This window comes from Tachyglossus aculeatus, chromosome 1, assembly GCF_015852505.1.
Source record: "Tachyglossus aculeatus isolate mTacAcu1 chromosome 1, mTacAcu1.pri, whole genome shotgun sequence".
Taxonomy (NCBI): Eukaryota; Metazoa; Chordata; class Mammalia; order Monotremata; family Tachyglossidae; genus Tachyglossus; species Tachyglossus aculeatus.
The window spans coordinates 118,909,946-119,198,303 of NC_052066.1; the positions used below are offsets into that span (position 1 = coordinate 118,909,946).

Here is a 288,358-nt window from a genome sequence, read left to right on the forward strand (position 1 = left end):
TTGGAGTGCTCGAAGACACACACTGTTCTTGGAGGTAGCCCTGCTTTCACAGATCGGTATCACATTAACGAGTCAACAGAAAATGCATTACAAATTTTATTTATCAGCCTGGTGCAGACATGAATATTTCAGTTCATTAAAAAGTTTAAATTAGCTAATCAAATGTGGAAAAAAATGCACAAGATTATTTACAAGGAACAAATAAATCTAAAAGTAAATTCTCATTCCAAAATAGGAATAATGAAATATACAAGGTTACCATTTTCTAATAAAATAATTTTGTAAACATCAACCTAAATCTCCAACACTCACTGAAATTCTTTCCTGGGGGATGAGGGCAGGGGGTGGGAGGACGGGGGAGTTCTTTGTCAACTCTTTGGCACAATCCTTTTAAAACACCACCTTATTGCAATACTCATTTGGCAGTGCTTCCAAAGTCAGGCAGACATCAGAAAATAATACATTAGTTAAGAATACTATCTTTCTAATTATGTAAAAGATGTTTGAAAACTGCATATCCTTCACACATCTCTAAATACAAAACACTTCGATACCCTCTCTCCTAGTATTCTAACAGGCCAGGTAAGTTTATTGTTTCAGGATTTCAGAGTGAGGAATGACTTGATTTCAGGTTTATGTGAGAGTCTCAAATACATTTTCACTTTATTTGGTCTTTTCAACTGCTATATTGCAATTGCATTACGAGGAAACCATAAATAAATTCAGGGATTTGAAATCCTTTCTCATTTCTCATCAATCATTATTCCACACCACCCAGAGATTTATTTAGAGAACAAATTCAGCTCTTCCTGTCTGTTACTTTTCTTTCCTGAGAATCCCAAAACAGGCACCATAACTTTCTCTTTAGAATTCTGTCAGTATTTCCCTTTTAAGAAGAGAAGGCTTTTCAATTACAGCAGCTCATAACCCGCAGTGAACTGTAAGAGCATCATCTTTACTATGAAAATATTTGCCTTTATGTAACGTTATCTTCTAGACCAGGAAAACTTCAAAACTGTCATTTAGTTTTAAATTTGCATTCCCTAACTCTGGCCATTAACATTTTAAACACAGCTTCTAAAGCCCCCATTTCCCCTGTGCGATGATTTTGATCGAAGATATGCACATCTCATAGCTAGCCACTCTCCTTCTCTATAAATGTTCTCACCTTGTGAAATTCTAAAGCCACTGTGGTGTTCCCGGAGAGTGAATCTTTAAAGCTAATGAAACTGCAGGTTTTGCCCTTGGAAGTATAAAGATAAACTGATGAATATTCCCCATAAAAAGAGACTTCCTAGATGATCCTGTTGTCAGAGGCTCTTGCAGCTATGATGACTGCATTAGCATTCTGAAGCCACTGCTCTTGAAGGAAGTGAAGCAGTCCTCTCAAATGTGGCGTCCGGTGAGGAAGAACAGCGGCCTGTCTTCTTTGGCATTAGCTGTCTGGAATTCATCCCTAAGCCGGAACTGCCACTCGTCTTCGAGCTCCAGGCGAACAACAGTCTGGCGGAGAGAGTTGCGATCTTGACAGATCACACACAAGGTGGCACCTAAATATGGTTTGAGAAAGAAAAAGAAAAATTAAATTAGTTGTCTAAGTTGAAGTCACAGTGACTGAAGTGAATTCAGCTTTTCATATCACATTTTGTTCATTTTCTACTGATTTATGAACTTTTGGGTGGGTGAGATGGGATGAGAAGAAGCATTTGAGGTAACAAAGAGGGGAAAAAGAACTGAATATAGAAATCAATTGATACGGGATGGAAAATAGAAGGCAGAGCAGTTGGAATGAAAATCATTTCTATGCATGTTATGTGGAAGATGAGAGAGGAAAGGAAAGATAAAAGCAATTTGGATGGAAAAAAAGACATGGATAGAGAGAATGTGAATCATGTGTGGCCCTGACCTGAAGTCTTTCATCATGATAGCAAGTCCATGAGAGGGAAAGGGAGTAGAACCAAGACTTCAGTCAAGATCAGATAGAATCATCTGCAGGTTAGATATCAGAACAATAAGCTTTAGGTATCAAGAGGCATCCTGTTTTTTTTTTTTTTAAAAAAAAAAGCAGATAATATGGGTGGAAAGACAATCAATCATATTTATTGAGCACTTCCCATATACAGAATGCTGCATGAAGGGCTTGGGGGAGTAGAATATAAGAGTTAGTAGACATATTCTCTGCCCACAAGGAGCTTACAGTCCAGTCGGGGAGACAGGTAGACATTAAAATAAGTTATGGCTATGTACGTAAGTGCTATGGGGCTTGAGGGTGGAGTGAATAAAGGGTACAAATCCAAGTGCAGAAGGTAGAGGGAATATGCCTTTTGGTGGAGATGTGATTTTAATAAAGCTACGTAGGTGGGGAGAGTGGTGATCTATCATACACAAGGAGAAGGAGTTCCAGGCCAGGGCAGGAATTGGGTGACGGGTCAGCAGTGAGATAAAATGAGATTGAGGTACATTGAGTAGGTTGGTGTTAGGGAAGTGAAATGAACATCCTGAGTTGTAGAAGGAAATCAGTGAGGTAAGATAGAGGGGGTAAGGTGATGGTAAGCAGTTTCTGCTTTATGTGGAGGTGGATGGGCAATCACTACAGACTCTTGAAGAGTGGGGACACATGGACTGAATATTCTGGTACAAAAATAAAATGGAGTGGGAACAGTCAGGAGGCTGGAAAGTCAGCAAGGAGGCTGATGCAAGAGTCAAGGCATGAAATGAACAATGATTCAACATGGAATGGAGATGCTTAAGATATAATGGAACACTTTTATCATGGCGGTACATACCTCCAGACAGGATCATTCGTCTCTTACCTTTTAGAAAATGAAACGTCTTCAGAAAACTAGCCACCACGAATGAATCACAGAGATACAACAAGAGTCCACTGAATATCAAATCAGTGCAGCTGATATTTAAAGAATGAGGACGAGAACTCACGTAACACACAGCAATCTGATGGAAGGGGAAATACAGAAAAACATCATTATTACTTGATTAGGGATAACCAGCAATATTATGTGCTCTCTCTCTCTCCCCCCACATACTGATGTATTGAATTCATTTGATTTCAGGCATCTCAGGATGCAAGATCAAAACAAAAAATGGGAAGAAAATCCTATAAATAATATTGGAAAAATCTGTATCCCTCCTCAGATGGGCACATATGAGCAGGTAAAGAGGGAGGAGTGTGGGGAGAAAAGCAGGGAGCCAGTACAGGCCTAAAAGAGGATGCAAGGGTAGGGAGGAGGAAGTAGTGTTACCTAGTGGATAGAGTACAGGCCTGGAGTCAGAGGACCTGGGTTCTAATCCCAGTTTCACCATATACTTGCTTTGTGACCATGGGCAAGTCACTTAACTTTTCTTTGCCTCAGTTCCCTCATCGGCAAATGAGGATTAATACCTGTTCTCCCTCCCACTTAGACCGTGGGGCCCTATGTGGGATGTGATTATCTTGTATCTACCCCAGCGCTTAGAACAGAGCTTGGTACATAGTAAATGCTTAACAATACCACAATTATAATGATGATCATTATTGTTAGGAGAACCAGTACTTATTAAATGCTTAGCATTTTAGTAATCACTGGGAAAGCGTATACACTGGGGATTCATTCATTCAATCGTATTTATTGAGCGCTTACTGTGCTTAGAGCACTGTACTAAGCACTTGGGAAATACAAGTCAGCAACATATAGAGACGGTCCCTACCCAACAACGGGCTCACAGTCTAGAAGATTGTCTAGGGATGTCTAGGGATTAGACATGGACCCTGCCCCTCAAGGGGCTAGCAAACTATGAAAATAATAATAATAATAATAGTTAAGCACTTTCATTCAATCATATTTATTGAGCACTTACTGTGTGCAGAGCACTTTATTAAGGGCTTGGGAAAGTGGAAGACAATAAACAGTGATGTTTCCTGCCCACAATAAGCTTACAGTCTAGAGGCAGGGAGACAGACATCAATACAAATAAACAAAATTAAAGATATGTACATAAATGCCTTGGGATTAGGAGGGGGAGAGCAAAAGGAGCAAGTCAGGGTGATGCAGAAGAGAGTGGGAGATGAGGAACAGTGGGCCTAGGTCTGGGAAGGCCTCTTGGAGGAGATGTGTCTTCAATAAGACTTTGAGTAGGGGGAGAGTAAGGGAGAGTAATTGTCTGTTGGATTTGAGAGGGAGGGCATTCCAGGCCAGAGACAAGATACTACTACTACTACTAATAATAATAATAGCATAATAATAGCATGTTAAGCACTTACTATGTGCAAAGCACTGTTCTAAGTGCTGGGGGGATACAAGGTGATCAGGTTGTCCCACGCGGGGCTCACAATCATCATCACCATTTTACAGATGAGGTAACTCAGGCTCCGAGAAGTGACTTGCCCAAGGTCACACAGCAGACATGTGGCAGAGCTGGGATTTGAACCCACGACCTCTGACTCCAAAGCCCGTGCTCTTTCCACTGAGCCACACTGCTTCTCTATGCAGCGTGCAGACTAGGGGTCAGCAGCAAGACAGGCGAGACAGAGGCACAGGGAGAAGGTTAGCACTTACTATGTGCCAGCCACCGTACTAAACACTGTGATAGACACAAGGTAATCGGGTAGGACAGAGTCCCTGTCCAACATAGGGCTCATAGTCAATCCCCAATTTACGGATGAGGTAACTAGGGCACAGAGAAATGACTTGCCCAAGGTCACACAGCAGACAAGTGGCTGAGCCAGGATTAGAACCCAGGTCCTTCTGACTCTCAGGCCCGTGCTCCATCCTCTAGGCCACAGAATGGAGCAATCAATTGTATTTACTGAGTACTTACTGTGTGCAGAGCACTGTACTAAACGCTTAAGGCACTGAAGGGTGAGCCCAGGGCCTGTAACTTCTGTAGGGAACCAGGTCAAAGGTTGAATCAATCTCAGGAGGCAGGGTAAAGGGAGTGCAGGGGGCAGGGAGGGCAGCAGCAAAGAAGAAGGGATGGTGACATTCTCTCAAGATTTGAATTGAGCAGAATTCTCAAAACTATATTCCTCAAAACAACTCCAATCAGCCTCCCCAGTTCCAAGTCAACTTCACAGAACTCAAATCTTAATCGTTTAGTAGATTACCTGTGGACCTAAATTAAGATAACAGTCAACAGACAGCACAGGGTGGTTGTAATTCTTCAGGGAGAGAGGGAAGAAGCGATGGCTGTGATACTGGAGGAATTTTTCCAGCAGAAGTTGAGCAGGGGCTGCGAGGAAAGTGTTTTTACTGTCAGGAGCACAGATGTACTGAACAGGGGCAATGGACACTGGATTATCAGACACCTATGAAGGAAAAAGAAGAAGAGTTCAAATACATTGAGGTGGGAGAATAAATACACACCAATCAGATGATACTGGGGTACACTGTGGTGGCTGATACTGAAATAATTGATTCCAGAGTGGTGGGAGAGAGGAAATGTGTTTTCCGAAGGAAAGCAATGCTTTACATCCCCTAGCAGGATCAAGATCATTTTATAACACATTTATGGATGTTGCATCTGAAAACTTGTTTGGAAAGGAGACAAAAATTTAGACCTATATTTGACCATAGGAAGAAAGCTTTTCTATTTAAAAATGACCCAGAAGGTTTATCTTGGGTGGACCCAAGTTAAAAGGTGGCTGATTTTAATTTTCGGGATTAGAACACATTCAATAATACAATGGAGTTTTGTGCTGGGCATTATATTTTATATGATGAAGATGATGATGAGGTGACAGTAAGGATGAAGTACTTCATTTGGAGTATTTAGATCCCTCTGCCTTAAAATAAACTGAATGTTTGCAGGTGGTAACAGGACCTGGAGGGAATAGCATGGGATTGGGAAGCAAAAGACGTAGGTGGGTTTTTTTATGGTATTTGTTAAGTGCCAGGCACTGTACTAAAAGTTGGAATAGATACAAGACAATCAGGTTAGATACAATCCATGTCCCAAATGGGGCTCACATTTTTAATCCCTATTTTACAGATAAGGTAACTGAAAAGTTAAGTGACTTGCTAACTGTGCCACTGAGATGATATGTGATCTTGAGCAAGTCATGTACCCTCTCTGCACTTCTCCATCTACAACCATCCCAATCCAGTGTATGACAGGGACTATGTCTGATCTGAATGATTTGTATTTACTCTACTGCTCAGCACAGTGATTGACAACTTGTCAGTACGTAACAAATACTAGAGTAAATCCATGACACTATGTCTGCCAGAGAGAAACGCTAAAAATTGACCAATGGCAAGCCTATGACATTCTAAGGGGTTATGGAGTTCTTCCCGCATTAGGAATATGAAGAGGCTGACCATAGCAAACAGAAATCTGATTTTTCTCTCTGCTACTTAGCATAGAAAGGCTTTTTTTAGGATGTGATCGTTGATGCCATAATAGCACTCTGCTCTTCTCTTTGCATTAGCGCACCAAAGCCAATTTTTAGATTGCTTTAACAGGGAAAAAGAAAAGGGATAAAACACCTAAATCTCCTGAGTTGTTTATGAGCCTCAGCTAGTGGAAACATTAAAAAATCCTTCTCTATTTCTCCAGAATGTGATATGCCTTTAACACACCTTGGATTGGAGTCAGCGGGGAAGATGCTTTTCCATTATTCTGCTAAAGAGCCCATTTCTCAAAGGTTAATTGCCATTTCTCAGGAAAAACCTGTTAAAAACCTGTCTGCTTAGGGACCAGAAAATTTGAAAATGGCATCAATCTCACACAAAGATCTCCCCCTGTTTTGTTGTTCTATCTACTAATAATAGCAATAGTGCCGTAAGGACTAAAATGGATGCTCACTAAGTAATTCTTTTACCCCGCTGATGTCTCTCAGTCCCATTATCACTATTCACTTTCCTTTGCAACTGCCAGTGTCAGGCTTGGTATATTTCTGTAATCATTTTCCATGGGCCATCAACTTTCTGGAGGTCACTAAGAGTCAGATGAGTGGCAAGCCATTGGTGGGGCTTGGGAACTCAGGAGGAAGTACAGTCATCCCTGAATCAAAGCCTCAGAACCTATTCTGTACTTCCAACAATTCAATTAGTGAGCATCAACCTGACCTCAGTGAACACTGAGGTGGCTACTATAGTTCTCTTTTGAAGGGCAGTTGTACCCCAAATACGCAACTCTAGTTTAAAAGTGAAACAAATGTCCAGGTGCCCTCATAGAGCAATATAGAACATAGGTGGGATTCTTTCCCACCACACTCACCTTCGATTTAATGTGAAAAGACCTGTGCCCTCCCACTGCAATTTGCTTCTTCATCACACTGAAGCGATTGAATCGACAAAGCAGCAGGCCGGCACTGTGGGCTCGTAGGTTGAAGTCAACATCATCGCACATAAATCTAACCAAAGGTGGAAGCAAATGTACTCAATAAGCACCCTAAGGATTCTAATATTAAAGTTCTGAATTGCCAACCGAGCTGACATTTATACTAAGCATATACTTCATTCAGAGTTAGTAAAAGATAATCAAATCCACAACACTGAATTCAACTGATCTACTGTCACTTCTAGTCAAGATTTCCTGTTTTCATTATATCCTCATTTAGATCATTGATATGTGCTCTTCACACTATGATCTCCTGGAGTTTTCCTTTGGCTTCTAAGCTTGCATGAATTCAAAAAGGGACAATGAAAGACAACCCCCTTGGCTGTCCTACTTTAAAGATACAGAGTCTATATACATGTGGGCTAATAACTTTGGGGGAGTGCTGAGTTGCACTAGGTATAGCTTGCTCACAAGAAATCTAGAGATGCATTGGGCCTTTATTAAGCCTGGAGTTGGAAACCAGGTGAGGACTGGATTCCTGTCATAGAAAACAAATTCAAGGAACTAAAAATACAGAAGAGGTGGAAGAGAGATTTGATTCCATGATTAATCAAGGTGGTTTCCTTCTATTAATTCATCCTAAAGAGGGCAGAAAGGGAGTTAATTACAATTCTTCCTACTGTATGTTTATATTCCCTAGCTTCTGGTACAAAGTGCTCCCCACACAGCTGGATCCAGGAAATAGGAATGGTGTTGTTGAGGTGCAGGAGAACATTGGCCTTACTCAAATCCAACATTCCCCTTCCACAGTGCTTTGCAGGCCTCATACGACCACGGCCATTATTAAGCTCTTAAATGCCAGGTCCCATTTCTACCTCACTTTGTGTAGAGACCAGCCTGGGCCCCTCTTCTTATTGGTAGGAAAGTATAGCAAATGCCCCACTGAGCGTCTAATCATTCCAGGTCCAGATGAACTGTGTAATGCCCCAGTCAATCAATCAGTGGTACTTATTGAGTGCTTACTGTGTGCAAAGTACTACACTAAGCACTTAGCAAGGGTCCAATACAACCGAAATCATAGATAGGCTCCCTGTCCAAAAGGAGCTTGCAGTCTAGCAGCCTTCATTTTCTAACTCACCTGTTCTGGTTATACTGAACATTCTGTGTCAGATCTACATTCAGGATGATAAAATCGTGGATGTGACAGCGAGAGAATGGCTCCCGGAACTCATCACTGCTCATTTTACTCGACCACTTCCTCATCCCAATAACGGCATAGTGAGTAATGTTGGGAGTTGCTTCAATATGCTGCAGAATGTGCTTTAAGGAAACGTTTTTTTCCGACAATAGATAGTCCCTAAAAATATTAGGAAAAAGAAAAGGTGTCTGAGAGCGTAAGTACATATTCCTTTATGTTCCAAACACCCTGTCTAAAAGGGCTAAGCAGGGGAGCTGTCTCCCACACTGGTCATAACAAATTAACTAAAAAAAGTTATTGCTTTTATTATGAAACATCAAGAATCCACTAGGAATTTTAAAAGAAAACTAGGTTCATGGTAAGTGTCTTCATATTTCAATATTACAAAAAGGATTAACAGCAAGACTAACTGGAGCAATATTTGAGTCAGTTTGTGCGATAAATAAAAATTTCCAGGAAAAACATTATTTATTTTCCCCTTATTGTTGATGGAGCTGGAGAAGGATTATTGGAAAACATTATTTTTCATTATGTTTTACCTGCTTCTTTCTCCTGCACAGTCAACGTCAATAGTATTCCACATGACACAAGAATCATCTGAAATGACAATGAAAGGCCAGATATCCTGGGGTTTAATACCCAGCTCCTCCTGCCTGTTGCGTTCCAATTCCAGATTGTGATAGGAGAGCTCCTTTATTAGGAAATGTGCGGCGCCTGAAACCAAAACAGGTCATTTTACCATATATCAGAAATGTACTAACAGAAATGGTCTGTCTGTCTGAGTCCAAGGGCTCCTACCTTTGCCTCTGACCTAACTCTTGCTCCTGCTACTGTTTCTGTCATGACAACAGATACCAGCTCCTGTCTAAACTAGATACTCTTTCTAGGAGTTGGTCCTGCCCCCTTAAATCCTCCAGTTGTCCTGGTGGTTTCTGGCTCTCAAGCCCTAGGCCCCCTTCTTCCTTAGCTTCTGTTTTCTCTTCCACAGTGATTGCTTCCTCTTTCCTGTGTCAGTCACACAACCCAATCAATCAGTGGTGTTTATCGAGCGTTTACTACTGCAGAGTACTATACTAAGCACTTGGGAAAGTGCAACACAAAAGAATTAGCAGACACGTTCCCCACCCAGAGCGAGTTTACAGTCTAGAGGGGAAGACGCCCAATGCTCTGACACCTGATCTGTCCCTTCAGTAAACCAGTTCTTCCAGCCAGTCACCACTAGAGAGCTGTTTCTGAGCCAGAGTAGCCAGCACTGTCCCAGATGGAGACAACTTCTCATTCAATCGTATTTATTGAGCACTTACTGTGTGCAGAGCACTGTACTAACTGCTTGGGAAGTACAAGTTGGCAACGTATAGAGACAGTCCCTACCCAACAGCAGCCTCACAGTCTGGAAGGGGGAGACAGACAACAAAACAAAACATATAAACAAAATAAAATAAATAGAATAAATATGTACAAGTAAAATAGAGTAATGAATATGTACAAACATATATACAGGACAACTTCTCATATATACACACACTCACAAACACACATATATACACATCCATGTGTGCATTTCACATAGTGATTGTTTAGGTCTAATGAAATATCATTGTCATGAAGCTAGTGTTAACTCTAGTGTATTCTGTGGGTGGATCCCTTCTTTGGAAGATTTTATATTATCCTGGCCGAGGAAGATGGGAGGTTTACCTCATCAACCTGCTCCTCTGCCATCTTTCACTAGCCCTGCTGCCAACCTGCTTACTCCCACTGAGCTCCCTGATTCATACATATCATGGGAAGCAGTGGAACTACCCTAAACACTGCTTTTTCTAATGCCACACTGACTACACATTGACTAATCTGTCCATGAAAGTGAATCCAATGTATACTACAAATTCTCCTGCCAGCAAAGAACTGCCTAGACAGGCAACTTGGGTTATTTGCTAAGTTTGTGAGGAAGATAATTTTTTTCGAGGAGGTTCTGAGCAATCTCTCCATCAATTGTATTTACTGAGCTCTTATTGTGTGCACACTAAACTAAACACATGGGAGAGTACAGTAGCAGAGTTGGCAGACATGTTCCCTGTCCACAAGAAGCTTACAGTCTAGAGGGACTTTTGATCCCTATTTATTTCTACACAACATGTACACCAGTAATTGACCCAACTGTTTCTATCTGTTTCTGACTGCTGCCTTCAAAGCTTTACAGCCTATGCAGCCTGTAACTCCTATCTGACTAAACTTGCTTTCCTATGGCCCTTTTGCAACATCCATCCTCTCTACCTCCTCTGAGACTAACTCTTCAAGGCATTCTTCATGCTGTTCTTTCTCCCTACATATTCATATTGACAACGTTTATCTGCTTATCATACTCTTTGATTGTAAGCACTTGATTCAAATGCTGAGTACAGTTCACCATTCACTGTAAGTGCTCAGTAAATACCACCGATGATTTTTTTAGAGTAGCAGCTGTGTTTATTGTTTAATGTTCCCCAAATGCTAGGAACAGAGCCTTGAACCTTGAAACACTGATGTCATGGGGAAGATGAACATTGAATTTCAGAAGTCGAAAATAGGAAAATTCTTCTGCTGAGCACTGGACCTTCAAGGTTACAAAATATATTTTTTTTTAAGGGACAGCAGTATTCTTTATACCTACCAACGCCAGCACTGTTGAAGATGCTTGGGAGAACCAGCATGATGTGATTTGGCCAATACTTCTTATATATTGCCATTTCATATTCTTTGACTACTAAAACATGCAAATGACTAGCACCATCCATTGCATGATATAGGTTGAAAAGTCCGTGCTCATGGCGACCAGTTGTTGGAGTGAATGTAGGGCTTTTTATATATTCTTGACTCTGTAAAGTGGAAGGAGGGGAATACCAAGCATACAAATCAAATTCCTTGATTAAAAATCTAGTAACATAGACTCAGCAGAAGATGCTTCACACAACTTCAATCGCACATACACTACCCCAGTCACGGCCCACTGGTCCCCTTCTGGATGTGCTGATATAAGTCTGTGAAGTAGAATCCATTTTTAACAAACAATCTGAGTAAGCAACGACTTTAGTATCACTTTTAACTCACTCCAGATGCTTCCCATATCATGTAATGTATTTTTCCCAATAATATATTTTTTCCCCTAAAGTGGCAACCTCAACCATAATGACAGTAGAATTTCTTGAGGCTGAATCTCATTTGTAGCTAGTGTCAGAAGGGAAATAGTAGTGGCTGAGAGGAGATGGAGAAGAGACTCTATATCAGTGGCTAAAAACAAATTAGCACCGAGACTATCATGATCATCACCAGTTGTATTTATTGAACACCTACTATATACAGAGCACTGTACTAAGCATTTGCGAGGGTACAACACAGAGTTAGTAAATATGTTCCCTGCCCGCAATAAGCCTACACTCTAGAGGGGGAGACAGACAATATAAATAATTTTCCATTGCTGAGAAGACTGGTGTGGGTAGACCCCATGTTCCAACTAGACAGAGAAGGGTCTGAGGGAAGGAGTCAGTGAAGTAAGGGAGAGAGAAAGGGAGAGAATGTGGGAGAAAGAGAGAGAAAAAGAAATACAAAGACTGAGAAGGGAAAGAGAAAGACAGAAAAGGAAGAGGGGAGCAGCACTGTATTAGTGGAAGAAATCATTCGGGTTAGCTGTTTTCTACTCTCTCATATAGCATTCATTCATTCATTCAATCGTACTTATTGAGCCATTACTGTGTGCAGAGTACAGTACTAAGCGGTTGGGAGAGTACAATGCAACAATAAACAGACACATTCAATCATATTTATTGAGTGCTTACTGTGTGCACAGCACATGAGGAGCTCCCCTCTCCATAACACTATACGAGCACCAGGGTTCCCGGATGCCTTTCCCACACATGCACCTGGAAAGCCCTCATTCCCTAGCCCCTGTTGGACATCATACTTTCGGGAACCCGAATCTCAGAGAATATATCTCAATAAACATATATGATGGGAATGATGAGAAGAGGGATATTTGCCTTTTATAAGAACAAGGAAGAAGAGTGATCTCTCAAGAGGAAAGCAAAAATGACAGTGGCAATCTTGGCATCTGGTAAAGTATTAATAGTGAGGGAATCCAGCTCCATGGGAACTAAGACGGGCTACCAGCCAGTGAAGTGTACTTTCTCAAAGTATTAATCCTAGAGTCCAGAAATAGGGGGTCATACAGTAATGGTATGGTGTTCCCATTTTGTGGGGAGAGAGGGGGAACCTACCTTTAAATCTTGGGAATCCATACTCTCCTGCCATTGCAGACAGCATTCTGAAGTTTCAGGGAAATGAATTGTCACTTTCTCTTCATTCCATCCTCTCTCTTCTTCCATGTCTACCTCCCCCTTTATCACTTCTCTCCACTGTAACTTCCTTGTAGGCAGGTCCTGTCTACCGCTTCTTTTGTAGGGAACTCTCCAAAGCGTTTACCACAGTGCTGTACACATGGTAGGCATTAATAATTACTGTACTTGTTAAGCACTTAATATGTGCGAGGCACTTTTCTAAGTGCTGGAGTAGATACAAGTTAATCAGATTGGACACAGTCCCGGTCCCCATTTGGGGCTCACACTCTTAATCCACATTTTACAGATGAGGTAACTGAGGTCAAGAGCAGTGAAGTGACTTGCCCAAGGACAGACACATCAGACATGTGGCAGAGCCAGGATTAAAATCCAGGTCCTTTTGACTACCAGGAACATGCTTTATCCACTAAACCACACTGGTTTTAGTAAATACTATTGATTGACTGATATCTCTTTTCCTAGCCTTGATGCCAATCAATCAATCAATCATATTTATTGAGCACTTACTATGTGCAGAGCACTGTACTAAGCACTTGGGAAGTACAAGTTGGCAACACATAGAGACGGTTCCTACCCAACACTGGGCTCACAGTCTAGAAGGGGGAGACAGAGAACAAAACAAAATATATTAACAAAATAAAATAGAATAGATATGTACAAGTAAAATAAATAGAGTAATAAATACGTACAAACATATATACAGGTGCTGTGGGGAAGGGAAGGAGGTAAGGCGGGGGGGGATGGAGAGGGGGAGGAGGGGGAGAGGAAGGAGGGGGCTCAGTCTGGGAAGGCCTCCTGGAGGAGGTGAGCTCTCAGTAGGGCCTTGAAGGGAGGAAGAGAGCTAGCTTGGCGGATGTGGGGAGGGAGGGCATTCCAGGCCAGGGGATGATGTGGGCTGGGGGTTGATGGCGGAACAGGCGAGAACGAGGAACGGTGAAGAGATTAGCAGCAGAGGAGTGGAGGGTGCAGGCTGGGCTGTAGAAGGAGAGAAGGGAGGTGAGGTAGGAGGGGGCGAGGTGATAGAGAGTCTTGAAGCCGAGGGTGAGGAGTTTCTGCCGGATGCGTAGGTTGATTGGTAGCCACTGGAGATTTTTGAGAAGGGGAGTAACATGCCCCGAGCGTTTCTGGACAAAGACAATCCAGGCAGTGGCGTGAAGTATGGATTGAAGTGGGGAGAGACAAGAGGACGGGAGGTCGGAGAGGAGGCTGATACAGTAGTCCAGAAGGGATAGGATGAGAGCTTGAACGAGCAGGGTAGCGGTTTGAATGGAGAGGAAAGGGCAGCTTTCCTACTACTACTTGTATATTTTTAGCGCTGACATGGACTTTTCAGCTTTTTGGGTTTGTTTGTTTTTTTACCTCCCCACACAAAGAGATATTTGACCTCTATGTTCTTTTGTTTTATTTTTGTGGTTCTACTTTTTGCTTTTCCCCCAGGTTTTCAAAAGAAAATGGAAAAGACTCTCTGAACCCTTCCTAAGCCACTTTGGATTATTATTAATAATAATAATAATATAATAATAATAATAATGGTATTTATTAAGCGCTTACTATGTGCAAAGCACTGTTCTAAGCACTGGGGAGGTTACAAGGTGATCAGGTTGTCCCATGGGGGGCTCACAGTTTTAATCCCCATTTTACAGGTGAGGTAACTGAGGTATGGAGAAGTTAAGTAACTTGCCCAAAGTCACACAGCTGACAGTTGGTGGAGCTGGGATTTGAACTCATGACCTCTGACTCCAAAGCCCGTGCTCTTTACACTGAGCCACGCTGCTTCTCAAACTCAGTGATGACTTTCGGGAAAAGGTGAGGCCACAGTGGTATGTGCTGCTGCCGAGGTCTCAGGGATATTCACTTTGTGACCACATAGTGTATTTCAATCATATTAATTGAGCACTTACAGTGTGCACTGTACTAAGTGCTTGGGAAAGTACAATACAGCAACAAACAGAAACAATCCCTGCCCACAGTGCGCTCACAGTACAGAGAGGGAGAGACAGACATCGATACAAATAAATGTACATAAGTTCTGTGGGGAGTGGGCAACCACTGGAGTTTTTGAGGAGTGGGGTGACATGTCCTGAACGTTTTGGGAGAAAAATGATCCTGGCAGCAGAGTGAAATATGGACTGGAGTGTGCTGCTGGGCATAGGGGTTAAGGGGGATCAATACTGCAAGAACAACTCACACACGTGTCCTGCTGGCAAGAGGACCTACCATTCCCCTTAACCCTTGGTATCTGAGCAGTTTTCCCCCAAATCAATCAATCAATGATATCCATTGACACGGTGCAGAATACTGTACTCAGACTAGAGTAGATAGACATGATCCCTGCCCTCAAGGAGCTCACGGTCTAGTGGCAAGAGGTCAGGAAAGGTGAAACTGTGTTTTCATGGGCCCACTTGCATACTAAGGAATTCTCTTTCCAAGATACTCAAGCAGCATGGCTCAGTGGAAAGAGCACGGGCTTTGGAGTCAGAGGCCATGGGTTCAAATCCCTACTCCCCCACTTGTCAGCTGTGTGACTTTGGGCAAATCACTTAACTTCTCTGTGCCTCAGTTACCTCATCTGTAAAATGGGGATTAAGACTGTGAGCCCCACGTGGGACAACCTGATCACCTTGTAACCTCCCCAGTGCTTAGAACAGTGCTTTGCACATAGTAAGCACTTAATAAATGCTATTATTATTATTATTATTATTGTTGTTATGGACATAGATCCCGTGACCAAGTCCTCTTTGAAGCAAAGACTATTCTACACAGTCTTCCTTCTCCTGTCACCATTCATTCATTCATTCAATTGTATTTATTAAGTGCTTACTGTGTGCAGAGCCCCGTACTAAGTGCTTGGGAAAGTACAGCAATAAAGAATGACACTCCCTGCTCACAATGAGCTCACAGTCTAGAGGAGGGAGACAGACATCAATACAAATAAACAGACATCAATAAATAAAATTACAGATATACACATAAGTGCTGTGGGGCTGGGAGAGTGGGGAAGAGCAAAGGGAGCAAGTCAGGGCAACACAAAAGGGAGTTGGGAGATGAACTGTGTTCCCCTGACACCTGAGGCTCAAAAACTCATAGCAACTTCATCAGTGTGCCCTTGCCCTGAAGAAATTCATTCATTCATTCAATCAATCGTATTTATTGAGTGCTCACTGTGTGAAGAGCACTTTACTAAGCACTTGGGAAGTACAAATGGGCAATATATAGAGATGGAGCAGGCTGGGCTATAGAAGGAGAGAAGAGAGGTGAGGTAGGAGGGGGCGAGGTGATGGAGAGCCTTGAAGCCGAGAGTGAGGAGTTTTTGCTTGATTTGTAGGTTGACTGGCAACCACTGGAGATTTTTGAGGAGGGGAGTGACATGTCCAGAGCATTTCTGTTCAAAGATAATCTGGGCAGCAGAGTGAAGTATAGACTGAAGTGGGGAGAGACAGGAGGATGGGATGTCAGAGAGGGGGCTGATGCAGTAAACCAGATAGGATAGGATGATCTTTTTCCAATAAGTGATAATTGTCCTAATACCATCAGATCAATACCAGCCTCACAGAGGTTTGTGTGAACTGGAAATCTAATTATCCACTTACCGCATCTGTGACAAGGGGAAGTCTCATACTTTCCAGTTGGCCTCCTGGGTGACTGAAGACAAAATGGTGCTCTTTTGATTTGGGTATGATAAAATGAAGTTGGATTTCTTCTCCTAGCATGGAGTAAGAAAAGGCAAAGGCGTGCAGGGAAGATTCAAAAAGCTGAGGCAGAGGGGATGGGAAGGGAGGGAAAGAGAGAGTAGGGGAAAGGACAAGAGCTGATCATTAGGGTCCAACTATACCTACCAGTAACACACAAGTCTCTTAAATTATCACTACCTTTATGCTGGGCAAAACCTAAGAATTCCAGAGTATAGAATCAATGCTAAATTGAGATGTTCACTGGACAAAATCTCTTCATACATAGTACACGCTGTTGTTCAATTGTTTATGCTACATCTGTTACTACAGCTTGCTGTTTACTTAACATCAGAAAGATAGCCTCACTTATTTACATATTACTGAATACCTGTGTCTGCTGTATATGGTTCACTGTCTTCTGCCAATATTATACTCTGAGCTAAATGTAATCATGTAGTTATATCTACCCTATTTTCAGGATTCCAGAACGAATTTGCAATAGGTACGTGGTGTGAATTCTAAATCATAAAATTAAAGGGCTAGAAGAACCCTAAAGTCCAATCCCTATTCCTCCTAAACAAAGAGAAATGATTGCTGGGGTTAATTCTCAATCATAAAGTTAATGACTTAGAAAAAACTTTAAGCCCAATGCTCTTTCTTCCTCTGGAAGATGAAATCCTAAACAAGTCAAGATAAATGAAACTCGGCCTAGAGAAAGAACCCGGCCCTGGGAGTTAGATGACCTGGGTTCTAATCTCAGCTCTGCTACTTTCCTGTTGTGTGACCTTGGGCAAGACACATTTCTCTGGGACTCAGCTTCCTCACATGAAAAATGGTCTTTCTTCTATTTAAACTGAACCTACTGTGGAACAGGCACTGTGTTCAACCTGATTAACGTATACCTACCCCAGCACTTAACAGCGTAGGACACATAGTGAGCACTTAAATATCATTATTATTGTCTATCCCATATTTAAAATTCTCCAAGGATAGTGAATTCACTGCACATCTTTGACGTCTATCTCAATGTTTAATAACCTTAAGTAGTTTTTTCTTATTTCTAATGGAATTTTTCCTTATTGTAATTTTGGCCCATTTGCCTCTGCAAAGATTTCAAGCATATATCTGTTCTCTCCTCCCCACCCTACATCATTTCACTGGAAGAAACAAAAAAAAAAAATCTCTAGGTTGCTTTGGTTCATTTCATTCCCTTTTTAAAGATTTCAAGCCCCCATAAATAAATTTGCACTGACGCACAATTGATGACTCATAAACCTATATATTAATAACCATCTAATCCACAGACTGCAATGTAAATTTAACCAGGAGGGAACATTATAGCCTTTTTTTATAAATAAAAATATGGAATTTTTCAAAGAATTTCCTATATGCTTAGAGTTGGGTAACTACAAGGTTGCAATCAGATTGGACACAAGTCCCTTATCAGGTTCCATTTAGTTACCATTTTGCAGAAGAGGAAACTGAGACCTAGAGAGGTTAAGTGGCTCGTTCAAGGTCAAAGAGCTGGCCAGTGGCAGAATTGGAATGAGAACCCAGGTCTTCTGATTCCTTGGCTCATGCTCTTTCCAGTAGGTCACACTGTGTCCCCAGTTTCACAAAAATTGAGATTCAGCAGAAGTTGATCAAGGTAGTTAATGACTCAATGAGCTCAAAGTGCAGATTCACTGAATTGTGTCATTACTTGTTATTCTCTTTGTTTCTTGACTCTCAATTGAATTAATGTTTGCCAGGCTCTACTACATTCCTATTTTGAAAATAATAGGCAACTCTGTCGAGCTTTCATCAGTAATACATAAGGCTGAAGAGAAACTTATTATACTAATTCCCATTCAAGTGGAAATTGAAAAGTCATTAAAATGGGAATGTTTCTGTGATTAGTGAGTTTGGATAGACTGAGTACTTTTCTTTAGTGCCAAAATCAATGCATAGTCAACTCCCAGTGGTTAAAGCAATTAACCATTAATTAGCCATTAACTGTGCAGTGACTGCACTCTTTGTCTTTGCCTGACAACAGTGAGATTGCTAAAGCCTGACAGCATGGGAGATGTTGAATTCAGAGGCCTGGATTACCCACAGACTGAATAACCAGACCATGACTTCATTCAACAAACCACAAAAATCTGTTTTAAAAAATCAATTTCTAAGGGCAACAAATGATACAGAGTAACAGAAAGACAAAGCACTGGGCTAAAACAAAAGCAAGTCCATCTATATTCATGTTCTCTCAGCTTTACACAAATGTTCATGATCAGAGATGTCAACTTGTCATTTTGCAGAGGTGAAAAAGGGGTAGGGATTTTAGTGGAGGGAGGGGCTGGGAGGGGATAGGCTTCCGAGAGCTAACAGGCCACCATTCTGGATTCTCTCAGCCCTGACTGGAAACTCTCAGGTCTGATCAGAGACTTCAGATGAGTGAGGCTGGGACTCCAGCTCAAAAGCTTTGGGAGGCAAATGCCCCAGTGCCCCCATTACCTTGACTCTTATGATTATAAGACTTCCCTTTGTTTTTAGGTAACTTTACTTGTAGGGTTACTAATGCTTAACAAATTACTGGAAATGAGATGTGACCTACCTGGTACCTTGGGTTAAAGCCCATGTACTGGTGACACTGTTCACAGTGGTGGTATGTATTGTAAGCTGCATATTTAGATAATCTCATTCGGGTCGTTTGGCGCCGCACATACAAATCCTCCTGTTTTCTGGCCATTGATTGGTCTGTATAAGATGTCATATGGTTAGTAGGCTACGGCAAAATAGAAGACATCCCCCAGCTCATTTTCTCATATTGAAACCCAGTGCTCTAACATTAATAAACCAGGGAGAATGGGTCAACTATATTTATTGGATGAAATTAATTTGTTATGGTATCTAAGCACTTACTATGGGTCAAGGGAAAGGGAAACAGCATGGCATAGTGGATAGAGCATGGGTCAAGGGAAGCAGCATGGCATAGTGGTTAGAACATGGACAGCGGAGTCAGAAGGTCATGGGTTCTAATCCTAGCTCTACCAACTTGTCTGCTGTGTGACCTTGGGCAAGTGGCTTCTTGTTCTCTGTGCTTCAGTTAGCTCGTCTGTAAAATGGGGATTGAGACTGTGAGCCCCACACGGAATAGTGTCCAGCTCCATTTGTTTTTATCCTCCCCAGTGCTTAGTATAGTGCCTCTTGTTTTCTGGCCACTGATTTGTTATTAAGCTTCAGAAGAATAAAAGACATCCCCACAACCCATTTTCTCATACTGAAACCCAGTGCTTTAACTTTAATATGCCAGGGAGAGTGGGCCAGCTATATTTATTGGATAAAATAAATATTAAGCACTTAACAAATGCCATCAAGTACTGTTTATGTTCTGGGGTGGATACCAGTTAATAAAGGTGGTTATGGGTGAATGTCCCCCTGGTGTCAGAGGCTCATCACCACTACTGTGGGCAGGTGGGACAGCTCTGCTCGCTCGCTCTCTCTCCCCCTTTTTCCAGCTCTAGTGAGAAGGATATTTATTGAGCGCTTGCTTTATGTTAAGGACTGTTCCTACTCTAAGCCCCAGAGTGAATATAACCCTGCTTAGGATGGGGCTGCAAGCAGCAGAGAGCAGTGTACTCAGCACTAAAATTGGTGAGGAGGAAGGGTAGAGAGTTTTTCAGCAGCAAAGGACTGGAAATTGGGGGAGGCCTTGGAAGCAAGGGTGACACTAGTTTCTACTTCACCAAGAGCTACCAGCACATGAACTTGGCCCCAAGTGAAATACCTACTTTTTTTAATGGTATTTGTTAAGAAATTACTATGTGCCAGGCACTGTACTAAATCCTGGGGGTCAATACAAGCAAATGATGGATACAGTCATTGTCTCACATGGTGCTCACAGTATAAATACCCATTTTACTGATAATGAAACAAGCACAGAGAAGTTAAGTGACTTGCTCAAGGTCACCCAGCTGACAAGTGGCAGAGTTGGCATTAGAACCCAGCTCTTTCTCCCTGGATCGTGCTGTATTCACTAGACCTGCCTGACGTATACTTAACTGAAGATATTAAAAGATCATTTAATACAAGACTTTAAGAATGTATTCATCATTGTGAAAGATTCCCACACAGCCCTAGTTCCTAGCTTTCTAATAGGAGCAGGACCATCAAGTTGACTTGTCCTTCATTTTAACTTAGATTTATTCTTTACCCACATTTTTAATGCTTCGAAAATATTTCAGTTGTAATAAGCAGAAATTCACTGCTTTATCCAACTACAGGCGTAAAGGGCAATCTTTGGAACGAATTCTTGAACCAAAATATCCAGCCAATAGCAATGAAAAGAAAACAACAGACAATGGGGGAAAACTATTTTAATCTATTAAGACCATTTCCGGATAGCTCTGAGCTGTATTCCTTCATTCATTCAGTCGTATTTATTGAGTGCTTACTGTGTGCAAAGCTCTGTATTAAGCACTTGGAAAAGTACAATATAATAATAAACAGACATGTTCACTGCCATAATGAACTTACAGTCTAGAGCTGTAAGTGAATGATGGTTAGTATGCAGAACCAACAATGCATTCCAATGCATTCCAGTGCGTAAGGATGATGCATTTCTTAAACAGTGTATTTGCCACCTCAATACAGCAAACAGTGAGATCTTCAGGAGAAGGGGACAAAAGCCAAGACAAACTCATAACTGTTAAATGGAAGCAGTGGAGGCTTCATCTAGTTTATTCCACTTCTACTCAACGTGGACATGAACTATTGGGCTCAGTGGTTCATCATCTGGCTAGTTAACTACCACTAAATCATTCAATCCCCAATAAATTATGGCCTCGCTGTCTAATTCTGTGCACTGAATCCACTGCCAGAGAACAAAATCCAATCCGAAATTTAAAGCCTTACCCTCACTCTTTACATTCTGGGTTCGAGAACAAATCAGACTCGCATCTTCATACTTTGGATCGTGGATGGTGTAATCAAAAGGCATCTTCTTAAATACCTCCAAATCAGGCCAGGCCACTGAATGTGAATGATACTGTTGATCTGATTCTTCTCTGAAAACTTCAATGTTGAAAAAAGCCCAGGTAAACGACAAAAAAATGAAGAGAATTACTTTTTGTATTTGAAATGCCCGGAAGGGTTGAAAAAGAAAAATTACTCCATAATTATTCAATCAGTCAGTGTCCTGCATCCAGTAAGCACTCAAATACCACTGGTTTATTAATTCAAAGCTTATTGCATGCAGGGCACTTAACTAAGTGCTTTGGAAAGTGTGCTAGAGTAGCTAGATGTGATTAAGAATGGAATTCCTAGAATACTGTCTTCTCAGTTGGATGGACCATATTCAATTTTTGGTATTATTCCAATGGCAGATGGAAGAAAAGGAGGGATTTTAATGAATGTGTAAATCAGAGGCACTAATTACTGCTGTGTGAAAAGCAAACCGGGCTTCATTTGAGTGCTTTAGGGCAGGGTAAATCCCCGGCAATGTTTCCTGCACCTCTCCCCTCCTCTGCTACACAACTAGCCAAATGTGAAATGCGGAAAGAGAAAGGTATACCAGATTCAGTCAACAGGGCACTCCTTCCAAATATCACCATTAACTAGGAGTTTCTGTTCTGTTTCTTAGATCTGTACCCTTTAAGCACTCAATATTCATTCCACACTTAGCCCTACATATCTGTAATTTATTTATATTAACACCTGCCTCCCTATAAACTTCTTGCGAGTAGGAAACAATGTCTCTACCAACTCTGTTGTGTTGTACACTCAAGAATTTAGTACAGAGCTCTGAACACAGTAAGCACTCAATATATACCATTGACTGATTGATTGATTTCTGATTAGAACAGCAATTTCACATTAAAAAAATAAAACATTCAATTTTTCCACTTTGCCTAGGGGACACAAAAAAAAGCACTATGAAAAAATCAGCAGCTTTCAGAACACATTTTACCCTTGAGGTTTTTTTTTTTTTGTTGTTGTTGTTGTTGTTTGGCATTTGTCAAGTGTTTATTACATGCCAGGCACTGCACTAAATGCTGGGGTAGATTCAAGCTAATCAAGTTGGCCATAGTCCATGTCTCACTTGGGGAACACGTCTTGTTCCCGAGGGAGAAATTAAGAAATTTGCCCAAGTCATACGGCAGATAAGTGTTGGAGCCGGGATTAGCTCAACTAAATGCAGAGCTAAATCTTGATGAGGACCTGAATGTAAGAAAGTATCTCCAAATGAAAAGGGATCATATTTTATACAGTTTAACTCAACATAACTTTTCATGGCTTCTTTTAATATTGAATAAATAAAAGGGAAAGTAGCTATAAAAATGAACTGATCATCTGAAAACAAAACTGTGACAATTATTAATGTTGGGTATTCTCTTCCATGTAAACTATGCAGGGGAAATATGAGCTTCAGTGCTAATGAAAGCTAAACTGATCATTAAAAACAAAGAAAATAATAAATGCTACTCATCTCTTGTTCAACTTCTCCCACAGTAGATGTTGTCAAATTATAACTTACTGGTATTTATCTCTTCTTCATCATAAACATCCACTTCCGTCAGCCTGATGAGCATCCGAGATAAGATACTGAGGAACTGAAGATAGGCACCAGTCTTTCCAATCTAAAACAATAATAATGATAATAATGATAAAAATAATACAGATAATTGTTAAGGACTTAAAATATGCCAAGCACTGTATTAAATACAAAACAATCAGGTTGGACACAGTCCCTGTCCCACATGGGGTTCACGGTATAAGTAGGATCCCCATTTTACAGGTGAGGAAACTGAGCCACAGAGAAGTTAAGTGACTTGTCCAAGGTCACACAGCAGAAAAGTGGCAGAGCTGGGATTAGAACCCAGGTCATCTGATTCCCAGACCCATGCTCTTTCCACTAAGCCATGTGAGCCAGTGATTAGGCACACAAAGCTTCAGAAATAATAGAGGTGGCGTTTGAAAGCTGATAAATGCTCATATTACTGAAGAATAGAATAGTCATTTTATGGTCTCAAAATATTCACTGTGTGTAAAATGTAATAATTTGACTGGCAATCTTGAAAATAAGATTTAAAATTTTAAGAAATGTTTTAAAAATAGTTCATGATATAATCAAACAAAAGTTCTCAAAGAAAGGAAAGTAGGTCCATAAAAAGGACCCCATAAAAAAAGGACCTCTCTTCTCCAATCTCTGGAAAAGAAGTGGGTGGGTGAAGTTTGAGAACAGCCCAAATACCCATCCAAAAGAACTGTGTTGCTTAAGGAGTTTCAAAGCTCTTCCCCAAGACTTCATACAATGGCTATCATCACCACCATCGGCACCTGTACTGTCCCCAGCCCAATCCCACATCTGCCAGCCCCCCCAGCAACATTTTTAACAACAAGATGGTTGTGGTGATTTGGACTACAGATAGTGAAGAGTTTCAGGATTATTTCCTCCCTGCGTAACAACAACATAGTCTTACTGCTTTTGTTGAACTTACCATGATTCTGTCCCTGGGCACTCATGGATGTATGCGTCCCGTCATTCCCCACCCTGCAATAATATGTGAATCACAGGCCTTGCATCCCTAGTGCTTAGTGCAGTCTTCTGCACATCGAGAATATTGATGTGATTTTTAACTGCTAAATACTAACTACTAACTCTTCCTCTCGACTACTACTATCACTATTTCTACCACTCTTCTCCCCGGTAGGTGGTATGAATTAATCCATTTCTTCTGATTCAATAAAGCTGTGGGAAGGAACAGGGAAGGGAATAAAAGACTTAAATGACTGGGTTAGATTTACCTCATCTGTAAAATGGGGATTAAGACTGTATAGCCCCACGTGGGACAACCTACCTTGTATCTACCCCAGCGCTTAGAACAGTGCTTGGCACATAGTAAGTGCTTAACAAATACTATAATTATTATAATTATTAAAGGGGAAGTCAAATTATAATAAAGCTTGTGTTGGAAGAAAATTTAAGCAAAGTAAATCCTCTTTCATTTCCACTATCCCAAATATATATGAGCTTAAGATTTTTTGAAAAAAAATATTAATTCAAGTCAAGTCTGTTACTACCAATGAAACCAAAGGGGATTTGAGCACAAATGAGATTTCCTAGGTTGCCTCTATAGCAGCATCACTTTAATAAATGAGGGTTAATATTGAGCAAAATTTGTTCTTTTACTTTATAACTAAGACATTTATAGGAAGCCACTCCAGAATACTGTGTGCCTTGCTTCTGCTTCACTGCTTCACCTGAGTAGACATAAATGCATATTAAATGCTTAGTACAGTGCTCTGCACACAGTAAGCACTCAATGAATTCGATTGACTGAATATGAAGACTTTGAAAAGAGTATTTTTCAACTAAAATTCATTCCTATTTTTTCCTATAATGCCACCTTTTGTTCACCCATAATTCTTTTTCTCATGTTTGCATTTTTTTTATCATTCCAAAAAGCTTTGGAAGAGCTTTTCCCTTGGCCACATACAATGGAAACAATCAAGTGGGCCATCTTAGCCTATGGAGCCTATGGAGTACCTTGACTCTAGTACATTTAGGTACTTACTCTAAAGCAAACTGATTTCATCTCAATAGTCAATTTAGTTGCCTGACAACTCTTTATAAAATAGCTTAAGAAATGCACATCCCTTCAGTTCAGGAACTAGATTGTGGGTGTGAAAAGGCCTTTTGACATAAGTAGACCCAGTAATAGAAGGTGAAAAACAAATTGTTTTAGTCCCTAGGAAAAGCCTCACCTATAAAAAGGGACACTATGATGCTATTGAGAAAATGACTGTGTCCTGTGAACTATAAGCTCGTCTCTAGACCAGTGCTTTGCACATAGTAAGTGCTTAATAAATGTCATCATTATTATTATTAAGCTCACTGTGGGCAGGGAATGTGTCTGTTTATTGTTCTATTTTACTCTCCCAAGTGCTTAATACAGTGTTTTACACACAGTAAGTGCTCAACAAATACACCTCAATTGAACCTCGATCACATTACACACCTGTGGTGGTCCACTCAACAATAGACGCCTGGGGTGGAAGTTATCCATTCTGCCTTCATTCCTGTTATTGTAGTCCATGTGAATGGGTTTGGGCACTGTCCACTGGCGGTAATAGAGAGACTGCTCAGTGCAGGTCATCATCTTACTGAGAAGAGGGCGAAAAGAACTGGCCCACATGACAGAATGGTAGGGCAAGAGAGAAGAGGACTTGGGAAGCCCACTGCTGTCTGTTGAGGTGACCATGTCATACACCAACTTGGGCAGGAAAATGATGGGGGGCTGCTTCAAGGCCTTTGTTAAGGCGCACTGAGGCGTCTGCAGGATGAAGGAATTGGGAGTTGGTGCTGAAGAGCAAGATGAGGAAGAAAATGGTGATGAGGAGGAAGTAACCGAGACTTGGGCGTTTTTCAGGTTAGGTTTCAGATTTGAGCCAGGCTCTTGTTCGCTTGCTCCTGAACAGTGCCGGGTGATGGTGGTCTGGGCTGCCTGATCTACTTTGAGTCTTGGTTTTTCACAGTTCATTGCATTCTCCTCCGTAGTGCTGCTCAGGCGTGGTGATTTTGCTCTGTCTCCCAAGGTGACTCCAGGTGACGATGACTCAGTGCAAAAGGCTGTGCCTGGAAAGAAAAACTGTTTTTCAGCCCAGCGTGAATGTTAAACCAGGATTAATCCACTCATAAGAAAACAACTTTGTAGAAGTTGGGTTTTCCAGTGCAATATCAGAAGACCTTCTTCCATCCCACTGCCACACAATACCAATCTCTGGAATGTACAGATCTTCATCTACAGAGGCTGAAAGTAAAAGGAAATGATTGATTTGTACTTCCCAAGTGCTTAGTACAGTGCTCTGCACACAGTAAGCGCTCAATAAATGCAATTGATTGATTGATTGGAGAAAACCAGCAATTTTCTGGTGATTGACAAAGATTCTCTAGTTCATGTAATGAACCAAGACCTGAGTAATCGGAATAAGAGCTGAGACATCTGAGAACGAGGTCCATGCTGGACCTATATGATCACAGTCATCTTAGGGTATTGGTTGGGATTTGTTTTTAAAAGAAAGAAAAGGTGATTATTTTTTCCTGATTATATTGTAATGTACATTCAACTGAGAACCTAAGAGCGTATTTAATTTATTACCATGCTATAAATTCATTCTTTGTACCACAGCATAATTTATCTAAAGGAACTTTTTGCATTTGGGTCAAAGAACACCACTTATGGAATTTGAATTTACCCAACTGAAAGCTAGGTATTATATATAAAGCAATGTTTCATTAATGAGAACCTTCTGAGAACTATAAATTCAGTGATGCACCTGTACTGGAATGGTCTGATGACACTGAAAGAGCAATTTAGGGTTATAATTCCATTCAATCGTATTTATTGAGCTCTTACTGTGTGCAGAGCACTGTACTAAGCACTTGGGAAGTACTAGTCAGCAACATATAGAGACGGTCCCTACCCAACAGTGGGCTCACAGTCTAGAAGGGGGAGATAGAGAACAAAACATATTAACAAAATAAAATAAATAGAATAAACATGTACAAATAAAATAAATAGAAAATATATAAGGTGTTCACATTTACAAAATGTGCCGTTTATTTGGCTTTGTGAAAAATGCGAGCAGCCTCATAACCTTGAATCCCTGAGCCCAGCCCCCCGTTTTGGAGCAGAGAGACCCCCCGGTTTGTGCGTCGCGAGTCAGTCTCTGGGGTATTGCGAGCCTGACTATCCTTCTAGTCAGTGAACATAAATTGTTAAAATTCATTAATCAATGGTATTTTTTAATGGTATTTGTTAAGTGCTTACTATGTGCCAGGTACAATACTAAGCACTGGGGTAGATACAAGATAATCAGTTGGGACACAGTTCATATCCCACATTGGGCTCTCAGTCTTTATCTCCATTTTACAGGAGATGAGGCACAGAAAAGTCAAATGAGTTGTCCAAAGTCACCCAACAGACAAGTGGTGAAGTCAGAATTAGAAAACAGGTCCTCTTACTCCTAGGCCCATGCTATTTCCACTAGGCCACAGGGATTCTCACTACTGAGCACTCACTGTGTGCAAAACACTGTACTAAAGCGCTTGGGAGAGTACAACAAAGTTAGTAGACACATTTCCTAAAAGCTAAAAGTCTTTTGATGTTATTTTCTTCTTATTGGTGTTTCATCTGTCCTGGTGTGTCTGTTGCCAGGCTTACATCCTTTCATTCTTAGACTGGGGACCCACTGAGGGCCAAGGACCTCATCTAATTTTCATCCATGTAGTTTTTTATTCTTTCAATTGTATTTACTGAGTGCAAATAGGAGAGTACACTATAAACAGACACATTCCCTGCCCACTATGAGTTCCTGGTGCTTAGTACAGTCTTTGCAAACAGTTGGTCCTTAATAAATACTATTATTATTACTACTACCACTGAACAATCTGTTTTAGGACATGGGCTAGGAAAATGCTTCTAGCATATTTAGAACACTGTAGCAAGAATGAGACAAAAAAAATGAGCCAGTTTATTATATTGGCCATAGTATAAAGGATGACAAACCTGTTTGCATTGGTTTTGTTTGTGGTTTTGGAGTTTGGTTTTTTTTTTTTTGCATTATAGATCTCCCTTGATTTGGGGAATAGGTGGGTAATTATGAGAAATATTTGACTTTCCTGACTTTGAAGTTACAGGATTCTTTGCCCCTGTGAACGAAAGCTTTATTTCGCCATGCTGGTCTCCCAATAACCTATGGATTATGAAATGGATTATGCAATAAACCAAAACAAAGGAAATTTGCTCATCAGCCTAAAATTACAACTAGTAAGTTCGTGTTTTCTTGGTTATCTTTCATTCATATCATCTTTCATACTTCATACGGTACTTTACATGAAGAGAATAATATTAAGAATAATAATAATATCCACTACTAAGCCCCTTCTTCATACACCATCATCCAATCACAAAGCATAGATGTGGGCAAGAATAAGGCTGACCTTGTCACTCTATTAGTGTTTTTGGTGTGGAAGAAATAATGATAAAGCCGTTCAAGAAACAGCACAAAATTAAATCAATGCAGGGTTTTAATGCTTTTAACACCTGTAAGACCTTGCAGTTAATGAACAGATCAGTGGTATTTATCGAATGCTTACTGGGCCAGAGTACTATACTAAGTGCTTGCAAGAAGAAATCAGATGAACAGATTACGAATGGGAAAATTAGAATAGGTTTTTTTCTTTAATTCTCCACTGGTGAGTCCCAATATTTTTCAATTTTTATGCCCTTTATTTGTGAATCTTACTTGAGGCCTTGGAGGAAAGACATGAAGATGCAGAATCATGAGAAGAGGATCTTTCCCTTTTCATAGGACTTTTCTCTGAAAGGGAACCTGTTTTAAAACAAACAAGTAAAGTTCAAGCTCATCCATTTTATATGTTTTCCTTACGTCTCTAGATATTATCTTTCTGCATGATGACCTACCTACATTATTCAACTATCAAACACCTTGCACAGTTTATCCTCTAGGTGCAAATAATCTCTGAAATTTCAGGTGAAAGTCTAATTTACATAAAGCTAAAAAATGATTTAAAGTTGAATACATTCATGCAGAAACAGTGGGAACAAAGCAAAACTCTGACTTTAGTGTGCACTATTGAATTTTTTTCTATTAGTGGCAACAGCCTGGGCCTAGGAGTCAGAGGACATGGGTTCTAATCCTGACTCCACCACTTGTCTGCTGTGTGACCTTGAGCAAGCCATTTAACTTCTCTGTGCCTCAGTTATTTGTAAAATGGGGATTAAGACTTTGAGCCACACTTGGGACAACATGATCACCTTGTATCTCCCCCAGCACTTAGAACAGTGGTTGGCACATAGTAAGTGCTTAACAAACACCATAATTTCTATAATTATTATTAAATTCATCATATGAAAATGCCTTTTTGTTTCTTTTCATAATGTATATATGCTTCTAGTTTGCCACCTTAAAGGTCCATTTAGTACTCAAATATCAATTAGGACATGCTGATAGGAGTGTAAGCACTTAACAAATATCATTATTATTAAGAAGAAGCGTGGCTTAGTGGAAAGAGCACTGGCTTAAGAGTCAGAGGTTGTGGGATCCAATTCCAGCCCTGCCACTTATCAGCTGTGTTACTTTGGGCAAGTTACTTCTCTGTGCCTCAGTTACCTCATCTGCAAAATGGGGATTAAGACTGTAAACCCAGCCCCATGTGGGAAAACCTGATTACGTGATTATCTGCCCCAGCACTTAGAACAGTGCTGGGCACAGTCAGTGCCTAAAAAATACCATTATTATTATTATTATTATTTAATGGATTGCACAAGCCCCTTGGATTATCCCTCACCTTCAGTCACTATCTCCTCATCTTCGTTGTCAGTGCTGCTCAATTTATCCGCATCACTCTCCAAGACCTCGCTTGCCGCCACCTTGTCCGTGGGTATTTCTGAACTAACAAAATAAGCTGCCAGTCCGAGCTCTTGCTCTAAAGCCGTCCTTACTAAGCAGGAGGAATTTATTAAACGAAGGTCACAGTATCTTAAAGACCTAGAATTGGATATGAAAACAACATGAAAACCTCCCATCCTCTGTTATTTCCTCAACTGTCACCCTGACATTTCTTCATTCAAGACATAACAAAGTCCAAACTTTGCTCCTGGAGTGGGTAAAAGTACAAACTTTACAAACCTAAAGGGGTAAGCAAAATGTGCCATAAATGCCCATTTGTAAATCTGTTCAACATTATTACTTTTCCATTTTCTCTCATATTTTGATCATTTGCCCTTAGAAGTACTCATTTGCAGCTCCTGTCTTTGAGCAGTAGAGTTTCTACCTTTCCACATCCACCATTTAGTCTCATCCTGCTCTCTCCTGGGATGCTCTGGGAATTTCTGAGTTACAATATCACTACAATATTTGGGAATAGATCAGTGGCTGAAGAGTTACATATCAGAAAATGGCCTCGGCTACTAGCATTCTTGACTAGAAGTACAAACCCACTTTTCAAGTGAGCTTAATAACTGGATCTTCCTCTGTTTGGAAGAAGCTGTTTCATTCATTCAATCATATTTATTGAGCTCTTACTGGGTGCAGAGCACTGTACTAAGTGTTTGGAAAGTACAATTTGGCAATAAAGAGAAACAATTCCTGCCCATAATGGGCTTACAGATTAGAAGCGGGGAGACAGACATCAAAACAAGTAAACAGGCATCTATATAAATAGAATTATAGATATATACACATCAAAACAAGTAAATGGGCATCAATATAAATAGAATTATAGATATGTACATATATATGCAAGGGCTGTGGGGCAGGGACAAGGGAGATAGCTCAAAGGGAGCAAGTCGGGGTGACGTGGAGGGGAGAGGGAGCTGAGGAAAAGGGGGGCTTAATCTGGGAAGGCCTCTTGGAGAGGTGAGCCTTCAGGAGGGCTTTGAAGGGGGGAAATGTGATTGTTTGATAAATTTGAGGAGGGAGGGCATTCCAGGCCAGAGATAGGAGGACATGGGCCATGGGTCAACAGCAAGACAGGCGAGAACGAGGCACAGAGAGAAGGTTAGAAGCAGAGGAGTGGAGTTTGCAGGGTAGGATGTAGAAGGAGATAAGGCAGGTGAGGGAAGAAAGGGCAAGGTGATGAAGATCTTTGAAGTCAATAGTGAGGAGTTTTTGTTTGATACAGAGGTTAATAGGCAACCACTGGAGATTTTTGAGGAGGGGGTGACATGCCTAGAACGTTTCTGTAAAAAGATAACCCGGGCAGCAGAATGAAGTATGGACTGAAGTGGGGAGAGACAGGAAGTCAGAAAGGAGGCTGATGCAGTAGTCCAGTTGGGATAGGATGAGTGATTGTACTAATGCAGTAACGGTTTAGATGGAGAGGAAAGGGAGGATCTTGGCGATGTTGTGAAGGTGAGATCAACAGACCTTGGTGTCAGATTGGATATGTGGGGTGAATGAGACAGCAGAGGCAAGGATGACACCTAGGTTGTGGGCTTGTGAGATGGAAAGGATGGTTGTGTTGTTCATAGTGATGGGAAAGTCAGGGAGAGGACCTACTGTAAACCTACTTATTGGAAACAGGATGGTGGGATATTGTATTTAACATGTAATTCCGGGTCCTCCATGGGTGCAAAACCAGAAGAATAGAGTATGGCATTTTATCTTCTAACACTGAAATGGCCGCAGCAGACCATCAGTCCCATAAAGATAGTACTCTCACTATAAAAAATTGCCTTGAATCACACATGATAAATAAACCTTTTAATACAGTTGTTCATTCACACTTACCTTGGCAAAGATTCCCCATGCGGGTCCATTCCACTTAATATTAATATGCAGGGAAGTCCTTCTAACTCCAAGTAAGTCTGCGGTCTCCACTCTGTGTCATCAATTTTCTGCCACACCTGACATAGGATGTGAAAAATAATAAGAATAAGGGGCCTGAACATATTCATTTTTTGTTCCATAACAATTCATTAATAATAAACAATAATGGAATGAATTGTTTACTCTGTGCCAAGCATTGTAATAATAATAATAATAGTGGCATTTGTTAAGTGCTTACTATATGTGAAGCACCGTTCTAAGCACAGGGGAGGATAGAAGGTGATCATGTTGTCCCACGTGGGCCTCACAGTCTTAATCCCCATTTTACAGATGAGGTAACTGAGGCTCAGAGAAGTTAAGTGACTTGCCCAAGGTCACAGCAGAAATATGGGGGAACCAGAATTAGAGCCCACAACCTAGGACTCCCAAGCCCGTGCTCTTTCCACTGAGCCATGGGGGTGGATGTTAGATAATCATATCAGACACAGTCCCTGTTCACAGAGGGCTCATAGTCTAATTGGGTGGGAGAATGGGTGTTTTATCCCCATTTTACAGTTAAGGAAACTGAGGCACAGAGAAGTGACTTGCTCTTAGTCGCACAGCAGACAAGTGCAGAATCAGGACTAGTACCTGGATCTTCTGAATTCCAGTTTCATTCTCTTTCCATTAGGCCATGTTGCCTCCCAACTAGTTTTATTTGTAAACTGAAAGCATATAAACACCTTATGTTTCTTGTCTTTCTAAATGTGGAAATACTGTCCCTCATAGTATGTTATGCACCATTATCACCATAAACTCACAAATACAGCCATTCCTCTATGTTTTGTCAATCTAAATAATCACCCATAGCATTTAGGCACAAACTGATCTATATACGCCATTCATTTTCCATACTTCAGTGGACAGGTTATATCTTTGTTTTTCCTCTTGCTCCCACTGTGCATCAATGTGTGTGTGTGTGTGTGTGTGTGTGTGTGTGTGTGTGCGCATGCATGCTTGTGCAACTTATAACTTATGTCTGCCTGTCTCCCTATTAGAGCGTAAGCTTAGAGATCGGGAACCGTGCATTTTATGTACCCTCCCAAGTATTACCCCTGCAAGCAGCTAAATACCGACGAAGGAATGACTTCATTTTAGGTGCACCGAATGCCCACTCACCTTGAGCTGTTCTATAAAATGCTTCCCTATGGTTATTCCTGAATTGGGATTTCCCAAGATGATTTCAAAATGGTTTTCGAGAGCCAGCCTCCCTCTCACGTGGTAGAGCCGCTCGTAGGCCACAGCCGCGAGGGGAACGCAAGGGATCCGGAGCACCACCATGAGGCCGTGGCCACAGGAGCACTGCTTGGATGAGTTTATGAGATTCTGGGTGATCTCCAGGGTCTCCACAGAGGTGTAGTTCTTCATCTGGGTCAAGCCGCTGACCGCCATCATGGCGGCAGAATAGTGCTGCACCAGGACGAAGGTCCTGATCACGGCACTGTGCAGCCTGGGAAACCTGGAAGCCACCAGAAAAAGCACCATTGACTTTTGAACCGGGAAGGGGGAGGATGCGCACAAGATGAATTTATTAGCGCTCCAATCTGCCTAAGAGAACAAGCTTTTAGGTCATCAAGCAGTAGGATGCCAGTTTACAAGCAATAGTTAACCATGTCCTGATACATTCTAAACCCCTCTCAGGATGGCACCTGGAGAGTTTCCAGAACTCTACCAGTCTTGGCTACAGGAGGGAGAGTCAAGCAGAGGCATATCCATTCCATTCCCAGCTTGGGAAGTGGCTACTGAATGCAAGGCAATCTGCTAAAAGTCAAAATTTGTCTGAGCTAGGCAGCAGTGGACTGGGAGAGAGTCGAGGGCGGAGACTCAAGTTTACTGTGAGGAAGAAGGCAATGGTAAACCATATCCGTATTTATACCAAGAAAACTGTCTGGATACGCTACCAGAAAAATTGCAGATGGAGGTGGGGAATACTCGGGGAGGTATGTCCATGGAGTCGCTGTGAGTGGGAGGTGACTAGGCAGCATAAGACAAGATACATTGCAAACAGTGCTTTGCTATGAATGAGAAAACCCACAAAATGCCTACCAACTGCTGTTGTATGTCTGCTCTGGGTAGGTCATCCCTAGACTACTCGTGATCGTAGACACTAAAAAATGGCATCTGAAACAGTACGTCATTTTAACAACGAGCTATGCCATGAATCTCACCGAATAAAGGATAGGTGAGAACCCTATGAAGGAGGAGAGGAGGATATAGTGTGGTTTTGACGAGAATTGTTACGACACAAAACACCCAGTTCACTAGAATAGATGTTTCCACAATATTCACTAGAACACATGTTTCCAAAATACATTTTGGCTAGAACGGTATCCAGCAATTAGGAAACTTTTGGTTAAAAGTTCCCAGGTTGCCAAGAATCGGCTTATGAGCATGCATATGACACCAGATGCCATGAGTACCACAGTATGGGTTTTCCTTCATGTGGGCTTAATGAGAATTCAAGCCCAGCCTTGAGGAGAACTGGATGAAATGTCCATGGGACACTTCCTGATCAAAGGCAGTTTTTGCTGCTGTAAATCTCATTTGATCCATTTCAGAGAAAATGAGAAATCCATGTAGTCTTATAATGATAGTGGCAACTCTTACATAATTAGAAACATTTGAATCTGCTGGGCTAACTATGTCAGACAACTCTAACCTTTAGTAGGCTGAAGACTTCTTTTCACTAGGGACTACTATGACCACCTTCAAAAGAGATTGACTTTTTTTTCCCCTCAGTTTAATGGCTCCTTACCCCTTTGGAGCCTCAATGTCATCTCTTGAAGTTCAGCTTTCTTTTTTCCATGCTGGACATTAAAAATTATTCTTGGAGTCATCTAATCTGAATATCTCAGGGACACTTTACTGATTTTTGCTAAAAACACATTTAAACAGTTTTGAACTATGACATTCAAAATGCCATGGCTTGTATAAAAGCCCCATTAGTGATCTCATAAAAGACTTCATATTCACTCTCATTATCTGTTGGTCAATTTGGCTTCCAAATTGAAACAAGTTTTTTTATTATTATTAGAGTTAAAGCTTGCCACTGTACCGAATGCCTTTTATGGTCATAAATTTAGACCCGGCCCAATCCACAGTAAATTAAAACGTCATTGAAGAGCCACGGGTTCAGAAGCGGAATGAAGGGTAGGAGTATTCTACTCTGCTGTGAAAGGTAAAAAATCCTTCACGATTATTAAAAATGAGAGTTATAATTTCTTACCATTACAAAATTCATAAGAAAATCCATTTTATAAGAAATTCAGAGCCCACTTTCTTTGAGATGGAATAATTTAGACTAAAGCATGATCATGTGATTTGTTCATAGACATCAAAAGCACAGGGCTAAATTCAACCATGAGCAAGATCACCCAGCTCCAATCTGAAATATGCCTAAAACCCCCACGTTTGGCATATCACAAAATTATTTGAAGTCAGGTCCAAATGCCTTTATTCTTGTTCTTGTAATTAATCAATTTAAAGCTAGAATATCATCACATTCTAGACTAAGTTCCATCTAGACTGTAAGCTCATTGTGGACAGGGAATGTGCCTAGCATGCTGATACACTGTACTCTCCCGAGCACTTAATACAATGCTCGGCACGCAGTAAGTGCTCAATAAATACCTCTGGTTGAGTAGTACTAGAGTGGGGCTAGTCTGGAAGGGTTTCATGGAGGAGGTGAGCCTCTGTAGAACCATGTATTGCTCAGAGGAATTGTAAGCAGTCCCTCTTTATAAGTTCCTTGTATGCAGGGAATGCGTCTACCAACTTTGTTATATTGTACTCTCCTAAGCGTTTAATACAGTGCTCTGCATACAGTAAAAGCTCAATAAATATGATTGAATGATCATTGAAATAGAGAAATCCACAAGGACTGCAAGAGGGGTCTCTGCTCCAGAAAGCAGGCTTTCCATTAGCTAGGAAGAAGAAAGGAGTACAGTACTGGGGTTGCTGTTTTTCTTCATATTTAGAATTTGCTCACTTTTTCCAATTATCTCCCCTGTTTCTCTTCCCTTCTGTCTTTCTTTAGTCTCTATCATATATCTATCTACCCTTGAATTTGTAATTCTCTAGAGCTATAAACTGAGTGAAAAAGTGCAAACCATAAAATGCAGCCCCATCTTTCATATCTGCACCACATTGTCTAATGAGATAAATTCATCAGGAATGTCAAGGAAACTGATACTTCTGGGATCTAAATAAAAATTATTTCAATAACTTCAAACAGAAAGAGGTACCTTTTTCCTAGTGCCATGACCATTGCCTCAAAGGAACTATCATATCGAAGCAATGGGAGACTGTGTCCAGAGAGAGTGGAGTCAACAAATTCTGAGAGTCCAAAGTACTTTTTGTTCTCATGATATAAATCCAATCCCTGAAACAAACAAAACATTAGTCATTCAAGCATACTGGCTGATCTTCCCTGAACTGCTTTACTCATATTTATTCCATTTATTTGTTTGATTTGTTTATCGCCTTTTATTTATCAGTGGCAGCTAGGCATTTACTCCTGTTTCTGCAGTTTGCAAGATGTTCTACCTATTAATCAATCAATGGTATTTATTGAGCACTTTGTGCAGAACATTGTATTAAGCATTTGGGAGAGTACAATACATTAGAATTAGCAGACATGTTGCCTGCCCTTATGAGTTAACAGTCTACCTATAGCCCCAATCAGATGAAAAACTCATGGTGAACAGGTTGTATATATTCTACTTCCTGTCATACATTCGCAAAGCACCCAGTTCAGTGCTTAGTAATCAATTAATACAGATAATGATGATGATACCAAAACTGCTTAACTTGATATTTACATGTGCACCTATAACACCTGTATATGCATTCTGTAACTCAATGTTTGCATTTTTGTGTAAAAAGACAATATTTCAATCCTTTCTATTGCATTTATTCTATTCTATTTATTTATTTATTTATAATTCATAATAAATTCATAATTTATTTACTTATTTATTATGAATTCATAATGAATTCATAGGAATTCATAAGTTCCTAATAAAAGACATCAAATGATTTTCGGCCTACAGCTCCGATACACCTCCTTTACTTACCTAGTACCTAGGCTCAAGCTTAACACTGTAAGAGTAAAAAGCTATTATTCCCTTGAAGATAAATTTCTCAACTTTTTTCAATCCTATTTCACATTACAAGCACCAAAGAAACTGCAGGAAAAGCCCAGCTTTACCTGTTGCACACCGTTTATAGCAGAGAAATGTATTCCTTTCACATGTTAAAAATGAAAGGGCTATGTGTGTACTACCCAGGGCAAGGTTGTTTACCACTAGATGCAAAACTTATACCTCACCCCCACAGTGCTGTGTGACCTTGGGCAAGTCACTTAACTTCTCTGAGCCTCAGTTCCCTCATCTGTAAAATGGGGATTACGACTGTGAGCCCCACGTGGGACAACTTGATCACCTTGTATCCCCCCCAGAGCTTAGAACAGTGCTCTACACATAGTAAGCGCTTAACAAATGCCATCATTATTATTATTATTATTACTGGTGCCTACATCAATAGGCAGCTTTTTGTATGGTTTCTACCTAGTACTTTATACCAGACAGGTCTCTCTCTGTAGCTGTTGTTTTCCAGTGATCTGCCACGTTTTAGAAGATTGTTTCTCACTATCCATTAAAGCATTAATTCTGCTCTTCTCAAATGCATGTGCCCCATATCAGTTCACAATAACGTAGCAACTAATGGAGTATCCTTTTGTCACCCCTTGTTACTTGGGCTGTGTTAACTGTAAGCGTTGCTGCAAACCTATTTAACCTATAGCATTCTAGGACCTGGCTATTGGCAACCTTGTCCTTGATGTTGCGTACAATTCAGAGATTTGGCTGTCAACTGCTAGGGAAGACGGTAGTGCCTCCTGGGTTACATATAATAACCCTTCCCCTCCCCACAACACCTGCATATACGTTTGTACAGATTCATTACTCTATTTATTTTACTTGTACATGTTTACTATTCTATTTATTTTGTTAATGATGTGCATCTGGCTTTACTTCTATCTATTCTGATGACTTGACACCTGTACACATGTTTTGTTTTGTTGTCTGTCTCCCCCTTCTAGACTGTGAGCCCGTTGTTGGGTAGGGACTGTCTCTATATGTTGCCAACTTGTACTTCCCAAGCATTTAGTACAGTGCTCTGCACACAGTAAGTGCTCAATAAATACAACTGAATGAATGAATAAGTAATAATAATAATAATGGCATTTATTAAGCGTTTACTATATGCAAAGCACTGTTCTAAGTGCTGGGGAGGTTTCAAGGTGATCCAGTTGTCCCACGGTGAGGGGGGTGGGGGGGGCAGCCTTAATCCCCATTTTACAGATGATATAACTGAGGCACAGAGAAGTTAAGTGACTTGCTCAAAGTCACACAGCTGACAATTGGCGGAGCCGAGATTTGAACCCATGACCTCTAACTCCAAAGCCTGTGTTCTTTCCACTGAGCCACGCTGCTGGCTCTCACGACTGCATAAATGTTTAACAACTTGGAAGAACCAGATTTTTGGATCTTGACTCAGTCATACTCTGTCAGGCTTCCCAAGGATATTTATTAGGCTTCCTATTTCTTTGTCATTATTGGATAGTGTACACTACTCTGGTGATTAGGATTTCACCATCAACAGTGTGAGAAGAAGTGTGGCAAAGTGGATAAAGCATGAGTTTGGGACTCAGAAGACCCTGGGTTGTAATCCTGGCTCTACCTTGTCTGCTGTGTGACTTTGGGCAAGTCACTCAATTTCCCTGTGCCTCAGTTACTTCATCTGTAGAATGGGGATTAAGACTCTGAGTCCCATGTGGGACATGGACTTTGTCCAAACTGATTAACTTGCACTTAGTACAGACCCTGGCACATTTTAAGGGCTTAACAAATGCCATGAATAATAATAGTAATTATTATTATATATGTTAAGTGTTTCCTAAGCACCATACAATACAATCAGATCAGACATGATCTTTGTTTCACATGAGGCTCACAGTCTAGGTAGGAGACAGAACAGGTATTGAATCCCCATTTTACAGATGAGGAAACTGAGGCACAGAAAAGTTAAGTGGATTAAGTGCTTAATGCATACCATAAAAATATGTCATGAGAATCACAGAACAAATGACTGTGTTCATTCATTCATTCAATCATATTTACTGAGTGCTTACTCCGTGCAAGGCACTGTACTAAGCGCTTGGGAGAACACAACAACAGACACATTGCTGCCCACAATGAACTCACAGTCTAGAGGGGGAGACCGACATTAATATAAATAAATTACATGTATATACATATATGTATGTGTGTGCGCATGTGCACTCATTTAATCTGATCCGTTAAAATCAATATAAAAACAGAAGAGCAAAAATCTCTTTCAACGTTCAGCTTAAACATTAAAAACAATGATTTGATTTAGTGAAACCTCAAGTCACTTACGTTAGTATAAGAAGCTGGCCAGTGGATCTCATTGTAAGGACTTATGAGGGTGTGCTGGGTCTGCAGAGCATATGGAAAGGAAGTCACGTGAAGCGTAACAATGTTGGGGGCCTCCTTCACTTCGCGGCAGTTCAGCAATCGATCCACAAGTCCTATAGCTGGTTCATTTTGAGGATAGAGATGGTGGACAGCACTGCCAAGGTTAAAGCCACAGAGACATTATTCATGCTTCTAGTCCAGAAGCCCAGAAACAAAAGTCAAGGCAGTTTTAATCTCAGGCACAATGGATTCCACGTGGTCTGGCTTCTCTAATCTTACTTCATAACACTAGTTTATAGATAAAACTAGGGACTAGGAAGCATAGTCAGTGATTTACATGTGTGAAAACTAATTCTAAAAATAGGCAATTTTTAAAGGTCTTTGTCCCTACTTCAATCCCAATAAGCTTCCTTTCTCCACCACATGATGCTTTTCCTCACTGTTGATCTTACCATATAACCTTCTAACTGTAGTTTGTCCTTGATTCTCTCGCCTCCAACCCCTCACTCTCCCTGATCCCCTCACTGGTCGAAAAACCTCACCACCAAATCCAACAGACAACAGCCCACCCCATATTCAAAATCTCACCTATTCCAGCATGCCTACCCACGAATTCTCAGTCATACAAGTAATATTCCAAGTCACATAAAACCATCAGCTTGCTTCCACTCCTCCTCAGCCCTTAATTTATATATAATAATGATGGCATTTGTTGAGTGCTTACTATGTGCACAGCACTGTATGTTCAATTATTATCTTTAGATTACCCTGTAAAAAATGATATGCCCATATCATCATTAGAGTGTAAGGTCCTTGTGGGCAGGGATTGTGTCAGTTGCATGCTTTGTATTTCTCAAACACTTTCTACCCAACTGACACTCAATCAATATTATTACTACCTGCTATCCAGGCCAATATTCCCTTTTAAACTCTTTAATTAAGATTTCTCTCCTTTTAGAAGACAAATTGAAAAGGTCTTATTTCTCCTCTACTTCACTTGAGGTCCTCAGCAGTCCTGATCAGCCACCCAAGCAGCTTCTGGGGTGGGAGATTTTATGGGCTTTGTGTTTTTCTTGGGATTAGAACTCCGAAGTTGATAGGTCTTCAACCACCAACTCTGACCAGAGATAAATTGCTCACTCATTAGTAAATGGGGATAACAATATTAACTTTGTCTTACAGAATGCAGCCTACTGAAAATACAAATCGTGATACACATGGAAAATTACTGTCTTCTGATATTTGCCCTTTTTAGTCACTGGCAGAAAAACAACTTTATAGATATTTTCTAGCTGGGTCACTACATGGCAGTTAGATCCTCCATAACCTTTCAAGGAAGAAGGGTTTGAGATTGGTTTGATGGAGAGAGAGCACAGAGCTGGGAATTAGAACTGATTTTTATGCTGGCTCTGGCCCTCATCTATGGATTTTTGTAGAGCAAGTCACTTCACCCCTTCACACAACCTCTTTAGTGTGCACATTTTCAGTATGCCTTCTTTTTAAAGTGGAGAGAATACCTTTCCTCCCTACTTCACCAAAGATGAGATATAATTGATATGAAAGGACTATGGAGCATAAAAATGCCCTTCAAATTCAAGAAGCCTCTTCCTGAGTTAACTAACAAGCCCTTGTTTTCCCTACCCTACCTCATTTCTAGATCACCTGTGCACTTGGATCCATACCCTTTACATAGTTGACAGTCACCCAATCCACCACACTTACGTATCTTTTTGTAATAGTATTTGGTGTTTACTATGCGCATGGTACTGTTCTAAGTGCTGGGGTAGTCCCGGTCCCATATGGAGCTCTCAGTCTTAATCCCCATTTAACAGATGAGGTAACTGAGGCACAGAGAAGTTAAGTGACTTGCCCAAGGCCCCACAGAAGACAAGTGACAGAGCCAGAATTAGAACCCAGGTCCTTGTGTCCCTCTACACTGCCATTTCCTTAGCTATAATTAATTTAAGGTCTGTCTCTCCTTCTAGGTCATAAGATCCTTGTGGTCGGGGATCAGTCTATCAACTCCATTGTACTGAACTCTCCTTAGCATTCATTCATTCATTTAATCATATTTATTGAGCGCTTATTGTGTGCGGAGCACTGTACTAAGCGCTTGGGAAGTACAAGTTGGCAACATATAGATATGGGCCCTACCCAACAACAGGCTCAGTGCTCTGCCTACAGAAAAGGTTTAGTCAATATTCTTGATTGTGGGCAGGGAACGTGTCTACCAAAGTGCTTAGCTCATTGCTCTGCACACAGGAAGTGTTCAATCAATATTATTGATTTATTAATTCATCATTTCCAGAAATATCTTATCACAAATCCCAGAAGCCAAGCGTGTGCTCTCCTCATAGTCCTTCAGCAGAGAAAAAAGAATAACCACCTGAGATTGATCGATCAATGGCATTTACTGAGCACTTACTGTATTCGGGGTACTGTACTAAGCCCTTGGGAGACTACAACAGAGTAAATGTGGCTCATTCTTACCTCACGAGATCCCAGTGTGCATGATCATGGATCAAAACAAAGAGCGTATGGGGGTTTTGAAGGGAGTTTTGCAAAAAAGCTTTAAATTTGGTCGGGGCTTCAGCATCCAGCTTCACCACATACTGTTCCACTCGCTGCTTGGTAACATGTTCCTTCTCCAAGCCGAGCTCCAGTAAGACCCCTACAAGAAAGTAAAAACTCCCCAGTCAAATCTTGTGACAGAGTCACCCCTGCGTATGATCTATCTGACCCCAAAATGCAAGCAGAAAGCCATGCAGGAACCTTAAGGCACTAGTACTGGGGCCAGGGGAACTAAACCAATGGTTAGGGGAGAGGATGCAGAGAGTTGGTCTTCACATGGGACTGGAAGTCTTCTGACCAATACCGGAAGCCTGTTGCCCCACCTGTGAGTTAAACTGTCTGTGATGTTGAAAGGAAAGTCTCTCCCGCTATTTTCTTCAGCCCACCACCACCATCGCCATCACCACCTTAGATGCATAGCTAGATAGGCATGGAGGAGGCTCTGGAAGCATGTGGAAATTGGGTGGATGGGGAGGTGGCATGCAAATATCGGGTTCACGGTGGATGATGAGTGCAGACCAACACACTCGCAAGTTATCCGACCTGAACCGTGAGTATCTCCAGCAAACTGACAGGTCGGGCCAAGTAAGTGGAGTTTTTTGCAGGTATGGGAGGAGGATGGTCTGTGGGCATGGGCTGGCAGGTCTCTAGAGGATGAGAAAATTATGGGATACTGAAAATGACTGTGGGTAACTGATATTTTTCAATACTATTTCTACATCTAATTCACCCAAAGGAAATGAAGTGAAGGCTGGAAATTGTCCTGTTCAGGACCAAATAGTCTCAAAAAAATACCACTGTATTTGGAGAGAATTCACTCTCACAAATGCTAAACCTAATGTGTTTCCAAAGTTTGATTCCAATTTGGATACAAAGACTCTAAACACAATGCCATTAAACTTGTAAAAAACAAAACAGCTCACCTGAATGCCAGAGATGAAACAAGGTCTGTTGATACGTCACTTCAGATGGAGGCACACAGATGAGAAAATCAACTTTCTCAAAGGAACCCAAGTCAAGGTTTTGAGTGCTGGAGTCAGCAATTGAACAGACATGAGAAAGCAGTTTCTGAGCCACGGCCAATTGGAACGGACGTATTTGGTGGCGCTCAAGATTATAACCTGGAGGCAAAGACAAAACGCGCTGTTGGCATAGCTTGAATTTAATTACTCACTTTAAAGAGTTCTTCTTTAAGTTCAAAACAGTTGAGCAATGATGTTGAAAAGAGCACCACAGTAGATAGCACTGGACAGAATGAGGAGACCCAAGTTATGATCTCAGCTCTTCCACTTTGTTGCTATGGGACTTGGGGCCGGCCTCTTATCATCTCTGTACCTCAATTCCCTCATCCATAGCATAGAGTAAGATACCTTTTCTCCTTTCCTCATAGACAGTGAGCCACAGGGGGGACGGAGACTGGGTCCGATCTGATATTTGGGATCCACCCAGCACTTCAACAGTGCTTTACAAAGTAAGTGCTTCATAAAAAGCATCATCGTTGTTGTTGTAATAATATGACAATGATGATAATAATAATAAAAAGAATCATTAGTACCTAGTAGCTTCTGTGGGCTTCATTCCGGATATTAGCCAGTCCAATCCTGCTTAATTCCAGGGATTTAATGAAAAGTGATGATGAAAGAACAATACCTTAGGCTGGATGCACATCTAGATGATTTCAATTATCCACTATTTCTATGATGCTTGCACCTGCATTACTGTAGCAAGTAGCGCATCTACTCTCCTCCAAAGAGAATGGGGAAAATGGTCATGGTGCCTATTTACATGGTGGAATCTGGTTATCCTAATCAATTTTCAAAAGTGGATCATCCACAAGGAAAGGTTTAAAAGTATATATTTACATAGTGTTTTATTTTCCAAAGTTCTTTCACATTCCTTTCAGCATCATCTATGTACTTGGTTCAATCAAGCACATTTATTGAGAGACAAGGGAGACAAGTTCCCTGCCCACAAGGAGCTTAGAGTTGAGAGGATACAGACTTTAAAACTACATATATGTAAATAAGTGTCGTGGGGCTGACCATAGGGTGAATAAAGAGTACAAATCCAAATGCAAGAGTAACGCAGAAGGTGAAGTGAGGGCATGGTTGGTGAAGGTCTCTTGGAGGAGATGTGATTTTAATAAAGCTTTGAAGGTGAGGAGAGTGATGGTGTGTCAAATATGAAGTGAGAGGGAGCTCTGGGCCAGAAGGAGGACATGGGCAAGGGGCTGGTTGCAAAATAGATGAGAATGAGGAACAATGAGTAGGTTGGCATTAGAGAAGCAAAGTGAATGTGCTGGGTTGTAGTAGAAGAGTAGCAAGGTGAGGTAGGAGTGCTTTATAGCTGATGGCATGGAGTTTTTATTTGATGTGGAGGTGGATGGGCAACCACTGGAGGCTCTTGAGGAGGTGGAAAACATGGACTGAACTTTTTTTTTGGAAAAATTATCTGGGCAGCAAAGTGAAGTATGGACTGGAGTGTGGAGAGACAGGAGGCAGGGGGGTTTTCACTGGACCAGGCATTCTCTTTCACAACCATTTTTTCTGGAAATTATCTTGGCCATTAAAACCAGATGAGGAAGTTCCAATGGTAAGGTGACATATTTGCATATTTATAGGAGACATATATAACCTCACATAATGTTTCATTTTAGGGAGAGGCACTTTCAGCACTCTGGTAAGGAGCCTGTCTAGCCTGGCACCGTCTCCACTGTGGCTGTAAACTGGAAGAAGACTGAAATTCTCCTCCTCTAGACACAGTACCCTACAGATCTTTGCTTTTGTCCTTATGTTGTCTAAAGCTCTTATTACAGTGTTTTGCACACAGTTGGTTCTCAGTAAATGCATTGATGGATTGGTATTTTGCTTAATCTTTCCATCCATATCAACCCCTCTCCCCTTTTCTTTTTTTTTTAGATTACATGTCCCTCAAGGGATAGGGATGGTGTCTAATTCCCATCTAATAATAATAATGATGGCATTTATTAAGCACTTACTATGTGCAAAGCACTGTTCTAAGTGCTGGGGAGGTTACAAGGTGATCAGGTTGTCCCACGGGGGGCTCACAGCCTTCATCCTCATTTTACAGATGAGGTAACTGAGGCCCAAAGAAGTCGAGTGACTTGCCTAAAGTCACACAGCTGACAAGTGGCGGAGCTGGGATTTGAACCCATGACCTCTGACTCAAAAGCCCAGGCTCTTTTCCACTGAGCCATGCTGCTTCTCAATCTACGTATTCATTCCCAGGGATTAGTAAACAGCAAATACTCAATAAATACCACTGTTAGATTAATTTTGCACTTCACTCCTCAAAGGGTCAGATCAACCCAAGGAAGTGAACACCTCACTTCCCCCTGAATTTTCTTTCTCCATATACTTACTTGTGCACACAGCTGCCCCACTGACATCCAAAGCTGCTGCTTTATTGACTGACACAGTGAGAGATGAGGAAATATGACCTTGATTTTCTTGATAAAATTTGTCCAGCAAAACATCAATGTCCCCCTCTAACAAAAACAATAGGAACAAATGGAAATGTGGTTTGAGTCCAATGAGACACACTTTATCCTAAAAATTAAATAATTTTCCAGACATGAAAGGAAAAGGAAGGGTTTCTAATAATTGAGAACCCTCACCAACAAAATGGGATAACTATACAATTCAGGGAATAAAATTTAAAATAGGAGGAAACACATGGATTCCCTGGATATTTAAATGGTTATTTATGGGTCGCTTTCAAGTGGAAATCATAGACACCTTGTGGACAAGCTAATTCAATCAATCAACGTTAAAATCCTTCAGGAAATTGTTAATTTCTCAAAAGCAGGAATAGTGTCTCTACCAATTTCATTATATTTTACTCTTTCAAGCCCTAAGTACAGTGCTCTATACATAATAGCACCCAATAAATACCACTGATGATGATCCACGATGATGTTTTAAGCACTTGGGATAGTAGTACAGGACCAAAATATGTTCCCTGGCCTCAAGAGAAGCAGCATGGCCAAATGAATAGAGCACAGGCCTTGGAAGCAAAGGATCTGGGTTCTAATTCCAGCTTTGTCACTTGACTGCTATGTGATCTTTGTCACAACTTCTTTGTGCTTCAGTTTTCTTATCTATAAAATGGGGCTTTAATACCTTTTCTCCCTCCTACTTAGACAGTGAGCCCCTGGAGGGACAGGGACCGCATCTGACTCGAATTCAATCACATTTATTGAGTACTTACTCTGCCCAGAGCACTGTACTAAGTGCTTGGGAGAGTACAATAAGGCAATAAACAGACACATTCCCTGTCCACAGTGAGCTTACAGTCTAGAGTGGGGGAGACAGATATTAACATAATAAATTATAAATATGTACATAAGTGTTGTAGGGCTGGGAGTGGGGGAGGGAGCATGTAGAAAAAAGGGAGCAAGCCAGGGCAACATAGAAGGGAGTGGAAAAAGAAGAAAGATGGGGCTTAGTCAGGGAAGGCCTCCTGGAGGAGACGTGCTTTCAACAGGTTTTGAAAGGGGGTGGAGGGGGGAGGGAGTAATTGTATGTCAGATTTGAGGAGAGAGGGCATTCCAGGCTAGAGGCAGGAAGTGAATGAGGGGTCGGCGACAGGATAGGCGAGATTGAGGCACAGTGAAAAAGTTAACATTAGAGGAGCAAAGTGTGAGGGCTGGGTTGCAGTAGAAGAGCAGCAAGGTGAGGTAGGAGGGGCAAGGTGATGAAGTGCTTTGAAGACACTGGTGAGGAGTTTTTATTGGATGTGGTGGTGGATGAGCAATCATTGGAGTTTTCTGAGGACTAAAGTGACATATTCTGAACAGTTTTGTAGAAAGATGATCTGGGCAGCAAAGTGAAGTATGGACTGGAGTGGGGAGAGGTAGGAGGCTGGAAGGTCAGCAAGGAAGCTTGACTTGTTTCTATGCCAGTACTTAGTGCTTAGTATATAATAAGTGCTTAGATACCATAATCATGATCAAGATGCTTATACTCTCAGAGGAGACTGAAAAAATTATTTACAAATAGTGGGACCAAGAGGAGGAATAATAATGAAATATGTCAGAATATGCCTATGTGAAGATGAAGTTAACAGAATAACTAGATATATTCAGAGAGATTGTGTGTGTGTGTGTGTGTGTGTGTTGTGTGTGTGCATATACGCGTGTGTATAAGGACTGACAATGGGAATAAATACACAAGTGCTAAGGATGACTGTTGGCTTGATGTGACTTAGGGAGTTAGGAATTAATTTGGGAAAGGCTTCGTGAGGTGAAGGGATTTTAGGAGGGGTTTGAAGATGGGGCTGTAGCCTACAGCTCTCTGTGGGCAGAGAATGTGTCAACCACCTGTTATGTTGTACTCTCCCAAATGTAATTATTCAATAAATATGATTGATTGATTAGGAGATTAGGAAGGAGTTTCAAGCTGGTGACTAGTGAGCAAGAGGAGTGGCAGGGAAACAGTAGTGCCAAGTGAGAGTCAGGTCTCAATGAGGCCAAGGAAGAAGTGGGTCAGAAACAGGTCAGAGGAAAAAGGGACAGGCCAGTTGTCCACAGGGCAAAACAGAATGGAGTCGTAGTTGGGAAGGAGTGAGGTTTCAGGTGGTGTTGTTGAAAGAGGGAGTATGAAGGAGTGGAGACGGGGAGGATGGAGGTGTGGTGAAGGGAGGTAGAGGACATGAAGGGGCAATTAGAGACTTGTAAGAAGCAATCAGCCAATCAATAATAATAATTTGCTAAGTATTTGTAAAGTTCTTACTATGTGTCAAACATTGTTCTAAACACTGGGGTAAATACAAGCTAATCAGGTTGGACAGAGTCCGTCCCACATGGGGCTCACAGTCTTAATTTCCATCTTCCAGATGAGGCAACTGAAGCCCAGAGAAGTGAAATGACTTGCCTAAGGTCACACAGCAGACAAGGGGAGGATCCAGCATCGCAGGCCTGAGCTCTATTCACGAGACCATGCTGTTTCACAAATATCAATCAATAATATTTATTGAGTGCTTACTATGTGCGGGATGCTGTACAAAGCTTGGGAGAGTCCAAAACAATAGAGTAGGCAGACACAATTACTGCGCGCAAATTGCTTACAGATGAGAGAGGGAGATAGACATTAACTTAATTAGAGATGGATATGCATGTAAGTGTTGTGAAGGTGAAGTGAAAAATAAGCATGTTTATGAGTCAAGTATATAGGCAATGCAAAAGGGGGCTGGGAAATAGAGGAAGTAAGGGTTTAGTCAAGGAAGGGGTCTTGGAGGAGATGTGATTTTTAAATGGCTTTGAAGATGGGGAGAGTGTGGTCTGCCAGAAATAAAGTGGGAGAGAGTTTCAGGCTACAAGGAGAAGGTGGGTAAAGGATCAACAGTGAGAAAGACAAGATCGAGGTACAGCGAGTAATTTGGCATTAGAGGAGCAAAGTGTACAGGTTGAGTTGTTGTAGCAATAGGAAGTGAGTGAGGTAAAATAGGAAGGCGAGAGCTGACAGTGCCTTAAAGCTGATGGTAAAGAGTTTCTGTTTGATATGGAGATGAATGGTTTTTGAGGGGCAGGCAGATGCAAACAGCCTTTTTTAGATAAAAATGATCTGTGCTGCAGAATGAAGTATGGATTGGAGATGGGAGTCAGGAAGCAGGGAGTTCTGCAAGGCAGAAAATGATCGATGCTTCTATCACCATGAAAGCATTTCGGAGGAGAGGAAGGAGATAATTCTAGTGATACTGTGAAGCACTTACTATGCTTCATATAATATTTGGTCTATGCTTCACATAGTATTTAATGATGGCATTTATTAACCATTTACTATGTGCAAAGCACTGTTCGAAGTGCTGGGTTCTAAGTTCTAAGTATTTGGTGACAGGATTTGGTGACAATTCAAACATGCGAGTTGAATGAGAGAAAATGGGTCAAGGATAAAGCCAAGGTCGCAGCCTTGTGAGATGAGGATAACGATGTTCTACCTCTAGTCTGTAAGCTCCCTGTGGGCAGGGAATATGTCTACCAACTCTATTGCATTGACTCTCGTAAGTGCTTAGTACAAGCTCTACACACAGTAAGCACTCAAATATATAACACTGCTTGATTCGTGTTGTCTATAGTTGTGGGTTAATCTGGGGGAAGAAAGGGTTTGGGTGAGAAAATGAGAAGTTCTGGTTTGAACATGCTAAGTTTGAGGTGTCAGTAGGGCATCCAAGTGGAGATGTACTGAAGGCAGAAGAAAGTGTTGCCTAGTGGATTGAGTCAGAAAAATTTGATTTCTAATCCCACTCTGCCTCATATCTGCCTTGTGACCCTGGGCAAACCGCTTCACTTCTCTGTGCCTCAGTTATCTTATCCATAAAATGGGGATTAAGACCTTGTATCTACCCTGGTGCTTAGTATGGTGCCTGGCACATAATAAGTGTTTAATAAATACCATTTAAAAAAAAAGGAGAGAGAGAGGTCTGGGCTGAAGAGGTACATTTGGGAATCATCAGATAGAGAAGCAATGGGAGAATGAAGATATATGGGGTCAAGAAACTCAGGGTTACAAAATCTGGGAGCACAAGGAGGCCTGGGGAAGGGATTTAGACAAAGAGCACGATAGGGTGAGTTTAGAAAGTGATGGAAAAGAGATGGTCAGGCTTTCATTAGCTGCAGTAAGGTAAAATGGAGCAAAAAAATAAGACTTTAAAATGGCAAGTAAAATGGGATAATACACCTACTCTCCTGTTTCATAGACTGTGAGCCCTACGGGGGGCAGGCACTTTGTCCAAAGTAATACTCTTGCATCTATGCCACCCCAAAGCATGCCACTCAACACATAGTAAGAACCTTCTTATTGCAATTGTTATTAGTACTTTCATAAAACACACACTCACTCACATGTACCAGCTGGACACTCGCTAGATATGCTCAACACAAAGTTTAACAGAAGCAGCCGGGGGAAAGAATAAACAGCAGCAACTGCAACCCTACCACTGGATAGACGGAAGAAGAAACAGCAAGAACTCCAGGGAACCGATAACGCTACTTGCCTTGCTTATTTGCAGCATAAATTGCCTCCTCCTGACTCTTGCTTGCTTCCAACAAAGACCATCTGCAATCCTTACTCTTGCCACTACTGTCATGAACCAGAATGTGGTTTTTTTGCCAATTTTGTACACAGAAAGCCAGGTGGCCAGACCAGGGGATCAACATGCTTTGGAAATCACTCCCGGGGTGGGGTAAATTGTCACTTTATCTGAAGATGCTTCATTTAGGGGAAAGTCATTTTTTATGGAGGCTTGGGGGGAGCCAGCTCAACCATAACAAACCATTCATTCCTGTCTCTGCCACACTAGACTGGGGGTGTCACATCCCACTCACACGAAAACAAATGTAAAGACAGGGTGTAGGTTGTAGCTGTTTTTTGTTTTGGGTTTTGTTATTTTTGTTTTAAACAAAGCAGAATATCTTGTACTTAAGTAGGGTTTTTGTTTTTCCAAAATACTTTCACATCCATTATCGACTTAAACCTCACAACAGCCCAGTGAGGTAAGAGAGGCGGTCATCATTCTCCCCCATTTATAGTTGAGGAATTGAGAGGTGAAGATTTTAAGTGACCTGCCCAGGATCATACAACAGGTGAGTAACAGCTGGGACCAGAGCCCACATCACCTGAATCTCAGCCCCATGCCCTTCCCACTAGGTCCAGTGGCTCATTCCCAAAGTTTGGCTGGATGGCGAATTCCATCCTGAACCTTTTCTTTGTGCTTTGCACACCCCTGAACTACTAAACATCCTACCTGGACAGAGGGTGCTAAAAAAGGACCCTAGAGACTCCACTTTCCCGGTCACAAGTTCATAGTTAACTTCTTTCTGATAGTCAGCAGGTGTGAGCAGCCTTTCAGAGAGAATCCGGGCCTGATATTTTCCTACAAAATAAAGTGCAATTTTTATTAAACATTTAATTAATTCAAAACCTGAAATGAAATGCTGAGAGTGGACTTTCCCTAATTCCATATTTTACTTTTACACACACATACACACACACACCCTTCATCATTTTTTTTTTCAAATTAAAGCCATGTCCACAGTAAACTCAGATACTAGACTGGCACTCTAGGGGAAACCGCCTTTCAAATAACATTGGGCAAAATTTTCCAATATAGAGTCAGTTGGTGTTTCTATGTGAAAACCCTAACAGTGTTCTATAAGTTTCCAATCTATCAATAAATGGAATTTATTGATCTTACTGTGGGCAAGGAATGTGTCTACCAACCCTGTTGCATTCTACTCTCCCAAGCGCTTAGTACAGTGCTCTGTACACTATAAGCATTAATAATTATTGCATTTAATAACTTGGTACAGCATTGCACTAAATGCTTTGGCAAATATGAGTTGATAGACACAATCTCTGCCCACAAGGACCATATAGTCTAGTAGGGGAGATAGACATCAAAATTAAATTACAGATAGGGGAGCAGCAGGAAATAAAGATATGTGCATAAGTGCTATGGGGTGAATACCAAAGTGCTTTACGGGCAAACACTCAAGGGCATAGACAACCCAGAAGGGAGGGTGAATAGAATGGGGAAATGAGGCGTAAGTCAGGAAAGGCCTCTTGAAGGAAGTGTGATTTTAGTAGAGCTTTGAAGATGGGAAGAATTGTGGTCTGTCATATATGAAGGGGGAGGGAGTTCCAGCCCAGAGGTAAGGTGAGGCAAGGAGTTGGCAGTGAGATAGACAGTATTGAGGTACAGGACGTAGTTTGGTGTTAGAAGAGCCAAGTGTGTGAACTGTGTTGCAGGACATCAGCAAGTTAAGATAAAAGAGAAAAAGCCGAGTTTGGTTTGTAAAACATATTTGGCAGATTATTTGAGTCAAAAGGATGCTTAAACTTTGGCTCTATATAGCAAAGAACACTAACTGCAATTTGCAAGAAATGCATTTTTTTTTTAAACACAACTACCCCTGTACTGAGCAGTGCAAAGGAAATGAAATGGAGTTGCAATTGGGTTCAGTGGCTAAAAGCAGTACTATGCTTGGGGCATGTAGGTTCTTGCTCTTTATGAGGACTACATAAACGGCAACAGGTAATTTTTTTTCAAGTTGAATAGTAACTCAATTTCTACTACTCCTGGTTTTGTCAACCCAACAGCCACTATTTATATATGTACAGCATACTTATTACTTATGTATGCATCTATTACCATATTCCACCTAGTCACGTAATTCACTCTTCCACGTTATTTCCAGCAATTGTATCTAGATTTTCTCCTACTCTCACTGAAGCTATAAAATTCATATTTGCCAGTCTACGCCATTAGATGGTGAACTTTATGAGAGCAGGGATGGAGCTCTTTAATAACATGAGGGCTATATTCTTAACACCCAATTAATCAATGGAATTTATGGAACGCTTACTATGTGCACTCCTTGTGTTAAAGAAAAATTCTGTTTGAGTATTTGCACACAGTCTTCATGGAAATACACACAACTATCTCTTCTAATGTCATGTCGCAATGTACCCAAGTAAACACCTGCAGTAAGGAGAGGGTATCCTAATTTCGTAACAATGTTCTAGTTAAAGTGCATAATGAAAACACATGTCATGGAACAACTGAATATACGTATCTGTAGCATTTGGAATTCACCCCACCCTCAGCCCGCAGCATGGCTCAGTGGAAAGAGCACGGGCTTGGGAGTCAGAGGTCATGGGTTCTAATTCTGACTCCGCCACTTGTCGGCTGTGTGACTTTGGCCAAGTCACTTAACTTCTCTGGGCCTCAGTTACCTCATCTGTAAAATGGGGATAAAGATTGTGAGCCCCACGTGGGACAATCCTGATCACCTTTTATCCCCCAGCGCTTAGAACAGTGCTTTGCACATAGTAAGTGCTTAAAAAATACCATTATTATTATTATTATTATTATTATTATATCCATAAATTACTTATAATAATGTCTGCCTTGGCTTCTAGGCTGTAAATTTGTTGTGGGCAGTGAATGGGTCTACCAATTTTGCTGTATTGTACTTTCCCAAGCTCACTTAGTACAGTGTTCTGCACACAGTAAGCACTCAATAAAAACCATTGATTGATTATGTCTAGTCTCCTGCATGCCTAGTATGATGCTCTGCACACAGTAGGAATCAATCAGTTGTACAACCGAGCACTTACTGTGTGCAGAGCACTGTAATAATAATAATTATGGCGTTTGTTAAGTGCTTGCTATGTGCCAAGCACTATTCTAAGCGTTGGGGTAGATTAAAGGTAACCAGGTGGTTCCATGTGGGTGTCACAGTCAACCTACAGGAAGCAGCATGGCTCAATAGCAAGAGCCCGGGCTTGGGAGCCAGAGGTTATGGGTTCTAATTCCGACTACACCACATGTCTGCTGTGTGACCTTGGACAAGTCACTTCACTTCTCTGAGCCTCAGTTACCTCATCTGTAAAATGGAGATGAAGACTGTGAGCCCCACAGGGAACAACCTGATGACCTTGCATCCCCCCCGCCCAGCACTTAGAACAGTGCTTCTCTCATAGTAGGTGCTTAACAAATGCCATCATTATTATAATTATTTAATCTCCATTTTATAGGTGAGGTAACTGAGGGACAGAGAAGTGAAGTGGCTTGCCCAAGGTCATACAGCAGACAAATGGTGGAGCCGGGATTAGAACCCACACCCTCTGACTCCCAAGCCCATGCTCATTAACAATAATAATAATAATAATAATAATAATGGCATTTGTTAAGCGCTTACTATGTGCAAAGCACTGTTCTAAGCGCTGGGGAGGATGAAAGGTGATCTGGTTGTCCCACATGGGGCTCACAGTCTTAATCTCCATTTTACAGATGAGGGAACTGAGACTCAGAGAAGTTAAGTGACTTGCCCAAAGTCACACAGCTGACAATTGGCAGAGCAGGGATTTGAACCAGTGACACCTGACTCCAAAGCCCGTGCTCTTTCCACTGAACCACACTGCTTCTCGTGAGAACACTTCACTGAATTACTAAGCCATGTCGCTTGGGAGTACAATGTAGCAGATATACTCCCTGACCACAACGTGCTTACAGTCTAGAGGGAAACAAATAAATAGTTCATCCTTCAAACTGAAGGACAACGGTTTACACACCTCGTGCACTGCCTAAGAGAATCTCCTTGAAAATATCCCATCATTCCTTACTCACAAGCTAAATCCCATAAAGGTAAAGAGAGAAGGAGCGTCGAGACTTGCCTGTTACCACAATGCAAGACTCTATCGATCGGTTTCTGCAGGCGCAGATGATCACAACGTAATTGGTCTTCACCAGTTTCCCTTCGCTGAGCAACCTGAACAGCTCAGCCAGCCCCTCCGCCAGAGAGTAGCTGCACTCGATGATGTGTACACTGTCATTGCACGAACTGGCAGCCAAGCCCGCAAGCCATGGGAGCTGAGCGGATGTCACAGGGGCGAGGTGGCCAGGGACTGGGAGGAATGCTTGGGACGCCGCCTGCTGATACTGCCGGATCTCTGGGAGGTGTGACTCCCGCCAGGAGCGCAGAAATATCTGTTCTAGGTCTTCAATCAGTGGAACCTGGTCAGAAGCTAGGAAAACAACAGTTTTATTGAATTGTATTAAATTCATGCCATCTGCCTTGGCCATAGTCCTGGCTCCCAATGGAGTTGCAGCTGCTCACACATGCATTCAATCGTATTTATTGAGCACATGCTGTGTCCAAAGCACTATATTAAGCACTTAGGAGAGTGCACTATAAAAATGAACAGACACATTCCCTTCCCACAACAAACTGTGTAAAGGTACGGTCTTCTCAATGTCACCAGATACACAAGGGAGAAGAGTCCTTTTGTGTGCTTCAGAGATTCCATCCTTATTCCAACAACATTTCCTTAGGATATCATTTACAGGCTTTACTAAGGAAGATCATTATTCTAGTGCACTCTGGCTGCCCTTTCTGTCCCTTTACTAAAACATACACACACTCACACATTAAAAAAAAAAATCTCTTACAGCTTCCAGGGCTTCTAGGGCCACAAACACAACCCAGATTTCCATTTGAAATGTGCATCTGGACCAGCCTAGGGCCCGGGGAGGACACTCCAGTCTGGAAAACCCCAAGCCCTCCTCTGGCCCACAGGACAGTTCTTAGTATCTTGCAGACCCACCATAATCCAGTCTCCCTGGGGTGGGCTGGAATCCAAGATGGAAGACCAAGTGGACTCATTCCCAAGAGGGTCTTTAAAGGGGAGTTGCAGGCAGGAGTGGATCACCTGGAAACCCCCAGGGCCCCATCAGATCCCAAGACCATTTTAGACACACTCACTGAAGAGACCCAAGGATCCTTTCAGCAACAAAGACAGTCTCTCCCTGGGGACGCTCTGAGATTGCTTAATGAAAACATGCCTAGTATATATCTCCTGGTTGCAGGGCAACAAAGCATTATTCAACCCCTATAAGAAGTGTTTAGTCCCTTCAGAGTATCCCGAAAGAATAAACTAGTCTTTTAACCCATCTTTCCTCTTAAGTAGTAGCTTTTCACTATCTAGCTCCCAGAGTTAGTCTGCAGAGGTTTTGTTCTTGTGGATGTTGCAGGAATGCTATTACATGTCATTTATCATCCTGCAGATCTCTCTGTAGAATCCCCCCCCCCAAAACAGAATGATCACATCATTGTTCTTGGAAATAAAAGACCCCAGAGTATCACACCACATTTTCCTTTCAGCAATGGCGAGAGTGGAGGGTGAGTGGGGATAAATGAGGAGTGTAGGGTTATGAGCCCCGGCATTTAGACATTAGTAATGCATGTCCCGGAATGCTGTGGGGCCTTCTCTTGTCATATGCTAAGCAGGGTCCAGCTTGGATGTGGAAAGCCAAATAATTAAAATGAACCAGCATATGAATAGTATAAATTCAATAATCCCAATTCCGGGACATTGTTCATTTTCCTTAAAATTGCTCAGAAGTTGTGTGACAATCCAGAACTGTCCTGGTGACAGGATTTGTGGTCTATTTGAAAGGAAATATTACCCACCAAGTTGGACTAGATAGTAGACAGTTAGTAAGAGCTGCATCTCCTCGGAAATTGGCTGTACTGTCGAGGCACCATATTGCTCATAGGCTCTGGATATGGACTGGGAATTTCTGTAGCAATTGTACAAAAGAGGGCTTACTATGACATCATTAAGGTTACCACAAAGGTAAGGGAAGTTCCCGTGACCTGCAAAGCAAACAAAACTTACTGTCAAACTGTGAGCCCTGCATATTGGGACAATACCTAAATCTACAGCTTCAGGTGGCCCTAAAATAGATCTTTCATGCCAGCTTCATGCTCAACTCCCCTCCCAAATCTCTGGAATACTGGAATGACAGTTGTATCTGAAGCAACACTCCCTGCTGTGCAGCACTGGCCAGTAGAAAGGCCAATCTTGTGTACATGCAGCCACAGAGCAAAGAACCTGTCAACGGACCCTGAAGAGGCCCATGGAACCCAAATGTTTCCAAGCATGCCACACAATGCTCCCTTTGAGAAAGGTATCAGTTGAGGTCACCTAGAACCACTGTTGGCAAGCACAGTGCAGAGATGGAAGAGGCATAGTTATCCCAACAGCCTCTTTCTTTCACTCTCAGGAGGAGGAAGAAATGGGGCTCCAAGGCCCTTCATCCCAACTGTTCTTCACTCTTCATGCTTGAGAGGGAGAGGTAGCTGACACGAAATCCTTGATACATATTACACCAGAATTCTACCCTCTACACTGCCTTCTCATTTGCTTCACTGTGAAATTCTAAGGTTCACTGATTTTCAGAGATTTCTACTGACTTGGAAAAGTATGGTGGATGTTTTTCCCCAGACTTTTTACCCTCCTCCACACCTCACCCACCCACAACTTGTACAAGTAGCAAGAGGACAGGATCTCATTTTGAACAGAAAGCATGGTGGCCTCCAACACTTTGATACTGGTGGGTTCCTTTCTTTTGCCACTCCATTTTCCCTCCTATCCCCCACTTCCCTGCGCTCCCTGTCTCCTGTCACCCTGACTCCTCTTTTTGCAGTTTATCACTTCCTCTGTTCCCAGTTTCCTCTCCTGCACACCACCCTTCCCCCAAAGAACAAGAAGTTCCTGATTGATATGTTTTTAGTTCTCATCAGTCACCAAGTATTTACTGAGTGCTAGAGGGTTCACAGAAGCATACTTGGCACCTATATAGTGCACCGTGCTTCCCAATGCACTTAACAGCTACAGTGAAAGTGACACACAAATAAACACAAGATGGTCATGTTAAACCCCATCTCCAATTGGACAGATGCTTGGCAATTTCTTTTTTTATGTTTTTTCATCTATTACAGGGGATAGCAATCTTTCTTTAGTTTCTCCAAAATGGGTTGTGTTCAATTTTACCTTTAAATATAACTGGCTTGGCCTTGCATATTTTCAGCAGATTATCAGGAACAGACACCGGCTCTCCTGAAGCCACAGCAGGAGAAGAGACTGGACCCACCAAACCAGACGGGGGCAAACACGTCAGCCCTATGCTTTCTAAGGACACATTGAAATGTTAGGAGAAACGCACCACCCAAAAGCTCTTTTCCCCCAGTTATTTTACACCAATATTTTCAATCTGAACTGATGTGTAATTCCTTTACTGAGTTACAGTAAAGAAAATCCATGAGCTTGTTAATAACAGGATTAATCATTTTTTTCCACTCTGTAAAACAACTGCCCCCATACTAACAAAAACTATTTCTGATCCTACAGCCTTAATAGCATTAATAAAAAAATTCTGAAACTCCTTAGCACACTTCTGGCAAATAATTTAAAAGGAAACAATCCTCGAAACCATGACGGTATTTTTTATGTGCTTACTTTGTGCCACCCACTGTACGAAGTGCTGGAGTGGATACAAACAAATCAAGTTGGACACAGTCTCTGTCCCACATGGGGCTCACAGTCTTAATCTCCATTTTACGGGGGGGTAACTAAGGCACAGAGAAGTGAAGTAACTTGCCCAAGGTCACACAGCAGATAAGTGGTAGAGCCGGGATTAGAAGCCATGACCTTTTAACTTCCAGGCCCGTAATCCATCCACTGTGCCATGCTGCTTCACCATAGAAGTGATATGTATGGATACTACAATATTAGTTCCAATAAAAATAGATCTCATTTGAGTGTAGTGGAAAAAGCATGTGTCTGGGCATCAGTCCCTGCTCTACTGCTGGCCTGCAGAGAAGCCAATGACCAGCAGTTAACCACCCTGAGGGTTAGTCTCCTCATCTGCAAAGCGAAGATAATAATCCTCGTCTCTCCCTGTCTCACAGGGATGTTGTGAGGACAAAATGAGATGTGTAGAGTGAAAACACTTTGGGGAAAAAAATGGTACATCAAAGGATTATTTCATCATTTGCAACATGCTTAGAATGGTTAACATTTCCTGTTACCCCACCTCTATGGAATAGCCACATTATTTTCTCCTGAAGTCTGTTTCCAAAAACCAAAATAAAACCTGTATAACTCACCATTTTTATTTCTCATAGTGCTTTGTGAGTAGCAGGTGTCCATGGCTGATGGTGACTCTGGTGACCACCCTTTATGGCGTTTTTTTGGAGGGCCTGAGTTCGATAAAGTGCCTAGACAACAGACATCATTTTTGAAATCAGTTATTCAGAAATGCTGCAACATGTTTTTATTATGTTCTGGAATTATGGCCTAATCTGTTCTGGAAATTCATTTTTTTTTTCAAAACAATACTAGAGCTTCAACTTCAAAGCTGATATTTGAATTACTATTTTTTCCTTTTATTTTAGCTTCCAAGCAAGTTTCAAAACTCTAAATTTTAAGTATTCTGCAAATTTGGGTAAAAACTTCATGGGTTCAGGGAAGTTATCATGCTTTGGCCACAAGAGGTCAGGCCGAACCTAGTTGTACTGATCATCAAATAACCTCTGAAAAGCCCAGATGCTGAAGGAGCAGAGTGTAACTGTTACCCAATCAATCAATCAATCAATCAATCAATCGTATTTATTGAGCGCTTACTGTGTGCAGAGCACTGTACTAAGCCCTTGGGAAGTACAAGTTGGCAACATACCCAGTCTCTTGTAACATTTGCCAAGTCTGAGATAAGGCTGGAGTCCGACCCAAGGTCATGTTTGTGGGTTACATTGTTCTTGTGAATGATCCAAAACACCGACAGTGTGCTAACCAGTGAACTTTTTGTTTTTAAAGAATCTCACAGGGAATTTTAGCTGTCACTGCACTCTTTCTTTTCTTGAACTAAAGAGGTTTCACCAGGACAGAAAGGTTTATGCTCCCTTCACTCCACAGAGACTGCATTCCCCAAAGTCACCAAAGACCTCCTCATCATAACCAAATCACTGCTCTGTCTTAATCTTCCTCAACTCCTCATCCACCTTCAACCTTATGGGCCACCACCTTCTCTTTAAAATGTTATATAATAATAATAATAATAATAATGGCATTTATTAAGTGCTTACTATCTGCAAAGCACTGTTCTAAGCACTAGGGAGGTTACAAGGTGATTAGTACAGTGCTCTGCACACAGTAAGTGCTCAATAAATACGATTGAATGAATTGAATGAATCAGGTTGTCCCCACGTGGGGCTTACAGTCTTAATCCCTATTTTACAGATGAGGTAACTGAGCCCAGAGAAGTTAAGTGACTTTCCCAAAGTCACAGCTGACAAGTGGCGGAGCCAGGATTTGAACCCATGACCTCTGACTCCAAAGGCCATGCTCTTTCCACTGAGTCATGCTACCTGATCTTAGATTTGCAGACTTGAATTCCCCTAGTTCTCCAATATCTCCAAGCACTCCTTCTCTGTCCTTTGTGGTCCTTATTTTACCTCTCATCCCCTAACAATGCGGATCCAAGATGGATCTCTTCTGGATCCCTTGCTCTACTCCCTCTACACTCTTGTGGTTTCTTCTATAATGGCTCTGCAGATGGATTGACAAATCCACCTCTCTAGACCCAACCCCTTCTCCTCTGCAATCTCACATCTCCTCTTTCTTTCAGGATATCTCCAATGGGATGGCCCCACCAGCATCATAAACCCAAAATGTCCAAATCTTTCCTCTGCACCTCCCAACTTCTGCTGTTAACACCACCTTCTTCCCTGTGACTGAAGCCACCATCCCTGTATCATCTTTGACTCCTTCACTCTCACATCCAATATGTTACCAAACCCTGCTGATTCTGCCCCAGAAACATTTTGCAGATGCACCCCTTCACCACCACATACACAACCATTACCCTATTTAAAGCTCTTATCTCAGCCCAATTAGACCATTGGCTCTCTGGCTTCTTTGCCTCTAATCCCTCACACCTTCAGTACACACTTCACACTACTGCCCAGATCATTTTCCTGAAAAGTCAGGGGAAGCAGCATGGCCCAGTGGATAGAACATGGGCCTGGGAATCAGAAGGACCTGGTTCTTATCCTAACTCTGTCACTTGTCTGCTGTGTGACCTTGGGCAATTCACTTCACTTTTCTGTGCCTCAGTTACCTCATCTGTAAAATAGGGATTAAGACTGAAAGCCCCATGTGGGCCAGAGACTGTGTCCAAACTCATTACCTTGTATCTACCCCAGTGCTTAGAACAGTGCCTTGCATGTAATAAGCACCTAACAAATACCATAAAAAGCCTCTCAGTACACATCTCCCCTCTCTTCAAAACTCTCTGATGGTTGTCTATTTCCCTCTGCATTAAGCAAAAGCTCCATATTATCCCTTCAAGACTAGGAACAAATCACTGTAAATACTGCTGCCTTTTCCCTCCACGCCACCCAGAACCCTGCTCTTGACATACTATGGGCCCAGTAAGCAATGTGACAAAGTGCAGCCAAGCACTCTTGGTGTGTATCCCCCGCCCGGACAGCCAGCCATACTGCCTCCCTGGGAATGCTCACCCGCCCTCCTCTGCTCCATGGAAAGGCCTCCATCCCATCCCACCTTCCACAATCTCCACGGGAAAGAGAGAAATCACCCTCAGCATGAGACTTCCACAAAACCCAAGGTAGACTGGTGGCTTCTGTGGCTATGGACGTGCCTGAAATCCTGCTCCTCTAGACACAGCACCCAGCTGATTTTCTTTCTATTTTCTGTAGTGTCCTTGTCTTGTATGCTGCTTTAATGTTTTATTGTTACATTGCTCCTTATATGTCTGTCACCAGTCCTCTCTTGCTGTTTAAATTCTTAGATCATGAACTCCTTAAGGTACAGGGAGTGTGTCTAATTCCCACCACATAATGCAAAGCTCTGCATTCAGTAAGTGCTTAATTAATACTATTACTACTACTACTTCTCTCCACCAGGCATGTCCACCTCACTTATAAGTTCTCCTCACTCAGAACTCCCCTGATAGCACTCAACACTCCTCCCAAGCCCACCTCCTGAATGTACCTGGTTCTTGTCTTGCCTGCCTCTGACCCTTAGTTCATATTTACCACAGAGCCTGAAACCTCTTGCTTGTATGAATGTATGATAGAATATAGAAATACATGTGCATTCAATATTTATCTACGCCTCCCTTGTTAGAAGGTAAGCTCCTAGTGGGCAGAAAAAAAATCTTTTATTTCCTTGCTCTTCCCAAGCATTTAGAATAGAGCACTGCACTCAATAGGTAGTCAAATACCACTATTAGTCAATTGTATTAACTGAGCACTTCATGCAGAGCACTGTACTAAATGCTGGGGAGAGTACACTGTAACAATAAAAAGATACATTCCCTGCCCACAATGAGTCCTATGTAGGAAGAAATATTTTTTGCATTACAGGAAGATCTACAAAGCTTTATGACCATTTGAAATAAACCAACTGGGCAAAGAGAAGAAAGTTATCATCTGTGCATAAAGTTCTCATCTGTTAAATGGGTATTAAATATCTGTTCTCCCTCACCTTAGATTGTGATCCTCATCCCAGATAGGGACTGTGTTCGATCTGATTACAATAATAATAATGATGATGATGGCACTTGTTATGCACTTACTATGTGCCAAGCACTGTTCTAAGTATTGGGATAGATACAAGGTAATCAGGTTGTCCCTCATGGGGCTCACAGTCTTAATCCCCATTTTACAGATGAAGTAAATGAGGCACAGAGAGGTTAATGCCTGTCTACTTGTTTTGTTTTGTTGTCTGTCTTCCCCTTCTAGACTGTGAGCCCATTGTTGGGTAGGGATTGTGTCAACCTGTTGCCGAATTATATTTTTCAAGCACTTAGTACAGTGCTCTGCACACAGTAAGTGCTCAGTTAATGCAATTGAATGAAGTGACTTGCCCAAAGTCACAGAGCTGACAAGTGGCAGAGCCTGGATAAGAACCCACAATCTCTGACTCCCCTGCTCTTTCCACTAAGTCATGCTGCTTCTCTATCTTGGCTCTACTCCAGCGACTATAACAGGGTTTGGCACATAGTAAAAGCTTAACAAATACCACAATCATTATTATAGATATAATCATTTAGCAGGCTATAAGACGTCTAAACTTGAATCCAATCAACAAGTGATCCAAAGCAATTCTCTCAGCAGAGGCACTGCCTAGAACTCTTCTGGTCTTGAAGTTCCAAGGGACATTTTGTAAGAACGAGGTAGTTCAAAAACGCTCAAATTTCCCCTCTACCTCCCGATCCCATCTCCTGCATAGGACTTCAGGATGGGATCATCCTGGAGGGTGCTAGAAGCTGTGGCCTTCCAGCTGTCTCACTCGTGTCCTTTCTTCATCCTGGCCAACAGAGAAGAGAGACTAGGAGGAGTTCAAAAGATGTGACAATGATCTCTCCGGACTGCTCTTGATCTCTCAGACAGGTGAGAGACAAAGAAGCAGCATGACCTAGTGGATAGAGCATGGGCCAGAGAGTCAGAAGGACCTGGGTTTTAATCCCAGCTCTGCCGCTTGTCTGCTGTGTGACCTTGGGTGAGTCACTTCACTTCTTTGTGCCTCAGTTTCCTCATCTGTAAGACTGCGAGACCTATGTGGGACAGGGACTATGTCCAACCTTATTATCTTGTATCTATGCCAGCACTTAGAACAGTGCCTTTGCATATAGTAAGCAGCGTGGCTCAATGGAAAGAGCCTGGGCTTTGGAGTCAGAGATCATGGGTTTGAATCCCGGCTCCGCCACATGTCTGCTGTGTGATCTTGGGCAAGTTACTTCACTTCTCTGAGCCTCAGTTCCCTCATCTGTAAAATGGGGATGAAGACTGTGAGCCCCACGTGGGACAACCTGATCACCTTGTATCCCTCCTAGTGCTTAGAACAGTGCTTTGCACATAGTAAGCACTTAACAAATGCCATTATTATTATTATTATATAGTAAACACTTTGTAATATTATTAATTTTATTATTATTATTAATATGAGAGACATATTGAGCAGTTCCCAGAATGCCACCTGGGAGGTTCTCAGGGTTGCCCTGGGAGCATCCCGAGTTGATGTGGGCATTCCTTTAGCAGCAGGGAGGGTAGGGTAAAGATTGCAGCTTTTGGTAGTATTAGAACTCAGATATCCTCTCGGTCAGGTTGGGTGTGAACATATGAACTAGACATCCTCATGCTGTTCTGTCTTGTTTCCAAATTCTAAGACTTACCAATCAGTCAATCAGTGGTATTTACTGAGCATTCACTGGGTCCAGAGCACTGTATTAAGAGCTCGTGAAAGTACAGTACAACAGTGTAGCTAGACATGATCCCTTCCCATAAGGATATTAGAGTATACAGGATGAGACAGACATTAAAATAAATGATGGGATTCAAAAACATTACATTGCTCTGGAAATGCTTCCTTCTAGTGCTACTGGGCTGGAATCCACAGACACCATAAGAATATGTCACTTAAATTAAATATATCCCCCTCAAGTAAACTGATTAGAAAGGCTCAATTTTCTTTTGGGGGGCTAGGACCATTTAATTTTCAACCCAAACATGTTAATACTAAGGATGAGAGTATTATAATTACTTACAACCACTACCAATTCTTAGGTACTTCTGATCCAGAAGCAAAGGAGTTGAAATTTAAACCCCCTTTTCAGGTGGGTTTATCTGCCATATCTTGGTTTGAAATCAGAAAATAACTAACAAAGAGTAGACCACATAAACCTACCTAGTACGGACAGTTTCGCTGGGACAGACAAATGGGTTTTCACAAACTGTTGATGTTTAGAGAGATCTGTCCCATTAAAAACAGCAGGACTCACTGTTGCTGTTGGCTGGAGATGATCAGATGTAGACCCTGAAAGACAAAGACAAAAAAGGAAAGAGCGGAGAATACGTTCTAAGAAAGAGCACGGGCTTGGGAGTCAGAGGATGTGGGTTCTAATCCCGGCTCTGCCACTTGTCTGCTGTGTGACCTTGGGAAAGCCATTTAAGTTCTCTGTGCCTCAGTTACCTAATCTGTTAAATGGGGATAAACACGGCGAGCCCCAAGTGGGACAACCTGATTACCTTGTATCTACCCAGGGCTTAAAACAGTGCTTGGCACATAGTAAGTGCATAACAAATACCATAATTATTATTTATTATTATTATTATTCTTACTATTATTAAGGTTTTTCTTATTAAATCCTGTTTGGTGGTTACTGTCTACTCAGACTATTCCACTAAACATTTTTCATGATTGGACTTGTCAATCATTCTTCTACACAAAACCAAGCACAGATAAACTTCTCGGTATGAATGAACCTAACAACCACAAATTTAAACTGCTTCTTTAGTGGTGAGGCCTATTTGTCAGCACTGAGCACAAAATGGGAAAAGATGAAAACACGAAGACTGGACATCATCTTTCTGAAAATGGAATTCTATTACACTAACAGATTATTTGATGATTGGTGTTGCTGTAAATGAAGGCAAGAAATGTACTAGGCTTAGTAATAATTCTAAGATCTTTAGAAAATGCAGGCTACCTTCTTTCTCATCCTTTTTCTACCAACTGGGTCACTTCGCAGATGAAACAACTTAAAAATATCCAACATAAGTAAAAAAGAATTATGAAATTCTGAAAAATTGGCAAATTTTAGGCTGAAATTTTGAAATAAGCAAATATCAAAACATGTATGTCTTTACTTGGATTCCTTCCTGCCCAGTGAATTGTGGATTCATAAGGTAAAATCCCATGCCGCAAGAATCAGGTCAAAAGAGCTTCTATTTTTAACTAATGCTCCATCATACGATAGGGAATATGTTTAGTATCTGATTTATTTCTGTAGGATTCCACAAAAACAAAATTTTGTTACTCACATTTATGAGGACACTGAAAAATCATACTTAGGGCTCATTAAGTAGCAGGCAAAAAGAACAAATATTTAGGTTAATAATAATAATTACTGTTGCATTTGTTAAGTGCTTACTATGTGTCATGCACTGTACTAGGTACTAAGGTAGATGCAAGATAATCAGGTCCCTGTACCACAAGAGGCTCAGGAAAAGCTAGTGAGAATAAGAGGTAGAAGAACAGGGAGATAAGTTGTTTGTTGTTTAAATACTGCCTTGACCCTGCCATCATTATGACCTTGGGCTTGATCTTTGTGTTTTCATCTTTTTTCCATTTTGTACTCAATGGGCTTACAAATCTAATGTAATTTTTTTACTTTGTCTTCTGTGTCCCCTTGGGCAAGACACTTCACTGGGCCTCAGTTACCTCAGTTGTAAAATGGGGACTGGGATTGTGAGCCCTATGTCAGACAGGGACTGACCATATCCACCCTGACTTGCTAGTATCCACCCCAGCGCTTGGTACAGTGCGTGGTACATAGTAAGTGTTTTACAAATACCACAGTCATCATTGAGAAGCAGCATGGCCTAGTGGAAAAAGCAGAGGACTGGGAGTCAGGAGACTTGAGTTCTCATTCTGGCTCTACTGCTTGCCAGCTGTGTGACTTTGGGCAAGTCACTAAACTTCTCTATGCCTCCGTTTTTTGTCATCTGTGAGATGGGGACTAAATAAATACCTGCTCTCCCTTCCTCTTAGACAGTGAGACCCAATGTGGGGCATAGCCTCTTCGATATAAGAATAATGGCATTTATTAAGCACTTATTATCAATCAATCAATCAATCAATCGTATTTATTGAGCGCTTACTGTGTGCAGAGCACTGTACTAAGCGCTTGGGAAGTACAAGTTGGCAACATATAGAGACAGTCCCTACCCAACAGTGGGCTCACAGTCTAAAAGGGGGAGACAGAGAACAAAACCAAACATACTAACAAAATAAAATAGAAAAAAATAAATAGAATAGATATGTACAAGTAAAATAAATAAAATAGAGTAATAAAAATGTACAAACATATATACATGTATATATATACATATATATATGTATGTATATATATACATATATACTATGTGCAAAGCACTGTTCTAAGCGCTGGGGAGGTTACAAGGTGATCAAGTTGTCCCACGGGGGGCTCACAGTCTTAATCCCCCATTTTACAGATGAGGTAACTGAGGCACAGAGAAGTTAAGTGACTTGCCCGAAGTCACACAGCTAATTGGCAGAACTAGGATTTGAACCCATGACCTCTGACACCAAAGCCCGGGCTCTTTCCACTGAGCCATGCTGCTTCTCCATGATATGACTGTATTGTATCTACCCTAGCACTTAAAACAGGACTTGCCATGTAGTAAGTGCTTAACAAATACCACAGTTGTTGTTATTATTATTGTTGTTATTATTATCATCATCAGGGAAAGAGAATGGGTATTTCATCTTTCCACCCCAGTTCCAGACCCTGGGGTTTCCCAATATACTGTCTTTGCAGACGGGTCCTCGCTTTAGCATCTGGGGGCAGTATGATAAAATAAAGGGAAGGGTCTGACTTCTGCACTAGGTTTGAAAGTGACTGAAAAGAGGTGAGAGAGTGGAAGGTATCAAGGAAGGCCAATGGGACTGGAGTCGCTGTGGGGAGCTGCAATATTTCCCCCAACCTCTGACCCACACAGATCTTGGTAAGAGGGGGGTCCCAAGCTTCTCCCACTCCCCTAGAACATGGTCCATAAATCACTGGGGAAAGCTGAGAGATCATCTGTCGTCTGACCAACCGACCGTGAGGAAGCTTCCCTTCCCCATCCACTGCGGTCTCAAAACTGCTCTCAGATGTGGAAGTCAACAGAACCAGATCCCTTTTCAGGAAAAAAAAAAAAACAAAGCTCCCAGCATATACAATTTGGACAACATCATGGATTTAGCATCCACAAATGTTCTTCTCTTGGTTACCTGAGTGTTGAGCGCCAAGGAGAACATGTGGATGAGGTCCTTGAATAGGCTCACTTGCGATGGCAGCCATAGACCCTGAACTCTCTGGAGCTTGGAACAGCGAGCTGGAACAGGGGCCGGAGGAGGACTGTCGATTTCGGAACTCTAGGGAAAGAAGACTCTAATGCTTACAGAACCATTAGGTTTGCTTAGACTGCATAGGTCCAATGGGCTGCAGTTAAAATAGTGGCCTACTTTAAAAGAGCCCAAATATGTTATTGAATAGCTTTAAGTGGCAGAATCAATCAATAAATAATATTTATTGAGTGCTTATTGTGTGCAAAGCACTGGACTAAGTAATTGGAAGAATACAACGGAATTAGTAGACACATTCTCTGCCCATAACAAGCTTACAGTCTACAGTCAGGACAGAGACCTTCACATCACCCCGTAGAACAGGCTGCCAATTTCAATTTCCTAGCCTCCTTTAGAGGTTTAGGAGAGGGCTGGAAAGCTGATGGGTTGGGAAATAAAATGGTGCATAGAGAAAAGCAGCCCGCAGTCTCTAACTGCAATTTCTGCCCTTAAAAAGGCCAAGGAAATTACGAAACAGAGAATATCTCCCACATGCAGATCTTATAATGAAGGGTTTCTTTCATTTTATTTTGGACCTTGTTTCTAAGAAAGAGAAGGTCAGAAACAATTTGTTTTTGTTTTCCCCCCTATTTAATGTATTAGTTGAATTATTATTCAACTAATAAAGCAACCATATCTTAGGAATCTTTTCTTCTATCCCTAGGCATAAGGCTGACGGTCCTATTTTCTGAATTCCCCTAAATCAATCAATCAATCGTATTTATTGAGTGCAGAGCACTGTACTAAGCGCTTGGGAAGTACAAGTTGGCAACATATAGAGACAGTCCCTACCCAACAGTGGGCTCACAGTCTAGAAGGGGGAGACAGAGAACAAAACCAAACATATTAACAAAATAAAATAAATAGAATAGCTATGTACAAGTAAAATAAATAAATAAATATAGTAATAAATACGTACAAACATATATACATATATACAGGTGCTGTGGGGAAGGGAAGGAGGTAAGACGGGGGGATGGAGAGGGAGTTGAGGGGGAGAGGAAGGAGGGGGAGAGGAGGGAGAGGAACTCTTTAAATCAGTTTAAAGAGGAGCAAATGAAGGAAGGAAGAGGAAGCAGTGCTAGGCATCAAGTCGATATCAACCAATCATAGATTAATAGTATTTACTGAGTGTTTACTGTGGACAAAGCACTGTAGTAAGCACTTGGGAGAAGATAAATTCAGAAGACATAGCCTCCTGCTCCCAAGATGCTTACAAGCTAATGGAGGCAGAGGGTATTTTTTTGCAGCTAGGAGGAAGAGGTCCTTAAGCAGCTGAGTTTGTAAATCAAAATGTGCAAAAGCTCAGAGGGGGTTGTGAGTGTAGATGTGCTGAAATGATACTTGGGTGGTGGTAAGCCTTGGAGAAGAAAAGATAATCAAGAAAAGCTTCATGCAGGAATTTCAGAGGAGCTTCAAAAATGAGGAAAGCTGAGGATCTGGCTGATTTCAAGGTGGGAATTTTCAGGCAAGAGGAAGGATGCAGCTTGGGGTTGGAGGGAGGAAAGCCAGAAATGAGGCATAGTGAGAAAGTGAGCTTGGCAGGAATGGAGAGGCAGGCTAGGGGGTAGTAAGTAGGAGGAGAATGTGGATTGTTATGTAATGCCCCCCCACCAAGCTATATGAAAACCACTACTCCCCCTACCTTCAAAGACTTATTAAAATCACATGCAGTGATTCTCCAAGAGGCCTTCCCCAACTAAGCCCTCATTTCCCCTACTCCCTCTAGCTTCTGTGCCACCTGCGTACTTTGATCTGTACCCTTTAAGCATTTGAAACTCGCCCCTCAACCCCACTGCACTTATACACATATCTGTAATTCATTTTAATGTTTGTCTCCCCACCTAAACTGTAAGCTCCTTATGTATAGGGAACATGTCTACCAATTAAATTGCATTGTACTCTCCCACATCTTTAGTATAATGCTCTACAGACAATAAGCACTCAATAAATACAATTGATAATAAGATAAAGTGAGCTGATGTACTTTCCAAGTGCTTAGTACAGTGCTCTGCACACAGTAAGCGCTCGAAAAATACGATTGAATGAATGAATGATGTAGTAGCTTTTTGTGGGAGTTGTTAAGTGCTTACTATGTATCAGGTACTATACTAGGCACTGGGATAGATACACTATAATCAGGTTGGTCCCTCCCTATAACATTATTAATAGGTTGAAAGCCTCTTAAGGGACAGGTACTGTCTAATTCTCATCAGTGTACTCAACGCATGTTTAGTATAGTGCTTTGCACAGAGTAAATTCTTAACAGAGAAGCAGTGGGGCTTAGTGGATAGAGCACAGCCCTGGGAGTCAGAGGTCATGGGTTCTAATCCCAGATCCGCCATTTGTCAGCTGTGTGACTTTGGGCAAGTCATTTAACTTCTCTGTGCCTGTTACCTCATCTGTAAAATGGGGATTAAGACTGTGAGCCCCATGTGGGACAACCTGATGTCCTTGTGTCTACCCCAGCACTTAGAACAGTCCTTGGCACACAGTAAATGCTTAACAAATATCATCATTATTAATATTGTTATTATCAACATACACTACTTAATGAAATGAAACAAAAGGTGAGAGGTCAATCAGTCAATTAATCACACGTATTGAGTGCTTACTGTGTGCAGAGCACTGTACCAAGCGCATGGGAGAATATATCAGAATTAGCAGACATATTCCCTGCCCATAATGAGCTTATAGTCTAGAGGGGAGACAGACATTAATATGAATCAATAAGCAATTTATAATATGTAACTTGAAGATATATACCTAAATGCTGTGGGATTGGAGGTGGAGAGAATATCAAATGCTCAAAGGTCATAGATACAAGTGCATAGACAACACAGAAGGGAGAGTGAGCAGGGAAAAAGAGGGCTTAATCGGGGAAGACCTCTTGGAGAAGATCAATCAATCGTATTTATTGAGCGCTTACTGTGTGCAGAGCACTGTACTAAGCGTTTAGGAAGTACATAGAAGATGTGACCTTAATAATGGTTGGAAGGTGGAGAGAGAGGTGGACTCGTGTATGGGGAGGGGACAGGATTTGGTGACAGATTGAAAATTTGAATGGAATGAGAGAGATGAGCCAAGGGTAACACCAAGGTTCTGTACTTAATAATAATAAAAATTTTTGGTATTTGTTAAGCACTTACTATGTGCCAGTCACTGTACTATGCACTAGGTTGGATACAAGCAAATCAAGGTGGACACAGTCCCTTTCCCATGTGGGCCTCACAGTCTCAATCCCCATTTTACAGATGAGGTAATTGAGGCACAAATAATTGAAGTGACTTGCCCAAGGCCATGCGCAGCAGACAAATGGTGGAGCTGGGATTAGAACCCATGACCTTCTGAATCCCAGGCCCATGCTGAGCTAGGGAAGATAGTAGTATTGTCTACAGTGAAGGGTTTAAGAGTGGGAGGATAGGTTTTGGGTGGGAAGACTAGGTCATTTTTGGACATTTTCAATTTGAGGTGTCAGCAGGGAGGACGTCCAAGTAGATGTGTTGTGAAGGCAGGAGGAAATGTGAGATTGCAGGGTAGGAGAGAGGTCAAGGTTCGAGATGCAGATTTGGGAATCACATCTGGGAGATGGGGTCAGAGGTAGTAGATTTGGGAAACAGGCCAAAGATGACTGGGAAAGAATGAGATAGTGGATGATCGGTAGGAAGGGATTTGACGAAGTAAAGGGAACATTTTTTAGAGCTTGTGCCTCCCAGTTTAATTTTTTTTTAAAGAAGTACTTGGGCACTGGGGCAGGGTGGAGGGGGACTTCAAAAGGGAGTGAAAGGTCTGGAATAACAGGTGAGGAAATGGACAGGAGAGTCAGAGAGAAGTAATAGTTCTGAGCATGGATGTTCCTCATGTGGGGCAAGTATGCTCCAAGGGTGATTCGGGGCTAGGTTTGGTGGATTGAGATTGAGGAAAGGTCAGGGGGGTGTGGGAGGTGAGAGAGCAATTTTGAGGGTGTGGATTTGCACACCAAGGGAGAGGAGGGGAGAGGGTGAGATCAATCAATCAATCAATCAATCAATTGTATTTATTGAGCGCTTACTATGTGCAGAGCACTGTACTAAGCGCTTGGGAAGTACAAATTGGCAACACATAGAGATAGTCCCTACCCAACAGTGGGCTCACAGTCTAAAAGGGGGAGACAGAGAACAAAACCAAACATACCAACAAAATAAAATAAATAGGATAGAAATGTACAAGTAAAATAAATAAATAAATAAATAGAGTAATAAATATGTGCAACCATATATACATATATATATGTATGATCAGTTGGGACCTGTCGGCTAGCGGTCAGTGAAGTAGCGGTATATGGATCAGAGATCTCTGTGGGAAGAGAGAACTGATATGCTGTGTAGCTGCAGGAATATTAGCTTGAATATCCAACCATTTTACTGCCCAGAGGGATCGGGGTGAAAGGGGAAAAAAAGGGTAAAGGGGATGGTGCTACTGAGATAACCTTCACTACTGATTACAGCCGCTAGACTCTAAGACCTCTAGACTTTAAACTCATTGTGGGCAGGTACCATATCTACCAACTCTGTTGTATTGTATTCTCCCCAGTGCCTAGTAGAGTTCTCTGAATAAAGTAAACACTCAATAAAAATTACTGATTGATATTGATTTGTCACAACTTTTAATTTTTAATTATTTTCTTCCAAACCCCAGGGCTATTAAAACGGGGACAGTTCCAAAACCTTAATTACCGAACATGAAACACGTTTTAATTATAAATGTATTCATTCATTCAATCACATCGTGGCCCAGTGGAAAGAGCCTGGGCTTGGGAGTCATAGGTCTATCTCTAATTGGTAGAGGTCATGTCAGCTGTGTGACTTTGAGCAAGTCACTTAACTTCTTTGTGCCTCAGTCACCTCATCTGTAAAATGGGGATTAAGACTGTGAGCCCCATGTGGGACAACCTGATTACCTTGTAACTCCCCCAGTGCTTAGAACAGTGCTTGGCACATAGTAAGTGTTTGACAAATGCTATTATTATTATTATTGAGCATTTACTGTGTGCAGAGCACTGTACTAAGCACTTGGAAAGTACAATTTGGCAACAAATAGAGACAATCCCTACCCAACAACGGGCTCACAGTTCCTTAACATACAAAGATGTTTTGAGGGGTCTTAACCCCTGCAAACTAAGCATTCTACAAAACCTCACACCCTAAAGCTAATTGATGCAATGTGATTTATTTTGACAGAGATAACTTGGCAGTGACCTTGCAGCCTTGAAAGTAGGTAAGAGTCCATCTGAACACTGACCAGACAACATCTCAGCCTTACCTGATCCTCTCCAGCAGATTAAGGGGCCTTTCATGAGAACTCCATGTGCATTCCTAACCAGATAATACTTTAAATGTTTCTGTTTCTTGGGCTGGGTGGTCAACTTTAGATTTATGTGATTGGAAAACTCAGTGAAGTAACAAAATCCTTTCTTTCCACAGCCAATGCAGTTGCCAGAAAAACCTAGAAAAATAAATATACCAATACGAGAGATAAGGACCAGTGTGCCATTTCACATTCATTAATATTGGGCAGTTTCAAATTAATTGTCATCTACAAGCCACACAAAACAACTCAGTATCATAAACTCTTTTGTCCACTGCAGCTGAACATTCCTCTTGGGAATACTGGCAGTGAATACAATGTAAACCCAACACTCTTATCTGCCAACCCTCTGGCCTTCCATTAGTTTTCCATTTCCTTCCACATCAAGGGTAGAGTAACCTCGGTTGATTTCAGTGAGCTCTACCACATCTTCCCATCTTACATATTACTTCTCTTTACCTGCTACTACTCAACTTACTCTCTTCAGTCCTCCCAAACTAACATTCAAAGTATATCTTTACTTTCAAATCTCCTGCCGCTCAGATCTTTTCAATTGTATTTATTTAGCTCTTACTGTATACTGTACTAAGTGCTTGGGAGAGTATTATATAACAGAGTTGATAGACATGTACCCTGACGACAACGAACGACCTCTCCTGGCCTAGAAGTCCCTTTCTCTGAAAATCCAAACAGACCACAGTTCTCCCTATGCTCAAAGACCTTCTAAAATCCCATCTCATCCAACATGACTTACCCCGAGTCACAGGCTCAACAGCCAACCTCTAGCACTTGCATATGTAGCTTCTTCTTCAGACTTGTGTACAGACATATAACCATTTGTACAGTCAATAATTTATTCTCACTACTGTACTTCCAAATATTTTCACACTGTCTTCCTGGTTCTAGTGTAGTGTTTCATTTTCCCAGGAACCTATTACAGTAATTAAGGGGAAGAAGCATGGCATAGTGGATAGAGCACAGGCCTGAAAGTCAGAAGGTCATGGATCTGCTACCATCCTTCCCATCTCACAAGCCCACAATCTTGGTGTCATCCTCGACTCCACTCTCTCGTTCACCCCTCACATCCAAGTCGTCACCAAAACCTGCCGGTCTCAGCTCCGCAACATTGCCAAGATCCGCCCTTTCCTCTTCATCCAAACCGCTACCCTGCTCATTCAACCTCTCATCCTATCCCGTCTGGACTACTGTATCAGCCTCCTCTCCGATCTCCCATCCTCTTGTCTCTCCCCACTTCAATCCATATTTCACACCGCTGCCCGGGTTGTCTTTGTCCAGAAACACTCTGGGCATGTTACTCTCCTCCTCAAAAATCTCCAGTGGCTACCAGTCAACCTACGCATCAGGCAGAAACTCCTCACCCTCGGCTTCAAAGCTGTCCATCACCTCGCCCCCTCCTACCTCACCTCCCTTCTCTCCTTCTACAGCCCAGCCCGCACCCTCCGCTCCTCTGCCACTAATCTCCTCACCGTGACTCGTTCTCACCTGTCCCACAGTCGACCCCCGGCCCATGTCATCCCCCTGGCCTGGGATGTCCTCCCTCCCCACATCCGCCAAGCTAGCTCTCTTCCTCCCTTCAAGGCCCTACTGAGATCTCACCTCCTCCAGGAGGCCTTCCCAGACTGAGCCCCATCCTTCCTCTCCCCCTCCTTCCCCCCTCCATCCCCCCTGCCTTACCTCCTTCCCTTCCCCACAGCACCTGTATATATGTATATATGTTTGTACATATTTATTACTTTATTTATTTTACTTGTACATATCTATTCTATTTATTTTATTTTGTTAGTATGTTTGGTTTTGTTCTCTGTCTCCCCCTTCTAGACTGTGAGTCCACTGTTGAGTAGGGACCATCTCTATATGTTGCCAACTTGTACTTCCCAAGTGCTTACTACAGTGCTCTGCACACAGTAAGTGCTCAATAACTACGATTGATTGATTGATTGATTGCTGCGTGGCCTTGGGCAAATCACTTCAATTCTCTGTGCCTCAGTTACAGCCCATCTGTATAATGGGGAATAAGACTGGGAGTCCTGTGTGGGACAGGAACTTTGTCCAACTCAATTTGCTTGTAATAATAATAATTATTATAATTATATTTCTTAAGCTCTATGTGCCAAGCACTGTTCTAAGTGCTGGAGGAGATACAAGGTAATCAGATTGTCCCACATTTGGCTCACAGTCTTCATCCCCATTTTACAGATGAGGTAACTGAGGCACAGAGAAGTTAAGTGACTTGCCCAAAGTCACACAGCTGATAAGCAGCAGAGCCGGGATTAGAACCCACGAACTCTGACTCCCAAGCCTGGGCTCTTGCCACTAAGCCATGTTCCTTCTCTATCATATCCACCCCAGTGCTCAGTACAGTACCTGGATGTAGTAAGTGCTTAAATACATAATTATTAATTAATATTATTATTATTACAGTGCACCTAATAGGCACTCAATAAATACTGGAACTACTATTGGCACTGTAGCCAAGCCACAAAATTAGGACAGATACTCCAAGAAAGAGTGGATCTGTGAATTTAATAAGTGGGTTTGATGAAAAATTAAGCAATGTACTTAAAGCAATTTAATAAACTCTGTCTTTCCTATCTTGCCCCTTATTGTGCAGTTTCCAGGAGATTTTTTTTGGTTGGGTGAAGGGAATAAGGGGGAATTATGAGTGTATTGGATCTCCAACAGAGTGAGTAGCTCACTCAAGTGCAGTGGTACTAAAACTTTCTCATCCTACTTCACGCTCCATATCAAAGGCCCCCTCCAGGATATCAAAGCAATCCTTCATATCCTCCTCCCCAGTTTGAAAGGGGAGTAGAAAGATGATTAGAAGCTTGCAGTTACTTCATGTTTCCTCACTGACTTGGACCTCTGATGCCCCCACCTCCATCCTCTCCCCAACCCTGAAGTCCTTCAAGACATTTCTATTTGGGGAGCCCTGGTTTGATAAAATGAGTAGCCAAAAAAAAAAAAAAAAGGTGAAGCAAGACCAACCACTGAGAAACTTGGAAACTTGTTGCGCTAATGACTTGGGAAAATTACTTACTGGGGGGTAATAAGGAAAATGTCTTAAAATGAGCAAGGGACAGCATGAAGTAGGTTGTCTGACAAAGCATTAACTCATCAAGCAGAAGGCTCGGCCAGGTCTGAACTTGTCAACTCAGTCTCTGGTCACCTTTAGCATAATTATAATAATGGTGCTTACTAAGTACTATGTGTCAAGCCCTGGTCTAAGCACTAGGGTAATACAAGTTGATCAGGTTGGACACAGTCCCTGTCCTAAATGTGGCTCACTCAATACCCATTTTACAGATTGACACACAGCAAAATGAAGTGACTTGCCCAAGGTCTGACATGTGGCAGAACTGGAATCAGAACCCAGGTCCTTCTGACTCCCAGGTCTGTGCTCCGGCCACTAAGCCACACTTCTTCTCTTGAAAGACCCTTGGGAAATGGGGTAGACTTCAGGCGTGACTTTGTCTTACAGCCCTGGGATCTGGTTTTGGACGTCCAAGGAGCCACCCCAAAATGACTCTGAAGGCCCCAGACCAATCTGCAATCCACCCAGCCTGATACTGGGCATCCTCTAGGCCTGAGGATCTCTCAGCAGGCCACATTTCTGGGGCCACTCCAATATGAGGAGAACCTATCCATCCCAACCTTTCAGGCCAAGACTGTATCCAGTCACAAGACAACGTGGGCCCAGAGTTTTCTTCCTTTTGAGCATATGTGGCTGTGACTATGGCACCCTCAGCTCAATTTCCATGAAATACCTACGCTGTCGGCTGGGATGAGTTTGGCCACCTCTCCAGTGTGAGACCACTTATTTTCAAGATTCCCCCCACCAATCAAGGGTAGCCCAATCCCCAGTGACTCCCAATCCTTCAGGGAGTTGCCTGAGCTTCAGTTATAAGGTGTGACAGAGTGATGGGTGCAGGAGTTGGGGAACCCTGAGAAGAAAAAGCTTCCCAACCTGCATGAGAAGAACTGAAATGCTGGAGAACTTTAGGATCCAGTGCAGTCTGACTGGGGTCTGGGAACTCCTACAGTGACTCCGGGGGCTTTTTCATCTGTAATTTAGGGCTCTCAACTTCTTCCCACTGACATCTCACCCCCCAACCTACCCACCCAATAAACTCAAAGTGCTTCAGGATCTTAGAGTAAAATTTGAAATTTCTGAAATGCCCATAGGATAGAAATAGCAAGATTTAACCTGGCAGGTGTTCAGGGCAGTTCATTCCTGTGGTAATCTGTTCTTGATTCTTTGGCATAAAATCAAACAATCGTATTTGCTGAGCACTTGCAGTGTATAGAACATTGTATTATGTACTTAGAAAAGTATAATATAACAGAGTTGGTAGACATGTTCCCTGCCCACAAGGAGCTTACTGATTCCAAATAAGCACTGTGTTTTATTTTAACTCAGCATAGCCTTATTTTAGCATTCTTATTTCAAGATGCGACAAAGGTAATCTGTTCTTGATTCTTCGGCATAAAATCAAACAATCGTATTTGCTGAGCCCTTACAGTGTGTAGAACATTGTATTATGTATTTAGAAAAGTGTAATATAACAGAGTTGGTAGACATGTTTCCTGCCCACAAGGAGCTTACTGATTCCAAATAAGTACTGTGTTTTATTTTAACTCAGCATAGCCTTATTTTAGCATTCTTATTTCAAGATGCGACAAAGGTAACCATTTCAGTACAGTGTCCACCAAAGCACCATTATTACAAATTAAACTGCTATAAAATATGATTTTCAAGTAGGTTACAGAGCTTTCTGTCAGACCTTTATTCACTGTACCACTAAAATACATTTCCCTAGTTTAATCTATATGAGAAGCTACTCAACCAAGGAACCTAGTAGCCAGATTTAATAGAAGACAGTATATGTGACAACCATAAAGTGGATGATAAAAAATAGCATCAATAGCCAAGGAAAAAATAACACAGGTATTCGGATTTCTCCTGAGGGTCATAAAGCTTCAAGAAGAACAAAAAAGGAAATTACAAGGTCAAGTGCTAGCAGTCATTTGAAAAGAGAAATTGGTTTGTAGTAGGAATGATTAAATACTATTTGATTTTTTAATTCCATTTTTTGAACTTACATGGGTTGGGAAAACACAAAAAAAGCAAGAAAGAAAGTGGGGTTGTGAGAATCCTCTATTTTCAGCTAAATTATACAGTAAGAGAATTCACTAATCTACCAGGAATGGTGAAAAACAATGGGGAAGATAAACCAATTCAGATACTTTGTTGACAAAAATTGATGGCAGAAACCACAGCAGGAAAACCACAAGTCTCAGTAGCACTGTAAATATTGGGGGGAAAAGGAAGAGGCCAACAAATAATCTTATGCAATAAAAATTTTCTGCCAAAATAACCCTTCATTTTCAAAGAGCAATACTGAACAGATTAGAAACAAGTAGTAAAAGAAACCACTAAAGCCAGTTGTTTACTTGTAAACTGACTTTGGGCAATTATTACAATATTTCAAACACTTTTAACCATCTCATCTGAGCCCTTTCTAGGAAAAAGGGAAAACATTCAGTTTGGGAATAAACTATTTTCCTGAGAACCAATTTCTCATAGGTATAAATGACATATGAGCGGAGGTTAGACCTGCTAGAGATAGGAAGCTGCTTCGGAACTTCAGGAGATCCTTCAACATTTCAAATATCTAGGATACCTTTCAATGCTCCATTGAGACAGCCTGAAAGAGTGATGTACCGCCAAACGATTTCACAGTGAAACTTGGAAATTGGGAATTGCCTATTGAGACCAGTTCTCCCAATTCCCAAGTACAACGTACAATGTCTGGCACATAGTAAGTGCTTAATAAATACCACCATTATTATCATTATTTAGCTGAATTTACCTCATTATTTCTTTCCCTATCTGTTCTCCCTCCCTTCTCTCCCTCTCTTCCTTTTATTTTGGGTTGTGAGCCCGTTTGGGGCCAGATACAATGTATGAATTAGGATCTGCCAATCAAGCTTAGTAATATGAAAGGCCAGTGGTGGAATTCTAGAGTTGTCAGAAATCTACTACCAACTAAGAACTTTTACTCATTACTAAAGTGGCTCAATGCCCCTCTGCCCCCCAACTACAATATCATATCAAAAACTGACCCTAAATATTTCCAGGGAAGAAACTAAAAAACTACTGGAGAAATTATTGAAAACTCGGGGATGAGTGCATTTTTTCTTCTGAACAAACTTTTTTATTCAGGAAAGTGGAAAGACGTTATTCTCAACCTGAAAAAAAAGGTTTCCCCTTTGAAAAAAATATCCTCAAAGACACTCACCAACTCTCAGAAATACAGTAGAGAGAAGCAATGACCATGCAGTGATACAGAGGGGCGTCTCAGTGGTTAAATAATGACAAAACACCTGGTCTGGCCTCTCTGACTTTATTCATGCAAAAACACTTGAGTACTGTTTGTTCCATCACTGATATAAAACCTTAGACATTCTAACTTCTTGATAAATATTAAAATCTTCAAATGCACTGCTTGTCTAACAGGAATGTATTTCAACTTTAGTGTGTGGGCCATTAGAGAGCAATAAACTTTACTCATTTAGTCTTTCCCAATTAGCCACAATAGCTAATTGCAGCAGTTCTAAAATAGTCAATGTACAAGCAGAGAACATAAAGCAGCATTTTTTTAAAAAAGAAAAAAGCATTTTTCACTCCTAACTGTCTCTCTTTCTCATTTCTGGGCTTGTTTGGCAAACTGTTAACAATGACACAATGACACTGCTTTGAGCTTTGAGTTGTTAACATTGAATGAAATGCTAGATTCCTCTATTACAGACAACACTCGGGTTGATTTACCACCCCTCGATTCTTTTACAGTCACTAGTCAATTGTATTCTGACCAATCTAAAGCAACTAGATGACATACTGAAAGAAGTTACTGTACAAGTAGTCCTACAAAACACATTCACACCATTATCTGAAGTGGCTTGATGTCCTATTCAGTGTGAGATTGAATCAATGGGTCCACCTTCCATTCCCAGCAATCATAAAAGTGAATTTGCTGGGATGTTGCCAAGTGGGTCAGCTGGCTAAAGAAGCCATGTTATTCTGCAATGAAGGATCAGCAGGTGATGTTGAGAAGCAACAGGAACGACAAGAAAATGCAAGAACAGGAGAAACGTGTTTCGTTTTGCAGAGGAGTTGCTACTTCAGACTACACTAACTTTGGAAGTTTTTGTCCGAAAAATCTCAAACACTCAATTTTGTTTGTTTCAAAACATGGTTGTTACAATTTGCAATGATGGGTTTCCTATCCATTACTGTATCCTTAATTTATTGATTTATATTAAGTCTGTCTCCCCCTCTGGAGCTCACTGTGGTCAGGGATTGTCTCTCTTTATTGATGTATTGTACTTTCCCAAGCACTTAGTACAGTGCTCTACATGCAGTAAGCTCTCAATAAATATAACAATGAATGAAAAAAGTAATAATAATAATGATGGTACTTTTTAAGCACTATGTGCCAAGCACTGTTTTAAGCACTGGGATGGATACTAGTCAGGTTGGACACAATCCCTGTCCCACATAGGGCTCACACTCTTAATCCACATTTTACAGATGAGGTAACTGCAATCCAGAGAAGTGAAATTCATTCATTCATGCATGCAATTGTATTTATTGAGCGCTGTGTACAGAGCACTGTACTAAGCGCTTAGGAAGTACAAGTCAGCAACATATAGAGATGGTCCTTACACAACATTGGGATCACAGTCTAGAAGGGGGAGACAGACAACAAAACAAAACAAGTAGACAGGTGTCAAAACCGTCAGAATAAATAGAATTATAGCTATATGCACATCATTAATAAAATAGAATAGTAAATATGTACAAGTAAAATAAATAGAGTAATAAATATGTACAAATATATACAAGTGCTGTGGGGAAATGACTTACCCAAGGTCACACAGCAGACATGTGGAAGAGCTGGGATTAGAATCCATGACCTTCTGACTCCCAGGCCTGAGCTAAACTCATTCATTCAATTCTATTTATGATTGAGCCCTTACTGTGTGTAAAGCACTGTATAATGATGGCATTTACTAAGCGCTTACTATGTGCAAAGCACTGTTCTAAACGCTGGAGAGGTTACAAGGTGATCAGGTTGTCCCACGGAGGGCTCACAGTCTTAATCCCCATTTTACAAATGAGGTAAACTGAGGCCCAGAGAAGTGAAGTGACTTGCCCCAAGTCACACAGCTGACAAGTGGCAGAGCTGGGATTTGAACCCATGACCTCTGACTCCAAAGCCCGGGCTCTTTCCACTGAGCCACAAAGCACTGCACTAAGCACTTGGGAAAGTACAATAAGCAGACATTCCCTGCCCACAATGAGTTTACAGTCTTGGGCATGGACCAAATCTGCCTACCAACTCTGTTAAAGTTTACTCTACCAGGCGATCTGCACATAGTAAGTGCTCAATAAATGTGATTGATGGATTGAAATTAAAGATAATACCAATCTCTTTATTTTGCACAGCCACAAAGGTACAACTGTACTCAAGAAACAGGAGTAACAAAGCTGTTTTTTGCTAGAAGCTCAACACATAATAAATTTGTGGATATAGTGGTTCAGTCAATGGCCATTCTCAAACACAAAGGGGAGTGAATCGTGGTTGTCTCTTTGAGGCTTAAAAACTCTTTAACACTAAAAGCAGGGAACAACATCAGGTATCGTCCCATGAAGACAGACAGTGTTGGTTGAGGTTAAGGTATTGGCTAGTCCAATCGTGACTTTTGCCATGACCTTTTGCAGAGAGGTAATAAAGTATATAAAGTATAAAGTAGAGAAGCATTATGGCTTAGTGGCAAGAGCACAGGCTTGAGAGTCAGAGGATGTGGGTTCTAATCGATTCACCACCACTTCTCTGCTGTGTGACCTTAGGCAAGCCATTTAACTTCTCTGAGCCTCAGTTACCTCATCTGTAAAATGGGGATTAAGACTGTGAGCCCCAAGTGGGACAACCTGATTACCCTGTAACTAACCCAGCGCTTAGAACAGTGCTTGGCACCTAGTAAGCACTTAACAAATTTTATCATTATTATCATTATATATGATCAAAAGTCTTTTCTGTGTTTCCTTCGAGTAAATCAAAGCTTAACTAAAATGTAAGAGAATGCTGCACGCTCAAATTTCTGTTCAAAGTAGCTAGACTTGCTTAATTCTAACAATCTAAATGAAATTAAAAGACAACTTTTTTGACCTCAAACGAGTTGTGTTTATAGAATTTAAAACATTGTACTTACCTAGTAGCGCATTCCGCCCATTATCATCTGGCAAGAACCTTTTATCTACTGCACAGACTAGAAGATGATCTGGCAGATTTGGTGACTTGGCCCCAACCAGAAGAAAGCCTGAGGGAACTTCAATTTGCTCATTGGAAATCGATACCAGTCGTAAGTCTTTTCCAGCTTGACAAAAGCCTAGGAAAAATGAACATGACTAACACATATTTCTAAGTGACCTTTTGCAAAATATATACATAAAGCAAGAAAGGAAGCCAAAGGGGTCAGTTTTGAGTGTGTTGAGCATATTCCAATTGTATTTAGAAGATGTATAAGCACACCATGCTTAGCTATTGCCCTTTTTAAGGTATTGCATTTCTTAATAACTAGAGATTCATTGTTGAAATGAGATTAGCCATGACAATGAACTTCTTTTTTAATCTAAGAAAATAGTAAACCAGTGTGTATATTTTAAAAGGTTTTTAAGCCATTCAATCTCAGTCTCCTTTGCGGGCTCCTCCTCTCCCTCCCATTCCCTTACTGTAGACAGACAACAAAGCAAAGCAAGTAGACAGGTGTCAATGCCATCAGAATAAATAGAGTTTCAGCTATATACACATCATTAATAAAACAGAGTAATAATTAAGTACAAATACACACAAGTGCTGTGGGGAGGGGAAGAGGGTAGAGCGGCGGGAGACCGTATAAAAGGGGGAGACAAACAGCAAAACAAGTAGATAGGTGTCAATGCCATCAAAATAAATAGAATTATAGATATATATACACATCATTAATAAAATAGAGTAATAAATATGTACAAACATACACAAGGCTGTGGGGGGTGGGAAGGGGGTAGGGCAGAGGGAGGTAGTAGGAGTGATGGAGAGGGGAAGAGGAACAGAGGATAAGGGGGGGCTCAGTCTGGGATGGCCTCCTGGAGGAGGTGAGCTCTCAGTAGGGCTTGGAAGGGAGGAAGAGAGCTAGTTTGACAGATGTGTGGAGGAAGGGCATTCCAGGCCAGAGGTAGGACGTGGGCTGGGGGTCGACGGTGGGACAGGCGAGAACGAGGCACAGTGAGGAGGTTAGCAGCAGAGGAGCAGAGGGTGCAGGCTGGGCTGTAGAAGAAGAGAAGGGAGGTGAGGTAGGAGGGGGCGAGGTGATGGACTGCCTTGAAGCCAAGAGTGAGGAGATTTTGCCTGATGCGTATGTTGATGGGTAGCCACTGGAGATTTTTGAGGAGGGGAGTAACATGCCCAGAGCATTTCTGGACAAAAATAATCGGGGCAGCAGAGTGAAGTATAGACTGAAGTGGGGAGAGACAAGAGGTGGGAGATCAGAAAGGAGGCAGATGTAATAGTTCAGTTGGAATAGGATGACTAATTGTACTAACGTGGTAGCAGTCTGGATGGAGAGAAAAGGGTGGATCTTGGCAATGTTGTGGAGTTGAGACCTGCAGGTTTTAGTGACAGATTGGATGTGTGGGGGGAATGAGAGAGAGGAGTCAAGGATGACACCAAGTTTGCGGGCTTGTGAGACGGGAAGGATGGTAGTGCTGTCCACAGTGACGGGAAAGTCAAGGAGAGGACAGGGTTTGGGACGGAGGATAAGGAGCTCAGTCTTGGACATGTTGAATTTCAGGTGGCAGGTGGACATCCAGGTGGAGATGTCCTGAAGGCAAAATAATGGTATTTGTTAAGTGCTTACTATGTGCCAGGCACTGTACTAAGCACTGAGGTCGATACAAGCAAATCGAATTGGACACAGTCCCTGTCCCACGTGGGGCTCAAAGTCTCAATCTACAGTTTACAGATGAGGTAACTGAGGCCCAGAGAAGTGAAATGACTTGTCACACAGCAGACAAGTGGCAGAGCAGGCATTAGAACTCATGACCTTCTGACCCTGAGGTCCATGTTCTATTCACTACACCATGCTGCTTCTCCTATCCACAAAGGCATTAGAATCTTACAGAAGGCAGCACTCAATCCATACTTCATGCTGCTGCCCAGATTATCTTTGTCCAGAAACGCTCTGGGCATATTACTCCCCTCCTCAAAAATCTCCAGTGGCTACCAATCAATCTGTGCATCAGGCAGAAACTCCTCACCCTGGGCTTCAAGGCTGTCCATCACCTCGCCCCCTCCTACCTCACCTCCCTTCTCTCCTTCTACAGCCCAGCCCGCACCCTCCACTCCTCCGCCGCTAATCTCCTCACCGTACCATGCTCTCGCCTGTCCCGCCAACGACCCCCAGCCCACGTCATCCCCCGGGCCTGGAATGCCCTCCCTCTGCCCATCTGCCAAGCTAGCTCTCTTCCTCCCTTCAAGGCCCTGCTGAGAGCTCACCTCCTCCAGGAGGCCTTCCCAGACTGAGCCCCTTCCTTCCTCTCCCCCTCGTCCCCCTCTCCATCCCCCCCATCTTACCTCCTTCCCTTCCCCACAGCACCTGTATATATGTATATATGTTTGTACCTATTTATTACTCTATTTATTTATTTTATTTGTACATATCTATTCTATTTATTTTATTTTGTTAGTATGTTTGGTTTTGTTCTCTGTCTCCCCCTTTTAGACTGTGAGCCCACTGTTAGGTAGGGACTGTCTCTATATGTTGCCAATTTGTACTTCCCAAGCACTTAGTACAGTGCTCTGCACATAGTAAGCACTCAATAAATACGACTGATGATGATGATGATGATGTCAACCACATGTTTCCAATATATTTCACTATTTACAAAAACTGTGAGCCCATAGGTTCATATTTAAATACCTGCCACATTGATACCACTGAGGACCTAACATTTGGGTAGGTAGTTCTTTCCTGAGACCTGCAGTTTCACCAGGTTGACTCAATTCATAAACAATTCAATGCCTGGGCTCTGTCATAAACATGATCAGTTTAGTGCTCCTTGTGGGCAGCCATGTCTACCAACTCTGTTTGACCATTATACTCTACTCTCCCAAGTGCTTAGTACAGTGTTAAGCTAATACAGTAAGCTCTCAATAAATATGACTGATGGATGAAAAGCTACCCAGATTTGTGATTACGGCCTCATACTGGGAAAGGTAATTTTTAAGCTTCTGAATCCTTCTTACCTAAGGCTGTTCTACAGCTGTGACTGATTAACCAAACTGAGAAGCAGGGTGGCCTAGTGGATAGAGTGGGAGTCAGAAGGACCAGGGGCTGTGAGCCCACTGTGGGCAGGGAATATGTCTACCAACTCTGTTGTATTGTCCTCTCCCAAATGCTTAGTACAGTGCTCTGCACAGAGTAGGCACTCAATAAATACAGTGCTTAGAACAGTGCTTGGCACATAGTAAGCACTTAACAAACACCATCATTAAAATTGATAGATGGATCATTTAATTCTAATACTGGCTCTGCCAATTGCTTGCTGTGTGACCTTGGACAAGTCAATTTCCTCAGTTTCCTAACTGTAAAATGGGGAAACCTGTTCTCCCTCCTACTTAGACTGTGAACCCCTTGTAGGATAGGGACTGTGTCCTACCTAATTAATTTGTTCCTATCGCCTGTGCTTACAACAGTGTTTGATGCATAGTAAGTGCTTAACAAATACCATAAAAAATGGAGAAACTTGTTAGTGCAGACAAAAAATGACAACTATAAAACTACACTTGGTTTTCAAAAGACCGACCCTATTTTTACCCATCTTCAATAGCCATTTAAGATCTCTAGAATTCTAAAAATCACTCCTCTCCAAGAACTTAATGACTTTTTGATGATGCTGCTGCTGCTGATGATGGCATTTATTAAGCGCTTACTATGTGCAAAGCACTGTTCTAAGTGCTGGGGAAGTTACAAGGTGATCAGGTTGTCCCACAGGGGGCTCTCAGTCTTCATCCCCATTTTACAGATGAGGTACCTGAGGCCCAGAGAAGTGAAGTGACTTGCCCAAAGTCACACAGCTGGCAATTGGCAGAGCCTGGGTTTGAACCCATGACCTCTGACTCCAAAGCCCAGGCTCTTTCCACTGAGCCACGCTGCTTCTGCTTCTTCTTTATGGTATTCATTATGCTTACCATATGCCAGGACTGATTGAAATTGATAGTTCAGTGCAATTTTACAATTGATTCAATTTCATATGCCATTTCCTTCGCAAATTACTAAGTTGTTTAGGGAACTTAGTCTAGTGTAAACAGACCATCCTGTAAGCACTGGGGTAGACACAAGCTAATCAAGTTGGACACAGTCCATATCAAACATGAGGCTCACAAAATTAATCCCCATTTTACAGATGAGGTAACTAAGGCACCGAGAAGTGAAATGACTTGCCCAAGATCACACAGAAAACAGTGGCAAAGCTGTGATTAGAACCCAGGTCCTCCTGACTTCCAGGTTTGTGCTCTATCCACTAGGCCATGCTGCTTCATTAAAAAGAGAGGACTCCACCCTTCTTCCAACCCCATCAAAATAGTCCTGTTATCAGACAGCATAAAAGATTATTTGTCACCAGGTAGGTGGAAAGGAGTATTCTGCCCAATTCTGTTCAATTCAAAGGTAAATATGGTATTTTTAAGTGCTTATTATGTGCAAAGCACTATAATGAGTGCTGGGGTAGATACTAATGAATTAGTTTGGACAAAACCCCTGTCGCACATGGGGTTCACAGTCTAAAGGATGGTTTGTTTACATTAGACTAAGTTCCCTAAACAACTTTGTAATTTGCAAAGAAAAGAGCATATGAAATTGAATTCAAATGTAAAATTGCACTGAACTATCAATTTGATTTGAATCAAATTAACTAGTAGTCTATTTAATATGATGATATAAATATCATCAGCTAGAAGTATTTCAGGTGATTTAGAGGAATGGTGATAAGTAAAATGAGTCTGAAAAAAAATGTATTTCCTTTCTCCAGGGGCTTTGGCTATGCTACTGGGCCAAAGTGAACTTTTGTTATTTGTAAATGATGTGCCATCTAAAGTACTGAAGCAGCCTGGGGATGAGCCCAGTCAAGTCCCGACTGGTAGATATACCAGTAGGTTAAGTGCTGGTTCCACTGAGGCTGACTACCATCTCGGAACCAGAAAAACCAATTCTCTCCCACACCAGCAGTACTAGAAAGAGAGGAACTTAGCCTTCTTTGCAATAGCCAAATAGTAATAATAATAACGGTGGCATTTGTTAAGTGCTTACTATTTGTCAAATACTGTAGTAACCCCAGGGGTAGATACAATACAATCAGATCAGAGCCAGTGCCCACATGGGACTCATAGTCTAAACAGAAGGAAGACTAGATATTAAATAGAAGGAAGAATAGGTAGTAGCAGCATGGTTCAATGGAAAGAGCACGGGATTGGGAGTCAAAGGACATGGGTTCTGAGTGCGGCTCTGCCACTTGTCTGCTATGTGACCTTGGGCAAGCTACTGAACTTCTCTAACTCAGTTACCTCATGTGTAAAATGGGAATTAAAACTGTGAGCCCCATGTAGGGCAACTTGATTACCTTGTATCTACCCCCAGCATTTAGAACAGTGCTTGGCACATAGTAAGCGCTTAAATGCCATAATTATTATTATTATTTATTATTATTAAAGTTCCATTTTACAGATGAGGAAACTGAGGCACAGAAAGTTGTGGTATCCTCCAATGCTATCCTTTAGGCAAGTGGCAGAGCTCAGATTAGAACCTTGGTCTTCTCACCCCCAGGTCTGTGTTCATTCCACTAGGTCACTCTGCTTTCAGTGATTGTAAGAGGTCAAAGCCAAAACCAGCGAAGCAAGATCCCTTCAGGCCACTGCTCAAGGCACAGTGTGTCCTGGGGAAGTTGGTGGATGACAACAGAAATGATCAACACCCTGTAGTAAATAAGTTAACCAAGAGTCCAACTTCGGTGGGAAGACACTAGTGATGGAGAGAACAGAGTGCAGAGAAAGGTAGTGGCGCAGACTGGAAAATGGAGCCATGGACCTTGGTGGGGGATGCAATGCAGATCCCAAACCCAGGAAGTCCTTACTCACTCCACTCCCCTCACTCACTTCACCCTATTTACTCTCCCCGTCTCAGCAATCTGTAAGTGCCTTCACTCACTCTCTCCAAGACCCTTCTCTCTCCCTGCACCTCTCAATTCCTCTGCCACTTCTCTCCTATCTTCCCATCATCATCATCATCATCATCAATCGTATTTATTGAGCGCTTACTATGTGCAGAGCACTATACTAAGTGCTTGGGAAGTACAAATTGGCAACATATAGAGACAGTCCCTACCCAACAGTGGGCTCACAGTCTAAAAGGGGGAGACGGAGAACAAAACCAAACACACTAACAAAATAAAATAAATAGGATAGATATGTACAAGTAAAATAAATAAATAAATAAATAAATAGAGTAATAAATATGTACAACCATATATACATATATACAGGTGCTGTGGGGAAGGGAAGGAGGTAAGACGGGGGGGATGGAGAGGGGAAAGAGGGGGAGAGGAAGGAAGGGGCTCAGTCTGGGAAGGCCTCCTGGAGGAGGTGAGCTCTCAGTAGGGCCTTGAAGGGAGGAAGAGAGCTAGCTTGGTGGATGGGCAGAGGGAGGGCATTCCAGGCCCGGTGGATGACGTGGGCCGGGGGTCGATGGCGGGACAGGCGAGAACGAGGTACGGTGAGGAGATTAGCGGTGGAGGAGCGGAGGGTGCGGGCTGGGCAGTAGAAGGAGAGAAGGGAGGTGAGGTAGGAGGGGGCGAGGTGATGGAGAGCCTTGAAGCCCAGGGTGAGGCCTGCTTGAAGCCCAGCTATAGCACCTCATCTTTGAGCTCTTTTTCTTCTCTTACATTTTCTTCCCTAGGGCCAATTCACTCCCCTTGTCTCCTTTCTGTAAATTTCTGCCTTGGATTTTTGCCTTCTGATTGCCTCCCCCCACCCACCCACACTTCTTCCATCAGTCATTCTGAGTCACTGAAGTAGTTCCTGCACCCTAGTATGCTCTGAGTTAGCTTCAACTTAGCATGACTCAAAATGGTCCAAGGCAGAGTGAGCTTTCCTTCGAGTCTTTGAAGTTTACAGGCTGATTAAAGTGCTTCACACCTGCTGCTTCTATTGCAGCCTAACAACCAGAAAAAATATGAGCTCCATTGGTGGGGTGGGTGAAAGGGAGGAAGAGAAGAAAGAAGAGGGGTAACTTAACAAGCTTGACCAAGGGAAAGTCAACCTTGGTCCTAAATACACAATGACCTAAACAAAAAGCTACTTCCTAAGATGCTAAACTGCAAGAGTAGCAGCAGCAGGTATAGAGAAGTTCATCGCAGATGTGCATTTTGCTAGTCTATGGCTCCCTCTGCAATTCAAACGCTTCTGGGAAAATTTGGTTGTTTGGATTTTTCCAATTAAAACATTGGTTCATGATCTGCCCTTCTTCTGGAGGGAAAATCTGCTTTCTGAGTCCCCCATTCTATTGACACAATTCCCTCTGGTTTTGAATGAGGGAGGGTGAGTACAGTGGGTACTCGATACACATTATGTTTTGATTTTCATGGCAGTAAGTACTCTTTCACAGTTCTCCTACCAGTCTTGTGCTTTTTCTTTAGCAAAAGTGGAATTGTGGAGGGGTGGGGGAGGGAAGGGGATAATTTAGGTGCAACTAGGAGGGTGTCACACTCAGTAGTTCAGCATAGCTTTAGGGGAACAGCCTTAGAGCTGTGCAGGACTCCCTCTCATGGGGCACACTTGTGCCTTCCCCAGAATGGATCAGAGCACTAGTACTGTCCCCAGACTCACAGTGGTAAGAAGGGGAAAGAGGTCCGGGGGGGCACTCCTTCCACGGGGTAGCCTCTGAGGAGGCTCCTCCAGAGGGAAGCAGAACTTCAGATCTGGTGGCTTTTTCTGTCCTTCCCAGGTGCAAGCAAATCCCCTGGGAAATGTGGAGCACACCACTCTAATCATCCGATCCTGCCCCTGAGCTGGCTTGGGGAGAGACTCCACCCTGCTTCTCCCTCCTCCTCCTGTCTCCTCTTCACTAGCAGTGTGGATACCAACACCAAGCAGCCTTGTCTAGTGGAAGGAGTTTAGGCCTGGGAGTGACGGGATTGGTGCTTTAATTTCTTTCCTGTTGTGGGACTTCGGGCAAGTCACTTCGCGGTCCCTCAGTTTTTCCATCTGTAAAATGGAGATTTAATAATTGTTTTCCCTCCCGGTTCAGATAATGAGCCCTAAGGGGAGCAGAGACTGTTTCCAATTTGATTAGTGTATACAGTGCTCAGCACCTAGTAAGTGCTTAACAAATCCCACAGTTACTAGTAGGAGGAGGAACAGTAGTAGTACTGTAGTACTCTGTGCTCTGCACACAGTAAGCGTTCAATAAATATGATTGATGACAGTAGTAGGAATTCACTTGAGAAAGGGAATAGTTGCTTTGAAAAGCTTCCTCAAAAAAGACAAATCATTTGAGAATTCTCCAGACAAGGGGAATTGTATTGATTTCATGGTACCCTACAGAGCTTAGAAAGACTGAGAAAAGAGATCAGAAGAGGTTTGAAGTGAACAGAAGAGGAATCACATGGCTCCAGGGAGAAGAATGAAGAAGAGAAAAAAGGAGTGAGAAGATAAAAGGTCTATAGTTTGGAACAGGAGGTAGGAGACTAGAGACAGGTAGTGGGACAGATAAAGGACAAAGAATAAACTAGCAAGTATGGGTGGAGGTGGATGGGAGAGAGTGAGAAGAGAATTTGGGTCTTTATGGGTGGGCATAGGTTTCAGGGAGTAGAAAGAGAAGAAAGGGTTCCACCACATGCCCATGTTGACTGCCTGCCAGGTTTAAGCTTCCCTCTGACCCCCTACCAGGTTCTACACCCCAGCCCAGATGACGTCTCATATCTCCGCCACCTCTTGTCTCCGCCATTCTCTAGTCAGTGGATCAGATTTACTGAGTGCTTACTGTGTGCAGAGCACTGTACTAAGTGCTTGGGAGGACACAATACAACAATAACAGACAATTCACTGCCCACATTGAGCTAACAATTTAAACAACTCCACAAGTCTGTGCTATTGTCCATTTCTCCACCCTCTAGGCACCACTGCCTTTCATTCATTCAATTGTATTTACTGAGTGCTTACTGTTGCAGAGCACTGTACTAAGCGCTTGGGAAATACAAGTTGGCAACATATAGAGATGGTCCCTACCCAACAGCGGACTCACAGTCTTGTCACCCCCATCCCCATTCTCCCACTTCCTCTCTGACAGCCACTGGCTTTTCCCAACCTTCTTGGCCTACTTTTCCAGAATCATCATTTCCCGACTAATAATAACCATGGGTAATACTACAGAGAGGAAAGCAGGGCAGATGGTCACCTTATGCCGCCTACCCTTTGAGCACGTGGGCTTTTGTCAGGACACTAAACAGTTGGGAAAATCTATGGTATTCGAGCATTTCACAGCATATGGTAAATGAAAGGTAAACTTGCTCCCCTGAAAATGCCATCAAATTCTTACCATCTGTCGTACAGCAGCCTTCCGGAGGTGGGTTCATCTGATAAGAATTAGGAGGACTGTTTGAGTCTGATCCCTCATCATCATCTTCCTCTTCCTCATTGTCTGCCCTGATACCTGCTAAATTGAGGTGGAAAAGTGAGAAGGGCTGTACTTATTAGAGGCACAGAGCAGGTGCACCTTTTTGAAAGTGGTAAACTCAAGTTCCTGACTCTCAGATTTCAATACCTTTACCCTCAGAAGCAAGAAATTGTCTTCTGGATAGTTTCTTTTGTACTGAAGAAACTATTTGTATATGTGTGTTCATTTCAGGTAGGGGTGAGTGAGTGGGTGAGTAAAAACTCCTCTCAGTGACTCCGGGGCAGGTGGTACAGTTTGTGGACCACTCAAAGCCCTTTAATTCTCTAACTGTCTCGTTGTTTTTTGTCCATTCCTCTATTCTTAGCACCTTCACTAGGTAGCAGGCAGAAGAACTAAAATGAGGTAAAGCTCAGACTGACCACTTTTGATACTTACTACCGCTCCTGGCAAAATATTTGGTGATTAAGAATTTCTTTAAACAACTGACTCAAATGAAAGTTTTTAAAATCATGTTGCCCAAGCTCTTCCTTCTATAAATCAATCAAGTGTTAATTGTAAGCACAGCCTTTCTGGGTGCTTACAGTCTGGGAAAAGGGACCTATTCTTCTTTGTAAGAACATAATAATAATAATTGTTGTTGATGATGATGGTATTCATTAAGTGCTTATTATGTACCAAGCACTGTACTAATCTCTGGGGTGCTTAAGTAATAATAATAATAACAATACTAATGGTATTTGTTAAGTGCTTACTATGTACAAAGCACTGTTCTAAGCGCTGGGGAGGTTACAAGGTAATCAGGTTGTCCCACGGGGGGGCTTACAGTCTTAATCCCCATTTTCCAGATGAGGTCACTGAGGCCCAGAGAAGTGAAGTGACTTGCCCAAAGTCACCCAGCTGACAAGTGGCAGAGCCGGAATTTGAACCCATGACTTCTGACTCCGAAGTGTTTGCTATGTGCCATGGACTGCACTAAGACCTGGAGTAGAAACATACAGTATGTTCAAATACAGTCCCTGACCCACATGAGACATACAGTCTAAGAGAGAGGGAGAATACGTATGAAATCTTCATTTTTAAAGATGGAGAATATGAAGCACAAAAGTTCAGTGACTTGCCTGTTCATACAGCAGGCAAGGGGCAGAGCCTGAATTAAAACCCAGGACTTCCAATTCTCCATTCTGTGCTTCTTCCTCTAGAACACACTGCTTCTGCCTTACCTGTTTCTTCTCCAATAAGTATGTGGTATTTCCACAGAGCACTGGAAGTAGCAGAATCCATCTCTGACAAAAAAAGGGCCTTCTCCTCTACCCTTAGTATTGAGGCAGTTAACAAGTAAAGTGGGAACAAGCAGAGCAAATTAATTTAAAGCTTAAGTAGTGTTTCCAGCACCCTCTCAGGGTCACATCTGGAGAGTTTCCAGTACTCTAACAGTCTCGACTACGAGAGGGAGAGTCAAGCAGAGGCATACCCATTCCATTCCTAGCTTGGCCAGTGGCTATCGAGTGGATGGCAATCTGCTACAGGTCAAGACCCCCCGGGCTGGGCAGCAGCGGCATGGTAGAGAGTCGAGGGTGGAGACTCAAGTTGACTGCGTGGAAGGAGGCAATGGTAAACCACTTCCATATTTTTACCAAGAAAACTCTAAGGTTACACTACCTGAACAATTGCAGATGGAGGCGGGGCGGTCTGCGAAACGTGTCCATGGTGTCACTATGGGTCGGAGACAACTCGACAGCGTAAGACAAGACAAGGATTTCCAGGGGCAGACTAGTAAGTAGCTTTGGTCTCTTTCAGATTGAATGCCAATTTGTCAGTTCTTTGCTGACTTGGAGGAGCAGTTCAAAGTCATCTCAGCCAAGAGTATCGAGAAGCTCCTGTGTCAGTATGTTTGGTTTTGTTCTCTGTCTCCCCCTTTTAGACTGTGAGCCCCCTGTTGGGTAGGGACTGTCTCTATATGTTGCCAATTTGTACTTCCCAAGCGCTTAGTACAGTGCTCTGCACACAGTAAGCGCTCAATAAATACGATTGATGATGATGATGATGATGTCAGCGATTCAAAGACTGTCAATGATGCTCTCTGCCCGTTAGATTAAAATAGTTTTCCAGAGGATTGGAATCCCATTTGATGCCAGCTTCCAAATTCTTTACTGCATTTTCAAGCATGGCTGCATAGAAGTTGACCAAGTATTTAGACCTACTTTAGTCAGTTGGTGATGGGGGGGAAGTGGGGGCTGAGGAGGAGGGTCAAACAAAACCCCTCCAATTCTGACAAAATCTGCCCCATTATCTTGATGTAATCTTAGGTTCTTGATAATTGTCTCAAGAGAGCCAAAAGGATTCAACAGATGCCAGCGCCCACATCTAGGATGGGGTCAGATGCTCTTGTATGGTCTGTGAATAATGTAGAGAGTGGTCCTTAGGTGAGATTGCATCCAAGAGTGACAGTGTATCCATGCACATATGACAGTCTGTGTCTTCTAGCTCCTTTACCAATCAGGTTGGGCATCACTCAAGCACACATGATTAAAAAGCCAAATTAATGTATTTCCTAATGCCAACATGGTACAGAGATCTTGGTGCTGTTCCCTGCACTTTTCCTCTATCAGGTCAAAACCTAAAATCATAGGCTGAAACCTCATTGTGATTTGAGGGTGGGGGAGGGGGGAGCGGGGAGGAGTGGTTAACCATATTCTCAGCAGTTTGTCCGGAATTTCGGCTAAACTTTTACCAGCAGTGAGATCCCACGAGGCTCCCTACAGTCAGCTCTCTCCCAAATTAATTATCAGTACCAGGAATCTTTTCTACCCTTCAGTTGCTTCTTGTATTTCTATTTATATTTATTTGTGCACATCTTTAGTGTGTGTGCTTATATATTTGTTTGAACATTCAATTTTATATTTATTCTCTTTTCACTATGTGTAAATATTCAATCATATTTATTAAGCGCTTACTGTGTGCAGAGCACTGTACTAAGCGCTTATCTCTAGGTCAGTCTCCCCCATTAGTGTGTAAGTCCCTCTCTTCCTCCCTTCAAGGCCCTACTGAGAGCTCACCTCCTCCAGGAGGCCTTCCCAGACTGAGCCCCCTCCTTCCTCTCCCCCTTCTCTCCCTCTCCATCCCCCCACCTTACCTCCTTCCCTTCCCCACAGCACCTATATATATGTATATATGCTTGACATATTTATTACTCTATTTTACTTGTACATATCTATTCTATTTATTTTACTTCGTTAATTTGTTTTATTTTGTTCTCTATCTCCCCCTTCTAGACTGTGAGCCCACTGTTGGGTAGGAACCGAATCTACATGTTGCCAACTTGTACTTCCCAAGTGCTTAGTACAGTGCTCTGCACACAGTAAGCGCTCAATAAATACAATTGATTGATTGATTGTGGGCAGGGAACGTGTCTTGTGCTTCTGCTCTACCATTCTGTTGTACTTCCAAAGTGCTTGATTCGGTACATTGCATTCAGTTGGCATTCAATAAATACCGTCCCTGCTACTATTATCTTCTTTCTTCATAAAGTAGCGATTTACTTGTAATCCTGTGTCGTTTCCTCAGTATTCTCTAGGAAGAGAGACTATGCAGGGAACTAAGCAGTGCATCCCTCTTCTTGCTTATGGATCTTGAGCAGAACACTATCAAATCAAAGAGCTTGATGATGATGATAATGGTACTTGGTAAGTGCTTACTATGTGCCAGGTACTGTTCTAAAATCATTCATTCATTCATTCAATTGTATTTATTGAGTGCTTACTGTGTGCAGAGCACTGTACTAAGTGTTGGGAAGTAGAAGTTGGCAACATATAGAGACGGTCCCTACCCAACTGTGGGCTCACAGTCTAGAAGGGGGAGACAGACAACAAAACAAAACACGTTAACAAAATAAAATAAATAGAATACTAAAGATGTACAAGTAAAATAGAGTAATAAATATGTACAAACATATATACAGGTGCTGTGGGGAGGGGAAGGAGGTAAGGCGGGGGATGGGGAGGAGGAGGAGGGAGAAAGGAAGGAGCGGGCTCAGTCTGGGAAGGCCTCTTGGATGAAGTGAGCTCTCAATAGGGCTTTGAAGGAAAGAAGAGAGCTAGCTTGGCGGATGTGCAGAGGGAGGGCATTCCAGGCCAGGGGGAGGACGTGGGCCAGGGATCGATGGCGGGACAGGTGAGAATGAGGCACAGTGAGGAGGTTAGTGGCAGAGGAGCAGAGGGTGCGGGCTGGGCTGTAGAAGGAAAGAAGGGAGGTGAGGTAGGAGGGAGCGAGGTGATGGACAGCCTTGAAGCCAAGAGTGAGGAGTTTTTGCCTGATGTGTAGGTTGATTGGTAGCCACTGGAGATTTTTGAGGAGGGGAGTAACATGCCCAGAGCATTTCTGCACAAAGATGATCCGGGCAGCAGAGTGAAGTACAGATTGAAGTGGGGAGAGACAGGAGGATGGGAGATCAGAAAGGAGGCTGATGCAGTAATCCAGTAGGGATAGGATGAGAGAATGAACCAGCAGGGTAGCAGTTTGGATGGAGAGGAAAAGGCGGATCTTGGCGATGTTGCGGAGGTGAGACCGGCAGGTTTTGGTGATGGATTGGATGTGAGGGGTGAATGAGAGAGCAGAGTCAAGGATGGCACCAAGGTTGTGGGCATGTGAGACGGGAAGGATGGTAGTGCCATCAACAGTGATGGGAAAGTCAGGGAGAGGGCAGGGTTTGGGAGGGAAGATAAGGAGTTCAGTCTTGGACATATTAAGTTTTAGATGGCAGGCAGACCTCCAGATGCAGATGTCTTGAAGGCAGGAGGAGACATGAGCCTGAAGGGAGGGAGAGAGAGCAGGGGCAGAGATGTAGATTTGGGTGTCATCAGTGTAGAGATGATAGTTGAAGCCGTGGGAGTGAATGAGTTCACCAAGAGAGTGAGTGTAGATAGAGAACAGAAGGGGACCAAGGACTGACTCTTGAGACGGGGATGGGAGGGAGAGGAGGAGCCCACAAAAGAGACTGAGAATGAATGGCTGGAGAGATAAGAGGAGAACCAGGAGAGGACAGAGTCTGTGAAGCCAAGGTTGGATAGCGTGTTCATTCATTCATTCATTCATTCGTATTTATTGAGCACTTATTGTGTGCAGAGCACTGTACTAAGTGCTTGGGAAGTACGAGTTGGCAACATATAGAGATAGTCCCTACCCAACAGTGGGCTCACAGTTTAGAAGGGGGATACAGACAACAAAACAAAACATATTAACAAAATAAAATAAATAGAATAAATATGTACAAATAAAATAGAGTAATAAATACATACAAACATATATACAGGTGCTGTGGGGAGGGGAAGGAGGTAAGGCTGGGGGGATGGGGAGGGGGAGGAGGGGGAGAGGAAGGAGGGGGCTCAGTCTGGGAAGGCCTCCTGAAGGAGAAGGGGGTGGTCCACAGTGTCGAAGACAGCTGAGAGGTCAAGGAGGATTAGGACAGAGTAGGAGCCGTTGGATTTGGCAAGCAAGAGGTCATTGGTGACCTTTGAGAGGGCAGTTTCCATGGAATGTAGGGGACGGAAGCCAGACTGGAGGGGGTCGAGGAGAGAGTTGGAGTTGAAGAATTCGAGGCAGTGCGTGTAGACAACTCGTTCAAGAAGTTTGGAAAGGAATGGTAGGAGGGAGATAGGGTGATAACTAGAAGGTGAGGTGGGGTCAAGAGAGGGGTTTTTTTAGGATGGGAGAGATGTGGGCATGTTTGAAAGCTGGGGTAGTTACAAGGTAATCAGGTTGTCCCACTTGAAGGTCACAGTCTTCATCCCCATTTTACAGATGAGGTAACTGAGGCACAGAGAAGTTAACTGACTTGCCCAAGGTCACATAGCAGACAAGTGGTGGAGCCAGGATTAGAACAACCACCTCTGACTCCCAAGCCCGTGCCATTTTCACTAAGCCCCACTGCTATGAGCTTGGTCGGTTCATACTTTGATAGCAGTGATGACAATCAATTGTATTTATTGAGAACTTACTGTGTTCAGAGCACTGTACTAAGTGCTTGGGAGGATGTAAGTGCAGGTTTATAGACTTGTTTTATAACGTGTTCTTGTGGTGAAGTATGTTGATCATACTATTTCCCTAAGCAAAAATGATACAAAAATATATGCAGGGGAGACATCAACGGATCTCAGAAAGAGAAGGGGAAAGAAGCAGAGGGCCAGAGATATGACATATGAAGTAAGTTATCATAACCTGGAAGGTTCCGGGGGACGCAGCATGGGGAAGTGGCAGGGAGCCAGTTTACGAGTCAGAGGACCAGAGTTCAAGTCCAAGTTCTGACACTAATCTGCCATGTGACTGTAGACAAATTATTTAACTTCTCTGTACCTCAGTTTCCTCATCTGAAAAATGGGTATAATAATGTCTGTCTTCCCTACCTACCTCACAGAGTTGCTGTGAGGGAAAAAATGAGATCATTAATGAGAGAGAGCTTTGAGAATAAAAGAGCTACAGAAAATGAAGGGTAAGGGAATTTGTCTGCCAACTCTGTTATTTTGAGCTCTACCATGTGCTCAGTACAGTGCTCTGTACATGATAAGTGTTCAGTAAATACCTCTGATTGACCTTAAGGAAGTGGAGATGCCTTACAGATTGGCTTCATTTAAGGAGGCAGTGCCTTCTGCTATTTGATACTTCAAAGTAGTGTGCCCTACTGGAAAGAGTCATAATAATAATAATGGTATTTGTTGAGCACTTACTATGTGCAAAGCACTGTTCTAAGCGCTGAGGTAGATATAAGGTAATCAGTTTGTCCCACGTGGGGCTCACACACTTAATCCCCATTTTGCAGACAGTGACAAGTGGCAGAGCCAGGATTAGAACCCATGTCCTCCAACTCCCAAGCCCAGACTCTTTCCACTAAGCCACACTGCTTCCCCAACTCCTTCCTCAGACTGTGAGTGCCATGTGAGACAGGGACTGCAACTGACCTGATTATCTTGAATCTAAACCAGTGCATGGTGCAGTGCTTGGCACAAAGTAAGTACTTCACAAGTATCACATTTATTATTATTATAGTTACCTGTCAGTCACATAACTATAAGATTTCTATCTCAACAATAGAAAATTTTAACTTGACTAATGTCTATAGTCTCATATGGATAAAGATGAGATTCACCTAAGTAAAAAAGAAAAATAATACTATCAATACTAATCCTATTCTAGCCTCCATCGAGGTAGAACATATTGTCAATAAGTTGCAGAGAGATGCCCTAGGTATTTCCAAAAGGGTTTAGCAAATACAATCCCCAGGGGTAACCAGAGGCTTACTCTTAAGACACTCAATCAGCTCTCTCCCCCTTACCTATCCTCAGTCCTCTTCCTCTGCAACCCAATCCACAACTTCACTCTAATACCAATCTACGCTGTCCCTCTCATCTCTTTTTTTTATGGTATTTATTAAGCACTTACTATGTGCCAAGCACTATTCTAAGCAATGGGGTAGATACAAAGGTATCAAATTTGAATACAGTCCCTGTCTCGCATGGGGATCACAGTCTAGGTAGGAGGGAGTGGGATTTAATCCTCACTTTACTGATGAGGAAACTGAGGCAGAAAGACGTGAAGTGACTTGCCCGTGGTCACACTATCAGACAAGTGGCAGAGCCAGGATTAGAACGCAGGTCCTTCTGTCTCCCAGGTCTATGCCTTCTCTGCAAGCCACACTGCTTCTTTTCCACTGTCAACCCCTTGTTCACACTCTCCTTCCTGCTTAGAACACCCTCCCACTTAACATCAAACAGACCAGCATTCTTCTGATCTTGAAAGCCCTACAAAAAATCTTACCTCCTCCAAGAAACCTTCCCCAACTAAACTCTCATCCTCCCACCCTACTTTCTCATCAATGAATTAAGCCCCATCCCTTAAAGTATTTAGGATCTCATTCCCAGACTGAGCCCCCTCCTTCCTCTCCCCCTCCTCCCCCCTCCATCCCCCCCCCCCCCCCCGCCTTACCTCCTTCCCCTCCCCACGGCACCTGTGTATATGTATATATGTTTGTACGTATTTATTACTCTATTTTATTTGTACATATTCATTCTATTTATTTTATTTTGTTAATATGTTTTGTTTTGTTCTCTGTCTCCCCCTTCTAGACTGTGAGCCCACTGTTGGGTAGGGACCATCTCTATATGTTGCCAACTTGTACTTCCCAAGCGCTTAGTACAGTGCTCTGCATACAGTAAGCGCTCAATAAATACGATTGATTGAATGAATGAATGAATGAATTCCAACCCTCAACCACTTATGTGCATTTCCTCATACTCAGTTACCTTCCTTTCTTTTCATCTATTTTGGTGTCTTTCTCTCCTGCTAGACTATAACCTCCTTGAGAGGAGGAAGACTGTCTACTTATTCTATTGTACTCTCCCAGGGACATATATAATGCAGGATTTTCTAGGAAGCTCTCGAATATTATGCTTCTGCAAACATTTCTTCAGAGAGCTTTTCCTGGCTCCCTACCTTCTCTTTATCCATGCACCCAAAAGGTCTACATGCCCACCTGTTTCTCCATTTGCCCTGTCACTGGGAGAGACTGGGCTATTCTCTCATAGTAATAATAACAATAATAATAATAATAATAATGGTACTTGTTAATCACTTACTATGCACCAGGCACTGTTCTAAGCAGTGGGGTAGATACAAGCTAATCAGGTTGGCCATATTACTTGTCCTACATGGGGCTTGCACTCTTAATAAAAAGATGAGGGAACTGAAGCCCAGAGAAGTGAAGTGATTTGCCCAAGGTCACAGAGCAGAGAAGTGGCGGAACCGGGATTAGAATCCAGGTCCTTCTGACTCCCAGGATCATGCTTCATCCACTCTGGTACTTTCAAAGGGAATCAGTGAGAGGGTAGAACTCACCTGTCACAAGAAGATTTGGGATCCTCTGAGCAAACCACTAAATATGATCATTCAGAGCAAGGCCAAAGGAGACGGGAAGGGGGTTGATGCCAATCTCAAGCCCAACACGAACTGGACATTAGACCAAAGACATGAGAAATAGCACAGTAGCCTGAAGACCTGGGTTCCAATCCCGGCTCCACCACTTGCCTGCTCTGTGACCTGGGGAAAGTTACTTAATGTCTCTGTGTCTCAGTTACCTCATCTGTAGAATGGGGATTAAAGCTGTGACCCACGATGTGGGACATAGACTGTGTTCAAGCAGATTATTTTGTATCTACCCCAGTACTTGGCACAATGCCTGACACACAGTAAGCACTTAACAAATACGATTAGAAAAAAAAAGACAAGGAGACCAACACTGAAGGAGAATGTCTGCTGTTTGACCTTGGGTGAGTCATTTCGTTTCTCTGGGGCTCTGTTACTTCATTTGTAAAATGGGAACAGACTGTGAACCCCACATGGGAGAGGGACTGTGTTCTAGCCTGATTTGCTTGTATCCACCCCAGCACTTAGTACAGTGTCTGGCACCTAGTAAGCACTTAAAAATTATTATTATTAATATTAATGCATTCCGTTCAAATGAGCAACATGAGAAGCCAAGAATCCTAACTAGTCACTGGCCCTTGATCTTGGAAAGAAGTCATCTTTTGGACATGGGATCCTTGACATTGCCCAAATAAAGCTTTTACTGCCTTTTCTTTGTGCCAACTTTGTGAGTTGAAGCAGCTCTTTCCGCTATTCAGTGACACTTGGGGGAAGCAGAAAGTGAGAAGTGGAAAGGTGAAACTCTGGTTTTTTTCTGCTGACTCTTTCACACACTGCCCAAAGGGGAAAGTAAAGAGGAAACTACTACTTTTTCTTTTTTTAAAAAAAAAAGACGAAATTATAGTTTCCTCACCAGAATGGCTGAGAATGGTTGTAGCATGAAGATGCAATCCAGGTTGTAAAATAAACACAATAATAAGAGCAGAACTGCCCTGGAATTCAACTAGACCTAATCTTAAACAATTTTATCATCTTTAATAGCAAATTTATCCATGTTGCTTTGCAAACCTGAAAGTAGAAAGAATTCGGAATCACAATATTCTCAGAGGAGAATATTCTCAAAGGAGGGGGTTTTCAAGCCTGTGAAAGTCAGGGAAGTAGTCAAGCCAGTCAGTTAAAAAGCAAGAATAAGGGTCAAAGGTCCCCCATCAGACATTCCAAGGTCTTTGATAGGACCAGTTAGTTAGCTAGCAACAAGTTTTAGCTTTTTTACCTTGATCCATTACAGGACAAAACTCATTCACTAGCTTGTCCTGGTAAGATGTTTTTGGTTTGTTTGTTTTTTTTTTCCACTATTTCCCATGTTGTTGAGTGAAGTTGTACGTTTGTCTTTAAATTCAAAGGTCAAGAGTCCTTCACATTGCTAAACTCCTCAGTCTTATATTTTCATCTTACATTTACATTATATTTAAACTGTAGCCAGGAAAACACTTGCTTTCTTTTTTTATTGTGAATTTGGGATTCCTCATTATTTGGTGTGTTTCATAAATTGTACTTTGATATGTATATTTGCATAAAGTCAAAAAAAGAGAATGCTTGGTGCTTTTTGATGCCAGTGGGAGGAAAAGTTCCTAATTCAAAGAACAAAGAAAAACGGTTTATCCTGCAGTAACAAGCCCACTGCTAAATCACAGTAACAAAAAAATAAAATGTTAATGGAGCAAAGGGGTATTTAGCATACCAGTACCATGGCAATAAAAATAATCTTTAATGTTATTGCTTGAGGAAGGAGAGCAAAGAGATAAGAGGCAGCCCCACAGCAACAGACAAAACAAGATGAGATTTAAGCAACCTGGTCTGCACAGAGTTTTTATGGTGCAGAAAACAGTGGCTTGAGCTTTAAGTGGTTTTGCAAAAGCCGACATAAACATGACACAAAAGGCTGCTGCTCTCCCCTCCACGCCATAAGGATAAAGACATTCAAAACAACATAGCACTAACCAATTTCTGGTGCCAATTTAACTGAAAAAAAAAATGAGAAAAGGCAAAGAGACAATCTGACCCTGGTTTTCATACCAAAGTGTAGGTTGAACTAGTCAACTGACATCTGGCAGCAAAAATGCTAGACATTTAACACCAAAGGAATGTAAATTGTAAACCACAAAGCTGACCTTGAAAACCTACTCTTTCCCAAAGCATTTCAAGCAGATATAGGCGCCCTGTAAGGTCAAAATCTTAAGGGATCTCGATTCCTTGACTGATAATCCTTCGAGTTTCTTCCTAGTACTTTGTAAGGCATTCCAAGAGGTGAATCTTTAAAATATGGTCTGCATCTCAGGTTTAAAAGAACGCCCATGGTGCAAACCTTTATTACAGACACCATCTCTACTTTTTGAGAATATCTGTTTTATGAGGCAATAATGCATGAAGCCTTACTTGAATTTGGGCAAAGAAGCAGCTTGGCCTAGTGGCAAGATCACAGGCTTAGGAGTCAGAGGACGTGGGTTCTAATCGCAGCTCTGCCACTTGTCTGCTGTGTGACCTTGGGCAAGTCACTTAACTTCTCTGTGCCTCAGTTACCTCATCTGTCAAATGGGGATTAAGACTGTGAGCCCCATGTGGGACAACCTGATTACCTTGTATCTACCCCAGAGCTTAGAACAGTGCTTGGCCCACATTAAGTGCTTAACAAATGCCATAATTATTATTTTTAATACTATCAGGACATCTGGGCTAGCCAATTTTTAAAGTATGCCAAAATTCAAAAACTTCAATTCTAAGAAATGTCCCCCTAGTGCAACAAATGATGGTGATGATGAATTTGCTTGGCTTTTCAATAAACATTCAATCATGTTTACTGAAGGCTTACTGCATGAAGAGCACTGTACTAAGTGTTGGAAAAGTACAATATCACAATAAACAAACAGGCATATTCCCTGACCACAATGAGCTTAATGTCCAAAGGATGCCACTATTGTGAGCATGTACCAATTCTGTTACATTGTACTCTCCCAAGCGCTAAGTACAGTGCTCTGCACACCATAAGCGCTCTATAAATCTGATCGATTGACTGATCAGCCTACAAACATTCACCCCTTTGTCCACATTCATCAGCATCCCTAGGGAGTTAGGGCTGGTGACTCTAGGCATGAGAAGGTTGTAATGATCCATACTTGGCATCTTACTTTTAATTTTTTTTTTAATATTTAATAACCCCTTCCCTGATCTCTAAGGCCCAGGCCCGTTGAATCCTGGGCCCATTATTCATTTCAGCATGGAGATTACTGAGAAAACCCATGGTCCCAATCAATTTTTGCTCAGTGCTTCTTCTAACTAAACATAACATAACATAAAATCTAAGGCAATGCAGGTTGTCATTTAAAACCTTAGTGCAGAATTTTCCAGAATGAAGTGGTTTTTCATTCTTACCACGTGAAACTTATTGCAATTATTTGAATAAAAGGCTCCAGATGAAGTGCTTAGTACAGTGTTCTACTCACAGTAATCCCTCAGTATATTTTCCAAGTATTTGAAAAGTGCTCACTATATGCCAGACACTAGAAACAAGTTAATCAGGTTGAACATAGTCCATGTCCCACACGGGGTTGGAAACTGAGGCACAGAGAAGTTAAGTGATTTGCCAAAGGTCACAAGGCAGACATAATAATAATAATGGCATTTGTTAAGCGCTTACTATGTGCAAAGCACTGTTCTAAGCACTGGGGGGATACAAGGTGATCAGGTTGTCCCACGTGGGGCTCCCAGTTCTAATCCCCATTTTCCAGATGAGGCAACTGAGGCTCAGAAGTTAAGTGACTTGCCCAAGGTCACACAGCAGACATGTGACGGAGCTGGGATTCAAACCCATGACCGCTAACTCCAAAGCCTGGGCTCTTTCCACTCAGCCAAGCTGCTTCTCTGTACATTTTCCTTTTCACCTCACATTTGGTAAATTCCATAGTGACCATTCATTCATTCAATCATATTTATTGAGCGCTTACTGTGTGCAGAGCACTGTACTAAGCACTTGGGAAGCACAAATCGGCAACATATAGAGACAGTCCCTACCCAACAATGGGCTCACAGAGACAGGCTTCCTTATTCAAACCATCACATTTATACCAGCCAGATATATATATATATATATATATATATATATATATATATATATATATATATATATATTCCAATGTGGTAAAGCAGCATTAGAACCCAGGTCCTCTATCAGACCTGTGCTATGTCCACTAGGCCAAGCTGCTTCTAAATACCATTGACTAACAGCTGAATTTTAAAAATACCAACTGCTCCTTCTCTGGCTTAAATATTTCCCAGGTTCTACCCTTAAGGTAACTAAATTTAATTAACCTGATGAAGCAGCTATAGGCTAAAATAACTATATCTAGGAGTCATTCTTGATGGAATGTCTATGTTATTGTTATTATTACATTTCTATTTCTCAAGTATACCTGGTGTTGATCCATTATACTATGGCATTCATCACATTGTAAGTATGAATAATTGAGATTTAAAAGAAAAAATATCCAATTTACTTGACAGGCATCCAAAAATACTATCTGTGGAATTGAGGTCAGTAAGAAAAAGAATCTCCAGTTCCTTAAATTTGTACAAGTAAATTTGTACAGAGAAGCAGCGTGGCTCAGTGGAAAGAGCCTGGGCTTTGGAGGCAGAGGTCATGGGTTCAAATCCCGGCTCCGCCATTTGTCAGCTGTGTGACTTTGGGCAAGTCACTTAACTTCTCTGTGCCTCAGTTACCTCATTTGTAAAATGGGGATTAAAACTGTGAGCCCCCTGTGGGACAACCTGATCACCTTGTAACCTCCCCAGTGCTTAGAACGGTGCTTTGCAAATAGTAAGTGCTTAATAAATGCCATTATTAATACACACATACACACACACACACACACACACACATACGCACACAGAGTGGAGCCTCCCCAGTTACTGTGATGGTAATTGATTAAATTGTAATGCATTTCAGTCTCCATTTTTTTATACTGTTTCAGCGGCTGTTGATTAGAACTGTCTCATTCCATCTTTTGCTTTGGAATTACTTATGGCAGGAAAACACTAGACTATGATTTTACACTGAAGCAGGGTGGGAAATACTTCAATAAATTGCATTTATCCATTGAGCACTTAATGTGTGCAGAGCACTGTGTGAAGTGCTTGGGAGAGTCCAATACAACAGGGTTGGTAGACATAGTCCCTGCCCAGAGGAATTCTTTTTTCTTACAGCACTGCTTAATTCCCTAAATAATTACAAAATCCATTCAATAGCAAAACATCACGTTTTTCATGAGGCAAAGAATTGCTGCAATCTTTTAGTAGGTTTCCAATCTGTTTCAGGTGCAAATAATTTTTTTTATTCTTTCTAGGTTGCCTCTGACTCATCCCCCTGAGTTATTTGGAGAGATGTACCCACATGCCCAGAATGTTAAAAATGTTTTTATCAGTCTAAATGAAATTTAAAAAAAACTCACAGCACACATACACAAAATGACAAATGCTAGCCCATGGCTCTATGACCTGACTGCGTATGTGGTCAAATTAATGATTCTCCCTTTTTCTTTTTCTTAATTTGACAATAATCCTGCCTTTTTGCAATCCCTCCCACCAAAAAATCACTAGGTAAAGATTTCTGGCAAGGCGAACTTCAACTCTTCATTTTCAACTGTGCCAGAAATACTGGTCTAATTGCTGTCCACAGAAGAACAAATGAAAAGCATCAAGGAAAGAATTCCTCACCCTACAACTCCAGGGATTGCTCATAAATGAAATCGAAGTGAATCTCCTACCTTCCAGGGAAGAAAGCTGCTGTTCAGCTTCCAGGTATAACTGAGAAAAAACCGGTCGGGGAACCAAACTGTTGGACCGCAGGGAGGCTTCAATGGAGTTGTGTAACACTTCTTCAAAACGGGTGGTCTTCAGCTGGCCAGCATAAGAATTCCCCATCTTCTGAAACAAGGATGATGATGATGATTATTATTTTTTCAAGTCACATTTCCATTTCAGGTCACTGAACAAACAAGAGCCCAGAGAGCAAAGTGTGGAATTCAATCCTTCTTTTGAAAGAAAGGAAGGACTCCTACATTGTCTAACCTGGCAGCCCTCACTAAGCAGACCCTGCTGGTAAATTACAGGAAGTTATATAAGTAACAGCTTTCTGTAATGCAACAGAAAGGCAGCAGGGTCTGACACCTTTTTAAAGATTTCCCTGGAAATCGGATTCCAGTCATTCCCAGGTTTAACAAGCCAGGATTGCAAAGATGCATTTGAAACAGACATCACCATCCAATAACTTTTGATTGTCAAAATTTAGGCCAGAGCGTCCCCTAAGGACTTTCTGGAGATGAGTTTTACTCTTTGTACGCTATGGCAAATGGCTATTTAGTGACCCATAAACAACATGTACCTAAAAACTGTGGCTAGGTTAGAGCATTCTAACCCTGTTACGCTCTAGCAAAATCACACTGCTTTCCAAAATATGCCCCTTTCAGGAATTAGGGAAACCAATTTTTCATTAGCACCTTGCCTTCCGGAAGGACGTTATTGGTAACAATGTACTGAATCTGAACAAAAAGACTGTCGGTCATTAACAAGTATTTACAGAACAAATGTCACTGCAGCTCTCTGCTGCATTAATTCAGCCATCTCTTTTTCCCATATAATTAGCATGTGTCATCAGCTCATTGAGTGGTGGGTCTTTTGTTTGGTGAACCCCCAAACGCATGCCTCACTGAACCCTTTAAATAATCTACAATCACCATGCTTCGCTAAAAGTGAAATGGTTTCCGCTGAAAGTGAAATGAACTGGTGAACAGTCCTGTTCATTTTCTCTTTCGGATGTAAACATTGTTTTGCCTTTTTCAACTAAAAGTAAATGGAACCCATTAAACACTTCCTGCTTGTGGCAATAATTCCTGACCACCAGACTCCTTTCTTCAGCCACTGGTGACTGCCTGGGGAAATAAACTGTCTGGGCAGTTTGCTGCTGGAATTGTACCTCAACAAAGACAAGTTATCTTGAATGAATGAGGTCAGCTTACAATAAGTCTCCTAGGAGCTCATTTAGGCTTTTTGCCTGACTTTCTCCACATTTGTTGCGGTCCCAACTACTCATAGCACTAAAACTCAGACTCCAAAAGATCATTCTAAACAGTCTTCCTTTGTTATACTGTTGTCATTATTCATATTCAGAAAAATACCTTGGGTTTTTTTGGATCATTCTCCCATAACGGCACTCAAGAACTTGTCAAAAGCTTTGAGTACACCTGTTTCAAATGGGTCACCCCTTTCCAACTTGATAAAAGAAAACACATTTCCCAAACTGAGACTAAAGGAACTCCTACAGACCTCTGTCACTTACGTGGGGGTCCTAGGCACAGGAAGTGCAATGGTCTGGGCTCTGCTGCCTGAAAAGGATCAGGAGAAAGGGATGGGAGGAGCACAGAGGAAGGAAAAGAACAGAGTGGTTATTTGTTGGGGGTTGGACAGGGAAAGAGCCTGGAGATTTGGGGGAGATAAAGGCACTCTGACCAAGGGCTGAAGGAAAGAGAATGTAAGTATAAACAATGAGAAAAGGCCTGGAGGGTTTGATCAGATATCAGCAGAGGTCACCGGAGAAAAATTTAGGAGCTGCCAATCTAGACTACTTCCCTGTCAGGAAAAGGCCTTCTAACGCAGTGTCTGGGCTAAGCAAGAGTAATTCTGTCACATCCTCCTGCTGCTTTGAACCTATTCTTGACTTCCTCACTGCCATTACCAGCTGTTACCAACTGCCCTCTTTCCCCATTAAGTTAAAGCTCCTTACAGCAGGACGCCCCTCCCCAAGTTGGCCCCTTGATTCTGGTCTTTTCTTCTGCTTTTTTTCCTCTCAGTCCCTTGGTTTATCCTCTGCATACATTCTCTCCCTCCCACTAGCAGAGCTGACCTTCCCACCAGGGTGCTCTCAATGGGAATCCTGTGGCCAACTATGCCCTTGCCTCCTAAAACTGCTTTTTCCTGCAAAATCTAAGCAAGGAATCATTCCCGGGGCTTCCCAGTGGACAGAGGACTTTAGGGCAGCCTAGGGTACTGTAACCCTAGGCATAAGGGGAGGGCTACCTGACTGAAGCACCAAATCTGGCTCCTGCCAACGCTCACCTGCCCTGGTCTAAGATGGGACACCTCGGTGCCTAACCAGAATTGTTCAGCCCAAACATGAAGTGACTGGAGACTCCCTTCTGGAAGGTAGAGTTGCCCAAGTCCTGTCCAAGCTGGGGTGCATTTGGCTTTGTACCAACCTTGTGTGGCCCCAGGACTCATGACCCATTAAGACCCACTGGCTTTTCCAACCCTGATCCTCTCTCTTATATTGTCTTATGCTATCGAGTCATTTCCAACCCATAGTGACTCCATGGACACATCTCTCACCCCTCTTTAAAACATTTACACCGTCTTCCTTCATGAAAATCCCAAATCCGCTCAGGACTAGAGACACCTCAATACCCGCCGGGGTTCATGTACCCCAGCTGGGCTGCTCCTTTCATCTGCAAGGTGGCTGGGTTGGCCACATTGATGGTATTTGTTAAGCGCTTACTGTGTGCCAGGCACTGTACTAAGCACTGGGGTGGATGCAGGCGATTCAGGTTGGACACAGTCCCTGTCCCACACAGGGCTCACAGTGTCAATCCCCATTTCACAGATGAGGGACCTGAGGCCCAGAGAAGTGAAGTGTCTTGCCCAATGTCACACAGCAGACAAGTGACAGAGCCGGGATTAGAACCCATGATTTTCTGACTCCCAAGCCAGTGCTCTATCCACCACATCACACTGCTTCTCCAATGTGTGTCTATGTGGTGCTTTTATTACCAAGGCACCTTTCACTAGCTAGTTATTTACACCTCTCAATACCCCTGCAAGGTAGGGTTCATGTATTATTATACCTAATTTACAGTGGGGAAACTGAGGCATGGAGCGCTTAAGTGGCTAGCAGGTGCTGCTGGACATGGTGAGGTTTTTCCATTTCAGCAGGTGCGGGCAAGGTCCATAGATAAGAGCCTCAATCAAGCCTGGGAAGGAGAGAGCAAGCACATAAGCACTGAGGGGCTGGCTTCTTCTCCCAGCAGGAGAATCAGGGTCAGCAGTACTACTCATCAATCAATCATATCGACGGAGCACCTACTATTTACAGAGCACAGTATTAAGCACTTAACCTTAAACTTCAGGAATGCATCTCACAGAGGATGCTTACTCCCCTCGTTCGACTGCCAAGATCCTTTACCAAATGCCCATTGGGGGCGGCACAAGACTTGGAACTGTAAGTTTGGTGCCAATTCATCCTCATTTCTCACGGCTGAAAGAGGTGGGAAAGTGTAGGAATAAGCACACCATTACTGCATAAAAACCTCTCCTTTTCCACTTAGCATAAAAGGTTCACTGGCAGTTCACCGGCAGTGTTTGCGTATTCTATCCCTCCTGCGACCTAGCTCAGCTTTCCTCTGATTTTCAACAAAAATGAAGTCTCCCTAGAACTACGGATATAATAATAATGATGGTATCTGTTAAGTGTTTACTATGTGCCAGCACTATACTAAGCACTGGGGTGGACATCTATACACTCAAGTCTTTGGAGATAAACCCCACGCAACCCCGAGTTTCCTCGAGCTCCCATTCTGAGGAGCTCTGTCCCGCCGTCGACCCCCTGACCACGTCATCCCCCTGGCCCGGAATGCCCTCCCTCCACACATCTGTCAAGCTAGCTCTCTTCCTCCCTTCAAAGCCCTACTGAGAGCTCACCTCCTCCAGGAGGCCTTCCCATACTGAGCCCCCTTTTTCCTCTCCTATTCCCCTTCCCCCCTACCCTACCTCCTTCCCCTCCCCACAGCACCTGTATATATGTTTATACAGATTTATCACTCTATTTTACTTGTACATATTTACTATTCTATTTATTTTGTTAATGATGCACATTTAGCTTTAATTCTATTTGTTCTGATGACTTGACAACTGTCTACAAGTTTTTTTTGTTGTCTGTCTCCACCTTCTAGACTGTGAGCACATTGTTGGGTAGCGACCGTCTCTCTATGTTGCCAACTTGTACTTCCCAAGCGTTTAGTACAGTGCCCTGCACACAGTAAGCACTCAATAAATACGATTGAATGAATGAATTAATCCTCCACCACATCTGTCCTCGTTCTCCTCACCGTACCTCGTTCTCGCCTGTCCCGCCATCGACCCCCGGCCCACGTCATCCCCCGGGCCTGGAATGCTCTCCCTCTGCCCATCCGCCAAGCTAGCTCTCTTCCTCCCTTCAAGGCCCTACTGAGAGCTCACCTCCTCCAGGAGGCCTTCCCAGACTGAGCCCCTTCCTTCCTCTCCACCTCATCCCCCTTTCCATCCCCCCATCGTACCTCCTTCCCTTCCCCACAGCACCTGTATATATGTATATATGTTTGTACATATTTATTACTCTATTGATTTATTTATTTATTTTACTTGTACATATCTATTCTATTTATTTTATTTTGTTAGTATGTTTGGTTTTGTTCTCTGTCTCCCCCCTTTTAGACTGTGAGCCCACTGCTGGGTAGGGACTGCCTCTATATGTTACCAACTTGTACTTCCCAAGCGCTTAGTACAGTGCTCTGCACACAGTAAGCACTCAATAAATACAATTGATGATGATGATGATCTGTCACCCAAAAAAGCCCTAGGGTGTCCTTCTCTCCCAGCTACCCTCCAATCAACCAACCAATCAGGCACTGATATTTAATGAGCACTTCCTGTGTGCAGAGCACTGTACTAAGAGTTTGCGAAAGTATAATTCAAAAGAGTTGGTAGACATGATTCCTGACCTCCAGGAGCTTACAATCTACAGTATACAGAATACAGCAGTCCCACAGCTTTCCCATTATCTACTGTTCCATACTGTCCACCCTAATTAGCACAAATAATTGAACATGGACTGTCATAAACTGCCTTTTCATCCATTCCTTGGCCACAACATTTACACTACCCAGCAAGCAGCTTAACCTGGATAGGGGAGCTATGGAGATCCTGACCCAGAACTGCTCAACTACAGATAGTTCTCAGAAGCAGCTTTTCTACAGGCTGATTTTTAGTGTGGGAAATGGTATTTCTGGCATTTTATGCAATAACAATAATTATGCCAATTATTACATGCTTACTATGTGCCAGTCATATTTGAGTGTTTACTGTGCACACATTATACCAAACATTGGGGTTGAGGAACAGGATGTGGATTCTAATCCCGGCTCCGCCACTTGTCTGCCATGCAATCTTGGGCAGTCACTTCACTTCTCTGTGCCACAGTTGCCTCATCCATAAAATAGGAGTACAAACCGACCCGTGTGGAACAGGGACTGTGTCCGATATGATTGCCTTGCATCTACCCCAGTGCTCAGAACAGTGCTTGGCACATGAGTACTTAAATACCACATTTGTTGTTATTGTTATTAGTCTGGTTGGACACAGTCCTTGTCTCACATGAGGCTCACAATCTAAGAGGAAGGGAGAATGTGTATTAAATCCCAATTTTACAGATGATAAAACTGAGGCACAGAGACATTAAGTGACATGCCCATGGTCACACAGCAGGCAAGTGGCAGAGCCAGGATTAGAGCCCAGGTCCTCTGACTCCTAGGCCGTGCTCTTTCTACTAGGCCACACTGCTTCTCCATAGGGCAACAAATGAGTGAAGCCACAAGTAAGAGATGAGAGGAGGCAGGCTCTGCTCCTACCATGATTTGGAAAGGTAAATGGTCACAAACTACCAAGCCAGATGTGAGAATTGAAATTCATGTATTAAAACCTTTAATAATAATAAAAATGATAAAAATAATAATTGTGGTATGTTAAACACTTAGAATATGACAGTGTTACTTTTAAAGTGATCACTATCTGCCAAGCAGTGGAGTAGATACAAGTTAATCAGGTTGGATGCAGTCTCTGTCTCATGTGGCTCACAGTCCAAGGAGGAGAGAGAACAGGTATTAAATCCCCATTTTACAGAGGAGGAAACTGAAAGACACAGAAATGGCTTGCTCAAAGTCATGCAGCAGACAAGTGACAAAAATTCCCAACCCTGTGCCTTTTCCATTAGGCCACACTGTTTCTCAAGCACTGTAATTCAATTCAGTTGTATTTATTGAGCGCTTACTGTGTGCAGAGCACTGTACTAAGCACTTGGGAAGTACAAATCGGTAACATATGGAGACGGTCCCTACCCAACAACAAGCTCATAGTCTATAAGGGGGAGACAGACAACAAAACGAAACAAAACAAGTAGGCAGGTGTCAATACCATTAGAATAAATAGAATTATAGCTATATACACATCATTAATAAGATGGAGTAATAAGTATGTACAAATATACACAAATGCTGTGGGGAGGGAAAGGGGGAGGAACTGTACTATTCATTCATTCAATCATATTTATTGAGCGCTTACTGTGTGAAGAGCACTGTACTAAGCGATTGGGAAGTATAAATCGGCAACATATCGAGACAGTCCCTACCCAACAACAGGCTCACAGTCTAGAAGGGGAAGACAGACAACGAAACAAGTACTAAGTGCTGGATGCCCAGCACTGTACTGAGAGTTAGGTTAGATACCAGATAAGCAGGTCAGACAAAGTCTATATTTCACATACGGTCCATGGTTACCGAGAAGCAGTGGTTGCCAAGTGGAAGGGCAGTCCTGTAAGTCAGTGCTTCGCTCATAGTAAGTACTTAGCAAATACTATAATTTATATTACCATTAAAGGAGGAGGGAGAAAAGGTGGGGGAGGGGAAGGGGAGAGAGAGAACAGTTATTTATTGCCTATTTTACGGATAAGGAAACTGAGACATAGAGATGATAAGTTACATTACCCAAGGTCACAGAGCAAGCAAGTGGTGGAGTTGGGATTAGAAACCAGATCTCCTGACTCCCAGGCCTGTTTCCTGCCCACTAGGCCCCCTTCAAAAAGGATAAATCCTTTCCTCCAGAACTGCCCGCTTCTAGCTCATTGTATCTGCTTTGTGTGAATCAGGAACTAACGTCCAGAGCAGGAAAACAACTGTAGAAGTGTACTTTGTGCCCTCAAATTTTAATTAGAGATGATACAAGAATAGAATAAAGTCGCAACCCTCTTCCCTCCATCATGCTCAGGCAAAAATAATTCCACCACTGATTCCAGAAAGCAAAGTGCAGCTACCTGCAAGATGATTTTTCAGATCTCTGAAATCACACGTTTCCTTCCCATTTTCTTTTACTCATTTTGCCTAGGATCCTGGGTCCTGGAGACAAGTCTAATGTTAAGATTGACTTTCCTACATTGCTCTTCATGCTGTTTTCTTGGCAGGCTCACATTTCCCAACAACAAAATCTCAGAGCAAGACTTTGTAACGAGCCCAGCCAAATTTTCAACTGCCCTTTGAGGAGAGCTCGCAGGTAGAGAAGATGTAAAAAAAGGTTTTGGCAATGCTATGATTTAAAATGTCAGAAATCCACTCTAAAATCATTATAGTAATTTAGCATTTACTGACTTAGGGAAAGTTGGTAAGCCTCTTTGAATGGTTGTTTCGAAGGGAGGAAGCATCCAATATACTAAAACGTTTAGTTGACAATGCTCTGCACACAGTAAGCACTCAATAAATACCGTTGGTTGAGTGAATGCAAATGAGCAGCCATAAGCATGTTCTCAACGTTATTTAAAATAATGTGTCTGTCACTAAGGAAAAGGTGAGTTACTGAAACAAATCACAAAGATAACACACACAAAGATAACAGAGAAGCAGCATGGCTCAGTGGAAAGAGCATGGGCTTTGGAGTCAGAGGTCATGGGTTCGAATCCCAGCACCGCCACATGTCTGCTGTGTGACCCCGGGCAAGTCACTTAACTTCTCTGAGCCTCAGTTACCTCATCTGTAACATGGGGATTAAGACTGTGAGCCCCACGTGGGACAACCTGATCACCCTGTATCCCCCCAGCGCTTAGAACAGTGCTTTGCACATAGTAAGCGCTTAACAAATGCCATTATTATTATTATTATTACCTTTCTTGAAAATGATATTTCTACAGACAACAGGGAAAAATCCAGCTGTTCAGAATTCTATGAAGCAATTTAAAGACCTTCTTCAGAGACTTCAGAATGAGGGACACTTGGGAAAAAGAAGGCAAACAAATGACACCCACTCTCACAATCAATTTGACAACACTTTCTCAAAACTCCTCTAACATTCAGGTCTTGGCCTGAGTTCTCTTCCCCAGAGCATCTAACTTGTTTGTAACATCAGTTTTCTTCCAACAAGCAGCTAAAAATTGTATTTTCCTCAAAGAAATTTGCGATCAATCCCCAACTCAAATCTTTACTTCCTATTGTCATTTCCTTTAAAAAAAATAGAAGGAAAGAAAACTCTTTGAATGGACTTACTCAAGAGGCAATATAATTGTAATAAAAATATTTATAACCACTTTGCAAACCTAAGACATCCTTCCAAGTAAAACCTGTTTCATACACAATTTTGATTTTCCTTTCTTACATCCTTTCACTTTGCCCATATTAAGCTAGAAACTGCACGTTTCTAATGAAAGACACTGTTCCAAACTAGTATCTCATGAAGAAAGAATGTTATGTCCCGCTGTTCACATGATAGCACTGGACAATCTGCAGCCCCAGATCACATTAATCATTCTGCCTTAATTTGATTTGGTAGTAAAAACAGCTATGTGGCACTTCAAACTAAAGAGACTTGCTGTCAGTACAACCCTGTCAACTATCACTCAGCTGTATGATTTCCAAGTAAGTTTTCATATTTTAGATTCTTTTTCCTCATTTACATTAACTTTCAAGCTTTCCCACTAAATCTCATTTCATAGCTCTTGGCCATATTTCTAACCTCATTAGGCTTATGAGACTGAGGTGCGCCTTGCAAAATTCTAGGGTTATATGCATGAACATACATATTTATTTTAGCAAACTTCAGTGCCCTAGACACCATTAATTTCCCACTTCTCAATGAAGATTTTGATGACGTAAATACAAATCACAAAAGGTAACACAAAATACTATCTCATTTTACCACAGCAGCTTGTTTGCAGGGCCTCTAACATTTCATTCCTAGCAAAGCACTTCTCTAAAAGCAAACTTCAATTGATAATTGTTTTCAGTTCTATTTCATTCCAGATGCTTACATATTGTTCTCTCAATATTTAATGTATTACATTTTCCAAGATTTAGACTGAAAATTCTAGAAGACAGTAATGGAATCTCCCTCCCCATTTTTAAGTTACTTATTTAGGGATACTTGTTATTCCTCCCTCTGGCCTTCTATCAACTTTCTATTCATTTTACTCAAGATCACAATAGTTCATGAAATTGTTGGCCAATGCTGTGGAATATATGTCAGTAAAACCCCCTTTTGATATGTTCTCTTCAGCTTTCTAGGCTTACCAAAATGAAACAAGCCAAAAGGAAATAAATATATCAGTTTATGTACTGCTGTCATTTTATCCTCATCCTTAAAGGAATTTCTGCTTTTCTTAGTTTTCTGACTTTCTCCACGGTCTCACAACTGCAAAGGAGACAGGCCAGGCAGTCAGGAGACCTGGATTCTAATTCTGGCTCTGCAACCTGCCATTTCTGTGACTTTGGGCAAGTCACTTAACTTCAATGCACCTTAGTTTCCTCATCTGTAAAAAAGAGATTAAATGCCTATTCTCCCTCCCTGTTAGTTAGTCTGTGATCGCCAGTCAGGGACAGGGGCTGTGTCCAGGCTGATTTATCATGTAATCCTCCCCAGAGCTAGTGCAGTGCTTGGCATATAGTAAGCCCTTAATACCACAATCACTATTATTATTATTACTACTATAGTTTAGTTATACTTTAGTTGCACCACCACCCCTGCCACCCTGTGTTGCTTGGGTGACGGCAGGCCAATAACACATTTTTAGTTCTCTTTGCCTCTCATGTATGATTGAAGAGAGCCACTCACCATCACAAACAAGGAAACTCCCAAAATCTGTCTTTCCATCCATCCATCTTTCCAGAAATCCCACAACTCAAATAGGAAATGGAATTTGCCTCTTCTTTTCCCTTCTACTGAATCAAGAACTAAGAAATTTAGGCCCTCTCCCAAGAGTGGAACTCATTATTAACAACTAATAAGATTATTTCATTTCTAACTACTTAATTTCCAAAGATCATGTTGAGGGGAACACCTCAAAGTAAATCTAGAGTTATTGTGATGTCTCAGTGACATATTAATCCTGGGATATATATATAAATGAAGTAAATATTTTGTGAAAGTAGCATAAGTTCTCGAAAATTATTTGGAAGTTCCCTACAGCCAACCATGTTTTTAAATAAACATTTCCTATAGAAAAGTATAAGCTTCCCAAATGCTGATCCAAAAAGAAGTAACATTTCTGTGGTCCATAAAGATTTGCAGGTTCTATCTCATCCCCTTCTCTAGCCCTTGTTCAGTTTCCTAGGCTTCTCTGATCACCTGCTTCTTGAATGTCAGGAAAGCAATTCTGAGAAGAGTCTTAAACCCTCCCCAAACCAGAACTAAATATAATGTCCAAAACTTCCCAGACAGTGGAAGCAAGAAAAGCCCCTGATGGTCAGAAACAGCAGAGAAAACAAGTACTGGGAACAGTGAATACATTGTTTTAGAACCCCTATGCAAAACAGAGCAAAAGGATTATTTTAATATCCTTAGTTTGAAAGAAGTGAAATATAATAAAAACTGTAAAATTGGTTCTTCATTTGTTTCATGGAAAAATTAGAATGATGTCATTTGAATTAGGCAGTTTGCCTAATTGGTTTGAACTGAGCTATACAATAAATACTACATTCATACTTTTAAACACAATATAATACAGCCCGTATTATTAGCAATAAAACATTAGTGAGTTAAATGAAAAATGCAGATCTATGCCCCAAAATAAAACGTACTGTACCTTCAAGAAAATGTGGCCCCCGGTTACACCCCTAAACCATCAGAGAATCAGGTTCACACTAGAAGAATCTTACAGTTTGAGACTCGGTATGAGAGAGAGAGAGAGTTTCCTTTCAGGTTAGTCAGTAATGACCATATATCTGTAAGGGTTCTCCTTGCTTTGATTCAGGAAGGCTGTTGTTTCGAGGATTGGTATGGAGCACTTAATGCCCCTTACTCAGCTCAGTGCGCAACTGAACACTCAGTCAGGTCAGCCTGACACACTCGCTCTTCTGTCACAGCAGAGCAGAGAAGGATTTCAAAGCTATCTGTATTGAAGTTACGAAAAAACAAAATAATCATCAGTGTTTTAATATTATTGTTTTTACAAGTAATAATAACACCACCCTATAATCTAACATGTTGTCCTTCCCATTGGTGCCCCTGCTGTTTTTGGTGATAAATAGTACAATTTTATGTCATTAACACTGAAGTATTTTGCTGGGTCATGTTGCTCTTAGGCAGGTACATACCAATCTGTCAGTCTAAACCACCATCACCCTTCACTTTTTTTTAAGAAGTACTTTACTATAAGCAGATTGAACTATAGAAAACATTAAGAAAAAAAATTCTGAGCCAGTGATATAGTGGTAGTAAGTAAAGGCAAATAGACATAATAAGAGTAAGAAATAATTCCAAAATCTAAACTAAAAATGTCACATGTTGCACATATTTTAAACTATGGGGTGTAGTTTTCATTAATGCCTTGGTATTATTTGTAATATGCAATGTCCATCCATTAAACCCATTTTCTCAGATTCATATTCAAGCGCTTAGTACAGTGCTCTGCACACAGTAAGTGCTCAATAAATGAGACAATGAATGAGCAAGTTTCAGCTGGTAAGATTTCAAGACTACAGCCCCACTATTTTACAAAGTTAATACCAATCCCTAGATTTGAGCATTAAATCCTTTTAATTATTTTTTATCACATGGATATCTGTTATTTAACTTTTCAACTGTCTTTGTTTTCATGGAGGCGATCGATTTTCGTCTCCTTGGTCTGGTCCTTTTATCTTCACGGAACAAACTGGTAACTGGAATTTCCATAATAGTGCCGGCTGCAGCAGCTAGGCAAGTCAGCAGCTTTATTAAACTGAAATGGACAGCTTGCAGAATCAAGGTTACAAGCACACAATTGCATTGGAGCTGGGAGAAAAATTCCTAGTTTTTGCAATTGGCCAAATCCAGTTCTTCTATTCTCCTTCCCCAAGAATGCTCTTTGTGCTTTCCTTCTCCTCCCTTTCCCAAAGCTGAGGTTGGTGACCTTATAAATGCTTTCATGAGAGGGCCCGTCAGTCTTTTACATAGAGGTTTTAAAATGCAAGTGCAATGAGTCAACAATGGAACATGAGTGACAACGACATCAACTAAGCAAATGGATTTTGAGACTAGGAAATGGCCCCCTTCACAATTTAGTTGGTGAAACTCAAGTCACTGCAGCATACTGTTTAATATGATTTTTTGTATTGCAGAACACAGATACCTGCTGAGAGGCTATAATTTACACTGTTGATGAGAGCAGGCGATAAGCCAATCATGCAGCAATTTGGAGTTCCAAAGAGGTATGACTTTGGATTTACTTTAATTTTACACACCTATTGAAAGAATAATCTGGGGCTTAGTTATATTACAGTTGTTTTTAAACTGGATACTCTTTTAGTACTGAGAAAGTATTTTGACCTGCAAATTGAATGCTTGGCTTTATCGTGAAAGGGTGAGGGTGCCACAGCATGCCAAGTTTGAACCCTTTAAATTGTGACAGGTCCTGGGGTGGGGAGGGATTGCTCTAATCTGATTCCTGACTCTAAATTTAATTCAGCTATTTGTGGCAACTCTGTCTGTGGTTGAGGTTATATTTACTTTGAATCATTCTTCTTAATCTCTCTCAAAATGCCCTGCTCTCACTATTAAGTGTCCCAAGTGGCTGACACTAACAGTGAAATGGATGGTTTCTATTACCCATGACAGAGATTGCTTTGCTTTGCTTTTACCGTGCTGGCATTGATTATACCTAAAAGGGTTTCTAACATGTGTAGATAATGGTATACAAGGTATAATTCCACAAGATATGTAGTTTTCTAGTTATCACTACAGAACAAATTTTACTTTGTCTCAGTATATATCTTTTTTTCCAATCTATTGAGAGTACTTTAGGAATCATCATCAATCAGTAGGCACATCCATTGAGCGTTACTGGGTGCAGAGTCCTATTCCAAACACTTGTAAGAATATATTAAGCCCAAAAATCCTTGCCTCAAGGGGTTTACAATTCGTTCATTCATTCAACTGTATTTATTGAACGCTTACTGTGTGCAGAGCACTGTACTAAGCACTTGGGAATTACAAGTTGGCAACATATAGAGACGGTCCCTACCCAAAACAGGCTCACAGTCTAGAAGGGGGAGACAGACAACAAAACAAAACATGTAGACAGGTGTCAAAATCGTCAGAACAAATAGAATTAAAGCTATATGCACATCATTAACAAAATAAATAGAATAGTAAATATGTACAAGTAAAATAGAGTAATAAAGCTGTACAAATACATACAGGTGCTGTGGGGAGGGGAAGGAGGTAGGGTGGGGGGCGATGGGGAGGAGGAAAGGAGAAAGGGGGCACAGTCTGGTCTATCGCTTTTACTTCCTGCATTTTAATTCCCTCCTTGAAGGGAAGATAAATTGAATATATCAACCCCTCCTATCTCACCTTGCTCAACTCTTACTACAACCCAGACCATGAACACCACTCATCCAATGCCAAACAACTCAATGTAACCTGATCCCATCTATCTCACCGCAGATCTCTTGCCCAAGTCTTCTCTCTGGCCTGAAACTCTCTCACACTTCATGTACAACAGACCACCACTCTCCCAACCTCCAAAGTCTTATGAAAACCACATCTCTTCCAAGAGGCCTTCCCCAGTAAGCCATCACTGTCCCCACTCCTCTCCCTTTTGCTCACCTGTGCACTTGGCTCTGTAACCTTAAAGCACTTGATATTCACCCCCCAGGACTTATGCACATATCCATAATTTATTTTAATGTCTGTTCCCTCTCTAGACTGTAAAGCTCCTGGGGGCAGGGTACATGTCTATTAACTTTATTGTATGGTATTCTCCCAAGTACTTTGTACAGGGTTCTACATACAGTAAGTACTCAATAAGCACTATGTACATATCTGTAATTTATTTATAGTAATGTCTGTCTCCATCCCCCCCTCCTTGACTGTTAACATGTTGTGGGCATGGAATGTGTCCTAAGCACATACAGTGCTTTTCACACAGTAAGCACTCAGTAAATATGAGTGAATGAATGAAATACCAATGATTAATAGATTGCAAATAGTGACTTCAGAGGCCAAAGAAAGCGTAATTCCCCATCTACCCCGGTTTTCACAGAGACAAGATCTTTTGGAAGAGAATTTTCCTTTACAAAATTCCTTCTGGACACTGCCCAAGGGAGCCCTAAGGTGGTATTACCGCCTAAAGTAAGCAGAGATGGCACAACGCTGACTGGCCTAACATTTCTGGAGCCACTAGCCTGAGCTTTCTCCAAGCTCAAACCTGGGGATCCTAACCCTAGCAGGCCCACTTTGTCTGACAGACAGCAGGCCAGACTTTTAGACACACACACACACACACACACACACACACACACACACACACACCATCTCCACGCACTCACTCCCTCCCCCCTGCTCCCCAACCCTGTGCCGGCAGGGAAGTACAGAGTACCCTGACTCCCAAAAAGCAGCCATCAATAATGCTGTCTCCCAGACAATTAGGACACATGCACAAGGTCACTTTCATCAAAGAAATACTTTGTCTTTTTAGCTTTTAGAATTCTTGCCCTGAAGCACAGCAAATAAGTACTAGCATCAATTCCACCAGTTTAGTAGCTTAAGGAGTCAGATGTTGTTGGCACTTAATAGTTTTAGTTTAGTTTAAATGGACTCAGCATTTTAAGTCATTCAACAAGTTAAAGAGAAGAACCACATATGTAAGAACCCCAGGCGATATTCATGCAATTCTGAAATGTTTTAAATGGCACAATCTTCTCCTTTAATATGGCTCATTCCAGCATAACATTCTTTTCTAAAAATAATCCACAGTGCACTTCATATTCCAATTCTGAGAGTATTTCTCTCAACTTTTCTAAGGTTCAAATTCAATCCACAGATATACTAACTCCTATGGTGTTTGTTAAGCATTTACTACGTACAAAGCACTGGGGTAGATACAACATCATCAGTTCGGACAGTCTTTGGTCCACAGTCTAAGAGGGAGGGTAAACAGGTATTTAATCTCTGTGACATGAGGGGCACCCAGAACCAAAGGTATCTAAGTGGCCTGCTGCCATCCAAGAGACATGAGGGGCAAAGGTATACTGTGGCCAGCACTGAGAAGTTAGGCCAGAGCAGAGAATGTCCAGGGGCATGGAAAACTGGTGGAACTCGAGACGTTGGAAATAAGGTGGCAGAAATAACAGAGGAGAAGGATACGGAGGTAGAAGAGGAAAGGGACTAGAAACTATAATAATAATAATGGCATTTATTAAGTGCTTACTATGTGCAAAGTACTGTTCTAAGCTTGGGGAGGTTACAAGGTGATCAGGTTGTCCCACGGGGGCTCAAAGTCTTAATCCCCATTTTACAGATGAGGTAACTGAGGCACAGAGAAGTTAAGTGACTTGCCCAAAGTCACACAGCTGACAATTGTCTGAGTCGGGATTTGAACCGAGACCTCTGACTACAAAGCACAGGCTCTTTCATTCAATCATGTTTATTGAGTGCTTACTGTGTGCAGAGCACTGTACTAAGCACTTGTACTGGAGGGCATTCCAGGCCAAGGGGAGTACATGGGCCGGGGATCGATGGCGGGACAGGCGAGAACGAGGCACAGTGAGGAGGTTAGTGACAGAGGAGCAGACAGTGTGGGCTGGGCTGTAAAAGGAGAGAAGGGAGGTGAGGTAGGAGGGGGCAAGTTGATGGAGAGCCTTGAAGTCGAGAGTGAGGAGTTTTTGTCTGATGTTTAGGTTGACTGGTAGCCACTGGAGATTTTTGAGGAGGGGAGTAACATGCCCAGGGCATTTCTGCACAAAGATGATCCGGGCAGCAGAGTGAAGTACAGATTGAAGTGGGGAGAGACAGGAGGATGGGAGATCAGAGAGGAGGCTGATGTAGTAATCCATGTGGGAGAGGATGAAAGATTGAACCAGCAGAGTAGCGGTTTGGATGGAGAAGAAAGGGCGGATCTTGGCGGTGTTGCGGAGGTGAGACCAGCAGGTTTTGGTGATGGATTGGATGTGAGGGGTGAACGAGAGAGCGGAGTTGAGGATGACACCAAGTTTGCGGGCTTGTGAGACGGGAAGGATGGTAGTGCCACCTACAGTGATGGAAAAGTGAGGGAGAGGGCAGGGTTTGGGAGGGAAGATAAGGAGTTCAGTCTTGGACATATTGAGTTTTAGATGGTGGGCAGACATCCAGATGGAGATGTCTTGAAGGAAAGAGGACACGAGCCTGAAGGGAGGGAGAGAGAGCAGGGGCAGAGATGTAAATTTGGGTGTCATCAGCTTAGAGATGACAGTTGAAGCCATGGGAGCAAATGAATTCACCAAGGGAGTGAGTGTAGATAGAGAACAGAAGGGGACCAAGAATTGACCCTTGAGGAACCCCTACAGTAAAGGGATGGGAGGGGGAGGAGGAGCCTGCAAAGGAGACTGAGAATGAATGGCCGGAGAGATAAGAGGAGAACCAGGAGAGGACGGAGTCTGTGAAGCCAAGGTTGGATAGCGCTGCTTCTCGTGAACTACAGTGATAATAATGATAATAATAATAATTATGGTATTTGTTAAATGGGAACTCTGTGCCAAGCACTGTATTAAGTGCTGGGGTAGGTAACAATGTAAACTGAATGGAAGCACAGGGCTCTCAAGTCTAGTGGGGAGGGAGAACAGGTACTTTATCCCCATTTTTCAGATGAAGTAATTGAGGCACAGAACAGTTATGTGATCAGTCCAAGGTCACAATGCAGGCAAGTAGCAGAAACAGGATTGGAACCCAGGTCCTCAGACTCTCAAGCCAGTGATCTTTCCGCCAAGCCATACTACTTCTCGTCCTTTAACCTAGACTGTAAGGACCTAGAGAGCAGGATTGTAGTTACCTACTCTGTTATATTATACTCTCCCAAGTGCTTAGTAACAGTGCTCTACACACAGAAAACATTCCATAAATACCATTAATTGACTGATTGATATTGCTGGAAGGAGAAAAACAGAGAGTGCACCTCTGCCCAATGTCACCACCAGTTACCACTGCATTGCCTTAACTGATTTCTGAATTATGCTTTCGATTCCTAAAGTCATATGGAACTGGAAACACAAATAGGTTCACCGAGACTTTACTGAAGGGAGATACCAACAATGCATTCTTTCTTTGAACAGTGCAACCTGGCTGCCAACACTGGCAACCAGTGTGAGACTGGTGAGTAAACTCATTGTGGGCAGGGAGCATGTTTACCAAATCTGTCGTATTGTTATATTGTAATCATCATCGTCATCATCAATTGTATTTATTGAGCGCTTACTGTGTGCAGAGCACTGTACTAAGCACTTGGGGAGTACAAGTTGGCAACATATAGAGACAGTCCCTACCCAACAGTGGGCTCACAGTCTAAAAGGGGGAGACAGAGAACAAAACCAAACATACTAACAAAATAAAATAAATAGAATAGATATGTACAAGTAAAATAGAGTAATAAATATGTACAAACATATATACATATATACAATATATGTACTATATGTATATAGTAGATATTGTACTCTCACCAACAGCTTACTACAGTGCTCTGCACACAATATAATTGATGGATGAATAAATATATATCAGACTGCTACATGTAGCACTATTTTTTATATGTACCATTGTCTTGGATTTTCATTATCTTTTTGTTCTTTTACTTCTCACGTTGAATTTCTGTATTACGACTTCTCAAGGTTGTTTGGTTTATTTCATTATCAGCAAAGAAGGACCCTCAATGGCAAATAACACATTATTCTTGACTAAATGATGGATTTTTTTGTTGAGAATTTAGACTAAAGTTCTCTGGCACTGTTCAAAGTGTTTAACTGATATGTGGTCAGGCAAAGAATCTAGAGTCAAAAAAAAGAAGGGATAAATCTCTTAACTTCTCTCTTCTCTCCCCACCCATCCTAGTCAGGCAACCGTCTTTCCAACCCTCCTACACATTTCCCTGTTTCCAACCATCAACTCATCCCGCATGACGAAGCAGTGTGGTCACATGGAAAAAGCACAGGCCTGGGAGCCAGAGGACCTGGGTTCTAATCCTGACCTAAGGTCACACAGCAGAGGAATGGCCACTTAAGTTCTCTGTGCCTAAGTTCCCTTATATGGAAAATGGGGATTCTATACCTGTTCTCCCCAATATTTAGACTATGAGTCTCATGTGGGATCTAATTATTCAATCTTTTACCTACCCCAGTGCTTAGTTTGATATTTGACATATAGTAAGCACTTAAATACCACAATTATTCTGCCTTTCTTCCCAAATCCTACAAACCACAGTGCTTCCCGCATTCAATGCCCTCCTAAAACCCCACCTCCTCCTATAAGCCTTCCCAGATTAGTTCCCAGCACCCCAAGTCAAACCACCAGCAACCTCCATCGCTTGGAACACTTATTTATAACCACACTGATCCCTTTTGTGTATATGTTGCTCAATTGTACATTCAATTACTTTAGATTACCCTATTTGCAAATACTTTTTTAGTTTCTCTTTCCTTCCATTAAAATGTCAGCCTCCTTAAGGGCAAGAAATATGTCATTTCTGTTGGGTACTCCCCAAGCACTTAGTAAAATGCATTGCACCCAGTAGAGCCCTCACTAACTTAGCATAGTACTCAAAGGATCTGGATTCTAATTCTGGCTCCTCCACAGGTCTGCTCTGTGACCCTGGGCAAGTCACTTAACTTATCTGTGCCTCAGTTACCTCACCTGTAAACTAGGGACTAAGACTTTGAGTCCCACATAGAACATGGACTGTATCCAACCTGATTAGCTTGTATCTACCGGGGCACTTAGTACAGTGCCCAGCACATAGTAAGCTCTTAACAAATACCATTAAAAAATAAATACTATTACTATTCCTACTTCTTATATTGCCATCTCAATCAATTATACATTGTGAGTGCTTACTGTGTTCAGAGCACTGTACTAAGCACTTGGGAAAGTACAGTATAACAGAGCTTACAATTTCTCACCACAACACGTGGTTCTACAAAGACTCACCTCTTCCATGAAATCCTTCCAGAATAGCACCCCTTTAGCACTGCTCAATCATATTTATTGAGCCATTACTGTGTGCACAGCACTGTACTAAGTGCTTGGGAGACTACACTATAACAATCAATCAATCAACTGTATTTATTGAGCGCTTACTGTGTGCAGAGCACTCTACTAAGCACTTGGGAAGTACAAGTTGGCAACATATAGAGACGGTCTCTACCCAACAGTGGGCTCACAGTCTAGGAGGGGGAAACAGAAAACAAAACATATTAACAAAATAAAATAAATAGAATAGATATGTACAAGTAAAATAAATAAATGGAGTAATAAATACGTACAAACATATATACATATATACAGGTGCTGTGGGGAAGGGAAGGAGGTAAGGCGGGGGGGAGTAAGGAGGGGGCTCAGTCTGGGAAGGCCTCCTGAAGGAGGTGAGCTCTCAGTAGGGCCTTGAAGGGAGGAAGAGAGCTAGCTTGGCGGATGTGGGGAGGGAGGGCACTCCAGGCCAGGGGGATGACATTGGCTGGGGATCAACGGCGGGACAGGCGAGAACGAGGCACGGTGAGGAGATTAGCGGCAGTGGAGTGGAGGGTGCGGGCTGGGCTGTAGAAGGAGAGAAGGGAGGTGAGGTAGGAGGGGGCGAGGTGATGGACAGCCTTGAAGCCGAGGGTGAGGAGTTTCTGCCTGATGTGTAGGTTGATTGGTAGCCACTGGAGATTTTTGAGGAGGGGAGTAATATGCCCAGAGCATTTCTGGACAAAGACAATCTGGGCAGCGGCGTGATGTATGGATTGAAGTGGAGAGAGACAAGAGGATGGGAGATCGGAGAGGAGGCTGATACAGTAGTCCTGACGAGATAGGATGAGAGCTTGAAGGAGCAGGGTAGCGGTTTGGATGGAGAGGAAAGGGCAGATCTTGGCAATGTTGCGGAGCTGAGACCGGCAGGTTTTGGTGACAGCTTGGATGTGAGGGGTGAACAAGAGAGTGGAGTCGAGGATGACACCAACGTTACGGGCTTGTGAGACGGGACAGAGCTGGTAGACATGCTCCCTGCTCCCACCTCAACTACTAGGACCCAAGGATTACTTTCCTTCCCTCAAATAACTTCTAATCTTTTTGCAGATAGATATTTATGTTTGTCCTGCCTCTCCTATTGAATGGCTGTTTATGTAATATTAAATACCTTTCTCATGGTCAAATTATTTTCAATTTGTTCCAGAATGTAGAAACACTGCTTGGCTGTGTTTGGCACTGAAATCAGATGTTGCCTTTCTATTTCATCACAAACTGCCAGGTGCATCTAGAAGAATTTATTGGTTTAAATAAGCCCTGTAGATAAACATATTATTTACTACATATTTTAATCTGTGGTTATCCAGTTGATGACTACACAAATAGGAATGCAAATAAAATCAACATTCTTTCTCCTCACCACCTACTCTTACTGACTCTTTAGTAGATGACTGCTGGGAAATTTGGAATGTAGTTCACAATAAATCAAAACACTGGTCATAAAAAAACAGCATGGCCTAGTGGAAAGAGCACAGGCCTAGCGTTCTAATCCCAGCTGTACCAATTCCTTGCTCAGTGACCTTGGGTAAGTCACAACTTCTCCATGCCTCAGTTTCTTCAACAGTAAAATGGGAATTCAATACCTGTTCTCCCTCCTACTTAGACAGTGAGCACCATGTGGGACAGGGACTGTGTTCAACCACAGTGCTTTGCACATAGTAGGCGCTTAATAAATGCCATCATTATTACTAACTTGTATCTACCTCAGCGCTTAGAACAGTGCTTGACACTTAGTAAACATAATAATAATAAGCATACCCAAATGTCAGTAAAAAGAGGCACTTTTTAAAAACACGTCTTTTGGAGTGATAAAGGGAAGCACTATATGAATGCGTTTATGACTGTGTCCAACCTAATTAACTTGTATCTACTCCAGTGCTTAGAATAATGCATGACAAATAGTAGCACTTAAATATAGTAGTAATAATAAAGAGCATGCCCAAATATCAGGAAGAAGTGCTTTTTTTAAACAATTGCTCGGTGTGATAGAGAAGCTCTAGATGAATATGTTTTGATGATGCTTTTTGTCACTGCAGGAGGCCACTTCTTCCAACCATTTTTCCCCATCCCAAACTCTTACTCTTACTCCATTCCCTCCATTGATTCCAAGAGTGAACAAAGTAGCTGAGAGGGGGCTAGGAGCAGACCCAAGAAGCAGTCACAAAGGCGGACGGTGGTAGTTGGGTGGGCACGGCCTCTGTACCAAGTCAATAGTGGCAACTCCACCAATTTCCTTTACGCTAATCAGGAGGATTCTGGTGAGTTGCACTGAGTACACACACACGTTTCAAAGCCTTGTCTCTGTCATTATTCTTTATGTTAAAACCAATTGATGTTTTCCTCCAGGGACACTCCACCACAGCCTTTAAAGTTTCCCATGAAGCTGCCTTGTCAAGCTTTAGTTAACAAGGCATCACAGAACATCCTGACATGCAGAGAAGATAAACTGGCTCATTGTCTCATTACTGCAACAGCGGCTGCCTCAGGAAATAACGGCAATTTAAAAGAAAAACAAGACGACACACTTATACGGTCACTCAAACCAACGGGTTGCCCTTTTATTTGTAGTAGTCTAAGAGCAAACCAAGATAAACGAACTATTCTCCTCAGAGGCTTTGCCCTAAGAGTGTCTAGCAGAGGGTTACTGACTGTAACAATTACTCTGTGATCTTCTTTCATACTTCGGTAGTTTAGACATGCGCGAGCCATTCATCACCCTCTGCAGTACTCCTTGACGACGAAGTGACTCAATGGCAGGAATAGTTTGGAATGCCTTTGGTTCAGACCTAGGCTGTCCAGGGAAAGTCAGATGCACTTGACGACTCTCACTGTTCCTCATGGCCCCCTTTGATGTCTTGTGCATAAGTCACTTCTTCCTAATAAATTCAAAATTTTCACCTAAACAAGGCACTTGAGCAAACTGGTTAACATGTGGCCTTTTAAAGACACCATTTCCTAAAACGAAAGCTAATATGCTTCTCGCTCTCAGTAGAAGCCATATGTACGGCTTGATCGGTGAACTTTTTTTATCTTCACTGAATAGCACTCCAACAGTGAAAAAAAGTATAATGAATTAGGTCATTATGACCTAGAACCAAAGGACTTATAAATTTTTTGTGCCAGACAATGATGAATCATACCTCAGCAAACCTCCCATGCTTTCTTAATAGAATGTGTTATTAACCAAATGTTTCACAACACTTCCAAACATTTGCTCAAACATGTCCAATTTTATAAGAATGGGGAAATTTGAGATGTTTATGAATTTTATTTACATCTGGATACAACTGTAGTAGCAGTTATATGAGTTATGACTATAATCTAGCTAGGAGAATCAGGCTTCTCCTAGCCTGAAGAGAAAGAGAACTGAAGAATCTAGTGTACATCCTCAGAAATGCTCTGGCCCGGATCAAGATAAATTTGCCTACCATTTTCTCATTGTTAACCTTAGCAAAAAACAAATTAGGAAAATAATGGAATTAGGATTCAAAATGAAAGGTAAGTGAAACCAAGAGACCAATGGAAACAATAAGGTGGGTGCCACAAAAAATTCATCCTGAAGATATCAAAACATTCACAAAGCCACTTAATCATCACCACCAATACTTATTAGGAATCATTGTCTACGAAACGTGGTGTTTCAAAAGGGTAATCAAAAAAGAACTCAGTCCTTGCACCAAAGGATCAATATGCATTATTTAATAATAGTAATAATACTGATGGTGTTTGTTAAGTGCTTACTATGTGTCAAGCACTGTTCTAAGTGCTAGGGTAGATACAAGGTACTCAGGTGTCCCACGTGGGGCTCACAGTCTTAATCCCCATTTTACAGATGAGATAACTGAGGCACAGAGAAGTTAAGTGATTTTTCCAAAGTCACATAGCTAAGTAGTGAAGCCAGGATTAGAACCCACCACCTCTGACTCCCAAACCCATGCTCTTTCCACTAAGCCCTCCCTCTGCTTTACCCCTCTCCCCATCCCACAGCACTTGTATACTTGTATATTATTCTATTTATTTTATTAATGATGTGTATATATCTATAATTCTATTTATTTATATTGATGCTACTGATGCCTATTTGCTTTGTTTTATTTTGTTGTCTGTTTCCTCTCTTCTAGGCTGTGAGCCTTTCGTTTGATGGGATTGTCTCTGTTGCCGAATTGTACTTTCCAAGTGCTTAGTACAGTGCTCTGTACACAGTAAGTGCTCAATAAATAAGACTGAATGAATGAATGAATGGACAAACTAGCAACATCTGGCTGAGTTACAGGAGATGGTACATGTTTCATGGCTGAAGCTGAGCAAATGTATATTTGGAACTGACATTCAGAACTAAGGGGAAAAAAAAATTGGTTCAGACCCAGATCTGCATAGAGCAAGGCAAACTCCAAGAACCAAATTCCAAAGATATGGAATTGTAAAAACAAAAGAAACAACTTCGGGACCTTGGGATTCGAATTCCTGTTCTTCCTCCTATTTAGACTGAGTCCCATGTAGGCCCCGGACTTGCTTGACTTTCGTTTTTAATGGTGTTTGTTAATCGCTATGTGCCAGGCTCTGAATTAAGCTAATCAGGTCAGACACAGCCCATGCCCCACATGGAACTCACACCCTTAATCCCCATTTCACATATGAGGTAACTTGAGACCCAAAGAAATTAAGTGACTTGCCCAAGGTCACACAGCAAAGTGGCAGAGCCAGGATTAGAAACCAGGTCCTTCTGACTCATTCATTCATTCAATCATATTTATTGTGCACTTACTTTGTGCAGAACACTGTACTAAGTGCTTGGGAAGTACAAGTCAGCAACATATAGTGATGGTCCCAATCCAACAACGGACTCACAGTCTAGTGCTCTATCCACTAGGACAAGCTGCTTCTCCTGATTAACCTGTATTTACCTTAGCTTCTAGAACAGTGCTTGTCACATAAGTGTATATTAATAACAATAATAGTAATAATAATAATAATAATGGAAGCCACCACTGCAAATCTCCCACTTAAATGCACTGAAAGTGAAACGAACATGTTTTTGCAGCTAAGAAGCTCAATTTATAAGCTTCTCTCTAAATATGAAAATTAGTTTACCCCCAAGCTGTCAGCCTATTCCTTGCAAATAAATTTTCCCTGTGGTGCCCCTAGTTTTAAAATGGAAACTGTTTGTGGACAGGGACCTTATGTTTTAAGCTTAAGTGCTACACAGCCCTAAGCTAGGTGTCACATCCCTGTAGAGGCTCAACCATATCTATTGATGAACCCACAGGTAAATCACAACTCAATTCAGTATTGTCCTACCAAAAAGGAAAATATTTTGAGTTCGACTCCCAATGAAGACTTTGGGGGAACAGTCACGCACCCCTAGGAATAATGAAGGGGAAAGTGACTTCCCATTGTCTTTCCAAGCAGCCAAAAACATGGCAGAGGCTCTGCTTCCCCCCACGGTACTTTGTGAAGAGATGCTGTGAAGCTGAGCTAATGGCAGCATGTCCAGCAGCGATCACCCACCCCTTATCCTCACTTCAGCGCTTTGCACCCTTGAATGCCTGTCCAGAACATAGCATCTATTTCCATTCTACAAAAGTGAATGTTGCACCTCCCTCCCCACCCCTTATCAGGCGTTCTTCCCCTATCCCTTCTGGACTCAGCATCCTGGGCCTTCTCTTCCTATTTAGCAAAATAATTGGCCAACCAAAATAGGGCATTTTGTTCACTTTTTAACGACCTATAAAGTGTGTTTTAATTAAAATGAAAGCCAACTGTAAATACTGTAAAATATTTAAAAAACCCTTCACTTATGTTAAAGATATGACACCAGACAATACATATTATAAAGGTGAAAAATTGTTATATTAACAGTAAAACTCTGTTATACTGTACTAACCCAAGTGCTTGGTAAAGTGCTCTGCTCATAGTTAGCACTCAATAAATGATTGATTGATTGCCTGAAATTACTCCCCAAAGTGGGGCATTATTGAACATGGCTCAATGGAAAGAGTACAGGCTGTGGAGTGAGAGGTCATGGGTTCAAATCCAGGCTCCGCCAATTGTCAGCTGTGTGACTTTGGGCAAGTCACTTAACTTCTCTGGGCCTCAGTTACCTCACCTGTAAAATGGCAGTTAAGACTAAGCCCCCCCGGGGCACAACCTGATCACCTTGTAACCTCCCCAGCGCTCAGAACAGTGCTTTGAATATAGTAAGCGCTTAATAAATGCCATTATTATTATCTTGAGAACTGTAGGTCCCGTTTCGAAGGGCAAAATAACTCTACTTTTCAGTTAAATTATCTATACTAAGTCTCCTATAATCATTAGCTGTAAGAAGAAATGTTTCTCTATCACTTGGAAAGATCTACAGTATATCTACATAGATGGTTTTCCATTTGATATTCATATGGAAGGCCTGAGTTCTTCAGGTTCTGTTGAGACTGGCCCAAAACTAAACTGCATTTGAAATCTGTTTAACATTGTTTTACCAGATTATAGGTTTAGCATGTTCACACCATGCCGAACAAGGTCAGAACATTCCCAGAACAAGGTCGGATGACCTAAACTTCATTCAACTACGTCTGCCTTTCCCAAACAGAATTCAAACAGTGTCACTGGGACACAAACATGACCAAATTATAAAATGTTCTGCTTTTGGAGGGCTCTGTATTTTAGCTCATCAGCTGAGAGGCCAAAAAGATGACACCCGGGGAAAAGATGAAGTCTCTGCAAAAAATGCAGTAGAATCAAGACTTTGCTGAAACTTTCAAGCAGAAATTGCAAAGTCTAAACACAGGTCATGACTCTGTCTTCTTGCAATGTGTGTTAATCAACATGGCATTAGTTTCAATATTCACTTGAAAATCCTAAACTCCGTTAGAAAATAGTTTATGCCAGGTGCCTTGAAATTACTTAACATAATCTTTCATGACCTTCAGATAAAAATTGTAGCTGGTATTTTATGGCAAGTTGTTAATGATAAGTTTTACTGCTAACTGTTAATGATAAATTCCATCTATCAATAACTTTTAAAATGCACAAGATTTTTCCTCTTATTTCTCAATAACTCAGTCCCCATCATTATTAATGAAATTCCCATTGACCCCCATCCGCACCCAAAAAAAACGCTTTTTAAGATATTCAATTTCCTATACAATATCTAGCATCTGATTGATAATCAGTAAAAGCTGCCACTGTCACATAGTCTCTGCCTTTAGTGGTGTGCTCCATTTTTAACTTTGCCTGGTAAGGGTAAGGGAGGAGAGTAGGAGAGATTGATGTTTTATCTCATGATAGCATACTCGAGGTTGTAGCTACCCTATGAGACATAACAACCCAGAAATACCACTGCCACAAGTCTGCTGTGTGACCTTGGGCAATTGACTTCTCTGTGCCTCAGTTTCCTCATCTGTAAAATGAGGACTAAGACTGTGAGCCCCAGGTGGGACAGGGATTGGGTCCATCTTGAGTAGCTTGTATCTACTCCAGGACTTAATACAGTGCCTGGCACATAGTAAACACTTAAATTTTTCTTCTTAAATGCCATCGAGTCATTTCTGACCCATAGCGACTCCATGGACACACCCTCTTCAGAATGTACCATCTTCTATCATAAGGTCGTTCTGGTATGTGTATCCATAGAGCTTAAAGACCGTTAAAAATTTTTTTTTTTTTGGCTACCTGACCTATCTTACAATTACTTCATGACACAACTACCTTGGGATACAATTTATATTGTTCAATGCCTTACCCCACACAAAAGTCTGACTTTCTTGAAGTTCCAGCTGCAGGTAAATTAATCCCTTCCTGTCCTCTTCCCACCTGGGATGAGATAAAGCAATCAGTGAATGGACCTTGAAGGAAACTCTATAGACACTTTGTCAGCTTTCCAAAGCATTCATCAAAGGGACACCTGAGCAGACAGCCAAAGAAATAGTTGAACTAGGGAGGTGACAATTTAGAAATGGATGCTGCAGATATCGACGCATTAACTACACCTCATTCAGAGAAAGTGATGCCAAAGACCTCCTCAATCTTTCACACTCCAAATCGTTATCGCAACACATCAAACTGGATGAAGTAGTAGTAAAACCCTTTGCCGGCTAAGATTTTGAATTACAAAGTGTACATCAAATTTCAAGGAAATGGATGAAATTATTAGAAGAGCCTGATGGAGAAAAGAGTTCATAAGTGCACAGAGGTGTTCAGAATTAGCCTCTTATTACAACTTATGTATTTAATGTTGTGATGTTAACTTTGGATTACCTTAAAGATTAAATGACAGATGAACTCCTAGCATGAGAAGGAAGTTAATTTATTTTCAGAGGTTCTGGACTGGATCCTAATTTATAACATCTGAATAGATTTGAAAATGGGCCCGATGATAAATCCATCCATAATACAAACACATTTTCACGAACATAAGTGCACTGTATTGTTGAGTATGCCTGTGTCTCTCCCTCCAATTACACCTGCTATTTTACTGGTGAGTAGATTAATGTACTTGTTGAGACCCAATTTTGCAATAGTTAACATATTCATCAAAAAAGTTAAGACTATTCGCTCTCAGTTATATCTACTGTATAAAACAAGGATAAAACCAAATAATTTGTATCTTGGGGCAAAGTACAGATATAAGAACATGAAAATGATTTTCAAACTCCCAAAATTCAAAGCCAACCAAGGATTTTTCTAGACCTGAAACTGTCCCAAAAAGAGTTCTCTCTGAGAAGGGGTAACTGAAGAATTTCCAGATGACTTAATTCATTAGGTATATTTTTCCAATAATCTCTTCTCTGCCCTTCTGCCCTTCCATCTTATCCCTGTCAACTCATAGCCCTCCCCTTCTTCAAAACTCAGCCAAAAACATACTTCCTCAGTGGATAACTCTTAGACCAATTCCACTAGGCTCTGAACTTCCCAATCCTTTGAGGTACACATTTTCTGCCCCCACTACACAAGCCCCTCTAGAATTTATGTAATTCCACTTCTAGCCTTGTCTTTATGTTGATTTTATGTTTTCGACCTCTGTGTCTTCAGCAATTCGGTTTAGAATGTTACACGTTTATGTTGATCGTGAATCCTTCTCCAGTCCCATTATGTTCTCCTCTTCTTTCTATTTCTCCAAAATGGTGTTTATCATCAGTATTATTATCATCATTATTATGTCAAGCACTTATTAAGTGTCAAGCAGTAAGTGCTAGGGTAGATCCAAGTTTATCAGGACCCACAGGACCCACATTGACTCACAGGTAGGAGGTGGGGAATGGGTATTTAATCCCCATTTAAAAATTAAGGAAACTGGGGTACAGAGAAATTAAGTTACTTGCCCAAGGTCAAACAGAAAGAAATCGGCAGCGCTGGGATTGGAACCCAGGTCCTCTGACTTCCGGGGCTGTCCTCTTTCCACTAGACAGAACTGCATCTCTAATTATGAGAAAGAGAATCTAGCTAACACTCTTAACCCAAATGCCATTAACCACAACCTGGGTAATACTCATTCATTTACTTCCCCGAGTTAGAAAATAGTTTATGCCAGGTGCATTGATTAGACCCAAATAGAAAATGAATAGAAATAATTTCAGCAATTGTACTAGCAGCTTCCCTTCATATCTAAAAGAAATCTGACCAATAAATGCTGATAAATGTTCATAATTTATAAGGCTTCATTTCAATCATCTAACTGAAAAAATGTAATAACGCTAGGCTGAGCATTAGGGATAATATTATTCTGTCTTATTTTCTGTTTCAAAAAATGGAAACCGCTTTAAAACAGTAGCATGAAAAAAGAAACAACAATACGTCAGCAATGCCCATGTGCTCACATTCTGGATATGCTATTTGGATATGAATATGAATACTTGGGCTAAAATGCCCCGAGTTTAAAAATAGAAAAACAGAATGGGTCAGCAGATCTCAGTGGCTGCCTATCAGGGATCCCACATAGCTATAGAGAAGGTTAGCAAAAGAGCAAAGCCTACATTTAGCAGAGGGGGCATAAACAGTCCTTTTACAGTAGAAGATGTGCTGGGGAAGGTAGAAGCTGGAATAAATCTCACAAGGGCCCCAGCTTTATTAACCCCAAGCTTTGAGTATTCTGTCAGCTTCTCCCCAACCCTACATTCCCCAATGGCCATGGCAGCACCAAATGGGGTAGGGAGGAAAGAGGATGATGGGAAAGGATGAGAGGGCCATCCTGTACTCTTCAAGTCCTCCCCTCACTGACAGTTTACATGAGAATCAATCAATCGTATTTATTGAGTGCTTACTGTGTGCAGAGCACTGTACTAAGCGCTTGGGAAGTACAAGTTGTCAACATATAGAGACGGTCCCTACCCAACAGTGGGCTCACAGTCTAGAAGGTGGGCTCACAGTCTAGAAGAATGTGGTGGGCAAGGAATATGTCTACCAATTTTGCTGTATTGTACTCTCCCAAGTGCTTAGTACATTGTTCTACCACAGTAGGTGTTCAACAAAAACAGTGGTTTGATTGATTGACTGAGGATGGAAGGTATCCCTGATCCCTGTGGGCATTCAGCCCCTCTGGAGTCCCGCTCAACACACCCACTTGGGAGCTGAAGAAAGGTAGGTCAAGTGAGTGGTTCATTCATTCATTCAATCATATTTATTGAGCGCTTACTGTGTGCAGAACACTGTACTAAGCGCTTGGGAAGTACAAGTTGGCAACATATAGAGATGGTCCCTACCCAACAGTGGGCTCACAGTCTAGAAGGGGGAGACAGAGAACAAAACAAAATATATTAACAAAATAAAATAAATAGAATAAATATGTACAAATAAAATAGAGTAATAAATACGTACAAACTAAGAGACTTCTGGGTAGAGCAAACTGAGAATGGCCAGAGTACTGGGGAGTTGAAGGGGAGGGTAGCCACCTTCCCATCAGCCCTGCAGATGTAAGTGGGGGTGCTATTGTAGACACAGAGAACTGGACTGGGAGTCGGAGCACTGGGTTTGGTTTTTGGTTTCTTGCCTTTTAATGGTACTTGTTAAGTGCTTTCTACATATCAAGAACTGTACCAAGCACTAGGTAGATACAAGCTAATCAGGTTGGACATAGTCCCTGTCCCATCTGAGGTCCTCAGACTATGTAAATGACTTACCCAAGACCACACAACAGTCAATAATAATAATAATGATGATGGTATTTGTTAAACTCTTACTATGTGCCAAATACATCCCCAAGCTACCACAGTCCCTAGAGGGGTGATCCCTGGGGGTGGCAGCATCTCACAATTGGGAACGAGGGTCTCCGGCAGTCCCATTGGTGTGGGGGTTGCCCTTACTGGGACCCAACACAGGCAATTTTGCCAAAGCAGAGGGACACTGAGCACTTTCAAATTCTCAATCTCCATCATCCCTTTGATGGTGTGTTTGTTTCATTTGTTTTACGGTATTTGCTAAGCACTTACAATGTGCCAGGCACTGTACTAAGCACTGAGGTAGATACAAGTTATTAGGTTGGACGCGGTCCCTGTTCCACATAGGTCTCACAGTCAATCATCAACTGCCAAAATGAGGTAACAAGCACAGAAAAGTGTAGTGACTTACCCAAGGTCACACAGCAGAGAAGTGGCTGAAGCAGGATAAGAACCCGGGTCCTTCTGACTCTCAGGCCTATACACTATCCCCTAGGCCACACTGCTTCTCACACTGCTGCTCTGACGTGCTTACCCCTCTTGCTTATCATCTGAAACTGGCCCTGGTACATCAATTCTCCAAATGTCAGGGTTAGGGTGGGTGTGGGAATCAAATTCTTGAAAAGCCCACACTAAAGAAAACTCACTTTATAGTATTCGTGTCTTCACCAACCCAGCACGCATGCCCATAGCTGCTTCTTCCACCTCTGTCACATAATATGCCAGCATGTAGTCAGAAAAAAAGTTCCCTAAATCAGCAATAATGTTCTATCCATAATACCCAGCAAAAACATGTATTATAGGAGCAAAGAATAAATTGAAATTCCAAGGACCTCTCAGCCCAAGCTGTCCTTAAACTCTAGAGAGTCAGTCCTCAAAAGCTTATAGCAATCACCCACTAGTAATGACACTGCATGGTCACCAGAGTCAAAGTAGCAAGAAACTGGAGAATAAAATTTGTGGTAGTAAAGAGCTAAGTTTGAAAAGGGGGATCTTGAATTGTAACATAACACAAGGGCAAACTGCTAGAAGTCTGCCTGCTAAAGAGAGACATCTCCTCTTCCCTGACCAGAATTTATGACATAATACATTTTCCTTAAAAACGTCTAGCATCCATAATTTCCTCACTTTTTTCCCCTTCCCTTTATAACAGCAAAGAACAGTGGAGACAACGTTTTAATATTCTAGATCTATTTTTACAGTCTTTGCCCTCTGCTGGACATTGAATAAAATATCACTGGGCCTAAATGCTTCTCTCCTAAGTACTTCTGAATGTTACTACAGTGTACACCTTTCTTAAAAATTGTTCCAAGTAATACATTCATTCTGCAGTGAATGGGAAACATGCAAAAAAATTGTGTATCCTTGCAAAATTTGAGTTAATGTCTTAACCCAACTCTTCCAAGGAGCCTTCGCCAACATCAGCACATGTATATACCAGTAATTTATTTATATTTGTCAGTCAGTAAATTGTGTTTACTGAGTACTTTCATTCAATCATCGTATTTATTGAGCACTTACTGTGTGCAGAGAACTGTACTAAGCACTTGGGAAGTACAAGTCAGCAACATAAAGAGACGGTCCCTACTTATTGTGAGCAGAGCACTGTACTAAATGCTTGGGAGAATACAATACAACAATATAACCGACTCATTCCCTGCCCACAACGAGCTTACAGTCTAGAGGGAAAGATAGACAATATAAATAAATTATAAATATGTACATAGTGCTGTGTGGCTCCGGGTGGGGGATGAATAAAGGGAGCATGTCAGGGTGACACAGAAAGGAGATGAAGAGAAGGAAAAAAAGGTTTAGTCAGGGAAGTCTTCCTGGAGTAGATGAGCCTTCTCCCCATGTACACGGTAAGCTCATTTTGGGCAGGGATTGTGTGTTAAATTGTTGTGTTGTATTTTCCCAAGTGCTTGGTACAATAATATTAATGATGGCATTTGTTAGGCGCTTACTATGTGTGAAGCACTGTTCAATGCTCTGCACACAGTTAAGTGCTCAATAAATCTGACTCATTGGTTGATTCAAAGTTGAAACAACTCAAAAGCCTTCCCAGGCATTTACACCCACTCTCAGCACTTACGTATAATGGCTGTTACTTCTACGGTCAAATGCAATTGACAAGCCTCAACCCCATCACATTTGGTGCTTTATGAGGGAACAAGGTATGTGCCTCAGCCAACCACAGGGTGTGTACAGAAAGATGAGCAATGGTTGTTCAGCAGTATTTAAAACCACCTTTCACCTAGCCTTGTTCTCATTGGCTCTGGCAGTGTGGAACTGGACCCTCAGACATCAGGGAAATACATATTGTGCTGCAAGTTCCCAAACATCAGTGTGTCCAGGTGACACATTTTGAAGTTAGTCCTGGATGTTTTCCTTTAGGAACCTCTGGAGCCTGCTCCAGGGCTAAATTAATCATATTTATCAAGCACTTACTGTTTGCAGAGCACTCTACTAAGTGCTTGGGAGAATACTCGATTATATGATAATAATAATAATGGCACTTGTTAAGTGCTTACTATGTGCAAAGCACTGTTCTACGCGCTGCGGGGGATACACGTGATCAGGTTGTCCCAAGTGGGGCTCACAGTCAATCCCCATTTTACAGATGAGGTAACTGAGGCTCAGAGAAGTTAACTGACTTGCCCAAGGTCACACAGCAGACATGTGGCAGAGCCAGGATTAGAACCCATGATCTCTGACTCCCAAGCCTAGGCTCTTTCCACTGAGCCACGCTGCTTCTCTATGTTCTAAGTTCTCCATTAGCAATCATCTTGGGCAACCCTCCCTTGACCCCACTGCTCCTTCCAGTTAACCCATTTCTCTCCCTCCTTCCATTCCTCTCCAAACTCCTTGAGCAAATTGTCTACACGCACTGCCTCAAATTCCTATCCTTTTATTCTCTCCTTGACCCCCCTCCATTCTAGCTTCCATCCCCTTCACTCCAAAGAAACTGTCCACTGCAAGGCCACCAATGATCTCCTTCTTGCCAAATCCACCAGCCTCTATTCCATCTTAATCCTCTTTGACACTCTTCTCAGCCACCTTCGACTCTGTGGCCCTCCCCCTTCTCCTGGAAATGTTTTCCAAGGTTGGCTTCACTGACTGTGTCCTCTCCTGGTTCTCCTATTATCTCTCCTGCTTTTATTCTCAGCCTCCTTTGCAGGCTCCTCCTCTACCTCCTCCCCTTAACTGTGGAAGTCTCTCAAGATTCAGTTCAAGGTCCCCATCTATTCTCCATCTACACACATTCCCTTGGATAACTCATTCGCTCCCAATGCATCAACTACTACTTTATGCAGATGATACCCAAATTTACATCTCTAGCCCTTATTCTCCTTCTCTGTAGTCTGACATTTCCTCTTGCCTTCAAGACATCTCTACTTGGATGTCCTCCCATCACCTCAAGCTTAAACATGCCCAAAACAGAACTCCTTATCTCCCCACCCAAACCCTGTCCTCCCCTTTACTTTCCCATCACTGTTCATTCAATCATATTTATTGAGCGCTTACTGCAAGTAAGCGCTCAATAAATATGATTGATTGATTGATTGATTGACTTACTCTGTGAGGAGCACTGTACTAAGTGCTTGGAAAGTACAATTCAGCAATAAAGAGAGATAATCCCTGTTTATACAGGGCTTACAGTATAGAAGGGGGGAGACAGACATCAAAACAAGTTAACAGACATCAATATAAATAAAATTATAGATATGTACACATCAAAACAAGTATACAAGCATCAATATAAATAGAATTATACATAAATACATAAGTGCTGTGGTGGGGAAGAGCAAAGAGAGTGAGTTGAGGTAAGTAGATGGGAGGGGGAGCTGAGGAAAAGGGGGGCTTAGTCTGGGAAGGCCTCATGGAGGAGGTGAGCCTTCAGTAGGGCTTTGAAGGGTTGGGAGGATGGGGAAGAATGATCTTTTGGAGGATTTGAGGAGGGAGGGCATTCCAGGCCAGAGGTAGGACGTGTTGATGGCAACACCATCCTTCCTGACTCACAAGCCCACACCCTTGCTTTTATCCTTGATTCCTTTCTCTCATTCAACCCATATATTCAATTCATCACTAAATCTTGTTGGTCCCACTTTCATGACATCGCTAAAATTCACCCTTTCCTCTCCATCCAAACGGCTACAATCGCTCATCCTATCCTGCCTGGATTACTGCATCAGCCTCCTTGTTGACCTCCCAGTCTCCTGCCTCTCCCCACTCCAGTCCACACTTCACTCTGCTGCCCGGATCATTTTTCTTCAAAAGTGTTCAGTAGTTGTCACCCCACCTCTCAAAATACTCCAGTGGTTGCCCATCCAACTCTGCAAACAAACACTCTTCACCGTTGGCTTTTAAGCACTCCATCACCTTGCCCGCCAGGCCCACCGCACCTCGCTACTCTCCTACTACAACCCAACCTGCACACTTCATTCCTCTAATGCTCACCTTCTCACTGTGCCTTAATGTCACCACTGACCTCTCACCCACGTCCTGCCTCTGGCCTGGAACGCCCTCCCTCCTCAAAACTGATGGACAATTACTCTCTCCCACTTCAAGGTCTAATTGAAAGCACAACTCCTGCAGGAGGTCTTCCCCAACCAAACCCCCTCTTTCCTCTTCTCTCACACCCTTCTGCTTCACCCTGATATGCTCTCTTTGTTCTTCCCCTGTCCCAGCCCCGTAGCACTTAACACAGGTGCAATGGATTTATTTATATTAATGTCTGTCCCCCGGCTGTAGACTGCAACGTCTTTGAGGGCAGGGAATGTCTACCTATTCTTGTATTGCACTCTCCCAAGTGTTTATACAGTGCTCTGCATACAGTAATAATAATAATGGTATTTGTTAAGCACTTACTATGTGCCAAGCACAGTTCTAAGCACAGTAAGCACTCAATAAATACAATTGAATGAATGCAACTCGTTATCTCTCTGTAGCACATAATAATAATAATAATAATAGTATTTGTTAAGCACTTACAAAGCACTGTTCTAATAATAATAATGATAGCATTTATTAAGTGCTTACTATGTGCAAAGCACTGTTCTAAGCACTGGGGAGCTTACAAGGTGATGAGGTTGTCCCATGGGGGGCTCACAGTCTTCATCCCCATTTTACAGATGAGGGAACTGAGGCACAGAGAAGTTAAGTGACTTGCCCAAAGTCACGCAGCTGACAAGTGGCAGAGCCGGGATTTGAACCCATGCCCTCTGACTCCAAAACCCGGGCTCTTTTCACTGAGCCACGCTGCTTCTCAAGAGCTAGGGAGGTTATAAGATGATCAGGTTGTCCCACAGGGGGCTCACAGTTTTAATCCCCATTTTACAAAGGAGGTAACAGGCACAGAGAAGTTAAGCGACTTGCCCAAAGTCACACAGCTGACAGTTGGTGGAGCCGGAATTTGAACCCATGACCTCTGACTCCAAAGCCCAGGCTCTTTCCACTGAGCCACGCTGCTTCTCAACTACTGCAGCTGAACTCTTATCATAAGAGGAACACCACCTGGAAGAGAAATAGTCCCACCCCTACACCATCCACGACCTCCCATCAGACCCTGCTCCAGGCAGGCAGGCAGGCAGGATGAGGCTGCAGGGTAGCACTGCTTTCTCAACTCTGAGCAGTTTGAGCAGGTTCTGGTTGGGGCTGAAGTTACAGCTGGACTCTGAAAAGTTCTGCCCAAACAGGAAGGAGACAAACTCTGCTGAGGCACACCATCACTTTTCCCCACTCTGACCTCAACTCATTGCTCTCCCTTCAACCCAGTCCACATGCTTCACTCATCTAAAGCCAACGTTCTCATTGTACTTCCATCTTCTCTCTCTCACCACTGACCTCTCATCCATTCCATGCCCTCCCTCTTCATATCCATCCTCCACTTCAAAGCCTTATTGAAGGCACATCTCCTCCAAGAGGTATTCCCAGACTAAGCCCTCATTTCCTCTTCTCCCACTCCCCTCCGCATTGCCCTTGCATTTACACCCTTTATTCACCCCGCCCTCAGCACTTGAGTACATACCCAGAATTTACTTATATTAATGTCTGTCTCCCCATCTAGACTGTAACCTTGTTGTGGGCAGGGAACATGCATACTTATACATCCTCATCTGTCAAATAGAGATGAAATAGCTGTTCCTCTTCCTCATTCTCCCCATTAGACTGTGAGCCCCATGAGGACCAGGGACTCTGTCTAGCCATCCTGTGACTCACTGATGATAATAATAAATAAATAAAATAAAACTCCTCACTCTCAGCTTCAAGGCTATCCATCACCTCGCCCCTTCCTACCTCACCTGCCTTCTCTCCTTCTACAGCCCAGCCCACACCCTCCGCTCCTCTGCCGCTAATCTCCTCACTGTGCCTTGTTCTCACCTGTCCCACCATCAACCCCAGGCCCACGTCCTCCCCCTGGCCTGGAACACCCTCCCTCCACTCATCTTCCAAACTAGCTGTCTTCCTCCCTTCAAAGCCCTACTGAGAGCTCACCTCCTCCAGGAGGCCTTCCCACACTGAGCCCCCTTTTTCCTCTCCTCCTCCCCATCCCCCCGCCCTACCTCCTTCTCCTCCCCACAGCACTTGTATATAGTTGTACAGATTTATTACTCTATTTATTTTACTCGTACATATTTACTATTCTATTTATGTTGTTAATGATGTGCATATAGCTTTAATTCTATTTGTTCTGACAATTTTGACACCTGTCTACATGTTCTGTTTTGTTGTCTGTCTCCCCCTTATAGACTGTGAGCCTGTTGTTGGGTAGGGACCATCTGTATATGTTGCCGACTTGTACTTCCCAAGTGCTTAGTACAGTGCTCTGCACACAGTAAGCGTTCAATAAATACGATTTAATGAATGAATAATAATAATGGTATTTGTTAATTGCTTACTATGTGCCAGGCACTGCACTAAGTGCTGGGGTAGATACAAGCTAATCGAGTTGGACACAGTCCCTGTCCCACGTGGGGCTCATGGTCTCAATCCCCATTCTACAGATGAGGGAACTGAGGCCCAGAGAAGTGAAGTGACCTGCCCAAGGTCCAAAGCAGGCCAGTGGCAGAGCAGGGATTAGAACCCATGACCTTCTGATTCCCTGGCCCATGCTCTAGCCATTACAGCACGCTGCTTCTCCAAATGCCTTTGAAAATTTCCTATACTTTACCAGACAAATGAGCAGGACCCAAGGGGTGAAGAATAAAATTATCACCTGATATTCAATTTACCCAATCTGAGAGTGTTACACCCTTCTTCCATTGGTCATCCTTCACTCCAGATTCATCCCAAATTGTTGAACTAGAATGACCAACGCCCAAACTCTCAGTACTCTTCGAACAAGTCAGAGATCACACTTCTGATTTCTTCCCTAATAATGATTGTGTTATATGTTAAGAATTTGCATGGATACAAGATAAGTAGGTCAAACCCAGTCCCTTTACCACATGGGCCTGGCGATCTAAATAGGAGGGAGAAGGTCACACAGCAGGTAAGTGGCAGAACTAGAATTAGAACCCAGGATCTCTCACTCCCTGGGCTGTGCTCTTTCTACTAGGCCATGCTGCTTCCCTAACCAGAGAGTGTGTTAAACTGAATTAGACAGCTTTTTAATCCCCATTTATTCAATTACTGAGCACTTACTGTGTGCAGAGCATTGTACTGAGAACTTAGGAGAGTACAATACAACAATAAACAAACACACTCCCTGTCCACAATGAGCTTACAGTTTAGACGCCAGGGAGGAAGACATTAATATAAATAAATTAATAATAATAATAATGGCATTTATTAAGTGCTTACTATGTGCAAAGCACTGTTCTAAGTTCTGGGGAGGTCACAGGGTGATCAGGTTGTCCCACAGGGGCTCACAGTCTTCATCCCCATTTTCCAGATGAGGGAACTGAGGCACAGAGAAGTTAAGTGACTTGCTCAAAGTCACACAGCTGACAGTTGGTGGAGCCAGGATTTGAACCCCTGACCTCTGACTCCAAAGCCCATGCTCTTTCCACTGAGCCTGCTGTGGGGCTAGGAGGGGGGAAGAACAAAGGGAGCAAGTCAGGGCAACACAGAAGCAAGTGGGAGAATAACAAAGGGGGATTTTGTCAGGGGAGGCCTCTTGGAGGAGATGTGCCTTCAATATGGTTTTGAAGGAGGGGGAGAATAATTGCCTGTTGGATATGAGGAGGGAGGGCATTTCAGGCCAGAAGCAAGATGTGGGCAAGAGGTCATCAGATATGAGGAAGGAGGGTATTCCAGGCTAAAGTCAGGACATGAGCAAGGGGTTGGCAGCAAGATAGATGAGGTCGAAGCACACTGAGAAGGTTAACAGAGGAGTGAAGTATGCGGGCTGTGTTGTAGTAGGAGAGTAGTGAGGTGAAGTAGGAGGGGTCAAGGTGATTGAGTGTTTGAAGTCAATGGTGAGAAGTTTTTTGTTTGATATGGAGATGGATGGGCAACCACTGGGTTTTTTTGAGGAATGGGGATACATGTTCTGAACATTTTGTAGAAAAATGATTCATGCAGTAGAATGAAGTATGGACTGGAGTGGGGGAAAGTCAGAAGGCTGGGAGATAGGCAAGGAGCTTGAAGCAGTAACTCAGGAGGGACAGGATGACTGACTGCATTAATGTGGTAGCAGCTTGGATAGGGAAGAAAAGGTGGATTTTAGCGATGTTGTGAAACTGGGACCAACAGGATTTAGTGATGGATTGAATAAGTGGGTTGAATGAGAGAGAAAAGTCAAGGATAACACCAAGGTTACGGGCTTGTGAGACAGGAAGGATGATGGTGGTGTCTACAGTGATGGGAAAGTCAGGGCAGGACCGGGTTTGGGTGGGAAGATAAGGAGTTCTGTTTTGGACATGTTAAGCTTGAGGTGACTGCAAAGAGGGAGAGAGATCAGGGAAGAAGATGTAGATTTGGGAATCATCCACATAGAGGTGGTAGTTAATGCATGGGAGTGAATGAGTTCTCCAAGGGAGTGGGTGTAGATGGAGAATAGAAGGGAACCCAAACTAAACCTCGAGGGACCCCCACAGTTATGCATTAGGATACAAAGGAGGAGCCATAGATGAAACTGAGAATGAACAGCCACAGAGATAGGAGTACCAGGAGAGGACAGTGGCACTGAAGCTGAGGTTGGACAATGTTTCAAGGAGAAGGTGGTGGTCGACAATGTCAAAGCCAGCTGAGAAGTCAAGGAAGATTAGAATGGAGGAGAGGCCATTGGAATTGGCAAGAATGAGATCATTGGTGACCTCTGGGAGGGCGGTTTCTGTGGAGTAAAGGGGACTGAAACTAGATTGGAGGGTGTCAAGGAGAGAATTAGAGGAGAGGAATTTGAGACAGCAGGTGTAGACAACTCACTCAATGAGTTTGGAGACGAATGGTAGCAGGGAGGTGGGTTGATACTGGAGGGAGCCGTGGGGTCAACGGAGAGCTTTTTAGGATAGGGGAGACAAGGGCATGTTTGAAAGTAGTGGGGAAGAAGACATTGTAGAATGAACAGTGGAAGATGGCTGTTAAGGGGTGGGGGGCAAGTGTTGAGAAGGAATGGGGTCAGATGCACTGATAGAGGGGCTGTGTTTTGAGAGGAGGCAGGAGATCTCCTCCAGAGGTACGGATACCCATAGAGATACCCACAGAAATACCTATAAAATGTTTTCTTTAAAGATGAAGGGAATCAACCTATCTGCAGAGTATTTATCCTGAACCCTCACTTATACTAATTTATAAATACAAAATTAAAAAGCATATAGACCTGCTGTTTAGAAATAGGTCCAATTGATGCAAGAAACAGTAAATGTGATTTTCTGTTGGAGTATTCTGTCTCACCCAGTTCTTAACAAATTAAGGCCCAATTGATTGCTTATATTAAGCCCGTTTGTGACTTACTTTATCATTAAAACAAAGGGCAGTCATTCTGACCCGAATACCTTGATATATAATTTTTTTATTTAATGTGCATCAAAATGATGCATACATTGAAATGTCTATACTTCAATATATAAAAAAATTGAATTGATTTTTAAGGGAATTTCTCTGTAGCACCACTTTTGGAAGCAATGTCATTTAGAAAAGATAAATTTGACAAACTGCAGTAGACACCAAAACTTCTCTTTTTTAAAGGGGAAAAAATTTCCATATAGACCCGAATCAAATACTAAAACATTTTCTGGTCTTGAATTACTCAAGGTATGTAAACAGGCCACATTCTTTTAGCTGAATATGTGTCTGGGCATCTTTGTCTTGTCTTTCCCCTCCCAACCCAACCACCACTAAAAAACAATTACAAAATACATATTAGAGACAAAGCAATTGTACCATCAAGAAAGTTCCTTCTCCTGATCTGAGTATTCTGAGATTAACTGTAATCCAAAATGTAAAGTAACATTGAAAGGGCTAATGGACAGCTCTCTACTTTAAAGAAGTTGCTCTTCAGCAGGAATGCATTTTAAACCATATACATTCTGAATCAGAAAATTCCTCCTTTCAAGCATGTTTTCTTTTTTTAGCATACATTTTGCACTTTAATTCCCAAAGTAAAAGAAATGAATTATCATGACCCTCATTTCCTGAGGACAGACTTTAAAATATCTCTCGCCCATGGCTTTTTTAAGAACACTGATGGAATATTAAGAGTTAAGTGTGTTACAAAGATTCCAAGATTATATAACCCATGGCCGCAATGTAAAAATGCATGAGTTTTTATGTTTCTCTGTGGTGTGAAATGTGAGTGTAACGAATCACTTAGTGAGTTTTACTCTGGGGTGCTAAATGGAGCACTGGTGGTCTGAAAGAGAGTATCCATCTTCCAATAATGCCAAAGCATTATCAACCCACTGTATTTTTCACAAAAAAAATTTGAAGGGAAATAAGGGGAAGGCTCTATCTTAACCTGTGCATGTCATGTTTCCAAATACTCTCTCTTCCTCTCTAGGTGTATCATGCAAAAGTTGCAGGTAGCTGTAACAGGTTTTTCCAATGTTAGGAAAAGAATGACAGGAAACCAAATACAGTATACAGTGAATCATTTAGGCAGTCAAAAGACCAAATATGACTTATATTCACCAAACACTGGGATAAATTTCTAGAAATCTCCCCTAGCTAGCCCAATTGTGACTGGACAAACCAAAGACTTTTTTATGGTATTTGTTAATGTGCCAGGCACTGTACTAAGCACTGGGGTAGATACAAGATAATTAGGTCAGATACAGACCCTGTCCCAGATACAGCTCACAGTCTCAATCCCCATTTTACAGATGAGGTAATGGGCATAGAGAAGTGAAGTGACTTTTCCAAGGCAACACAGCAGGTAAGTGGAAGAGCCAGGATTAGAGCCCAGGTCTTTCTGTCTCCCATGCCCATGCTCTATTCACTAGGCCATCCTGCTTCTCCATAAAAAGGATTAGAGACTCTACAGTATCAATCAAATGGGTGAAGTTTGGACAGTTTGTGTCATTCTAAACCAGCTCTAAAAATGCTGCATACGATCATACAGGAACATACAATGTGGGAAAATCATTTCTATTTACCTCAAATACAATTTAAAGATTTTAACCAGGAGGGGACAAAATACAATCCACAGATGGTGTCGGAGCCTCCAATTGGAAGGCAAAATTCTCCGCACTTTCTCCCACAGTGGCTCCTTTTTGATGCCAGGCCAGCCACAGATGCCCTCCTGGATGCCTGGACTGTGCCTCCAGAGCCTCCTAGGATAAACAGGACACCCCTCCCACTTCCACCTCCTAATCCACCACCAACACTCTTCACTGGGGCAGCTGGGAGACATTTGAGTGAAGCCCTCAACAAGCTTGTCATATTTAGCAATCTGCCTCCCCCACCACCTGAAATAGCTGTGAACCCCCAGAATACAAGTTACAAGAAATATTTTATAGTGTCACAGTTATATTACAGTCATCTCTCAATTCGTTCTATGGTAAGTGCTTGGTGCAATGATGCTGAATTCTGTGATGGGAATCCTAGGGGTAGCAAGTAAGAGTGGAGAGAATCTGAGAGTTATTTTATTTTGTTAGTATGTTTGGTTTTGTTCTCTGTCTCCTCCTTCTAGACTGTGAGCCCACTGTTGGGTAGGGACTGTCTCTATATGTTGCCAGCTTGTACTTCCCAAGCGCTTAGTACAGTGCTCTGCACACAGTAAGTGCTCAATAAATACGATTGATTGATTGATTGGTGATCCACGGCACCACGGTTTCTCAAACAAATGGTGAGCGCCTGCTGCCTGGAAACTACATTTCCCAGAAGTCAGAGATCTATATTTCCCAGAATTCTCTAAGAATGAAACCAAACCAACAAGACATAAATTTTGGAGTTGGGAGTGCCTTAGACTTTTTCCTTTCTTCTCCAGGCTACATGGTAAGTCATTCTCTAACACAATTTTCTTGAGGTACAAATGGCTTTCTCTTCCTCCATTACTAACACTGTCTATATAGACCATCTTCCCCCAGGATGCTACAAGCATAGTAATTGCAGTCTTGAGGAATACTGATTCAAGACATTTCAAAGAACTAAAAGTATCAAAAAAGGAGCATCTGACTCATCTATCCAACTCAGTGTTGGCTCCTGAAAAACAAAGAATTATGCAATAAGCTCCATCATAAGAACCTTTGCTCCACGTGCATGTATTAATAAAAAGTAAAAGGGCAACATTCCGGGATATCCTCTACTACACAGCATACAATCTGTGGACATTATTTACCAATGCTACCAAACCATTTTGATGAAAACAAGTCCCCGAAAGGGCTTTTAAAGGACCAAAGAGTATATCAGGAGCATATTATAGTTCCTCCTGACACTGGCAAATGTTGTGCATCTAGAAGCCTGAGTGATAATAGCAATAACAACAGTTTTGTCTTATTCCATCGAGTCATCTCCAACCCATAGCGATGCCATGGACACATCTCTCCCAGAACACCCCACCTCCATCAGCAATCGTTCTGGTAGTGTATCCATAGTTTTATTGATAAAAATACAGAAGTGGTTTACTTAGTATAAACTTGATTATCCACCCTTGACTGTCTCCCATGCTGCTGCTACACTGCACAGGGGAGTTTTGACTTGCAGCAGATTGCCATCCACTGACTAGTCACTGCTCAAGCTAGGAATGGAATGGGTATGCCTCTGTTTCACTCTCCCTACCAGTCTCGATTATGGGAGAGTACTGGAAACCCTCCAGGTACAACCCTGAGAAGGGAAACAACAATACTACCACTTATAATACTACTAATAAGTACTTGTTAAGCACTTGCTATTATTAGGGTAGTCCCTGTCTCAGACTGAACTCCTTATCTTCCCTCCCAAACCCTGCCCTCTCCCTGACTTTCCCATCACTGTAGATGGCACTACCATCCTTCCCGTCTCACAAACCCGCAACCTTGGTGTCATCCTCGACTCCGCTCTCTCGTTCACCCCACACATCAAATCCATCACCAAGACCTGCCGGTCTCACCTCCACAACGTCACCAAGATCTGTCCTCTCCTCTCCATCCAAACCGCTACCTTGCTGGTTCAATCTCTAATCCTATCCCGACTGGATTACTGCATCAGCCTCCTCTCTGATCTCCCATCCTCTTGTCTCTCTCCACTTCAGTCTATACTTCACTCTGCTGCTTGGATCATCTTTGTGCGGAAACGCTCTCGGCATGTTACTCCCCTCCCCAAAGTCTCTAGTGGCTGCCTGTCAACCTACTAATCAAGCAAAAAAACTCCTCACTCTCGACTTCAAGGCTGTCCATCACCTCGCCCCCTCCTATCTCACCTCCCTTCTCTCCTTCAACAGTCCAGCCCGCACCCTCCGCTTCTCTGCCGCTAACCTCCTCACTGTACCTCGTTCTCACCTATCCCGCCGTCGACCCCCAGCCCACGTCCTCCCCCTGGCCTGGAATGCCCTCCCTCCACACATCCGCCAAGCTACCTCTCTTCCTCCCTTCAAAGCCCTATGGAGAGCTCACCTCCTCCAGGAGGCCTTCCCAGACTGAGCCCCCTTTCTCCTCTCCTCCTCCTTACCCCCCAGCCCTACCTCCTTCCCCTCCCCACAGCACCTGTATATATATTTGTACAGGTTTATTACTCTATTTTATTTGTACATATTTACTATTCTATTTATTTTGTTAATGATGTGCATATAGCTTTAATTCTATTTGTTCTAATTATTTTGACACCTGTCTACATGTTTTGTTGTCTGTCTCCCCCTTCTAGACTGTGAGCCGGTTGTTGGGTAGGGACTGTCTCTATATGTTGCCGACTTGTACTTCCCAAGCACTTAGGACAGTGCTCTGCACACAGTAAGTTCTCAATAAATATGATTGAATGAGTGAATGAATATTGGCTCACAGTCTAATTTAACAGAGGAGGAAACTGAGGCATAGGGAAGTTAAGTGACTTGCCCAAGGCCACGGAACAGACTTGTGGTGTGGCCAGAATTAGAACCCAGATCCTCCAACTCCCAGGCCTGTGCTCTTTCCACTAAGGTCATGCTGCTTACCTGATGGCTTCCTTCTGGACTTTAAGCTCACTGTGCGCAGGGAACTTCTACCAACTCCATTATATCATGTTCTCTCATTCATTCATTCACATGTATTTATTGAGTGCTTACAGTGTGCAAGGAAGTGTACTAGCTGCTTGGGAAGTACAAATCGCAACATATACAGACGGTCCCTACCCAACAATGAGCTCACAGTCTAAAAGGGGGAGTACAGTGCTATGCACACATTAATCATTCAACAAATACAACTAATTGATTGATGATCCCGCAGATCTAACGGGATAATCTGCTCCACTGGTGGGGAAATGCCAGCACTGAAGAAATCCAGGATCAAAGTAGTCACCAATATACTAGCAGATTTTTATTCACCCCTAAAGTCTCTATTTGGTCCATAATGAAACCACAATCAATAGGATATTATAAAGCACTTTACTAAAGTGTGTCTATCGTTCCACCCTCATTAAAGATGAGACACCCTTGCTAAGATGACAACACCCTTCAATAGCCTGTCAGATACCGCTTTCACCTCTGAGAATGTTTTATGGTATTGAAGTGCTTAATAATAATAATAATTAGGGTAATAATAATTGTGGTATTTGTTAAGCACTTACTATGTGCCAGGAATGTACTAAACGCTGGGGTAGATACAAGCGAGTCAGGTTGGACTGGGTCCTTGTCCCACCTGGGGCTCATAGTCTCAATCCCCATTTTACAGATGAGGTAATTGAGTACAGAGAAGTGAAGTGACTTGCCCAAAGTCACACAGCAGACAAGTGGTGGAGGCAGGATTAGAATCTACGATCTTCTGACTCCCAAGCCCACGCTCTATCCACCACACCATGCTGCTTCCCTACTGAAACCATACAAAATACCACTACACTGTAAGCTCCTTAAGAGCAGAGATCATGATTTCCTACTCTACTGTGCTCTCCCAAGTGTTTAATACAGCGGTCTGCACACAGTAAGCACTTACAGTAAGCACTTACAGAAGCAGCGTGGTTCAGTGGAAAGAGCACAGACTTCAGAGTCAGAGGTCATAGGTTCAAATCCCAGCTCCACCAATTGTCAGCTGTGTGACTTTCGGCAAGTCACCTAACTTATCTGTGCCTCAGTTACCTCATCTGTAAAATAGGTATTAAGACTGTAAGCCCCACGTGGGACATACTGATCACCTTGTATCCTGCCCAGCACTTAGAACAGTGCTTTGCACATAAGTGCTTAACAAATATCATCATTATTAATACCCTTAATTGCTGTAAAATATCAGAAACTTGTAAAAAGATGCTTTGCTCCTCCTTTCATGTTATCCCTATACTCAAAATCATGCATTCCCATGGTGATCTACCTTCTGAAGTGTGCAAGCAATGAAGAGGACTACTCAATCAATCAGTGGTATTTATTTGAGCACTTACCACATCCAGAACATCATATTTGGTGCTTATTCAGTAATGAGTTCCTTGATCATCTGGCACTAATAATAATAATAATTGTGCTATTTGCCAAGTGCCTTACTATGTGCCAAGTTCAGTACTAAGGGCTGGGATAGACAAAAGAAAACTAGGTCAGACCCACTCCCTGGCCCACATTGAGCTAAGAAAATTTTGCAGGGATTTCCAAGACACCACTACCATCAATCACCATGTTCAGACAGGTGAAATAGTTGACTGTGCAAACTATCATGACACCTAATTGTTTTACATTGCTGGCAGAATCCTAGCCAAGACCTTCCGTACTGTTGTGTTAGGTAATATATGGTTTGGGTTTTTTTTGGAGGGAAGGGTCAAAGTTGTGTTTATCTTCAGCAATACTATATCTTCAGCAATACTATATCTAAAAATGTAAGTACCGTAAGACCTGATCTGTACTGTTAACTGGAAGGGGATCCACTGAGGCCAGCAGGAGGACAAGGACATGGACCCATTTTCAAACTCACAGTATCTAAATTGCTGCCTCATTTTAAGAGTGCACCTAGCAGGAAAAGAAAGGGAACGACTGATGACATCAAAAGAGATTGAACCAATGGTAGCTCAGAAATTGGGTCTCTCCCAATACAACGGCAGATCTTGTGCTCTGGAAACCCATACCCATATTTGGGCCCCCGTGCTGGCAGGTAAGAAGAAGGGGAGACCCCTCGGAGAGCAACTACCTTCACAGCAACCAAGGGGAGGATCTCAATCCTGCACTGGTGTAGGGATTAAAGCATTCAATCCCAATAGTACATCTCATAGCTACCATGTATATCTGGCTATCTTGGATCTTAAATCTTCTCCATAATGACACTCCATCCTAATCCTCCTCAACCTCTCAGTTGCCTTTGATTCCATGGACCACCACCCTCTCCTGGAAAAGTTATCCAACTTGGCTTCACTGACACTGTTCTCTTCTGACTATTCCCTCCTATCCCTCTGATCACTCATTCTCAGTCACTTTTGCAGGTTCCTTCTCTGACTCCCACCCTCTAACTGTGAGGATTTCTTGAGGCTCAGTACTGGGTCCTCCCTTCTATTCTCCACCTATACCCACTCCTGTCGTCCCCCTCTCCATCCCCCTGTCTTACCTCCTTCCCTTCCCCACAGCACCTGTATATGTGTATATATGTTTGTACATATTTATTACTCTATTTATTTTACTTGTACATATCTATCCTATTTATTTTATTTTGTTAATATGTTTGGTTTTGTTCTCTGTCTCCCCCTTCTAGACTGAGAGCCCACTGTTGGGTAGGGACTGTCTCTATATGTTGCCAACTTGTACTTCCCAAGCGCTTAGTACAGTGCTCTGCATACAGTAAGCGCTCAATGAATACAATTGTTTGATTGATTCACTCCCTCAGCTTCAACTACTATTTCTACACAACTGATATCCAAACCTACCTCTACAGTCCTGGCCTCTCTCCTTCTCTGCAGTCTTGCATTTCCCCCTTTCTTCAGGACATCCTGCTGACACTTCAAACTTAACATGCCCAAAACAGAATTCCTCACCTTCCCACCCAACCCTGTCTTCCTGCTGTGGACAACACCATCACCCCCCATCTCACAAGCTTATAAACTTGGCATTATCCTCAACTCAGTTAATTGATCTGTGATTTTTCTAATAGATAAAGTACAGAACTAAATCGAGCATGCCAAACCATCTTTAGGGAGTCTGACAAATAGATTGCAGCATTAATGCGACATTAAGCTTCAGACTCATTCATTCAATCATATTTATTGAGCACTTACTGTGTGCAGAGCACTGCACTAAGCGCTTGGGAAGTACAAGTTGGTGACATATAGAGACGGTCCCTACCCAACAGCGGGCTCACAGTCTAGAAGGGGGAGACAGACAACAAAACAAAACATATTAACAAAATAAAATAGAATAGTAAATATGTACAAGTAAGATAGAGTAATAAATCTGTACAAACATATATACAGGTGCTGTGGGGAGGGGAAGGAGGTAGGGCGGGGGAAGGGGGAGGGGCAGAGGAAGGGGGGCTCAGTCTGGGAAGGCCTCCTGGAGGAGGTGAGCTCTCAGTAGGGCTTGGAAGGGAGGAAGAGAGCTAGCTTGGCGGAAGTGCAGAGGGAGGGCATTCCAGGCCAGGGGAGGATGTGGGCCAGGGATCGACGGCGGGACAGGCGAGAACGAGGCACAGTGAGGAGGTTAGTGGCAGAGGAGCGGAGGGTGTGGGCTGGGCTGTTGAAGGAAAGAAGGGAGGTGAGGTAGGAGGGGGAGAGGTGATGGACAGCCTTGAAGCCAAGAGTGAGGAGTTTTTAACTGATGCGTAGGTTGATTGGTAGCCACTGGAGATTTTTGAGAAGGGGAGTAACATGCCCAGAGCGTTTCTGCACAGAGATGATCCGGGCAGCAGCGTGAAGTGTAGATTGAAGTGGGGAGAGACAGGAGGATGGGAGATCAGAGAGGAGGCTGATGCAGTAATCCAGTCGGGACTCATAAAAGATGTCGAAATGCCCAATCTTAGACTCAGATGTGACAGCTTTCAACATCACAGATAGCATATGCAGCTTCTTGAGTAGTTTCGTCAGTGAACATAACACAATCGAGAGGCAGCATGGTCTAGTGGATAGAGCATGGGTCTGGGAGTTAGGAGTCCCTGGCTTTTAATCCCAGCTCTGCCAGTTGTCTGCTTTGTGGCTTTGGGTAAATCACTTAATTTCTCTGGGTCTCAGTTACTTCATCTGTAAAATGGGGATTAGATTGTGAGCCCCATGTGGGAGCTGGACTGTATCCAATCTGATTAGATTTTATCTACCCCAGCTCTTGGTAGTCTGCCACATAGTAAGCATTTAACAAATTCCATAAAACAAAAAGCAAGACAAGCAGGGCATGTGAGGAAAATGAATGACAGCAGGATACACAAATGAACTGAGGTAAAGTTCAAGCAAGTAAGGTTGGTGGAAAGAATAATTTAAAAACATGAGCGCACAGCCTCAAAGAATGTAATGTGTGGATTTGTACTACCGAGTGGAAGGAGCGACAGAAAAGATGACATATTGCATCTGCCTGGACTAGGGTGGCTTTTCCTGAGCACAGGCTCAGGAAAACCAGAAGTCAGGGAGGCAGGCTGGAAAACAGCAGCAGGAGAGGCAGTTGCTGGCTACGGACAAAAACCGATATACAGACGGTGCTGTTGGTCCATTTATCAACGTTTTCAGCAATACCCATAGGCACAGATAATGATTCGGCCTCTGTGCCTTCACATGTGGGGATCCCCTGCATACCTTATTTCTGGGCAGACTAAGCTGGAGGGCAAGAAAGGCGATATAATAGGTCCCATTTCAAATCCTGTGGGAAGGGTCTGAAAAAGAACCAGGGGCTCCTACATTTCCTGAAACCTGAGGCAATTCTGAAAGTTGTCATGTGGAAAACTGATGAAGCAGCCATAGACACACTCATGCCAGTGGCTCTCTTTAAAGCATGAAAGGGAGGATATCGCTTTTGCTCTTTCTTGCCATCCATGCCAGCGAACACTTAGAAGATGGATGGCCTGTTCAAGCTCTCCCTCTCTGATTAGACAAATGATAGACATTCTTTAAAAAAACCTGTTTATTTAGTCTCATTAGCATTCTGGTCTAACAATATTTGACAGGAAATATTCTAATATTTCTCAGTATAGGAGGCTGAGGCTGTCCCTGTCTTTCTCCAAGAAACTATAAGATCTTGCTATGAGCTTTAAATCACTTAGTAGCTTCTGAGCAAAAGACAGGATCCCAGAAATAATTTTGAATCATTTCTTTTAAACTATTTTTAAAATAATATTTTTTTATTATTGAGTCACTGAAACAAAAGTCTAAAAGGGATTTCAATTACCACCCTATTTTATGAGTCCATTTAAGAGCAAGTGCTTGGGAGTCCCGGATCCTCCACTTGCTTGCAGTGTGACTTGGACAAGTTACTTCTCTGTGCCTCAGTTACCTCATCTGTAAAATGGAGAGTAAAACTGTGTTGGACTGTGTCCAATCCAATTATCTCTATCTATCCCCAATGTTTAATATGGTGCTTGGCACGTAGCAAATGCTTTATACCAAAAAAAGATATTAGTAAAAATGCCATGACAACTAAGCATTTTTGGTACAACATAGTATAAAAAAATAAGAGGAAAAGAGAAAGGCCCCCAAATTTAATCTGATCATGTTGAAATTAAATTTAATCTGCACACTGACCCAAGGAGACCAGGAACATACATTCATCTTCTTAATTATGCATGTGCTTGACAGTCTTGAGAAAATGCTGGGTTCTGAGGTCAAGCTCCTGTAACTCATCACTGAACACCTGTCAATAGTTGAGTGATTGATAGTCCTGGCTATATTCATTTCTTCTGATAGAAGCTAATACTGCATTCCTCTCTGTAAATTGCCCCATGTATTTTATTATTGTCCAAATAATAATAATAATAATAATAAATAATGGCATTTGTGAAGTGCTTACTATGTGTGAAGCACTGTTCTAAGCATTGGGGGGTTAGAAGGTGATCACGAGGGGCTCACAGTCTTAATCCCCATTTTACAGATAAGGTAACCAAGGCACAGAGAAGTTAAGTGACTTGCCCAAAGTCACACAGCTGACAATAGGTGGAGCTGGGATTTGAACCCATGACCTCTGACTCCAAAGCCCATGCTCTTTCCACTGAGCCATGCAGCTTCTCTATCATGATATGCCTCAAATTTATGAGGGAAAAATAAAAGAGTAAAAGGACTGCCCATCAGAGGCAGAGTGGTTAGTGCACTGAACTAAATTGGGTTTTACTTGAGACTCAGAAATGAATTTCCTAAATTCTAGAAAAGTTTCTTTAATAATGCTCACTTTGCTGACATGCAGCTGACAGCTCAAAAGATAATTGACACAGCTTTGACTTCTAATTACCTAAAGGTGACCCTCAGACCTCTCCTCGCTCCCTTCAGCTACTGAGAAGAGCTCGTTGCATGAAAGATATCCAGGCAAACACTTCTTCCCTGTAATGTTCCCCCGCCCAAGAAATTTCACGCCAATGTGGCCTATATTAGCAACACCGACGGCAATACCAAAAAGCTACCTAATTCTCTGTGGATGAGGAAATGGGGATCATCCATGATTTAAAGCAATACTGAATTACTTTCACTCTTTCATTCAATTGTGTTTATTGAGCACTTACTGTGTGCAGAGCACTGTACGAAGCACTTGGGAAGAACAAGTTGGCAACATATATAGACGGTCCCTACCTAACAACGGGATCACAGTCTAGAGGCTACCCATTGCATAATAGCTTTGATGGCTTGTTTTTCACCCCCATCTTTCCCTTCTGAAAGATTTTTCCAGCCAAAACCACCCCCTCCAAACCCACGCACATTCTCTCCATTTCTCTTTTATTTTTTTTAAGTCATGTTTGCTGCTTTAGAAAGTAAAGGGAAGTAGCCTTGTTTTTTTTTTATTTTCCTGGCTTGCTAATGTTCTCATGTTACCAGTGCCCCATGGCCTCAGTATTGAATACATCTTCAAATTCAGAGAACAGCTACACTATTGAGTAATGTGTCTAATCACTAGCCTTCCCATTTAAGCAATTAATTCTCCCAAATGGAGTAAAAGAAAGAAGCTGCCATCGGGTTTAAAAAGATCTTGGGGCAAAATCATCCTTTATTTTAAATTCTCAACAGGCCTGTCTCCTATCGTTCCGCCCCACTAACCCTCCCCCACCTCCTACCTCTCCACCATCCTGTCACGTATACATCAGCTAACTGCCAGTCAATATCACAGAGAAAATAAATTACCAAAGTTACAAAGCCGAAATTTGCCTTGCAATAACTGGCCCCAAGGCTACCGTTGGTACGTTTAGAAAAAAAAAGAATACGGGCCCATAATGGAGGGGGAAAGGAGGGCAGAGGAAAATAGAATACAAAATGGATATAGAAGCAAGAATCTCACCATTTCTATGTCCTGAATAATCATGCTTTTGTTAAAGGAACAGAGAAGATGTTCCCAGCTGGACAGCCTTTTCTGTGTATCTGTTAAAACTGTTAAGAGATAGGACTACCGAGGGGAAGGAAAAATACACAAAAGCAGAGTTCTGCCTGAGATAAGGGAAAATGGGATCTTCCACCAAACTCCAGGCTATTACCTCCTTGTTATTTGATAATCACCAGCTTTACAGCCTAACATCCTACTGGATTATCCATTTCTGACCCATTTCCTACAAAAGTTGGAATCATCTGGAATGCAACCTTCATTTTCTGCCGACAAACATAGTATTAGAAATCTCTGATCAAGTCCCAAATCATACAAAGTAATACCATTTGGTTATCTGAAAAGGAAATATGGGTTATAATTTATCAAGAGATCTCAAAAAATATGAACACCAAATATTAAGACTAACAAATGAAAATGAACCAGTTTTATAGGAGATATACTAACTAGGCTATAGTCTACTCAATAGAGTTTTCTTAAGGAAAAATTCTGCCTCTCACAAAACTGTTGAACTAAGTTACTGTCCCCCTTCCTGTTATTATAAACTCCCCTCATCCTGTATAATAGACAAGATTAACTCTGAAACATCACTAAATATTTAAAAAGAACCCAATCATCAGTGATACTAAATGGGATAACCTTTTTCTCGATAATTTCATGCATTAGATCTAATTCCTATAGTTGCATTTGCTTGAAAGAATTTATTTCATACTAACTGTCCCAAAATGGGGTTCTTTTACTATAACCTAAATTGATTCATATCCAATTATAGCAGGAAATGTACAGTTTTGAAATACAGTTGTCCAAAAACATAAGTAAACTTTTACCTCTTCATAAAACAATTACAACATTTCAAATGGAATATCATTTTTCACTCTAAATCTTCACTTGAAAGCCAAACTACAACTTCAGAGAAATCTATTTTCACTTTATTTTACAACTGTCAATAATAACAATAATAAATTGTGATATTTGTTAAGTGCTATGTACAAAGCATTGTACTAAGCATTGGGATAGATACAACATAAACAGGTAAGTAACCTGTTAGATACCTATATTTAACCATGGTGGTGCTATTGAATAGAAATGTATTAAATAGCCACTGTTGTGTCATTCAAAAAGATTGTTTTAAAGATTGAGTTGTACTAGTTTTTTTCTCCCCTTCCAACCCATCAGGGTTATTTCAGTCCTCACAGTATGCTTTCTTTAGCCTACTTCCCAAGGACAACTACACTGTTAAAAGACTAGCATTTTCAACTATCTCACAAATGCGCCTCAGGAAAATGAATTATTTCATTTTTCTTCCCCCCCACCCCCACCTGAAAACTAGGGCATTCTTTTTGATTAATGCAAATGCTATTGATTGGCTGTTGGCTGAATTAATAGCACTACTGCAAATCCTCTCTCTGTTCACCCAATGTTTCCCAGCAAAGAGGCCCATTACATAGCAGGGGGCAAAGGACAGAGCTAGATAACACTGTTTAGACATTTCTTTGATGTGCACAGGATTCATCCTAGACAAGTGACCAATGGAAACAAAAGAACACTGTTGGGCTGTTGGGAACCTAAGCCATTCTTCTCACCACCTTTTGAAATCCCAAGGCTTCTCTTCCCTGACCTCTGCACCCCCACACAAAGATCTCATTTGAAGGATGGCCAGAGATGTCAAAAATTCTCTCCAAATTTAACCAATAAGCAAAGGATGCCTTTCTCTTTCCAGGCTAGTTTTGTGTGCTAATGTACCAGTTGGAGTGAGAATGGAATTTTAAAAACAGAGAGAGACAAGCATGCTTTCTCTGGCTGCCCTTGACAAAAACTCTTCCAGAAATACAGCTCAAGTACACGTATGCATGTACATACATACACACACACACGTACACACACACCCCTTCCCAGCATGATTTTTAAATAGTCCTTTGTCAGCCAGTGAAATTCATTCACTCATTAGGACTTGTGCATTAACTACGTGCAGAGCACCGTACAGACCACTAAGAGTAAAAGACAAGGTTTCTGACATTGAGAAATTTACAATATAATGGGGAAGGCAAAGATGAACAAATGATAGGAATAAGCGGAAAAACATAGATGCTAAACCCTGTCAGCCATGACTTGAGGGGAACTGATCATAGGAAACATACCAACCTATGAATCAATCCTCGACCTCCATTAAGAGGCGGCAAAAATGATCTTTCATCAGAAAGGTAAAGATGAACCATTTTCAAACAATATTCATTAACATTCCAAAATCCTGATCATGTGTCCACACTCCAGGCATCCCCAGCTGTCTGAACCCTGATCACGGCTACCACCAAGGGCTCCATCCTACCCCTAAAATCTAGAGTTGCCAAGTCATTCTAATTCTACCTGGACCATCCTACTGTCCTTTTTCTTACCCTAGACCTACCCAACATTGACCCAAAAGTATGGACACCATTCCCATTGACCAAGCCTTCCCCAATCTATTTCCATGCTCCCAACTCCTTATTACTATTAATGACAATAATAATTATTATTATAGTACATATCAAGCCCACACACAGTACTAAACATTGTGAGAGGGTAAAGATAAGATAATCAGTTCAGACACAGTCTCTATGCCACAGGGGTTTCTCAGTCTAAGAGGGAAGAGGCACTGCATTCTCCATTTATGTATAAGCAAACAGGCACAGAAATTAGAGACTTGCCCAAGATCATACAGCAGGAAAAGGTAGAACTGCAATTAGAAGCCAGGTCTCCTGATTTCCAGTCCTGTGCTTTTTTCCACTAGGACACAAGACCATTGTTGGGTAGGGACCATCTCTGTATGTTGCCGACTTGTACTTCCCAAGCACTTAGTATAGTGCTCTGCACACAGTAAGTTCTCAATAAATATGATTGAATGAATATAGGGAAAGAGAAAGTTGTAGTAGTAAAAGTAGTAGTATTCATTAGTATTTACTTAGTAGAATGCACTGTTCTAAGCCCTTAAGAAGTACAATACCAAGAAATGGCATGGTTCTTCCAAATATATGACCAGCAGCAGCATGGTGTAGTAGATAGAGCATCATCATCTTCAAACTCTACTAAAAATCAGATCTCCTTCAGGAAGTCTTCCCTGACTAACCTTTCATCTCCTTACCCTATTCTCCCTCTTCCATGACACCTATGCAGTAGAGTTTGTACGACCTAAGCACTTTGATACTCTCCCACCCTCATTGGATTTATGAACATATCTTTATATTCTGTTTCTTCTTCCTATCTGAAATTTATTAATATCTATCTGTCTCCCACATTAAATTGTAAGTTTATCAAGGGCAGGGACTGTGTCCATTGTACTCCCCTAATAATGCTAGTGTTTACTAAATGCTTCCTATATGTGCTGTAGTAAGCAGCGTGGCTTAGTGTATAGAGCACAGGCTGTCAAGTGCTTAGTACAGTGCTCTGCACACAGTAAGCACTCAATAAATATGATTGAATGAATGAATGACCTGGGTTCTAATCCCGGCTCTGCCACATGTCTGCTGGGTGACCTTTGCCAAGTCACTTCTCTGGGCCTCAGTTACCTCATCTGTAAAATGGGGATTGAGACTGTGAGCCCACTGTAGGTCAGGGACTTGCATCTACCCTAGAGCTTAGAACAGTGATTGGCACAGAGTAAGTGCTTAGCACATACCATATTTATTAAGTCACTTAACTTTTCTGTTAAATGGGTATTAAATCCTTAATTTTTTTTTTAAGAGAAGCAGTATGGTGTGGTGGATAGAGCATGAACCTGGGAGTCAGAAGGTCATGGGTTCTAAACCCAGGTCTGGAACTTATCTGCTGAGCAACCTTGGGCAAGTCACATCACTTCTCTGTGCCTCAGTTACCTCATCTGTAAAATGGGAATTGAGACTGTGAGCCCCACGTGGGACAGGGACTGAGTACAAACTGATTTGCATGTATCTACTCCAGTGCTTAGTACAGTGCCTGGCATATAGTAAGTGCTTAACAAATACCATAATTATTATCATTATTATTACTACTAAGCAGTACAGTAGCTACAAGATAATCAGGACCCACATGATGCTCAGAGTATGAGAGGGAGAACAGATATTGAATCCCCATTTTACAGATGAGAAAACTGAGCCACAGAGAATCAATCATATTTATTGAGTACTTACTGTGTCCGACCTGCACTAAGTGCTGCACTAATACAACAGAACTGATAGACAGTTACCTGCCCACAACAAGCTTACAGTCTTAAAGAGAAGTTAAGTGACTTGCCCAAGGACACAGAGCAGTAAGTAGTGAAGCCGGGATTGGAACACAGGTCCTCTGATTTCCAGGCTCGTGCCCTTTCCACTAGGCCACGCTGCTTCCCAAGTGTTCTGCGCACAGTAAACTTTCAAAAAATATCATTGATTAAGCTACAGGAATCGTCTCCTCATGTTTTCTTTAGTTAAATATCATTGAAGCATTGGAGTGTCATCTTGAGAGCATCATATGCCTATGGCAGATGATTTACCTAATCCTGATTTACACCCACATCAATATAATCAAAATTAAACTCACCAATGAGAATGGATAGATAATGATGAGGTAAATCTGTTTCCAAACTAGTAAGTGTAAAGCCTTCAAATTTTGTCATTTTAGCCTAGGGCAGACGCGGATAATTGCATTAACCGGCCAGAAGAGAAAGTGCCCACATGCTGATACCAGCAGCAATATATCTCCCATTTCCTTTCTTTTCCCCCTTCCTCTTTCCAGGCAGTGTAGGAGTAGGAATGAAGGAAGAGGAGTGGGGTGGGAACAGAGGAAAATGAGAAGAGAAAAGATGGGCCAATGTCAGCATATATATATCCTGTCGACCCTTGAATGCTGACTGCAGTTCACAATTCTCACCCACGCCCCACTCTCCAAACAATTCAAGTTAGTAGAGCAGTCAGAGTTATTATTAGAAATCAATCAATCAATCGTATTTATTGAGCGCTTACTGTGTGCAGAGCACTGTACTAAGCGCTTGGGAAGTACAAGTTGGCAACATATAGAGACAGTCCCTACCCAACAGTGGGCTCACAGTCTAGAAGGGGGAGACAGAGAACAAAACCAAACATATTAACAAAATAAAATAGAATAGATATGTACAAGTAAAATAGAGTAATAAATACGTACAAACTTATATACATATATACAGGTGCTGTGGGGAAGGGAAGGAGGTAAGACAGGGGATGGAGAGGGGGAGGAGGGGGAGAGGAAGGAGGGGGCTCAGTCTGGGAAGGCCTTCTGGAGGAGGTGAGCTCTCAGTAGGGCCTTGAAGGGAGGAAGAGAGCTAGGTTGGCGGATGTTGTGAGGGAGGGCATTCCAGGCCAGGGGGATGACATGGGCTGGGGGTCAACGGCAAGACAGGCGAGAATGAGGCATGGTGAGGAGATTAGCGGCAGAGGAGCGGAGGGTGCGGGCTGGGCTGGAGAAGGAGAGAAGGAAGGTGAGGTAGGAGGGGGCGAGGTGATGGACAGCCTTGAAGCCCAGGGTGAGGAGTTTCTGCCTGATGCGCAGATTGATTGGTAGCCACTGGAGATTTTTGAGGAGGGGAGTAACATGCGCAGAGCATTTCTGGACAAAGACAGTCCTGGCAGCAGCGTGAAGTATGGATTGAAGTGGGGAGAGACACAAGGATGGGAGATCAGAGAGGAGGCTGATGCAGTAGTCCAGACGGGATAGGATGAGAGCTTGAACGAGCAGGGTAGCAGTTTGGATGGAGAGGAAAGGGCGGATCTTGGCAATGTTGCGGAGCTGAGACTGGCAGGTTTTGGTGATGGCTTGGATGTGAGGGGTGAATGAGAGAGCAGAGTCGAGGATGACACCAAGTTTGCGGACTTGTGAGACGGGAAAGATGGTAGTGCCGTCCAGTGATGGGAAAGTCAGGGAGAGGGCAGGGTTTGGGAGGGAAGACAAGGAGTTCAGTCTTGGACATGTTGAGTTTTAGGTGGCGGGCAGACATCCAGATGGAGATGTCTGGAAGGCAGGAGGAGATGCGAGCCTGGAGGGAGGGGGAGAGAGCAGGGGCAGAGATGTAGATTTGGGTGTCATCAGTGTAGAGATGATAGTTGAAGCCATGGGAGTGAATGAGGTCACCAAGGGAGTGAGTGAATTAGAAATGACTTGCCTACAGACATGTAGTCCAATGAGTCAATGATAGAGTAGATCCAAATCTCCCCTCATCAGTACACCAGCCTCCCATGAGGTCTACTCGAGTTCCAAGAGCTGGAGAATATAATCTTGCATTTTATTTTATTTTCCTTCAATGCCCAAATAGAGCCCCTACAAGTGCTTACTATTTGAATATTTAATAGACAGGTTTGGTGGAATTAGCGTTGGATAGGAACACCATGACCCATGGCTGGTTCTACCTGGGTGACCTCTGGCACCAGGCCTTAAATTTTAACATTTAAGAAGGGAATTCTGATGAGTTGTCCATTTCTACAGACACCTGAATGGTACTGGGCTTTAATTAGGGCAAGAGAGTTCAATTAGAAATAAGGAAAATGACTTGAATGCATGAGTTATAAAGTATTAAGACTGCAAAAATTCCTTCCCTGGAGACAGTCAAAGGAAAGAGTACTTTACTCGCATAATTGTCTCGTTTTGGGGAGCAATTTTTGCAACCCCATACAGGCAATGAAGTCTAGAAATAATGGGAGCAAGAGAAAAAGAAAAAAAGGAAGAGGAAGACATGAGGACAGGAGGCTGCTTCTTTGGCTTCTTTTGCACTTTTCCCAATTGCTCCATACAATAGGCATGTAATAAATTATAAGTCCTCACATCTTCCTAACCTGGAGTTTGCCATCTCTCACAACCTATATCAGGACCACACTTTTCTACCCAGGAGTTCACATGGAGCCTGTATCTGTAGTGTTAGCACTTTCTGACCTCTCTCTTCCTACCTCACAGTTGAGCCTCAACTGGCATTCTGACCCAAATCCTCTTCATTCATTCAATTATATTTATTGAGCACTAACTGCATGCAGACCAATGTACTAAGCACTTGGAAAGTACAATTCTACAATAAAGAGACAATCCCTGCCCACACTGGGTTTACAGTCTAGAAGGGGGAAGACGGGCATCAAAACAAGTAAACAGGCATCAATATAAATAGAATTACAGATATATACATATAAATGTGAGAGCTGTGGGGCAGGTGGGGAGAAAGCAAAGGGAGTGAGTTGATATGACGTGGAAGGGAGGCCCTGCTCATTCAAGCTCTCATCCTATCCCATATGGATTACTGCATCAGCCTCCTCTCCGATCTCCCATCCTCCTGTCTCTCCCCACTTCAATCCATACTTCACGCCACTGCCTGGATTGTCTTTGTCCAGAAATGCTCTGGGCATGTTACTCCCCTTCTCAAAAACCTCTAGTGGCTATCAATCAACCTACGCATCAGGAAGAAACTCCTCACCCTGGGCTTCAAGGCTGTCCATCACCTCACCCCCTCCTACCTCACCTCCCTTCTCTTATTCTACAGCCCAGCCCGCACCCTCCACTCCTCTGCCACTATTCTCCTCACCGTGCCTCATTCTTGCCTGTCCCGCCGTCGAACCCGGGCCCACGTCATCCCCCTGGCCTGGAATGCCCTCCCTCCGCACATCTGCCAAGCTAGCTTTCTTCCTCCCTTCAAAGCCCTACTGAGAGCTCACCTCCTCCAGGAGGCCTTCCCAGACTGAGCCCCCTCTTTCTTCTCCCCTTCCTCCCCCTCCCCATCCCCCCAGCCTTACCTCCTTACCCTCCCCACAGCACCTGTATATATGTATATATGTTTGTACGTATTTATTACTCTATTTTATTTGTACATATTTATTCTATTTATTTTATTTTGTTAATATGTTTTGTTTTGTTGTCTGTCTCCCCCTTCTAGACTGTGAGCCCACTGTTGGGTAGGGACCGTCTCTATATGTTGCCAACTTGTACTTCCCAAGCGCTTAGTACAGTGCTCTGCACACAGTAAGTGCTCAATAAATATGAATGAATGAATGAATGAATGAAAAGGATGAAGGGAAGCTTTCCCATAATGGAGTGGGGTTCCACAGGCCAAACTTGGTTGAAGGTGTTGGGGAGGAATGGGGGTAAGGGATAGCATGAAGGGGGAAAGGATTGGATGGGACAATGGAAGTGAGCTGATGGGGGCCAACACTGGGAGGGGGGGTAATGTGAGGCATCAGTGGAAAAAAGAGATAGGGGTAGGATGGGGAAGGGGAAGAAGATGGCATGAGGGGATGGGAAGGGTTGAATCGAAGTGAGTGGAGGGGATGCTGGGAAGGAAGGCCATGAACGGACTGATGAGACTGAAGAGATCAAGGGGGATTTTGAGGTTAGAGAAGTTAAAGGATATAGGAGAAGTTGTCAGCAACCATAACTGTTTAATCTAGTGGTTCTGTTGACCAACCTCTAAATTGCACGCAGGTCTCAGGGTCCCCAAGAGCAAAGAGGAGAATGTTCAGGAGCAAACAGAGGGCTGAGCTGATGTGAAGACAGGCAGCTGTTAACATTCAAAAAGACTTTGTCACTTTGGGGTTGCACAACCACACCTGTTCTGCCTAAATGAAGGAATAGCTGCTTCTCAGCCACAGAGTTCTGGAGATTTTTGTGCTCCAGAGGGCAGTCAAAAGAAGTTCTGATGTTAGGGGTTACAATTTTGGAAACAACTGATAAATCTCCAAGCTGAGAGATTTTTATTTAAAGCTTGGTACATTGGTGCTGTTGCTCTGTCCTATTCCCTCACAGAGATGTTCACGGGTTTAAACAGCCTTGATCTCCAATCATGTAGTAGGAAAAAATTGGGCTTATTATTGTACAGTCAAGTATCAATCTGGAAAGTAATGTCTCCTGATTTTTTAAACCTTTAGTCAGCCTTGGAAAAGTTGCTACCAAATAATGCATCCATCCAGGGAATGTGGGTAAATTGACAGACAAATAGCCTGTAACAGATTTTTAATTAGAGGGAAATGCTAGGGATGTTACATCATTTGAGAAGAGTTGAATTATACAGTCAGACACCTGAACTATAATGGGGTATCAGAGGGAAGCTCATCTTCTCACATGGTTTTTCAACTCCCACCTTTTTGCAGATGACACCAAATAAATTTCTCTAGCCCTGACCTCTCACTCTGACATTTCCTCTTACCTCCAAGACACCTTCACTGGGATTTCCTTCCAACTCTAACTCAATATGACCACAACAGAACTCATCCTTGCCTCTAAACCCACTCCTTCCCCTACCTTAGTCATCTCAGTCTACACCTCTATTATCCTTCCCAACCCAAAAATCCACAACCTCATTGTCATCTTACTCTCTGGTATGAGCTCTGATCTTACCACACAGCTAGACCAGTGCATTAATCTCTGTGCTGGTCCCCCACATCCAGCCTCCCTGCCCTCCAATTTGAACTGCATTCTGTTACATGGATCTTCTTCTTGAACTATCGCTCAGCCCACATCTCCCCTGTTCTCAGAACCTTCCACTTTTTCCCAGAGGCTCTTTGCGTCAATGCAAGCTTTCCATAACAATAATAATAAAAATGGTATTTGTTAAGGTGCTTACTATGTGTCAAGCACTGTTCTAAGCACTGGGGTAGATACAAGCTAATCAGTCCCTGTCCCACATGGGGCTCACAGTCTTATCCCCATTTTACAGATAATGTAACTGAGGCACAGAGAAGTGAAATGACTTGCCCAAGGTCACACAGCAGACAAGTGGTGGAGGCAGTATTAGAACCCATGTCCTTCTGATTCCCAGGTCTTTGCTCTATTCACCAGGACATGCTGCTTCCCATGCTTTAAGGCTCTCTACCGGCTGGCTCCATCTTACCTATCTGCTCACTCCACCTGCTATTCCCCAACTAGATGTCTTCTAGCTTTTCCTCATCAACTGCATTTATCAAGTGCTTACTGTGTGCACCTCACTCTCTCACTACCCCCCACTACTGCCCCTTGTCTTGGAACTCCCTCCCTCTCCACATCGGACATGTCCCCCCATCTCTAGACTGTAAACCCCTTGTGTGCAAGAAATTGTCTACTAAATCTACTGTGTTGTACTCTCCCAGGTACCTAGCTTAATGCTGAACACTGAGTAAGCACACAATAAATACCATTGATGGATTGACTGATCAAACCACAGCTCCCCCCCCACACAAAATCTTACCTCCTCCTCCAAGTCTTTCCAGATTAATTTCCCAGGACCCTGAGCTGTATCACCCCTTCAGCAAACTCCAGCACTTATAAACTTATTTACAACTTCCTTAGCACTTATGTATGTACAACTGCTTTATTGATTTTTGCATTCTAATTGTAAATATTTTTGTTTATCCCCTCTGTTGGTGAGTAAGCTCCTTGAGGCAGGAAATGTGTATGGCATCTTATTATTGTTACTTTACAAGCACCTAGCAAACTCTCCTGCACAAAGTGGGAGCTCAGTAAATACTACAACTACTACTGATGATAACTTTTTTTAAAAGTTTGAGATGTTAAGTAGTGACTCGAGCTTATAAGCAAGGAATGCATTTATCAACTCTGTTATATTGTACACTCCCAAGAGTTTAGTGCAGTGCTCTGCACACAGGAAGTGCTTAATACCACTGATAGATTGGTTCTTTAGGAAAATAGATGTCTAGGAGGGCAATCGACACACAGTTCTCTTACACCACCTTCCATACCATTGTCAAAGACAGAATTCTCAAACACGCAGTTTTGCGTTGCTTAAATTCCTAATTATTCTCTAAGAAGCAAAATGATGAAGTATATCAATTGCCGTGCCCCTTCTCCATACCAAAGCAATCCCCAGACATGTCATGGCAGGCATGAATTTCCACCTGGCCCTTGAAGAACCCTTTGGTTAAGCTGAACAAGAATTTCTTGTGATCACAGGCCACATCCTTTGAAATACACCTAAAAATTATTCAGTGAACAAAAAGTTAAAACGTTTACCTTCCCAATTACATGAACATTAAAGTTCTTATTTTTTATTGTACTCTCCCAAGCACTTAGAACAGTGCTGTGTACACAGTAAGTGCTCAGTAAATGCAATTGATTTTAATCAGCCATAGGTACTCATTCTTCTTTGGGTCTACCCAAAGTTGGGCAACCTCAAACCCCACTTAGGTTCTATGGAGTGATATAGGTTCCCAGGGCCCTATTTCTTGGATTGAGTCATATTCTTTTCCCCCTTTCCCTTGATTCAGCTGCTTGAACTTGAATTCACTTGAGTTTCATTATCAACAAGAAGTTTGCCTACTCATTCAGTCTAGCCATTTCATGACATTTCTAGTTCCAACCAGTTGTCTGACCCATTGACATACTTCACCCAGCTAGCTCTTGAAATGTCTTGCCCATCTCATTCTCTACTGTCTTGTAATTCACTAGCATCTGAAATCCATTTCAACATAATTTAATCATGGGAGGGTATAACATAATTCACAGAATGACTAAAATTAGAAACTAGAAACAACTTAAAAGAATTATATTTTATAAAGATCATTTCTATTTACTCCCTTCAAAACAGACAGGTATAAAGTCAAGAAATAACAATGGGGCTTTTCCCCTTTTCCTTTTTGTGTGCGCTTCAAATTCATGGGAAAATTTTCTAATGCCAATCATAAATATTTATGGCTAATGAAGAAAAGAGCTAACACTGAAATAGAATGCAATGAACTAATATTAGTTCTTACACTACAAAGGGCTAGAAGAAACCTCCAGAGATCATCTAATATGAGAAAAAAACCCTAAAATTTACAGAGTAAAGAGGGTTTACATTCCAAACTCTTTTTCTTTTTTAATAGGGGAGGGAAAAAAAACAACAACAGCCCATAAGTTCCAAAATAGAACACTTTAAACTAATGAACTTGTGAACTAAAAGACTGTTTTGGTCACACCTTAGTCTACTCTTCAAAGGGCTAAATAATCCTAAATCCCTTTACCTACATTCATTCAATTTTATTGTACCCCAAACATTATAAAATCTTGCGCAAGACATATACGAAACACCTACCCTTTCTCAAATGGTCTAATCTTCTCTCCTAGGAGGTTACATTATAACTTTTCCTCACAGGTATGATTATCCAATCATTAATTACCTTACTAACACTGCTCTAAGAGCTCTCCAAATTCTCCAAAACTTAATTATGGAGGTTGAAACTATCACAAAACTCCAATAAAGTAGTTTCTACATGGCTTTAACCACTCTGAAATTAAATCCTATTCTGTTTGTGGTTCTCTGTGGTCCCTAGAGCCTTACCTTCCATACTGTTTATAAGCCAATAGCAGAGAACTAATAGTCACGTTTTAAAAAAAGGCTAAGTTGCAGTTCACCTTAGCACTAGGTAGTTGCCTTACCTTGTAAATAGACACTTTAAGGTAAGGTTTGAATGATCAAGAAAATCACTGAAATATTTTAATTGATGTTGCTACACATAAAAAGTTACTTTAGTAAAGAAGTGATTTAATCAGCTTTATGACCATTACCCAAAATTGCTTCCCTTACAGTTACAAGAATGAACTCTGTGGCTAATGTGTCTCTGTGATTATTTCAAATATTTTGCAAGCAACTCTTCAAAAGAAAACTATTACAGCCACCTTCAATTGAAACAACTGACTCTATAACAAAAAAATTAAGATAAGGAAAACATAGTAAACACTTTGCAACTAAAGCCTGTGATATGTCAATACAAAACCACAGAGCAAACACAAAACAACGGGTTCTCATCATCTGAAATAGCAATTTCCTAGTTCTTTAGAGTTAATTAGAGCATTAGGTTACCACAAGAAAGGGACAGGACATGTCTTAACCCATCCCTTGAAAGTTTTGCTGCAAAGTTAGACAAATACTTCATTTTGCATTCGTTTGGGTGACAGACCACTTACTATTTATTCACTACTCAGCTTTGTATTCACTTGAGACACTAGAAATAAAAGCCCCACAGGACAATACTTGCAAAAAAAAAAATGCTTTTCAGGCATTATAATACTGCCCCCTAAATTCACCATTTGTAAAAACACTTTCACCCCCTTTCTGAGAGGTTTGAGTTACAGAGAGTTTGAATACCCAGTTAATACAAATGCATTAAGGGACTGAACTTATCATTCAATACCCAAGAAATTAATTTTTAGCTTTACATGTCCACATATACCTAGGATATTATAAAGCCACATACATTTCTAAAATCAAAATTCAAAGATGAAGCAACTTTGTTTTTTAACATACAATATTAACAATGCTCAAGTATAACTACATCACCAGTATGCCAGGGAACAAACTATCATTTCAGGATTTGGTTGCAACAATTTCACCTATTCATACATACTAGTGCTGAAGCTCCTTCTTAGCATTTATTGCTAGGAATGATTGCTAGCTTGCAAATAATATTTGTTTTACTTCTAATCAATGTACGCAAATGAAATGGTGAGATCGATTTCATTTTTACTCCATTTAATAGCAAAAGGGATTCAGCTCAGTAAACTGCCCACATGGATATAAATATTGAATCAGCCCCTACAGTACAGGGCAGTGTCACACCTATAAGACAGGCTTAACCTAACCAGACACTGGCACCAGAAAGACACATTTGTGGTGCCATTTAATCAAACTTCGCTGTTTCCTAATTTGTTTTTAATAAATTTACATATATTTCCCTCTAGTTTCCTTTTTTAGACAATGTTTGAAATGATGAATTGTTAAAGAAAGGATCCTCTACACATGATTTTAACTAAGATCTAAGAGAATCTTTAAGAGTTATATTTTTTTCCCTACAGTATTTTGTTTGGTGAGATTTTTTTTAAAACCCCAAGGTGTTCCATTTAAAACTAAACACAAGGGAAAGCTTTCAGGAAAGCACATAAAAACAGCAAAAGGAGAGGCAATTTTTTCCTAGTTAAGTCGCAACAAGTCAAATAAAAATGACTCATGTGTATGAAAGGGGGTTTTAGATAAATTCACACATTTATTGTTTTAAAGGGATAATAAAACCTTTAATCCTGAAATAATTCAATCCATAATAAAAGTTGACTAGAGAAAAGTTTTATCGTGTAAATTAAGTGGTTCCTCTTTTCAGCTGATCTTGTTGATAGATGATCAGAAAAGACCTGATGGCAAAATGGCCCAACATCATATTACAAGATGGAAAACAATAGCTCCTCTATACTAAACTCACTAACCTACACAATAGAACCTTCACCACCTAATTTCACCTCTCAGTTTTTCAAGGCTTGTCCAAATTCCCTTAATGGGAAAATTCCTCCTTAAAATAAACTCCACCTCGCTTTTCTAAATGAATCAAACTGTTTGATTAAAATCCCGAGTCAGATGATTTAAAAATCTTAATGTCTTCCTACAATTTTGGGTGATTTACCGCCTGCCCTGCTGCGGTCATCCTTTCCTACATCCACAGGGGGAAGCCGTGCAGTAGCATCTTTGAAAACACAACCTACACATTCATTCATTCACTCGTGTTTATTGAGCGCTTACTACATGCAGAGTACTGAACTAAGCGTTTGGAAAGTACAATTAGGCAACAAATCGAGACCACCCCTACCCAACAACGGGCTCACAGTCTAGAAATTCAGGGTGGGGATCAACAGCAGCCTAAGGAGAGAGACTTTCTCCCCATCGTGTCCCACTTAACACTTTTCCATTCTCTGTCCTCTCTGTTTAAAGCCTGAGATGGAGGGAAACCTCAGGACAACTTGAATTAGTTGGGTAAGTTAAAAAAAAAAAAGAGCTCCAGCGTTTAGGAAGATCCTAATTTGTCTAAGGGCGTCTCAGGACATCCATAGTCCCCACCCCCTCTACACTCACTGTGGCTGCAATAATTTCCTTGGTTCTCAGAGTTGGGCACTAGGCAGGATTTCTGGATTTCCAGCGTCCCTTTCCATCCATCCTTCCCAGGGCGGAGACCCCCTTTCCCAGCAGGGAAGCGGGTGGACTGTTCTGGGAGCTGATCCCTTGCATTTCATGCCCAATCCTGGCTCTCCACCCGACCCAGCTTTGCAGCAGCAAACTGTATCCTTGGCTTCTCCTGGAAGGAGGGAGATACAACCATGAGGGTTTTTCCCCCCCATTCCAGAACCCAATCTCGGTCCAAAGTGGGGGGATATCCCGAGGTGTTGCAGACTTCCAAACCCTACATGTCTGCAGAGGCTGGGGAGGGGAGTGAATCTTACCTCTGTGACCCTCTTTGTCTTCTCCCTAGGGTTACCACCGTTCAGGGCCTGACCTGGAGTCCGGTTGGCGAGCATAATCTCCAGGCTCCGGGTTAAACCAATAATTCCCCCGGTTAGAGCTGCAGCTGGGGGAAATTTGAAAACCCGGAGATCAAAAGTTGCAATCGTGAAGACCCTTATCCTAGAGTGGGGATGGGGGGCTACTCCGCTTCTCCGGGTTTTAGCCGTGGCTCGGAGGGGAGGAAGGAGGGTCGAGGGAGATGGACATTTCACCGGGTTCAACCCAGGGATGGAACACGAAAAAGGGCGAAAGGAAGGGGATGAAAAGGAAAGGTGGGGTCGGGGGGGGGATAACTGGAAAAGTAGCAGCAGCATCAGTCCGGCTTTGCTTGGGGCCTCGAACTGGCCAGCCCTGGATCACAAGGGCAGCATCCTTTAGGGGCTAACCAGACAGTTTAGAGTCAGTTTATCAGAGACAGTTTATTAGAGACAGTTTAGAGTCAGTTTATCAGTCCCAGCCTGACTGCTTAGGGATGACCCTTCGGGTCCTAGGAATGGAGGGAAGCTAGCATGAGCCCGGTGTGGGCAGGGATTGTCTCTCTTTGCTGCTGAATTGTACTTTCCAAGCGCTTAGTACAGTGCTCTGCACACAGTAAGTGCTCAACAAATACGATTGGATGAATGAGCCCAGAGTTAGACTGGAAGGGCCCCTTCCCTAGGAAGGGGTCAGAAAGTGAAGCCAAGAGAAGAACCAACTCCCAACGAGTGGGCAAAGGATGGCCAATTGATCCTATAAATGATGAGCAGCTGGTTCTCTTTTGCCATTCCATCCTTCTGTGAGAATGAGAGGCCCCTAGCAGTGATCAGGAAAGGTTTGGAGCTTCAAAGTGAACCCTACTGGAGGGGGGGGAGGGGGGGCTGCGAGACAATAAGCACCTTTCTTGGGGTCCTTGGGGCAGCTGGCTACCTCTCAGCAAGAAAAAGCATCCCCATTGTGTCCCCAGACTGCTGGCCTGCCTCCAGATCAATACCCTCCTCGGTCCGCTTGTCAGATTGCCATTCCCCACATAAGCAAGACTATCGGCTGGATTCCCCCAAAAATATGGGAGAGGAATCTCACAGTGAAAGTCTGTCTGCCAGGTTTCCAGCCCATACTTGTCAGTCTAACACTCTCCCTCCAGTGCATATAGTTGTCCTCCATAAACTGCCCCAGTCCTCTCAACATCATTTCCCAAATCTCCCTTCCCTGAACTGGAGATATCATTGTTCCAGCTCCTTTTTTTCACCCCAAACCTTTTCCCCATCCTCTCCCTGCCTCCTCCCCCCACAAATGCATAAGAACCTGGGCTGTGCATTTCCAACAAAATGGAAATGCTGCCTTTTCCACCCTGGGGTGAGGCAGGAGATGAGAGAAGTTATTGAAGGAGCCTGAGGCCGTTAGCAGCAGGATTGCCAACACGTGCTGCTTGAGAAAAATGCTTCTCTATCTTCTCGCCTCCTCCACCCACCTCTTCCCCCAAAACCTCTTGTTGGCCTCGGAAATAATGTCCTGACTTCAGTCCCTCCAACTGCCCTTCCCTTCCTGCTGTCATCTGTTTTTTTCATCCCCCCTGTTTTCAAGCTTCTCCCTAGTTCTTTCCTTTTGCTGCCTTGTTTGTGACTGCCTAGAGTTTCAACATCAATGTGGGAGAAATATCAGGATAGTGGAGCAACAGCCCAGGAGAGAAGAATCGAGACTAATCTCCCTAAAGGCACACCAGGCAGCAGGGATATTATCTTGCTCCATCTCTAATAGTACTGGCACAACACGGCACACTAAGGTGGCTGCAGTGCACATAGAAGGAATCAATAGACCACTGGTTCTTTGTTTCCCATTCCATGATTCTGGTGAGCTATCAGGTGAGCCCAAGTCAGGTCTGGCCCAGCTCAAGTCTGAATCTGCTGCCATGAGCAGTGGTTCCTGGGACCATAGTAATCCCTCCCCCAAAGCCCAGTGGTTCTCAGAGAAGTTTTGTTTTAAATCCTGAGGGTTCAGGTCAGTGTTCATTCATTCATTCATTAAATCGTATTTATTGAGCACTTACTATGTGCAGCGCACTGTACTAAGCACTTGGAAAGCACAATTCAGCAACAGAGACAATCCCTACCCAACAACCAGCTCACAGTCTAGAAGGGGGAAACAGACAACAAAACTAAACAAGTAGACATGCATCAATAGCATCAAAACAGAGAAATAGAATTATAGCTATATACACATCATTAATAAAATAAATAGTTTAACAAGTATGTACAAATATACACAAGTGCTGTGGGGCAGGGAAGGGGATAGAGCAGAGGGAGTGAGGGTGATGATGAGGGGAGGAGGAGGAGAGGAAAAGGGGGGCTCAGTCTGGGAAGGTTTCCTGGAGGAGGTGAGCTCTCAGTAGGGCTTTGAAGAGGGGAAGCTAGTTTGGTGGATGTTAGAAGGGAGGGCATTCCAGGCTAGAGGTAGGAAGTGGGCCAGGGGTCGACGGCGGGACAGGCGAGAACGAGGCACAGTGAGGAGGTTAGTGGCAGAGGAGCAGAGAGTGCGGGCTGGGCTGAAGAAGGAGAGAAGGAGGTGAGTTGGAAAGGGGCGAGGTGATGGAGAGCCTTGAAGCTGAGAGTGAGGAGTTTTTGCTTGATTCAAAGGTTGACAGGCAACCAGTGGAGATTTTTGAGGAGGGGAGTGACACGCCCAGAGCGTTTTTGTACAAAGAAAATACGGGCAGCAGAGTGAAGCATAGACTGAAGCGGGGAGAGACAGGAGGATGGGAGATCAAAGAGGAGGCTGATATAATAATCCAGTCAGTTTATGATGAGAGATTGTACCAACAAGATGGAGAGGAAAGAATGGATCTTGGCGATGTTGTGAAGGTGAGACCGGCAGGTTTGGGTGATGGATTGGTTGTGTGGGGTGAATGAGAGAGCGGAGGCAAGGATGACACCAAGGTTGAGGACTTGTGAGACAGGAAGGATGGTAGTGCCATCCACAGTGACAGGAAAGTCGGGGAGAGGGCAAAGTTTGAGATGGAAGATAAGGAGCTCAGTCTTGGACATGCTGAGTTTTAGGTGGCGGGCGGACATCCAGGTGGAGATGTGCTGAAGGCAGGAGGAGATACATGCCTGGAGGGAGGGATAGAGAAAACGGGGGAGGAGATGTAGATTTGGGTGACATCTGCATAGAGATGATAGTTGAAGCTGTGGGAACGAATGAGTTCACCAAGGGAGTGAGTATAGATAGATAACAGAAGGGGACCAAGAACTGACCCTTGAGGAACCCCCACAGTAAGGGGATGGGATGGGGAGGAGGAACCCGCAAAGGAGACTGAAAATGAACGGACAGAGAGATAAGAGGAGAACCAGGAGAGGATGGAGTCTGTGAAGCCAAGGTTGGATAGCATGTTAAGGAAAAGGGGGTGGTCCACAGTGTCAAAAACAGCTGAGAAGTTGAGGAGGATTAGGATAGAGTAGGAGCCATTGGATTTGGCAAGAAGGAGGTCATTGGTGACCTTTGAGAAGGCAGTTTCAGTGGAGTGGAGGGGACAGAAGCCAGATTGGAGGGGATCTAGGAGAGAGTTGGAGTTGAGGAATTTGAGGCAGCAAGTGTAGATGACTCGCTGTACGTGTTTGGAAACGAAGGGTAGGAGGGAGATAGGGCAATAACTGGAAGGGGCAGTGGGGTCAAGAGAGGGTTTTTTAGGATGGGGAAACGTGGGCATGTTTGAAGGCAGAGGGGAAGAAGCCATTGGAGATAAGCAGTTGAAGATGGAAGTTAAGGAGGGGAGGAGGGAAGTCGTGAAAATTTTTATAAGATGAGAGGGAATGGGGTCCAAAGCACAGGTGGAAGGGGTAGCACTTGAGAGGAGGGAGGAGATCTTCTCTGAAATTACTGCTCTGAATAAGTGTTCTATTGTGCCAATATAGATGTGTTTCCTTGGGCCCACAGAACTGGAATGCCCATTTCCCAAGGGCCAGGACCATCATTATCTTCCCAGTGACTTTAGGTCTGGGGATGGAGAAGCAGTGTGGCCTTGTGAAAAGTACACGGCCTGGGAGTCAGAAGACCTGGGTTCTAATCCTAGCGCCACCACATACCTGCTGGGTGACCTTGAGTGACTCATAATATCTGTACTTCAGTAATAATAATTGTGATATTTGCTAAGTGCTTACTATGCGCCAGGCACTGTTCTAAATGCCAGAGTAATAATAATAATAATAATGGTATTTATTAAGCACTTACTGTGTGCAAAGCACTGTTCTAAGCGCTGGGGAGGTTACAAGGTGATCAGGTTGTCCCAGGGGGGGCTCACAGTCTTCATCCCCATTTGACAGATGAGGTAACTGAGGCCCAGAGAAGTGAAGTGACTTGCCCAAAGTCACACAGCTGACGACTGGCAGAGCCGGGATATGAACCCATGACCTCTGACTCCAAAGCCTGTGTTCTTTCCACTGAGCCATGCTGCTTTTGGGAGAGGCTCCCGTGCCGGCCCTGGCTCACTCGGTCCTGGCCTCGGTAGGTCCGTATTGCCGCCCTCCGGCTAAACCTCTTAACCTCAGGGTAGATACAAGATAGTCGGGTTGGACACAGCTCCCATTTTACAGATGAGGGAATTGAGGCACAGAGAAATTAAGTCACTTGCTCAAGGTCACACAGCAGACAAGTGGTGGAGTTAGGATTAGAACCCAGGTCCTTCTGACTCCCAAGCCCATATTCTGTCCAATTGGCCACACTGCTTCAGTTGACTCATTTGCAAAATGGGGATTCAATATCTGTTCTCCCTCCTACTTAGATAGTGAGCCCCATGTGGGACATGGACCATGTCCAACCTGAATATCTTGTATCTACCCCAGTGCTTAGTACAGTGTCTGACACATGGTAAGCAAATACTACAATTATTATGATTATATTATGAAGACTCAGACTGTCAAAATCTCCCAGGATCCACCGACCATGGGTATTGAACCTGCTTTCCTCTCCACTTTCCTGGCCCTTCTTTCTTCTCTCAGGCAATCCCAGGCTGACTTCAATCCATTTAACTCTCTTCTAGACACTCTATAATGGGAAGAAATAGTCTACCATCACTTGGTCAGCCATTTCCTCCTCCTGGTTAGGTCGTGAACTCGACGGCAACCGTCATATACCCTTTCCTTGTCTTATGTTGTCGTCTTCTCCAACCCATAGTGACTTCATAGACACATCTCTCCCAGAGCATCCCAACTCCATCTGCAATCATTCTGGTCAAGTGTATGCATAGAGTTTTTTTGGTAAAAATAAGAAAGTGGTTTACCATTGCCTCCTTCCACGCAGTAAACTTGAGTATCCACTCTTGACTCTCTCCCATGCTGCTGCTGCCCAGCACAGGTGGGTTTTGATGTGTAGCAGATTGTCTTCTACTCACTAGCCATTGCCCAAGCTAGGAATGGAATGGGTATGACTCTGCTTGACTCTCCCTCCAATAGTCAAGACTGGTAGAGTACTGGAAAATCTCCAGGTGCGATCCTGAGAGGGATGTACCCTTTTTATTGGCAGCTAAATCAAAAACATCTGGGGCGTGCGATAAATTATATTCATGACTACAGAATGTTGGAAACTGGAAATGAAAATTTTTCATTTTAACACAGTATTAAAGGAATTTTATTGGTAGCAATATTTCCACTGTTACCTTATCACTGCCGTATTTCTTTCTCAAGACATAAGGTGGAAGGAGAGTTCACAGATCCCTTGAAGCAGGGAGAAGCAGCTTGGGATAGTGGAAAGCACATGGTCCTGAGAGTCAGGGGACCTGGGTTCTAGTCCCAGCTCTGTCGCTTGCCTGCTGTATGACTGTGAGCAAGTCACAACTTCTGTGTGCCTCAGTTACATCATCTGTGAAATGGGAATTAAGATTGTGGAAAAAAATGGCTGTGGGCCCCATGTGGATGTGGACTGTGAGCCCGCTGTTGGGTAGCGACTGTCTCTATATGTTGCCAACTTGTACTTCCCAAGCTCTTAGTACAGTGCTCTGCACACAGTAAGCGCTCAATAAATATGATTGAATGAATGAATGAATGAATGTGGACTGTATCCATTCATTCATTCATTCATTTAGTCTTATTTATTGAGTGCTTATTGTGTGCAAAGCACTGTCCTAAGCCCTTGGAAGAGTAAAGAAATAACAATAACCAGACACATTCCCTGCCCACAACAAGCTCACCTGATAAGCATGTATCTACCCCAGTGCTTAGTACTGAATCTGGCACATAGTAAGTACTCACAAATACCATTACCAGAAAAAAAAAATGGATGAGAAGAATGTCATCACCATAGACTCCATCAACTCATTTCACTAGTTACCTATTACAGCCCAGCCCGTACATTCTGCTCCTCTAGCTCCAACTACTCACTATGCCCTGATCTCGTCTCTCTCACCACTAACCCCTTTCCCACATCTTCCCCCTAGCCTGGAACTCCTTTCCTCTTCATATACATCAGAGCTCCTCTCTTTCCACCTTCAGAGCCCACTGTTGGGTAGGGACTGTCTCTATATGTTGCCAACTTGTACTTCCCAAGCAGTTAGTACAGTGCTCTGCACACAGTAAGCGCTCAATAAATATGATTGATGATGATTATTAAGGTCACATCTCCCCAAAAGGCCTTCCCCAAATAAGACCCCTTTTCCCTGGCTCGCTTTCCCTTCTACTCTGTCTATGCACTTAGATGTGTGATCTTTGGACATTTGATAGTCACCCCACCTCCAGCCCCACAGCATTTATGTACATATCTTTAGATTATATATTATAAATTATTTATATTGATGTCTGTCTCTCCCTCTAGACTGTAAGCTCATTATGGGCAGGGAACATATCTGTTAATTCTGTTGTATTGTGCTCTTCCAAGGGCTTAATACAGTGCTCTGTACATTGTAAGTGCTCAATAAATGCCATGGATTGATTGATCAATCACTTTTCATGAGACTCTTCTCCATCAGAAGGCCATTTTCAGCATTAAGCAGAAGGGGCAGTTACCCCCAGGTTTCCCCACTTCAGGGTCCCCCTAGAATCATCTAAGAAGTCCTCCACCTCCCTTCGTCCTTGGCTCCTGTGGGGCTAAAAAGAGATCCCACTGAGTGAGGAACAGGAAACTCTGAACCAGAGGCTGGAGTCCCTGCATTCCAGAAAGAGTGAGAAGGGGCAGACTTTAGTTTGGGAAGGAAATCCACCAGATCTCTAATATAACCTTGCCTACTCCTCCTTCTCCCATCTCTTAAACCTCTTCTGCCAAATGTGGTTTGGGTGAGGGTTGTGTCCACTACTAGATAGACTTCCTGACTCCTGGCTTGAGTATGCCACCCAGAAACCTGGAAAGTTGACTGGTGCCAGGATCCCTTGCAAGTGTGAAAATATGGTGGGTTGGGTTTTTTTTTTTTTTGATTATAGAAGGCTCAAGGCACCCCTGTAGGGCCTCAGAAAAAGAGATAATCACCCTCCAAGTCTCTGTCCACCCTACAGCTGCTGATGATCTAACTATCATCTTCCTGGAAGCCGCTGGGAACCTTTCTGTTGTGGCACAGGTCCTAAACCCAACTCCCTTGGGCAGTACTGGTTTGGATTCACAGATCCACTGGGCCATATAAAGTAAGGATCACAGGCGCTAAGTATTCCCAATGAGGAAAGGCACTCTCAGAATCTCTGTTACCCTTAGACCTCTGGGTGAATTCCTTCCAGTCAGTCCCAATTCTTTAGCGGTGACATACTTTTCCTCCTGCTCCCTCTTAGTTCTCTTGGTAAAGGGCTACCTTGCTCTAGGCATGGAAACCACCCTGCCTTGCTTGGCCCTTCAGTCAAGTTTAATGGACAAAGCTCTTCAATCCAAACACGTGAGCCAAAGGGATTGGCAAATAAACCAAGGGAGGGCTCAATTCAGTCACCCGTAGTAATACAAAACATGATTTTAAGCTAAACTGAAATATGAATATTTTGTGGCTTCCCTGTTGAAGAAATATTTTTTAAATGTCATTTAGGGGCCTAGAATACATTTCTTCAATAAAGAGGGGATGTTCAGGTGAACAAAATATGGTTCAAGTGAGGTAACCAGTCATCACACATTAGACAAGACGGTCACAATTTTGGGAGGGTCCTGCACCACTACCCACAAGATGAAAGTCAGGACCCATTAGGTAGTAAAAACATTAAGCACTTACTTTGTGCAGAGCACTGTACATAATACAGTGGAAAAAAACATACACAGGTGAGAATTAGACATAGTTCTTGGTTCTAAAGAAGCTTAAAATCTAAGAATGAGAGAGAGGAGAGGGGACAAGGAACAGACACATAAGGAAAGATAAAGCAATGAAAACAAAAATCATAAAAAAGACAAGCATAATGCTATCTATGAGCAAAAGTTTAGATATTGAGGTAAGAGTGGCCTAGTGGATATGGCCTGGACCTGTAAATCAGAAGGACCTGGGTTCTAATCTATTCTTTGACCTCAGACAAGTCACTTATCTTCTCTGTGCTGCAGTTACCTCATCTGTAAAATGGGAATTAAGACTGTGAGCCCCATGTGGGACATGGACTATGTCCAACCTGACTTACTTGTCTCCACCCCAGTGCTTAGTCCAGTGCCTGGCACATAGTAAAAGCTTAACAAATACCCCAATCATTGTTACTATTATTATTATTATAATTATTAGACCATTCTAACTGTGGTTACAGTCAGAGTTGTAGTTGCAGCCACAGTCTTCCAGATTTATACTTCCAGCTGGGGTGGTGTGGGCAGGGAATGTGTCTGTTTATTGTTATAGTGTACTCTTCCAAGCACTTGGTACAGTGCTCTGAACACAGTAAGCTCTCAATAACTATGATTGACTGAATGACTGACTGACTGACTGACTGACTGAATGAATGAATGAATGAATAAATGAACAAGAGAACCTCTCAGCCACCATCACAGTGGCAAGGTAAAAGGGCAAAGCCTCCCCCTGTCATGCTCTTCCTTTCAGCAGTGGTTGCCACAGCCACTGCTGCCCAGTACTGCCACCACTGACACTTCACCTTTTATTTGAATTTGAATGAAAACTTGAAACTGAATGTCAGGAACTAATTTTCCTAACTTGCCCTGAATCCAACCGGTTTGAATTATTCCTTGTTGGAACAAATGCCAAGCTAGAAAACTGAAACTGAACCGCACAGGTCCTGGTCCATTTCCAGAAATTATCTTAATAAACCTTGGATGAGTTTCCTGCACTGGTCTGCTGGGCATAGCAACTGAGCTAACTACCATGGCCATGAGAATCCGATCCACAAATGTCCACAAATTCCTGACCCTCACCTCCCTACTCAGAGGTGAGCCCATAGGACTTTAAGATTAGAGGATAGTGAGAGGGAATGAAAAACAGAAGATAAAGACTGGAATTTTAGGGCTGTGACTCTGAATCCCCATTTTCCTCAGGGTTCTGTGGCTCTACTCTAGGTAATGGGAATGGGATGCTTGCTAGTAGAGGTAGGAGTAGAAAAATTACACAGAAATATCCTGTGGGAATACATCTTCAGAGCTACACCTAGTCTCTGGCTAGACACAATTGAGAAGAAAGGTCAGCCTGAATAGTTGCAGTTAGCAACTGCAGAGGGCAAACCTTAGAAGTTAGACCAGCCCAGATGTTTTTTTTTTAAATTGTCATCTTTTTCAAAATTCCTGGAAAATGAATTTCAATGAATTGTACTGCAGTGTTCCTGGGCATGCTATGTTTGCTTTGCTGAAAAACTTGATCAAAAATATATATTGAACACCTACTGTGCGCAGAACACTGTACAAAGAGCTTGGGAGAGAACAATAGACATAAAGAGGCATGATCCCTGCCCATAATGAGTTTACCTTCTAATTAGGAAAGAGATAACACTGAACAAACAGAAAAGAGAAGTGATAAAATAAAGCGTATGTAAATCAAAATGTTTGAAAGTGCTGAGGTGATCCAAAATTAAGCTGGACACTGATGGTCAATTTAGCAGCAATTTTCTGATAATTGCCCGTTTACTGGTAACTATTGCACCATATACACTGTAATCGCTGGGGAAATCGACCAAACCTTAAAAACAGTAGGCAAAAGTACTTCCATTAAATAGAATGACTGCCATCTAATGGAGAATACAGGAATGAGTTTTATTTTGAATTATTTTCATACCATATTTATTTTATTTATTTTATTATATTTATAGTTATATAAACTGTATTATTTATAATTATATTATATTATATTATATTAATTATATTAATTATATCAATTATATTTATTATTGTTATTATATTGTATTTCTATTTGTATTAGTTATATTTATATTTATTATTTTTATATTTATAAAATATTTATTTTATTTTGTTAGTATGTTTGGTTTTGTTCTCTGTCTCCCCCTTTTAGACTGTGAGCCCACTGTTGGGTAGGGACTGTCTCTATATGTTGCCAATTTGTACTTCCCAAGCGCTTAGTACAGTGCTCTGCACATAGTAAGCACTCAATAAATACGATTGATTGATTGATTGATTGATACCAAGAAACAGGTCTCATCACAGGCGAAAATGCTATATTTCCTCCTTTAATACAAGATTAACTCAAGTCATAGTTCAAGTCGATGAGTGAAACCTTAACCAAAATGAAGTAGGATAAAAATATCATTTAAAAGAAAAGTTCTTTAAGCTTAAGACCAGTTTAGAATCAAATTTCAATGCTGATCCTGTAATACGAATTTTGATTGATTACAATATTTGAGAATCGGTAAGATGAAATTGAGCATGGAAATATTTTGTTCGAGCATCATAAAAGCAGTAGTGGAAGGTCGTAATGACAACTTAAAAAAGACCATTTGATGCATGCAAGATATTCTGTTACCAGCGGTGAGGAAAAAGAATAATTGATCAAAAAACAACCATCCAGCTTTCAGACACACTTGCATTCATTCATTCATTTAATCATATTTACTGAGTGCTTACTGTGTACAGAGTACTGTACTAAGTGCTTGGAAAGTACAATACAGCAATAAAGAGAGACAATCCCTGCCCACAACGGGCTCACAGTCTAGAGGTAGGGAGACAGACATCAATAAAAGAAAACAGGCATCATTATAAAGGAATAAAATTATAAAATTAAAGATATATACATAAGTGCTGTAGGGAGGGAGGGGAAGAGCAAAGGGAGCGAGTCAGGGTGACTCAGAAGGGAGTGGGAGATGAGGAAAAATGGGGCTTAGTCTGGAAGGCCTCTTGGAGGAGGTGAGCATTCAGTAGGGCTTTGAAGGAGGGAAGAGTGATTTTCTGGTGGATTAGAGGAGGGAGGGTGTACTAGAGAAGCAGCATGGCTCAGTGGAAAGAGAATGGGCTTTGGAGTCAGAGGTCGTGGGTTCAAATTCCAGCTCTGCCAATTGTCAGCTGTGTGACGTTGGGCAAGTCACTTAAATTCTCTGTGCCTCAGTTACCTCATCTGTAAAATGGGGATGAAGACTGTGAGCCCCACGTGGGACAACCTGATTACCTTGTAATGTCCCCAGTGCTTAGAACAGTGCTTTGCACATAGTAAGCACTTAATAAATGCCATCATTACTAGGCCAGAGGTAGGATGTGGGTTGGGGTCAGTGGTGAGACAGGCGAGATTGAGGCACAGTGAGAAGGTTAGCACCAGATGAGCAGAGTTGGGGAGCTGGGATGTAGAAGGAGAGAAGGGAGGTAAGGTAGGAGGGGGCAAGGTGATTTGAGTGTTTTGAAGCCAATAGTGAGGAGTTTTTGTTTGATATGGAGGTGGATAGGCAACCACTGGAGATTTTTGAGGACGGGGGTAACAAGCCCTGAACGTTTCTATAAAAAGATAATCTGGGCAGCAGAGTGAAATATGGACTTGATTAGGGAGAGGCAGGAGGTTTGGAGATCAAAAAGGAGGCTGATGCAGTAATCTAGGTGGGATAGGATGAGCGATTGTACTAACGTGGTAGCAATTTGGATGGAAAGAAAAGGGTAGATCTTGGTGCTGTTTTGAAGGTGAGACCAACAGGATTTGGTGATGGATTGGAAATGTGGGTTGAATGAGAGAGCGGAGTCAAGGATGACACCAACGTTACAGGCTTGTGAGACGCGAAGGATGGATGTGCAGTCTATAGTGACAGGAAAGTTCTGGAGAGGGCAGGGTTTGGGAGGGAAGATAAGGAGCTCTGTTTTGGACATGTTGAGTTTGAGGAGGCGGGAAGACATCCAAGTAGAGATGTCCTGAAGGCAGGAGGAGATGAGAGCCTGGAGGGAGGGAGAGAGAACAGGGAAGGAGTTGTAGATTTGGGCATTATCTGCATAGAGATGGTAGTTGAAGCCATGGGAGCGAATGAGTTCTCCAAGGGAGTGAGCGTAGATGGAGAATAGAAGGGGACCACGAACTGAACCTTGAGGGACCCCATGGAGAATAGAAAGGGACCAAGAACTGAACCTTGAGGGATCCCCACAGTTAGGGGATGGAAGGGGGTGGAGGAGCCCACTAAAGAGACTGAGAATGAATGGCCAGAGGGATAAGAGGAGAACCAGGAGAGGATGAAGTCAGTGAAGCCAAGGTTGGAGAACGTGTCCAGGAGAAGGGGATGGTCCACAATGTCAAAGGCAGTGCTCTGCACACAGTAAGCGCTCAATAAATACGATTGAATGAATGGAGTAGTAGCCATTGGATTTGGCAAGAAGGAGATCTTTAGTGACATTTGAGAGGTCAGTTTCAGTGGAGTGAAGGGGACAGAAGCCAGATTGGACAGGTTCTAAGAGAGAGTTGGAGGAGGGGAATTTGAGGCAGAGAGTGTAGACGTCTTACTCGAGTTTGGAGAGGAAAGGTAGAAGGTAGATGGGGAGATAACTGGAGGATGCTGTGGTGTCAAGGGAGGGTTTTTTTAAGATTGGAGAGACATGGGAATGTTTGAAGGCAGTGAGGAAGGAGCCATTGGAGAGTGATCAGTTGAAGATGGTAGTTAAGGAGGGGAGGGAAGGGGTGAGAGTTTTTATAAGGTTCAAAGGAATGTGGTCCGATGCATATGTGTTGTCCCATGATGTTGTCCCACAAATGTGATACCTTGGTGTTATCTGGGATATTTCTTTCATTCATCTCCCACAATCCATCAGTCTTTATATCTGCTGACTTTTCCACTGTATTTCATAGACTTCTCTACTTTTTGAGTGACCATCATGGCTCAAGTTCTCATTATCTTTCAGCTGGGTTACTATTCCTTCTAGCCTCAAAGCCTATAATTCTCCCTTCCCCAAAAAATTCCAATGGTTCCCCATTGTTTCTTGAACACAACAAAATTACGGAGTATCAACTGTAATAATAATTATCATATTTGTTAAGCACTTAACTATGTGCCAGGCATTGAACTAAGCGCTGGGGTGGATCCAAGCAATCAGGTTGGACACAGTCCCGGTCCCTCATAGGACTCATAGTCTTAATCCCCATTTTACAGATGAGGTAACGGAGATACAGAGGAGTTTAGTGAGTTGCCCGAGATCACACAGCAGACAAGTGGCAGAGCCGAGGTACGAACCTAAGTCCTTCTGATTCCCAATCTCCTGATACACTTGAAATCCAATTCCTCACAGACTGTGAGCCCCTCAAGGGGCAGGGTCCTTATCTAATACTCATCTATATACTCTTTCATATCACCTAACTATAATTACTATTACTACTCTTGCTTTGTCTTATAGGGAAATAGAAAACAGTAGCTCTCTAGTATAGTGTACATATTTGAGAAGCAGCGAAGTCTGCTCTGCACAGTGAGTAAAGCACAAGCCTGGGAGCCAGAAGGACCTGAGTTCTAATCCCAGCTCTGCCACCTGCCTGCTGTGTGACTTTGGGCAAGTCACTTAACTTCTCTATGCCTCAGTTACCTCATCAGTAAAATGGAGATTAACATTGTGAGCCCCATATGGGACATGGATTGTGTCCACCCTGATTAGCTTATATCTACCCCAGCACTTAGTACAGTGCCTGGCACATAGTAAGTACTTAACAAATATCATAAAAAGTGTAATATAGAATGTGGATTTCAAATAATTTAAAGCCATTATACCCTATCAATCTTCTCTCTCCAAACTAAATGATCTCAGCCTCTATAATTGTGTCTCACAAGTCTTCCTTTCCAATTCCTTCATCATCTAAGATGCTCTCCTCTGAAGCTGCTCAAAGTTTTCCATATTTAAGACATTAAAACAAACGCCTACATATCTGAAGATCATATAGCCAAAGTTTTTTAGCTAAGGAAGAACTTCACCATAAGTGCTTCTTCTTCAAATGCGAAGGACAAAAATAGAATATAAAAGAAGCGGAAGAGAAGCAGAGTGGCCTAGTGGATAGAACACAGGCCTGGGAGACAGAAGGACCTGCCTTCTAATCCGAGTTCTGTCACTTGACCATTGTGTGACCTTGGGAAAGTCTGTTAATGTCTCTGTGCCTCAGTTTCCTCATCTGTAAAAATGGGGATAGCTGTTCTGTCTCAACCTTAGAGTATATGCCCTATGTGTAACTGGAACTGTGTCAAATCTGCTTATATTGCATCTACCCCAGTGTTTAGTGCTATGCTTGGCATATAATAAGACTTAACAAATACCACCATTTGTGTTATTGGTTCAGTGGATAGAACACTACTCTGGAAATCTGGAGGCCTGGGTTCAGAGACTGCAAAAGCATTCTGTAATGTATGGCACCTCTCCCTGCTTTCTAGTAAAACTAGAAATAGATTTTATTGATCACACTCTGGATAAAATAATAGTAATAATTATGGCATTTGTTAAGCGCTTACTATGTGCAAGGGACTGTACTAAGTGCTGGGGTGGGTACAAGCAAATCGGGTTGGACACAGCCCCTGTCCCACGTGGGGCTCAGTCTCAATCCCCGTTTTACAGATGAGGGAACTGAGGCCCAGAGAGGTGAAGTGACTTGCCCAAGGTCACACAGCAGACAAGTGGTGGAGCCGGGATTAGAACTCATGACCTTCTGATTCCCAGGCCCATGCTCTTTCCACTAAGCTCTTGAGAAGGCAAAAAAAAACAGGAAAAAACATGTTCCCTACCCAAAAGGAGCTTACACAGTAATGGGGGGGAGTTGCACTGAGTTCCACTCTGGAAACATGATCAGTCTCCATTCCCCCCTATCTTACCTCCTTCCCTTCCCCACAGCACCTGTATATATGTATATATGTTTGTACATATTTATTACTCTATTTATTTATTTATTTATTTTACTTGTACATATCTATTCTATTTATTTTATTTTGTTAGTAAGTTTGGTTTTGTTCTCTGTCTCCCCCTTTTAGACTGTGTGCCTACTGTTGGGTAGGGACTGTCTCTATATGTTGCCAATTTGTACTTCCCAAGCGCTTAGTACAGTGCTCTGCACATAGTAAGCGCTCAATAAATACGATTTATGATGATGATGATGAAAGAGAGTTTCACTGTGCCAGCCACTAGATTATAATAAATTCCTCCATATGGGTTCTCAGAGTGGAAGTCTCAGGACCAAGATGGGCAGATCAGAATGGGCAGATGTTGACTAGCACTCTCTTTCCACCATATTAGTAACCCATCTAAGTAGATGACTCCCAAATCGACCTCACTAGCCGCGACCTTTCTCATCGACAATCTCTCATCTCCTCCAGCCTCCGGGATATCTGTATTCAGATGACCTGGTTGCCACCTCAAACTCAACATGTTAAAACTAAACTCATCTTTGTTTCTAAATTCTCCTCTCCACTTATACTTTCCCATCACAGTAGACACCAAAACCAGATAAGCTCATTATGCGCAGGGAACATGTCTGCTAATTCTGTTGAATTGTACTCTCCCAAGTGCTTAGTACAGTACTTTGTATGGCTTGCTGTGGGCAGGAAATGTGTTTGTTAATTATTGTATTGCACTCTCCTAAGCGCTAAGTACAGTGCTCTGCACACAGTAAATGCTCAATAAATATGATTGAATGAATAGTAAGCGCTCAATAAATACCATTGATTGATAATGCCCATAGGCTTGGGCATTATCCTTAACTACTCTCTCTCCTTTAATCCTCATATTCTTTTTTATGGTATCTGTTAAGTGTTTACTAAGTATCAGGCACTGTACTAAGCACTGGGATAGAAACAAGTTAATCAGGTTGGACACAATCCCTCTCCCAAAGGGGGTCACAGTCTTACTCCCCATTTTACAGATGAGGTAACTGAGGAATGGCGGATCTGGGATTAGAACTCAGGTACTTCTGACTCCCAGGACCACGCTTTATCCACTAGGCCACACTGCTTCTAGCAATTCAGTCTGCCATCAAATCGTGTTGGTTTTTCCTCCACATCTCCAGAGTCCAGCATGGCCCTAGTGGAAAGAGCCCAGGGCTGGATTCTAATATCAGCCCTGCAAATTGATTGCTGTGTGATCTTGGGCAAATCACTTAACTTCTCTGTGCTTCTGCTTCCTCAACTGTAAAATGGGGATTAAATAACTCTTTTCCCTTCTACTTAGACTTTGAGCTCCATTTGGGACAGGGACTGCGTCCAACCTGATTAACTTGTATTTATCCTAGCACTTAGAACAGTGATTGACAAATAATAAGCACTTAACAAATACCATAAAAAATAAATCCATCCCTCCATCCAAAATGCCTCAAAACTGGTCCAGACACTTATCATATCCCAACTTTTCTTTATCAGCCCCCTGGCAGACCTTCCTGCCTCCATTCCCTCCTCTCTCCAGTTCATATATCACTTAGATGCCTGGATCATTTTTCTAAAACATTATTCTATGCAAGTCTCCTCATTTTCAAAACACTTTTTTATGGTACTTAAACACTTATTATATACCAAGCACTGTACAAACTAATCAGGTTGGACACAGTCCATGTCCCTCATGGGGCTCAGAGTCTAAATGCCCATTTCACAGAGAAGTTAAATGACTTGCCCAAGGTCACACAGGAGAAAAGTGGTGGAGTCTGGATTAGAACCCAGGTCCTTTTGACTCTCAGGCCCATGCTCTTACCACTAGGCCATCTTCCAAAGGTTGTCCATTCCTCACTTGAGCATTTCAAGTCAAGTCAACAATCTCCCCACTACTTATCTTCACTCCTCTCCCACGGCACCACAGCCCACATGCTTCAGTCCTCTCAATGCACCCAGATTTGTCTCCATACCTGCACATTGAAGAATGCAACGTATTAATCAACCTGCACAAGCCATGTCACAAAGAGCACAATGTCCTCAAGTTTTTTTGCAACGACAATGGATCGGGAGATATGGAAATGCTTGAAGAAGGAGTACTTAGAAAAGAGAGCCAAGAGCCAGGCATTTGGGAGAGAGATACAATGGAGTCTCAAGAACGCCTCAGAAGAGTCAAAGAATTAAGCTATGCTGGAGCTGGAGAGTGGGGTCCAAAAGTTGCAAGAAAATACAGATGCTGGGCTGAGAGCTTAGAAATAGCCTTCATTTGGATGAAGAAAATGATTTTCCCAATGGTTAATGCCAGTAATAAAAATAGGCAAAGTTGGACTGGCCAGGTATTTTGAATTGTTCGAGAAAAGACTGAACTTGTCGAGTAGACTGGTGAGTCATCAAAGACTTTGTGCTTGGAGTCTAGGAGTTGTAGTCATATCTTTTTCCAAATCAGACTGATCAAGGCATAGTTGAAAATGTATACGTGGAGAGTTATACTAACAGTGTTAATAACACTTATTAAACACCTAATGGCTGCAGAGGAAGGTCCTGGGTGAAATAATACACAGTTGAGATTAAAGAATGAGAAGCAGTGTTGCCTGGTGGAAAGAGCACAGGAATGGGACTCAGAAGGCGAGGGTTCTAATCCTGGCTCTCACCCTGGCCTGCTGTGGGAACTTGATCAAGTCTTTTATCTCCTCTCTGCCTCAGTTTCTTTATTGGTAAAATAGGAATTAAATACCTGTTCTCTCTTCCCCTAACATCATGAAACCCGGGTGGGACAGAGATTCTCTCCAGTCCGATTGAATTGTACCTACCCCTCGGGACTGTAAACTCAATGTGTCTGATATACTGTTATATTGTACTCTCCCAAGTGCTTATTACAGTGCTCAGCACACAGAAAACATTCAATAAATAAGATCGACTGACTACCTAGTTATCCGCTCGGGCCAAGGACCACTTGCTCATCCTTTTTACTTCTCCCTGAAACTCCCTCAATCAATCAATCAATCAATCAATCGTATTTATTGAGCGCTTACTGTGTGCAGAGCACTGTACTAAGCACTTGGGAAGTACAAGTTGGCAACATATAGAGACGGTCCCTACCCAACAGCGGGCTCACAGTCTAAAAGGAGCAGACAGAGAACAAAACAAAACATATTAACAAAATAAAATAAATAGAATAGATATGTACAAGTAAAATAAATAAATAAATAGAGTAATAAATATGTACAAACATATATACATATATACAGGTGCTGTGGGGAAGGGAAGGAGGTAAGGCGGGGGGTATGGAGTGGGGGAGGAGGGGGAGGACAGAGGGGGCTCAGTCTGGGAAGGCCTCCTGGAGGACCACTGCTTTTCCAATCTTTAGGGCCCTTCTTTAAATCACATCTGTTCCAGGAGGCCTTTCCTGGTTAAGCTCTCATCTCCCTAGCTTTACAACATCTAAGCACTTCACCTGACACGCCTGCTGCACTTAGGTACATAGCTTTGCACTCCACTGCTTTCTTCTACCTGCAATTTTCTTAGGGTCTGTTTCTACACTTCTATGTTGTAAGTTCCCTAAGGACAGAGATCAAGTCTGTTAATTCTATTGTACTCTTCCAAGTGTTTAGTACAATGCTCTGCATAGGGTAAATGATTAACAAATACTTTGATTTCTATTACAGTGGTTTCTTAAGGCATAAAACATCATTCCACAAGCTATTTCAAGATGCTGTATTTTTCCATTTCACCACAAAAGCAGACGCGGGGAGATGTTTAATGATCTTACCAGGTACTTTGTTGATAAAATTGAAAACATTAGGCATGGTCTCCCTAAAATATCCTCTGCTCCTCTTCAATCCTTTTCCTACTCCTACCCTGCTTCAACTTTCCCAGTAGTATCTCAAGAGGAGATCTCCCAACTCATCTCAAATTCTACCCTCTCCACTTGTGTCTCCGATCCCATCCCTTCACACTTTATCAAAACGCTTGCCCCCTCTCTTCTTCCCTCTCTCATCACCATCTTCAGTTGCTCACTTTCCAATGGCTCCTTCTCCACTACTTTTAAACGTGTCAAAGTCTTTCGATCTTGAAAGAAAAACCCTCCCTTGACCCTTTGGTATCCTCCAGTTATAGCCCCATCTCCCTCCTACCATTCCTCTCCAGACTCCTTGAGAGACTTGTCTACACTCATTACCTCCACTTCCACTCCACCAACTCTCTCCTCAATCACCTGCAAACTGGCTTCCACCCACTTCACTCCACAGAAATGGCCTTCTGTCATCAAAGACCTCCTTCTTGCCAAATCCAAAGGCCTCTATTCCATCCTAATCCTCACCAAATTTTCTACTGCCTTCAACGCTTTACACCACCTCCTCCTGGAAACATTATCTCTCATTTAATAATTTATTTATTAAATAAATAAATAGAGTAATAAATATGTACAAACATATATACATATATACAGGTGCTGTGGGGAAGGGAAGGAGGTAAGATGGGGGATGGAGAGGGGGACGAGGGGGAGAGGAAAGAAGGGGCTCAGTCTGGGAAGGCCTCCTGGAGGAGGTGAATTGGTGCGCTGCTCTTTTCCTTTTCCAATCCCTCTCCCCAAACACGATGGGGTTTTTCTTTCCCCTCCCTCCCCTTTCCCCAGATTTTGAACTTCTTTCCCGGAAGGTTTGAAGAGCCGAACTGCCCTGGAGAATCCTGCATCGACATGACTTCCCCGAATATTTGAATACCATAATAATGAGGGGGAGGCGATCCAAAAGTATCCAAACCTAATGGGTGGCTGCAGAAACAGGCCCCCAACAGGAGCGACGGTGTTTCATTCATTCATTAAATCATATTTCTTGATTGCCTACTGGGTGCAGAGCATTGTACTAAGCGCTTGGAAAGTACAATTCAGCAACAAATAGAGACAATCCCTGCTCAACACGGGCTCTTTGCTCCTCTGGTTTCCTGAACTGTTCATTTGGGCGCCATCCAGGCAGGGATGGGTGGGGGCTGAGGAAACATTGGCAAAGCCAGGCCCAGAACTTGTTCCTCTCAATCAATCAATCGTATTTATTGAGCGCTTACTGTGTGCAGAGCACTGTACTAAGCGCTTGGGAAGTACAAGTCGGCAACACATAGAGACAGTCCCTACCCAACAGTGGGCTCACAGTCTAGAAGGGAATACATATGTACAAGTAAAATAAATAAAGAGTAATAATGTAAAATAAATAAATAAATAGAGTAATAGATTAATAAATAGAGTAATATAAATAAATAAATAAATAAATAAATAAATAGAGTAATAATAATATTATTATATGGGTAATACTCTCCCTGCTTCAAGCTTCTCTAGAATCGTTCTTAGCAGCCGCTGCAGTCCATTACCATTCTGCTCCGATGCCACCATCTTCTCCCCCAGTCTCTTAGGGCCCCAAGACTATGGATGGACAGGGAAAGGCCCATAATCAATCAAGCAGTGGTAGTTAATAATAATTATGGTACTCGTTAAGCACTTACTATGTGCCAAGCACTGTTCTAAGCGCAGAGGTAAACACAAGGTAATCAGGTTGTGCCAAGCACTGTTCTGAGCTCAGGGGTAGACACAAGGTCTATTATTACTCCATTTCTTTTACTTGTACATATTTACTATTCTATTTATTTTGATAATGATGTGTTCTGACGACTTGACACCTGTCCACATGTTTAGTTTTGTCGTCTGTCTCCCCCTTCTAGACTGTGAGCCCACTGTTGGGTAGGGACCGTCTCTATATGTTGCCAACTTGTACTTCCCAAGCGCTTAGTACAGTGCTCTGCACACAGTAAGCGCTCAATAAATACGACTGAATGAATGAAGGTAATCAGGTTGTTCCACCTGGGGCTCACAGTCTTAATCCTCATTTTTCAGATGAGGTAACTAAGCGCTCTGCACACAGTAAGCACTCAATAAATACAATTGAATGAATAAGCACTTACTCTGTGCAGAGCACTGTAGTAAGTGCTTTGTTGAGTAGTGGACACCTTCCCTGCCCACAACGTGCTTTCAGTCTATCCACAAGTATCAAGATATCCACGAGTCTCTTACAACCTGGACAGCTAAGATCCTGAAATCCTTTGTATGTTTCAGACAGGCCCTTATTTCCAGTCTCACTTAGTGAGATAGTGAGATACTTAATCTGTTGCAATTTCTCCAACCACTAAGGATGTTTATAAAGCTCCCCACTTCTTCTATGCAGGCTGTTCCAGTGACTAGAAAGGGTTTCAGTTTCCTCCAAATAGATATGGGTCATCCTCTCCCTCTGGAGGTCCACCCCCTTGCCAGGACGTGAGTCCTGGAGCTCCACTGAGAAAATAAGGCTCTTGGAGAGGCGCCCATCAAAACTCACCCGTGCCGCTCTTCAAATTCTAACCCTCTCTTTTGGTAACATAAGTTTAACTCCCCAACCACCCTTTATGAAGCTTGGAGAAATAGGGTGGATGTGCCGGGGGGCGGGGGGTCACTTTTTAGAGGTCACTTAGCTTGGAAAAAAGTTGTTTCTTCATTTTGTCGACACAATCTTGCGATACACGTATCCTGGCTTTTCGTGAGAACTGTTGCCTTGTGATGATGAATTTCGTAGAGTGGTGGAGCTAAATGAGTAATCTAAAGGTCACTAAACCCAGTTTTGGGGGACAGGACTACATCTAAAATACCTTTCTGAAAAGTTTCCTAGGAAGCTCTGAAACCTGAAGTAGCTTGTTTCAGGATTAAATCAATCGATCAGTCAGTGGTATTTATTGAGCACTTACTGTGTGCAGAGCAGTGCAGAGCACTGTACTAAGCACTGCAGAAAGCACCGTATAATAGGGTGGGAAGATATGATCCCTGCCCATAAGGAGCTACTAATAATGGTTTTTGTTATGCTCTTACTATGTGCCAGATGCTAATCAAAGAGTTGGGGTGGGCACAAGCAATTCAGGTTGGACACAGTCCCTGTCCCTAATGGGGCTCACAGCCTTAATCCCCATTTTACAGATGAGGTAATAGAGGTACAGAGAAGTAAAGTGACTTGCCTAAGGCCACAGACCAGACAAGTGGCAGACCTGGGATTAGAACCCATGACCTTCCTACTACCAGTCCCATGCTGTATCCACTATGCCATGCCTCTTCCCAGTCTAGAAGGGAAGACAGACATTAAAATAAATTATCGATAAGGGGAATAGTAAAGTATAAGGATATTTACCCAGGTGCTGTGGTGAATATCAAAGTGCTTAAGGGTTTGCATAGCCAAGTGCATAGCTGACACAGAGGGGAGAGCAAGTAGAAGAAATGGCTTAATCAAGGAAGGCCTCTTGGAGGACATGTGATTTTAGGAGGGTTTTGAAGGTGGGGAGAGAGGTGGACTGTCGGATATGAAGGAGGAGGGAGTTCCAGGCCTGAGGGAAGAGGTTGGTGGCAGGATAGATGAGATCCAGGTAGAGAGAGTAGGTTGGTTTTAGAGGAGTGACTGTGTAGGTTGGGTTGTAGTAGGAGATTAGGAAGGTTAAGTAGGAAGGAGAGTAGGGAGGAGAGGATTGAGAGCTTTAGATCTGATGGTAAAGAGTTTCTGTTTGATGGGGAGGTGGATAGACATCCATTGGAGGTTTGTGAGGAGTGGGGAGCTATTACCTCAGTGTTTTTCAGGAAAATGATTTAGGCAGCAAAGTGGAGTATGAGCTAAAGAGGGTTGAGATAGGGTGCAGGGAGGTCAGCCAGGAGGCTGATGCAGTAAACATGGGATAGGGCAAGGGCTTAGATCAGCATAGTAACAGTTTGGATGGAGAGCAAAGGGTGGATTTTAGCAATGTTGTGAAAGTAGAATGGACAGGATTTAGTGACAAATGTAATATTTGGGTTGAATTAGAGAGCTGAGTTGAGGATAATGCCAAGTTTATAGGCTTGTGAGTCAGGGAGGATAGTGGTGTTGTCTAGGGTAATAGGAAAGTCAGGGAGAGGGTGGGGTTTGAGTGGCAAAATGAGGACTTCTGTTTCAGACATGTGAAGTTTGAGGTGCTGGCAGGATAGCAAAGAAGAGATATCCTGAAGGCAGGAGGAAATGTGAGAATGCAGAGATAGAGGTAGGGCTAGAAAGGTAGCTCTGAGAATCATCCATGTAGAAATGGTAGTTGAAGCCTTGGGAGTGAATAATAATAATAATAATACTTGTGGTATTTGTATGTGCCAGGCAAAGTGCTGGCGTGGATACAAACAAACTGGGATGGACACAGCCCTTGCCCCACATGGGGCTCACAGTCTTAATCCTCATTTTACAGATGAGGTAACTGAAGCACAGAAAAGTAAAGTGACTTGCCCAAGGCCACACACCAGACACATGGTGGAGCTGGGATTAGAACCCATGACCTTCTGACTCTCCGACTTGTGCGCTATCCACTACACCACTGGATGAGTTCTTCAAGAGAGTAGGTGTAGATAGAGAATATAAGGGGACTGAGTTTTGGGATACCTCCACAATTAGAAGGTGAAAGGCTGAGGAGGGGCCAGTGAAAGAAACTGAGAAGGAGCAGTCAGGGATATAGGAGGAGAGCCTCAGGTCCACCCTACTCCAGCACATAATAGTTTGTATCTGCTCTCTGTGACATCATTATCTGCCAATTTTATTATTGCCATAGCACATTAATCGCTAACTACCCTAACTACCTACTAACTACGGCACTACCATCCTTCCCGTCTCACAAGCCCGCAACCTTGGTGTCATCCTCGACTCCGCTCTCTCATTCACCCCTCACATCCAAGCCGTCACCAAAACCTGCAGGTTTCAGCTCCGCAACATTGCCAAGATCCACCCTTTCCTCTCCATCCATACCGCTACCCTGCTCGTTCAAGCTCTCATCCTATCTCGTCTGGACTACTGCATCAGCCTTCTCTCCGATCTCCCATCCTCGTGTCTCTCCTCACTTCAATCCATACTTCATGCTGCCTCCCAGATTGTCTTTGTCCAGAAACGCTCTGGGCATGTTACTCCCCTCCTCAAAAATCTCCAGTGGCTACCAATCAATCTGCGCATCAGGCAGAAACTCCTCAGCCTGGGCTTCAAGGCTGTCCATCACCTCGTCCCCTCCTACCTCACCTCCCTTCTCTCCTTCTACTGCCCAGCCCGCACCCTCCGCTCCTCCACCACTAATCTCCTCACCGTACCTCGTTCTCGCCTGTCCCGCCATCGACCCCCGACCCACGCCATCCCCCGGGCCTGGAATGCCCTCCCTCTGCCCATCCGCCAAGCTAGCTCTCTTCCTCCCTTCAAGGCCCTACTGAGAGCTCACCTCCTCCAGGAGGCCTTCCCAGACTGAGCCCCTTCCTTCCTCTCCCCCTCGTCCCCCTCTCCATCCCCCCATCTTACCTCCTTCCCTTCCCCATACCACCTGTATATATGTATATATGTTTGTACATATTTATCACTCTATTTATTTATTTATTTGACTTGTACATATCTATTCTATTTATTTTATTTTGTTAGTATGTTTGGTTTTGTTCTCTGTCTCCCCCTTTTAGACTGTGAACCTACTGTTGGGTAGGGACCGTCTCTATATGTTGCCAACTTGTACTTCCCAAGCGCTTAGTACAGTGCTCTGCACACAGTAAGCACTCAATAAATATGATTGATTGATTGATTGATTGATTGATGAAATCTCTCGCTCTGTCCCTTCTCCCCTCCTTAACTTCCATCTTCAACCGCTCACTCTCCACTGGTTCCTTCCCCTCTGCCTTCAAACATGCCCATGTCTCTCCCATCCTAAAAAAACCCTCTCTTGACCCCACCTCACCTTCTAGTTATCGCCCCATCTCCCTCCTACCATTCCTTTCCAAACTCCTTGAATGAGTTGTCTACACGCGCTGCCTTGAATTCCTCAACACCAACTCTCTCCTCGACCCCCTCCAGTCTGGCTTCTGTCCCCTACATTCCACGGAAACTGCCCTCTCAAAGGTCACCAATGACCTCCTGCTTGCCAAATCCAACGGCTCATACTCTGTCCTAATCCTCCTCGAACTCTCAGCTGCCTTTGACACTGTGGACCACCTCCTTCTCCTCAACACGCCATCCGACCTTGGCTTCACAGACTGCGTCCTCTCCTGGTTCTCCCCTTATCTCTCCGGTCGTCCATTCTCAGTCTCTTTTGCAGGCTCCTCCTCCCCCTCCCATCCCCTTACTGTAGAGGTTCCTCAAGGTTCAGTTCTCGGTCCCCTTCTGTTCTTGATCTACACTCACTCCCTTGGTGACCTCATTCGCTCCCACGGCTTCAACTATCATCTCTACGCTGATGACACCCAAATCTACATCTCTGCCCCTGCTCTCTCTCCCTCCCTCCAGGCTCGCATCTCCTCCTGCCTTCAGGACATCTCCATCTGGATGTCTGCCTGCCACCTAAAACTCAACATGTCCAAGACTTTTAGACTGTGAGCCCACTGCTGGGTAGGGACTGTCTCTATATGTTACCAACTTGTACTTCCCAAGCGCTTAGTACAGTGCTCTGCACACAGTAAGCGCTCAATAAATACGATTGATGATGATGATGACTGAGCTCCTTGTCTTCCCTCCCAAACCCTGCCCTCTCCCTGACTTTCCCATCACTGTTGACGGCACTACCATCCTTCCCGTCTCACAAGCCCGCAACCTTGGTGTCATCCTCGACTCCACTCTCTCGTTCACCCCTCACATCCAAGCCGTCACCAAAACCTGCCGGTCTGAGTTCAGCAACATTGCCAAGATCCGCCCTTTCCTCTCCATCCAAACCACTACCCTGCTCGTTCAAGCTCTCATCCCATCCCATATGGATTACTGCATCAGCCTCCTCTCCGATCTCCCATCCTCCTGTCTCTCCCCACTTCAATCTATACTTCACGCTGCAGCCTGGATCGTCTTTGTGCAGAAACACTCTGGGCATGTTACTCCCCTCCTCAAAAATCTCCAGTGGCTACCAATCAACCTACGCATCAGGCAGAAACTCCTCACCCTCAGCTTCAAGGCTCTCCATCCCCTCACCCCCTCCTACCTCACCTCCCAGACTGAGCCCCCTCCTACCCCTCCCCCTCGTCCCCCTCTCCATCCCCCCATCTTACCTCCTTCCCTTCCTCACAGCACCTGTATATATGTACATATGTTTGTACGTATTTATTACTCCATTTATTTATTTATTTTACTTGTACATATCTATTCTATTTATTTTATTTTGTTAGCATGTTTGGTTTTGTTCTCTGTCTCCCCCTTTTAGACTGTGAACCCACTGTTGGGTAGGGACTGTCTCTATATGTTGCCAACTTGTACATCCCAAGCGCTTAGTACAGTGTCCTGCACACAGTAAGCGCTCAATAAATACGATTGAATGAATGAATGAATAAATAAATAAATGCTATCATTATTATTAATAATAGTATTATTACAAGTTGGCAACATAAGTGGTCCCTACCCAACAATGGGCTCACAGTCTAGAAGGGTAGGGACCGTCTCTCTTATGCTGCCAACTTGTATTTCCCAAGCGCTTGGTCCAGTGCTCTGCACACAGTAGGTGCTCAATAAATACGATTGAATGAATGAATAAATGCTATCATTATTATTAGTAGTATTATTCTTACAAGTTGGCAACATAGACGGTCCCTACCCAACAACTGGCTCACAGTCTAGAAGGGTAGGGACCGTCTCTCTATGTTGCCAACTTGTCCTTCCCAAGCGCTTAGTCCAGTGCTCTGCACACAGTAGGCGCTCAATAAATACGATGGAATGAATGAATGAATGAATGAATGAAGGGGAAAGAGGGAGGGCATCGTAGGGACCGTCTCTATTATGTTGTATATATATATATATGTCTGTACATATTTATTACTCCATTTATTCATTTATTTTACTTGTACATATCTATTCTATTTATTTTATTTTGTTAGTATGTTTGGTTTTGTTCTCTGTCTCCCCCTTTTAGACTGTGAGCCCACTGTTGGGTAGGGACCGTCTCTATATGTTGCCAACTTGTACTTCCCAAGCGCTTAGTACAGTGCTCTGCACACAGTAAGCGCTTAATAAATACGATTGATTGATTATGTTGCCAACTTGTCCTTCCGAGCGCTTAGTCCAGTGCTGCGCACACAGTAGGCGCTCAATAAATACGATGGAATGAATGAGTGAAGGGGAAGGAGGGAGGGCATCGTAGGGACCGTCTCTCTTATGTTGCCAACTTGTCCTTCCCAAGCGCTTAGTCCAGTGCTCCGCACACAGTAGGCGCTCAATAAATACGACGGAATGAATAATAATAATAATAATGTTGGTATTTGTTAAGCGCTTACTATGTGCAAAGCACTGCTCTAAGCGCTGGGGGTATCCAAGGTGATCAGGTTGTCCCACGGGGGACTCACAATCTTAGTTCCCATTTTACAGATGAGGAAACTGAGGCACAGAGAATAATAATAATAATAATAATAATAATAATAATAATAATGTTGGTATTTGTTAAGCGCTTACTATGTGCAAAGCACTGTTCTAAGCGGTGGGGGGATACAAGGTGATCAGGTTGTCCCACGTGGGGCTCACAGTCTTAATCCCCATCGTGCAGATGAGGAAACTGAGGCACAGAGAAATTAGGCGCCTTGCCCATAGTCGCACAGCTAACAAACGGCGGAGCCGGGATTCGAACCCATGACCTCTGCCTCCCAAGCCCGGGCTCTTTCCACTGAGCCACGCCGCTTCTCTATGAATGAATGAATGAATGAATGAATGAATGAATGAATGAAGGGGAAGGAGGGAGGGCATCGTAGGGACCGTCTCTCATGTTGCCAGTTTGTCCTTCCCAAGCGCTTAGTCCAGTGCTCCACACATAGTAGGCGCTCAGTAAATACGATGGAATGAATAATAATAATGATAATGTTGGTATTTGTTAAGCACTTACTCGGTGCTAAGCACTGTTCTAAGCGGTGGGGGGATCCAAGGTGATCAGATTGTCCCACGTGGGACTCACAATCTTAGTTCCCATTTTACAGATGAGGAAACTGAGGCACAGAGAATAAAATAATAATAATGTTGGTATTTGTTAAGCGCTTACTATGTGCAAAGCACTGTTCTAAGCGCTGGGGGGGATACAAGGTGATCAGGTTGTCCCACGTGGGACTCACAATCTTAGTTCCCATTTTACAGATGAGGAAACTGAGGCACAGAGAATAATAATAATAAAATAATAATAATAATGTTGGTATTTGTTAAGCGCTTACTCTGTGCAAAGCACTGTTCTAAGCGCTGGGGGGATCCAAGGTGATCAGGTTGTCCCACGTGGGACTCACAATCTTAGTTCCCATTTTACAGATGAGGAAACTGAGGCACAGAGAATAATAATAATAATAATGTTGGTATTTGTTAAGCGCTTACTCTGTGCAAAGCACTGTTCTAAGCGGTGGGGGGATCCAAGGTGATCAGGTTGTCCCACGTGGGACTCACAATCTTCATCCCCATTGTACAGATGAGGGAACTGAGGCACAGAGAAGTTAGGCGCCTTGCCCATAGTCGCACAGCTAACAAACGGCGGAGGCGGGATTCGAACCCATGACCTCTGCCGCCCAAGCCCGGGCTCTTTCCACCGAGCCACGCCGCTTCTCTAGGAATGAATGAATGAATGAATGAATGAAGGGGAAGGAGGGAGGGCATCGTAGGGACAGTTTCTCTTACGTTGCCAACTTGTCCTTCCCAAGCGCTTAGTCCAGTGCTCCGCACATAGTAGGCGCTCAATAAATACGATGGAATGAATAATAATAATAATAATAATAATAATAATAATAATGTTGGCATTTGTTAAGCGCTTACTCTGTGCAAAGCACTGTTCTAAGCGCTGGGGGGGATCCAAGGTGATCAGGTTGTCCCACGTGGGACTCACAATCTCAGTTCCCATTTTACAGATGAGGAAACTGAGGCACAGAGAATAATAATAATAATAATAATAATGTTGGTATTTGTTAAGCGCTTACTCTGTGCAAAGCACTGTTCTAAGCGCTGGGGGGATCCAAGGTGATCAGGTTGTCCCACGTGGGACTCACAATCTTAATCCCCATCGTGCAGATGAGGAAACTGAGGCACAGGGAATAATAATAATAATAATAATAATAATAATAATAAATAATAATATTGGTATTTGTTAAGCGCTTACTATGTGCAAAGCGCTGTTCTAAGCGCTGGGGGGGGATCCAAGGTGATCAGGTTGTCCCACGTGGGACTCACAATCTTAATCCCCATTGCACAGATGAGGAAACTGAGGCACAGAGAAATTAGGCGCCTTGCCCATAGTCGCACAGCTAACAAACGGCGGAGCCTGGATTCGAACCCATGACCTCTGCCTCCCAAACCCGGGCTCTTTCCACTGAGCCACGCCGCTTCTCCATGAATGAATGAATGAATGAATGAATGAATGAATGAAGGGGAAGGAGGGAGGGTATCGTAGGGACCGTCTCTCATGTTGCCAGCTTGTCCTTCCCAAGCGCTTAGTCCAGTGCTCCGCACACAGTAGGCGCTCAATAAATACGATGGAATGAATAATAATAATAACAATGTTGGTATTTGTTAAGCGCTTACTATGTGCTAAGCACTGTTCTAAGCGCTGGGGGGGATACAAGGTGATCAGGTTGTCCCACGTGGGACTCACAATCTTAGTTCCCATTTTACAGATGAGGAAACTGAGGCACAGAGAATAATGATAATAATAATAATAATAATAATAATAATAATGTTGGTATTTGTTAAGCGCTTACTCTGTGCAAAGCGCTGTTCTAAGCGGTGGGGGGATCCAAGGTGATCAGGTTGTCCCACGTGGGACTCACAATCTTAATCCCCATTGCACAGATGAGGAAACTGAGGCACAGAGAAATTAGGCGCCTTGCCCATAGTCGCACAGCTAACAAACGGAGGAGCCTGGATTCGAACCCATGACCTCTGCCTCCCAAACCCGGGCTCTTTCCACCGAGCCACGCCGCTTCTCCATGAATGAATGAATGAATGAATGAATGAATGAATGAATGAAGGGGAAGGAGGGAGGGCATGGCGGGGCCGGGGCCTCCCTCGGTTGCCATTCCGCCATTCCGCTCCTCCACTCCGCGTTTTGGGCCCCGCCCAGCGGTGGGAGGGGGGAGGGAGGGAGGGAGGAGAAAGCCCCCCGGAGGGGGGGGGGGGGGGAGCGAGCATGCGCGGGAGCGGCTTTCAACGGCGCATGTCCGCCAGGGCGGGCGGGGTCTCCCGTCGGGGCGCGGCGACGGCTGGCGGGGCCCCCCCTGCCTCCGTGCTCCCCGTCCTCCCGTCCCCCGGGAAGATGAGCCACCCCCCGGCCGGGGATGGGGCCGTGGGGGCCGGGGCCGGGGCCGGGGCCGGGGTGTCCGGGGCCGGGGCTGTGTCCGGGTCCGTGCCCGGGCCCGGGGCCTTCGCAGTCCGACCGAGGAAGCTGAAGCTGCTGATGCCGGACTCCCGCCCCGTGGAGAAGCCCCCGGTGAGAGCGCCGGCGAAGGGGAATAGGAGATTCCTACGGCTCTGGGGAACCGTTCCCTCCACCTCCTCCCTTCCCTTCCCTTCCTCCCCTCCCTCCCTCCCGCTTTTCTTGCCTTCCCTCCCTCCCGTTTCCTGCCTTCCTTTCCTTCCTCTCTTTTCCTTCCTTCCTGTCTTCCCTTCCTCTCTCTTTCCCTTCCTTCCTGCCTTCCCTCCCTCCCTCCCTCTCTCTTTCCCTTCCTTCCTGCCCTCCCTCCCTCCCTCTCTTTCTTTTCCTTCCTGCCCTCCCTCCCTCCCTCCCTCTCTTTCTTTTCCTTCCTGCCTGCCTTTTCTCCCTCCTCTCCCTTTTCCTTCTTTCTTGCCTTCCGTCCCTTCATCTCTCTTTTCCTTCCTGCCTGCTTTCCCTTCCTCTTTTCCTTCCTTCTTGCCTTCCCTCCCTTCCTCTCCCTTTTCCTTCCTGCCTGCCTTCCCTCCCTCTTTTCCTTCCTTCCTGCCTTCCCTCCCTCCCTATCTCTTTTCCTTCCTTCCTGCCTTCCCTTCCTCCCTCCCTCCCTCTCTCTTTTTTCCTTCCTAACTTCCCTCTCTCCCTCCCTCCTTTCTTTCCTTCCTTCCCTTCCTCCTTTCCTTCCTTCCTTCCTTCCTTCCCTCTTTTCCTTCCTTCCTGCCTTCCCTCCCTCCCTCTGTCTTTTTTTCTTCCTAACTTCCCTCCCTCCCTCCTTTCACTCCTTCCTGCCTTCCCTCCCTCCTTTCCTTCCTTCCTTCCTTCTCTTTTCCTTCCTTCCTTCCCTCCCTCCCTCTCTCTTTTCCTTCCTTCCTGCCTTCCCCCCCTCTTTTCCTTCCTTCCTGCCTTCCCTCCCTCCCTTCCTTCCTTCCTGCCTTCCCTCCCTCCCTTCCTCTTTTCCCTCCTTCTTTCCTTCCTTCCCTCTTTTCCTTCCTTCCCTCCCTCCTCCCCCCTCCTTCCCTCTTTTCCTTCCTTCCTGCCTTCCTTCCCTCCTTCCTTCCCTCCTTCTCTCCTTCTTTTCCTTCCTTCCTGCCTTCCTTCCCCTCCTGCCTTCCTTCCCTCCTTCCCTCTTTTCCTTCCTTCCTGCCTTCCTTCCCTCCCTCCCTCCCCACTTTTCCTTCCTGCCTTCCCATCCTCCCTCCCTCCCGCACCGACTCTCCATGCTCGCCCTTGGAGCCAGGATTCCCAGTCCCCGTTTTCCGGGAAACGCAGCCCCCCGCCCCCTCCCTTCCCCGTGCCTCGGCTCCCCCCAAGACCCCTTGGGCGGCCGGCGGCCGCGGGTTACTTAGGTTGCTTCGGGTTTTCTCCCTTTCATAAATGGAGGGGACGGTGTAATAACTGATGGTATTTGCTAAACGCTTACCATGTGCCGAGCACGGTTCTAAGCACTGGGGGTAAATACAATCAGCGAGTCAGGTTGGCTCACCGCTTTCATCCCCATTTTACAGATGAGGTAACTGAGGCACAGAGAAGTTCAGCGGTTTGCCCAAAGGCACACAGCAGACGAGTGGCGTAGTTGGGATTAAAACCCAGGTCTTCTGATCTCCCCAGTGGCCTGGAGCTGAGCTAGGGTGGGGATCCTACAGCTTTAGGCTTTGGTGGAGAGGGTGCCTTGAAAGCATACAGGGCTGTTAATAGGGTTTAATGACCCCTATCTGGTCATACACAGCAGCTCCTTATTGGTCCAGAAAACTTCACATAGTAGTCTGAAAGAAGAGTTTGAAGTCACGCAGGACATCTGAAATACCTCTTCAGTAGCAAATGCTAGCCCAAAGTAATCTCTTCGCTCTCCCTCTCACTCCAGCTCATAATTTTCAAGTCAGGAAAATAAGCCTAGGCTAAATTCTACCAAGGTTTTGAAATGAAAATTGCATTTGAAATGCATGCCTAATGCAGTTATGAAAATATAACACACCGACCCACATGTATTTTAGGATTAACATATCAAGTGAGCCCCCAAAGCAGCATTGGTGGGGCCTCCTGTCCATCTTCCGTCGACAGTACTGCTCAGGGATTGATTATAATGCCAGTGGTCTTTGCAGTTCCAACACACTCTTGCCCCTGACAGTCCCGTTCCCCCGAGACGCAAAAAGCAAATAAGCGGGCAGGATTGCAGCACTTTCCGAAGTGCGTGTGCAGTCTTCGCCTGTGTTGGCCAGCTGCCGGCAAGACTGCCGACTAGAATCCAGGTCTCCTGAGTCCCTCCCAGAGCAGTGCTCTTTCCACTGGGCCAACTTCAGAGCTAGGTGAGAAAGTTAGACCCCGCTCAGAATGAAGCTTACGGTCTAGTAACCCAGACAGGTGTACTGAAAAAACACTATTCAGGCTGTTGGTTAAGTTTCTATTCGACTCTCTGTTGGCTCACATGACCACAGATGGGATCTGTCTACCCTTATGATAAGGCAAAATTACCCACTATAGAAACAAAAGTGAAATTTGGCTCCGAAGGGTTTAAAAAAGAAATATCACATTATCTTTCTGGCTGCCTATGAAGTGGCGGATTTTAATGTCCGGCTCCCTGCAGCCTTCAGTGTGGTCGCTGCCGAAGAAAGGGCCGCCTTCGGTCCGCACGAAGAAGCTGAAGCCACTGTTGCCAGGCCCCCGTTCCTTGAAGAATCTGCTGGTGAGTGAGGGAGGGAGGGAGGCAGTACTTTGCTTGGTCTTTTCTACCTATGTGGGAAGACCAGGGGGTGATTGCAGGGAGTCCCTAGCTCCAGAGTTCAGCTGAGGGAGATGCTCCTTCCTCTACCTCCTCCCTGGGATTCAGGTCCCGTCCCCTCCTGGGGCCGCCCTGGATAGGCATTCTCTTGTCTTCCCAAGCTTCTAATGATAATATTAGTATTGTTGTTATTGCAGTATTTGTGAAGCGCTTACATACGTGCCTAGCTCTGTGCTTAGCGCTGGGATAGATACTTGATAAACAGATCAGACACAACCTCTCTCCCACATGGGGCTCGCAGACTGAGAGGAAAGAGGTATTGAATCGCAATTTGGCGGGTGAAGAAACAGGCATAGAGAAGTCACTTGCCCCCGGTCACACACAGCAGGCAAACGGTAGAAATGGGATAAGAACCCAGGTTCTCTGGCTCCCAGGCCTATGATCCTTCCAGTAGGCCGGGTCTTTTTGAGCGGGCAAGGCATTGTAACGCTCATTATCTCCTGGAGAAAAGCTTGGAGAGGGATATATAGCTGGACTGCGGAAGACAAGTCTTGCCTAAAGATTGCTTTAGTAGCCTAGGCTACTAAAGTAGCCTAAACTTCAGTTTAGTAGCCTAAACTGAAGGTGCTTCCCAGCACACCAACGATAATGTACGGTAAATCACCATGGGGGTCATCTTACTAAGGAGAGATGTATGTTTGCTTTGAGTCAGGGACGTAAATGACCTCTGAGACCTAATTTCTTTCTTCAAGCCCTTGCACCCCTAGTTCCTCACACTCTCTTCCCTGGCACACTCGGTTCTGCTAAAACTGTGTATTTTCCAGGACATTAAGGAATTTGGGGACAACTATGGGAAGCAGCGTGGCTCAGTGGAAAGAGCACGGGCTTTGGAGTCAGAGGCCATGGGTTCAAATCCCGGCTCCGCCACTTGTCAGCTGTGTGACTTTGGGCAAGTCACTTCTCTGGGCCTCAGTTCCCTCATCTGTAAAATGGGGAGGAAGACTGTGAGCCCCTAGTGGGACAACCTGATTACCTTGTATCTACCCCAGCACTTAGAACAGTGCTTTGCACATAGTAAGTGCTTAACAAATACCAACATTATTATTATTATTATTATTATCCTGTTTGGATACAGCATGCCAGGTATTTGGAGAAACAGCTTGTGCTCGTGCACATACTCTTTATAACAGGTGAGCACTTTAGCATGAGTTTCCCTTAATGCAGAATTTTGCATTATAGTAGAGCTTGATGTTCTTGTTATTAGAATGGATTTGAGAGTTCCAGGAGCATTGGTTGAGCAAGGAGGAGGAAAGCACTTGTTCCCGGGAGGCCCCCTTCCTTTCCCTGCCCAAGAAAAGATTCCTCAACTCCCACTTTTCCCATACACACATCTTTCAGGGTCTTACCCCACCCCTTAAATATCCTCTTGGAAATAGTACTTACTTATGTGTGGGATGGGAAAGGGATTGAGAGGATATTGTGAACTTTTTATCTTCCGGAGGCAGTGTTCAGCTTCCCATATCCTTTCTCTCGTTCCATTTTTGCTTCTCCTTCCCATACTCCCTCGGCAATCCATCCCCTTTTCAGGGCTGAAATGGGAAATCACACATCATTTGGCTGGGTAGATTTCTACTTCTGGAAAGAATATGCCCCATGCTCTCTTTTTCTTTTTTTTAAGTTTTTAAAAACGGAAGACTTTTTTTAATTGTTTTGTAGTGGTGGATGGGAAGCACTCATGGGCCAAATGCTATTAAAGGGCTTAATCTGTTTCAAAACTAGTAGCCTTCCCCCACCAAGTCCTCCTTTCCTCTTCTCCAGTTTTCTTCAGCATCGCCATTTATTCACTCCATCCGCAGCCCAACAGCACTTATGTACAAATCTGTAACTTTTATTAATGTCCGTCCCCGCCCCCCCCGCCCCGAGCTCCCTGTGGACAGGGAACAGAACATATCTACCAACTCTGTTTTATTGTACTCTCCCAAGTGCTTAGTAACGTGCTTTGTACACAGTAAGCACTCAGTAAATAGGATTGATTTGAGGGCTGTTGTTATCATTTTAATAAACAAGTGCTCTCCAAAGTGTCTGAAAAGCTGACACTTCTGTTTCCTCCATTCTTCTTTAATTTCTGCTAAAAAAAATATGTGATTGTTCTAGAGATGAGAGCCCCAGACAGGGCTTATTTGGGAGAGCATGAAAAAGTCTATGTTTGTAAATGATCCCTGCCCACAAGGAGCTTAAAGTCTAGACCAACCTTGTTCACTTCCAGCCTTAACTCTGCCCTCTCTTCTGCCAGGCAAAACTATTTTTCTTCCCTTATTGATACCCATGCCCATCACCCCTGTCAGGTGTTCTGGACATTTAACTCCCTCCTCAGGCCCCCGGTTCTTCCATCCCTCACCCCCACCGATCTGGCCTTCTGCTTCATTGGTAAAATTAACACCATCAGGTCTGAGCTCCCCAAAGTCACTCCTCCCCCTTCTCCATCCCCCCCCCCCCGCCACCCGCCACACCGCTCTCAACCCTCAGCACTACTCTCCCATCTTTCCCAACAGTGTCTTCAGATGAGATCTCCTCCCTCCTCTCAAATGCCACCCCATCCACCTGTGCTTCGGACCCCATTCCCTCTCATCTTATGAAAACTCTCGCCCCTTCCCTCCTCCCCTCCTTAACTTCCATCTTCAACCGCTCACTCTCCACTAGTGCCTTCAGATATGCCCACATCTCCCCCATTCTAAAAAAAAAACCCTCTCTTGACCCTACTGCCCCTTCTAGTTATCACCCTATATCCGTCTTACCCTTCCTTTCCAAACTCCTAGAACAAGTCGTCTACACTTGCTGCCTCGAATTCCTCAACTCCAACTCTCTCCTAGACCCCCTGCAGCCTGGCTTCTGTCCCCTACACTCCACCAAAACTGCCCTCTCAGAGGTCATCAATGACCTCCTTCCTGCCAAATCCAATGGCTCCTACTCTATCCTAATCCTCCTCGACCTCTCAGCTGCCTTTGACACTGTGGACCACCCCCATCTCATTCATTCATTCAATCATATTTATTGAGCGCCTACTGTGCACAGAGCACTGTACCAAGTGCTTGGGAAGTACAAGTCAGCAACATATAGAGATGGTGCTTACCCAACAATGGGCTCACGGTCCAGAATGGGGAGACAGACAATAAACAAAACATGTATGCAGGTGTCAAAATCGTCAGAACAAATGGAATTATAGCTAGATGCACATCATTAACAAAATAAATAGAATAGTAAATATGTACAAGTAAAATAGAGTAATAATCTGTACAAATATATACAGGTGCTGTGGGGAGGCGAAGGGGGTAGGGTGGGGAGGAGGAGAGGAAAAAGGGGGCTCAGTCTGGGAAGGCCTCCTGGAGGAGGTGAGCTCTCAGTAGAGCTTTGAAGGGAGGAAGAGAGCTAGCTTGGCAGATGTGTGGAGGGAGGGCATTCTGGGCCAGGGGAAGGATGTGGGCCGGGGGTCGACAGGCGAGAACGAGGCACAGTGAGGAGGTTGTTCTCAGCACGCTTTCCAACATTGGTTTCACGGACTCTGTCCTCTCCTGGTTTTCCTCTTATCTCTCTGGCCGTTAATTCTCAGTCTCCTTCTTGGGCTCCTCCTCCCCCTCCCATCATCTTACTGTAGGGGTTCCTCAAGGGTCAGTACTTGGTCCCCTTCTGTTCTCTATCTATACTCACTACCTTGGTGAACTCATTCACTCCCACGGCTTCAACTATCATCTCCATGCTGATGACACCCAAATCTACATCTCCACCCCTGTTCTCACTCCCTCCCTCCAGGCTTGTATCTCCTCTTGCCTTCAGTACATCTCCACCTGGATGTCTGCCTGCCATCTAAAACTCAACATGTCCAAGTCTGAGCTCCTTATCTTCCCTCCCAAACCCTGTCCTCTCCCTGACTTTCCCGTCACTGTAGACAGCACTCCCATCCTTCCTGTCTCACAAGCCCACAACCTTGGTGTCATCCTTGATTCTGCTCTCTCGTTCACCCCACAAATCCAATCCATCACCCAAACCTGCTGGTCTCACCTCCACAACTTCGCCAAGATCTGCCCTTTCCTCTCCATCCAAACTGCTACCTTGATGGTTCAGTCTCTCATCCCGACTGGATTACTGCATCAGCCTTCTCTCTGATCTCCCATCCTCCTGTCTCTCCCCGCATCAATCTACACTCCACTCAGCTCCCCGGATTATCTTTGTACAGAAACTCTCTGGGCATGTCACTCCTGTCCTCAAAAATCTCCAGTGGTTGCCTGTCAACCTTCGAATCAAGCCAAAACTCCTCACTCTCTGCTTCAAGGCTCTCCATCACCTCACCCCCTCCTACCTCACCTCCCTTCTCTCCTTCTGCAGCCCAGCCCACACCCTCAACTCCTCTGCCACTAACCTCCTCACTGTGCCTCATTCTCGCCTGTCTCGCCGTCGACCCCTGGCCCACGTCCTTCCCCTTGCCTGGAATGCCCTCCCTCCACACACCTGCCAAATTAGCTCTCTTCCTCCCTTCAAAGCCCTACTGAGAGCTCACCTCCTCCAGGAGGCCTTCCCAGACTGAGCCCCTCCTTTTTCCTCCCCTCCTCCTTCTCCCCTCCCACCCTACCGTACCCCCTTCCCTTCCCCGCAGCACTTGTATAAATTTCTACATATTTGTTACTCTTTATTTTATTTGTATATCTACTATATTTGTTATTAATGATGCATATATAGCTATGATTTTATTTATTCTGATAGTATTGACACCTGTCTATTTCTTGTCTGTCTCCCACTTCTAGTCTGTGAGACTGTTGTTGGGTAGGGACCATCTTTATATGTTGCCAGTTTGTACTTCCCAAGCGCTAAGTACAGTGCTCTGCACACAGTAAGCGCTCAATAAATATGATTGAATGAATGAATGGACAGGGAAACAGACATGAAAATAAATCATAGCTAGGAGAAAGTGGCTGAGTATAAAGATATGTGCATATGTGCTGTGGGCCAGGGATAGGATGCGTATCCAAGTGCTTAGGGGGTACACACCCAAGTGAGATACAGGTGGGAGAGCAAATAGGATAGGGAAAGTGAGGGTTATGCAGTTGAGGAAACTGAGGCAAAGAAGCTTGGTGACTTGATCAAGGTCACACAGCAGGCAAATGGTGGAGCCGGGATTAGAACCCAAACAACAGAGGTCACTCAGCTCCGTTAATCACTTAGCCCTCAACATCCATCACCAACTCCTAAATGTGGGAGTCCATCAAGGGTCAGTTCTACCTATTTACTGTGCCTCAGTGTCATTTCTCTTGCCATCGACCGTTTGCTCACATCCTCTCTCCCGCCTGGAATTCCCTCCCTCTTGATATCAGTCCACCATTCTGTAGCCTATAAGCTCCTTGTGGACAGAGTTCCTCCTTGCTCTGCCACTTGTCTGCTCTGGGATCTTGGGCAAGGCCCTTCACTTCTCTAGGCCTCAGTTACCTCGTCTGTAAAATGGGGATTGAGACTGTGAGCCCCACATGGGACAGGGACTGTGTCCAACTTGATTGGCTTGTATCCACCCCAGCACTTAATAAATTGCCTGTCACATAGTAAGCGCTTAACAAATACCATCATTATTAGTATATCTACCAGCTATGTTGTGTTGAACTCTCCCAAGTACTTGGTGCAGTGCTTTGCTCATAGTAAGCGCTCTGTAAAAACCATTGATTGAGCTGTAAAATGAGGGTTCAGTACCTATTCTCTCTCCTACTTAAGCTGTTCCCCCACTTTTGGGATAGGGACTGTGTCTAATGTGAACACCTTGTATCCCAGCATTTAATAAGTGCTTAGCAAATAGCACTGCTGTTACAATAGTTATCACTTTTATTATTAAATCACTGTCAGTCAAAAAATTTAAATACAGATCAATCAATCAATCCTATTGAGTGCTTACTGTGTGCAGTGCACTGTACTAAGCACTTGGGAAATACAAGTTGGCGACATATAGAGACAGTCCCTACCCAACAGTGGGCTCACAGTCTAAAGAGATGCCATGCTCTGATGTCCAGAGATTTTCTGCGCCATGGTCAAGGACTGCATTTAATTGGATATTTCCTCAGGGAAAACCCCAGTGATTAGTATAGTGGATAGGAGTGTCTCACTCAACAGTGGTATAAAAACTGAGTGAGGACACAGCAGCATCTGCTGCTGGGAGGGCCACAGAGATATTCTCTTCCATCACTATTGCTGTTGTAGTATTTGATAAGAGTTTACGATATATCAAGTACTATTCTAAGCATTGGGGTAATTACAAGGTAATTAGGTCAAACACAGTTCCTGTCCTAGATGAGATTCAGTCAGACTAGGAGGGAAGGCAAGTATTAAATCTCTGTTTTGCAGATGAGGAAACTGAGGTGAAGTGACTTGCCCAAGGTCACACAGCGGGCAAGTGGCAGAGCTGGGTTTAGAACCCGTGACCTTCTGACTCCCATTCTCATGCTCTATCCACTAGGCATGCTGCTTCTGTGGACCACTAGTCCATGTGGCTTCCAGGGGACTGGGCAAGAGAGTTTGGGTGTCTCAGTGCAAACATCACCAGTAGTAAAAAAAAAAAAAAAAAAAAAACCCAAAAAACAACCAATTGCCGTACAAGTCCTACTGACGGTGGGATGCCATTTATTTGCACTCAAAAGAATCAATCAATCAATCGTATTTATTGAGCGCTTACTGTGTGCAGAGCACTGTACTAAGCACTTGGGAAGTACAAGTCGGCAACACATAGAGACAGTCCCTACCCAACAGCGGGCTCACAGTCTAGAAGGGGGAGACAGAGAACAAAACCAAACATACTAACAAAATAAAATCAGTAGAATAGATATGTACAAGTAAGATAAATAAATAGAGTAATAAATATGTACAAACATATATACATATATTCAGGTACTGTGGGGAAGGGAAGGAGGTAAGATGGGGGGATGGAGAGGGGGATGAGGGGGAGAGGAAGGAAGAGGCTCAGTCTGGGAAGGCCTCCTGGAGGAGGTGAGCTCTCAGTAGGGCCTTGAAGGGAGGAAGAGAGGTAGCTTGGCAAATGGGCAGAGGGAGGGCATTCCAGGCCCGGGGGATGATGTGGGCCGGGGGTCGATGGCGGGACAGGCGAGAACGAGGTACGGTGAGAAGATTAGCGGTGGAGGAGCGGAGGGTGCGGACTGGGCTGTAGAAGGAGAGAAGGGAGGTGAGGTAGGAGGGGGCGAGGTGATGTACAGCCTTGAAGCCCAGGGTGAGGAGTTTCTGCCTGATGCGCAGATTGATTGGTAGCCACTGGAGATTTTTGAGGAGGGGAGTAATATGCCCAGAGCGTTTCTGGACAAAGATAATCCGGGCAGCAGCATGAAGTATGGATTGAAGTGGAGAGAGACACGAGGATGGGAGATCAGAGAGAAGGCTGGTGCAGTAGTCCAGACGGGATAGGATGAGAGCTTGAACGAGCAGGGTAGCAGTTTGGATGGAGAGGAAAGGGTGGATCTTGGCAATGTTGCGGAGAAGTCCTATTCCAGTAGGCCGTTCAGGATACTGGTTAATGCAGAACTCAGCGTTGCTCAACAGCATCCTGGATGGCTGAGCAGCCCTATCTGAGTGCACTGTTAACCCCAGATGGGGAAGGAGACTAGAAGAGGGGTCCCTCAGAATTCCCTGCCTCACCCAGACTCAGTCCATCAATCCTGGGTGACTAGCAAGCTGTAGAGAAGCCGCGTGGCTCAGTGGAAAGAACACGGGTTTGGGACTCAGAGGTCATGGGTTCAAATCCTGGCTCCGCCGCTTGTCGGCCGTGTGAGTTTGAGCAAGTCATTTCACTTCTCTGTGCCTCAGTTACCTCATCTGTCAAATGGGGATTAAGACTGTGAGCTCCACATGGGAAAACCTGATCACCTTGTATCCTCCCCAGCGCTCAGAACAGTGCTTCGTACATAGTAAGTGCTTAACAAATACCAAAATTATTAGAGAGGCAGCGTGGCTCAGTGGAAAGAACACGGGTTTGGGACTCAGAGGTCATGGGTTCAAATCCTGGCTCCGCCGCTTGTCGGCCGTGTGAGTTTGAGCAAGTCATTTCACTTCTCTGTGCCTCAGTTACCTCATCTGTAAAATGGGGATTAAGACTGTGAGCTCCACATGGGAAAACCTGATCACCTTGTATCCTCCCCAGCGCTCAGAACAGTGCTTCGTACATAGCAAGTGCTTAACAAATACCAAAATTATTAGAGAGGCAGCGTGGCTTGGTGGAAAGAGCCCGGGCTTGAGAGTCAGAGGTCATGGGTTCTAATCCTGGCTCCCCCACATGTCTGCTGTGTGACCTTGGGCAAGTCACTTAACTTCTCTGAGCCTCAGTTACCTCATTTGTAAAATGGGGATTAAGACTGTGAGACCCATGTGGGCCAACCTGATCACCTTGTATCCCCCCAGCACTTAGAACAGTGCTCTGCACATAGTAAGCGCTTAACAGATTCATACTTCCCAAGCGCTTAGTCCAGTGCTGTGCACACAGGAAGCAGAAGCAGCGTGGCTTAGTGGAAGGAGCCCGGTCTTTGGAGTCAGAGGTCATGGGTTCAAATCCCCACTCTGCCACTTAGCTGTGTGACTTTGGGCAAGTCACTTCACTCCTCTGGGCCTCAGTTACCTCCTCTGTAAAATGGGGATTAAGACTGTGAACCCCCGTGGGACAACCTGATCACCTTGTAACCTCCCCAGCACTTAGAACAGTGCTTTGCACATAGTAAGTGCTTAATAAATGCCAATATTATTATTATTATTATTATTATTATTATATCTGGGATGCCAATGCACATAGAAAAGGACTTGTACCAAGAAAATAACCATCATGCCATGGAACATCAGGATGCTACATGATGATGAAATAACACATGACCTGGCCAGATAGAGACCTCAAATCCCAAGAATTTCAACTTTTTGAGTTGGGCCTGCATCTGTTTTGGCATCTTGCCGGAGGAAATGAACGATTGAAGTTTGATGCAATTAACTCAGACATCTTCCTCTTCCATTCCTAAATGAAGTTGCCGCTCCATTTCAACACCTCCTTTGATGCTCAGGATCATCTTGAAAATCTGATACTAACTGGACAGAGCTTCCTCTAAAAGTCAGTCATTCTTTGCTGATTGCTTAATATCAGCCCAGATGGGAAGGGATTTATTAACTGCAGTTCAGCCAGAATCGGCAGGGCTGGTTAAGCATATGCACAGGATAAGGTATGTAACAATGCAGATTATATCTCTAGCCTGCAGATTATATCTCTGGCCTGATTCATTCATTGTCATATTTATTGAGCATTTACTGTTTGCAGAGCACCGTATTAAATGTTTGGGAGAGTATAGTACAACAGTAAGCAGACACATTCACTGCCCACAACAAGCTTTCAGTCTCGAGGTGGGGAGAAAGATATTAATATAAATAAATTACACAGCTATATACATAAGTGTTATGGGACTGGGAGGGGGGAAGAACAAAGGGAGCAAGTCAGGGTGATGGAGAAGGGAGTGGGAGAAGAGGAAAACAGGGAGAGGGACTTAGGGGAGGCCTTTTGGAGGAGATGTGCTTTCAATAAGGCTTTGATGGGGATAGAGTAATCGGTTGTATCATGAGGTGGAGTACACCAGTCTGTCCTGGAAAAACCATAAACTGCATTGATAATAATAATAATAATGATGGCATTGAAGTGCTTACTATGTGCACTGTTCTAAGCGCTGGGGAGGATACTAGGTGATCAGGTTGTCCCACATTGGTCTCACAGTCTTAATCCCCATTTTACAGATGAGGCAGCTGAGGCACAGAGAAGTTAAGTGACTTGCCCAAAGTCACGCAGCTGACAATTGGCGGAGCTGGGATTTGAACCCATGACCTCTGACTCCCAAGCCCGTGCTCTTTCCACTGAGCCACGCTGCTTCTCATTGATATATTCTCAGGATCCAGAATGAGAGAAATACATTTTTTAAAAAGTTAAATATATTTTTACTTTCAACTTGATAAAATAACAATGTATTATACCAATTATAAAGGATTTTAGTTATAAAATAAGTAAATGAGGACAGCTGTACACATTAAGCAAATATAACTGTCCTCATCAAAAGGTTTGAGTATGTTGATCTGACATCTGAGTTCAGACTCTTCAGTCAGTCAGCACATTTAACTGCAAGACTCAGTGCCTAGGGCAGTGCTTGGCACCTAATAAGCGCTTAACAAATACCATCATTACTATCAATCAATAGTATTTATTAAGAGCTTACTGTGTGCAGGGCATTTTACTGAGCCCGTGGAAGAGTACAGTATAATAGAGATGTAGACATAATTCCTGTCCTCAAGAAGCTAACAGTCTCTTGAGGAGCTTAAAGCTCAGTGCACTCCTGCTATTTGCTATATCCCTTATTTACTCACAAAGCCTCCTGCTAGGCAGGCAGTGCCTTTTGCTTTCCAGTAGAACACTGCTGTGTAGCATAATCTAAGGTTTGCTTGGAGATCATGATCTACTACTCACAGCATCACTAAAATCTTCCCTTTCCTCTCCATCCAAACTGCTACCACGTTGATCCAATCACTTACCGTATCCTGCCTTGATTATCCTATTAGCCTCATTGCTGACCTCCCTGCTTCCTCTGTCTCCCCACTCCAGTCCATACTTTACTCTGTTACCTGGATCATTTTTCTACAAAATCTTTCAGGTCAAGAACCTCCAACCTCCACGTCAAGCAAACTCCTCACCGTGGCTTTAAAGCACTCAATCACCTTGCCCCTGCCTCCTACTTCTCCTCTCTTACTACAACCCAGATCACACACTTTGCTCCTCTAATATAATGCAAACATTCTCAATGTACCTCGATCTTGCCTATCTCACCGCCGACCTCTCACCCACCTCCTGCCTCTGGCCTGGATCACCCTCTCTCCTCAAATCCATCATCCATCCTCTCCTCTCTCCTGACTCAAAGCCTTATTGAAGGCACATCTCCAAGAGGCCTTCCCTGACTAAGCCCTCCTTTCCTCTTCTCCCACTCCTTTCTGCATCGCCCTGATATGCTCCCTTTATTCATCCCTCCTAACCCTACAGCACTTATGTGCATACCTATAATTTTATGTATATTGATGTCTGTATCTCCCTGTAGACTTTAAGCTCATTGTGGGCAGGGGATGTGTCTGTTGTTGTACTCTCCCAAGCACTTAGTTCAGTACTCTGCACAAAGTAAGCATTCAATAAATATGATTAGTATAAGTAATAATAATAAATGCCATTGACTGACTGACTACTTATGCTCAGGGAGCCAGAGTTTGGAAAATAGTTTGGAGGTGCCATGAAATTTTCTGAACCCTGTGAGAATTGCTCACATAAAATGCCCCATAGTCATTCAATCATATTTATTGAGTGCTTACTGTGTGCAGAGTAATTGCAGACCTTAGCTTGAATAGAAATCAAGCAAAGACTATTGGTTGATTGCATCATCATCGTCCTCAGGGGTATTTATTGAGCACTTATTGTGAGCAGAGCACTGTCCTAAGCACCTGGGAGTACAGTACAACAGAGTTGTTAGACACATTCCCTGACCACAGTGTACTTACAGTCTAGGAGATGTTGATAATAGAACATTCCAGTTAAAAGGTTAGTGTTTTTTCCAAGGTCTCAAGGTATTCTACACTATATACTGATCTTAAGACTGCATCTTCTTACATGGTTTGAGGAAACCGGTTGCAAGGAATTTTAATGCAAGCCAAGCCAGATCTGAAAGCTATTATTTGGTGGGGTCTTCTGTTGAGAGTAATGGATGAGCCCTAGTCCTGAGACTACAGATCTGACAACCTGATCCGAGGAATTGATTATACTGCTGGGAGTTTGAGCAGTAGAATAATAGTTGTGATTTTTAAGTGCTTACTGTGTACTGACTTTGATATAATAAAATTGGATCACTGTTCAGAGCAGCCTCACTCAGGCACTTTTATACCTGCCTTTGAGAACCTGCTCAAAGGAATTGATTATAGTGCTGGTGGTTTGAGCAGCATAATAAAAATTGTGGCTAAGTGCTTACTTTGTGCTAGCCGCTGGGGTAGATCTAATGCTATCAGATCAACAGTACATTCAGAGCAGCAACTCGCGGGCGCTTTCATCTCTGCAAATCGTGTTCCTGGTTGAACACAATTAGTCCTGTTTATTGAGCATTTACCGTTTGCAGAGCTCTGTACTAAGTGCTGGTGAGTACACTGTAACAGATTTGATAGACATGTTCCCTTCCCACAAGGAGCCAGCAGTCTAGAGGGAGACTTACACAGGCTAAGGGGGAACACGGAGTGCAACAAGGGAGTAGGTGGGAAAGGATTCATCACCCTACAGAATGCACATAGGGGTTTTCTTGTTTCCGTACAGGATCCATTGGTGGCTGAAAAGACCACAGCATCATGGTGATGCTGGGCCATACCAAGGTGGTTTCCTTGGTAGCCACTACAGTCTTAGCTGCACATGCCAGCCAGTTATTTTTTAGGATTGATGCCGGCCCAGTCCATCTTGCTGAATATCCTAGGTGGTGCTTCCATCAGAAACCCTTACCACCGATAGCGGAGCCCCAGGAATAAGAACCAGGACTAAAACTCAGGTCTTCTGATTCATTCATTCAATCATATTTATTGAGTGCTTCGAGCAGTGCACTTTCTACTGGGTTGACAGCACAGGGCTGTAGACTTTGTTAAATTTAAAAGTCAAATTAGTCCCCTGTTCCCTCCCCTCTACCCCCCCCCCCCCCCGCCACTCCACCCAAAGTCAAACGTATTGAAGGAATTACTGGGATAATTTTGTATGTTTACTGGGAATGAGCCAGGGCTGAGTGCCTTTCAGTGAGAGCCTGGCTCTTATTCTCTACCCTCATCTGTGTTGTAGGACTGGATTTTTAGCCCTAATATCACAAAAGGCAATTGAAGTCAGCAAATTGATGTGCTTAGGGAGCACCGAGTATTCCGAAGATATTTTAGAGTGGCATAGTGATTGGCCAAGGTTAGTTGGGAGGAGTTGCAGCAAAATTCTATTCCCAGGGACTGACTAACCTACTTGCAAACATTTTTTGGCTCAGGGTGCTGGGTTTTATCTATATTTTAAAGATAATCTTGCAACTATACTTAAAAATGATTTGCCTTTAGCTTTATCTACTGAAATTGCCCTCCTTTTGTTCTGAAGTTAGTTTTGAGAACTGAGCGAAGCAATCTTATGAATGTTGTATTAGGTATTGGGGACATCTGGATTACAGAAACTGTCCTGACAGTTTCTTTTCCTGTCTCCCAGTACCGATTTCATAGGGTGGGTGGGGATAGGACTAGTTTGTGAAACCAAGTGCTTTGAATTCCTCAAAACACATCATCTAAATCAAAAGTGATTAAAAAATAACATCAGTGCATCTTACTGTAACCATGAAAGTTAAATTTCTGTCATGCAGTTTGGTGGGTAGTGATTACTGGCCAGTAGAAATGCCCTGAGCTAAAATCTTTTCTACCATATACTTAAGACGTTAAGGGCTGAGGTGAAACTAAGTGGGAGTTTCTAGTCAGTCAATCATATTTTACCATTTACTGTGTGCAGAGCACTGTACTAAGCGCTTAGAGTACAATATAAGAAAATAACAAACACAGTCCATGCCCACATTGAGCTTATAGTCTAGAGAGGGGAGATGAACACTGTTATAATTAAAATTTTAGGACACCAGTACCAGTAGTGGTGGGACCAGATGTGAAATAGAGAAAGCATTTGAAATCCTCAGTTAGCCACAGTTAACATTCTCTTGCAAGTACATCACTTGTTGTGGTGTCCAGAAAGATCTACATACATCTCACACCCATCATCCTCAGTTTGCTTGGTACAGCACTCTGCACATACCATTGATTTTTTTTATTGATGATACAGCGTCATTATGATTGAAAATTAATCTTTATGCTCTACCTCCAAATTGATGCAGGTAATTTTTTTCAGTGTGCTTTTACCTTCTAGGTAACTTGGAGAAGTGCTAATTTATGAATGTTCTTATTTGTGTTCATATTTATTGTTTCCTGCCCTGACTTGGTTGCATCAGATTTATAATAGACAAAATCCTTGAGAAAAATCTAGAACAAATGCTGTATAAAATAACCAAATTATCCGTTTGGGCTATACAGAATTTTTTTTTCCCCAGCCCACATAACGCCACAGGTGGTATGCTAAAGATAAAATGCTGCAAAAATATACTAGAGCTTCCTCAAGTCAAAGCAACCCAGCCACCTCACCCACAAACATTTAGCTTAGCCCTAGATTAAGATCTCTCTTCTTTAACACTCCCTTTTTTTGTTAACCCATGTAGTTTTGTTATTTTTTCAAGTAAAGCCCCTGCCAAAAATTGTTGCACTCCAGGCAAGTGGCTCCCTGCCTGGCTGTTTAAAACATTCGTACCAGTGCCTCTGGCTTTGAAATATGGACCAACGTGCATTCCCCCACGCCTACGAAATGGTTGATGCTGCTACAAATAATGGTAGCTCCTTAATCAATCAATCAATCAATCAATCGTATTTATTGAGCGCTTACTGTGTGCTTCAAAGGGGTGTGATCATCTTTTATTGGAATCCATTAGAGTCATATCCATGGTGGTGCTGGCATTATTCCTTTGGGCAGTGGCCTCCAGGGTGGACTGACTAGCAAATGTGTAAGGGGAAGGATCTGGGAACCTCCATAACTTATTGATGGTCATCCTGCTGATGACACACCTCTTATTCCTGCCCTTTTATTTTCCAAGTGATATTTGCTTCAGTTCGCCTTAATAGGTTAGGATTATAGTGCATCCCGAAAGTCTCCCTTTACTTCATGACAATAGATTTACGGTAATGAAAACCACATTGTGTTTTTAGAGTAGTTCTTCCAGTGGAAGTGTTGATGGTACACTTTTCTGTGTTTGTTTCATTGGCCTTTTTCAGGCACTTATCTTTGGACTCGGTTTGTCAAAACAACTCCCCAAAACCACATGCAGTGCATTCCGTTCTTTTAAAGCATGGGAGTTGCGTTCTCACAGAATCCAGCCTTCAGGAAAACTTTCAGTGCGGTACTCTGGGCCCCCTCCCCCGCCTGCATGTGTCCGACTGTTTTTCCCCGATGCCACATTGTGCTGTGTCTAGACAGGCTTGGGTTGGAAGACTGTTCCTTAATTCTGCCATCGTGTTTTAGCCAAAATGCATAATAAGAACATGTGTTTTGGCAGAAAAGGAATGGACCACTCCTGTAAGATGGCATGATTGCCATCTAGTGGAAAATTCACATGGGTTCAACTTTAGTAAATCGCTTTATAATGATGTTGTCCCTTTTTTTTTTTTAATGATATTAAGTGCTTACTATGTGCCAGGCACTGTCCTGAGCACCGGACTTTTCTTTCCCAGGAAGGATGGGCACCTTTCACATTTTTACATGGGATTGTATTCAGTAGTACCACAAGGCAACAGTTGAAAAGGAAACATCAGACAAAACTTATCCAAGGACCTAATCACATGCCCAGGCCAAGAGTGAAGAAACTCAGGAAAGATGAACTGCATCTTAGTAAAGCTTAAATTTTATTTAAAGATCACATTTTCCACCCAAAGCAATAAAAGTGAAAATTAGCTACACCTTAAATGGGGGAGTCTAAAAGGAGGTTGAGTCGTTTCTGACCCGTAGTGATTCCGTGGACACATCTCTCCCAGAATGCCCCATCTCCATGTGCAGTCATTCTGGTAGTATATCCATAGAGTTTTCTTGGTAAAAATACAGAAATGGTTTACCGTTGCCTTCTTCCACGCAGTAAACTCCTCCCTTGACTCTCTCCCATGCCACTGCTGTCCAGCACAGGTGAGTTTTGACTTGTAGCAGATTGCCTTCCACTTGCTAGCCACTGCCCAAGCTAGGACTGGAATGGATATGCCTCTGCTTGACTTTCCCTCTGGTAGAGTACTGGCAACTCTCTAGGTGTGATCCTGAGAGGCGGTACCAGCTTTTAGTTCATTCTTACTTCATATCACCATTTGATTTATCATTGACCGGATGTGACTCATTAGAATGTGTATTATCAGGCCCACAGTGAAAGGGGTTTTACTCAGCATTGTAAATAAATTCTGTGATAAATTTCACTCTTGATTTGCAAAGAGAGTTTGAAAAATCTTATAGGACTTTCAAAGTCTTCGAAATTTTGATGGGAGAAACAAGGGGGAGGAATAAAGATTGGAAGGTATATAATAGGGTGTAGAAAGGTTTGATTAATTTGAAAAGGAATGATAATTAGAAACCCAGTACATAAAAGGTTGGCATAAGAAAAGAAGCAGGGAGTAGGGTAATAGCAGAGCGATAATTGATGCGGTGGTATTTCCCTGTGGAAGTGTGCAGGACCTCTGATTCATTGAGGTTGGGAAAGAGGCAGAGGTGCATGAGATGGAAGGTATTTGAAAAGAGCCCAGACTGTTGAGATTAATTTCTGTGCTGACAATTCTTGACTTCACCGCCTCATAATGTGACAAAATAATGTACCCTAGGTAGCCCCATAATGACGTCAAAGGACTCTACCTAGGAGGAATTGTACTGGGCATTCCCGATGACTCTGACTCAGCCTTTGGGGAACTCAGGGTCCTAAGCTCTGAGACAGGTGCCAATTATGCCATCTCAGGCCCAGGGGAACGCTAGGAATTATAAGAATTGGACTCTGTGACTTGTTCCCTATTGTACCCATGGCCTGCCCTTCCACTACCCTGTGGGTCCCAACTCCTGGCCCTGCAATTCTCTTTCTTCCCCAACCTAGTCAGCTTTCTAAACAGATTAGACAATTACACAGGGAGAGAATCACACTTGCAAAGTAGAAAGCGTGGTTCAGTGGAAAGAGCCCGGGCTTGGGAGTCAGAGGTCATGGGTTCTAATCCTGGCTCTGCCAGTTGTCAGCTGTGTGACTTTGGGCAAGTCACTTCACTTCTCTGTGCCTCAGTTCCCTCATCTGTAAAATGGGGATGAAGACTGTGAGCCCCACGTGTGATGGTCTGATCACCTTGCATCCTCCCCAGCGCTTAGAACAGTGCTTTGCACATAGTAAGCGCTTAACAAATGCCATCGTTATTAACTATTGCTGTCATCCTTTTATCCCCAGGCCTAGTACTTGGGCTTAACCAGACAACCCTCCTACTAAATCATGGCTTTATAGGCCAGGTCTGTGCTGCAGGAACATTCTGTAACATCAGCTGCTGTTATCCATTGATTATTTAAGGAGAGGTTAAAGATTATACTGGACATTAAGAGATTAAGAGAGTGAGCCCCATGTGGGACAGGGACTGTGTCCAACCTGATTAACTTGTATCTACCCCAACTCTTAGAACAATGCTTAGCACATAGTCAGCACTTAACAAGTACCATAATTATTGTTACTACCTTTTTCATTGATGGAATTTTTTTGTGTGTGAGCATTCTTGGCTGAATTTGGAAAAGTAGCCTGGAGATCTAATTAATTCATTCATTCATTAATTCAGTGGTATTTATTGAACACTTACTGTGTGCTGAGCACTGTACTAAGCGCTTGGGAAGTACAAGTTGGCAACATATAGAGACGGTCCCTACCCAACAGCGGGCTCACAGTCTAGAAGCAGCGTGGCTCAGTGGAAGTAATAATACTGATGGCATTTATTAAGCGCTTACTATCAGTCAATCAATCATATTTATTGAGCGCTTACTGTCTGCAGAGCACTGTACTAAGCGCTTGGGAAGTACAAGTTGGCAACAGATAGAGACGGTCCCTATCCAACAGTGGGCTCACAGTCTATTTGCAAAGCACTGTTCTAAGCACTGGGGAGGTTACAAGGTGATCAAGTTGTCCCATGGAGGGCTCACAGTCTTAATCCCCATTTTACAGATGAGGGAACTGAGGCCCAGAGAAGTGAAGTGACTTGCCCAAACTCACACAGCTGACAAGTGCAGAACCGGGATTTGAACCAATGACCTCTGACTCCAAAGCCCGGGCTCTTTCCACTGAGCCACGCTGCTTCCCCAAAGAGCCCAGGCTTTGGAGTTGGAGGTCATGGGTTCAAATCCCGGCTCGGCTATTTGTCAGCAGTGTGACTTTGGGCAAGTCACTTCACTTCTCTGGGCCTCAGTTCCCTCATCTGCAAAATGGGAATGAAGACTGGGAGCCCCCCGTGGGACGACCGGATCACCTTGTAACCTCCCCACCGCTTAGAACAGTGCCCTGCACATAGTAAGCGCCTAACAAATGCCATCATTATTATTATTAGAAGGGGGAGACAGACAACAAAACAAGACATATATTAACCAAATAAAATAAATAGAATGTGCAAGTATGTACGAGCGAGAACTTGTACTTTCAAGTGCTTAGTACAGTGCTCTGCACCCAGGAAGCGCTCAATAAATAAGATTGAATGAGAAACAGGACCTCAAGAAGGGCAGAGGGAACCATAGATATAATATCATAAAAAATGCCTCCCTCTGTGATTTGTGGGATCCTTGTGGGCAGGGAATATGTGTACCAACTCTGTTGTACTCTCCCAATCGCTTGGTACAGTGCTCTGCACATGCTGAAGACACACTCTGTTCAAATTGGTTATCCTGTCTCTACTACAGCACTTAATGCTTGGTACGTAGTAAGCACTTAACAAGAACCATATTTAGTAGTGGTAATCGCTCAATCAAGACCACTGATTTTTATTGATTGAAGAGCCTCATTCATTCAGTCGTATTTAGTGAGCGCTTACTGTGTGCAGAGCACTATACCAAGCACTTGGAAAGTACAATTCGGCAACAGAGACAATCCCTCCCCAACAACGGGCTGTATCTTAAAAAGACCAATTACTGCCTGTCTCCCCCTCTAGATTGGAAGCTCATCATGGACAGGGATTGTCTCTATTAACTCTTTTTTATATTGTACTCTGCGTAGCGCTTAGTACAGTGATCTGCACTCGACAAATACCATTGATTGACCGTCATTACATTCTTTATCGTGTTGCTGTGAAAATTGTTCCTGGCCACGCTGTTATGTTTATTGCCCATCGCATCTGTCAGTGTTTTTGAATCTTCCTGTTATGCTTCTTGTTTTTCTAAAGTGTCTGCACAAGGAGAGCAACCCGGCTCCTCATTTCTGCATGCTAGGCTGGTCTGCATACTGCTTTTGGGACCCGCAAAATCACCAGCTGTATCATATGTTTTTGAGACTTTCTTGAGCAGGAGAAAGTTTTTTAAATGGTTTTTAGGTGGGAGTGGGCTTATTTGTTCTTTCTTTAAGTTCCTGAAAGAATATTTACTATCATATCTCACTTCCTTCCAGTTGCCGAAAAACATTCATTCAGAATTTATGACCAGGAGAAGTAAGTATGTAACTTTAGAATGTTTTCTTTGTTGTAGAACTTGAATTTCATATTGGCAGAAGCCATGGATCAATTTAATGGTGTTAAGATTTTCGAAGGGAAGAGGAGGAAGCCAGTGGGACAACCACTAATCTTAAAATGTTCTGTGTTTCTAACGTGGTGAGAATGTAGTAGTAGTCTTGATATCAGCAGAGATTCCTTTGTTATTTCTGAAGAATGAAAGTTTTGATCTTAGACTGAGCCCCTTCCTTCCTCTCCCCCTCGCCCCCCTCTCCACCCCCCATCTTACCTCCTTCCCTTCCCCACAGCACCTGTATATATGTATATATGTTTGTACATATTTATTACTCTGTTTATTTATTTACTTATTTTACTTGTACATATCTATTCTATATATTTTATTTTGTTAGTATGTTTGGTTTTGTTCTCTGTCTCCCCCTTTTAGACTGTGAGCCCACTGTTGGGTAGGGACTGTCTCTCTATGTTGCCAACTTGTACTTCCCAAGCCCTTAGTACAGTGCTCTGCACACAGTAAGCGCTCAATAAATGCGATTGATTGATTGATCTTGGTATAACCAGAGAAGAGGGCTTTGCTTTCTTTTGAAGTTCTCCGTGTAGTGTTCCCTTTATTATATTCTTCCTCATTCCTCATGCCCTTATTAATTGAGCCCTTAAACGTGGACCTCAGCCTCTTCTACACTTTCCTGGGAGAATTTGGTGATAATATGCACACCAACCCAGCCTGCAAGGCTGGATTGCCCATGGTTCAAATGCCAGAGGGAAGATGTTATGGTCTTCAGAGTGCTCTGGACCAGAAATGATCCAGACTTCAATTCCAGGGCTCTGTGCCATCCTGTGCAGGTGCCATGTTTTTATATTTCTGGAATTAAAACTCCCAGCATCTCATGAGGGCAACCACATATGCTTGACAGCCCTCTTTGTACGTGAGGCCTGAGTTGTCTTTAATTTTGACCTAGCTTCACTTCCAGTCTGGATTATGCCTGGATTGCCCCTAAACACCAGAATTCTCTGGTCACGGAGCAAGCCAATAATTTCCAGCTTTTGTAGAGCTCTCCTCCCCTTGTAAAAAGGCTGTAGCAGCCGTGAAAGGCACAATGACTGCCATGAATCAATCAATCAGTGCTTTTATTGAGCGTTTGCTATTATGCAGAGCAAAATTCCCAGTTTTAATACACCTGTTTCTTTCAACCAGAGTTGTGATGCGTTGCACTGTCAGTCCTCAAAATTCCAAATTGGAAACAGTGGGGATCAGTCTTAGTTAACCTCTACCCACACCTGAAAGTGCTCACACCTCAACACCCTTCAATCAATCAATCAATCAATCGTATTTATTGAGCGCTTACTATGTGCAGAGCACTGTAGTAAGCGCTTGGGAAGTACAAATTGGCAACATATAGAGACAGTCCCTACCCAACAGTGGGCTCACAGTCTAAAAGGGGGAGACAGAGTACAAAACCAAACATACTAACAAAATAAAATAAATAGAATAGATATGTACAAGTAAAATAAATAAATAAATAATTAGAGTAATAAATATGTACAAACATATATACATATATACAGGTGCTATGGGGAAGGGAAGGAGGTAAGATGGGGGGATGGAGTGCTCTGGTGTTTGAAATGAGCGAACAATCTCAAATAGCTACTGCAGCCATTTAGGTAAAAGGTCTAATAATAATAATAATAATAATAATGGCATTTGTTAAGTGCTTACTATGTGCAAAGCACTGTTCTAAGCGCTGAATGTGGAAGAGTGTAGCGCAGGCTACAATTCTGGGACTGGCCCAGCTACACTGGCCAACTTGGCTTTTAGAGAGGAGGGAGTGGGCTGCTGAATTGTGACTTAGCTCAGTTAGCCAGCCCACAGCCCACAAGCGGAGAGAATCACCGTAGGCCGTACTAGGCATGTGAAAAGTTGCTCCAGAGGATTTGCGATTTCAGAAAGGTCGGGAACCATCTCACTCCCCGTGCAATTGTGAGGCGAGCTAGGTACTGTGACTGCTGCCCAACTGCAGCCGAGGTCAGCTGAAGCTTACAGGGCACTACTGTTGTTACGGTGTGGCAGCATGCCAACATGTTTTTGTAGCCTTTTCTCTGAAGCATGATACCTGTGGTATGTTATGTGGGAGGAGGATTCAGAAAAGAACTTATTTTTATAACAGATTTTTTTTCAAAATCTGTCAAAAGCAGTTACCATACTTGAAGATGAAAACTCATAGCAAGTGTGGTGTCGTCTAAGGAGCTCGTCAAGTCACCATACAAAATGAACCTGAACGGTTTTGCTTGGGAAACTCAAAAATAGGCTAGAGGCGGATTTTTTTTCTAAAGAATAACTGAACAGTTAGAGAGAAAATGTAAAAATGTTCTTCCAACAATTCGGGGCATAAAAGGAAATAAAACCCTCTGTCATCATTCCACCATATCCCTATAGTGGATAATGAAAGATGGCTAAACAGTCATCCCACCATTTAAGGACTTTTTTTCTCTTGTTGTTTTTTTAAGTAGAATTTGTGCCAGGGGTGCTGAAGGGACCCTCTTTAAATTACTGTTAGCTTTTCACTGCAAGTGTTCAGCTCACTCACACCCATTTCCATGATTTTAGAGAAAGCATTCTTAAAAGCATAATTTGTTTTTAGTCTTTGGTGTCCTACCTACTCGAAAAAAGCAGCTTAGGTCAGTTTCTGTTGGGAGCTTTGCTGTTGTCTGTCATAATTTAATGATATGGGGAAAGATTTAACCTATTTGTTTTTTAAAAGGTCCTGAAATATTTGTTACTGTTGCTTGAAGTTCACCCACACAGAGTCTTTTGGATCTGTTTTCCCAGGGACTGTGAAGGTGACAAAGCCCCGTTACGACGTGTCTCTGGTTTATTTGACCCGAAAATTTATGGATCTTATCAAGTCTGCTCCTGATGGTGTTCTTGATTTAAATGAGGTGGCAACAACCTTGAGAGTACGGAAACGAAGGGTGTATGACATCACCAACGTATTAGATGGAATCAACCTTATTCAGAAAAGATCCAAAAACCTAATCCAGTGGGTGTGAGTTGACGTCTAGATTTTCTTTGATTTTGGCTGTAGTGCTCCATGGCCTGTGAAATAGCTTTTTGATTTCTTTTGTTTTCTAAATGCACCTTATGTACTTACTTTCAAAGTGTTTTAATGTAATCTTTCAAAATCTTCCAGAAGTGCATTATCTCCAAAAGAGCATGCTATAGTATTGAGTGCAGTGTAGTTATGGAATTCATTAACACAACCATGTCACTATCCTATACAATTAGTGTATTGAAGTAGAAGTTGATGATTTAACAAAGCAGATTAACTTCTTTAATGTATAAGACTGTCAGGAGCTTGGCTTGACACTGGAAGTCCAGAGAACATTGTTTTGTGTTTCCAAACAATGTTTTTTGTTGTCTGTTTATTGGTTTTTTGTTTTTGTGTTTTAGTTTCATATTTACTTCTTGTCTCTTTTTTTTTTTTTTAAGAGGAATTGATCTTGACAATATTGGGAGAAGAGTTCTAGAGTATGAGAAACTAAGAGATGAACTTGCTGATCTATCAGCAATGGAAGAAGCCCTGGATGAGTTAATTAAGGATTGTGCCCACCAACTATTTGAATTAACAGACGATAAAGAAAATGCTAAATATCCTTTATTAACTCGGTACACTCAGTTACTTTGTCACTGAAAGTTAAAGAAATTGTATGTTTTTGAATGCAGAATTGAGGGGTCTGCAGGTTTGACAAAGAACCCGAACTATAGTAGGAAAGTGTCAGATGCAGAAACATAGACCGCCACATTGCATTAGATTTTAGTTTTGAGAGATCATTATTGGGAGAAAAAAATAATTTATTTTAATGATTCATAGGTGACTAAATTATTCAGCTTTAAAGTTAAAAACAGTTATGTTCCCTTCCTGTATTTGATTAGAAATATGATTACAAGTATTCCAAGATACTTCCAAGTTTAAAAGTCATATTTTGGTAGCCTGGTGCATATCCTTCATGTTTCTTGTGCTTTATGAGATACTGGAAGTATTTATTAGCCACCTTTTTATGCAGATGTGGATGAAAATTAAGGAACTCTATAGTAACGGTGGTCACAAATTAAAATTGGAGAATAAGAATCAGAGACCATAATTATTTTAAAGAAGTACGTTGAAACCTTTCATGTTCAGTTGAATCAGTAGGTGTAAAGATCATCTTTCTGATTATTTCATGATTCTTGTTCATCCTATTCCTGACCTGTTAATTACCCCCTCAAATGAATGGCATATAATCTGGTGGCTTTGATACTTAGTTTGGAGACTCCTTAACCAATGGTACGCTAGCCTATGTGACTTACCAAGATATCCATAGCATTCAGGCCTTCCATGAACAGATTGTTATTGCTGTCAAGGCTCCAGAAGAAACCAAACTGGAAATTCCAGCTCCCAAAGAAGTAAGTATACTTTAGGTTCTGGTTTGCTGTAGAAGACACTGTCTTGCATGCCTTCTTTCCAAGGGAACCTCATCTCCCTCCTGCCCCACCAACTCCCTGGGAATAGGGGAGTTGCCCCACCAATACCACTTTGACATCCTCCCCCACCTCCCATCCATCCGTCACCTTCTCTCCTTTTGAAACCCAAGTCATCCATTTGCACCAACCACTAAAACTATTAGGTGCTGTCATTTTCTACCTCCCTTGTCCCACCTCCAATTATCTGAGCAGTTCTGATGCTTTTTTCATGCTCATTCTTTCTCTCTTTTTCTCCCTACACTGATCCTTGGGGATTTCCATGTCTTGGTGAATATTCCTGTTGCTGCCCCCAAGGAGCCCGCTTCCTCTCATTCCTTAACTTGACTGACTTGCTCCATCCTACTTCAGCCCTCACCTACGTGGTCCCATGCTGGATCCCGTCACTATTAGGCATTGAATTGTCTCTAACCTCACCAACTCTGAAATCCCACTCTCCATCCATAACCTCCTAACTTACCTTATCTCCCACACCTCTCTTCCCCCATAAAATTGTCCTCTCCCATCTCCTCCCCACACAGAGACTCTTAACCCTCACCACCACCATCATCATCAGTGATATTTGAGTGCGTGCAATGTGCCGAGCACTGTACTTGGCAGACCCGTTCCCTGCCCACAACAATTCCTGACCATCACATCCCTCTGACTCCCTAGCCCAACTCTTCTTCCTTAATGCATAAATCCACACCGTCAACTACTTCTCTATCGGCCAGACTCAACTCTGTCATGTCTCAGTTCCTCGGTCAGTCTCACACCACCCTGCATGCTGTCCACAGTTCGCTTCCTCCAGTCATCTGCTCACGCAGCAGTACACCAGTGGTAGATATCTGGACTCCAGGCTGACTTTGGCCATTTCCCAAGGGCCTAGTACAGTGTACTTCATCAAATGGGTGCTTACTAAGTGCTTCCTCAAGTTCCACTACCACTAATTTAAGGACTAGAAATTTTAATGATTGTGTTTTTTGTTAAACTCTTAATGTGCTAATCACTGGGATAGATAACAGCGCAGTCAGATTAGACATAGTCCGTGTCCTACGTGGGACTCACAATCGAAGAGGAAGGGAGAACAAATATTCAGTCCCCTTTGTACAGCAGAGGAAACAGAGACACGGAGGAGTCAAGTGAGTTGCCCAAGGCCAAAGCATTTCACAGCAGACAACTGGTAGAACCAGGATTAGAACCCAGGTCTCCTGACCTTCAGGTCTGGGATCTTTCCCCTAAACTGTGCTGCTTCTCAAAACCAGTCTCTCCATCCCCCAAATTCCACTTTAAAAAATTGTGCTTCCTAAGGATCTGTCTCCAAAATGTACATAAGTAAGCTACTTAATAGAGAAGTTTCATATAAAGAAGTGGCTATCAGGAATTAAATGGGTGGATCTTCTTGTAGAGCTTGAACTCCAGCTCTCTTAGCTTTACTAGCTGGCTCTATGGAGCTGCCAATTTTTTCACATAATATTCCCACTTAATTTTCTCACACTTGTCTCTATGACCCTAAATAAATGGAAAGAATCTAAATATGTCCGAAGGACTCCCCGGTAGAATAAAATAAAGTAAGCTATCGGATTCTTTCATTTTCTTTTTAGTTATTTAATGCCCTTTTGTGAACCATTATATTTTCATAGGATTGTATAGAAGTACATATAAAAAGCACAAAAGGACCTATTGATGTCTATTTGTGTGAAGTGGAGCAGGGTAATCCAGGTTCCAAAACATTTGAAAACATGGAGACCTCACCGTCATCGGAAAGCAAGTCTGCAGTACACCTGGACCATGGTAAATAAGGGAAGCAATTTGATGTGCTGAGAAAGTGAAATACATTCTAGTCCCAGGATTAAGATTAATATAGATTTAATTTTACCAGCCCACAAACAACCTTGACCAGGCCCGAGTAGGGTTAATTAATTCTATTTTCCTTTCCACGGTAAAATGTTTCAAGGCCTATGCCAGTGGGCAAGCGAATTATCAGTTGCATGGATGAATAATAGGTGATCATTTGGTGGGTAACTTTTTGAGTTAAAAACTAGAGGAGCTTTATTACAGAACACTTGCTATTGAAACCTGAATCTGAAGTGCCTAGAAAGTGTTTTAATCACAGTCAGAGTTGACCAGCGGGTAATCAACAGCAGACATTGTCAGTGGGTGTCAAAATAAAATACAGGTCAAAAAGTTAAACCGAATACAGCAAAGGCAGAATGCACCTGTGACTCACATGTTTCTGTTGAGCTAAGCCAACATCGTCAAGCTTTGCTTGTAAACCTGAGAGGAAAACGTGGAAGTAGAACAATGGGTAATTCATGCGGTTTTGTTACGCATATATTATCTTTCTTCAGATGGCACAAAATATCCAGTACTAAGTAATGTTTAGGAATAGGAAAACCCTGCATAGTGACATATTGGGGCTCGCTGACATGAAGCACTACACTGTTTGAAGTGTCGTAATGCTGTGTGTTCTCCTCATTGCCTTTCCTTCCAATGGCGGGGGCAAAGTGAATGTTGCACAGGACTGTTAGGCTTACACCTCACCATAGCGGGTAGGGGATATCAATCAATCAATGATATATATTGAATGCTTTCTGTTTGCGGAGCACCATACTGAGCGCTTGGGATTCTGTTTAGTCCATGCTTTTGGCTCTCCAAGCCTGTATCATATTTTCAACAGTGGAACTTCGTGCCATTTAATCCCTCTCTTCCCTGCTATGTGTTCTTTTTCAGACTGATGTTTTCTACAGATTGGAGCGGAAAACTGCAATACATCATTGATGAACACTGGAAGACCCGTTTGGTGGGCTAGTTGGGACTTCTTCCTATACTGTCAAACAAATGATTGAAGTGTGAGTCTTCAAACAATAGGAGAGTTACGGGTGTGATCTGCCCTGATGACATTTATGAGGGTGTTTTTGGGGGGGGTTTGTTTTTTTGTTTATTTTTTCAATAGCTCACTTGTGTACAGTTGCATTAACCTGCCCTTTGGGCAGATGAAAACAATTTAGTTTAAAAATGTGTGAATACACAATCTAGCACGAAGATGTGAAGGTGAATTTACTTTGGGAAACTGAGGGGCTTTCTACTGAAATTGTTTCTTTACCAAATAGACTGTCGTGCAGAATAGTTGCCACTAAAATGGACAGTTGTGATACAGAAACATTTGTCTTCCATTGATTTTTTTTTTCTTCCCCTTGAAGGAAGTGTGAATCACACTGAATGTAAATACACATTTTAATGTGTTTACTACTTGCATTCAGCTGTTTAAAGAGTAATGGAGTGCACGATAGAATTAAACAGGAGTACCTTTGTGTAAATATCTGTATATAGTTTAGGTGACCCAGGGAAATTTTTTGAAAAGATCGAACATATTTTTGCGTTGTACAGCCAAGATTAAAATGTAAATATTAAAAATGATTCAATTAAATTAGCCTGATTCCTATTATGTGTGTATATATAAATTTATATATGTAGATTTATAGACATATAGGGGTGTGTGTATGAGATTGAGAGTTTGATTTCATTCATTCGTATTTACTGAGCACTGTACTAAGTGTTGGGAAAGTACAGTTCCTCAACAGATGCACAATCCCTACCCAACAACAGGCTCAAAGTCTAGAAGGGGGAGACAGACAACAAAACAAGTAGACAGGTGTCAGTACCATCAAAATAGATAAATAAAATTATAGATATATACAAATCATTAATAAAATAGAGTAATAAATATGTACAAATATACACAAGTGCTGTGCGGAGGGGAAGGGGGTAGGGCAGAGGGAGGAAGTGGAGATGATGGGGAGGGGAGGAAGACAAGAGGAAAAGGAGGGCTCAGTCTGGGAAGGCCTCCTGGAGGTGAGCTTTCAGTAGGGCTTTGAAGGGAGGAAGAGAGCTATTTTGGCAGATGTATGAAGGGAGGGTATTCCAGGCCAGAGGTAGAACATGGATCAGAGGTCGACGGCGGAAAGGCAAGAACGAGGGACAGCGAGGAGGTTACCAGTAGAGGAGCGGAGTGTGCAGGCTGGGCTGTAGAAGAAGAGAAGAGAGGTAAGGTAGGAGGGAGCAAGGTGATGGAGGTCTTTAAAGCCAATAGTGAGGAGTTTTTGTGTCATGCAAAGGTTGATAGCCAGCCAGATTTTTGAGGAGGGGAGTGACATGCCCAGAGCGTTTCTGTAGAAAGATAATCCAGGCAGCAGAGTGAAGTATAGACTGAAGCGGGGAGAGACAGGAGAATAGGAGATAAGAAAGGAGGGTGATGCAGTAATCCAGTCAGGATAGGATGAGATTGTACCAACAAGGTAGCAGTTTGGATGGAGAGGAAAGGGTGGATCTTGGCGATGTTGTGAAGAAGAGACCGGAAAGTTTTGGTGACGAATTGGATTGCGTGGGGTGAATGAAAGAATAGAGTCAAGGGTGACATCAATGTTGTGGGTTTATGAGACGGGAAGGATGGTAATGCTGTCCACAGTGATGGGAAAGTCAGAGAGAGGACAGGGTTTGGGAGGGAAGATAAGGAGCTCAGTCTTGGATATGTTCAGTTTTTGGTGGTGGGCGGACATCCAGGTGGAGATACGAGCCGGGAGGGAGAGAGAACAGGGGAGGAGATGTAGATTTGGGTGTCATCTGCGTAGAGATGACAGTTGAAGCCGTGGGAGTGAATGAGGTCACCAAGGGAGTGAGCATAGATGGAGAACAGAAGGGGACCAAGAACTGACCCTTGAGGAAACCCGACAGTTAGAGGATGGGAAGGAGAGGAGGAACCCACAAAGGAGACTGAAAATGAACGGCCAGAGAGATAAGAGGAGAACCAGGGGAGGATGGAGTCCAAGAAGCCAAGGTTGGATAACGTGTTGAGGAGAAAGGAATGGTCCACAATGTCAAAGGCAGCTGATTTCAAACAGCACTGACCATTCCTGGTCCAGATTCCTTTTTTTAGTTATATGTCTTGTAATTCATGAGTCTTGCAGGTATATCAGGTTTTGCTGCAACCCACAAAATAAGTGAAACTGGAAAGAAATGTACCTGCCTGAAAGATAGGAAATAAACTGGAATGTCATAATTTATGGGGTAAGTCTATTGCACAAAGGGGTGCATGAGTTTGGTGAAATCATTACTTCAATTCTATGTTGCAGCTCAATATGCAAAATTAATTTTGGTTTATTTCTCAGTTGAGTTACCAAATAATGCATTGTGTAGTAAAGACTGTCAAAAAACAGGGATTCATGTTTTTGTTACTGTATGGTAACAATGGTTATTGTTACTGTGTGGCACATCAAAACATTAATGTGTCATTTTTATTCAATCGCATTGAGCACAAACACAATCCCTGCCTTCAAGGAGCTTCCAATCTAGTGGGGGAGACAGACATTAAAGTAAATTACAAATAGGGGAAACAAGTGATTATAAATAGGTATGTAAGTGCTCTGGACATACAAATGGGTGACTAAGTGCTTTGTAGAAGGGTGGGTACAGACTTAAGTGATGCAGTAAGAAAGGAGAAGAAGGTGGGGAGATGAGATTAATCTGGGGAGACTTCCCAGAGGAGATATGATTTTTAGGAGGGCTTTGATGATGGGGAGAGTGGTAATATGCCAGGTACAAAGTGAAAGGGAGTTTCAAGCAGGAGGGAGGGGCATGAATAAGGAGTTCGATAGATTGAGGCATAGCAAGTAGGTTGGCATTAGAGAAGTGAAGTGTGCAGGCTAGGTTGTAGTGGAAGAGGTTAGAGGGGTGAGAGTTGATTGCCTTAAAGCCAAGGGTGAGGAGGTTCTGCTTGAGACCAAAGACAGATGGGCAATGATTGGAATGTTTTGCAGACCTACACAGAACACTTGTTCTAGAAAAATGGGCTGGGCAACGGAATGAAGTATGGACTGCAGAGAGGAGAACCTGGAGCAGGTCAGAGAGGAGGCTGATAGTCAAGAAGGGACATGGCAGGACTATGGTTTTGGGCTTGTGAAACTGGGATAATGTTTGTGTCAATGGTGTTGAGGAAGAAAGGTTTGGGGTGGGAAGATGAGTTCCTCTGGGGGGCATGTTGAATTGGGGGTGTCATTGGGACCTCCAGGTAGACATATCCTGAAGGCAGGAGGAAATGTGAGGTGGCCCAGGTGGGAAGTTGGGGCTGGTGAGGTAGATTTGGGAATCATCCATGTGGAGATTGTGGTAATAATAATAATAATTATATGTTAAGCACTTACTATGTGCTAAGCAAAGTACTAAGCACTGAGGTAGACCCAGCATAATCAGGTTCCACATGGGGCTTACAGTGTAAGTAGGAAGGAGAGCAGAATTGAATCCCAATTTTGTAGATGTGAGTTGCCCAAGGTCACAGAGCAGCTAAGTGGCAGAACCAGAATTAGAACCCAGGTCATCCGACTCCCAAGCTATTTCCATGAAGCCTCACTGCCTCTGATGGTAGTTGAAGCCTTGGGAATGGAATGGTTAATGGTTTAGACTGTTGGTTAATTACAAACTTGAATAGCACAATTTGTGAATCCAGAGATTTTCACATCTGAAAAGAATTGGCAAGAATCATGGGGAGTATGTGTGGGTAAAAATATTAGGAAGCTTTTATTACTCTATTTTACTTGTACATATCTATTCTATTTATTTTATTTTGTTAATATGTTTGGTTTTGTTCTCTGTCTCCCCCTTCTAGACTGTGAGCCCACTGTTGGGTAGGGACTGTCTCTATATGTTGCCAACTTGTACTTCCCAAGCGCTTAGTACAGTGCTCTGCACACAGTAAGTGCTCAATAAATACGATTGATTGATTGATTAGGCAAATTCTCAAATATTTAAAATTGGGTTACTGTAATTTACAATTATTAGGCTTTTGTAACCATGCACAAACCACAACTGAAAACAGTGTGACCTAGGGGATAGAGCACAGGCCCGAGAGTCAGAAGGACCTCGGTTCTAATCTTGACATTTGTTGTCAGTGTGTTCTTGGGCAAGTCACTTCACTTTTCTGTGCCTCAGTAACCTCATCTGTAAAGTGAGGATTAAGACTGTGAGCCCATGTGGGACATGGACTGTTAGCTTGTATCTACCCCAACACTTAGTTCAGTGCCTGGCAGAAAGCACTTAACAAATTACAATTTTTTTAAAAAAGAAACAAAAAAAACTGGCCACAAAAGTAGAGCCTCAGCCATAGTGAAACCCCTATATCAAGTCAGGGCAGTTTTAAGGTCTTATGAGTCTTGGGCTTTAGAATCAATCAGTCGTATTTATTGAGCGCTTACTGTACTCTGAGCACCTTACAAATCAGTTGTGAGAGTATAGCAATAGACAGGTGAAGGTGACCAAAGTTCAAATCTCCTTGCTGGCAATAATACCAGGGCAAATTGTACATTGTAGTTATTTGAAATAAAGAGGGAACCTCTTTTGGCCCTAGATGGCAATTGCACATTCCTCTCAAGATGGTAGGCCCTTACCAGAAGTATCTGGCAAGTAGAGAAGTAGCATGCCCTCGTGGAAAGAGCACTGACCTGGGAATCAGAAGGACCCGGATTCTGATCTTGGCTCTTCCACTTGTCTACTGTGTGATCTCGGGTAATCAATCAATCAATCAATCGTATTTATTGAGCGCTTACTGTGTGCAGAGCACTGTACTAAGCGCTTGGGAAGTACAAGTTGGCAACATATAGAGACAGTCTCTACCCAACAGTGGGCTCACAGTCTAAAAGGAAGACAGAGAACAAAACCAAACATACTAACAAAATAAATAGAATAGATATGTATAAGTAAAATAAATAAATACATAGAGTAATAAATATGTACAAACATATATACAGGTGCTGTGGGGAAGGGAAGGAGGTAAGATGGGGATGGAGAGGGGGACGAGGGGGAGAGGAAGGAAGGGGCTCAGTCTGGGAAGGCCTCCTGGAAGAGGTGAGCTCTCAGTAGGGCCTTGAAGGGAGGAAGAGAGCTAGCTTGGCAGATGGGCAGAGGGAGGGCATTCCAGGCCAGGGGGATGATGTGGGCTGGGGGTCGATGGCGGGACGGGTGAGAACGAGGCACGGGGAGGGGATTACCGGCAGAGGAGCGGAGGGTGTGGGCTGGGCTGTAGAAGGAGAGATGGGAGGTGAGGTAGGAGGGGGCGAGGTGATGGACAGCCTTGAAGCCGAGGGTGAGGAGTTTCTGCTGATGCGCAGATTGAAGGGTAAGCCACTTAACTTCTCTGTATGTGTTAACTCATCTGTAAATTGGGGAATAAGACTGAGCCCCTTGTGAGACATGGGCTGTGTCATTCATTCATTCAATCGTATTTATTGAGTGCTTACTGTGTGCAGAGCACTGTACTAAGGGCTTGGGAAGTACAAGTTGGCAACATATAGAGACGGTCCCTACCCAACAGCGGGCTCACAGTCTAGAAGGGGGAGATAGACAACAAAACAAAACATATTAACAAAATAAAATAAATAGAATAAATATGTACAAATAAAATAGAGTAATAAATACGTACAAACATATACATATATACAGGTGCTGTGGGGAGGGTGTCCAAATTGATTAGCTTGTATCTACCCAAGCGTTTAGTACAGTAGTACTAAGTATAATGCTAGCACATAATGTTTAACAAATGCCATTAAATAAGGCAATCTCTTTTCCTCCTTTGGTGATAGCATTATTCTCTGGAAACTGCCATGATGGTATACATAAAACAGTTTGCTTTTTAGTCTAGCAAGAGGTAGTGAAGAAAGCATTTCTCCATCTTGCTTTTCTCTGTCTCATTTTCTAATTTAAGGTACCCAGGCAAACTATATATCAAGGAAGTCACATACTTTTTTTGGGGGGTTGGAAAAATTAGAGGTTAGTTTGGTGATCTGTTAGCAGAGCCTAAGATGTTTGATACATGCCCTGCAAATTCTCTAATTAGGGGATTAAAATGAAGCTTCAAAATATTCCATGTTCCACTGCTAGTTTAGCCAGTCCACTTTGGAAACCAAGAGGACCCCAGTGAGAAGAGTAAGTTTAGAACTGCAAGCATCCTGCCCACTCCCAGGTGCTTCCTAACAATTGGGCAGGGTCCCAGGTCAGTCATGTGACTAATTATTATTTTTTAATTACCATCAGAAAGACCTCAGACCAGTGGTTTTCAGTCCACTGAACTGCCACAAATAATACTTCTACGAAATCTTCCTCTAGCAGGAAATGAGTGTTATCAGTTCTGCGCTTCATTAAGTCATTTAAGAGGAACTGATGGCCACATTTGGACACCCCATCCTCCCCCAATTTCCTTTATTTCCGTATTATCCTGAAAGCTTTCAATAAAGCAACATGGCCTAGTGGAAAGAGCATGGGCTTGGGAGTCAGAGGACCTGGGTTCTAATCCCAGTTTTGCCATTTATCTGGGTGACCATGGGCAGGCCACAAACCTATGTGCCTCAGTTTTCTCATCTATAAAATGGGGATTAAATCCTCCTCCCTCCTTATTTATAACAATAATAATGGCACTTGTTAATCGCTTACTATGTGGCACTGTTACAAGTGCTGGGGTAGATAATGATAATAGCTTGGGGCTCACAGTCTTAATCCCCATTTTACAGATGAGACCCATGGAAGTGACTTGCCCAAGGTCACATGGCAGACAAGTGAGCCGGGATTAGAACCCAGATCCTCCCACTCCCGGGACGGGCTCTATCCACTACTGTCCTACTGTCCCTGTCCTACCTGTGGGATAGGGAATGTGTCCAATTTGTATCTACCTCAGTGCTTAGTACAGTGCTGAGCACACAGTGCTTAACAAGTACCATAATAATAATAATTTTGGTATCTGTTAAGTGCTTACTATGTGCAAAGCACTGTTCTAAGTGCTGGGGAGGAGGCAAGGTGATCAGGTGATACAAAGTGAAGAGCCCCTCCATGTGGGGCTCAGAATCATAATCCAGCACTAAGAACAGTGCTTTGCACATAGTAAGCACTTAATAAATGCCATCATTATTATTATTAATCCCCATTTTACAGATGAGGTAACTGAGGCACAGAGAAGTTAAGTGACTTGCCCAAAGTCACACAGCTGACAAGCGGCGCACCCGGGATTTGAACCCATGACCTCTGACTCCGAAGCCCATGCTCTTTCCACTGAGCCACGCTGCTTCTCAAAAAACCATAAAAAAGCCATATGTAATAAACTTATATTGTGCACCTTAAAAGTTGAATTTCACACTTGTGCAGGAGGACTTTTTTATGATACATTAACGGAACTGTTGATGTTGACATAATTTATAAGGCCTTCTGAAGATTTGGAACTCTTTTTTTTAAAAAAGGGGGGGTGGGGGAGGGATGACTACAAGAATTTGAAGAACCCCACCTGTTAGTTGTGATTAACGCCTCTCCATAAACCTTGACATCCGGAGGCGCTCAGAGCTGCAGACCTCGGGGGCAGTAGGCTTCCAGGGGGACCTGATGGCAGACGTCCATTTGAAGGAGACCCTTTGTGGCCTGCCAGAGCCTAACTGCTCACTCAACTGGCCCCGATCAAAGAAGTCCGGAAACTTTATAAACATCCATGGTGTTCTCTTGCTCCTGCCAGGGTTTGAGAAATTGCAGCGGAGATTAAGACTCTTAGAATGTCAGAAGGTTAGTTTGGAATTCAGTGGGTGTGGAGGGAACACAAGAGTCAGGATTTTACATGTCATGAGGAACACTACTACTTCCTATTCCCTCACATCTCTCTGCTCTCCGAGTTTCACCGACTCCAGATTTCGCAAGTCGGGTAGATCCAAAACGAGTGGTGGGTTAGGTTCATTAGTGTCCAAGGAATGAAGCTAATCCCCTGAGTAACGGAAGATAACTATAACGCCTACGGATCTTCTATTCTAAACAGGCAGCAGGAAACCCGAGTGTCTTCAAATTCTCATGATGATCCCGGGCGAGGAGTATGGAAAGACTCTGTGGCCCTCAAAAAAGTTATCTAAGTATTGACTTTAGTCTAAATGAAGAAAACTAAGATCATTTCTCCCAGTAAATTTGTGTGATTTACAACTGTGAGCCCGTTGTTGGGTAGGGATTGTCTTTATATGTTGCCAACTTGTACTTCCCAAGTGCTTAGTAATAATAATAATAATAATAATAATAATAATGGCATTTATTAAGCACTTACTATGTGCAAAGCACTGTTCTAAACGCTGAGGAGGTTACAAGGTGATCAGGTTGTCCCACAGGGGGCTCACACTCTTAATCCCCATTTTACAGATGAGGGAACTGAGGCCCAGAGAAGTTAAGTGACTTGCCCAAAATCACACAGCTGACAATTGGCAAAGGCGGGATTTGAACCCATGACCTCTGACTCCAAAGCCCGTCCACTGAGCCACGCTGCTTCTCTGTGCTAGTACAGTGCTTCTCTGTACTAATACTGCGCTAATACAGTGCTCTGCACACAGTAAGCGCTCAATAAATACAATTGAATGAATGAATCTCTAACATCCAGAAGTAAATGGCAAATGTCTACCATGTTTTGGGGTTCAGTTCCTTTCCTGTGCCAGAAGTCAAGAGGATTACACTGGATTGTTTAGTGTTCGGAATACTTCTTAATATCAGTCCAAGTTAGCAATTGGATATTGGGGTTGTCTTTGATTTTCCACAGCGGGGGTCCTGTAAGTGAGGCTTCTGGCTCCCAGGGTTGACGGAGAGATTTGGAGAAGGGAAGGGCATATGGTCTGGGCAGTAAGCCTCGTAAAAGAACGATAAGGAACAGGGGAGGCAAGATAGCTCTTGCCTTTTCTGCCAAATTGACTCCCCCTGGTTACAAGGCCAATGAGAGGAGAGCCACTGTGTGAATTATGAGAGCCTCAACTTTCTACTGAACAAACATTATCAACCAAGTACCCCACAATGGTTCTCCTGGTCCTGGTGATGAGAGCTATAAAAATGGGCAGCCTTCCTCTAAAAGCCCTGACATTTTAGTGATTAGATATAGGTGGACATTCACTGCCCAGGAAGGATAAAGAGCAGCTTCTTTTGGCTTTGCTTGGTGTGCCATCTGGCTTGAGCGAAGTGCACCGTGGAAATCAAAATCGAAAACTTCAAAATGAACTAGGCACCCAGAATGTTTTGAGGGGATGGCAGATGCTAAAGTGGGAACTCATCTGCTTTCATGACTACACTTCCTTGCAAATAATTCCCAAATCCAAACCTCCAGCCCCAATATTTCTCCAGCTGTACAGTTCTGCATTTCATCGTACCTCCAGGACATTTCCTCTTGGGTGTTCTGTCAGTCATTCAGTGGTATTTGTTGCGTGCTTACTCTGTGCAGATCATTGTACTAAGCACAGGGCAGAGTGCAATACGATAAATTTGGTAGATATGATTCCTGCCTACAAGGAAATTACAGTCCAGTGGGGGAGACAGTTATTAAACAGCAGCGTGGCTCAGTGGAAAGAGCCCAGGCTTTGGAGTAAGAGGTCATGGGTTCGAATCCTGGCTCCACCACATTCTGCTGTGTGACCTTGGGCAAGTCACTTAACTTCTCGGAGCCTCAGCGACTTCATCTGTAAAATGGGGATGATAACTGCGAGCCCCACGTGGGACAACCTAATCACCTTATATCCCCCCCCCCCCCCGCCGCCCCGCGCTTAGAACAGTGCTTTGCACATAGTAAGCGCTTAATAAATGCCATTATTATCCCTTTTGACTGTTAGCCCACTGTTGGGTAGGGACTGTCTCTATATGTTGCCAATTTGTACTTCCCAAGCGCTTAGTACAGTGCTCTGCACATAGTAAGCGCTCAATAAATACGATTGATGATGATGATTATTAAAATAAATTACAGATAACAGAAAAGGCAGAGTATAAGGATATCTAGGTACAGTGGGGCTGGGGTCGGGTGAATATCAAAGTGCTCAAGGGATACAGACATGCCAAGGAGATAATCAAGGCAGGGGTGGGGGGTGTAGGGAAATTGAGGGCTTAGGGAAGGCCTCGTAGAGGAGATAGAGTCTTATGAGGGTTTTGAAGATTGGGAGAGTGTTTGTTAGGTTTATAATAATAATAATGATGGGATTTGTTAAGCGCTTACTACGTGCAAAGCACTGTTCTAAGTGCTGGGGAGGGATACAAGGTGATCGGGTTGTCCCACATGGGGCTTACAGTCTTCATCCCCATTTGACAGATGAGGAAACTGAGGCCCAGAGAAATGAAGTGACTCGCCTAAAGTCACACAGCAGACAAGTGGCAGAGCCGGGATTAGAACCCACGACTTCTGACACCCAAGCCAGGGCTCATTCCACTGAGCCACGCTGCTTCTCTAGATTTGAAGGGAGAGGGAAATCTGGGCCAGAGAGAGAATGTGGGCAAGGGTCGGGGTGAGAGAGATGAGATTGAGGCATAGCGAGGAGGTTGGTATTAGAGGAATGAAGTTTGTAGGTTGTCATAGTAGGAAATCAGTGAGGTAAGGTAGGTGGGGAAGTGCTGATTAAAGTTGAAAGTAAGGAATTTTTGTATGATGCAGAGGTTTTAGAGGAGGGAAGAGATATGTGTAACACTTTTTCAGTAAATGATCTGGGCAGCAGAGTGAAAGAGGGGAGAGACAGGAGGCAGGGAGGTCAGCAAGGAGGCTGATGCAGTAGCCCAAACGGGAGAGGATAAGAGCTTGGAAGCAGTTTGGATGGAGAGGAAGGGGTGGGTCCTAGCGATGTTGCAACGGTAGAACGGACAGATTTTGGTGACAGACTGAATATGCGGGTTGAATGAGAAAGATGAGTCAGGGATAATGCCAAGGTTACAGGCTTGTGAGACAGGAAGGATGATGGTGCTGTCTACAATGAAGGGAAATTCAGAACAGGAATTGGACAGGAAGAAACAACCTATCTCAAGCACTCTTAACTTGCCCATCTCTGACTAAAACCACCATCTTCCCTGACACAGATCTTAGTATCATCCTCAATTTCTTGCTGTTTCAGTTTTAACATTCTACCAACTGAGAAATCTTCTTGGTTCATCCTCCGCAGCATTTCCTGGGTCTACCCCTTCCTCTCTTTCCAAACAGCTACCCACCTCATTCAAGTTCTTCTCACATCACGAGCAGTCATATTACTGTATCCGTCTCTTGGCTGATCTCCCTGTCTCCAGTCACTTCCCTGCTTTGGTCTATACCTTGCGGCTGTCGGACTATCTTCCCAAATTAGCACTTGGCAGTCATCAGATGTTCTAATTCCAGCTCTACCCGTGGCTTGTTACTTGATCTTGGGCAAGTGACCTAACCACCTTAACTGTAACATGGAGAGAATAAAACTATGTCCCAGGGAGGCTGTGAGGATCAGATGAGATCAGTAATGTAAAAGAGCTTCGGAAAAATACGAGTGCGCTGCAATGCTATATTTTGTTTCTTTAAACGTGGCTTCACTTTCAGTCAGCCGATCAAACAATGGTATTTAATGAGTGCTTACGGTGTGCTGAGCACTGTATTGAGTGCTCGGGAGAGTACAGAGAAGCAGAGTGGCTCAATGGAAAGAGCACGGGCTTTGGAGTCAGAGGTCATGGGTTCAAACCCCGGCTCCGCCAATTGTCAGCTGTGTGACTTTGGACAAGTCACTTAACTTCTCTGTGCTTCAGTTACCTCATCTGTAAAATGGGGATTAAGACTGTAAACCCCCTGTGGGACAACCTGATCACCTTGTAACCTCCCCAGCGCTTAGAACAGTGCTTTGCACGTAGTAAGCGCTTAATAAATGCCATCATTATTATTATTATTACAGTACCAGAGAGTTGTTAAACATGTTCCCTGCCCACAAGGAGCTCACAGTATTGAGGGGAAGACAGACAATAAAATAAATTATGGATATGTACATAGTGCTGTTGGGCTGAGGACGGGGTGAATATCAAGTGCTTAGCAGATACAGATCAAAGGCGATGCAGAGGGGACAGGGAGTAAGAGAAATGAAAGCATGCCTGAGGAAGGCCTCTTGGAGGAGATGTGACTTTCATAAGGCTTTGAAGGTGAGGCGAGTGATTGCCTTTCGGATATAGAGAGGGAGGGTGTTGCAGGTCATAGACTGGATGTAGACAAAGGGTTGGCGGTGAGATGAAGAAGATTGAGGTACATTGAGTAGGTTGGGTTGGAGGAGCAAATAGTTCCGGCTTGGTTGAAGTTGGCAATCAGTGAAGTAAGGTGGGATGGGGGGAGCTGATTGAGTGCTTTAAAGCTGATGGTTAGGAGTTTTTGTTTGATATGGAGGTGGATTGAGGAGTGGGGAGATGTGGACTGAATTTTGAAGATTGGGAGAGTGTTTGTCCTCTTATCTGTAATTTATTTCAATTACTGTCTCCCCAACTGGACTGTAATTTCCTTGTAGGCAGGAGTCATATCTACCAAATTTATCATTATTGTACTCTCCCCTGTGCTTAGTACAATGATCAATCAATCAATCAATCAATCGTATTTATTGAGCGCTTACTATGTGCAGAGCACTGTACTAAGCGCTTGGGAAGTACAAATTGGCATCACATAGAGACAGTCCCTACCCGATAGTGGGCTCACAGTCTAAAAGGGGGAGACAGAGAACAGAACCAAACATACCAACAAAATAAAATAAGTAGGATAGAAATGTACAAGTAAAATAAATAAATAAATAAATAAACAGAGTAATAAATATGTACAACCATATATACATATATACAGGTGCTGTGGGGAGGGGAAGGCGGTAAGGCGGGGGGATGGAGAGGGGGACGAGGGGGAGAGGAAAGAAGGGGCTCAATCTGGGAAGGCCTCCTGGAGGAGGTGAGCTCTCAGCAGGGCCTTGAAGGGAGGAAGAGAGCTAGCTTGGCGGATGGGCAGAGGGAGGGCATTCCAGGCCCGGGGGATGACGTGGGCCGGGGGTCGATGGCGGGACAGGCGAGAGCGAGGTACAGTGAGGAGATTAGTGGTGGAGGAGCGGAGGGTGCGGGCTGGGCAGTAGAAGGAGAGAAGGGAGGTGAGGTAGGAGGGGGCGAGGTGATGGAGAGCCTTGAAGCCCAGGGTGAGGAGTCTCTGCCTGATGCGCAGATTGATCGGTAGCCATTGGAGGTTTTTGAGGAGGGGAGTGATATGTCCAGAGCGTTTCTGGACAAAGATAATCCGGGCAGCAGCATGAAGTATGGATTGAAGTGGAGAGAGACACGAGGATGGGAGATCAGAGAGAAGGCTAGTGCAGTAGTCCAGACGGGATAGGATGAGAGCTTGAATTAGCAGGGTAGCGGTTTGGATGGAGAGGAAAGGGCGGATCTTGGCAATGTTGCGGAGCTGAGACCGGCAGGTTTTGGTGACGGCTTGGATGTGAGGGGTGAATGAGAGAGCGGAGTCGAGGATGACACCAAGGTTGCGGGCTTGTGAGACGGGAAGGATGGTAGTGCCGTCAACAGAGATGGGAAAGTCAGGGAGAGGACAAGGTTTGGGAGGGAAGACAAGGAGCTCAGTCTTCGACATGTTGAGCTTTAGGTGGCGGGCGGACATCCAGATGGAGATGTCCTGAAGGCAGGAGGAGATGCGAGCCTGGAGGGAGGGGGAGAGAGCAGGGGCAGAGATGTAGATCTGGGTGTCATCAGCGTAGAGGTGATAGTTGAAGCCGTGGGAGCGAATGAGGTCACCAAGGGAGTGAGTGTAGATTGAGAACAGAAGGGGACCAAGCACTGAACCTTGGGGAACTCCCACAGTAAGAGGATGGGAGGGGGAGGAGGAGCCTGCAAAAGAGACTGAGAAAGAACGACCGGAGAGATAAGAGGAGAACCAGGAGAGGACGGAGTCTGTGAAGCCAAGGTCAGATAACGTGTTGAGGAGAAGGGGGTGGTCCAGTGGGGGGTGCAATGATCTGCACAGCACTGAAGTGGGGAGAGACAAGAGGCAAGGAAGTCAACAAGCAGGCCAATGCTGTAGTCAAGGGAGATGGGACAAGTGTTTGGATCAGTGTGGTAGCAGTTTGGATGAAGAGGAAAGGGCAAATTTTAGCAATGTTGTGAAAGTAGAATGACAGAATTTAGTGACACTGAATATGTGGGTTCAGTGAGAGAGATGAGTCTAGGGTAATACCAAGATTAGAGTAGTGGTGGTAACTACATTGTGGGTGAAAACAGGGAGGATGGGACATCCAATTAGATATGTCCTGGAAGTATTTTACTCTCCCAAGCGCTTAGTACAGTGCTCTGCACATATTAAGTGCTTAATAAATACGTATGACTGACTGAAAACAGGAGGAAATGAGAGACTGCAGAAAAGGAAAGAGGTCAGAGCTGGAGAGGTAAATTTGGGAATAATCTGCAGAGTCGGTGTCGATGGAGAATAGAAGGACACCCAGAACTGAGCCTTGAGTTAAGAGGGTGGGAGGCAGAGGAGGAGTCTGAGAAGAAGACTAAGAAAGGAGCAGCCAGAGAAATAGGAAGAGAACCAGAGGAGGATAATGTCAGTGAAGCCAAGGTTACAAGCAGGATTCCTTGTAACGGAGACATGAGGTGGAAGAAGTGTGTGAAAAAGCGTTTCCTAATCAAATGGTTTCAAATACCCAATCTATTGGGTGAAAGCCTTAATTGCTGAAAGTAGGTCATTATTTGCTAGTTGCAGTTTTTTATACCTCAGTTGTTTATAGCCTTTTAATGGGAATATACCAGTGATTTCTTAGTACCTACTTTGTGCAGAGCATTGAACTAGATACTTGGTAACAGACCACTTAGACAAAAGGCTCTCATTTATAAAAAAATGACTAGTCATGAGTTTTAAAACAAATTTGGAGTCCCCATGCAACCCCCAGAAATTGTTATTTTCTCTCGACTCTTGGTTTGAGAAGTGGAATGCAAAGGAAAGGTTGCGTTTTATTCTTTCAGGTTCCCCAAAAGATCTTATTTCCTTGTTTTTTCTTGCTGTAGTATTTGTAAAGCGCTTATGTTAAGCACTGTCTAAACACTAGGATGGATTCTAGGTAATCAAGTTGTACATAGGCCATGTCTTACATGGGGCTCACAGTCTAAGTGGAAATGAGAACAGCTATCCCATTTTACAGTTGAGGAAACAGGAACAGACAAGTTAGGAGACTTCTCCAGGGTCACACAGAATGCAGGTGCAGAGCCAGAATTAGAACCCAGGTCTCCTGATTCCCAGGCACATGCTTTTTTCTTCTAGGCCAAGCTACTTCCCTTGCACTGATACTTCCTTTAACCGTGAGTAATATTAATGGGAAGAAATACAAAAGCCACTTACGTGTTGTAACCTTATCCGTTTTCAAATGGGGCTGAACATCTATATCCATTTGGGAAAAGCAGTGAAGCTGGATGACATTTTGTTGGAAGAATCATAGGATTTTTCCTCCTCCTTTTCCTCTCCCCAAATAGCTTGGTGAAATTTCACAGCAACCTTTAGTCTTTCAAACATGCTTCATCATTTTATGAAATTTTGTCAAACAATACTGTATTAATTGTTTTAACAACAGATTTTTTCATTTCCTCTTTTGATTAAAGGTAAAAGTGGCATGTATTTGTGACAGTAGGTCACTATTAGATGTAACTTCCAGGAGGAAAATAGCAAAGAAATGAAAGACAAGGTGGTGAGAGGTTTTCCATTTGTGGGAAATCTTTGGGTATATTTCATTTCCAGGTCTCAGTCTGTTTACCACCACATATAACTGCTGCAACTGCAAAATATTTGATCGTTTTCATCCTCGTCATTATCTCTGACAAGGAGGGCTGAGCCAGGTTTGGTATTTTTAAGATGACGGAACTTTTGTGTAACTTTAATATGAGTGAGTACGTGGCATTGACTGATCAGATATCATTCCCAGAAGCTCAGTGGTAGTCAACTCTTTATGCTCATTTTTCACATGAAAAACAAGTGAGAAACAGAAACACTCAAAAAATCAGTGGCAGCATCTCCTGAACCTTATTGTTGCTTAGTTCATTAAACCAGATAGTATCCTTCTGGGTATTAGTTTATGGAACTATCTCTGGGTTACTGAGGTGAAATACACTAGGAAATAGTGTGTGTAGGCACTCAGAGCCAGATCCCGGGGTTGTAACCCAGATCTGGAGATAGTTGGCTTGTGAGCCCCATGTGGGACAGAGACTGTCCCATCTGATTAACTCGATTCTACCGCAGTGCTTAAACAGTGCCTCACATAATAAGTGCTTAACTAATGTAATAATAATAATAATAACTTCTCCAGCAGCTTCCTCTAGATGACTCAGCCCCTCCTGTCAGTCACCAAACCTTAACCCCTGCTCTCAGGCTAGTGCAAAACTGGGATTGTGATCCTGCTCCCCAGCTTCTGCCCCACTGCTCTAGGATGGGGAAGAGAGTGAGTCCTGGGCTTATCCCTGGTGCCATCTTTCACTGGTCTGTAAGCCTTGTAGTTGTGTAAGCAATTCAGGAGCTAAGGCCAAGAATCATAGTCAAGAGTCAAGAAGCAGCATGGCATAGTGGGTAGAGCACAGCTGTAGGAGTCAGAGTGGCTCTGTCACTTGTCTGCTGTGTGACCTTGGGTACGTCACTTAACTTCTCTGTGCCTCAGTTCCCTCAACTGGAATGGGGATTGAGACTGTGAGCCTCACGTGGGGCAGGGACTGTATCCAACCCAATTTGCTTGTACCCACCCCAGTGCTTAGTACGGTGCCTGGCATATAATAAGCACTTAATAAATACCATTATTATTATTATAGCTAGGGTCAGGGCCTGGGATTTTATAAACCCAACGCCTTCTAGAGCCAAAAATTGTGTGGATATATAATAATAATGGCATTTGTTAAGCGCTTACTATGTGCGGAGCACTGTTCTAAATGATGGGGTGGATACAAGGTGATCAGGTTGTCTCACATGGGCTCACAGTCTTAATCCCCATTTTACAGATGAGGTAATTGGGGCACAGAGAAGTTAAGTGACTTGCCCAAAGTCATACAGCTGACAAGCGGCGGAACTGGGATGAGAACCCATGACCTCTGACTCCCAAGCCTGTGCTCTTTCCACTGAGCCATGCTGCTTCTCTTAAATAATAATAATAATAGTGATGATGGCATTTATTAAGCGCCTACTATGTGCGAAGCTCTGTTCTAAGCACTGGGGAGGTTACAAGTGATCAGGTTGTCCCATGGGGAGCTCACAGACTTAATGCTCATTTTACAAATGAGGTAACTGAGGCACAGAGAAGGTAAGTGACAGAGGTCCAGTTTTGGAGGGATTCAATGCTACTGACAATTAATCAGTGGTATTTTTAAAGTACTTAATGTGTGCAGAGCTTTGTACTAAGCTCTTGGGAGAATACAATACAGTTGGTAGACACAACCCCTGCCCTCAAGAAACATGCATGTACTTGGGGAAACAGATATTAAAATTAATTGCAGGAAGAGGAAACAATCTAGTATAAGCATATTATGTAATTGCTGGGGAGTTGGGATGGGATGAGTATGCGTACGAACCCAAGAGCATAAGTGATGCAGTAGAGATGGAAATAAAGTGAAGAGATGAACACTTAGGGAAGGTTTCCTAAAGGAGTTGTGATTTTAGAATGGCTTTGAAAATGGGGAGAATGGTGTATGTCGGCTATTTAGGAGGAGGGAAGACAAGAGCAAGGCCCAGTGAGTAGGTTGGAGTTAGAGGAGTGAAGAGTGAACTTAGGATTTGCAGTCTCAGGCACACTGACGTAGCCCTTTGGAAAAAATAAAAATCCTAGCCATGTTATTGATATCATCAAGGCTCCAGCTTTTAGCCCACCACTCCTAAGCTGCCAGAAACACCACTGGATCAATCAATCAATCAATCAATCATATTTATTGAGTACTTACTGTGTGCAGAGCACTGTACTAAGCGCTTGGGAAGTACAAGTTGGCGACATATAGAGACAGTCCCTACCGAACAGTGGGTTCACAGTCTAGAAGGGGGAGACAGAGAACAAAACAGAACATATTAACAAAATAAAATAAATAGAATAGATATGTACAAGTAAAATAAATGAATAAATAGAGCAATAAATACGTACAAACATATACATATATACAGGTGCTGTGGGGAAGGGAAGGAGGTAAGATGGGGGGGATGGAGAGGGGGACGAGGGGGAGAGGAAGGAGGGGGCTCAGTCTGGAAAGGCCTCCTGGAGGAGGTGAGCTCTCAGTAGGGCCTTGAAGGAAGGAAGAGAGCTAGCTTGGTGGACATGCGGAGGGAGGGCATTCCAGGCCCGGGGGAGGACGTGGGCTGGGGGTCGACGGCGGGACAGGTGAGAACGAGGCACGGTGAGGAGATTAGCGGCAGAGGAGCGGAGGGTGCGGGCTGAGCTGGAGAAGGAGAGAAGGGAGGTGAGGTAGGAGGGGGCGAGGTGATGGACAGCCTTGAAGCCCAGGGTGAGGAGTTTCTGCCTGATGCGTAGGTTGATTAGTAGCCACTGGAGATTTTTGAGGAGATTTTTGAGGATCCTTGCCCCTTCCTCATATACCTCCATTCTAACGGCAGAATCCTGGCAGTGAGTGCGTGAAGCCCCGGAGAGGTCATGTGGCTCCCCCGGTCTCCCCTTCCTCTGCCAGGAGTCTGCCAGGAAGATGGAAAAAGGTTGACCATGCCCCCCACTGAATCAGAACGCCCTCCCTTTTCATATCCAACAGACAATTACTCTCCCTGGCTTCAAAGCCATATTGAAGGCACATCTCCAAGAGGCTTTCCTGACTAATCCCTCATTTCCCCTTTCCCCACTCCCTTCTGTATCGCCCTGACTTGCTCCCTTTATTCACCACCCCGACCTCTGAGCCCCACAGCACTTCTGTACATATCTGTAATTTATTCATATTAACGTCTGCCTCTCCTTCTAGACTGTAAGCTTATTGTGGGCAGGGAATGTCTTTGCTATATTGTTGTGTTGTACTCTCCCAAGTGCTTAGTTACACTGCTCTGCACAAAGTCAGTGCTCAAAAAATACAATTGATGGTCAAACGCTCTAGGATAGTCACTCTGGCAGCAAAGGGACCCATAGTAATATCTCCTGCCCTGAATCAGTTTCAGCACTGATTCTGACCGGTCCAGCACACTCTCTTCTTTATCAGCTGGTGAAACTGCATCCTCAGTAAGGCCAGGCCAGCCAGGTGGCCCCACTTCTGTTTTACCCAGGATTGTACCCGTGGAGGTGGCAGGAAAGGGCAATGGTTGTGCCAGTTAGAACAGAACAGAAATACTGAACACATTTCCACTGGAGAGGGTGAGGCAGCAGAGGATATGTTTAATACCAAGGACTGGGAATCCCGTGTCATGGGCCTTTTCAGAAGATGTTGACTTTGTGGCCCTAGATCATTATTGGTTAGTACAGCGCATAATGTAGCGCTCTGCACACAGTAAGCACTCAATAAATATGACTGACTGATTACTGGCCCAGAGCCACTAAACCTTCACACCAGGAGTTGCTGGACCAACTCCACTTCAGGATAGGCCACAGGGCAAGGGCCAGAGACCTGAAGTGACCCATCACAGGGTTAGAATTGAGCCCAGGGTGGAGGCCCTGAAGGTACTGAGCTTTAGTGCTGACTGTGTCTTCAGGCACTTATACCTGGGTCAGTGGAAAACTGCACTCTTGCAATGGGAAGCAGCCTGGCCTAGAGGGAAAAGCCCAGTTCATTCATTCAATCATATGTATTGAATGCTTACTGTTTGCAGAGCACTGTACTAAGCACTTGGGAGATGACAATATAACAATAAACAGGTACATTCCCTCCCTCCAACGAGTTTACAGTCTAGACAGACCTGGAAGTCAGAGGACCTGGGTTCTAATCCATCTCTGCAATCAATCAATCAATCGTATTTATTGAGCACTTACTGTGTGCAAAGCACTGTACTAAGCGCTTGGGAAGTACAAGTTGGCAACATATAGAGACAGTCCCTACCCAACAGTGGGCTCACAGTCTAGAAGGGGGAGACAGAGAACAAAACCAAACATATTAACAAAATAAAATAAATAGAATAGATAGGTACAAGATATCTGCAACTTGCCTGCTGTGTGACCTTGGGCAAATAGTTTCACTTCCCTGTGCCTCGATTTCCTCGACTTTAAAAAGGGGATGAAAAAAGGGGGTGCCTGTTCTCCCTCAGTCAGTCAGTCAATTGCATTTACTGAGCACCTGCTATTTGCAGAGCACAGTATGAAGCGCTTGGGAGAGTACCCAATTCTGAACAGAAAGTTAGTAAAAGTTATGAAACGTAAAGTAAAGTAAAAGTTAGTTTACTCTCCTCCTCCCCATCGCCCCTGCCCTACCTCCTTCCCCTCCCCACAGCACCTGTATATATGTTTGTACAGATTCATTACTCTATTTTACTTGTACATATTTACTATTCTATTTATTTTGTTAATGATGTGCATTTAGCTTTAATTCTGTTTGTTCTGATGACTTGACACCTGTCCACATGTTTTGTTTTGTTGTCTGTCTCCCCCTTTTAGACTGTGAGCCCACTGTTGGATAGGTACCGTCTCTATATGTTGCCAACTTGTACTTCCCAAGTGCTTAGTACAGTGCTCTGCACACAGTAAGCGCTCAATAAATACGATTGAATGAATAATATAACAGAGCTGGTAGACACGCTCCCCACCCACAGTGACCTTAGAACAGTGCTTTGCACATAGTAAGTGCTTAATAAATGCCATTATTATTATTATTATTATTATTAAGGTCTAGAGGGGGAGACAGACATGAATATAAATAAATAAATTATGGATCCAGGATGTGATGGCTTGCAGGGGGTAATGTTGAGCCATGAGCTGGGACAGATTCTGGGCCATCAGGGCCATCCCCAGGGTGGCACAGATGCCAGAGTAACTGGCCTTTCTTCCTGCACCACTGCTCTGTACGTCTGCTTAAACTGAAACTCCCAATAGTTAGGACACTGGAGATCTCCCACCACAAGGGAAATGTGGGGAGAAAGGGGGACAGTAACTCAGTATACACCACTGACTCAGGCTGGAACAAGCCTAGGAGTCAGAGGACCTGGGTTCTAATCCTGGATCCACCATTTGCCTGTTGAGTGACCTCGGGCAAGTCATTTCTCTGTCCCTCAGTTTCTTCATCTGTAAAGTGGAAATTCAGTATGTGTTCTCCCTCCCTCTAAGACTGTGGGTCCCATGTGGGACAGGGACTGTGTCCAACCTGATTATGTTGGAGCTACCCCAGAGTTTAGCAAAGTGCTTGGCACATAGTAAGTGCTGAATAAAGACTACTAGTAGTAGTAGTAGATGACTTTTAGACTGTGAGCCCACTGTTGGGGAGGGACTGTCTCTATATGTTGCCAACTTGTACTTCCCAAGCGCTTAGTACAGTGCTCTGCACACAGTAAGCGCTCAATAAATACGATTGATTGATGACTGCTTCCACCTTCCCCACACGCTCACCCAACATGAAGGTAGAGCTCCAGGGTTCTACTCACCAATCAATTCATCAATGACATTTTTTTACAGTACTTGTTAAGTGCTTACTCTGTGCCAGGCTATGTACTAAGTGCTGGGGTAAATGCAAGATAATCAGGTTGGGCACAGTCCATGTCCCTCGTGGGGCTCACAGTCTTGATCCCCATTTGACAGATAATGTAACTGAGGCACAGAGAAGTTAAGAGATTTGCCCAAGATCACACAGCAGGCAAGTGGCGGAGCCAGGATTAGAACTCAGGTCCTTCTGACTCCTAGGCCTGTACTCCTATCTATTAGACCACTCTTATTGAATGCTTATTGTATGCAAAGCACTGTGCTAACCACTTGGGAAAGTACACTATAATAGAGTTGGTAGATTGGATCTCTGCCCACCAGCAGCTTACAGTCTACAGGGGGAGTCTAACATTAAAACTTGTTCTTCCCTATGGGTGGCCCTGCCTGGGACAGTTATTAGGAAGTGCCAGAGAGAGAGATGAACAGGGGGGCCTGGATGATATTCAGTATCTGGAAGACTGAATAGTTGGGAATTTCCTCTGACTATTTATAACTAATAAAGGAGCCTGGTGAAATAAATTTTTTAAATGATCCTTTTTATCTTCATATTTTTAAGGCTGTCTTTGTTTTGATAATATTCTTCTGTATATCTCCAGCCATGTCTTTATATCCTTCCACTTAATGGGAATTTCCTATTCCTCCTCCTGGTCTCTCCAGCAACCAAAGCAACAAGGATATGCACACACATTAGCACATTTTGTTTGCATGTACCTCCGTGAACCCCTGCCCCCCACCTCTAAAGGGAATGACTGTCTCCATGGCAATGGCAAGGAAGAGATGGTCTCTATGGCAATAATAAGAGGAGAGGTTGTCATCACGGCAAGGGAAGATGGGGTGACAGATGCATCAGAGCGCATTCCCCAGTGTTTTGGTGGCTTCACCTTCTAATAAAAGCCCCTAATGGGGCTCTAATCAATCAATCAATCAATTGTATTTATTGAGCGCTTACTGTGTGCAGAGTACTGTACTCCCTGCTCCCCATTAGCCTTTCCGCCAGTCAGGTGATCTTATCCATGATTTGTTCACTGTTTCAGTGAGATCTCATTCTGGAGATTGGGATTCTTGCCCCCTGTCTGGGAGATGAGGGGTGCCAGTGTACCTCAGCAGTTAGACGGCACTATGAGGGAACCTGGAGATCAGGTCTCTCATCCCAGCTCTATCTCTGTACAGCTGACCCTCCTTAACTTCCCATACCTCGGTTTCTCCATCTGTTAAAGGGGCTGGGGGGAGTAGCAGAATGATCAAGGCTCCTAGGTTCTAGGATGAGGATCCCTGCAAGCATTTCTGGTTGGAATGAATACCTGCTCTGAGCCCTGTGTCGTGAGAATGCAGCATGTTCCTCAAATACTTTGAACTTCTTGAAGAAAGCCCCTGCATGAAGGAAATACAATACAATATTTATTTTTCCCATACTTATGCAAGCCATTTATGATGAAAGGAATGTTTAATGGGCCGTTTCTGGTGAACTAAATCGTGAAGGGTAAAGCTTTGGGGGCCAGCTTAGAGGGCAATGAATGGAGTGACTTACACAGTCATTTATCTGGGCACACTTCATTAGGGATATATTAGTGGGGGTGGGTAAATGCCACCCTTGGGGCCTGGTCTGGACTGCTGGTCTTTTGGAGAAGTGGCTGCCCAGAGAGGCACCTGCCTGACTCCCAGTCTGTCGTAGGCCCTGTTAGAAACTCCACATGAAAGACTTTTCCTCCCCGTCTCACCCTGACAGCCAGGAGGAATCTGTGGGTCACCTTCCACAGGCTTTAGGGTTTGCCAGGTGGCCCTGGGCTCTGATCAAAATCATTTCCCAGATCTAAAGTAATAGCCCCAAATTTACCACCCCCTACCTCCCTGAGAGGCCTCATTGGAATTGTGTTTTAAAGTACCGGGTGACCCTCAGAATGTTCACATATCAAATAGATCATCATCACCAGTTGCATTTATTGAGTGCTTATTGTGTGCAGCGCTTGAGAGAGTACAATGTAACAGTGAACAGGCACATTCTCTTCCCACAAGGAACTTACAGTCTAGAGGGGGAGAACAGAACAATCAATTGTATTTATTGAGCATTTACTGTGTGCAGAGCACTGTATTAAGTGCTTGAGAGAGTACAACGTCGTTGGTAGACATGTTCCCTGCCCATAATGGGCTTACAATCTAGATGGGGAGAGTGGATGTCGGATGATTATTCCCTTGTTATTTGGGTGCCAAAGTTTATATGTATTTAATTCACCCTGATTCCCACCAAGTTGTCTTGCATCCTCGGCTTTTGCTAACTGGTGTCTGGGCAAGAAAATGTGGATGGTTTAGCCAATTCATCACTGCTGCTGGAAAAACAAAGGAAGCATACCTCTTGCTAGTGGTAGTATGCCCTCAATCTTATCCTAGAGTAGAGAATTTAGGAGACTGGTCATTCTATCAGAATTAACAGCAGCAGCAGCAATCAATCAGTCAATGGTATTTATTGAGCACTTACTGCGTGCAGAGAACTGTACTGACTGCTTGAGAGAGTTCAATACAACAGAATTGGTAGTTACATTCTTATAATAGAAAGATTTACAGTCTAGAGACAACAGCATTCAGAGGTGGCTGGGGGATCTGAACAGCCCAATTTGAGTACCACTGAGCCCTTGCAATTACTAGGAAAAGTACCCTGAAAAATGGCCCAAGTTCCTCACTGGGAACTGATGATGCATCTTGTGAGCGGTCATCCCGGGGCTCTCATCTATAGAAAGCTAACACATCCAAAGATTTCCCAATTGCAGTATGGAACATCATCAGAACACAAAGAGGCCATGACCTCAGTAGTCCTCCAGGAATAATAATTTTAGTCTTAGTTAGCCACTTACTATGTTCCAGGCACTATTCTAAGCACTGGGGCAGATACAAGCAAATCAGGTTGGACACAGTCTCTGTCTCACATGGGGCTCACAGTCTTAATCCCCATTTTACAGTTGAGGTAACTGAGGCTCAGAGACGTGAAGTGACTTGCCCAAAGTCACACAGCAGACAAGTGGCAGAGGCGAAATTAGAACCCAGGGACTTCTGTCTTCCAGACCTGGGCTCTATCCACTAGGCCCTGCTGCAGGGCAGTGCAACAGTGACAGCAGGGTGATTCACAGAGACAGCATATTCAGAAGGGAAACTAAAATGGGGGATTCCTGAGCAGGGTGAGCTGGAGAAATGTTTCAAATGCAGCGTGAAGCACAGTCTTGAATGATGGGAGACAACAGCAGCTGTAGGGCTGGCCTGGCATGCAGCAGGCAGAATAAGCCCTGCTTGCCAGTACTGCATCTCCATAGCCTCATTGCTTAGTACAGTGCTCTGCACACAGTAAGCACTCAGTAAATATGATTGAATGAATCTTCCCAAAGCCTCTGAGCTATGCCCAGCTCCCAGCCTTGAGCAGTGGAGACATTTCGATATTTATAGCCCCAGGAACCTCTCCCAGTATGGAAACATGTCCGCCATGAGGAATGGATTGACGGTCATGTATAGATTCTTTGTCCACACCCACGAGCGGGGGTAGATTTCACCATCATAATGTCATCTTCGAAAATGAAGGTCAGCTCTCTACATACACACACTCTTCTTTTTAGTACAGAGACCTGGATGCAGAGGGAATCCAACAAATGTGGCAGACTGTGTGGCTGATCATGTGGCCATCCCTGAAGGCTAATAATAGTGATAATAATAATTACTAATAATTGTGATATTTATGAAACACTTACTGTCAAGCATTGTACTAAGAGCTGAGATAGGTACAAAGAGTTATAAGATCCCACATGGGGCCCGCGATCTAAGCAGGACGGAGAACAGGTACTGAATCCCCATTTTGCAGATGAAGGAACTGAGGCACAAAGAAATGAAATGACTTGCTCAAGGACACAAGGCAGACAAGTGGTGCAGCTGGGATTAGAACCCAGGTCTTCTGACGCCCAGGCCCATGCTCTTTCCAGTAGGCCACACTGCTTCCCTAAGGGGAAGACACAGAGGTTGTCAGACAGTCCTTCAATTGTATTTACTGAGCACTTACTGTGTGAAGAGCTGTGTACTAAGTCCTAGGGAGAGTACAGTGAAACAATATAACACATTTTCTGCCTACAACAAGCTTACAGTCCAGAGGTTAAGAGAATCATCACAGTTATCAGGAATGCAGACGATAGGAAGGAAGCCAGGCCCTGCTTTTCCTCTTCATCCATTTCTTCCTCTGGTTGTGGAATCCACTCAGTAGCAGCAGCACAATACCAGAACACTCAGTTCTTCCATAGCACAGTGCTTAGCACAGGGCTCTGCATCAATCACTCAGTGGTATTTATTGAATGCTTACTATGTGCAGAGCACTGTATTAAGCCCTTGGTAGAGTAAGTACAACAGAGTTGGCAAACACGTTCCCTGCCCATAACAAGCTTAAGGTCTAGAAGGAGAGTCAGACAATATATTCATTCATTCATCCAGCCATTCATTCATTCATTCAATCATATTTATTGAGTGCTTACTGTGTGCAGAACACTGTACTAAGTGCTTGGGAGAGTACAATGCAACAATAAACAGACACATTCCCTGCCCATAACGAGCTCACAGTCTACAGCAAGGGAGACAGATATTATAAGAAAAAAAAACACAGATATGAACCTAAGTGCTGTGGGGCTGGGAGGTGGGAAGAACAGAGGGAGCCAGTTTATAATATCTAAGTTAAAGATACAAGCATTCAATAAATACAACTGAATGATGGATTGCCACAACATATGTGTTCAAAATGTGTTTTGGCTATAAGGAAGTCAGGGAATTAGTGAGCATTCTTAATGAACTAATCAGGAGACCCAGGTTCCAATCTCAGCTCTGCTAGTTGCCTGCTGTGTGAACTTTGGCAAGTCATTTAACTGCTAGGCTTCAGTTTCCTTATCTGTAAAATGGGGAGTAAATACCTGATCTCTCTCCCCCTTAGACTGTGAGTCCCATGTGGAACAGGGACTATATCTTAACCATTCGTATTGTATCTACCCCAATGCTGGGCACATAAGCATGGCTTAATGGATAGATCACGGGGCTGGGAATCAGAAGGACTTGGGTTCTAATCCCAGATCCACCACTGGTTTGCTGTGCGAACTTGGACAAGTCACTTCACTTCCCTGTGCCTCAGTTACTTCATCTGGGGATTAAGAGTGTGAGCCCTATGTGGGACAGGGATTGTGACCAACCTGATTTACTTCTACCTACTCCAGCCTTTAGAACAGTGCTTGACACATATTAAGTGATTAACAAGAACCATAATTATTATTATTATTACTTACAAATACCACAGTTAGTATCATTCCATCAGTGTGATCCTGTTGGGCCTAACCCTGCTTTGTTATCAGAGGAAACTGCTCGTGCATATGCTTGTGTGTGCATGTGTGCGTTGCACAGAGCAGGAAAGGGTACATACGCAGTGTGAACCTTCCTTGATGCAAGGCTTGGCAAGAACGTACACTATAGGAGAAATGGGGGTATTTTCAAGAAACAATTTAAGATGGACAAGGACATCCTAATAATACCATAAAGTATAAGCATAATTGAAAGAGACCATCTGCCTACCCTGCCCATCTGTCCAAAATCCTAGCCATAAAGTTCTGTCTATTTTATAAATGTGCTCAAATGGGCTTCCTACACTCTTGCCTCTATTCTGAGTTTTATTCTGACCCAGTCAGCCAGATCTATTTAATCATTTTATTTGATTGGAACAATGGGGAGTATTGGAACCCAAACATTTCTGGGTACATCTGCTGAAAAAAAAACAACCCCTCAAACTTTTGCATAGCAGAATATGGATGTGACAAGAACATAATTGCACATCAGTCACAGCCCAGGCTCCCTGACCAAGTTTTGCCTGTTGGAATACACGGCAGTTGCATCATGTTCAGTAACTGCGAGCGGGGGCCTTCAAGCTGTTCTCAATTGCCTGGTTCTCCATTGCCAAGGCAATGCTGGACAAGCATTTCTAACGCACTCTCCAGAGTCAGACCTGCCCATGGTGTGGTGGGAGTAGGGTTGGGTTCTCCAAACTGGGAGCTCACCAAAGTTCAGAGTGTCCCTTGGAATGGTTCTTGGGGCCTCTTGGAATCCTCACTCCCAGGACTACCCTGGAAGCTCTGGGGTCACACCAAAGTCTAATAATAATAATAATAGTAGTAGTGGTATTGTTAAGCAATTATGTGCCAGGCACTGTTCTAAGCACTGGGGTAGATACAAGATAATTGGGTTGGACACAATCCCTGTCCCACATGGGACTTGCAGTCATAGTCCCTATTTTACAGATGAGGGAACTGAGTTACAGAGAAGTAAGTTAAATAAATTGCCCCAAATCACACAGCCGACAACTGTCAGAGCCAGGATTAGAACCTAGGTTGGTTCTATACATCTTGGGGTACTGGGAATCAGTCTTGTAAGGCTTGTTATAGGAGGTGGAATTTCAGGAGGGCTTTGAATATGGGGAGAGGTGAGGTCTGCAGGATTTGAAGAGGGAGAGAATTCCAAGCCTAGGAAGCAATGTTAAATGCTTTTGCCAAAGCCTCACTTCCCTGTCAGAAGGACCTTCAACCCAGTTTGTATTTCTAGGTGAAAGGCCAAATGCCAAAATGAGACTTGAAACAAAATCTGCAAATTTTTTGGAAACATGGTGATTCCTCCTGGCCTATTGATTTTTACCACTCATCGCTGTGGAGGTTCCTGTGTTTTGAGATCCTGCTTCAGATTCAACCAAGAAGGAATGAAAGTACGCCTACTCAAGTAGCTGAAAAATGCAATGGCTTGGTGGGCTGTCTTGGGCTAATTTTTGGCTGAGACAGGTGCCGCAGTTGCACACCATATATGCTACCATGGCATCTGACTTTGACTTCATGGAGGTTACCTGATTCCCTCTTGAGGAATTGGGATCAAAGTGAGTTGGCAAGAGCTCAGCACGGCAAGGCATGTAGAAAATGCAAATGAGGTCATTGCTGCTCTCAGAATTCAGGGAAGGCATTTACACTTCGTCACTGCAGTTCCCCATGGCTGAGAAATAATAAAAATGGTCAATATCTCCAAGGACCTGTTTCCTTCTGCATGGCTCTGGTCAGACTTTGGGGGTCCTTTTCTCTTTCTAAAGTAGTTTTTGCCTCAACAAGAGTGTGGCCTACTGGATAGAACATGGGCCTGGGGGACAGAAGGACCTGTATTCTAATCCCTACTCCACCACTTGTCTGCTTTGTGACCTTGGGTAAGTCACTTAACTTCTCTGTGGCTCGGTTACCTCATCTGTAAAAATGAGGATTGAGACTGTGAGCGCCATGTGGGACATGGACTGTGTCCAACCTGATAGTCTGTGTCCACCCTGATTAGCTTGTATCTACCTCAGCGCTTAGTGAAGTGCCTGGCACATAGTGAGCACTTAATGCATACTATTAAAAAAACAAAGAAAGAAAGAAGCAAAAAAAAAATAAAACCCCAAACCCCAGCTTCTTATCCAGAGAGGAGTATTCCTTCTGTTTGGGAGATTCCTAAGGAAACATTTGGCAGGGTGGGTTGGGGTTGAATTCAGCCTTCTGGGTCATAGAGTTGGTTTGGTTTTTTGCTTATGGTACTCATTAAGTGCATATTATGTGCCAAGCACTGGGGTAGAACTAGGATACTCAGATTGGAAACAGTCCATGTTCCACATAGGGCCTAAGTAAGAGTCCAATCCCCATTTTACAGATGAGGTAACCTAGGCACAGAAAAGTGAAGTGATTTGCCCAGGGTCACACAGCAAAGTGGAAGAGCTGAGATTAGAACCCAGGTCCTCTGACTCCCAGACTGAGGCTCTTCCCCTTGGGTCACACTGCTTCAGGGGCAGTTGGATGCAGTTGTCCTCTACAGCATACTGTCCTGCGTCCTCGAAATCTGGGAATTAAATTAAAGCCTTAGTGCAATTTGTGGTGTGACCTTTGATCAGTCTGGGCTGCTTGGATGCTGAGTTCTTAAAATGCAGAGAATCAATCAATAAATCAAATATATTTACTGAATGCTTACTGTTGGCAGAACATGTACTGAGCACTTGGGAGAGTACAGTATAACAGTGTTGGTAGACACATTCCTTGCCACAGCAAGCGTACGGTCTAGAGGAAACTCAAAATCTGTCTCCCACTCTAGACTGTAAACTCGTTGTGGGCAGGGAATGTGTCTGTTTACTGTTATATTGTACTCTCCCAAGTGCTTAGTATAGTGCTCTGTACACAGTCAACTCTCAGTAAGCAAGATTGACTGACTGTACTGACTGCCTACATGGAGCTTACAGTCCCTTAAATCAATCGATATTATTTACGTGCTTGCTATGGTGCTTGCTGTGCATTGAACTAACTGCTTGAGAAAGCACAATAGTTTGTGTAGGCATGATCTCTGCCTTAGAGGAGTTTACCACCCAGCAAGCAGTTGTACCTGAAAATAATTTTTCAATAGAAGGAGAGTGGAGAGATGAATGAATCAGTGCTGAAGTAATGGGTTATGAGCAAAAGTATTACCGTTGTTAATGAGTGCCCAAGTATGTAGTTAGCCCAGAAGGGCTGACGAGATAGTTGGGAGAGAAGACTGTGTAAGAGGAGAAATTAATCAGGGGAGGCCTCCTGGAGGAGAAGTGATTTCCTAAGGGCTTTGCGGACTGGGAGAGCTGTATCCTGGTGGAGATGAAGGAAGAGGGAATCCCAGGCAGGATAATAATAATAATAATAATAATAATAATAATAATAATAATAATATTTGTTAAGCACTTACTAATGTGCCAAGCACTGTTCTAAGCACTGGGGTAGCTACAAGGTGATCAGTTGTCCCACATAGGGCTCACAGTCTTAATCCCCATTTACAGATGAGGTAACTGAGGCACCGAGAAGTTAAATGACTTGCCCAAAGTCACACAGCTGAGAAATGGCAGAGCAGGGATTAGAACCCATGACCTCTGACTCCCAAGCCTGGTCTCTTTCCACTGAGCCACGGTGAGTGACCAAAGGGTCAGAGGCACAGTGAGTGCTTAATTGGAGGAGAATGAAAGAGTGCAATCTGGGGGGACAGTGAGAGAAGAGAGTGGATAAGTAGGGAGAAGGAAGTGGATAAGTAGGGAGAATAAAGTGGATAAGTAGGGAGAAGAAAGTGGAAGAAAGAAGGTTGTGGCAATAATCAGTGATCAGGAGTTTCTATTTGATGTGGGGGAAAATGGGTAGCAATTGAGTGGGGAGAAGTGGCCAGACTGTTTTAGGAAAATCACCTAGGTTGCATAATAATAGTAGCAATAATTATGGTACTTGTTAAGTGCTTACTATTTGCCAAGTACTATAATAAGTGCTGGGGTGGATCAAGCAATCAGGTTGGGCACAGTTCCTGTCCCTCATGGGCTCACAGTCTCAATCCCCATTTCACAGATGAGGTAACTGAGGCACAGAGAAGTGCAGTGACTTGCCCAAGGCCACACTTCAGACAAGTGGTGGAGCTGGGATTAGAACCCAAGACCTTCTGACACCCAGGCCCGTGCTCTATCCACTATACCGTGCTGCTTCATGAACTACGGACTGGAGAGGGGAGACACTGGATGAAGGGAAACCTGTGAGAAGCAAGCACTTGCTTGACAAATACCATATATTTCTTTCTTTTATTTTTTTTCACCAGAGGGTGAGGGGCTTAAGGAGGCTTAAATCGGGAGGATCAAGATCCAAGAAAACAGGGACAGAGAGAAAGGAAGAGTGGAGCAAGGATGGAGGTGCAGTACTGTTTGGGAGGTGGTAAGGGGAGAAGAGGCTAGAGGCATGCCTTTAGCATGAGAGCAGGGAATTTGATACATTAAGCCTTGCTCATTGATACCCTCAACTGAGAAGAACACTGCAGAGACACTGCCTGTGTGTTGCAAATCAGATTCCTAGGATGACAGTTGTGTTCTGTTCCAGAAAGGCAAACCCATGATGACTGCCGCCCTCCCTCATTGCAGAGACCTGAAAAGCCTTTTCACTGCAAGGTGAACCTGCCATTTTATGTAAGGACACATTTATCAGACCTGACAATGTTACCATGTGCTGCTACAACAAATACAACTATTTTAGATGTCCCTCTGCTTGAAAAGAGGGAGCTTACTTGGGATTCTGTTTATTTTTATGAAAGAGTGATGGCCTTTAAATATCGTGACAAGTTCAGAAAAGCATGGAAAAGGAAATGCTTTGGCTTTTTATCACCCAGCTCAGGAACTCTTACTAACAGAGGCCTAAATCTTAGATGGATTTTACATGTTTTATGGGGGGACATAATAAAAATGAGAGGAATCATTTTGCAGTGGGGCCAGACAAATTACTTATCTGTGGCTGGGACGGAACTCGGAGCAATAAAATCCATTGCAAGAGACCTTAGGATGATTGGGTTGGAGTTGCTGGGGAGTCTATCTTAATTTTTTTTGGTCCATTTTCTTTAAATGATCATAAAAGTTGGCAACTGGCAATGAAACAAAAAGAGCACTAGAATCTCCAGGGAAATCTGTTCCACTATTTCTCTCCATCAGCAAAGCAACATTTAATCTAATAACATTGAATAATGGTAACTGCTAAGCCCCTACTTTGTGCCAAACATTTTATTAAAGGCTGGTGTAAATACAAGATAATCAGGTTGGACCCGATCCCTGTACCACATGGGGTTCACAGTATAAGTAGTCTCAATGGCATGAGTCAATACCTTATTTGCAGATAGGTTTATTTCTGCTGCCCTTTGAAGTCTTTAAGGCAAGGTAATATTGAAAGAAGAGCGTGGTTGCCAAGAGCTACATAAACTCCAACACCCTTCCTACAACAGCAATGGTGAAGCCACTGATTTTACTGCTGAAAATGTGGAGGACATAGAAATGTATTTTTTAGCTCCACTCTGTAATTCAGAGTTTTGGGGAAGCCCCACTATGCATTTCTCTGGAATATAAAACTGGATAACATGTTCCAGTGGGGACTCAAGTCTTCTAGGAGCTACTGGAGGTGAGGTTTTCATCCACTTCCTCTACTGTCTGACCCCTCCGTATCTAGAGGAAGTGGATGATGCCGATAATGCCCAGGGGAAGTGAAAATGCCTATAGAAATAAAAATCCATTATCCTGAACTGCAGTCAATATGTTCAAAAATCTTGAACACCCTAAATTCTATATTATTCATTCATTCAATCAATCATTCATTCAACCATATTTATAGAACACTTACCAGGTGCACAGTACTGTACTAAACGCCTGGGAGAATACAATAAAACAATAAATAGATACATTCCCTGCCCACAACAAGTTACAATTTAGAGGAGGAGAAAAACATTAATATAAATAAATGAAATACGGTGCTGTAGGGATTGGGGACGAATAAAGGAAGTAAGTCAGAGCAATGCAGAAGGGAGTGGGAAAAGAGGAAAGGAGGGGCTAAGTCAAGGAAGGCCTCTTGGAGGAGATGTGCCTTCAATAAGGCTTTGAAGGAGGGGAAAATGACTGCTTTCAGATTTGAAGAGGGAGGCATTCCAGGACAGAGGAAGGACGTGGGCGAGGGGTCGTCGGTGGGATAGATGAGATCGAGATAAAGTGAGAAGGATGGCTTTAGAGGAGTGAAGTATGCGGGCTGGGTTATAGTAGGAGAGTAGCGAGATGAGGTAGGAGGAGCAAGGTGATCAGCCTGTCAAACTGGCATAAGCCTCCCTCCCTTTACCAATCAATCAACCAACAGATCAATACAGAGCAATCAATCAATAGTATTTATTGAACACTTATTCTGTGCAAAGCCCTGTACTGAGAACTTGGGAAAGTACAGTATAACAGAGTTGGTAGACACGTTCCCTGTCCATGATGAACTTACAATCTATCAATCAATAGCATTTACTAAGCACCTGCAATGTGCAGAACACTTCACTATTGGCTTGGTCAGGTACAGTGACGGTAAAAGATATCATCCCTGCCCTCATGAAGCTTGCAAATGATTTGTCATTAGGAAGAAAAACATAAAGGAAGATAGATAAATGCATACATAAGTGCTTCTATAGTAGAATTCAGAAGTACCTGAAGCTGTGTTCCTGAAAATGTGGTTGAATAGCACGCAGTTGTATCATGAAGTGATCTTTCCTAAATTATTTATATGATACTTTAGGACCCATTCCAGAGCCTCTGGAAAAATAATATGAAATTCCTTTGCTTGCTTTAAATTCCTTTACAGCTCTGCAATGTTAAACATCACTAAATTATGGTTTTATCCTTGGTAAAGTAACTCAAAACCTAATGTCACGTTAACATTACATTTTTCCCCTACAGGCTCTATAAAGAAATCCACTGAAAACATTAAAATGCAAAACATGAAACTGTAAACAAATAAAGTAAAGATTCATGACCCTAAACTTGACCCAGACTTGAAATATGGCTGGGAATAGGGAAGGTGAGGCAAGGAGAGAACCAGGTAGAAAAGGTGTGGATTTACCTTCCAACATTTGGGGGTAAGCAGCATGGCCTAATGGAAAGAAAACAGGCCTGGGAGTCAGAAGACCTGGGTTCTAATTCCAGCTCTGCCTCTTACCTGCTGTGTGACCTTGGACAAGTCATTCACTTGTCTGTGACTCAGTCATCTAATCTAGAAAATGGGGATGAAGACCAAGAGCCCCAGATGGGACATGGACTATGTCCAACCTGATTAGCTTGTATCTACTTCTGCGCTTAATATAGTGCCTGGCACATAGTAAATGCTTAACAAATGCCATTATATATAAAGACCTAGGTTCTAAGCCCAGCTCTTCCACTTACCTGCTGTTTGACCTTGGGCAAGTCACTTAAATTGTCTGTGCCTCAGTTCCCTCATCTGCAAAATGGGGATTCAATCCCTATTCTCCCTTCTAGTTAGAATGCAGGACCTGATCACCTTGTATCTTCCACAGTGTTTGGCAGGTAGGCGGGTGCTTAACAAATATCACAGTTATTATTGTTATTTTTACCATTATTATATTCCCTGAAGGCAGAGCTTCTGTATTCTGGAGTATGTCAGCAATGAGTAGAGCATGCACCTCTGGGTTTTCCATATTTTGAGGTGCTTGGAACATGGAGATCTACTTGTACATTAATTGATAGGAACATAAATAAGTTGGGGGAATGACCTGGGAGAAGAAAAATAGTCAGGAATGCCTCCTGGAGACCAGGAAATATTTCCTGAAGGCTTTGAAGGCAGGGAGACATGCAGTCTGGCAGATTTGAAGGGGGACAAAGTTCCAAGAAGAGGGGAAGGAGGGAATAAAGAGGCTGCATGCACCATAAGTGAAGGGGATGGACAACAAGAAGCTTCATCTGGGAGGAGTGTAGAGTGTAGGCTGGGGAGTGGTGGGCAAAGAGAACAGATAATCAATCAATCAATCAATCAATCAATGGTATTTATATAACGAGTGAATGCCAGTGGAGAGGCTTGAAGCCAATGGACAAGATTTTTTGCTTGATGTCAATGTTGGATAAAAATGGGTGGTCACTCTTTGTTTCTACCAAGCCCATCTCCTGTGTAATCTTCAACCATGTATTTTTTTCCCAGTGCTTGGTATAGTGCTTTGCATACAACAGGCATTTAATAACTACTCTCACTACCATGACTTTACTCTTGTCTTTCCCTCCGCCAGACCCTTTTCCATGTGGTCCTCAGGCCCTGAAACTCCCTTTCCTGTCCTTTCGCTAGTCTTTGGCCCTGTCCACCATCAAAATAATAATAATAATAATGATGGTATTTGTTAAGCACTTACTGTTCCGAGCACTGTTCTAAGTGCTCTCACCTCATCCAAAAAATCTTTCCTGACTAATTACCAGTGCTCTCATTCTTACTTTCAGCTGCCTCTTGCATTCTCTCAATATCTATTCATTTACTCACGCTCATCCTCAGCACATTCACATATATGTGTATATTCACTCAAATTTTCCATTTTATTTAGTTTGATTCCACACCTGAGACTATTTCTATATATCTCAAAGGAACTGGAGCAGCATGTCCTTGTGGACAGAGCCTAAGCCTGGAACTCAGAGGACCTGGGTTCTAATCCCTACTTGGCCAATTGCTTGCGTGAGTTTAGGCTAATCACTTAACTTCTCTATGCCTCAATTTCCTCAACTGAAAAATGGGGGTTCACTACCTGTTCTCCTTCCTACTTAGAAGGTCATATCTTCTCCAAGAGGCCTTCTTCTATCAAGCCCCCTTTTCCCCGTCTCCTTCACTTTTATGTGTCATCTATGCACTTGGACCTGGGACCTTTAGGTATTTGATAGTCACCCCACTGCACTTGTGTGCATAGCTCTATATTATAATTTTCTTTATATTATAATCTGTCTCTCCTTCTAGACTGTAAGCTTGTTGTGAGCAGGGATTGTGTCTACCAACTCTGTTGTACCGAACTCTCCCAAGCGCTTAGTACAGTGCTCTGCACACAGTAAGCGATTAATGAGTACCAATGATGATAATGATGATGAACTGTGTTCAACCTGATTAACTTGTATCTACCTCAATTCTTAAAATAGTGCTTGACATAGAGTAAGCGCTTAACAAATACAGTAATAGCAATGATAATAATAATAACAATAATAATAGAAATTAATTGTATTTTCCCCCAGTGGATGATGGTTCAGTTTTTGAGTTTCTCCTCTTTTAGTTAAATCTTTATTAGAAAAAGTAAGGTACATGCTTGAGGAGAAGTAATGGTTCATAAATTGTTAAGCAAGAACATTAAAAAAAAGGCCAATTCTCAAAATTTCCAAAAGTTACTTCCTAGAACTTGGAAGTGAAAGATAATTGATCAATGGCATTTTTTTGTGGTTTTTGTTAAGCACTTACTATGTATCGAATGCTGTTGTAAGCCCTGAGGTAGATACAAGTTTATCAGGTGGGTTATAGTCCCTGTCCCACATTGGGTTCACAGCCTTAATAGGAGGGAAGAGGATTTAATCCCTATTTTACAGATGAAGTAAATGAGGCAGAAAGAAGTTAAGTGACTTGCCCAAGGTCACACAGTAAGCAATTGGCAGTGTCAGGATTGGAACCCAAGTCCTTTGACTCCCTGGGCTATGCTCTTTCCACTAGGCCACACTATTTCTCATGCTGCTTTATTGAGTGTTTACTGCGGACCGAGCATGGATTTATGGCTCATAGTTCCCTGTTCTGCCACGTTAACTACTTTTGATCAGGTATACTTCCCCAAAACAAACAACTTCTGAACACAGGTTCCTTTGGAACCTCAAAACATTGTAAGAGTGGTATAAAAAATGTCCTTTATGGATGGTCCTGGGTCCTATCTGCCAGCCAAGATAAGCACAACTGACATTAATGAGCTAAATCTTGACATCTTTTGGCCACTAGGATGGTCTGGGCCTAGACTGATTTTGGATGGAAAATTGCTCAGTAATCTTGGGTGCTACCACCTTTTTTTTTTAATGGGTTTGTTAAGCACTTACTATGTGCCATGCACTGTACTAAGCTTTCAAACTGATCAGTTTGAACACAGTCCATTGTCATGTGGGGCTTACAGTCTTAACCCCCATTTTATGGATGAGGGAACTGAGGCAGAGAGAAGTTAAGTGACTTGCCCAAGATCTCCCAGAAGACATATGGAGGATCTGGGATTAGAACCCAGTTCCTCTGACTCCCAGTGCCGTGCTCTTTCCAATAGGCCACACTGCTTCTCACTTCCACTTCTACTGGAGGCAGGGTACTGGACTAACTGACCTATTGAGATTCCTTAGAGGTCTATGACACTCAATTGCTTACCTCAGAGAAAGAAATGGTAGTAGAAAGAGGAGTTCCAGCAGATATAACCTGATTTACAGAAAGGAGAACATTCACAATAATGTTGGTATTATTAAGCCCTTGTGCTGCACCGAGTATTGGAGTAATAATAATAATAATAATGGCATTTATTAAGTGCTTACTATGTGCAAAGCAGTGTTCTAAATCCTGGAGAGGTTGTAAAGTGATCCGGTTGTCCCACGGGGGGCTCACAATCTTAATCCCCATTTTACAGATGAGGGAACTGAGGCCCAGAGAAGTTAAGTGACTTGCCCAAAGTCACACAGCTGACATGTGGCAGAGCTGGGATTTGAACCCATGACCTCTGACTCCAAAGCCCACGCTCTTTCCACTGAGCCACGCTGCTATCTTATTGGACATTGTTCAGTTACCGAATGGTACTTTCCAAGCACTTAGTACAGTGCTCTGCACACAGTAAGCACTCAGTAAACACAATTGAATGAACTATATAGCGGGCAGGAAAACAGCCATTTTATTTTCATTTTCAGGTGAGGAAATCTAGGCACAGAAACAAAGTGACTTGCCCAAGTTCACTCAGCAAGAAATTGGCAGAGCTGGGATTAGAACCCAGTCTTTTGACTCCCAGTCCTATGGTCTTCCCACTAAATCATGCTACCTTGGCAAAGCAAAGAGAAGTCTTCAATATAAATTCATTTGCTTTACCATGAAAGTCCATCTTGTGTGATTAAGGAACTGGCTGGGAATTTGATGCCATTCCAATGTTCCTAAAATGGAAACTATTCCCTTCCAAAAAAGTTTGGGTTGGCTGGGGAAAAAAGTCTGAGGCACGCAATGATTAATTTCCAGCAAAACTAAATCTTCATCATCAATAAATCTCAAAGGGTGGTTTCTGATTTCAGATTTATGTCATTGAGGTTATAGAATAACAAATGTAAGAACTTCATTTGTCCAATGAATGACCCCTTAAAATTGTTATGATCTTGTAAGGAAACGGAGATTGGCTTTGTATTCTAAAAATATTTTTTCCCTAAAAGTCTGTTGCCTAGAAATGCAAACAAGGAAACAATAGGCAGTGTTTACACGGGACTAGCAAAAATTTTTGACCTCCCTCTGCCGACTCTATCTCACTGAATAAGGAACACTTCCCATTTCCCAAACTGCCAAGCAAGAGTGAACTGGTAGTGATAGGAGAACCTTCTAGCTCCACTGTTGGCAGGGGAAATGTAAAAAACCTGTAGATAATGTGGGTGGGTGGTAGGGGGAAGAGTGGGGAATAGAACCACCCACATGTGAACCAGCTGTACTACTGAGATCAGAGTTTGCCCTCTAAATAATTTTTATGCCAATTTGAGAAGCAGCACGGTGTAGTGGTTAGAGCATGGGCCTGGGTGTCAGAAGGTCTTGGGTTCTAATCCCAGCTCCACCACTTGTCTGCAGTGTGGCCTTGGGGAAGTCACTTCACTTCTCTGGGCCTCAGTTACCTCATCTGTAAAATGGGAATTAAGACTGTGAGCCCCATGTGGGACAACCTGATCACCTTGTTTCTACCCCAGCACTTAGAACAGTGCTTGGTACATAGTAAGAGCTTAACAAATACCATCGTTATTATTATTATTATCCTCCTGCCTTGGATTCCCTCTTCCTTCATCTCCACTAGGACACAGCTATCCCAGTCTGAAAAGCCCTTAGGAAATCACTTCTCCTCCAGGAGGCCTCCCCTGATTGATTAATTAATTAATTAATTAATTAATTAATTTCTTCTCTTGCCCAGTCTTATCTCCCAACTATCTTGTCAGCCCTTCTGGGCTAACTACATACTTGGATACTCATTAACAAAATGGGGGTTGAGATTGTGAGCCCCACACTGGACAGGGACTGTGCCCAACCCGATTTGCTTGTATCCATCCCAGCACTTAGTACAGTGCCTGGCACATAGTAAGTACTTGACAAATACCACAAATAGTATTATTATTATTACTAATAAAATAATATAAATGTTGATTTAAATTATAGATTTGAAATGACTATTCAAAATAACATAATTGGGAATCCTTTCAATCCAAGAGAACAACTGCCCAGTTGTTTTATTGTTATTTTTCTTACTTGAGATGACTGCATCTTTTTATATACATACATTTTTTTACTTCTGAAATAGGGTCTTTGAGGTATTCATTCATTCATTCAATCGATCAATCATTTGTTGAGCACTTACTATGCACACAGCACTGTATGAAGTGCTTGGAAAATACAATTCAGCAACAAAGAGAGATAATCCCTGCCCACAATGGGCTCAGAATCTAGATAAACCTTTTAAACTGTGAGCCCACTGTTGGGTAAGGACTGTCTCTGTATGTTGCCAACTTGTACTTCCCAAGCGCTTAGTACAGTGCTCTGCACACAGTAAGTGCTCAATAAATACGATTGATTGATAAACCCAGATGTTCTAACTACAATAGTCCAATCCCTTGAAGTTTAAGGAAAAGTATGGAAAATGACCCATGTTGAGACTCATGTTGAGATTAGGACAATTCACATTCTTTGAGAGAAACGATTGAAGTACTTTGAAGAGGTAGAGGGAATGGAGAGTGCCTCCTTGGATGTAGTGGGAGAATAAAATGGATAAGTAGGTGGGAGAGAGCTGATGGACTGCCTTAAAGCCAATGGTTAGGAGTTTCTGCTTGTTGTGGAGAGGAACTGGCAACCACTGGAGGTGTTTGAGGAGAGTGGAAAGACGTCGGCAGAATGATTCTGTCAACATCCTCCTTCTTAGAGAGGCCTTGAAGAGGGGATATCCTGCACAGACAAGATGCATTTTTTTCTTCATAGAAAATTCCTGTTGCAACTTGAATCTGCACCAAGCATATATAACCCTCGTTTCCAAACCAACATCTTCTAAGAGCCCTGAGTTAGCTGGAGTCAATGCTTTCTGAGCCAAGACCACTGGTCCTTTCCCCTGGCCTTCCCCAGGAGCCCTGAGGAGAACACACTAACCTGATTCATTGTCAACAGTCTAGGCCTTCCCCTCTCATAATCATCCCATCACCCTGCTGCCATCCTGGGGAGCCTCCTCATAATAATAATAATAATGATGGCATTTGTTAAGCACCTACTATGTATGAAGCACTGTCCTAAGCACTGGGGAGGATACAAGGTGATCAGATTGCCCCACGTGGGGCTCACAGTCTTAATACCCATTTTACAGATGAGGTAACTGAGGCTCAGAGAAGTTAAGTAACTTGTTCAAGGTCACAAAGCAGACATGTGGCAGAGCTGGGAATAGAACCCATGACCTCTGACTCCCAAGCCTGTGCTCTTTCCACTGAGCCATGCTGCTTCCAGACAGGCAGGCTAGCAGGCAGACGGACAGGCTAGCTGAGGTGAATGGGGCAGAACTTGAGGTAACCGGAAGGCAGGTGGAAAAAAATAACTTGGCCAAAAATCCTAATCTACTCAGAATGGAAGCTTTCATCTTGATCCCAACCTATCCTAGCAAAGTTCACAATGTCCTGGCCTTCTCTGGGTTCGAGGGAAAAGGCCACTGAAAGTACTTTCTCTGTTCAACCCCCCCAAACCTAGAGTGTTTTTAGTGGGGGACTCAGGGCTTTATCTCTTCCTCCACAGACTTTGTGTTCCCCTCCCAGCTCCACTGTCAAGCAATCATATTTATTGGACATTTCCTGTGTGCAGAGCACTGTACTAAGAGCTTGGGAAAGTACAATATAACAGAGTTGAAAGACATGTTCCCTGCCCTCAGACAGCTTACAGTCTAGAGCGGGAGATGGATATTAATATAAATAAATAAATTATAGATATGTACAAAAGTACCGTGGGGCTGAGGGAGAGGTGACCAAAGGGAGAAAGAAAATCCAAGTACAAGGGCAAAGGAGAAAGGAGTGGAAGAAGAGGAAATGAGGGCTTAGTCAGAGATGGCCTCTTGGAGGAGATGTGCTTTCAATAAAGCTTTGAAGGTGGAGACACTAATTGTCTGTCGGATATGAATAGCAAGGGCATTCCAGGCCAGTGGAAGGATGTGGGTGAGACGTTGGTGGTGAGATAGACAAAATCGAGGTACAGTGAGTAGGTTGGAATTAGATGAGCAAAGTGTGTGAGCTGGTTCTAGTGGGAGAGCGGTGAGGTAAGATAGGAGTGGGCAAGGTGACTGAATGCTTCAAAGCCAATGGTGAGGAGCTTCTGTTTGATGTGGAGGTGGATGAGCAACCACTGGAGGTTCTTGAGGTGTGGGGAAACATGGTCTGAACATTTTTGTAGAAAAATGATCCAGATATCAGAGTGAACTATGTAGTGAACTGGGGAGGGACAGGAGGCTGGGAAGTCAGCAAGTAGGCTGATACAGTAATCAAGGTGGGATAGGAAAAGTGCTTGAATTAACGTGGTAGCAGTTTGGATGGACAGAAAAGGGTGGATTCTAGCAATGTTGAGAAGATTGAACCGACAAGATTTAGTGATAGCTTGAATATGTGAGTTGAATGAGAGAGATGAGTTCAGAATAACACCAAGATTACGGGCTTGTGAGACAGGAAGCATGGTGGCTCTGTCTACAGTGATGGGAAAGTCAGGGGAGCACAGGGTTTTGGTGGGAAGATAAAGAGTTCTGTTTTGGACATGTTAAGTTTGAGGTGTCCGTGGGACATCCAAGTAATAATAAAAATAATAATAATAATGGCATTTATTAAGCACTTACTATGTGCAAAGCACTGTTCTAAGTGCTGGGGATGTTACAAGGTGATCAGGTTGTCCCACGGGGGGCTCACAGTTTAAATCCCCACTTTACAGATGAGGGAACGGAGGCACAGAGAAGTTAAGTGACTTGCCCAAAGTCACACAGCTGACAATTGGCAGAGCTGGGATTTGAACCCGTGACCTCTGACTCCAAAGCCCGAGCTCTTTCCACTGAGCCACGCTGCTGCAGGCAGGAGGGAGTATGAGACTGCAAAAAGGAGGGAGATCTGAGTTGGAGATGTAGATTTGGAAATCATCCACTTAGAGATGGCAGTTGAAGTCATGGGATTGAATGAGTTCTTCAAGGGAGTGGATGCAGATGGAGAATAGAAGGAGACCCAGAACTGAACCTTGAGAGACTCTCACAGTCAAGGACGGGGAGCAGAGGAGGAACCCATGGAAGAGACTGAGACTGAGCAGCCAGAAAGATAGGAGGCAAACAGGAGAGGACAGTTGTCAGTGAAGCCGAGTTTGGATAACGTTTCCAGGAGAAGGGAGTGGTTGACTGTATCGAAAGCAGCTGAGAAGTCGAGGAGAATTAGGATGGAGTAGAAACCATTGGATTTGGCAAGGAGATCATTTGTGACCTTTGAGAAAGTGCTTTCTGTGGCATGAAGGGGACAGAAGCTAGTTTGGAAGGGGTCTAGAAGAAAATTGGGGGAAAGGAACTGAAGACAGCAGGTGTAGACAACTTGCTCAAGGAGTTTGGAGCGGAATGGTAGGAGGGTGATGGAGTGATAACTGGAGGGAGCCGTGGGGTCAAGAGTGGTTTTTTTTTTAGGATAGGGGAGACATGAGCATGTTTGAAAGCAGAGGGGAAAAGGCCATTGGAAATCAAATAGTTGAAGATGGTGGTCAGGGAGGGAGGAAGGGAGGGGACAAGTGCTTAAGTTCCCCTACTCCACTATATTGAACTCTCCCGTACAGTGCTTTACATAGTAAGTGCTCAATAAATATGACTGAACCTAATATAGAGCTCTGAACCATGTACTGATTGATTGATTGTTTGGCACAACATAAGCACTCAAAAAATACCATTGATTGACTTACTGATTAACACAAGTGTCCCTTCCAGCTAGGGTTGGGTGTTTTCAAAAATAATAATAATGGCATTTATTAAGTGCTTACTATGTGCAAAGCACTGTCCTAAACACTGGGGAGGTTACAAGGTGATCAGATTGTCCCTCGGGGGGCTCATGGTCTTAATCCCCATTTTACAGATGAGGTCACTGAGGCACAGAGAAGTTAAGTGACTTGCCCAAAGTCACACAGCTGACAGTTGGCAGAGCCAGGGTTTGAACCCATGACCTCTGACTCCAAAGCCCGTGCTCTTTCCACTGAGCCACGCTGTTTCTCAAAGTTGTAATCAGTACCACCCCACTGCTGTTGCTCCAATGGAATACCCTGAGGCAATTGCCTCACTTTGCCATCTAAAGCATGTCTTGATTTCAGGCCATTGTGGGTTAGGAGAAGGTGGCAGAGGCGGGAGTGATTCCTTTGGAGGCTTCTCCAAGCTTGGGGGCAGGCAAAAGCGCTGGAGGCTCTCCCTTCTCTCCTCCCACTCTTGGCCTCTGAAGTGACTAGAGAATGGGAGCTGTGCGAGGGATAGAGCCAGCATGAAATGGAGTTGGTGAAGCCATACACGGCAGAGCTGTCTAACCATCTGCTACCATCCTCCCTCCTATAGCACCTGGGAAGTGTCTGCATGGCACAGGGGACCCGAAATCTGATAGAGAAACACCATAGCTTAGTGGATAGAACATGGGCCTGACATTCAGAAGGACCTGGGCTCTAATCCTGGCTCCACCACGTTTCTGCTCTGTGACCTTAGGCAAGTCATTTGACCTTCTCTGGGCCTCAGTTACCTCATCTGCAAAATGGGGATTAAGAATGTGGGACAGGGACTGTGTCCAACCTGATTGACTTGTATCTTCTCCAACATTTAGAACGCTTAGTTCTTGGCACATGGCAAGCTCTTAACAAGTTCCATTATTAGTAGTAATTATTAGAGAGGATGTTGTAGCTTAGTGGAAAGAGCATGGGCTTTCGAGGACGTGGGTTCTAATCCCAACTCCATCACCTGTTGAACTGTATGCCCTTGGACAAGTCACTTAACTTCTCTGTGCCTCAGTTGCAACATCTGTAGAATGGGGATTAAGACTGTGAACCCCACCTGGGAGAACCTAATTACTTGTACCTACCCCCAGTGCTTGGAACAGTGTTTGGCACATAAGTGCTCAACAAATACCATAAGTATTATTCATGTTGGTGGACTGAAAATCATGCCATTGGGAATCAAGGAAAGGAGAGAAAGGGTAGATATCAGGAGGGGCCTAGGCACTGACCATTCTGACCAGAAACAGCTGGATGGAAATCTCAGCCAATCAGATGTACAACTTGGTTGAACCCCCTTTCCTCACCATCTTTCTCTGACTTTTCCTCTTACTGCTGGCCCATGGGAACTGCACATGGCATTTTCTAATTCCTCCTGGAGGTTAATTTCAAAAGCGAGATAGAGTTTTAGATATTGTTCTGCAGTCCAAACAGAAGTCTTCCTATCAATCTTCAAGAAAGAGAAGGGAGAGTGTAACATTCCTTTTCAAATTTTCAATAATTTAGTATTCACAGAGGGGAGACAGGAAGGAAAGGTGATTGCCCTTTTAATAAAGTTATTCTTTCATTTCATTCATTCATTCAATCGTATTTATTGAGCTCTTACTTTGTGCAGAGCACTGTACTAAGCGCTTGGGAAGCACAAGTTGGCAACATATAGAGACGGTCCCTACCCAACAACGGGCTCACAGTCTAGAAGGGGGAGACAGACAACAAAACATGTGGAGTTGTCAAGTCATCCGAATAAATAGAAATAAAGCTAGATGCACGTCATTAACAAAATAAATAGAATAGTAAATATGTACAAGTAAAATAAATAGAGTAATAAATCTGTACAAACATATATACAGGTGCTGTGGGGAAGGGTCAAGACTTAATTTAGTATTATTGAGAAGGCAATCAAATACCAGCATACTCTACTGAGCTTCTAGGTTAAACTCTGATTTGGATGAAAGAGGAAGTTGAATCTCCTCCTCTTGGAGCTATCATGTCAACCTAACCCAGTGAAGACTCAATGAGAAAATGATATATTGAATTACATTTCAAAGGTTAACTCTACTACCGAGCAGGCTTTAACATTGTACAGATGAAAGCATAATTTAGTGCCATTCTCTAGTAATTGCTGGAAATACCCCAGCCTTCTCCAGTCAGTGGAACTCTTGTTTTCAAGGTTCAGATTAGATGCAAGTCATAACAGGCAAGCCACCCATCAGGGGGAAACAATGCATATAAGAATTTAGGGCTTCTCCTCCCATTTGAATTTAAATGACTCTTGATGGAACTCTCTAGTCATCGTCTCCCTAAGTGGGTAAAGGAAGAGGGATAGATCTTGGAGAAAATCTTGCCAACGGAGCCCTGAGTTTAGAGAACCCAAATATCCATGAGGAATTGTATGGGAAGACTAAACCATAGCTACTCCCACCAACTCCACCCCACCCCACCCAGTCATCCTTCCAGTGGCTTTCAGTGAATGAATATTTTTATTCCCAGAGTCTTCCAGAGAACCGAGGGTCTAATTCTAGCTGTTTGCAGTTTCATCAGAGAAGTAAAAGGCGAAAATGTCCCAGAAAATAGATTTTTGGATGCCACTTGGGGAGTTCCTCCAGGTCAAAATGGGAGGCACGTGGTGAAGAGACTTGAGTTGTGGCTGCTTCCACTTTGCTTGTCCTATTACTAGACAAAAGATCTGAGCCTTCAGGTCTGCCAATCCCAGACTCTGTATATGAGATATTTTTACAGTTAAGAAATTAATCAATCAATGGTATTTACTAAGCACTTACTGTGTGCAGAGCACTGTACTAAGTGCTCGGGAGAGGAAATGCAACAAAGTTGATTGACATGAGCCCTGACCACAAAGAGCTTACCAAAGGATATCCCAGAGTAGAAAGTGCCATATCATGGTAAACCAATATGGATATCCTGTCCCTCACTGGCTCACATTTATCGCATGGGAGTCAAGAGATAATGTACTCTGTATAAAGAGAGACAAGGTTGAAGAGCTAATCATTAGGGAAATTACTTTCCCTTTGTCTACTCAGGCCATCAGTTTTCACCCTGAAGTGTGGTGTTATTTGGCTTGTGAAGAAGCAAATAATAATGGTCATAACTTATCCAGTTTTTATTAAGTCTTGCTGCAATGTTTGTGCAGATAACTTATTGCAGCTGAGAATTCCAAAGTTTGTATTGAGATAATAATAATACTAATGATGGCATTTATTAAGCGCTTACTATGTGCAAAGCACTATTCTAAGCGCTGAGGAGGTTATAAGGTGATCAGGTTGTCCCACGGGGGGCTCACAGTCTTAATCCCCATTTTACAGATGAGGTCACTGAGGCACAGAGAAGTTAAGTGACTTGCCCAAAGTCACAACGCTGACAAGTGGCAGAGCTGGGATTTGAACCCATGACCTCTGACTCCCAAGCCCATGCTCTTTCTACTGAGCCACACTGCTCCTTGTTTTAAAAATTGCTTTCTTTTAATTTCACATATTGTGTCCCTCATTCATACTTTCAGAAACAAGACGAAAAGGAAGATGGATTTTTTTCCACTATGTACTTCCTGTTTCAGAACAAATTCATTTCAATCTCTCAGCTTACACGACTCGTTTTCAAGTTTTAAACCCAGTATTTATAGTCTTTCCTCTTGCCCTATCATGATTATGTTTGTCCTGGCTCTGACATTTGTCACCACTGTTCCTAGAGCTGAGTCAGAACACAATGTTTTAGGTGACTATTCCTAAAAATCCTTTTTAGCTCCTAAAACGAACCCAGCTCTTTATAAGGTCATTTTGGAGTGCATGTCCTGCTTCTGTCATTCACAGGAATAGCACAACTGGCCATTCCAACATGGAATGGCTTTAGGAACTTGGTGAACTGTTAAAGCACCAGAACTTTTTTTTGATGGTATTTGTTAAGCACTTACTATTTGTCAAGCACTGTTCCAAGCACTGGGGTAGGTAAATTAGGTTGAACAGAGTCCCTGACCCACATGGTGTTCACAGTCTAAATAGGATGGAAAGCAGGAGAACTGAAGCACAGAGAAGTTAAGCCCCTCGCCCAAGATCACAGAGCAATCTTTTGGGAGAGGCAAGATTCGAACCCAGATTCCCTGACTACCAGGCCATACTCTTTCCACTAGGCCGCGATGCTTTTCAACTTGCTCAACAGCTATCAGAAACCTGCATTGCCTAAAAATGTAAGCTTTCATGTTGTTCCTTTTATTTTTTCCTGCATCTGACATGAAGCTTAAGAACTTGCCTGGCCCATCTTAGGGTGTAAAGCCATAATGCAATTCCAGGAGCACATAATGAATGACGTTCTTTTAATTAATGATATTCTTTCAAATGGGGCCATAAGGAGTCTGTCTAGCAACAGAGGCCAGGGAGATTCCCTAATGGTTTCCATAATCAGCTTATTTGTTAATGGGGCAGCTGGTAAATGTAACAAACTTTCTCTAATCTTTCCTCTTAAGATACTCACTATTGCTCTCTGACCCTGGTGGGAGGATTCACATTATGCAAGATTTTGAATCCAATTTTTTTGCAGTATTTTCTAATTTAGAAAATTTAGAGGCCCTCCATTCTGCCCCTCTGAATCCCCTACCTAAGCTATAAGAAAGTGTACTTTCCCATTGATTTTCTTGTTCAAAGATGACATCAATGATGATGAAAAATGCATAAACTCAGTGGGACCCTGAAGATCATCTACAGGAAGCATCTCTCATTGTTTCAGAATCTGCCTCTTGAAATCCTGGTCTTCCCCAGCCCTTGCTTAAATAATCCCTCTCCTGGATCCCAAGCTTGTCTACATCCTGGTGTTATCCCTTGCACCCTGCTGCTAAAACACACTGAGACAGAAGTGCTCAATAAATAGTAATCATTCAGTCAATCAATCAATGGTATTTACTGAGCCCTTACCAGGTGCAGAGCACTGTACTAAGTGCTTGGGAGAGTTCAATACAACAGAAATGGTAGATATGTTCCCTGCCCACAAGGAGCTCACAGTCTAGAAGTGGAGGCAGAAATTAACATAAATTATGGTTATATACTTAAGTGCTTTGGGTCTATGGGTTGGGTGAATGGTAAAGGTAGAATTCCAAGTACAAGGCCGATGCAGAAGGGAGAGGGAGTAGGGGAAATGAGGGATTAGTTGGGGAAGGCCTCTTGAAGATGTGATTTTAATAAGGCTTTGAAGGTGGGGAGAGTGGTGGCCTAGTAACTCTACTTTCATCCTCCCTGCTTTTAAATAACCCACATTCACCACATTCGCTCCACTCCCGACCCCACAGCAGTTATGTACATATTTTTAAAAGATGCATTAACGTCTGTCTCCCTCTCTGGACTTTAAGCTCGTTATGGACAGGGTTGTCTGTTGATTCTGTTGCATTCTATCCCAGGTGGTTAATATAGTTCTCTGCACATAGTAAGCACTTAATAAATACCACTGATTGATTGATTGACCACGTGGCACCTGATTTGCTATTCTCATTCGTCCCACCCATTATTCATTCATACGTATTTATTGAGCGCTTACTGTGTGCAGAGCACTGTACTAAGCACTTGGGAAGTACAAGTTGGCAACATATAGAGACGGTCCCTACCCAACAACAGGCTCACAGTCTAGAAGGGGGACATTATGGACATTGTCTTGATACTCTTGGATCTCTGTGACTGTGAGTCCGATGTGGGACAGGGACAGGGACTGTGTCCAACCCAATTTGCTTGTGTTCCCCCCTAGCACTTAGTACAGTGCCTGGCATATAATAAATGCTTAATAAATACCAAAATTATTATCATACGTGCTCTGCACACGGTAAGCACTCAATAAATACGATTGAATGAATGAATAAGAGAAAAAGAGATAGATTGCATTCCAGAACCTCCATCATCATCAGTGGCTTTTATTGAGCACTTATTACATGCAGAGCATGGTCTTGGGGAAAGAATACAGGCCTGAGAGGACCTAGGTTCTAATCCTGGCTCTGCCAATTGCTTGCTGTGTGACCTTGGGCAAGTGTGACCTTGGACAAGTCACTTAGCTGTACCTCAGTTTCTTCTATTGTAAAATGGAGATTCAATCCTCCTCCCTCCTACATAGACTGTGAGCCCCATGTGGGTCAGGGATGGTGTCCAACCTGATAAATTTTTATCTACCCCAGTGCTCAGAATAGTGCTTGATGTATAGTAAGTGCTTAACTAATACCATAAGAGAAACACCATGGTCTAGTGGACAGAGTACAGACCTAGGAGTCAGAAGGTCAGAAGGACATGGGTTCTAATCCTGGCACTGCCACTTGTCTGCTGGGGGACCTTGGGCAAGTCACTTCATTTCTCTGGGCTTCATTTACCCCATCTGTAAAACGAGGATTAAGACTGTGAGTCCGATGTGGGACAGGGACAGGGACTATGTCCAACCCAATTTGCTTATGTTCCCCCCTAGCACTTAGTACAGTGCCTGGCATATAATAAGTGCTTAATAAATACCACAATTATTATCATAAGTGCTCTGCACACAGTAAGCACTCAATAAATACGATTGAATGAATGAATAAGAGAAAAAGAGATAGATTGCATTCCAGAACCTCCATCATCATCAGTGGTTTTTATTGAGCACTTATTATATGCATAGCATTGTGCTAAGCGCTTGGGAGAAAACAATACAACAGAGTTTGCAGACGTGTTTCCTGTCCACAACAAGCTTACAGTGTAGAGGGGAAGAGAGGCATTAATAGAGATAAATAATGAACCCATTTTGCCATTTCATGTAGATGATGATAAAAAAAGCTTGAGACAGCAGGTAGGGTATTTTGTGTGAGGTTCAGATGGCACAAATAGAAATGTGGATGCTTCTGCAGTTTTGTAAAACTTGGGTTTGGTATTGCATTTGATTGTTCTTCATGATCAATCCACCTATCAATCAGTGGTATTTATTGAGCACTTACTATGTTCAGAACACAGTTCTAAGCTCTTGGGAGAGTGCAATACAACAGAATTAGCAGATATGTTCCCTGCCCACAGTGAGCTTACAGTATAGAGGGGGAGAGAGATACTAATATGAATAAATAAGCAATTTATAATATGTAAGTTGAAGATTGTCCCTAAGTACTGCGGGGTTGGAGGTGGGGAAAATATCAAATGTTCACAGGTCACCAATCAAACGACCGACACAGTAGGGAGAGCGGTCCGGGAAAAAAAGGGCTTTATCAGGTAAAGTCTCTTGGACTAGATGTGACCTTTGAAGTTGCAAAGAGTGGTGGTCTGGCATATACGGAGAAAGAGGGAGTTCCAGGCTGTGGGGAAGAAAAGGTGTTGGTGGTGAGGTAGATGAGATAGGGGCACAGCAAGTAAGCTGGTTCCAGAGGAGCAGTGTGGGCAGGCTGGGCTGTAGTTGGAGATTAATAAAGTGAGGTAATGATGGTATTTGTTAAGCGCTTACCATGTGCAAAGTACAGTTCTAAGCACTGGGGGGGGGATACAAGGTGATCAGGTTGTCCCACGTGGGACTCACAGTCTTCATCCCCATTTTACAGATGAGGTAACTGAGGCACAGAAAAGTTAAGTGATTTGCCCAAAGTCACACAGCTGACAATTGGCGGAGCCGGGATTAGAACCCATGACCTCTGACTCCCAAGCCCGTGCTCTTTTCACTGAGCCATGCTGCTTCTCTAGGTAGGATGAGGCAAGCTCATTAAGTGCTTTAAAGACGATGGTAAGGAGTTTTTGTTTGATGGGGAGGTTGATGGGCGACCACTGGAGGGTCTTGAGGAATGGAGAGACTTCACAGTCAAGCTCTGTCACCTTCCTAAAAGATGTAATCACTTCCTTGATTGTATTCTCCTGAGAGCTTTGTACTGTGCTCTGCACACAGTAAACGCTCAATACATACCATTGAGGATGAATTTGTCTTCCATTGCCTATTGCCCAGAGCTTAGTTCAGTGCTCTGCACACAGCTGGTGCTTAAAAAGTATTGTTACTCCTACTATCCATGTCATATGGGATAGTGTACTACCTAGCTGGAAGAATTGGGTGACAATATTTAGTTTTGTGCTGCAGATGAAAACTTTTGGTTTTAGACTGTGAACCCACTGTTGGGTAGGGACCGTCTCTATATGTTGCCAACTTGTACTTCTCAAGCGCTTAGTACAGTGCTCTGCACACAGTAAGCACTCAATAAATACGATTGATTGATTGATTGATTTTGGTTACATATAGGATTTCTCTGTTACAACTAGGTATGTAATCCTGTGTTTTCTTCAGATTTATTGTTGGTGCATACTAGAAGCAGCGTGGCTCAATGGAAAGAGCATGGGCTTGGGAGTCAGGGGTCATGGGTTCAAATCCCGGCTCTGCCAATTGTCAGCTGTGTGACTTTGGGCAAGTCACTTAACTTCTCTGTGTCTCAGTTACCTCATCTGTAAAATGGGGATTAAGACTGTGAGCGTCACGTGGGACAACCTGATCACCTTGTATCCTCCCCAGTGCTTAGAATAGTGCATTGCACATAGTAAGTGCTTAACAAATGCCATTATTATTATTATTATTACTGTGCTGAAACATATAATAGGCCATACTGGATCAAGCCAATGTTCCGCCCAGTCATTCCTTCATTCATTTTATTGAGCACTTACTATGTGCACAGCATTGTACTAAACACTTGAGAGAATACAGCACAACAATAAACAGACACATTCCCTGCCCACAACAAGTCAGCCCAGTATTCTATCTCAGGCAGTGGTAGGAAAGGTTTCTTATAGTGGAAAAATGATGATTTTTGTTTTGTTCATTCATTCATATTTATTGAGTGCTTACTGTGTGCAGAGCACTGTACTAAGCACTTGTAAGTACAATACAACAATAAACACATTCCCTGCCCATAATGAGTTTACAGTCCAGAGGAGGGGAGACAGACATGAATGCAAATAAATAAAATTATATGTTTCGATAAGCCCCTTGGAACAACACTAAAAGATGTCCCAGAAGTGCACTTGTAACCTCTAAGAATCAAGTTTGATTATCCTCAACACTCTAATACGGCATAAGGACCGAGAAGCAGCGTGATCTAATGGAAAGAGCATGGGCCTGGTATCGGAGGACCCGAGTTCTAATCGCTATTCCTCCAGTTTCCTTCTCTGTGATCTTGGGCAAGTAACTTAACTTCCCTGTACCTCTTTCTTCCTCTTCTGAGGGTCGCAACTGAAGAGTTTCCAGTATTCTACCAGGCTCCACTAAGGGAGGGAGAGTCAAGCAGAGGCATACCCATTCCATTCCTAGCTTGGGCAGTGGCTAGCAAGTGGAAGGCAATCTGCTACAAATCAAAATTCAACCGTTCTGGGCAGCAGCAGCATGGGAGAGAGTCGAGGGCAGAAACTCAAGTTTACTGCACGGAAGGAGGCAATGGTAAACCACTTCCATATTTTTACCAAGAAAACTCTATGGACACACTACCATAACGACTGCAGATGGAGGTGGGGCATTTTGAGAGAGATATGTCCATGGCATTGCTATGGGTCGGAGACGGCTCTACTGCATAAGACAAGGACCTGTTTCCTCATCTGTAAAAGGGGGATTCAATGCTTTCTTTCCCTCCTACTTAGACTGGGAGACCCATGTGGGACAGGTTGATTGACTTGTATCTATCCCAGCACTAGCAGCAGAACTTGATACATAAGTAGGCACTTAACATATATAATAATAATAATAATAGTTCAAAATCCTTTGTAATTGAGTTGCCTTCAGGCAGACTAACTAATCTCTTTCAAGCCTGCAATGTTCCTTAATGATGCTCTCAACCAAGACAGTCTGCCTTACAATAGAACTCATTTGTTTGTGTTTTTAGACTTGGGTATGTAAACAAACCGATAACAGTAAAAAGTAACTCATTAATGATGGACAAAGTCTGCTAACTTGTTGTTACAGTGGTTTAGAAATTATAGAGTCCAGAAAGGGGAAGACAAAGAGAACATCCTTTTTAAATTTAACTCTCAGGTTAATGTTTGCTCAGAACAGAAGGAAGCAGTTTCTAATTTACTTTATTCAGATAATCTCTGTCTTACAGAAAACATGCTTTGCAACATGGAATTTACTGAATAAGTATTAACAATGCTATATTTAACAAGGCATCATTAAAAGTCTGAAGATTTTCACACCAGCCACAATTTTAAGTTGATATTTACATGACAAAACACATATATGTCTGTTCTACTGAGCACAATCAACTTCACTGATTTTGATTTCTTCTCTCACTTTGTTCTTCCTCTTGCTTCTGACAACCACATATTTCCTTTTTTGAGTCCAAGGCTTTATAATAATAATAATAATAATAATAGTATTTGTAAAGTGCTTACTATGTGTCAAGCCCTGTTCCCTCATCTATAAAATGGGGATTTCCCGGCTCTGCCACTTGTCTGCTGTGTGACCTTGAGCAAGTCACTTTACTTCTCTGTGCCTCTGTTATCTCATTTGTAAAATGGGGATTGAGACTGTGATTAAGATTGAGTCCCATGTGGGACGAACTGTGTCCAACCTGATTTGCTTGTATCCACCCCAGCGCTTAGAACAGTGCCTGGCACATACTGAGCACTTAACAAATACCCCAGTGCTTAGAAAGTGCCCAGATCTTAGAACAGTGCCCAGTGCTTAGAACAGTGCTTGGCACATAGTAAGTACTTAACAAATACCAGCATCATCAAATCCTACTCCCTCTTACTTAACCTGTGAGCCCCATGTGGGACAGGGACTGTGTCTGACCTAATTAGCTTGCATCTACCCCCATTGCTTAGAACACTTAAGCACTTAACAAATATCACAAAAAACAACCCAAAACAAACTAGAAGATGCAGTCCCTGTTCTTACAATCTAGTGGGGAACAGTGGCCACCATGATGAGCAAGAATATAACTGGAAGAGCATGGCTATTGATTATGTAATAGATGAACAAATAAGTAGTACATGTAGAATAACGTACCACTGAGCTATATATTAGTGTAAACATAAGGGCTGAGGATGGGTCTAAGTCCTTAAGTGCTGAGCTCATTGTGGGCAGAGAGTGTTTATTTATTGTTATATTGTACTCTCCCAAGGGCTTAGTACAGTGCTTTGCACACAGTCAGCGCTTAATAAATACGATTGGATGAATGAATGAAAGATGAAATGACGTAACTTCAGAATATGGGAATGATTTGGGAGATAGAGCTCAGTTCAAGTGAATCTATGTCCCTGGTGGGTTTCAGTAATAGATTCTACCCAGCATTCTTCATAAGCTCTTT

At 43.0% G+C, this 288,358-nt stretch overlaps 2 protein-coding genes and 4 non-coding genes across 11 annotated transcripts; 4 read left to right on the forward strand and 2 right to left on the reverse strand.

Annotated features, from left to right (window-relative positions):
• Positions 1-305: 305 nt before the first annotated feature.
• GREB1 (growth regulating estrogen receptor binding 1) lies at positions 306-117,301 on the reverse strand. The gene is made up of 34 exons (XM_038744455.1): positions 117,239-117,301; positions 106,086-106,245; positions 91,282-91,398; positions 81,868-82,044; positions 72,523-72,705; positions 67,108-67,251; positions 63,997-64,125; positions 58,395-58,505; positions 57,280-57,417; positions 55,914-56,099; positions 54,118-54,468; positions 50,684-50,812; positions 45,303-45,428; positions 42,844-43,041; positions 41,840-42,020; positions 40,249-40,251; positions 39,311-39,503; positions 36,095-36,231; positions 32,970-33,309; positions 31,773-31,888; positions 29,830-30,029; positions 28,764-28,850; positions 25,475-26,091; positions 22,990-23,092; positions 21,369-21,527; positions 19,069-19,211; positions 16,395-16,556; positions 11,124-11,328; positions 9,016-9,190; positions 8,417-8,635; positions 7,216-7,351; positions 5,102-5,302; positions 2,814-2,952; positions 306-1,550 (listed from the first exon to the last, which is right to left on the reverse strand). Exons 2-34 carry the CDS (start codon positions 106,240-106,242, stop codon positions 1,387-1,389), a joined length of 5,826 nt encoding a protein of 1,941 aa, XP_038600383.1. The 5' UTR covers positions 106,243-106,245; positions 117,239-117,301; the 3' UTR covers positions 306-1,386.
• Positions 33,482-33,619, forward strand: LOC119935013. The gene has a single exon (XR_005453062.1). It is a non-coding gene; the product is annotated as a small nucleolar RNA SNORA7 (small nucleolar RNA).
• Positions 92,750-92,887, forward strand: LOC119938689. The gene has a single exon (XR_005454490.1). It is a non-coding gene; the product is annotated as a small nucleolar RNA SNORA7 (small nucleolar RNA).
• Positions 117,302-179,312: 62,011 nt separating the features above from the next.
• LOC119936950 lies at positions 179,313-179,450 on the reverse strand. The gene has a single exon (XR_005453887.1). It is a non-coding gene; the product is annotated as a small nucleolar RNA SNORA7 (small nucleolar RNA).
• A 24,994-nt stretch (positions 179,451-204,444) lies between these two features.
• On the forward strand, positions 204,445-234,519 carry E2F6 (E2F transcription factor 6). 6 transcript variants are annotated; one of them, XM_038749539.1, is made up of 8 exons: positions 204,445-204,573; positions 207,095-207,193; positions 226,537-226,576; positions 229,422-229,638; positions 230,082-230,240; positions 230,921-231,035; positions 232,733-232,883; positions 233,823-234,519. In XM_038749539.1, the coding sequence occupies exons 1-8, from the start codon at positions 204,541-204,543 to the stop codon at positions 233,825-233,827; spliced, it is 819 nt and encodes a 272-aa protein (XP_038605467.1). In that variant the 5' UTR covers positions 204,445-204,540; the 3' UTR covers positions 233,828-234,519. The 6 variants fall into 6 exon arrangements, with proteins under 6 accessions (XP_038605467.1, XP_038605475.1, XP_038605459.1 ...); XM_038749531.1 differs by having other exon boundaries at positions 204,448-204,573; positions 207,065-207,193; positions 229,422-229,632; XM_038749522.1 differs by having other exon boundaries at positions 204,449-204,573; positions 207,065-207,193.
• Positions 234,520-286,269: 51,750 nt separating this feature from the next.
• On the forward strand, positions 286,270-286,407 carry LOC119934278. The gene has a single exon (XR_005452897.1). It is a non-coding gene; the product is annotated as a small nucleolar RNA SNORA7 (small nucleolar RNA).
• The last annotated feature ends 1,951 nt before the right edge of the window (positions 286,408-288,358 follow it).

Coding starts and splice junctions, on each gene's coding strand:
- GREB1 (XM_038744455.1), bottom strand. CDS start 106,242: ATGGGGAATTCTTATGCTGGCCAGCTGAAGACCACCCGTTTTGAAGAA. Junction 50,813..54,117: donor GTCTTGCATTGTGGTAACAG/GCAAGTCTCGAC, acceptor TTTATTTTGTAG/GAAAATATCAGGCCCGGATT. Junction 23,093..25,474: donor TGTTGAGTGGACCACCACAG/GTGTGTAATGTG, acceptor TTATTGTTTTAG/ATTGGAAAGACTGGTGCCTA.
- E2F6 (XM_038749522.1), top strand. CDS start 204,541: ATGCCGGACTCCCGCCCCGTGGAGAAGCCCCCG. Junction 229,639..230,081: donor AAAAACCTAATCCAGTGGGT/GTGAGTTGACGT, acceptor TTTTTTTTTAAG/AGGAATTGATCTTGACAATA. Junction 231,036..232,732: donor AAATTCCAGCTCCCAAAGAA/GTAAGTATACTT, acceptor ATATTTTCATAG/GATTGTATAGAAGTACATAT.